The following is a 221,945-nucleotide window of genomic DNA, read 5'->3' on the forward strand; positions in this document are numbered from 1 at the left end:
GTGAGGGGTGCCACTTGTCACTCTTTCATGTAATCTTGTGTCATTTTAAAAAGGTTACATTCTAGGGTGACTAGAAAGTGACACTAATATAATCTTGAAACTTTTTTTTTAAGAGTCCTTAAACAGATACTTGACTGATGTAGTTAAACAAGTGGAACCAGGAGGGAGAGGACTGTGTCCCTCATGACCCCTGGCAACCCACAGGCAGTAGAAAATTGCATATATACTTTTTGTGGGGGGCAATCATTGAGAGGAAGACTTTCACCTAAAACTTGATTAAAATAAAATTGAGAACGACTCAGTTCAATTCAATTCAACAAATTTGACTTAGTGACAGATCCAACATAGTCTTTTGTATTTAATAAGAATTCAGCCCATGAAGGAAGATTTAATGACATTAACGAAATTACCTTTATTCATTAATGGAACCGAAGGAGTCTTAACACTGAACGCAAATGTTCTCTAAACTTAAATATTTTACACTTAAGAAGAAAATCAGCTGAGAAGAGAAGGCTTGTCAAAAGTGACAGTTATATGGAATGATGATATCCACAGTCCGGAGACACTGTGAAAAATTATATGTAGTGGACGTATTAGTGTCCGTTCTTCCCAAGATCTCAGAGTTCACCACCTATTCCTCTATAATTACAATGACTTGTCCCCATTTTTTGCTATCCTCCTCCCAAATCCTTCCAGGCAACTGAATGGTAGGTTATGTCAACCCGTTTCTAGAAGTGACTTGTGTCTTGTTCAGTATTAGCACCAAAATATTAGAGTTTGTAGTTTACCACGGAGTAGAAAATAGCGTTTCTTCATGTAGATACTCTTTATTTATGACCTACACAGGTAAGCCAGCCTTCTGCAAGACAGGAACCCTCCCAGCCCTCCTGAAAATGACAGCCTTTTTGAAAATATTACCACACCTCTGAACAAGGTCACAATCAACTAACTATTGGAATTGCATTTTTTACTCCCTTCTTGGTTTTTTCATAAAAACTAGGAAATAGAAATCTTGTGCCCAAGGACTTTGGCCTGAAGGTAATGTGCCTAGAGATAGGGAATCCAACACCACTGCCTACAGATTTTTGGAGTCCAGAAGTCGGGGCGGGGTGATGGGAGGGTGGCTACCGTGGCTGTTGACGCCATTGGAGAATTCCGTGGGATGTGCACGGGCGCTAGAGGTGCCTGAGGTTCTCACCAGCTCCCTCAGTGCCCACGGACACCTGTTGCTCTGGAGATTTGTGTCAGGGGAGGAAGGATCTGGAGGGATCAGCGGAACCATACTGAGTGGAAAGGAAAGACCAGAGTCAGCCTCCTCACAGAATTTACAGATCAGGCAACATTCTTTCATACCTCAGACTTCCTCTCAAGGAAAAGGCGTTTGATTGTTTGCCCTGTTTCTATCGTGTTTTGTTAGAAATAATGCTAGGCCTGTTGAAGTTAGCAAGAGGACACCTCCATAGAGTAAAATCACACACACACCGATGGTGCCACATCATGCACTTAAAGCGGCCATATTTTGGTGAATAGAATTTTTAAATCTCTTTATGAAAAATGGAAAGACTTCTTCGTATTCGGTGTGAACTAAGATTGCAACCATAATTTTGGTCGGCTTTATTATGAAGCTATTTTGCTAGTTTCTCTCTTAAAAGTTCTCTTCACGCTTTCTCCTCTTAACTCTCTGGAGTGAAGCTAGCTGGGTTTTATTGGACATTTTAGGCTAAAATTGGGTCCTGGAAAAGAATCTAGGTAATGACAGTTGTCTGACAATTTCTATTACTTACCTGCCTGCCTTCCTCCCTGGAATTAAAGAGACCAGAAACTATGGAGACCCACATTCCTGAGCCCTCAGGAGGAAGAATAACGGTTTTAGGAATTTCTTTGTATTTCTGAAAACTAGTAGAAGCTACTCTGGGAAGTCTACTGTGGTGAAATCACAACGTACTGAACCTAGCAGCAGGTTGCCTACCTCTAGCAAACCTAATTCCAGATTTTCTTTTCCTGGAGCTCCAAAGGGGCTGTTCCATCTTGAAGAAGAGCTTTGGCAGGACGCTCAGTAAGTCTCATCTGTCAAGGAAATGCTAACAGTTGTCCTAAAGGTGAGAAAAAAATTGGATTTGGATGAAGACATAGCAAAAAATAATAGTAAAGAAACTGTATCTCTCTCTCTCTCTCTCTCTCTTTTTTTCCTGGTTAGTTGATCTTAACTGCAATTCTTTAAAAACCCTCAAGACCTTACTGTTTAATTAAAAAAAAAAAAGTCAAGTATTATATTTACAATGGAGGTACTGTACAATAACATATCTCTAATTTTTAAAAATAAAATTAATTTATTTCTAATGGTCCATTCCTGTAGAAGAAGCTCAGTGCATAAAAATTCATGACATAAAGTTTTAGAATGTCGGTCTCTAAAATTTAGGTTCTTTTTTTTTTTTAAAGATTTTATTTATTTATTTGACAAACAGAGATCACAGGTAGGCAGAGAGGCAGGCAGAGAGAGAGGAAGGGAAGCAGGCTCCCTGCTGAGCAGAGAGCCCGACATGGGGCTCAATCCCAGGACCCTGGGATCATGACCTGAGCGGAAGGCAGAGGCTTTAACCCACTGAGCCACCCAGGTGCCCCTAGGTTCTTTTTTTTTTTAATAATTCTTTTATTATGTTATGTTAGTCACCATATAGTACATCATTAGATTTTGATGTAGTGTTCCAAGATTCATTGTTGGCCTGTAACACCCAGTGCTTCATGCAAAACGTGCTCTCCTTAATATTCCTAAAAGAAACATGAAAATTATATTTTTCAGGTTTGAACTATATAGTGTAAAGTCCAATACTCCTCTGTGTATGAAATTAATTCTGATGGGATTGACTAGAAGATGCACTTTTTAAAATTAATCCAATTTTGTGTTGACCTGTTGGCCACCATTCAGTAAGACATGGACTTCCCAGAAAAACTGTTGACCAATGCGTTGGCCTTAAATCATATGGGAAAATACAGTTTGCCTTATTTAATGAAAATAATTCTGATACAAATTATTAATTAATATGTTTTGGAAATTATGTCAATTATGTTTAAGAACAGTGATACAATGAAATATAAAAGCAAGAAAACTCTAGTGCTTTTGTGAAATTTTCAGTTTTTTCACATATTCCAACTGGTCCACACATTCTCTTTTTGCAGTCCTGCAATTACTTGAATATAAAAGCTCTTTCTGTTAATCTTCAACCTGAAAAGTAGTAAAATAACAGAAGTGTAAGGGGGAATGGACATTTCAACCCAATGCCTCGCCAGGCTTTTGAGGCTTTTCATCTGCTGGCTTTTGAAGGTTTACCCCTTTCACAATTTTCCCCATGGCTGTAGGCTTGAGCTTTTATAAAACCTTAGAAACCATACTCTGTAACCCTTATATGTAAAAACTGTCTGAATAGCCTTTTTAAAAAGTTATTACATTTGGGTGAAAACTTTCCTAAGGGAGCTTGGTAAAGTTCCCCAAATTGGACTCATGCTTTGATTCAGTAATTTCACTTTGAGGAATAGGTTTAGGACCCAGAAAATAATCACAGGCACTATGGTACAGGTGTAAAGGAAGGATAGACATCTTAGCCTTATTCAGGACAGTAAACAATCGGAAATGACACAAGAGTCTAAGAATATGGGATGAACTGTATCATTTATGGGTATTTTGCATTCATTTGGTGGGATACCATGCAGTCATTAAAATAATGCAGTACAGAATAAGAATATATGATGACATAAACTTTTGTTTAATAAGACTGTTATGCACAAAAAGTAGTTTATAAATAGAATGCTTGCAAACATAGCACCATTTCTGTAAAACAGAAAAATAACTGTAACAACCAAAAGATGACCAAATATAAAAATGGGCAAGGGACTTGAATTAGACGGTTTTCCAAAGAAGGTATACAAATGGCTAACAAGCAATGAAGAGATGCTCAACATCATTAATAATTAGGGAAATAGGAATCAAAGCCTCTATGATATCACTCACACCCACTAGGATGGTTATTGTTATTAAGGGAGGAAGGAAAGAAGGAAGGAAGGGAGGGAGGGAGGGAGGGAGGGAGGGAGGGAGGGAGGAAGAGGAAGATGGGTGAGAGGGAGGGAGGGAAGGAAGAATCAGACCAACCAAAACATAGGAAGTGTTGATGAGGTTGTGTAGAAATTGCAACACTTGCACATTGCTACAGGGTATGTAAAATGGCTCAGTTACTGTGGAAGGTTTGGTGGGCCCTCTTAGGTTAAACCTATAGTTACTGGATGATCCAATAGCTCCACTCCTAGCTATATACACCAGAGAGTTGAAAATAGGAACTCAAACAAATACATGTCCCCGTATGCTCATAGCAGCACTAGTCACAATAGCTAAAAGGGGACAACAGGCCAAGTGTTCATCACTGGATGAATGGACAAATGAATTGTGCTACACACACATCAGGGAATATTATCCAGCTGTAAAAAGGAATGGAATACTGACACATACTGCAATGTGGACAAACCTTGAAAACATTATGCTAAGTGACAGAAGCAAGACACAAAGGCCATGTGTGATTGAATTTATATGATATATCCAGAATAGGTAAATCCATAAGGATGATGAAGATCGGTTTCTGCCAAGGGCTCAAGGGGAGGGAGGAATGAATAGGTGGATCATCTCTTTTTGGGGTGATGAAAATCTTTGGACCGAGGCGCAGGTGGTGGTCACACAGTATTTTGAATGTACTGAATGCCATTGATTCATTCACTTCAAAGGGTTAATTTTATGTCCCATAAATCTCATCTTAGTTTGTAAAATTACATATAATTATATATATTAAATTAAATCTATTCATACCGTGTTATATATATATAAATGTAGAAGGGCACATAGTATAATAGTCTGACTAGTATGACTGTACATTTTTATTTTCTTGCTTATTTATTATCTTTCGGTGAAGGAGAATTTCATTTATAAGGGTAAACAGTTTTTTGGAAGTTATCGTAGTACATAGTGTATTGCAATCCTTTCTCCTACTTGTGTTTAAGTTCATGCTGCAATTCCAAGGACACACCAGCAGAACACATTCTTCTGATGCTTCCTGGCTCTTTCGAATAGGTAGCCTATAACTTCCTATGATTGGCAAGATTTTTGTTTTGCTTCATCTGCAAGTGTTCTGGGTACCAGTAAACAGGAGGTCCTGAGAAGAACCACATTGATGGCCAAAAGTGCTCTCACTGTGCTTGCATATCAGTTCTAGCCATGGCAGGAGAACCCAGGCATGAAAGGAAGAGGTAGGGACAAAGTCTTCCAGCTGCTTCCTGCGGCTCTTAAAGGAATGGGGAAGGAGCTCACAATTTTTTTGCATCTATGGTGAACTTGGCACTGCTAGATCGTTTGGATGCTGCTTTTGGTCCTTGGTCCTTGAACAAGCCACGGAATCTCTACAGTCCTCTTTGGCACTCCTTCGCAAAAGTGCCCAGGGACCACGGGAGCCCTTGGATTAAAAAGTTCCCCTTAAGGAAAAGTTATTTTTTTCTATTAATGGACCAATGGAGCCTTTTACCACTCATGTGCTCTGAGCCTGCCCTGGTGCTCTGCTTTATTTGATTGAAGGCCCCCAAAGCAATGGCAACTCTGGGTCCTCTTGTGATAAGGGGCTCTTCTCTGGTCTGCCTCCCTTCTTCTTAGCCTGAGCATGCCTAGCCCTTCTGCGTGCCCGAATCCCAGGAAAGCCGACTCCAGATGACGGAGCAGGGCCAGAGTCTCCCTGAAGTTCAGGTTGGGGAGTGAGGAGGGCCCTGGATGTCCTGGCTCAGAGTAGCCTTTAATCTTAACTCTACAACTTTCTGGGTATTACACTGGCACCTGAGGGTGTGTAGTAATTAAGCTTCCTGTTTTTAATTTTAGTAGGAGTATTCTCGCATACCGAACAGTTACTTCATTTTAGGACTTTTGTTCTCTTAACTGGTTTGGTTCAGAACCCTTTATAAGATGATCTCTAATTGAAAGCCAACGAACAAAAATATGGTGAAGCCTGCAATGAGAGAGTCTATGAAACTCTAAGGGGGTAAATTTAATTCCACTTTAAAGCCTCTTAATATACTTGCATTTATAAATGCATTTGGAGTATGACCTGCTTCCTAAAGTACCCTCTCCAGCAAGGAGGTGAAGCAGTGGTCAAGTTTATTCCATTTAAGGCAGATTCTCAATATCCATTTCACTTTTCGAAATAGGTCATCCTTCTAATGCTCTGGATCTGGCCCACTGATTCTTGACTATAGTTTGTTGCAGACTCCTTGCTTCCCAAAGCTGCTGGCTGTGGCATTTGCAGACTGACGCACATTTAAAAAAAAAAAAAAAAAATCCCCCTTATCAAAAGATCAGACACTTCCATTTAGGATGAAGGGCGCCAAAATAGAAGGAAGTTTCTCATTTTCACCCAATGGAGAACTTACTTTTGCAGTAACTTTCAAGAGAAATTACTTTATTCAGTTGTCTAATAATCAATAGCTAACCCAAGAGTCTTTCAGTTCTGATTCTGCCTTCTTGTATTTGGGTGGCTCTGAATAAATGACAGTATTTCAATATTTGAATTTCTCATCTTTAGAAGATGGGTAGTATTTCATGGACCCAAAGAATAAACAGTCAAAATCATAATTTATCATAGCAATTGTTAAGATGTTTCATGGTTAAGTATAACTTTGGGGGGAGGCAATTTGTCAGTATCTGCCCAAAATTTTATTTTTTTTTAAAGATTTTATTTATCAGAGAGAGAGAGAGAGAGGGAGAGCAAGCAAGCACAGACAGAATGGCAGGCAGAGGCAGAGGGAGAAGCAGGCTCCCTGCTGAGCAAGGAGCCAGATGCGGGACTCATCCCAGGACACTTGGGATCATGACCTGAGCTGAAGGCAGCTGCTTAACCAATTGAGCCACCCAGGCGTCCCCAAAATTTTATTTTTGACGTTTTTATTTATTAGTCAAAGACAGAGAGAGTGCACACACAACCAGGGGTGCTGGCCCGCAGAGGGAGAAGCAGGCTCCCTGCTGAGCAAGGAGCTGATGTGGGACTTAAGCTGAAGACAGATGCTTCTTCCACTGAGCCCCCAGGGTGTCCCCTGCCAAAAATTTTAAACACATCTATCTTTTGAGTTAGCAGTTCTTAGAGGTGTCTAGACTTACCCATGCCTAAGGGTAATGTACACAGATGCTCGCTGCAGTACTGTTATAAACAGCAAAAAGAACAATGAATGACTATCAATAATGATTAAATAGATTATGGGGTGTCATACTATGCAATGTCACTTATATGTCTGAATTGTGTGACTGAAGAGTAAAAATGAGTACATCATCACTTACAAGGATCTCTTCAATCCCTTTTCACTGATTTTCTAGCCACTACTGGCTTGCAGCCTCCACACTGGGCCCCTGCCGACCATTCTTCCTGCTGCCACTTAACAGGTCTATGGTGAGTCCTCATGTCATTCCAGATATCTATCAGTACTTCCTTTTTCAGTGGGTGACCAATAAATCCAGCTTACATAGAAGGTCCAAACCAATGGACATGCCTAGAGACCTAAGTGCTTACACTTCCTCCTGACTGATACAATCTCCTTCACACTGGATATGGGCATCATATTATTTGGTGTACCATTTATTTCTATACCATGGTGCGTGGTTAAATAGCAGCATTCCTATGACAGAGCAACATCTTTGCTTCTTAACTCCAGGCAGCAACTTGGCTTACACCCAGGGAATTTCCCAAGTTGTGGCAAGTGTTAGCACTGCTGTTCAGTCTTTTCTATTAGAACACAAGAGAATGAACCAGCCTGCATCTTTTGTTGCATAGGTATCCGAACCATTTGCTGGCTTTTACGTAGTTTTAAAAGGCATTTCAGGCCCTTTGAAAAAAAAATAAAATAAAATAAAGTGAAAAAAGCTTTAGCTTACTATGATCTCTAATATAAAGTACCCTAATAACTAGCCAAGGGTTCACACTTGAGCAACAGGTAATGCCAAGATACAGGCCATTAGTTATTTATGCACATAGTGATACCATCATATGTAAAAACTGCCCAGCTGGTACTGAAAAAGAGCTACTTCGGGCCCTTTCAGAAGGCGCTGACCTTTATCTGAGCTTTCATCATAGATTATGTGATGCCAAGCAAGTAAGTTGGCTCCATTTTTCATTCAAAAAAATAGCTATCTTGTCTCTCCGGTGTAGTTTTCAATATAGCTAGTTGCTACCCTAACATCTGAGCAATACTTAAAATTTTCTTGGCAGTGAGGGAAGTATTTGTCAAATGGCAGTGTCACACGAGAACTTCTCATCTTTATAATTTATCATCCCTGTGGCGCACAGGACACAAAGTATGTTTTTTCAGATTTTACTCTAAGAAAATGAATAAATATGGCAAATGTATCAACACCTTGACAATTACCAGAAGAATTACAACCTGCCACAGTGCCCAACCTTTACAAGGGAAAAGTGAGGGAGTGGAGATTAGTTAGGTTTTAATCCACACTGATATTTTAAGTGCTCCAAACTTACTACTCAAAATTTTATACTGGTTTTCTTATTAAGAAAATCTTTATGCCCACAGTGTAGTAACTATCTCTAAATATTAAAACCGTTCCTATCCATTAACTTTAAACAAATCATCCCAATTATACCGAGGCTTTACACTAAACTACCTAAAAATTTCAAGCCCTAGGGATACTGCTGAAACACTAAACAGAACTTTATTAGCTTCACCAAATTGAAGTTTTTGTCTTTCTCCTGTCAAGATCTGAAGCCAGTTAACACACACAAAAACTTGTTCCCATTCTCAACATCTTATGAAACTGGTAGTTGTCATGACACACCCACTAAAGTTACAAGTTTCCTTGAGGCAGAATTCACTTTTAATTGGATCACTTACTAGCAACAGATGTTGACAGTTGTCATGCTGTAGCCATAAGCGGAAACATCCATGTAAGGATACTGACTTGTTCCTCTTGACTAAAAACTTCGATTTTCACAATAATGGCCTTTCTATTGAGGTCCTCCATCTGACTTAGAAAACTGATAAATTTAGATTCATGATCACTTTAACTGCATGTGCCTTGCTTTGAAAAACTATCTTGTTTAACCCAACATTCTGGAAGTAAACTTAATTTTTCTGCATTTATATATACAACATCCCCTGAGAACACCATTCAACAAAAACTTGCTTTCATCAAATCATTATCCTATTCATAAACAAAGTAATTTTAAAGGGAAAAACTCTGCCAGACTTTAAATTTGTTTAAATGGTGTTGCTAAGTTACTACTGGAAAAGTTAAAATATGTATGTAACAAATTCTTAAGTGAAAGCCATTTAACTAATATTTAAAACCTCTGCAATTATTAGTTTATTAGTATCATCCAGGACTCAGATGTTCAGTATTCCTCCTGAAATTACATAAACAAATGCAAATGGAAAGAATCCAAGTCAAAATTATATAACAAAACAGCACTCCATCACAAAAGCGTGTAAAATTACAAGAACGCTATTTTAAAACACTGGCACTTTAAGAGAACGATAATCTCAAAAAACCACAAAATTGCCAAATTGTTCCCTAAACTGCTATGTAGATAAACATGAGTCTAATGAATGGGTTAGGGTTTTGTAAAGAGAAATCAAATTCAAATCAGGTAACTCATACTGAAATACAAAGTTTTAAGTGTCTTCTTCCTTCAGGTCTATTTGACTTGTATAAAGGAGCAAACTATAATGTAGGAAAATACACCTGATTTTAAATGTGGCATACATTTTATAAGTTGGCCCAATTAATTAAAAATACCTTTAATGAAAGTCAAGTTTCCTATGAAATCTATATTCAGATAAATAGGAGAAGACATTTACAGCCAGCCCTTTTTTTTTTTTTTCTCCAGAGCCTTTGCTGGGACTAATGTCAACAAAAAATTTAATATGGCAGTCTTGTATTTTAAGCTCACGCTTTTGGGGATACATTCTCAGGTCTTCTTTAATGTGGGAACTGCAAATATAACTGCCATTACATGGTAATGGGAGTTAAAGAATGTAGAGTCCTCAAGTAAAGATTAGAACATACTTTTCTCTTAGTCCTTCAAGGACAGACTTTTCAAAATGTTTGATTCTACTAATCCCATGCTGTGACTAGACTGGTTACTCTTCACTTTATAAACGTGACTGGGCTATGTGAGATCTGGTATCAATTGATCAAGATTTGAGTTTCAGTTATGGATGAAAACTGTCTCAATTCAACTTTTATTACCCTCATCATGAGTATGCAGGGTGCAGACAAAAGCTTTTTTTTAATCAGCTAACTATATGAAAAGATAAACACTGTAATAATCCATGTGATCCAAAATGGGCAAAAGCAAAAGACTAGCTTCCCCTCAAGAAGAAATATTTCAGACCTATGAAAAGGACAACAATACTAATAAAAAAAATTGTATTTACTTAGAAGCATTCAGAATGTCAACAAAACAGCTGCAACTTTTTTTTTTTTTTTGCAATTACAGAGTGGTATTCAGTTAACAGAACAACAATTATTTCGTAGAAGCTGCATCAGAGACAACTGAAGATGAAAAACTACCATCCCCATATATAACTAATTTGTGCTGTGCACCAACAAGAACCTGCTTTAAGTTTCCATGCCAATTTACAACCCCCATACTGTACCAGGCAAGGTTAGTGGCTATTGAAAATACCACCAGGACAGGGCTATCTAAAGACACATTCGGTAGTGTGTTAACTATACAAAAAAAGACACTGTACAGTTTAAAAACAAATCTTACACAGCCTTACATTTCAATTTTTTTCTTTAAAAGGAGTGAGTTGTGTACAGGGGGGTTAAATGCTTTATAGACAAGAAAAAAAAAAAAACTGCGCTAGAACCAACTTATTCATCATCATCATCTTCTTCTTCATCTTCATCTTCTTCATCTTCCTCCTCCTCCTCATCCTCTTCATCTTCCTCATCCTCCTCCTCTTCCTTCTTTTTCTTGCTCTTTTCAGCCTTGACGACTCCCTTTTTTGCCGCATCAGGCTTTCCTTTAGCTCGGTATGCAGCAATATCCTTCCAAAACAACAGCAGGAGAAAGTGGAAGGAAAGACAAAACAGTTAAGTAAAGGGAGAACTAAAAATAACACTGAACTTGACCAAAACTTCATGAAAAGTCAAGACCCCAATTACATGAAAATATTACGTATCTATAGACTCACCCCGACTCCATACATAAGGACTGAAGAATATGCATATAAAAACACTAGGAAATAACTGCAATTAATAATGCATATCCTACAGAATGACATGATCTAAATTTGCAATGTTATGCCTCACTGAAGTACAATTATGTACCACATCTTAACTTTAGCCTTATTAAAACTAGAATGCAGTCTTTGATTAAAGGGTAGACACTGCCACCTTCTGAATGCAAAACAGCATTCTACAGGTTTCTATCAGACCCTAATCCATAGTAGAAAATTTTGTCTTAAAAACAACAACAAAAAAGGTAATTTGCTAGTAAGCATGCAATCAGGTTAAGAAACATCTAGCAACCAACATTTTCCCAGACACCTAAATAAGCTAAAATTCAACTTAATACTCCAATTCAAAGTATAGGAGCCAAATTTTTTTAATCAATTTATATAGATCAAGAGACTTCCAACTTTTAACTAAGTTGGATTTTTTTCTTGTTATCTAAGGAGGCAAGAGAAATGTTTCAGGGTAGCTTTATGAAGGATATAGTCTTTATTACTTTCCCCAGACTGTTTTAATAAATGTGTCTGATCATTTAAAGTAATCATTTGACTCAAAGGGACTACCAGAATCTCCACAAATTTGGAGGTATCAGAGAGTAATATAAGCTGCTTAAGTGTATGGCCTTTGCACCCAAGTGTTAAAAAAAAAAAAGTATAACAATTTACTTGATCTTCTGTACTCTTTGAATGATGGAAAAGAATTAAGACTATAGCCAGTCAATGGCACACTGAATGTAGCTGTTTATCTAAAAACTGCATTACATCCCAAACTTTTAGAAAACCACAAGAAAATATAAAACTGAGATGAGGTACCAACTATAATCTAACATCTGGCAAACCCTTTCATTGTTACACTGAGCAAATCCATACTTCTTACCTTTTCATATTTTTCCTTCAGCTTAGCAGCCTTCTTTTCGTAAGGCTGCTTGTCATCTGCAGCAGTGTTATTCCACATTTCTCCCAGTTTCTTTGCAACATCACCAATGGATAGGCCTGGATGTTCTCCTTTGATTTTTGGGCGATACTCAGAACAAAACAAGAAAAAGGCCGAACTAAAAAGATAAATTTAATTTTAGGATTTTAAGTTGACTATCAAATGTGTATTGTACTATTACATAAAAGCTGCTTCTAATTTCTACCTGATACTAGACAGGGTGCAAATGTTCTATCTTCTAAACAGTCTTCATAACCAAAGCTTTTTAAACTAGTTGAAGATGCACTAATTCATCCTAAAGTATTTCGGGTAATTGGGGTTTCTCAAAAAATGTAAAAATAAAAAAAAATAAAGTTACATTTAGGAGATGTATCAAGTGAAGGAGGCAAGTGTCTTAATTCAAATGCTCTGGCTACACCTCCCATTTGATAGGAATTTTACTTACAATATACCAATGTGAACTACTTACCAGCTAAGAAACTTTGATCATACACTCCAAACCCACAAGGTGGCTTGCTTAACTTCTATCTTAATCTACTGCAAAACCCTCCCTGAAAATAAAAACAGGCGAGGTACTTACGGAGGCCTCTTGGGTGCATTGGGATCCTTGAACTTCTTTTTTGTTTCCCCTTTAGGGGGAATATAAGTTTTCATTTCTCTTTCATAACGGGCCTTGTCAGCCTTTGCCATGTCTTCAAATTTTCCTTTCTCTTTAGCAGACATGGTCTACAAAAGAATTGTTTGTAAACTTAAGTCAACAGAAAATTTTAGTAAATTGTCCTCAAAGTATTAAAATGACTAAAATCAGTATCTTTTATCATTTATTCAGCAGTCTGTTCTAATATCACTACTCATATTATGCAAATAGCACCTAGTTTTTTTAAAAAAATCTCAATTTGGATTTAACCTTTAAAAAAATTATCTCCTCAGTAATTTCCAAGCCCCCTTACCTTCCACCTTTCTGAGCACTTCTTAGAAAACTCTGAGAAGTTGACTGAAGCATCTGGGTGCTTCTTCTTGTGCTCCTCCCGGCAAGTTTGCACAAAGAATGCATATGATGACATTTTGCCTCTCGGCTTCTTAGGATCTCCTTTGCCCATGGTTAATTATTTTCTAAAAAGAGATAAAGTAAATGTTTGATATTAGCAATGAAATTATAGCATTTTCAGAGCACTTTAACTTCCTGGGGTGTGAATGAAAACCCAAGACTGGTTATTTAAAGGTAGTGACTTTAACCTCCTAGAACACTAAAGAAGAAAATGGCAGTGATAGCCAATTTCTACAAGAGGCTATGCCAAGCAAACAAAACAGAACAAAACAAAAAACCCCAACAAACACCCAAAACGGTCCTTCAGGGAACTCAAAAAAAGTGTAGGCACAATGGTATCCTCATACAGTATTCTTTACTTATCTGCTTTATATCTGTTCTGAATGAATACTAACCGGTCATTTAAAAACTTTTTAAATGTACAAAACCAAAAAACCATTTTTTGATCAACGAAACCAAAGCCCACAAAACCAATGCTGCCGATTCGTGGATCTGCACCACATAAAAAATAAACAGGTAACAGCCCAAGTGAGCAGATTCTTTCCAAATTACGGGCCTAAATCACCGTCTACCTGAAGTTTTCTCAGTGAGGGCTTTAAAAATACTCTCTCTGCACAAAACTTTGCAGGGAGGAGGAGAAAGCTCCAACGCTCGGACCCAGGCTGGGGGGGTGGCGGTGGTATTTGTACGGCTGCCACCGCGAGGCAGCCTCGTTTCCTATCGGTTTGGCCCCGAGATGTATTTCAGTTCTGACTAAACACGTCCGGTCTGAAGTTTCTTCGAGTAAACAAGGATGAGGGACAAAAGCCACTCCTGCTCGTTGCTCTGCCTGCCCCCCCCCAAACCAGGAGAGTATTTTTTTTTTTTTAATCTGTGAAAAGTCGGGGCGCCGCGCGAGGCGGGCTCCGCACACCTTCCCGCCACTCGGCCCCCACCCCCAGAACTTCGGTAGCGGCGGGGCGGCCGAAGAAACGCGGGACCGCGGCCCGGCCTCCAGGCCCCGGCCCGCCCGCGCCGGGCCGCCACGTGCGTCCGCCCGCCCGGCCGCCCCGCCGCCGGCGCAGGCCCCGCAGGCCTCCCCCATTTTGTCAGCTTGGCGGAGGGAGAAGCCCCGCTCGAAATGGGGGCTGGCTCCGCCCGCGGCCGCCGGGGCCGGCGCGCACGGAATGGCCGCTGCGCGTCTTCCCCGCCTGCGCCGCCGCCGCCGCCGCCGCGAGGGCGAGCGCGAGCGAGAATATGGCTCCTTCCCTTTGTGTGTGTATGTGTGTGAGTGTGTGTGTGAGTGTGAGCGCAGGCGGGCGGGGTGCGCGCCGCGCTCTGGCGCACACACTCGGCCATTACAGCCGGGGGGAGGGGCGGGGGGCGCGCGGGCCCGGACCCTCCCCCCTCCCGGCCCGCGGGGGAGGGGGTCGCCCCGGGAGGCGCCCACCGGTCCGCCGCTCCCCGTTCCCCTCCGCGCGGGCCCGCGCGCCCCGGCCGCCCCCGCACGGAGAACGCGGGGCTGGGAAGAGAGGAAAAAAAAAGTTGCCTCGGAACTGCTGCGCCCAGCTCCCCCGCCCGCTCCCGCCCGCCTTGTTTTCTCTCCAGCCAGCAGCGCCGGGCCGAGTCAGCCATGTTCCAGCGAGCGCAGCGGCGCCGCTCCCCCCGCCGCCGAGCCGCCGCCGCCGCCGCCGCGCCCGGGCACAGGCCGGCGGGCCCGGCCCCGCGCCGCCGCCCCCGGCCCACCGCGCCGCCTCGCCCGCAGCGCCCGTCCGCCCGCCCGCCCGCGCTCGCCGCCGGCGCCCGTCTCTCTGCGGCGGCCAATGCAGCCCGTGAAGCGCCGCCGCCTGCCCGCCTGCCCGCCCGCCCGCCTGCCTGCCCTCCCGCCGCCGGCCCCGCCGCCCGCCGCTCCCCGCGCACGCCGGCCGCCCCAACATTCGGCCCGGGGGCTGAAAACACGTTAAAAAAATTTTTTTTAATTAAAAAATATTTTTTTGCGCCAGTCAGCGCGGACGCCGCCGGGGGTGGAAACTCGCGGGGCTCGGGGTTCGCAGCGCCTCAGGCAGCCTGTGGGCCGGGGTTCCGGCGCGGGGCAGGGCTCCCGGCGCCCGAGAAGAGGCTCGCTCCGTGCGCAGTTCCCCCCACGGTCCCCCCTCATTTGCCTTTGTGTGGATCCTGACCCGCCGGCTCCCGGCCGCGGGGATCCGGCCACCGCGCGGGGTGGGGAGCTGCCGGAGGCGCTCTCCCCGCCGCGGCGCTGCCCCAGACTCACCCTCAGCGAGGCACAGAGTCGCCCAGTGCCCGTCTGGCTCTCACTTGCCCCGGCGCTGTCTCTATGGAGCTCAATGTACTGCAATGGCTGTGAGAGCGGGAGCCAGACGCAGCCTCCTCACTCTCTCCGCTCTGTAACATTACTCTCCAGCCAGCGCGGCTCCTATTGGCTACCGCCAACTCACGGGGCTCGCTCATTGGCCCGATACCTCCCATTGTCCTGACCAGAGCCCGTTTGCTATTGGCTGTCTCCGGGGACACGTCATCAAGGATTGAAACAGCGCGCAAATCTGAATGTGTGTGTATGCCGGGCAAAGAGGCTGAGGCGGGAGAGGCAGAGGCAGAGGCAGCAGCTGCTACGGGAAAGCAGAGCTCTATGGTGTATGTGTGCATGTGTCTAACCCAAGCCAGCCCCACACCGGAGCGGCCGCCGGAGCGAAAAGGGCCTGACTTTTCCACAAGTGTCTCCAACTCCTCGGGCAAAAGAGACACTCACAGGCCTCCCCCCCCCTTCTTACCCCAAACTCACTTCCAAAGCCATTGAGATAAGAGACCCCAGAATTTTAACAGACCTTCAAAAGTGAGGGCGACAGTATGAGATCACGTCCCCTGAAAATTGGGGTATCGGCTAGTGCAGAGGGGCGAAGACAGCCAAGATTCGAGCCCCTCAACAGCATACGGTTGCATTACACTTTAGATCTCTGGAAAGGCAGGGCTTTTCCTATAACAAAGTGACACGATCCAGTCAGCCGGTTTTAAAATACCCCTTTTCTGGGCTCATAACCCGTAACGTCAAGCTTGCCGAGCAGCTGAAATCTTGACTCCCTGAACAGGCATTCAGTTTCACTCTTTTTCTTGGTTTGATCGAGTTTCACAGCATGTCTAGAACTTTTTATTTAAATACAAAGCACTGTCTTAACTTCCTGGAAATCAAATAATTAATCCATGTAATTAAAGCACAGCTACTTCGTCTTGATATGGGGCACTCTAGCAGGAAATGTTTGTGAGGGCCTGCTAGAATTAGCAAATTCATTAGAGACCACATTTTTAACTGTTTGGCTATTTTATTTGACTTGGTGTGGATTACTGTTATAATCAAACGAATCCTTGTGATGCTATCTTTCCCTCCCATCACACCACTTAGTGCATCCATGTAACTGCTCTAGGATTACAGCAGTTGTAGGTATATTGTTACCCCGAGGATTAGATGCAGGCAGAGAGTGCATATGCCCAAATCCACAGGCTGTGGTTTCTCTAACTCACCAAGCTGGCTGGTATTAATAGGCATACTTATTATGTCTATAAAGAAAATGTACTAGCTCTAATGGACAGTTCTGAAGACTATAGCTCTATCAGTCTTTTCTGAACCTATTATCTATTCCTCCGGAGCCTAGGCAGACCACACCCCTATTCAGTTATAACAGACTTCCCCTTTTTCACTCTCTACTTCTAAATCCACCAGCCAATTCCTCCCAATGTAATAGATCAAAGTTAAAATTAATCATTTTTATGTTAATTTCATTTCTTACAGCCACTTCAAGCATCCATAACCTAATGTATTTACTCCTATTTATTAAACTGTTTGAGAGTAGGCTCAAATAACCTTTCCTGACCTATGGTTTTAATGCTTACTCCTTTTCTTAAAAAAATACATGACTGGTCTTAGGGATTATAGTCTCGTTGAATGGACAATGCGTGACACCTGCATGTGAAAATGAGTATAATATTAAAGAATATATAAACTAGTATAATGTACGTGCAGTAATTAAAAAGTAAACATCTAAAGTTAACTTTTCTACTGTTATTTTCACACATATTTACTCTTGTCTATTTCCTCTATGAATCAAATTTTGTTCTCTATTCAAATCTAGACATTTACTTCAATTCTGCTTTACATTCTCAGTGCCTATATTGCAAAATAGTCATAAAAACTGTTGACATTTTAAATGGCATCCACGATATCGAAATTTGACTATTATTTGAAGATAGCATCATCAATATTTTTCAGGAGCAATGTTGGATTTGCACCGTCCCAACCACACACTTTTATGAGTTTTCTAAAACAGCTTACTCCTGCCAGGCTAAGTTCATGGTGACAGAGCCACAGGAAAGCAACGGGCCCACACAGGTTTCCACTTAAGCAGAGTGGTATAGTAAGTAATAGGCACTGGATTTAAATAGGCCTGGGTTCAAATCCCAGCTATGCTACTCAGCTGTATAATTCTGGTTTTTTTTTAACCACTTTGTGCTTCAAGTCGCTCAACTATAAAATGGAGGTGATTACTGGGTTGTTGTAAAGATTAAACTTTTTTTTTCAAAGGTTTCAATGTCATGTTGATCCCTTCAAACCCATGACTTAGAAAAACACCAAGTGCAATTAAACTTGAATTTTTCTTGATTATTTTAATTTTATATGAGGGCAGTGGTTGCAAATCTAATTAAACGTTTTTTTTTTTTTCTAAAGACTCAACATAATTTTCATCCATTCTAGTGATGATGCCTTTATATACTCCCAAGTGTAACAGAGGCCATGTCAGAGAGAAGAATATAAAAAGCTCCACTTAGGCACAACATTTCTCATATTTGTTTTTCCACAACTTAGGGAGGGTAAAACATAAAAAGGAAGGAAACTTTTAAATAAACCTACAAACTTCTAGCTCTAGATCTGCAACCTTGATGTTCACTTATTCATGATGTTAGACCCCTTCCTTCTTCAACATGAGTCATTGGCCAGAAATTAGCATATATTTTACTTTAGAGTTATTGGGTATTTTATTCTAAATTACAAAGATAACTAATTCTAAAATCTTGAACACTCTCTCCCTACCTGATTTAGCTGATTGATTTACAGATTTTCATTAATATAGTTTACATCCTTCCTGAAGTCTGCCTCGATCTCCTATAGGATAGATGAAATGCTTCTTTTCTGTGACCCCATACTATTCTGTACATTAATTACCATGCTCACAAGTGTACTATCCCATTCTGTGTCTGCTTGTCCTACTGTACTGCATCCCTAGCTTATCTTTGTATCCCAAGCACCTAGCAAGCACTGAATAAAGTCTGTGGAATAAATGAATTAACAGCTGAAAGAGTACTTACTGCAAATTATTGTTTTAATCTTCTTCTTCCATCTTTGGAGATAAGCATTTGGGTGTCTCTAAATCAGAAGGCAGGAAAGTAGAATAGTAAGTAATAAGTAAATGTTAGCATACAAAGATGAGGATAGATGCCAATTGCATCTTATTCTTATACCTTAAAAGGGGGAAGGTGAGGTTGGGGGACTGGAGGGGATCTTGAATTTAGGCAGATACATACATTTTTAGCATTTATAGCAGTTTCCAACTAGGCCAAGGACATTCCTTGTTGGATACCATGAACACTGGCAAGCCAAATAAGAATTTATCACAGACAACTGCAAAAATGTCTACCCAAAGGTTGCTTCTAACAGGCCTTTGAAGCTTAACTCTAATGTAAATATATATATATATATTTATATATAAAAGTATATATTAAAATATATGTAATATATTATACATATTACATTTTATAATATATTTATATATTATAATATATATCATTATTATTATATATAAATATATATTCTTATATATAAATATAATATATATTCTTATATATAAAAATATAAATATTTATATAGAAATATATATTTTATTATATATTTATATAATCATATAAAATAGATTTATATAAATGTGTATAATAATATATACAATTTATATAAATATATACATATATAATTTTATATACATATATAGTTTTTTATACACACACACACACACATACATATATAATGCAAATGGGGCTGCTAAGTTTTTGGCTGATGGATACTGATTCCTTCCCAATGGAATAAGTCCTAAATTCAAGCTATGTGAATTCTCCTGTCTCTCCTTCTTGAAAAGGGTCAGGTTCTGAAAAAGAGTAGATACAGTAAACCAAAATGTCTGATGAGGTCAACTATACTATGGATCATACATACGTAAAGCCTTTCTTCCCCCTGCCCAAGGGTGCTACAAATAAAGGAGAGAGGAATTCAGGAAAAGAAGAGACAGGTTTGTGAAGTCTGGACCACAAGTTAGGACACTGAGTTCCAAGCCTCCCAATCCCCCACACAGGGACTTCTCGGTAGCCCCTAAGGTCTGTGCTCCATTTCCACAACTCTTGGGACTAGTGATACTTGATCTAAGCTGAAAGGGTGTTACAGGATAGGCACAAAGCAAGACCAGAGGTGGAGGGCAGAGAGGCGGTGCTGTATCTGTCAGGGTGCAGAGAAGGGGGACCTGGTCTGGAGTTGCTTAAGTGCTTCTGCCCTCAGCCAGAGTTTTGTCTGAATGTGGTTTGCATGTGGGCAAACAATGGCTTCAGCTGTGGGCTGCACTGAGGGCCGAGGAAGAAAGAACAGTCATGAAACTGATATATACCAGAAATATCTCTAGAATTGAAATATTTCACTGGTGAATAAGGAGGATATATCATACCTTTTCTTAATAAATTCTCTGCCTAGTGAAAGAACGGTATACCTGAAGAGGGGAAAACTTATTAGTAAAACTTGATATGAAATGATGATCTAGTTCAAAAAAGATCACTATTGGAGATCATGATCTCAAGAAACACATCCACAGACCAACTTCAGCTGCTGTATCAAAAGCATCATAAACCTTAAGAATAAATGTTTTAGTACCCTACGAGATTGGCTATAAGCAAAAAGAGGGATGACAGCAAGTGTGGGTAAGGATGTGGGGAAATTGGAAACATCATGTACGGCTGGGGTGAGCGTGTAGAATGGTGCGGCTTGCTCAGAAAGCAGTCTGACAGGACTTCCAAAGGTTAAACACAGAATTACCATATGACCCAGCAATCCCCACTCCTGGTTATGTATCCAAGCGAGACAAAAACACATCCACACAAAAACTTGCACATGAACATTCATAGCAGCCTTATTTGTAATAATCAAAAAGTGGAAACAATCAAATACCCCTCAACTGGTGAATGGATAAATGAAATGTGGTCATCTATACGGCTCGATATTATCAGGGACAGAGGGGAACCAAGGACTGACTTGTGCTACAGTATGGAGGAACCTTGGAAACATGAGGCTAAGTGAAAAAAGCCAGAGACAAAAGGCCACATATTGTACAACTCCATTCACATGAAACACCCAGAATGCAGAAATTTTATAAAGATGGAAAGTAGATTAGTGGTAGCCAGGAGTTGGGAGTTGGAGGGAAGGGGAGTGACTGTTAATGGTTATGGGGACAAAAATGTTCTAAAATCAGATTATAGTAATGGTTGCATAACCCTGTGAATATGCCAACCATCAGTGAATTGTGAGTTATAGCTCCATAAAGCTATTTTTTAAAATTTTATTTTATTTTATTTTATTTTAATTGTTTATTTTTTATAAACATATATTTTTATCCCCAGGGGTACAAGTCAGCTATTTTTTTTTTTTTAAAGCAATAAACGTTTTAGGAGTGGATTTGGTTAACCAAACAAACGTAGAGGGGATGACAGAATACTACCTACTAGCTAATTTTACCCGGTCCTTCCCTGCTGCTGCCCCTGCTATCGAACACCTTGTGAAAATGGTGGCTTTCCTCTTCAGTAGGTGGAAATTTCATCTATTATTGGAATTACAGATTATGTGCTTACCATGTACTTTTGCTACAAAATAATGTTAAGAGCATTTTCCAGGGGTACCTTGGGAGGTTTTTTTCTTGAGAACCTGCAATAAGTCAGGTGAGCCATAAAGGTTAGATCAGAGGGCAAACTGGCTGGCCTCCGGCCGCTGGCCTCATCAGATACAAGGATGTTTCATTCGGCCAACACAGTGTTTATTAAGAGTTGGATTTTTTCCACATTGAAGAAGTCTTAATCTTCTTAATTTGGCTTCTTTTTAATAATATTCTTATTATTTGGCTTCTTTTGTAAAATCAGAGATCTGATAAGCTTGCATCCACACTTCAACAGGGTGACAATCTTGCAACATGAATCATGGCTGCCTTCCTCCAAGGGGGTGTCCCTCCTGTGGTCGGGCCACAATCCCCACCACTATCTAAGCTTTCTACTTGACTCCTCCTCAACTCATGCTTCCTACCTGGCGGGTGACCAGGACTAGACACTTCAGCTTGCAAGTCCTAAGTTGGGTCCTTATTATTTTATGGCTAGGAGCTGTGATTCTGAAATTTTTTTGATGAACAATTCCTTTCGTAGGAAACACTTATTATCATGACAAACCACACAGAGAGCAGGAGGCTGAAGTAGAGGGGTCCCTTGGGTGAGAAACAGAACCATTTTTGGTGATGTCATAGGTAGCATGTGTTCTTGCAAGGAATAAGGAGTCTGACTGTGCTGTATAGAAGAAAGACTAGAAAAATAAGCTTTATTTATCACATGTTTCCTGTGTGGGGAGCGCTATACACCAGTCATTTCATTTAACCCTCCACAGTGATCCTACAGGTCAGGATGCTTATTGCTTTTTTTTAAAGTCATGACAAGGAGGCTCAGAGAGATTCCTTAAGTCGCCTGAGGTCACACAGCCAGAGAGAAAGGAACAATACTGACCCACTTCTGAGCCCCAAGCTCAAGTCACATGGCCTTCCAGTTATTAGCTTAGCTAATAAAATGTTTAAGAAGATCACACTTTCCCACTTAAGTATACCTTATAACCTCATTGGAATCCTGACCTGCGTTTACAGCCTTGGCTTTCAAGTTTTTGAAAAGGACCAATACAGTTTGTATATATAACATTTGAGGAAAGGTTTCATGAGACAATACCTACCACTGCTGTGATAGAGTCTGATTTTTGTCCCCTAAAATCCTAAATTTACTTCCCGGCCCATCAAGGAGCCCCATAGTTGGTAAAACCCCGCATTAGAACTATAGTAAATGAGCCCCGTTTCCCCTCAAGGGTACCAGCAGCTCTAGGTGACAAGTGCAGGTGCTGCAGGCTGACTGAACAGGGGCTGAAGGGGGGGTGGGCAGAGCAGGAGACGTGCCCAGCACCCACAACCTGCAGCCAGAGTCCCCTCCACCCCCAGCACAGCAAAGGAGTTTGGCACCAAGACTATGGGGCTGTCCCAAGCCCAGAGAAAGACTCTGGGGACAAGAAAGGGGAGTGCTTTGCTCTGCCAGGGAGGACAAAGACAAAAACTAGTGCTCCAGGCCAGAGGCCTCTGGGAAATGCCAAGGAGATGCTTGCACATCATCAAACCCTAGAAGAGCCATCCTAGCAGCCAGGATAAATGTCATCCTCACCTGGGTGAGGTCCCCCTCTTTGGATTTGCCTCTAATGACAGTCAGAGGCCAGAAGCACAGGAGTCCCTCTGCCAAGCAGGAGCTGGACTAGGCGGGAAGATGGTCTCACCTCCCCAGGGAACCAAGCCTTTTTGTTTAAAAAACACCAAGTGCCCAGAATGGCTTGTGGGGCTCGATAGAAGATGATTGCTAACCCATACCTGCAGCTCATGAAGATGTTAATAAAAAAAAAAAAAAAAAGACTGACAAAAATACATGTATGCTTTTTCTGAAAGGCTGCTGTTGATCTTTGTTCTAAGGTTTTGCTTTGATTTGCAAGAATGGGAATAAGGAAGTAGGAAGGAGAAAACCCGATTTAGCATATTCTAACGTAAGTACTACCAGCAAATTGATACCACACTGAGAAGTGGAACTGATTTGGAAACATTCATGGTTTACGACCAGTGATTTTGCTTCTAGCAAATATTTAGGAAATAATCAGAAAGAAGTAAAAAGTGCAAAGTTTGATTAAGATAGGAACTACAGGGGCGCGCCTGGGTGGCTCAGCATGTTGGGGCCTCTGCCTTCAGCTCAGGTCATGATCTCAGGGTCCTGGGACGGAGCCTCCCCAACTCCCAAAGAGCTCTCTGCTCAGCGGGGAGCCTGCTTCTTCCTCTCTCTCTGCCTGCCTCTCTGCCTACTTGTGATCTCTGTCTGTCAAATAAATAAAATAAAATATTAAAAAAAAAGAAAAAATAGGAACTGCAGCATTACCTACAATGTGGTAACAACCTACATACCCATGACAGGGGCTTGGTGAAATAAATTCTGGTCCACCCTTATGACAGATTACCATGATGCCACTCACTATCCAACTGTTACAAATACTAAATTCAATGCCATGGAAAAATATTCATAATATCTTAGGAAGGATCCCTGGTTTGGAAAAAAACATGTATGTAAATCCAAAAGAGAACAGAAGGATATACTAAAAAATGTTAATAGTGTTTATTTCTGGTGAAGGGTTATCTTTATTTCCTTCTTATTCCCTCCAGTATTTCCCCAGTTTTCTGTAATCAATTTCTATATCTTCTGTAATTAGAAATAAAAGCCCCAGTTTTTTAAAAGAAGAAGTTTGCTAATAAAGGACTCAAAGATTCAGATCATTTTGAGAAATTCAGACCTCATTACTCTAGAAACACTTCCCTATGAGAAAATAAACCAAATATATATAATTATGTATTATTATATATATAATATACCATATATACTATATATAATATAGTATTATATATAAAATATACCATATATAGTATATTATATGTATATAGTACATTGTACTGTATACACATAAGTCAAGCACATTTATCATAGCCTTGAAGTAAAGGCATCTCCACTATTATCAAAAGGAGACCATCCTGGGGCGCCTGGGTGGCTCAGTGGGTTAAGCCGCTGCCTTCGGCTCAGGTCATGATCTCAGGGTCCTGGGATCGAGTCCCATATTGGGCAATCTGCTCAGCAGGGAGCCTGCTTCTCCCTCTCTCTCTGTCTGCCTCTCTGCCTACTTGTGATCTCTCTCTATCAAATAAATAAATAAAAATCTTTAAAAAAAAAAAAAAAGGAGACCATCCTGATAATGCAAATCAGAATTAGGTAACAGGTGGAAAGAAAAGTTATCAGCATCTATTTGAAACAGCTTTTACCTCTCATCTCTACTGATGTGTCTCCTTTAGTGGATATTCCTTCTTTCCCCTTAAATCAATCCCTAGTCGCTTTCTGCTTCTCTGCTTAGAGACCTAGGCAAGCCCCACAGTTTAGTCCTAAGCTCTATCTCTTTGTAAATGACCCTAAACTTCTCTTTCAGCCTAAGGCTCTCTCCTGGACCGCACCACTTACCAATTTCTCAAGTTCACCTACCTGTTCTCTAGAGTACACCTCTTTCAGATTTCCCCACTCACTCTGACTTCCCACGTTAGCTCCAACTCTGGGAATCTGTGATTCCCCCTGCTAGCTCTTTCCTTACATTAAATTCTATAACATCTATGTCACAATGCTTTAAATCATTTCCTTTTTTTTTTTTTTTTTTCATTTTTATCAGCCCCAAATCTAGTTCTGGCATTTGCTATTTTGTGGTTCAGAAAGAAGAGTTTGGAACCAGACCCCACTGTTTAAAATCCTGACCCCAGCACTAACTAGCTGCGTCACCTTGGACCAAGTGAATTAACCTCTCTGAGCCTCAACTCCTGTAAAATGGATAATACTCCCCTTTCCAAAGGGGAATTGTGAGTTTGAATTAACTCATATACTGAAAGAGCTGAGCCTAGTATGTAAATTGCTTGGAACACTATAGATGATCAACAGATGTTGGCTGTTTATTTTAGATCATTTTATTGTATTTTCCTAATGCATAGAACGCTACTGCTTAAAAAGTTTCCACTTAATTACAAAATTTTCATCCAAATTAACTACATAGTCCTCACCTGACCTCCCTATTAAGGCACATTTCTCTCTGCTTCCTCTTCCACTGCTCGCCTATTTTCCAATCCACCTGGACCTTGTACTCTCCTACTTTGGAGCTTCAGATCACGCTGTTTCTGGTAGTGTCCTTCCTCCACCTCTACTGCTATGATCCAACCAGTCCTTTAAAACTTTCCCAACCTTTTGTACTTCTTAACTCGGTGGAGCTTTCTTTTATTTTTGAGTTCTGCTTTTCCAGTGGTTTTATAGTGTTGTGCATAGAATAATATAGGATCATATATTTTGTAACCTATATAAATATATTACATATTATGCTCTCTTAGTTTGTTTCTCCAGCACTTTGTTCATCACAGGTACTCAGTGTCCGCTGAATGTAAAGGTGAGATTTGACTTTCTGTCCATACCCACCACATTGTTCATACTCAATTTTAAGAAATGATGTCTAGAATTCCCTTCTCTTCATAGATTAAATTACATTCTAGTATGTTGACTTTAAAGACATGCAGCAAAATATTATCATGTTGTCATTTTTGTTGGTCAAAACCGGTTGATATTGGCAGCTTCGTGTTCAATTCTGTTCAGGGTGGTCCCTCTCTTGATCATTTGGGGCAATGTTTTAATAAACCGCTGTTTTAACGGATTTTTCCATTCTGCTTTTTACTGTGTGAGGCATTGTTATAGGTCGTAAGCTTGTAAATCTATTCATATTTTGATTCACGTAGTTTACTAAAAATCTTTAAAGTCCAAATAGTAACGCCAGGTTTCGAAATGGTTGCGCTTGTGTGGCAACAAAGATGCTTTCTGAGGTTAACACACATTTTTTCCCTCACACAGGGCCAAGATATCACAAAAGTTCATAAACTTCCTTAAAGTGTTATCATTGCTCTTGTGCAGAACATCTACTTTGACACTAAATCGTGTGCTCGCTGAATTCAAGGAATTCAATCTAGATTTCATATTTGGAACAAGAGCAACAGACCAGTTTGGATTTGCCTGAGAGTACCCAGATGTAACAGGAGCAACGGATTCCCCTGCCAACACTGGTGGTGGTAGGAAGAGGGCTTCGAGGTCTCTGGAAGGAGCTTCTCTCTCTAGATTTTGGCCTCCTCCACTCTGTGCCCCATTCCCTGTACTGTCACTCTTCCCCTCCCTCCCTGCCTCAGTCCCTTTCTCTCCCCTCCATGCTCACTCCCCCCCTCCCGCCGCCTCTCCGCCTCTCCTCTGCCCCAACCCACCCCCTGCTTCTCTCCCAACAGTAGTTGCTGCTTCACAAACAGTGCTTGAAGCACCTAGTTCCTGGGATTTACACTTGCCAAGTGGCTTTGGGGAACAAGCTTTTCTCAAGCCTAGGCATCAAAAGGCACTTATTTCAACACTTCAGGGAAAAATAGTAACTAAGGAAATTAATAATCTCATCCCACGCAGAAGAATAGATTTTGAAGAGGCTATGTCTCTGGTTTCCAGCCTCTCTTTTAAAAGAGGGAGAATATTAGTCTCTTCAATCCTTTTCCTTTTGTGTTTTCTTACCTTACCTACAGAAATGTAGACTTCTGGCAGTTAGAAACCGTGTCCTGGGGCGCCCGAGTGGCTCAGTGGGTTAAGCCTCTGCCTTTAGCTTGGGTCATGATCTCAGGGTCCTGGGATCCTGCATCGGGGCTCTCTGCTCAGCAGAGGACCTGCTTCCCCCTCCCCCTCTGCCTGTCTCTGCCTACTTGTGATATCTCTCTGTCAAATAAATAAATAAACCCTAAAAAAAAAAAAAAAAAGAAAATGTGTCCTGATGTAAGCAGTATATGGTGGCAAATGGTTTTCATAAGCTATATGTTCATTAATGGCAGAAGACTCAAAGACTGAACATTTAATGTAGCTCTTAAAATCCTCAGTGGCTCAAAGTGCACTTCCTAATCTTTCTCAAAGGTTTTTGTTTGTTTGTTTGTTTGTTTTGGAGCAAAATAATGCAAATGAGATTGGAAGAGGAACTGCTAGAACAGAAGAAAAGAATGCCACTGCCACGAAGGGGTAGGGGAACCCTGTGGATGGGGAAGCCAGTGCCAGAGTGTTCCACTCAGAAATGTTCCCTAAATCTATCCAACATCTAAGAAAGGTGGCCTGAGGCAGTCTGTGAGCCATAAATGCCAGGGGTAGATGCTATCTATATCCAGGAAGAGCAATCAGAAAGAATTTACATCCGTATCTCCAAAAGCTGAACCATTTGGAGCGGACTCCAGGCAGAAGACCTGCATTTTTCTAAACCGAGATGCCAATTGCAACAGAGCCGCAAAGAGTGTTGGGGCAGAGTCAGCCTGTGAAAGGAAAAAGCTACCGTCTTACCCAGGAGCCAAACATTCCAGCTTCATTCAAGTATTCTTAGTCTTGAGTGTGCTACCATAGACACCCATGATTGCCACAAAGCCCCAGGTTAACTGATGTCAGTCGCTGGAAGGAACTCTTTCAGGCAAAACTTCCGTTCACTTAGAAAAGTTGCTAAATTGGATTTGGATCCCTTCCCCTATTTTCTCCTCTCCCTCTTTCTCTCCATTGTCTACGAAATTAAAAGCAAGGACAAAAGCAAGGACAGCAAACCAGTTATCAGCAGGATGGTAAAGTTCAGAGCAGCGTGGAGCTTCCCTGATCAGAGTGAGAAGGCCGTGCTGTTGGGAGAGTAAGCACCCATGGATGGGGGCGGGGGAGGCAGAAACTAAGATTTATCGGGCATCTACCATCCGCTGGGCACCATGCATGCTTGATTTCCTGATAACTCTTGCAGCAAGTCCTTGGAGTTGGGGCGACTTTCCTTGTTTTACAGAGGATGGAACTATTAGAGTTGTGGAAGGCTTACCCGGTTGGGTGTGTCGGGCTCCCAAGTCATGACACCCTGTAAGGATGTCTCCTTATGTTCTCTGCTTTGGCACTAAAACCCAACAATCACCAAGAGAGATGTTCCAAAGGTAGAAAGATGACAGCTGTAGCACAAGTGGAACAGCACTGCCTCCTTCCAGGGTCTCTGTGGGACATGAGGAAACCGCCTATTCTTCATCAGCTATTGAGGAGGAATCATAATGGACCAGAGTAGGGTGGGTCAGAGCCAAGGGGTAGCGCCTTGAGTCCTCTCCAAAGGTAAGTGGGCCAAGTAGGCACAGAAAACCCACTTCATTCTTAGACTCTTCCCTCATCCTTCCAGGTGCACCATGACTTAGAAACCCCATAATGCTTTAGGGTAAACCCTGAGAGTCAGGATTTCACTCACCTCTGCTCTCCCCACGAACACCCGCTCGTGGTGCTTTCCAGCTCAGTTGCCCTGCTCCCCCAGCCCACTCATCTCATCACTGATTCCTTTCCTTAACTCCCAACAATCAACAACCATCAAGTCCTGTGGATCCTGCCTCTTTCATTTATGATCTACCTACTTTCTTCCATTTCAAAGGCCACCCTCCTAGTTGACCCCACTGTCTCTTGCTTGATCTACTCTAACAATTTCAAACTCTCTCTCTCCTTTTTTTTTTTTTTTTAAAAGATTTCATTTATCCATTTGAGAGAGAGAGAGTGAGAGAGAGAAAAGACATGATTGGGGGGAGGGGCAGAGGCAGAGGGAGAAGCAGACTCTCCACTTATAAGAGAAACTCCATCCCGGGACCCCAGGATCAAGACCTGAGCCAAAGGCAGAAGCTTAATGGACTGACCTATCTAGGCGCCCCATTTTCTAACTATCTAATGTCCTTGGGCCTTGGCTTTAGAAAACTACAGGTGGCTTTTCTTTTAAAGTAAATAGTATAATATGATCATAAGATTTCCTTACTTAAGGGACGCCTGGGTGGCTCAGTTGGTTAAGCAGCTGCCTTCGGCTCAGGTCATGATCCCAGCGTCCTGGGATCGAGTCCCACATCGGGCTCCTTGCTCCGCAGGGAGCCTGCTTCTCCCTCTGACTCTGCCTTCCACTCTGTCTGCCTGTGCTCACTTTCGCTCGCGCTCTCTCTCTGACAAATAAATAAAATCTTAAAAAAAAAAAAAAAAAAAGATTTCCTTACTTAAAAAAATCCCTCCAGGACTTCCCGTTGTCTGCGGAATGTTCAAGCTCCTTAGCAGAGCATTCTAGGCCTTTCATGGTCAGCACCTGCTTCTCCCTCCAGCTCTATGCTCTGTGCCTCCGCCATTTTGAACCACTGGGAGGTCCTGGGACCTATATGCTTCCTCAGCCACTTTCAAGTTCTTCAGTTAGGATAATCATCCACCTGTGCAACTCCTGCTTGTCCTTCAGCTTTGAACCTCCCTTGAGCCCTGGGATCTGAGCCCAGGTGCAACTCCCTGCAAAGCTCTTACTGTACTCTGAGCCCCTTCCTATTTTAGCTCTCACTCAGGCCTGCAACTGCTTCCGGTGTGTAAGTCCTTCTAGGGCTGGACATGCTTTATTCACCATTTTTCTTAGCATTTAGCCTAGAAACTATCCTCTAGAAGCCACTTGAGTCATGAATAAACGCTTACAGAAAAAAAAGTGGAGAAAGTAATGAAGAGATGTGAGTCTAATCATGACTTTGCCACCAACTACTGTATAACCTGCTAGTAAAATCCATGGTAAAATGAAATGCTGTTTTCCCGTCCTTCAAGAAGGATCTTCACCTCTTCCTCATCCACATCCTCTACCAACTGCTACCCTCTCCCAGAGATCAGGATGAGTATGAGAGCTTATTTTTAATTTTTAATTTTATTTTTTAGAGGCAGAGGCAGAGGAACAGAATCTTTTTTTTTTTTTTTTTTTTTTAAAGATTTTATTTATTTGAGAGAGAGACAGGGAGAGCACAAGGCAGGGAGGGGCAGAGGGGAGACAGGGAAGCAGACTTCCTGCTGAGCTGGGAGCCAGATTCAGGGCTCAGTGACAGGCTGGGTCCCAACACCCTGGCTTAGATTATGGTCTGAGTCGAAGGTAGGCAGACCCTTGACCAACTGAGCCACCCAGGTGTCCCGAATCTTTTTATTATTATTATTTTTTAAGATTTTATTTATTTATTTGAGAAAGGGAGAGCGTGAGGGAAGGAGCAGAGAGGAAGGGAGAGGGACAAGCAGACTCTGCACTGAACACAAGCCTGACTTGGAGCCCCATCTCACGACCATGGTCATGATCATAGGATCATGACCTCAGCTGAAATCAAAAGTCAGAGGCCTAACCGACTGAGTCACCCAGGCGCCCTGAGAGTTTATCGTTTTAATTTTCCCACCAGCATTTAAGAAAATGACATGCAGGGGCGCCTGGGTGGCTCAGTTGGTTAAGCAGCTGCCTTCGGCTCAGGTCATGATTCCAGGGTTCTGGGATCGAGCCCCACATCGGGCTCCCTGCTTAGTAGAGAGCCTGCTTCTCTCTCTCCCTCTGCCTGCTGCTTACTTGTGCTCTCTATCTCTCTGTCAAATAAATAAATAAAATCTTAAAAAAAAAAAAGAAAATGACATGCAAGTGGCAATACACAGAGGAGGGAGTCTTTGATTCTGTAGATGATTCTTCAAGGTGACAAAGGGCCAAGTGGATAAACAACCGAAAGATCTCTCAAAGCTCTGGGAACAAACAAAAAGTGGAAGATGGCTATTCATGGGGCAAAGAGTAAAGTGTCTGGGCAGCAAGATTTCAGATGTACTTAGAAGATGACGGACTGTGAGCTCCTATGTATAGTACAGGAAAGGCATCTTGGGAGACATGGTCGGTAGCCCCAGCAGTCCCCACCTTGGGGCGCGGCTGCCATCACAACACCTCCAGACCAGAGTACCATGAAGAAACAAATGGAAAACACCATTAACCTGGCCTTCTGTCCACACTGCTTTCTTCGGGGCTGGGGTGTCTAGAGATGGGTAGCAAAGATGCTTGAGCATTCTGAGGTTTTCTAAATAAAAGTCGATTTACAAAGACGAAAAATAAAAGACAACAGATCTGTAATCCGTAAAGCGGAGAAAAAAGAGGGAACCAGAGGAAGTTAATTCAGTCAAGAAGAGACTGAACAGGCAGGCGAACCTGCAAGACTAGAAATCGCATTGCTCCTCAGCATGTGACCACAGTAACAGGGACAATTGTGAGGGAAATGACTATCTTAGGGGAGTGCTTTAAACACTCTTGTCTATCTACTATACTATTAAGTAGCAGTTTAAAGAAGGTTCGTGGACTTTTAGAACACGGTTGTAATCAAATTCAGCTGCTCCCCCCGCCCCACCCCACAATCATGTTCTAGCTGAAGGAAGTAGGCCCAGGGAACTCGGAACCAGGCCTTGCCAGGGGTCACCCTCTGGCAGAGCGAGAGAGCAAACCCAAGGCTTCTCGCCCCTCGCCTAATTAGTCCTCTTTCCTTTTCATTATTTAATATAAAAACATGGCAACAGATGATGGAGACCCAAAATAGAAAAGTTGGAGGAGAGGCCAGACAAATAATATATCGGGAAAGAAAGCCAGAATGTTGTGTGCAGCGACCTTAACAGTTTGGGGGCTGGTATGGGAGAGAGCAAGTGTTTTCTCTCAAAATAGCCCTCCGGGCCAGGCTCAGAGGCAGGAGACTGGCCTAGGTGACCTGCAGATCTATAAACCCATCTGAGATTCCTCCTCAGAGCGCCTATTCCCTAGACTGCAGGATCCACACTGTCCACGGGGGCCGAGCGTTAACAGGCTGGTTCACTGGGCCGCATTCCCTTCAAGGTTGGATGTCCAAGCCAACTGCAGCCACTCTAGGAATGTTGAGGTCAATGGAATTCTACCAACACTTGCAGGGTGGGGAGGGGAGACAGCTGCCAGTGGCAGTGGCTGGAGGATGGGAGGGCCGTCCACCCCAGAATATTCTGCTGCTGCCTCTGCCTGGAGTCTGGCTGTCAGAATGCTTAGTACCCAGGGAGACTGGGAGTGGGGAAATATCTTAAGTATTCCAGTCCTCCTCTCTTGGCACTGCAGAAGCAAGAGAGAATAAAGCAGAGGAACCTGTTGGACGAGACGGTCAAGGTCGCTTCTCTTGTTGTTGGAGGCCTCCACCTGGTAGACGAGGCCTGAAGAGAAGTGTAGCAGAGAACTGAGCCTGAGCCGGAGAGACCTGAGTGAGCGGGATGCCATTTGCCAAGATCTCCAAGGAAGTGCTGGGAAACACTCCCGGGCACGCTGGAGCTTCGGGCTTCGCATTCTGTGCTGGGGGGCGGTGGCGGGGGCTGGACACAGATGCCTTAACAATGGGATCCTGAGAAGGAAAGGAGGCTGCTCAGACAGACAGACAGACAGACACGGACTGCCATAGATGTGTGCAGCTGAGGCCTCCAATTCCCAAGTTTGGCCCTGGAGGGGAAAAGAGCCCAGTTTCCCCTTCTTCATGCTGGTCTTTCCTCTCATGGCTCATTTTCTTTTCGTGAAAAGATGGTTGTAATTGGGAGGAAAAAGAGAGATGAGGGCTATGAGAGTGAGAGAGCCCGGCCTGGAGCTTGATGGGCAGAGGTAAGTGCAGGTGAGTGGGGGATGTGTGTGTGCCTGTTTTGGGGACAGGCCTGGGTGTCCTTTCCTCGGACACTGCAGAATGAGGAAGGGGCTGTTTTCAACTGTCAACAGCGTCTCCACACCTTCAGCCTTGACTCAGAGGTGGCCGGGGGCCGCCCGCCTGCTGCGCCCAGAGGTTTCTGCCTTGAGCACTTTGCCTGGTGTCCCTATCTGCAAGGGGAGAGAGGAAGTGTTTGGCACAGAGCAGACTGCAGGAGATGGCTTCGTAGGACACACTTCTTGAAGGGGTGACCTAATGCGATGCTCTTGCCCACATTTTTCTCAGAAAGGGGCTGGGACTCATTTGTCTGTATGCAGAAATGTGCAGGAAAGAGGAGTATCTGAATTGAATTCTGACTTCGTGATTGCGACCAACCTATACATAAACCTCATAGAACTCGGTATCTAAGACATATGCTATTTATCTTTTCGTTGAAAGGAAGAAGCTAAATGACTACCCATCCCCCTTGCCACTCTCCCTTCTCTTTCAAAAAGCTGCCATATCTCGTTTATTTTACAGTCTAAAAAAGGTTGCATCACATTTGGTATTCCCTAAAAGGGAAATGGGAAAAAATTATTAAAAAGTGAAGAAAAACAGTACTTGCTTGCTTAGAAAATAAGATGTATGAACCCTTAAGAATGGGAAAACACCAGCTACTATGGCAGGGAGAAGACATTTTGCCAAATTTAGAACCCACTTGAAAATCACGGGTTCTAAGTTTAGAACTGAACTAAAAAACTTGAGCTCACATTGCATTTGGCATTGGTTAAAAAAAAATCTAAGATACTAATTAAAGGGGAAAAAATTTATACTCTTAGTAGTTCTAAAAGCTGGGAATTATTTTCAAACAAATTCTTTATTGGCTCAATGGAGGGGCCTGCACTTAGAAGGAACCATTTTTTTTCTAATTAGATTTCCTCACAAAATAATGATTTACAATTGAGGGAAAAAACCATATTGCCAAAGTCTTTCAAGAGTTACAGAATTGTTGTGTAACCTTTGGACCCCAGCAAACCCACCAGGTGGTCTACAAACTTGATGTTTAATACATTAAATGGTGTCCAAAATGGAAGCAATTATATCCTACTACTGGCAAACTTGAAATAATAAAAATGCAACTGGAAACTATCATTCTAAATAAAACAAAGAAAACTGCTACCAGCATTAGTTTTATTTTCTAATTTAGATGCTAAGATAGTTATTGCAACATCATAAAGAAATGGATTAAAATTGCTACGGAAATAAACTACAAAAAGTTTCAGATTCAGAGTATGCAAAGTAGGAAATCATGAACTAGTTGTGAATAAACAGTGCTTACAAAGCATCCATTGGCTCACTGGGATTCAAGGCAACTAATAACTTTTGCAATTATAGAAACTTAAAGATACCTATAAAATTTCTGCACACCATATATATATATATATATATATATATATATATACACACACACACACACACACACACACACACACACACATACATAGCCTAAGCAGAGGACCTGAATTCCAATAATTAGACAAAAGGTTAAACATGAACATTCAGTGCAAATATTCACCACAGCCCATATTCAAAAACATAAACATTGGGGGAAAAATTTTTTTTTTCCTTCCTTTTTACGGCCTAGGAGTTTTACTACATTTTTGAGGACCTTTAAGGGATCAGGCTTAGCAAATGGTGTATTTGACCCTCTTCAGAAAATCATTAACAGTTCCAAACCCTGTAACTTTAATTTCCAGGCACCTTGAAAACCTCTTGCTGAAGGCTATAAAATTAATTCCCAAGTTGACTGACTTTTTCTGCCAAGAAGATGTGATTGTAGTCATGGAAAGAGGGTCAAAATTTAAAGTGTGAAGGCAAAAAAACACTGCATGTGTAAGTGGAAAAGATTTGTCTAGAATATATTTCTAAATTTACTTGCCATCAAATAAGCATAGTGAAGAATCATCGTGTCCTGCTCCTAATAATAACACTTGTAGCTCTCATTAAGAGAAGGGAGAGAGGTTAACCTTTCTAAGATGGGTGCCCAAGTCAGAATACAAACTTGGACTCTCTGGGTCTCCAGGCCCCATGCTTCTGAACACACGTTCTTCAACATATTCTTCTATCCCTTTAAATGATCCGCTAAAATTGAACTTCAAATTTAGTCGCTTCCACACTTATGTCCTCAAAACTGCTCTCCTATTTATTTCAAACTCTTACTTATCTTAACTTGGACTAGTGTCCTTCTTTCTTCAGGCCATTTCACCCAGATAAATGGAGGGAAATAAGGGGGCCCTTGATAGGAACAAAAAGTATTTCTCGAACCACCATGACATGGGATGAGCACTATTCTTGGATGGTGGTTGAATTCACTTCTGCCAAGCACTTGCTTCTCTGGGGCTCTAGAGACAGAAAGGCCCACACATCTACACCAACGCCAGGGAAACATGGCCAGGGATCCTGGGTGCCCTGAAAGACGACTTTTTGAGGCATGAATTGGAATAAGAAAAGGCTGGGTAGTTTGCCAACGTCCAGATTCCTGATTGTCTTTGCAGAGTAAGTTCCCAGATCCTTTAGCTGTCTTCAGGCATTTTCAGTTCTTTAACCTGTAAATTTGTCCACAGAAATAATACATGAGTAAATTTAATGTTGTAAACCACGAGGTCTCCCAAATACCTTGTGACATGGTGCATTTTATCAAGTCTACGTCCAAATCTTCATGTTTTCCTTTACCTTATAGTTGTAGGTCTTACCTCTAATGTCAGCCCATAAGAAATATGTATTTCACTCAAGAATTTAAGAATTGACAAGCAAACTTGACAGTGGTAAATAAAGATGCTTTTCTCCAAGGGCTGGGCAGAGAGACACAGCTAGTGTTCAGCAAAAAAAGTGTCTCTAATTTCTTATTTCAATCATCTCATTAGATACCTCCACATGGAACAGAATAGAGACTCCAGAAATAGATCCACACATAAATGGTCAACTGATTTTCAACAAAGGTGGTTAGACAGCTCAATGGAGAAAAGGAAAATCTTTTAAATAAATTCTTCTGGACAACTACATAGCCATACTGGGGTGAGGGGATGAACACTGACCCTTACTTCATTTAGAAGAATTAGCTAATAATTTTTTTAAAAGATTTTATTTATTTAAGAGAGAAATAGAGCATGAGCCAGGGGAGGAGGAGAGGGAGAGGGAGAAGCAGACTCCTTGCCGAGCAGGGAGCCCAATGCAGGGCTCTCTTCCAGGACCCTGGGGTCATGACCTGAGCCGAATTCAGAGGCTTAACCGACTGAGCCACCTAGGCAGCCCTAACTAAAAATTAATGATAGACCTAAATGCAAAACCTGAAACTAGATGGCCCCTAGGGCTAAACAGAGGAGAAAAATCTCTTCAATATTGAAGAAGACAAAAAATCCAAACTTTCATAATGGAGAAAATTGATAAACTGAATTTTATCAAAATTTTAAAGTTTGCTTTTAGAAAGAAACTCTTAAGAAAATGAAAAGATAGGCATAGAATGGGAAAAGATTTGCAATACATAAAGGTGATAAAGGACTGGTATCCAGAATATATAAAGATCAGAGCTCAATAGGAGGGACACAACCCATGCAATGTTTTAAGTGGACAAAGATTTGAACAGACATTTCACAAAATAAAGTTAAGACAAGTGGCTGATAGCACATGAAAAGATAGTCAATATAATTAGTCATAGGGAAAATTGCAAATGAAGACCATGACGAGACACCAACACATACCAATTAGAATGGCTAAAGTTAAAAGGCTGACAATACCGAGCGCTGCCGAAAGTATGGAATGACTGCTGGTAAGAACGTAAGATAGCACAAACACTCTGGAAAACAAACAGTTCCTTAAAAAGTGAAAGGTACACCTACCATTCAACCTGTTCTTTCTACTCCTGGCTATTTATCCAAGAGAAATGAACATGGGACATGTACCCAAACACATCACAGAATGTTGATAGTAGCTTTATATATAATAGCCCCAAACTAGAAATAAACCAAATGCCCAACGAGAGACATATGCATGGACAACCCAGTCGTGCTGATAGTAGACTATCAGTCAGTAATAAAAGGATTGAAGCACTGATAGGTGTAACAACGTGATGGTTGTCGAAATCATTATGTTGAGAGAAATAAGTCAGAAACACAAAAATTAGGTGGCGTATGATTGATTCCATTCATATAAAATTCTAAAACAATGCAAACTGATCAATAAATGGCAGAAAGCAGCAAATCAGTCATTGTCTGGTCAGGAATGGAAGGGGGACCGGGGAGGCCAGAAAACTTTTGGGATGATAGAAATGTTAGGTATCTTGTTGTGATAGATACATGGGTGCATGCATTCATCAAGTCTTTTGAGTTGTACACTCTAGGGATAATTTACATTGTATAAACTCCACAGACTATTTTTAAAAATCTCCACCTGAATGGTCTTCAGGTCACTCCAATTTCATGTTTCTTTTTTTTTTTTTTTTTTTAATATTTTTTTTTTTTGTAAGATTTTATTTATTTATTTGAAAGACGGAGATCACAAGTAGGCAGAGAGGCAGGCAGAGAGAGAGAGAGAGGGAAGCAGGCTTCCTGCAGAGCAGGGAGCCCGATGCGGGGCTCGATCCCAGGACCCTGAGATCATGACCCGAGCCAAAGGTAGCAGCCCAAACCACTGAGCCACCCAGGCGCCCCCAATTTCATGTTTCTAAAGACAAGCTCAGAGCCCCTCTCAAGTCTGTTTCTCTCTCTCTCTCTCTCTCTCTTTGGCTAATGATCTCCTTCTTGATTAATGGCTCCACCTCTACCCAGTCAGCTCAGCTAGACAGCTTGGCAACCACACATTCATTCCTCCCTCACACCTTGACCGTCATTCTTAAATGTATCTCTCTTTTAAAATAATTCAGAACAGTGTATTTTAAAAATTGTGCATAACATAAAATTGACCATTTTAACCATTTTGAAGTGTACAATTCAGTGACATTAAGTCTGATCACATTGTTAGGCAACCATCACTACCATCCATCTCCAGAGCCTTTTCATCTCCCCAAACTGGAACTCTGTCCCCATTAAACAAGGATACCCCATTCTCTTCCCTCCCTCAGACCCTGGCAACCACCACTGTCCTTTCTGTCTCTATGAATTTGACTCCTCAAGATCCCTTTATAAGTAGAATCATACAATATTTGTCCTTTGTAACTGGTTTTATTTGACTTCAATGTTCATCCATGTTGTAGCATGTGTCAAAATTTCTTTCCTTTTTTAAAAATTTTTTTTATTTTTATTTTTTTTAAGATTTTTATTTATTTATTTGATAGACAGAGAGAGATCACAAGTAGGCAGAGAAGCAGGCAGAGAGAGAGGGAGAAACAGGCTCCCCGCTGAGCAGAGAGCCCGATGTGGGGCTCAATTCCAGGACCCTGGGATCATGACCTGAGCTGAAGGCAGAGGCTTAAACCACTGAGCCACCCAGGCGCCCCAAAATTTCTTTCCTTTTTAAGGCGGTGGAATATGCCATTGCATGTACACAGCACGAGTTGATGACCCAGTCATCTGTTGTTGGACATGTAGGTCATCTACCTTTGAGTGCCCAATGCTACTACCCCAGTTTCAGGTCTCATCAGTTCTCGCCTGGATTATTTCAATGGTCTGTTAATTGGCTGTCACTGCCTTCTTCTCTCATGCATCTTATAACCCTACTGCCACCATCATTTTGCTAAAGCAACAATCTGGTCCCTCCGTTACTCAGAAGACCTTGGGGCACAATTTCAAACTAAAATGGAATCCAATGTCTTATGCCGTTCTGAAAATTTTTTTCCCATTCCACTTTTGAATGACTCTGATCAGTACAATTTTTTCTTATTTTAATCCAATACGTATTTCCTCATCAATTCCTTCCATTGCTCCTAGTTCTGCCCTCCAGAGTGACACTGAATAACACCACTTCTCTCTTCCCCATGGCAGACAATGCATGAGATACTTGAAGATGGCCACCGGGCCCTCCTTATCCACGCCTTTGCTCATTCCTCAGAGAACACGGTGGCCCTAGCGATTCTTCTCTGATTGTGACCCAAGTTGGTCAGGGGATGCCTAAGACAATATAATCCCAGAGATGGAAGGTGGGACCACCGTCTCCTTTCTTCTGCTGGTTTACTACTGAAATGCAGCCTAACATGCCATGAGCATTTTTTATCTCCAAAACTGATGCTATACTAACCTGCAGTAAATTCCAACATTTAGGCTTTTTTTTCCAAACAAATTTTGATGGCGCTGTTGGGCACCTGAAGAAAGGGGTAGGCAAAGGAAGGAAGACAGAGCTGAGATAGGAGAGAATTTCGTCCTCACCAGTTCTGCATATTTATTTAATGTTTACTGTTCCTGATAGCAAATGCAGGTCGCCACCACACCCTTCAGGCCTCCTTCAAGCCTTCTATCGGTGCCTTACCAAACTCTAGCCCCTAGTAACTGCCTTTTCGACAATCTACCAAGACATACAATCTGACACATGGGCCTCCTCCTCACACCGTCAGTGCTGTCCCTGATAGCTACTGGGCATTTGTGGCAAGTGATTAGAAGCAGAAATTGGTTGGCAACGACCATTAAACATACATATTCTGGAAATGCATTATGCAAAATACTGGAAGTTCAGACACTGCATCTAATAAAGGCCTTACCAAAAAATTCGCAGAGGGATGGACCAATCAACCAGTCTCTCTGTGTAGTTAAAAAGCTAGGCTACCAGGGGGAGAAGATTCTTGGGGAGCATTGCTTATTTTTGTTGGATTTTCAAAAGTAAAGTAAAATATATTCAACAGGTGAAAAGAAGGCTTGCTTTTCCAGGCAATTTCCTTGAAACTCTGAGTTAAAAGGAAAGACAGTGGAACAAAATTTTGGCACCTTTCCCCTTCATGGTCAACTTCAGGCTGATGGTCATTTGTTCTTCCGCAAAGACATGCCTTCCACCCTCCTCAGACACACACCACCAACAGATTCATCATTCCCCGAGTCTTGTACATAACATCTCTTCTATTCTTATAAATTCAATGCTAATATTCCCCTACACAGGAAAACGATTCCTTCCCCTCCTCGGCCTTCCTTCCTTTCAATCCTAAAGAGAGTCCATAAGGTCCTCAGTCACCTCTTCTTTTTCCAAAATTATCCCCTAGCTCTATCCATTGGCTCTTTCCTCTTTCCCTTTAAATATAACCAGGACTCTCCAATGTGGAAGAGGTATTTCAGTTCAAATGCACTGTACCAACCCATCTCTCTCTTTTCACTGGCTGAACACTTCAAATGATTATTTCACATTCATTCCTGCCTCAAATTCACCACTTAAACTCTGTTTTCACTAATCTACAAAAACAGATTTCCTAAGGTCAATAAGGACCTTCGGTTGGACCAAATCAATGGTCTTTTGGAATTTATCTGCTCATTATACTTTTGCTTATTCTGTTAGGATCCATCAGGAGTAGGAAAGACTTGAGAGGAGTAATCGCTGCTGGGGGTATGGGTTTGTTATCCTCTGAAGATTATCATTATTCACTCTATCCCCTTAGGATCCCTCCGCCCTTCAGGTCTCATTATGGAGCAGATACAATTCCAATAATTTTGCTCCAAATTTCACAAATCTAGAGAAGTTTTTTAGTGTAGGAACTCAACAAATTATTTGCCCTAAAGATGGTGTCAGTAATCCTCCAACCCCTTCCATTCCCTGCTAACAGAAGAAATGAGACCCACGCTTGGGACTGTAATGGGCCCCTTGAATCTCTCATCTCTAGATTAGGTGGTCTTTACCAGAAAGTCTCTGGATCATCAGTTCAAGAATTGCCGCTCTCACCCGTCCTTGATCCTTAATCCAGTGCCTTCCCTGGTTTTCTTTTTCCTTGTTCTGAACAGAGTTTTTCTCTGTATCATTGTCTTTCATGAAACCTCATGGTCAGTTCCAACATGGATTTTTCCATTATCATGAGCATTCCCCAAACCACTTCTAAAAAAGCCACGATACCCCTCGCTTGTTCTCACAGGAGCACAAAGTATGAGAAATAACCTTTCATTAATTGTAGGTTCCCTCTTCTTTCAAAACTAGAGTTGCTAGTCTTGAACTTTTTAAGATCATAAGACCAAAAAAAAGAATCTTGAGAAGCCAAGTCTTTAGTTCTATTACCTTTAAATAATTATGTAATGACTATCCGGAGAGTTCAGAAAACAACTGAATTCACTTAAACATAATTAAATTCTGTCCCAAGCCACTGGGTTTGGTTAATGTGAATGTAAAGTCCACCTGCTAATCATCCTAGAGTCACCTGGATAGCTCATATCTGGAGAAGTGAGCATGATATTCTAATCAAGGAATTTTTTAGCTTGAAGAGTGACAGGTTAAACATGAAAGTCACCATCAATGCAAAAGCTAGGAGCCTCAGTTAAATTACATGCTTTTAAGTTAAATGTACATATAAATGTATAAATGGAAACTATGGGTGTGAAGAAATCTATGGATACTTCCATACATTTGAATGATTTAGAACAGGAGTTATTAACCTGGGGTGTGGACCATCTTCAAACATGTACATTTTTCTACTGCAAAAGTTCATCACTTCTTTCCGATCCTTAAGGGGTTTATGGCCTCCAAAAGCTTTAAGAAATTTTGTTTTAGAGAAAAGGCAAGGGTAAATTCAAGACATTATTTTATATACTTACAAAGGCAATAAGATAGCAAAAAACTTCCATTTTAGCAAACAACAAGATAAAACATTTCAGTTACTGTATATTATCATAACACGATCAGTAACCATGTTTAGACAGCAAAAATGACATATTATTCCAGCATAAAACAAATTTTTCTGGTAAGGGAAAGTTCAAATACATAATTTAGCCTAGACTGAAAACTACTGATAGGTGCATTTTCACTATTGCCTAATGTCCAAGAAATACTTTAATCAAATAATTCAAAAGTAATATTTCATACAAATACAACCGCATCTTTTTCCTCAGTTACAGCATTTCATCTTCCTGTATTAGATAAGAAAAATTATTTTTCATGCTTTATAACAGATTGATTAAAAGACATACTGTGGAAACTCCTTTCATAGCCAAATTTCACAGCCAAAAATCAAATTCAGAGCCTGAATTTTTAAAACCAGGATCCATTCAGAGTATTCCAAGAATAGTTCTCAAATTGCTGGAAAGCACCACTTCCATAAATCTATCTTGGAAGTGGATTTTAAAAATTAGCAAGTTTGAGTCAGCCATACACAAACCGATCAAGTTATCGCGCACACTATTCAGTTTCCACATTCATAATATTATTTACTTATCCATTCACTTGACAAATATTTATTGATCCTCTGTTATATGCAGGCACTGATCTAGGTACTAGAGTAACAGCAGTGAACAAAACAGATGAAATATATATAAGAATACATAAATATAGGCTCATTATAAAACATTCAGATACAGAAATAAAAATCAAAGTTGTCCTCCAGAAGGCCCACCCTATCTCAGTTCTTCCCTTTATAACTGTTATAATAATATATATGTAAATAATATTGTTAACAGTTCAATTTTTTTTTTTTTTAAGATTTTATTTATTTACTTGACACAGAGAGAGAGATCCCAAGTAGGCAGAGAGGCAGTTTGGTGGGGGGAAGCAGGCTCCTGGCTGAGCAGAGGGCCGGATAAGGGCCTCAATCCCAGGACCCTGAGACCATGACCTGAGCCGAAGGCAGAAGCTTAATCCACTGAGCCACCCAGGTGCCCCATGTTTTGTTTCTTTACACAGAATTTCTTATATAGGATTTAAAGACTGGCTCTATTGTGATGCAATGTACATACTGTATATACATACATATATATATATATATATATATATATATATATATATACATATACCCATACATACTATGAAATTCACTTATGTCAAGTGTACAATTCAATGATTTTCAGTAAATCTGTAGGTCTGTGCAACCATCATCAAGATCCGGTAAGTGGATTTGAAAATTTTAAATATATTTAATATTGGGACGCCTGGGTGGCTCAGTTGGTTAAGCAGCTGCCTTCAGCTCGGGTCATGATCCCAGCGTCCTGGGATCGAGTCCCACATTGGGCTCCTTGCTCAGCAGGGAGCCTGCTTCTCCCTCTGCCTCTGCTCGGTCTCTCCCCCCTCTCTCTCTGATAAATAAATAAAATCTTTAAAAAATATATATATATTTAATATTGTATATATACTTTATTAAAAATACAGTTATCTAGATCATGGTGATACGTGGATATACATGGATACAGAACTTTCATTTTCCAGTTAGTACTAAACTTTGAAGATGTTCTCTCAATGTTGGCATAGATAGATCTGTGATTACCTTCTAAAAAGAGAGGCTATCTTCCTCGTCGGTTTCATTAGAAAAAGAATGCTCAGGCTGCAATTAGATAGGATTGCTTTTGGTAATCCTGTGATTTCAATAGACAGAGAAGCCAGTTGATTTACATGGTCTTAAGAGTCCAAAAATGAACTGGAAAATGGGGGGGGGCAGAGAATATATTATAAAGCACACACACAAAATAGCAATTTGGGGTATGTATCTTGAAATACTAATATGAATAGTCAACAGTTATATAACCTTGACTGTGGGCAAGACGCTGTTCTAAAACCTTAATGCATAGGTTCTGACAACTGTTAAAGTTCTTACAATACATTAAGTATTTACTGTTATTGGACCCATTTTTATAGATGTGGAAAGTAAGGCACAAGAGGTCAGGTAATTTGTCTACTAAAGTAATAAGCTAGAAAGAGGCAGACTGGGCTTCAAACCCAGGAGGACTGGTTTCAGACTCACATTCTTAACTGATTGGATGGAATGTGGGGGTGTAAATGGATGGAAGAGAGGGAGTAGTTCAGGATAAAAGTACTTGAGGTGAAGTAAGCTAAGTGTTTTTGCACAATGGCTGGCTCCTAGTAAGCCACCATAAACATGAATAAAACAAACAAAATAATTACATTATGTCATATATTTTAGGATGAATGTTCTCTACTATTAGAAAAATAATATTTGTTTCTACCCTAAGGATTTGTTTAATGAGCTGTCTTCATTTGGAGCTGCTACCTTTCTGTAGGGTAACTGATGCTACTAGGCTTTTGGGGGAAACCTGGTACGTGCCAAACACAGGTGCTATGAAGGTAACCAAGACTAAACCTGAGCCCAAATGTAGGATATCGATCAAAGCTTTGGAAGCACCAGCAGAGAAATCAGTATGATTTCAAGGCATCAAGGAAGGCTTCGGGAAGAAAAGCTACAGATGCAAGGGGAGAGACAAATCTCCAGGAATTTGATATGCCCTTTAAGAAATTGGGTTTTACCCTAGAGAAAATGCAGAGCCATTTAGGCGGTGGAATAGCATAGGGTAGTCTTGGACAGAAGGACACTCAGAAGGTTGAATGTGAGCGGCTCTGCCCCAGCCCATGACACAGGCTCCACCCAAAACATCTGCTGTTCTTGCTAGTCGGTTCCTTATCTTTGACTCATAAAGTTACTTGCCTTCAAGTTTCTCAATCACAATGTGGTCTCAACTGAAAATTATCTTTTATACCTGAAATTTGTTTTGCATACTTACTATCATTAAGCATCTTTCCAGTTCTGGAGAACTTCTAGACACTTCTTTTTTAAAATGTCAGAGACCTGTGAAAAAGCTGGACGAGTAAGGTTTAATTTCGAGACGCCCAAGGGGGCAGTCATTGAAAAACAAGTAGGACAAGCATCACATCAATTACGTGATTGACGAAGCAAATGTTTATTGAGATTTTACCTATAACCAAGCCCTTCTTTAAACCAATCTGTAGTCATATCCACCCTCACTTCTTGTCCTCCACCCTCTCCAGAGGATGTGCTCCCCTTTGCTCCTGGCCAGCATGTCTACTTTTGGCTTTCCTGGTGTCCTCCCACCTCCTCCAGAGCTCTGCACCTGGGGTCGCCCTGCACTCACCCTGCACTCACCCTGCCATGCACCACGCATGCGCATGCACTCCAGCTCCTGTCCTCCCTCCCCTTGCTGCACCGCCTTTCTCCTCCCTCCCAATGCTTCTCCTGCTCTGCTTTGCCTCGCTGGACTACTCACTCTCCAAAGCCTCACCTTCTGCAGGAGACCCATGACTTGCATGCATCCTTTCCCAGGGAAAGTCCAGGGCGCTCCCTCGGGCCCCGTCACACCTGAATGCTTGGGATTTGAACCCCTACCCCACCAACCTCGTCCTGCTGATCCTTGAAGCTGTGGATTTCTGTTAACCACTCGTGTGAAGTATGCCCTGATCCTAACCCTGGTATTGTCTTCTTCTTTAGCCTGGAAGGTTCCTAAAAGCAAAGACTTCCTCTGTGTGTTTCGAGCAATCAGCACGATGTGTGGACATACAAACACCTCAGTAGATGTTGGAGGAGGCTATCAAGTATCTAATTCCTTCACTTTCTGTCACTGCAGAAACACAAATAAACCGACACTTTCATGCTAATTTCTGTGGTCTGAGGAAGACAAACATCACAGTTTGAGTATCTGAGGTCTCAAAAATTAAAAATCTCAGGAAACTACCCACGGTGATTTGGTGGCAGTGGAGTAAGCACATTTCTAGTACATGGTGTCCCACCTTCCTTTCCCTGCGGAACGTCAGAGACAGAGTGCTAGCTGCACGGTAGACCAACGTACCTAGGCCCTCGGTCATCAATCAACAAAAGCCAGAAAAATCCATGGCTTGGAGCCACTGCTCTCATACCACACCGTATAAAAAATTAAAAACTGGGTGTAAATGTGTTCCTAAATATTCCCGGTCAGGTTCCAAGCCATAAAGTTAGTTCGTCTGAAACTCACTTGATTATCTGAAAAATGAAGATCAGTCTAAGAAAGTCGTTTTTAATTTTTTGTAAAGATTTTATTTATTTATTTGACAGAGATCACAAGTAGGCAGAGAGGCAGGCAAAGAGAGAGGGAGAAGCAGGCTCCCTGCTGAGCAGAGAGCTGATGTGGGGCTCAATCCCAGGACCCTGGGATCATGACCTGAGCGGAAGGCAGAGGCTTAACCCACTGAGCCACCCAGGCGCCCAAGAAAGTTGTTTTTAAACTATAGTCTTACAGAGCTGAAAATGGCAAAAATAAAATAAAATATAAAAAGCAGATCTTTAAAGAAATCACCTATTTCATCCTTGCACTCAATCAAAACAGGACTCCTAAATTTAGTCTCCTCCAAATTTGCTTTGAGTATTTTTCTAAAGGTATCCTGGCTTTCCCCCCTGGCTTTCACTTTGACGGTCAGGGGGTTTCCTGATCATAACTTGAATGTTCCTCTCAAATGTCTCTAAATTTCCCCTCTTCCTTGCTCTTCGATAGTCAGAATATCTGAAAGTATTTCTTGCCTATTAATTATTCATTAGTTGTGTTTTTAGAAATCCAGCTGAACAAAAGTACAACCTTCTGCTTTGCATTATCTTCCTGTCTTGGTTCCTCCTCAGACACATCTCTCATCTCTAGAATAGATTTATGAATTAGTCTAGTATTCTTAATTTCCATTCAAAGCCAAAATATCCAGACCTGTTCATATTTAGCTCTTAACCTCTGCCTGGAGGTGTGACGACAGTAAGATAACAGAGGGGGATTAGTGCAAAATTTGGTCTTCTTCTTTTTTTTTAAGATCTATTTATTTATTTGACAGAACTAGCATAAGTGGGGGAGTGGCAGGCAGAGTGAGAAGCAGACCCCCCCGCTGAGCAGGGAGCCCAATGTGGAACTTGATCCCAGGACCCTGGGATCATGATCTGAGCTGAAGGCAGACACTTAAGCTGACTGAGCCACCCAGGCATCTCAAAATTTGGTCTTCTTAAAGGAATTTCCTCAACTGTTTGGTTAGAGAAGGTGCTGATACTATAGTAATGAAATATCAGTGATAATATCTTCAGTGTCTCTAATGTGCTATTTCCCAGGCCCACTAACGTTCATCCATTCGAAGATGCTCTGCATGGAGTATTGTCTCCATCTCCCACAGAGGAAGCTGAAAGCTCAGAATCATTAAATATTTTAACCAGTATCTCCCGAGGTCACCCACTCTGTTTTTGTTTTGTTTTGTTTGATAAATAGATTTTATCTATTTATTTGATAGATCACAAGTAGGCAGAGAGTCAGGCAGAGAGAGATGGGGAAGCAGGTTCATTAAATATTTTAACCAGTATCTCCCGAGGTCACCCACTCTGTTTTTGTTTTGTTTTGTTTGATAAATAGATTTTATCTATTTATTTGATAGATCACAAGTAGGCAGAGAGTCAGGCAGAGAGAGATGGGGAAGCAGGTTCCCTGCTGAGCAGAGAGCCTGATGCCGGGCTCGATCCCAGGATCCTGGGACCCTAGGACCATGACCTGAGTTGAAGGCAGAGGCTTAACTCACTGAGCCACCCAGGTACCCCCCTCCACTCTGCTTTTAACACTCACCTAGAGGCTAATGATTTCCAAATCCTTATCACATCCAAGCCCTCTTTCCTGAAAAAGTCCAAACTTTTTTGTAAAATCACCTCCTTGCCAGTTTCACCTGGGTGTCCCGTGGGCAGCCCAAATTCGAAGGATGGAAATCTGAAGGACAATCGGGGATCAGGCCTTCCCTCTCCACTGCAGTCTGTGGCAAGCAAGGGCTGTCTAACCCACCTGGTAGCCCCAGCCAGGAATCTGGAACCCAGCAGGAGAGCATAGAGTGGACAGGTAATAGACCCCCGAGAAGTCCTTGTACGTAGGACTGATTTAATGAGTGAGTGAGTGGGTGGGAGCGGGTCATCCTCCGCTCGTCCTTCACCCTCAACCTGAAGATTAATTGGTCCTAAAATCCTGCAGTTTCTACAGCATAAATCTCTCCCAAATCCTTCCCCCCTTTATAATCCTTACCTTGCCTCACTTGCTGGATTGTGTCGAGGCTAAAATGAGATTAATATACATAAAAGTGTTCTGTAAAGAATAAACCTCTGGGGAGTTGGGGGTGGGGGTGAAGAGGATAAATCCCTCCGGAATCTGTTACTAAACTTATCAGCCCCAGTTTGCCTACTCCTTTCAAGCTAGGATTTTTTGTCCTCTTAACCTTGTTGTGTTTTCTCTGCTGTGGCTTCCAGAAACCCGTCACTCGGCCTGCAGGTAAATATGGCTAATCTCCGTGCACGGCTTAGGGGCTAAGTTGCAGGCTCTTTTATGTTGCTTGCTTCTGGTTCTTTCTTTTTTCTTATTTTTTTTTTTAAGATTTTATTTATTTATTTATTTGACAGACAGAGATCACAAATAGGCAGAAAGGCAGGCGGTGTGGGGGGGGGCAGGCTCCCTGCTGAGCAGAGAGCCCGATGTGGGGCTCGATGTGGGGCTCGATCCCAGCACCCTGGGATCATGACCTGAGCCGAAGGCAGAGGCTTTAACTCACTGAGCCACCCAGGTGCCCCTCCCTCCAGCTTCCGGTTATTTCTTATAGTAGGGTCTGGGTCCAGAGAAGGCGTTAAGCTCTTAGGAAAAGGAGCTGTTAATACCCTCTATGGCACCTCATACCACCTCAGGCATCTAGTAAGTGCCTAATGAACTCTTACTGAATGATTCTTTCTCCTCACCCCCACCATCCCCTTCTCCACTAGCCCGAGTTTCTCTCAGAATTCTATTCCTTATTCTTCCAAACTTACTGCTTATGCTCAGAACATTTCCTCCTAAGAGATCTGAGAAATGAAAACAGTCTAGGTTAGCCTACAGGTTGGAGGGTTTTTTTTTTTTTTTTAATATATATATATTTTATTTATTTATTTGACAGAGAGAGAGAGAGAGAGAGATCACAAGTAGGCAGAGAGGCAGGTAGAGAGAGAGGGGGAAGCAGGCTCCCAGCTGAGTAGAGAGCCCAATGCAGGGGTCGATCCCAGGACCCTGAGACCATGACCTGAACGGAAGGCAGAGGCTTAACCCACTGAGCCACCCAGGTGCCCCTAGAGTTTTGTGGGTTTTTTTTTTTTTTAAGTTGCTCATTCCATTCAATGTCCTAAGTAAACCAGGGTGGGAGGGTCAGACTCTGACAGACTGTTCGTCACACTGAAACCACAGTTTTACATACACAGTGCTTATAAACAGACACCTCAAACGAGTTGAGTTAAGCACTCGAAACATTGCCAGTAACAATCATACAATTCAAGACAGTTAGTATTACCAGGGTCTTCCTCTTTTTTATTCTCCCTAGCCCTTCAGTCCCCAAGTCTTGTTGCTTCTGTCTTTGCAATGACAACTCAACGTGGCATTTCCTTTCCATACCTTGTCACTGTTTTGGTCCTGGCCTTGCATACTACATCTCAGTGCATTGCCTCAGCTTCCTAGCTGGGCTCTTGGCTTTTGGTTTCTCCTTATTTGAATGCAGCTTACCGCCAGCCCCAGATCAACTTCCCTCCAACATGGATTTCATCAAGCCTTCCAAGGACCCCCATCCCCATCTCCAGGGGCTTCCTTGTGTTCCGGAAGACATGGGACACACCTCTTAGCCAAATACTCAAGGACTTTTAAATCTAAGCCCACACTTGTGGTCACAGCTTTCTGTCTCTTCTTTACCAGGGAGTGACTATGGACTGTCCCATGAGTCCTGGGAAGCTGTCATCATGATTAACCTGGATAAAGCTCCATACAATGGATATAACCAGCAGAAGTGAACGGAAAGAATGCCTCCTCCATAAATGAGTGACTGTGGAGCTGGGGAAACGCCAAACTCCAATCAAAACCTGGGAGGCATAGCACGGAAGTAGGAAGGAAAAGCGATTGTCATTTGGCAAGCAGAAGCAAACAACGAACCTGCGGTAGAAAAAGAGTGTGACTAGAAGGGCGGCAAAGGGAGCCTAAGGAGTAAGAAGGGGGCAACACCTGTTAGGTTAACCAGAACGTGATTACTCTGGTTCTGACACTAGTGAACACTAGAGTCACCTGGCGATCCTCTTCACCAGCTCACGACCCCAGAGCGAGCTCCTAGCAGACTGGTTTCCCATGGACTGGGTCCTGGTCAGCCCGGCAGACAGAGGACTATAGCTCCCCACTGCAAGCATGCCACTTCCACTCCGACAATAATAATAATTCACAAATAAAATAAACCCAATTTCTGAGCCTGAGGAAGAGCTCCAGGACCACAGGGAACTGATCAAGGTAAATGCGTTCAGGGAAGACCTCAAAGCAGAGAGTCTGCTCCCCATCCGGGCACAAGGTCTGCATCACTCCATGTTGAGTGCACCCCGGGAAAACCACACCAGAAAACAGAACAGTCTTCATCGGGCTCCCATTTGCTCTTCGGCTACCCCCATTTCTGGCTCTCTAGTCACTATTCACTTGCTCACAAAAGATCCCTGCTGGTATTCTCTCCTGGTTTTACTTCTGTCTCCCTGGAATCACCTGTTTTAGAAAGTCACTCCCCACAAACGTTCTCGTATGCTGTGCACGTACCCATCTGGACACTGCAACGTCCACACGTGTGTTGGGATGTCTCTGCTTGGGTGTGATACAGATAACCCAGCCTTACAGGAGCCGGTGCTGAATTTCCTTTTCCCTCCGTAGGCCAGTTAATGGTACCATCCTCCAAAGAACGTGCTGAATCAGACCCAGGAGTCATCCTAAAACCCCTTTCTTACTCATGGCCCACTTCTCCTCAGCCACGAAACTTCATCTACCCATTGTCCCTTCACAATTCCTCTGTTCTACCTCTTAACCTCAGGCCCTTGATGCTGCTCATCGAGACTGTGATGGTCATCTTCTAACTGGTCTCCCTGCTCTACTCTTGCTCTTAAATCATCCTCCACATGAGTGCTAAAATTATCATTTGGGGGTACAACACTATCCATGTTACTCTCCTATTTAAAACAACCCAACAGATTCCCCACCTATGGGGTAAATCCAAACTGGTGATTATGGCCTGCAAGTCCCTGTATGATCGGACTCCTGGCCTCCTTTCCAGCCTCAACTGTCCTTCCCAGTTCTCCGAGGTCAGACCTTACAGAACCACCAGGTATATGAGCATTTCCATAAATGGGCCACATGGTTTCATTCTTCCGTGCCTTTGCTCCTATCTGGAATTTTCCCTCCTCCATCCCAACGCTCCCCATTCTCCTGGAAAACTATTCATCTTTGGAGGTAGCCCAAGAGTCCCCCCTCTGAGAAGCCCTTTGTGACCCATTCAAGTGGAGTTGATCATTCCTTGTTTTGTGATTCCATTTTACTGGACACACCCTCTTTCACGGTGTTTACCATACCCTGGGGGATGATTTGTTTCCCTGACCCTCTCTCTCACCGTGAAGTCCTGAGGACTGGAAGCATAGTTTACCTTTGTATTAAAGACCCCTAGCAGAGTGCCCAGCCACGGGGTGTAAAGACCTACCAAAGGTCTGTCACACTGAATGGTGACAAGGAGCAACGGACTTGGCACTGTTCCTGGGTCTGCCACTTGTCGGTGCTTTTGCCTCCCTAAGCTTCTGGTTCTTTGACTTTAAAACAGAAATCATTATAGTTGGACTTTGTAAAGATCAAATGAGATAATACACATAAACAGCACAGGACCCAGGGCTCATAACTCAATAAATGTTGGCCATTACCACTATTATCCCGTAGGGTCGAGTGTAATTTCTTTTTAAACTCTATCTGACCTTTCTAACCAACTGATGTCGCCCTTCTATGAACTACTGCTGCACTAATTGTAATATTTATTTTAAAATGTATATTCTGCTCATGAGTATATATCTACCTACTAATTTTTAAAAGTTGGACAACTGGCATGTGTTTCCTACTTTGTGGTAGGCAGAATTCTTTGATCACCCCACTGAATGTGATATCATTCCCATGATTAGGTTATGGCAGAGAGCACAGCTGACTTCAAGAAAGGAAGAGTAGGTGGGCCAGATCTAATTACATGAGATCATTAAAAGCAGAGAGTTTTCTCTGGCTAGAGGCAGTAGAGGGATTCTCCTAGAGATCTAGTAGGGATTCTACTAGAGGGATTCAGTAGAGAGATTCAAAGCACAGGAAAGACTTGGGCATGCTCTTGTGGGCTTGAGGTGGAGACCGCCACACAGAAAGGACGTGAAAGCAGCCTTTAGGACCAGGGAGCTATGCTCTAAGACAATCAGGAAGAAAATGGTGACCTCTGCTGTGGAGAAGCAAGGAAGCAGAATCTGACAATAACGTGAATGAGCTTGGAAATGGGTTTTTCCCAAGGTCTCCAGACAAGAGCTCAGTTTGGCCAACATCTTGATTTTAGCTTCTTGATACCAGGAACAGAAAACCTGGCTATGTCTAGCTGGATTTAACACCTACAGAACTTCCAACAGATCGGTGGGGGTCTTTTGAAGCTTCTATTTGTGATAATCTTTGTTATGTAGCAATAGAAGACTAATATTTCTTTTCTAATGTCTTCATTATTAACACATTATTTAACAGTACAGTCAATATATATTCATTGAGAAAACATTAATAGCTGAAATAACTTTACCTTATCACCAGTAATGTCAAAATGTCAACTACTCTTCTCTATTATTAAAATGTTTTTTTTTAATTTAGCAAAGATTTTAATTTGAGCAATATCTGTCATGCTCGTTTTATATTTATTAAATTGCTTAGGACACATTATTCCAGAAGTGATGTTTTTATAAAACATAGAAAGGAATTACTTAAAGTGGAGATGGTGCCTAGATACACATTTCATACACCCAGGGGCTGTATTTTAGTTTCAGGACACCAAGAGTCCACTAGCAAAATATTTTACAAACTAAGGTAATCATCAAAGGAATTTATAGGTAAAATTTCTTCGCATAAATTATCATTACAAAGAAGGATTCCACATAACAATTCTATTTGCATGTCTTTGCAGAAGATCCTTAGAAACAATGTTTTGTTGGTTTCTGAAAAAAAAATTTTTTTTTTAGAGATGCTATTTATTTATTTGAGAGAGAGAGTGAAAGAGAGCATAAGAGAGGAGAAGGTCAGAGGGAGAAGCAGACTCCCCATGGAGCTGGGAGCCCGACGCAGAACTAGATCCCGGAACTCCAGGATCATGACCTGAGCCAAAGGCAGTGGCTTAACCAACTGAGCCACCCAGGTGCCCCTCCAGAAACCTTTATTTGAAAAAATCTGGCAAGGGCTGTGTGCTACACACCCTTTTGGAGAGTCACACCACATATTATCACACTAAGAATTCAAAGAAGTCATGAAGTGAATGTACTAAATTTTTTTTTAACACAGCATTTCCTAGATGGACTTACCGCTGAATCTTTGTTTTAAGACATGACTTGACATCTTGACACCACTTGGGAAATGCTGACCTAAACAAATTCTTCACTTCCCCAGATCAAACATCAAGTCAAAATTTTAGTAGGGAAAGAAATGTTTCAGAAGCTGAACTGATTAAAGATATTCAGGGGTCGGGAAAGTGTCCCCCCTTCTTTCCCTATTGGCTATAGCAACTTTTCACTATTTTTTTCTCCTGTGGTGAAAAATTGGAAAAATGATTTTTTAACAACTATATTAATAAAATACCTATATAGCCAAATGGATTTCCCAAGGAATTTTCTAGAATAGTTTTAGTGATATCATACCTGTTTGTGCATCTCTGAAATGGGTATGTTTCAAATACAAGTGGAACAAGGTGATTTCTGTCATCTAATACTTTATAACAGAATGCAGAAAACACATCAGACTACAGAACTTTTTAAGAAAAGGTACTTTTGGTCAGTGTTAATTGTCAAGTCAAGTGAGGCCCCAAGGAGGAGAGAAGGAGAAAAAGATCAGAATTTTAGGCTAGGATTCTTGTGCTTTTAAATATTCCAAATTCTAAAAAGAGATTTCATGTATAAAATATGACAAATATTTTTTTAAATTGAATTTAGATCCGCAATGTACTTCAAAAAGGAGGAATAACCTTAGAGTCCTACCCACATTTCCGCTCTAGGTCAGTGGTTCTCAAACTTTAGGAGGCTTCAGGAACCACTGGAAGACTTCGTAAAGCACCGATCATTGGGCCACAGCCCTAGAGCCTCTGATCCACAGTTCTGGGGTGGGACAGGAGAATCTGCATTTCTAATAGGTTCCCAGGTGATGCTGAAGTTGTTGGTCCAGTAAACGTATTTTGAGAACCACTGAGAATCTAGTTCTTATCCAAGTTCCCTTGAGATTCTCACTCAACAGGTCTGGGGAAAGCTGCATAGGTGGTTTTGATGTGTGTCAATCTTTGAGATCCCATGTAGCTCTAAAGCTCCGTGTTTGGGGATTTTTTTATAAGATAGCCTCGTTTGGGCTCTGCACCTCAAATCCTTTGCAGTTCTCTCCATGGGTGTTTCAGCACACAAAAGCAAAACCAGAATGTTCAGAGAATGAAGGTGGAAGACAGAAACTTAATTAGTTTTAACAGCTGATTGGCAGAACTTACAGAAAGAGAAAGTTGGAGCCTTTAACTACAGATTCTCACTTCTCTTGCTAGAACATGGGAAATGCAGTGTTGGTCTCTCTGACCATTAGCGTAGTTAGTGAATGCCCAGAAGTCTGCAACTACCATATAACTTCTGTGTCCATTTGCTTCCTTGTCTGTGATTTTAAGATTCAATTTAGAATCAGCCACAAATGTGTTCTGGCACAGCCATCAAAAGCATGATCTTTTTGGTCAGATGGATTCAAGTCCTAGCTCTGCCGTCTGTTGCTGAACGACAACAAATACATAATAATAATGATAATGATAATAATATTGCCAAATCTCAGTTTACTTTACTATAAAATAGGAAATAGTACTACCTTCTAAACATCATTGTTGTTAGGCACCAATGAGAAAATGCATGAAGAGCATACAGCATACTCCCAGCAGAGTAAGGGCTTATAAACAGCAAACAACACTTACTACTAATAAAAATTCTATGAAAGTCCTAGAACAGGTGTCCATTTTAATGCTTGAGAAGCTAGAATTATACTAAATATTTATTTGTTTGTTTTCTCTTTCAACAATTTTATTTATTTATTTGAGAGAGAGTGAGAGTCAGGGCTTGCGTGCATGAGGGTCAGGGGGCGGGGAGACAGAAGGAGAGGGAGAAGCAGGCTTCCCGCTGAGCAGGGAGCTGGATCCCAGGACCCTGAGATCATGGCCTGAGCCAAGACAGATGCTTAACTGACTGAGCCACCCAGGCACCCCTTGCTTTCTCTTCCTGATGGATGCCCAGGTGGGGCAGGGCTAGCCCTGGTACCACTATAATATTTTTCAGTGCACAGCTAGAGATGTTACTTTCAACTTAGAGGTTCCCAGCACCCTCATAAACGACCTTTAGTAAGTACCAAATATTATCAAATATAAGACCTCTGATTCTAAGATGCAATGTTATATTATGTAGCACTTAGAAAAAATGTTGCCAATTAATTAAACTGTCAGATGATGCTCTCTTATCACTTACAATTTTCATTGCATACATTATGAAGCTGCTCTTTCAAACTCTGATTTTTAAAAAGGAAAACATAAAAAGGAAAGCACAGATAAAATAAATTGATTTAAAATATTCCTTTGGGTGGATGGGAGGATGGGGTAACTCGGTAATGGAGGGCACAGGATATGATGAGCACTGGGTGTTTTATGCAACTGATGAACCACTGAATGCTACGTCTGAAACTAATGATATACTATATGTTGGCTAATTCATTCTATTAAAATAAAATAAAATAAAATGGAAAAAATATTCCTACATTGTCTTCAAAGTCCTTGTCTTCCAGATCTTTTGTTTGACTCAGAGTCCATGTCCCTGTTTATTTACTCATTGTCACCCTCGGTACCACTGGGGGCATTGGCGAGGCAGCATTTCTTAAAAGAATCCTAAAGTACTAAAAGCTCTTGGGGCTGGGCTCTTTGCTTGCCTATTTTTGATTCCTGCTTCAAGAATACTGCCAAGCATGTGATGATTTATCATTTTCCTCACTCTCTCATAAACATTTGATTCTTGGGATTTAAAGAGTGCTTGACTCTTTCTTCTGGGAGTTTACAGCAAGCAACAGACACCCATTTCCCAAGTTTGGACACTGCATTTGAAGTTCATGGCCATGTAGGTCATGACAGCTGTGGCCTGGTCAACACAATGGGAGGCATCTTCGCTTATAAGATGCATCTTGACCTCACAAATGCTGGTAATAAGTCAACGAAGCCCTGAACAGATCCTTCTGAGGTTCAACTCTGTTTGGTAATTGCAGGAAACACAGTATTACTATGAATGGCCTTGGCATTGCACTTAATTTTTTTTCCATAACAGCTTTATTGAGCTTAAGTTCACATACCATATAAAATTCTATGGGTTTTAGTATATTTGCAGTGTATACCAACACATCAATTTTAGAACAACTTCATCACCCTAAAAAGAAATCCGGGACCCATTAGTAGCCACAACCCATTCTCCCCCCAACTCCCAGCCCTCCAACAGTTCAGCTACTTTTCACCTCTATGGATTTGCCTATTCTGGGTATTTTACGTAAATGGAATCACAATATGTGGCCTTCTGTGACTGGCTTCTTTCATTTTGCATAATGTCAAGATTCATCCATGTCAGTTCTGCACACCCCTCCCTCGCTGAATAACATGAGGTGTATGGATACACCACATTTGATTCATCCGCTTGTGAGCTGATGGACCCTTGGGTTGTTTCCACTTCTGGGCTAGGATGCATAACGCTGCTACGAACATTCACGTGCGAGTTTTTGTGTGAATGTCTGTTTTCATTTCTCCTGGGCACATCCCCAGGAGTGGAACTGCTGGGTCTTACGGTGACTCTGTGTTTAACTGTTTGAGGAACTGCCAGACTGTTTTCCAAAGCAGCTGTACCATTTCACAATCCAGCTGGCAAAATACGAGGGTTCCAATTTCCCCACATCCTTGTCAACATTTGTCATTATCTTGCCTTGTCGCTTACTGCCGTCCTAGTGGGTGTGAATGAGTATCTCATTGTGGCCGCTGCATTTATTTTTAAAAGCATTTTCACTTGCATTTTCCCATTTGATCTGCAGAACATCTGTCACCATTCCTTACCCACAGTCAAGGAAGTAAACACGAAGACTGATTCACTGACTTGCTCAAGATAGCTCAGTTCGGGACGGCACGTGAACTAACATGCTTCTAGATTCTGGGACTGTTGCTCCTCCTCCACACCCGGCTACTGGAACCACAGGATAGCTACCTGCTTCAGGTGAGTGGCGGGGGTGGTGTGCTAGTGGTGGGGTGGTGGGGGCATGACAGAGTTCTGCGCCACCTCGAGAGTTGCTGTGATGTCGCTGCTGACTTTCATGAGGCAGCGACAGCTAGTAAACTATATTGGCTAGCAACAGCTCATGAACAGGAGTCTGATTTGGGGAAATGGCCCAGCTGTAGCTTGGGAGGTCTAGAGGCAAACAGAGTCTACAACTTGCAGTGCAAGTCTCTGACGTGGCCTTCACAGCTTGTACTAAAAGGCTGTACAGCTCGGGTTAGTCTCTTTGGGGGACATCTGTTCTTGGACTTATGACACTGAGGAAGAATACTATTCTAGCTCTGCCCACCCCCCAGTACGAATAGCAGATGTCAGCCTCCATTGGTAAAGCTGGATTCATTACTTTTCGTGTTCATGAACGGAGATAAAGAAGGAATTTTTGCTTATGCTTACATTTTCTATTCATGAACTATCTCCTTTATGTGCGAAAAAAAATCAATATTTTATGAAATAATCTCCTCGGAGGTTAAGCGCTACAGCACCACTCTTCTCTAGTCAAAGAAAATCCGCATGTTACTAAACCTCGGCTGAGCAAGGGAAAAGGCCTTTAAACAGAGAGCTTCCTCCCTCCCTGGGAAAGTCCGCTTCTCAGCATTGGACCATGACATTTTACTGGGTTTATGGAGTTCAACAGGTTGATTAGCATGCGGTATAGATCTACCGAAACAAAAAAAAAAAAATTTTTTTTTTTCGGGATTTTGTCCCAAAGATGTGTTCCATTCTTAGTGTAAAAACAAAAAAGTGATGTTATTGATAGGGTGCACTCTCTGTATATGCTGGTGTGGCGAAAAGGACTAGAATCCTTTTTGTATCTGACACCTGCAAAGGTGATTGCGATCGCGCTGACAGCAGCTGCTACGTGTAGCCCCTGGCATGGCCTTTGTTTTTGTTTTTGTTTTAATTGGAAGGCAGTATATAACAACATTAAAGAACCTATGTCTAACAACTTCTAATTATTCCATTTTGTTTCCAAGTCCTTGTCTACACTTTAATTTGTATAGCTGCGATGAATATACACACCTGCAAGTTTGCATTTTGCTTCATTGATCTGACCTAATATTGTAAACACTCTCCATTTTATATTTTTCTCATAAATATTTTAGTGGCTGCGTAACATTCTGTCATAATCTGTTAAACCTTCTCCTATTTTTGGACATGAAGGTGGCTTCCACCAGACCCATCTCTATGCTGCCTACAAGAGACTCGCTTTGGATGTAAGGACACATGCAGAGCGAAAGTGAAGGGATGGAAAAAGACACATGGAAACCAAGAGAGAGCTGGGGCAGTTATCCTTACATCAGACAAAACTTAAAGACAAAGACTGTAATAAAAGACAAGGAAGGGCAATACACAATGACAGAGGGGTCAATCCAACAAGAGAATATCACATCTGTAAATATTAATGCGTCTAACATAGAAGCACCTAAATAAATATGTAAAGCAAATATTAACAGACCTAAAGAGAGACGGTGGCTTCCAGGGTTACGTCCTTATACATAAGGAAGATCTTCTTCTTCTTCTTCTTCTTCTTCTTCTTCTTCTTTTTAAAGATTTTATTTCTTTATTTGACAGAGAGAGATCACAAGTAGGCAGAGAGGCAGGCAGAGAGAGAGAGAGAGAGGGAAGCAGGCTCCCTGCTGAGCAGAGAGCCCGACGTGGGATTCGATCCCAGGACCCTGAGATCACGACCTGAGCCGAAGGCAGCGGCATAACCCACGGAGCCACCCAGGTGTGCCCCCCACTTTTTAAAAAATATTTTACTTATTTATTTGACAGAGAGAGAGAGATCACAAGTAGGCAGAGAGAGAGGAAGGGAAGCAGGCTCCCTGCCTAGCAGAGAGCCCGACGGGGGGCTCGATCCCAGAACCCTGGGATCATGACCTGAGCCGAAGGCAGAGGCCCCAACCCACTGAGCCATCCAGGCGCCCCTCTTCTGCTCCTTCTTATTATTTCATTAGGATCTAGCCTCACAGAAGAAACTTTACATTTACTGAACACCTCTTGTAGACCACCGACTCGAGGGAAACTATTCCTTATTTCTCCAGCTCTATGAGATAGTATTTCTGTACTCCCATTTTGCAGATAAGAAGGTACCTAACACCACTTGGCACAGACTAAGGCCTCAACACATGTAAAAAGGCAAGAACTACTAATACAGTCCTATTGCCACCATCTCTATTAAGGCACCTGTCCCAGGACAGAGACCAGAGGGGGCCTGGTCTATCCGATGCCACAGCACCTGCTTTTCCCCACTGTAGCACTCTGCCTTCCTGTGGCAGGGCTAGGTCAAAGGACTGACCATCTTCATTCTCTCGCTATTTTTCACAACCGTCCTAGTGATTTAGAAATACCCAGTGCTGTTTTGTCTCAGCTTCTCAGATCACAATCAGCCTGAGGTCTTTGCTCCCACGAGCCACTCATTTCTTATCTGTGTTTTCAACACATCCTACTGATGGTCTCTCTCTTTGCATTCCACAGCCATGCAGGCTTCTGGGCCAGGTAGGTCACGAAGGGGGCTGGGAGCCTGCACTTCAGTAGGTAGCCTGGGTACTGGCCGCTCAGGCATCCTCCCCAGAGCAGGGCCGGCGGTGGCTGTGCCGCGTCAGGCCCTGAGCCTCCTCGCTCTCCCCGGAGGTAGGAGAGAAAGCTAGAAGGAGGACTTACTTCAGAAAGGGGACAGGACCCTGCCTGGGGAGGCTGCTGCTGGAACCAGGACGTAGGTCCCTGGGGTCCTGTTTGTCAGGACTGAAGCTTCAGTTCTAAGAGAGACTTCAGGGAGAGAAAGTGCTGGCCATAGGCAGGACAATGGACAGAACTCGCAATCAACTCTCACCTGGCCCTTCTACTAATCCCAGGAAGTGCGGCTTCCCCTTCCCTACAGGGAATGACCAGGCCACATCTGAGCTGGGAGTGCGTCCTGGTGAGTCATGCCTGACCGATGAGAGCTTCCTTGGCTGAGCCTTTTCTGACCTTCCTCAGAGATCCTCCAGTCGGTAGTGGTTCAGGGGACTTCCTTCTATGGGCAAAACAGCACCACCTGTCTGCTACCCACTCCTGCCCTCGTGGACCATCTCTCCCTACTCAGCATCATCCCACAGCATCCAGGGTCCCTTAAATACACACAAACTAGAAGGCTCTGATCCCATGTGACACACAAAGAGGCGGGAACGGAGACAGGCATGCGATCCCTCACTGAGCCCGGACCTGTGCCGGGCACTAGGCTGCGCCGTTTCATATTTGTTATTTATTATTCACAACAAGACCGAGAGGAAGTAGTGTTCCCACTCACAGAGAAGCAAATTAAGGCTTCAAAGTAACTTTCCCAAGGTCACAGAGCCAAATACTTGGTGAAGCCGGGGTTTAAAGTCAAATGTATGAAATCACGAAAAACTTGTGTTCTTTTCGTAACCGTGGCTTCCATAACTCCTAAATCCACACACTTGCCACATTCTATCTCACACATCAAACTTAAAAAAAAAAAAAAAGCGAATCAGGTGTTAATGATTTTTAAGTTGTATTGAAAGTTGAGAACGACTGTTTAGAGAAAATTGTCAGTGGATTTATGGACTCTGGTAAAACTGAACTGGAAAAGGCAGACACTTTTACAGCATCTCATCCTCACATGGTCTTAACAACCTGATCCCAGACAGGGAACTCCGTGTGCTCCAGCACCCGTGACTGGGCCACTCACTTCCGAGGCTGTTTTCTATGTAAAACCTTCCACTCGGACCTTCCATTGCCTGCAAAATGTAAAATGTCTTTTTGTGGGTGCACGGGTGAGATGGGTGATCCTGAACCACGTACCCTCTCACATGGCCAGCCAGAAATGACTTAGGAAAGTCAGAGGGGTGGGATAAAGGAAAATCGTACCATTTAGAAGGGATAACTTAAGGCATTCTCAGCCCAGAATCTTTCCCTTTTCAGGAAAACAAGGAAGGTAACTACTGTGGTGGGGGGAGGGTAAGATCATATTTACCTACAAAAATACTAACATAGTGCCTTCCCTTGCCTTTGACTGAGTCTTGTCTTTGACTGAGTCTAAACTCGTAAGGTAACGGTGGTCACCACAGGTTGTCCAGATGTCCTATGCGCAGTTGTCTACACATCTGCTTGACTTAAGAAAAAAAAATGAACTAGTTGTGAATGCAGTGTGTTTGGAAGACGTGCAATCTCAAGACATGAAGTCCACAGGGGAAAAGTTGATAGGTATAAACACAGGTGAGAACCATTAGGCTTATCTCGGGGAAGCTACAGAAACAAGGAAAAAAAATCCAAAACACGGGAAATTTTCTTACCTGAGGTTTGTGTGAAATTAAAATGCCCTTTTCCTTCCTTTCTGTCAGAGCTTGAGCGGGGGTGTGGAGGGGCAGAGGGAGAGGCGAAGGAAATCCCAAGCAGGCTCCATGCTTAGTGCAGAGCCCAACGCTGGGCTCGATCCCACAATCCCGAGATTATGACCTAGCCCAAATAAAGAGTTGGACACAACAGTCTGAGCCAGTTAGGTGCCCTGAAGTTGAAACACTTTTGGAGGGCTGGAGTATTCAGAAAGAATCATGTCCTTTTATAACTAAGTGTCTCTGGATCCTAAAATGGCAAAACCAATAAACATGTCCTAACTGGTGAAGAAGATTGTGGTGGCTATGAGTTCCTTGTCTGGTCCCATCACAGTGTGCCCAGAGGCCAGTCTCTCTACCTGTCCCCCTCCCCTTAGTGATGTCCCTGCTCAGACAGGCCTTCCCTTGAAGCAAGGCTGCTCATTCTGAAAGGTGGAAATAATGCATACAGGGACAAACTTAATAGTTCACCTCTGCTGGGCAATATAGGGCCTTGTCTATCATTGACAACTAAGGAGATAAGAAGTGACGGAGCTATCACCAAAAAACTGGTTGTAGAGATATCTGAATGCTTTTTTTTTTTTTTTAAAGATTTTATTTATTTATTTGACAGAGAGCATAAGTAGGCAGAGACGCGGGCAGAGAGAGAGGGAGAAGCAGGCTCCCCGCCGAGCAGAGAGCCCGATGCGGGGCTCGATTCTAGGACCCTGGGATCATGACCCGAGCTGGAGGCAGAGGCTTTAACCCACTGAGCACCGAGGCGTCCCTTGAACACTCTTTCTGCTTCAAGGGCTCTGCCTACATTTTGCCACACTGACAAGGCTCTTTACAGAGGTTTAAAACATGACCATTTCAAGGCAGTAATTCTAATGAAGTCTTGTGAAATCCCTTAGGCATATGACGCACCGCTAGCTGAAGCATGCAGGCTTGATAAACTGATATTGGCTCTTCCAGATGCTGAATCAATAGCATGTCAGATTCTGTGGGAAAAAGTACAAAGAGAATAATGGACAAGATTTACGTAGTTTCAAAAAAAAAGTTGAAGTGGAATAAATGACCCATTTTTCAGTTAGGTGAGCAACTCAGGATTGCTGAGTCAGCAGCCATACAATAATTGATTTCTATGCATAGAAATAGGCCAGCATCCAACCTGCCCCCCATCCCTGCCATGGAAGTCCAAATATGATACCATGACTACACCAGATTGTACTGTCTGCTCTATTCTTCCTAATATTCTATCCTGGACCATGTTCTAAGGATTCTCTTTCCTTTTTTTTTTTTTTTTTTTAAATAGTGAAACAGGAAAGGAGTTTATTTCAATGAGGCCAACACCGGGAAGACTGCAGACTAGCGTCTCAAAGTTTGTCTCTCCCCATTTCTAAGCATATTAATATATCCCTAACACCATTTAACCAAGACTGCAGGCCAACCTTCCCACTGGATCTGCAGACACGCATAACATTTCCAAATAGATGTGGCAACAAAGAGATGTTTATCTTCAATCAAAGAAAATTCAAAATAAATGACTGGATTCATTTTACATATATCAGAGTTTAAAATAACAATAATTACAATCTAGGTGAAGGGGTGTGTGTATGGGGGGAAGGGACTGATACCGTCATTGCTGGTAGAATAAATTAATGTGACACGGTAATTATTATTCGTGTAAGTATCCTTTGAACAACATTAATTCCACTTGTAAGAATTTATCCTACAGATGTGCCCACTGAAGTGGGCAATCATATGTGTAAAAATATTTGGGGGGGACTGTTAGCAAAAGCAACAACTATAACAATAGAGGGAACGGTGAAATCAATTATGGACTATTATGCAGTTCTTATAAAGGATGCACTATATCTAAATCTATAATATGGGAAGATATTTATTGGCATACATGACATGGTCTTTTTGTATAACAGAAATATACACACAGACATTTGCATACGCACAGATGTTTTAAAGACCATACACTGAACCGTCTTCATTCTGGGGTAGTGGGAATGAGGGGCAGGGGTGAGAATGGGGACTTTCAGTTTTTACCTGACAAACTTCAGTAATGTTTGAATATTTAAGAGGAGCTTAAATTGTTATTATAATTTAAAAATTAAAATGAATGATGGCATGCCCTGTGAAGGGTGCCCTGAGCCCATTGACTAAAAGGGAAAAGAGAACAGGCCTCAACTATAATAATTGGGAAAGAAAAATAGGTATATTTTTACACAGAAACGCCTCTGCTACAGAAATATTCCATTTAAAGATGCAGACCACCCATGCTGAACGTGAATACTGGTAAATAACCACTCACTACCAAGAGGGTCTAACAGTCTGCCCAGAATTACTGTGCTAACACGAGCATGTACATGCATATATGTACCTCCAGCTAATTTTTTCTGAATATAAAATTCACATACGTCCACCATAAAAACGGAAAAATGGACAAAACAGAAATTCAAAGTCCCTTGTAATTCTGACTTCCAGAGATCACAACAATACCCGTCTTAAGGCTACTGTAACATTTCTTTATGCATATCCAAAAAATTTGTGTATTTTTAAAATGGAGGGGCGTCTGGAGTGGCTCAGTCAGTTAAGGGTCTGCCTTTGGCTCAGGTCATGATCTCAGGGTTCTGGGTTTGAGCCCCACATCACTGGGCTCCCTGCTAGAAAACTGGCTTTTCCCTCTCCCTCTGGCCTTCCCACCTCTGGTGCGGCCGCACGCACACTCTCTCTCACACACACAAAATCTTTAAAAATAGATAAATAAATAAATAAATATGGGATCATGGCTTTACAACTTGTTTTTTTCCCACTTAATAGTGTTGCAAATAGGAGGCACCTGACTGGCTCAGTCAGTTAAGGGTCTGCCTTTGGCTCAGGTCATGATCCCAGGATCCTGGGATTAAGCCCTGCAGCTGGGCTCTCTGCTCAGTGGGGAGCCTACTTCTGCCCCTTTTCCCAGCTCATGCATGTGAGCTCTATCTTAATTTTCTTCTTTAAGATTTTATTTATTTGTTAGAGAGAGAGAGAGAGAGAGAGAGAGAGAGAAAGCGAGCGCACAAGCAGGCAGAGGCAGAGAGAGAAGCATGCTTCCTATTGAGCAAGGAGCCTGATGCGGGACTCAATCCCAGGATTCTGGGATCATGACCTGAGCTGAAGGCAACCGCTTTACTGACTGAGCCACCCAGGCGTCCCTCTCTATATCTTAAATAAATAAATAAAATCTTTTAAAAAATAGTGTTGCATATATCTTTCCATATCAGTGTACACCTCATTCTTTTTAATAGCTACACAGTACTGCAATTTACTGATATATTGTAATTTTAAAAAATCAATCCCCTATTAAGGATTTACGTGCTTCTAAAGTTTTGGTTCCGTAAGTAAGATTGCAAGACTGCAATCAACCATCCATGTATATGAATGTTGGCCCATGGGTACTTATATAGACACACTCCTAGAAGTGAAATACATTTAGCTTGTTGGAAAGGGACATTAAATTTTCACCATGACTCTATCTCTCTAGGTATTATCTCCTTCCATTTTATATTGAAGAGTCAACTGAGGCTCTGAATGGTTTCACAACTCTGTTAGTGAGTGACCAAACTAGCTTCAAGCCCAGATCCCCCGAGTCTAAGGCACGTACTCTTCCCACTACGTGGATTCACATTCAGGAAGTTAAAGCAAAGTATTCATCAGAACTGAGGAGTGGGGCTGAGCAAAGGGTCTTGAAGCCAGTACCCCCTGCAATGTCCCTGCTGGGAGGAGCTGGGATTGGACAGATGGGGGGACATCAGTGTCACCACAGCCCAGAGACTCCACAGTACTGTGGTGTGCTCTGACGTGGCTCAACATGAGGGCTTCCCATTTTAAATCTCTACCAGAACCACAGTGTTCTACACCAGTGTTTTTCCAACTTTTTGATTGCCTTTCACCCTGTCACCCAGCACGTACACACGCACAACTGCAACAATACTTCTACTGGCTATCTGCAAAGCATTGTGAAATTTTCTCTTTCATAAAAAAAAAAAAAACACGGGCGCCTGGGTGGCTCAGTGGGTTAAGCCGCTGCCTTCGGCTCAGGTCATGATCTCGGGGTCTTGAGATCAAGTCCTGCATCGGGCTCTCTGCTCAGCAGGGAGCCTGCTTCCCTCTCTCTCTCTCTCTCTCTCTCTGCCTGCGTCTCCATCTACTTGTGATTTCTCTCTGTCAAATAAATAAATAAAAATCTTTAAAAAAAACAACAAACAAACAAAAAAACCAGTGCTGGTCAAAACCTCGAGTTTGAAAACTCTCCACTATACCCCAGAAGAGGCCATCTTGATCTCTCCCCGGGCAGGCGGGCATGTAAAAAAGGTGAAGGTCCATCTGAATTCCTCATTCTGGTTTGCTTTCCTGAGCTGGTCCTCTTTCAGCTTTCCATTCCCAGCCACTTTCCACATCCTCGCTCAAGCCGTATCCTCTGGCCCAGGCCAGGGTCAGTCCTGCCTGTCATTTTAGCCTTACAAGCCTCCCCCTTTTGAGGGAAAGCTCTGTTTTATCTACCCTCCGTGGCTATCAATCCAAACAGTAACATTCCTTAGACATCCAGTCCAAGTGCAATCCTGGACATTCTGTCCCATGTTGTTCTCTTCCTTTTCTGTCTCCCAGAGCTTAATACGTGCTTCTGCACGTGGCAACGCAGGTTCTGTCTTGCCTTGTTGCACGTTTGAGACTGGGCCTCTGCAATGAGATCGCCACCATTCCAGGGGCTGTGAGTGATGGACTGCCTTGTTCTATCCATAGAGGATATAGGGCCCTTCACCATAAGAGCACGGACCACAGCATACTAATAAAAAAGAAATAGGAGTCAAGAATCTGGACTAGGAAAAACTTAAATAAGAGACAAAGTTCAAGGCCATGGCAAGAAAAAAAGAGAACATCAACTTTCACATCATGAAGGGCCACATCAATGTTATCGTGGAGCTCTGAATTTAGCTGAGAAGCTTCCTGGCCATCAAAGGTAAAAGCGGATTAAAGATAGATATATAGACCAATGGAATAGAATAGAGAGCCCAGAAATAAATCCTTGAATATATGGTAAAATGATTTTCAACAAGGGAGCCAAGATCATTCAATGGGGGAAAGGACAGTCTTTTCAACAAATGGTGCTGGGAAAACTGGTTATCCACATGCAAAGGAATGAAATTGGAAGTTACCTTACACCATATGTAAAAATTAACTCCACAGGAATAAATATCTAAAACTGTAAAATTCCTAGAAAAAACAGAGGTGGGGGAGCTTTGCAACTTTGCATTTGACAATTATTTCTTAGCTATGCCACCATTAAAGAAAAAGCACAGGCAAAAAATCAAAACAGACAAAATGGGACCTCAAACATATCAAAATCTGTGCATCAAAGGACACAATCAACAGGGTGAAAAAGCAATCCACATAAAGGTGAAGATATTTGCAAGTCATATCTGCTAAGGGGTTACTATCCAGAATATATAAAGAACTCCCACAACTCAAGAACAACAAACATCAAACAACCTGACTTAAAAATGGGCAAGAAACCTCGACATTTCTCCAAAGATGATATACAAATGGCCAAAGCGTATGAAAAGACACCGAACATCACTCATCATCAAAGAAATGCAAATCAAAACCACAATGAAATTCCACCTCACACCCATTAAGATGGGTACTATAAAAAAACACAGAAAATAACAAGTGTTGGCAAGGGTGTGGAGAAATTGCACCCTGTGCATTGTTGATAGCCACGGTGCAAAATGGTACAGTACTTCCTCAAAAAAACGAAAATAAAATCACAAAAGAACTCAGCAATCCCACTCTGGATATATGTCCAATAGAGCTAAAAGCAATAGCTCTTACCATGTTCATATAAGAATGCTTCATCTTAGTCGAAAGACGGAAGCAACCCAAATATCCAGAAGCAGAAAGAGGCATATCCACACAACAGAATATTATTTAGCCTTCAAAAGGAAGGAGATTCTGTCACTTGCTACAACACCGATGAACCTTGGGGATATTATGATCAGTGAAATAAGCCAGTCCCCAAAAGACAACTACTGTAAGATTCCACTTACATGAGACATCTAAAGTAGTCAAACTCATAGAAACAGAAAGTAGAAGGGTGGTTGTCAGGACCAGGGGTTCGGGGGAAATGGCTGCTGTTGTTTACACAGAGTTTACGGAGTTTCAGTTTTGCAAAATGAGAAAGTTCTCGAGATCCCCATCTCGAGATGTACTGTGAATATACTTAACGCTAAAGTGTACTTGTATTTTATTAGTACTAAGCTGTACATTTTAAAAATGGTTAAGATGATAAATTTTATGTGTACTTTACCACAATTTAAGACAAAAGGTAAAAAGGGAGACAATCACATAATTTTATGATTAGAGAAGAATCACATGCTTACCCCAGGGTCTAGGGTTTTGCCTATGTTTTCAAAGAATCTTAAGTAGTGAGCTGTATGCCCTTCCCATCTAGTCTAGGGCCACGGGCACCCCTAGTGAAAATAGCTGCAGTTATCCTCCTTGGCTGAGGAAATTGCTCTAGTTTCTGCCTCCAACACTTTGTGAAACCTTTGTACTCTTCTTTGGGCCTCCTCTTCTGTCCCCTTGGCTTTGTAGTGCATTCACCCTTCTCTCTTTGGCCCTAGAGCCTGTGACATTCATCCCTGCATTCAACCCAGGCTTTCCAGTTAGTGCACCTCAGGGCAAGGTGTCTACATCTGGGGCCCTACCTAAACCGGGTGGGGGGGATTGGAGGCAGGGAGTAGATTTCACAAAAATGATGGAGAAATCAATGTTCTAAACTGTCTTCCTACAGCAAATGCACTTAGAATTTCATTATATATGTAAAATTTATTTCTTACAATGCCATTTAATAAAAGCATTTCATTACAGGCAGAACATCAAAATGCAAATCAGTGAAGGCAAAATAATATTCAAAGAGTTGTATTTGGAAGCCACTTTTTTTTTTTTTTTAAAAACAAGTTTATTTATTTGAGAGACAGAGCGAGCCCACTAGCAGTGGGGGAGGGGCAAAGGGAAAGAGAAGCAGACTCCCCACCCAGCATAGAGCCTGAAGCAGGGCTCCATCCCAGGACCTGAGATCACCACCCAAACTGAAGACAGACATTTAACTGGTTGACTGAGCCACCCAGGTGCCCCGAAGCCCCTCTCTTCCAGAGAAAATACTTCCTTTGTGCACTCAGATAATCTTGTCTTCTGTGCCAACTACATACATTTTACTAAGTGCTTGCATTGTGGTTATTTGTATCATTTTGTTTTCCCTGATAGATTGTGAGCTGTATGGAGGCAGGAAATATATCTTATTCATCCCTGTATTTCTCATGTTTAGCACAAAACTATGTTTAGTGTTGGCTGTGCTTTAATCTATAGAAAGGTGTTAAATATTATAGGCTATACTACGTGTTCTTTAAATATACACATCAATCAATATGAAAAATAATAGAAACACCTATAAAATAACACATTTTAAAAGCACTCTAAGAGATCCTTATATCCACCAGAAAATGACACATAAATGAATTTACTTAGCGGTGCCTGGGTGGCTCAGTTGGTTAAGCATCTGACATCAGCTCAGGTCATGATCCCCGGGTCCTGGGACTTAGCTAGCTGTTGGGCTCTCTGCTCAGCAGGAAGTCTGCTTCTCCATCTCCCTCTGCTCCTCCCCCACCTCCCCTGCCCCTCCCAGCACGCCCCAACCCCCTCATAGAAATAAATAAAATCTTTTACAAAATGGACTCACTTAAATCATGGCTAAATTTTGTAAATAAATCTTTTTTGGCAGAGAAGGCTCAATTGATGAAACTTAATATTATGAAAATGTTGACTTCTTTTTATGTTGATCAAAATTTAGATATTATTGCTATCTCATGCTAGTTCTCAGAATGAACAAAATGAGTAAATTACTGACTTCAGGGGATATATTTTATCTGACAACAACGTATGCTGGCACAATGTAATAACCCTTCACTTTAGGTTTGCATTGTACAACTTGACTACTAAAATGGTCATTTTTTTCCCCACAGATATTAAAGGAAGGGCTCATCAATTTTCCAAAGACCTCCCCCAAATTCTAAAAAATTCACATCATCCTTTTTGAGGCATCTCTCATGGTATTATCCTTAGTGATTCTTTTTTCTGTGAATCTCTTTCCTGTGATTTAGGCGGTTTTTGAACATCACTTTCAAGGACTCCGTGGGATCTTCCAACTTTTTGAAGATTTGCATTTCACCCTGCTGTCAGTTCGGTTTGCGATGTCTCCTGTTCACCACACTGGAGAGACTGGCCAATGGCTGGCATAGGTTACATGATGGAATGTGAATGAGCCCTGATTTCCCAAGTCTGTGTCGTGTTATTCTGATTTTCTGTGGGGCCCCTGATCATGACAGCTTGGATGAGAAGGCTCCTTTCCAGAGCTTCCCCCCCATCAGGGCTTTCTCTGTCTGCCCCCTCACAAAGTGATCAGAAACCCCAAACCCTGTGTTGACAAGCCTCCAACACAAACGGAGGGAGTTCATCAGAAGCTCTGTTTCGTCAGCCCTCAGAGAAGATAAGGGGGAACTTCCATACTTGCTCAGTTCATTCTGAAGTTTCATAATTGTCACGATTGGGAAAAAATAAATTGCTTCTCATGAAAATGATAGAGAACTTCTTGTGAAATTCACCATTCTGGGGGGGATCAAAGAATTCATTGAAACTTGTGTGTGCAACTACGTGTGTGTTGCTACTTTCTTAAAGCCAAAAGGATGAGTAATGCTAGTGAGGAAGAAAAGCATCTTTTCCCACCAGGCCCGTTTTAACCACCTAGGCCTTGGAAAAAAGATACTTTCTAGGATTAACTGCCTCAGCAGGAACACTGCAAAGATGTGAGGTGCTGTGCTTACTAAATTTTATTATTCCACTTATTTGCACTAATGTACACCCCCCCATTTCCCCACACAGTTGTGACAGGAATACACTCTAAGCAAAAGCTAGGCAACACACTCAAATAATCTAAGTCCACTTTTGTAATTATTACAAAGAAAATTAACCCAGAAAACAGAAGCATGTTTTAAATTTGATTTTCTAACATTGTACTCTAAATTTAATTTTCAAACATTTATGGAACTGGACAAAAACACTGAGGTGCACTTTATGATCAAGAAATGGAAAACTTTATTTTCTCGAATTAAACAGAAGTTACTGTAAGAAACTATTGTCATTGTGTTGCAGATGGACCAATTATTTTTCTTCTGATGATTACTGTTTTGTGAAAATTAATTACTGAAGAATTATCACACAGTATAAATAATATTGACCTCCTTTCATAGCCTATTAGGACTCAGTCCTTGTTCCTAACTTCTTTCTCATGACACAATGCACTCTTCTTTTCCCCTTAATTTCCTAATAGGAAGGTTTAAAAAATTAAGTCATTTTTCAACACTTATATTATAATATGTAAATATTGCTCATTGTAGTGTACCACCATGACATTTCCCTTCCTGTACATCCTTGTTTTCCTATAGTCCGTAATTATCTTTTCCGTTTTCATTTGCTTACGTTTCTATGTGCTCACCACCATCGATCACCCTGCTCTCCAACAGAGCTAATTGTTAACCTCCTCCCACACCTCAGACTACTTTTTGGCAGTACTGCTTCTCGACCCCTGTTCTCCTGCCGTAAGCCACACACAGATGCTTGACTAGCCTGTTGCAGGGTGGTAGTTGTGGGGTTTCTTTTTACCACCATTTTGGAGATTCTCTGTCTTTCCTGCTTCCTGGATCCTGTCTTCCCTGTTCTCTTACTTTCGTGAAGTACTATCTTCTAGAAACCACCTGTGAAAGGATGCACAGGTGCACATTTTTTGAGACTGTGTTTCATGAAATGTCTTTCTACCACGTCCTCACCTGACAAAGTTGGAAATAATAATCTCCTGGGAATGTTTCAGGCACTCCTCCCTTGTCTTGTAGTTTCCAACATCACTTTTAAGAAGTCTTAAGTTATTTTCTGTCTTCATCCTTTCATCTCCCCACCCCCACCCAGTCACACTGGAGGCTTTTATCTCCAGTTCTAAATTTCACTATGCTGTGTTTGGGTATGGAACGTTCAGAAATGTCAGCTTTTTACTGAAGAATATACTTGCAGAAGACAGCACGAATCATAATTATCAACTTGATGAATTTTTTACAAAATTCACACATGCTGCAGAACTAGTACCTAGAGGAAGAAACAGAGGACTCCCAAGAGCCTGCTTCCAGTCCCTGCCTGCCCCTAGTGGTAACCACTATTCTAATTTCTAACGCCATAGATCCAGAGCTTGCCTGTTTCGGAATTTTTGTAGAAATGAAGTCATACAATATGTATTCTTTAACTACGGGTCTCTTCCACTCACCACGAAGTCTGTGAGATTCAGCTGTGTCACCTGTATGTAGTGGTCATTCATTCGTTCTTGTTCTTTAGACGAACACACTGCAATGAATTTCACCCAACACTCATGCTGATGGGCTTTTCATTGTTTTCAGTTTCTGGCTAGGAAAGACGGTGGTGCCATAAACATTTCTGTACCGGCCTTTGCTGAAGAGATGTATGCATTTCTGTAGGCTGGCGTGACGCTTTCCCCCATTTTCTTGGCTGGGGACTCAGCCTTTTTAGTCTGAATACTTACTTTTTTCATTTTAGAGAAAATTTCTGGAACAGCTTCTTTGGTAAAATCTTCCTTTTCTTCCATATTTCTTATCTAGCTCTTCTTTCTTTTTTTCATCTCCAAGAGATTTAAAATTCTTTTTCTGATTTTTAAATAGCATCCTGATCTTGTTTCATTGTTTCAACGTCTTCTCTTTTCTAAGAAATTAAAAAAATATTTTGTTCTTACGCTCTCTGTAATATCTTGCTTTCAGCTCCTGTTTTTGGTTTATTTGTCTGTGACTGGGCCAGCTTTCCTCAAATGTGTGGTGATCCTTGGCTGCCTCAACATGTTTAAAGAGTGAGGACTTTAACAATGGGCTTGGAGCTCTAAGGTGTGCGTGCGTGCGTGCGTGCGTGTGTGTGTGTGTGTTGCGGGGGGGGGGGGGTGTGCCTGCCACGCCATGGGGGATATAGACCTTTCCTCTCTGGCAGGTTGATTTCCTCAGGCAGGAATCCTCCAACCGGGGCCCCAACCAGTAGAAAGGGTTGAGAGATCTTACTAGTTAGTCACCATGAAGGATTTTACTTAATTTCCATTACTCATCCCTCCCTCTTCTCAGCAGAGCCTGGTGGTCCCTGGATCTAGAGCGGCACGGCCCTGCACGGTAACTGCCAGCCACGTGCTGCCATTTGAATTTAAATTAATTAAAATTAAATTAAAAATTTAGTTCTTTAGTCACACTGGCCGTACTGACTGTTGAGCCACATGATGATGGGCAATGCTGGTGTGAAACATTTCCTTTATCCCAGAACGTTCTGTTAGTGCTTGAGACTGAACCTCGCATTTTATGCTTTGGGAGAAGTGGTTTCCTTAACTGTATTGCTGGATAAAGGGATCGGAAAGTTTGATGTCTTTTTTTTTTAAAGATTTTATTTATTTGAGAGATCGAGAGCGAGAGCAAGAGAGAGAGAGAGAGTACGAGCGCGGGGAGGGGCTGGGGAGAGGGAGAAACAGATTCTCAGCTGAGCAGGAAGCTCAACGATGAGAGGCTCGACCCCAGGACCCTGAGATCACGACCTGAGCTGAAGGCAGATGCTTAATTGACTGAGCCACCCAGGCATCCCTTGATGACTTTGTATATAATTTTTTTTTAAAGATTTTATTTATTTGACAGACAGAGGTCACAAGTAGGCAGAGAGACCCACAGAAGAGAGAGGAAGGGAAGCAGGCCACTGCCAAGCAAAGAGCCAGATGTGGGGCTCGATCCCAGGACACTGAGATCATGACCTGTGCCGAAAGCAGAGGCTTTAACCCACTGAGCCATCCAGGCACCCTGACTTTGTATATAATTTTTTAACATTAATTCTTTAGCTTTCAATCTTGCCCCAAACCTAACCTCACAGGTACTGAAAGGCTTCCATTTTTGAAATTGGACTTAACCTCTCCCCACTCGAATGAACACTCTTGAAGGCAGGTTTTGGCTTTCTGCTGTTCGTTACCACTTGTCCACCTGTCTTCCACCTTTCAAAATGTGTTCATGCCTATTTTACTCATTTACTATCCTTTTACTGGGTTTTAGGCAAGAAGCAGAGATACACATGTTCACTTGGCCACCTTAGACCTGAGATCCTCCAGAGAATGTTCTGAACGTAACTAACAGCAAAGTGAATGGTACAGAGTGATTTGCTGCTTTGCTTTGTTGAGCAGAATTTCCCCAGGCTTTGCTCTTAAGTGTTGTAGTTGTCAGAAAAGTTTTTCACTTTTGAGTTTTTTAATACTCTATTCCTTTATCTTTTTTCAAATATTATTTATTTATTATAGAGTAAGGCATTGCTCTGGTTATAAGTTTTCTTACTTTATCCTTTCATTTCATAAAATACTGTTGCTAAACACTGTCAGTGAAAGTTTCATAATAATGTATGGCGATAAAACCTAATTATCATCATATAGGGGAAGGTTATTTTAGTGTCCTTTCCCACAGCCTGAAGGAGAGCAACTCAACTGAGCCCATCCTATATAAACTACCCTTGATCAGACCCCTGAGTATGAGAATAAATACATGTTGATGTAAACCACTGTGCTTGGGGTAACTTGCATTAGTGTTGCAACAGCTGTCTAATAACTTGGGATAAGGGTCTTTACCAACAGGCCTTTAGCATTAAAAAAATAAAATAAAGGTCTGCGTTAGTCACCTATGTTTAGGAGAAAATAAAAATAAATGAAAATTCTCACTTTATAATGGAAACCCCTTTCTCATCTTTTTTTTTTTTTTTTTTTTTTTTTTTTGCATTTTCTCTAATGGTGTTTTCTTATGAGAACTTGCAATAAGAACACCACTGTACTTCAGGTTTTTAAACAGGGACATAAGCATTTGTTATGGGAAACTCTGAAATCACTAATATTTTTTTCCTTTTAACTAAGAAGGATATTTCATTAATAAGCAGTGACTAGTATACAAATTACATCAAGATCTGTGTGCTTCTTTCCCAAAAAATATATTATATGCATGTAACAAAATTAGAGAGTTAGAGAATACGTATTGTTTGCAAAAATTTTATGAGAGAAGTTCTTCTTTGCTCAGAATTATGCTTGCTTGCTTCTCAGTGTTTCCACTGAGTGATGATGTCACTCAGGACCTACAGTTGTTGCCCTAGCGGACATATAAAAGAATCAGAACATGTCTCCTGTGGAAGCAGTTGCCCACAAAGCAGTGCTGTGAGTTGTGAACTAACTCCCCAGGGTCTGTCCCTAAGATCAATTGGGTATGCTGGCCTTGGACAGCATTGTGCAGAGAGCTGGAAACAGTCACTATTAACAGTGTCCCTGATGGTAAATAAAGGGACAGTGTGAGCTCCTTTGGCTGCTTTCTCACTTGGTGTCCTGAAATTTTATTTATTTTTTTGATATGAAAAGAATCAGAGAAAGGTCTGGCCCCACATCTGAAAGGTCTGGGGTAGCAGCCCTGTATTTGGCAGGTTCTAAAACAACACTTTAAGTAATAAATACTAATTTTTAAAGCACACGAGCTTAGATTTTTTTACAAGTTAATATTCACATTTACTAGAAGGACTCTGAATGGAATGTGTATGTGTGTGTACTGCTAAAAAAACCCTCATGTTTTCTTTAAAACACTAAATTGAAACCCATAACAAAACAAAGGGTTAAACCTGTTTTGACTCCTGGGAGCTTTGATCCTTTTAGAAAGTCATGTATGTGTCTTTGTCCATATGTTGATTCATACATGTAAAAACTCTGGGGCACTGACCTTGTGCTAGGCACCCTATTAAATGCGAGAGACACAAAGGTGGATGGCTTCCACAGCACTTATGTAAAGTCAAAGGAGGAAAGCAGGCAATTATCAACTATTTTAACAAGTGTGAGAAGTCTGTGGCTGGGCAGGATGGGAGCACATGGTCTCCTGAATGAGGGATGTCAAGGGCAGAAAATCTAAATTGAGGCCTGACATCTTCAGTGTTTCCCTGACTTTGGGAGTCTCTCGTAACAATCTACGATTTTTTTTTTTTTTTTTTTTTTTTTTGTAGGCAGAGAGGCAGGTAGAGAGAGAAAGAGGAGGAAGCAGGCTTCCTGCTGAGCAGAGAGCCCGATGCAGGACTCGATCCCAGGACCCTGAGACCATGACCTGAGCTGAAGGCAGCGGCTTAACCCACTGAGCCACCCAGGCGCCCAACAATCTACGATTTACTTGCCTTCTGTGTTCGGCTCACCACCCACCAAAGGAATTGCTCCTATCCCTAGGGGTCATCTGATGACAACCCCACCTCTTTTGCCAGGGTATCTGCAATGTCTACAAGAGTTTGGCTTCAGCACTGTATCTGTTCTGTCACTGCTACTCAAGCATAGGAATCATGACCAGTTGGAAATTATTCCATTTGAACACTGATGTTATATGAAATAGAAAGTTTCCTACTTTGCAAATTCTGTAAATGCACACATCACATACCAAGTTTACTAAGATATCTGTGCTTTCTAAACTGAGACAATCAACTAACTGATCGAAGACAAAGTTAATTCTAGACACATCTGATAGATTTAAAAAGTGCAGGTGCTTTAAGTGGCCCTATCCTGGCATGTGTTCATTGTAGACTGCATGTAAACCAGTCCAACAGGTGTCTGGAGACAGATGTTCACCAAATGCTTAACCCTCGGGGAGAAAACATTAACAAAATACAGAGCATATTTCCCCTGAGTATCGGCAACTGAAGGAAGCACGTTACTATCCAGTATCATGATTTATAAAAAGAATTAAAAAAAAATATTGAATGCCTATGATATGCCAAGCAATACCAGATATGGAGATGAAAGAGAAGTAAACCTTTGATGTATAAACCAAGCTCCTTAATTTATCAGTCATGGCTAGAGAAGCTTGACAATTTTATCCCTCCACAAGTCTTCCTTTTCCTTTGGGTTTCAAAGAAGAGTCATCAACAGAACTGAACCAATTCAGCCTTCTTCTTCACCAAGTGAACTTGAAGGTCAAGTCCTGTTGATTCTTCCGCCGTATCTAGTTGCATATCTAGTTGTCTTCTCCACTTGATCTTTGGCACCATTTCCCTCTAGGCCTACAGAATTTGTCCCCGGAACTACTGTGATGTCCTATGAACCAATCCTTCTGCCACGATTCCGCCTCTTTCTAATCCGGTCTTGATAAACTCCTGCTGATGTGACCAACCTAAAACACAAAAGATGTGTGGAATCCTTAAATGTCACCTGAGGCCTTCAGGATGCAGCGCTGACACACATGCACACTCACCGCCTTCTCTCGCTTCACTTTTGCCATGCTCCCACCATCAGCTGTCTCTGGTCTGGTCATACTCAACCACTCGCCATTTCTGAAAAGCCCCAAGCTTCCTCCTGCTTTGGTGTCTGTCACCGTCCCATCCTAGACCGTTCCTCCTCACTTTTCTCCTCTCCTTTCTCACCTTTCTCCCCTGCCCATGCCCCGCAATTAATTTTTTCCTCTAGTTTTTTTTTATCTTGGAAAATTTCCCGAGTTGTAAGATCAGTGCATAAACACTCATTAGCCTGTCACCTATATATATCAATTGTGAACCTTTTGCCACACTTGTGTTCATTTGCTCTCCCCTCACTGCCACACATGTATTTGCTTTTGCTGAATCATTTGAGTAAGATGCAGACATTATGACACTCTACTCTTAAATTCTTCAGCATGTATCTCCTAAAAATAGGACTTTCTCTTACATAACCACAACACAATGATCTCACTTGGGAAATGTAATATTAAAATGTTAAAATTTAATTGGAACATACAATCAACAGGTAAATTCCTCCCCAATTCCCCAACTGGCTACTACTATGTGTTTTAAGACCAAGCTTAAGGAAAATGACATGACATTCTACACACACACACACACACACACACACACACACACACATGCACACTATGTTAGGTGTCTGTCTCCTGTATTTTTATTCTTTTGTATTCTTCTCCTGAAGCACTTACCATGCTCTACCATATTGTCTCTTTCCCTTTTTGTTAGTATCTAAACTCAGCTAGACTCACTTCAATTTCTCTTACACTTCACATACTACTTGGTACAGCTGATGACTGGACGGACGAAGGAATGGTGACATCTGAGACTCCCATTTCACATTCTCATTCTAACTGGTCAATATGTCTAGGGGCCTTCTGGGCATCACTCTTGTCTTCTCCCCTTCACCTCTCATTTCAAAAGCTGTCACTGGTGCTCAGTCCCGCATAGGCCTCGATCAGGCTTGTGTAGATGCAGCCTGACAGCACCTGGCTTTGAGCCTGCACTGGCAACTCTTGTTTCTGGACCCAGGGCTACGCTGGTGCATAGCAAAAAATTTCCATGGAACCAGCAGGCCCTCAGGCATGCACAACCTGGAAACCAGGCAGTTAGGGACTCTAGGGCCACCCTTAACCACTGAGTGACAGAAGCTCATGAAAAATGCCTCCCTACTTTTGTGTCCCCAGAGTGGCCAATTCTGAGACACATTTTGCAGGTTCCTCAGAAGCTGCTGCAGGATCAAGTAGTGGATGTTCATAATGGTTGCCAACTTAGAAATGATCCTTGAATTGGCTTTCCCCCTTCCTGGGGTCATCCCTCTGTTTCTCATAGCCTATTCTCTGTGGTCACATTCCCTAACTAGCGACCTGAAGGAAAGCCCAGACTGACACAGTGTAGTAGAGTGAACAGAACACAGGCTTGGGCATCAGGCAGACTTGAATTTGAATCTAAGTTCAGTTGTTCACCACCTGTGATCTTGGGCTGCTAATTTAACCTCTCAGCCTCACTCTCCCCAGCTCATAAGAAGATAATACTTTGCAGTGTTGTGATAATTAGAATTAGAAATTTTCTACACACACACACACACACACACACACACACACACACTCCTAGAATAATACTTGACTATAATAAAACACACTGATGTCTGCCCAGCTAAGGGTGATCTTCCCTCTTCTTATTTCTCTTAGAACTTACTAGGAAGTGGGCTCATGTATCCACATTTTTCCTAGGGGACTTTGTCATCCTCCCCCTTCATTAAACTATGAGTAGACTCTTTATATGGGCAAACTGAATTTGAGATCAAGAAAGAGGCACCTCTCATATGGCTTTAGCTATAAAATTAAATCCATGATCATGGAGAGGGCCGGTCAGACTGCATGTGAATGAAGCAGCACAAACATCTGATTTATAAAAAGAAGCAAAGATGAAGCCTCATACTTCATTATGATACTTCATGAGGAAGCAGAGACAACAGACAGGATGTGAGAAAGGACTTCTTGGAGTTCTGATAGCTTCTAGTTCCAGGGGCCATTCCCTTCTTGAGGCCCAGCTGTATTCTTGTACCTTCATCCCTTTTTTGCACTGGCTAATTTTAGTCAGCCACTTTTATTAACAACCAAAGTTCTAATGAATGCATTGAATACACTAATACCCTAACAAACAATGTCCAGAATTATTTATTTATTTATTTGAGAGAGAGAGAGAGAGAGAGAGACAGTGGGAGAGAGCATGAGCGAGGAGAAGGTCAGAGAGAGAAACAGACTCCCCGTGGAGCTGGAAGCTTGATGTGGGACTCGATCCCGGGACTCCAGGATCATGACCTGAGCTGAAGGCAGTCGTCCAACCAACTGAGCCACCCAGGCGTCCCCAGAATTATTTTTTTAAATAATCATCCTAGGGGTACCTGGGTGGCTCAGTTGGTAAGTGTCTGACTCTTGATTTGGGCTCAGGTCATGATCTCAGGGTCATGAGACTGAGCCCTGCATTAGGCCCCGTGCTGAGCGTGGAGCCCAGCTAGGATTCTCTCTCTGCCCCTCTTCACACCACCCTCCCCATCACTGGCTCGCATGCAATCTCTCTTAAAAAAAAAAAAAACAAAACCTAAATTTAGGAAAAGACAAACCATATTTCACAATACAGTGTGATATAATAAATCTACATTTCAGGAAGAAAGTCTCAATCTTTAAGTGAGAAACTTAAGAAAACTGGTATGACCTCAATATCTCATAGGAACATGTTGTCTTATTCCCACCCACGGTTTTTGAAGCTTTGGAACCTCAAAAGTCGTCTTAATTCAAAACCTTCTACCCATTACCATAATCTCTGGTCAAACTAGGATGTATAAGGATTACTGTGCTTAAATTAAAAAATTAACCAGTATGGATCTCACACAATACTCTAGGTTGTTTATACACTTAGTAGGAAATGGGAATTACTCAAAAGAAAGAATCTACTTTCTCAATGGGAGAAGTGTCAGAAAGTCACAAAGACCTCAGAAAAAAGCAGCTGTTGGAAGCTGCTGGCATAGCTGCCAATAAGCAGGATACACCAGCAAGTATTTAGAAAGAATTCATTAAAACAATTTATTAGATTCTTAAGACAGCAAAATTAATTTACTTACACAACAAATTAAAAACAGGTTATTTCTTATTCTCATGTTTTTTTTTAACATTATAGCTTTTTATGATTTTAGGTAAATATTTCAGATGTGTATGGGGGGAAGAATAATATTGTATAATATGTTTTTATAGGCTAATAAAATTTGCACTGAATTTCACATTTTTTTACAGTTACCTTTCTCCCTGTTTTTACCTTTACTTTTATACAAGCAGGGTTCTAATGGAAATAAATCCCCCAATTCTAGTAAAAAAAAAAAAAATTCCTTGGTTGCTACACATCAGTCTAAATAATGTAGCCTCTAAGAATTCAAGTCCAAACATCCTCGTAGTGATCCTTAACACCAGTTCAAGGGTGAAAAACTAATGTATTATTTGGCACTGTTGCTCATTTCTTGTGTGTGTATATACGTGTACACCTCTTGAAGGTAAAGACTATGCTTTATGTCTCTTATGTATGCCCAGTGCTGGCACAATGCTCTGTCCACGGCTGTGCTCCAGTGAATGCTAAGCAAAGAATCCACTAGAGTTAGTGATTCATCTTGAAGTTAAAAGGCCTTCGGAGGTCATCTAACCTAATTTTCCAGCTACCACTCTATGCCATGAACAGCCAGTCTCTGCAAAAACATATCCAGGGAAAAGAATGCCTCTGTGCCCAACTGGATTAACTACAACAGAACTAGTTGTCACATAATCATCAAATGGAGTCAAATCTTGCCTCTTTTTAGTCGTTTGTCCATTCGTTCTAGATCTCACCTTGGGGATCATATTGAATACAGTTGTGGACAGATCAGGGAACCTCAGAGAGAGAGGCAGGAAGGAGCGTTACTCCTCCATATTCAGAGATGGACTTGAACCACAGGTCCATCAATTGAAGTGGCTTTTGAGTTTGGAATATTGTTATACCAGTGCCCCAGAGGTTCCTGCGCTTGGCTCCCTCCCCTTTTCACATGTCTGGCATATCTTGTCTGTGCGAGGAAGGATCCATGCTAAAACTGTAATGACATATATACCGAAATTAGCATCACACAACTTCCAAAAATCGAGTCTATGCAAAAGCTATTAAAAAAAGGATAATGAAGGGAACAAGAATTTGAGTTGCTGCTTCTTGCCTTTCCGTTGGAGCAGATATGGAACGGAGAGCTTTTCCTGTCAATTCTGACTTGTGGCAATCTGGCAACTTAACCCTTGCTAGCTTGAGATTTGCTACTGTGATTGCCTGACTACATTCTTCAATGAGAAGGTAAAAACGATAAAATAAAATATTCTAGATACTGTGTTCTCTGTAATTTGATGCAATTCAGTTTATGTTCACTTGGCAAAACTGAGCACTGCTGAATTTTAAGAACTAGTGTCTATATCTTGCATTGCATTGTTAGCCAAAATTGTGGAGTTTAAAACCATTTGCTCACCAAGACCTTAGGAGAAATATATAAAAAGATAATTGAAATGAACACGTAACTCACATAAAAAAGAGATAAACATTTTAAGATGAAAAAATGTTCAACCTTGCTGGCTATGGACAACTATAAATTAAAACAGCTGGGCTTTTAGCAAGAATACTAGTTTTCAGTGAAACACCAAGTCTATCTTTAGCAGCCATGGGCTATGAAATCTTATTTCTTCCAAAAGACATTCTGACAGATACAATCAAATCTTTCAAGTGTCCACAACTACTGCAAATGTTAATCCTCAAAATCTGTTTTAGCTCAGCTGCCATAACGAATTGCCATAGACTGGGTGGCTTAAACAACAAACATTTATTTCTCACCGTCGTGGAGGCTGGATGCCAGCCTGATAAATTCCTGGCAAAAGCCCTCTTCCTGGTTTCCAGGTGGCCATCTTCTTAGATATACTCACCAGGCAAATAGCATAGACAGAGGAAAGAAGCTCTCTCCCAACTCTTCTTCTAAGGCATTAACTGTACCATCATGACCTACAGTTAATCACCTCCCAAAGGCCTTCGCCTATAACTATTACACTGGGGGTTAAGATTCCAGCCTATGAATTTGAGGGCAGGAGGAGGACACAGACACGCAGTTCAAAACAAAACTACGGGTGTTTGCACAACTTAGTGCAATGGTTCTCAAAGTGTTATTCTGGACCGGCTTCATTGGCACTCCTTGGGAACTTGTTAGAAAAAAATGCAAATCTTGGGTCCCCCCCCAGACCAACCTGGGAATCAGAAACTGGTGGTGAGGGGCAGAGATGGATTTTAACAAGCCTCTCGGAGATTCTGATACACTTTAAAGTTTAAAGACTACCACTGCAGACTGGATTATGCCCTCGAAGGCAGGGACCAAAGCTTGCTGAGTTGAAACCCTGGCACGTGGCTCCCAGTTGAATGACTGGCCTCCATATTTTCCCCAGAAAACTCTGAATCTATGTTCTTTAAAATTAAAAATACCTTTTGAGAACTTCACTAGAAGTAAGTGAAATCTGATTCTTGCATCTACTTTTGGTTAGCACTCACTAAATTATTACATTTCTACAGTATTACATTTCTACATTATTACATTAAATCCTTAGATTAAGATTTTTCAACCTTGATATACATATTGTTTCCTCCGCCTTGGTATTTTGGACCAGATCAATTCTTTGTTGTGGGAGTGTGTCTCCTGTCTGGTGTGTTTAGCAACATTCTTGGCCTCTACCTCTACACCAAGATGCCAGTAGCGGTCAGGAGAATCAAAAATGTCCCCAGGCACTCCCAAATGTACCCAGTGGTGGGGAGCAAAATCCTCCCTGTTGAGAACCAGTGCTTTAGATCATTCCTTAACAGCATAGTTTAGACACCTGCGTCTCTCCAAGACTAGCTACTTTCTCTGCTTTCTCAGAACAGATAGGATAGCCAGCAGATAGCGAAGCCCACCAGGGGAAAACTGTCTTCTAGCCACAACAATGATCATTTACAAAACAATGGACTATCTTACATGTTAACCCCCCAATCTCAGTCAGGATGCCAGAGTCTTAATGCTGATTTTCAGTGCTTCCTTGAGCCACAAATTCAAGTAATTTGTCAAAACTATGAAATAACGGACATCAGACTCAAACCAACTGTGTACTCTGTCCAAACCTATTCAACAATATGGCACACTAAAAAGGAGTGTTCTAGATGTGAGTGTAGTAGGCTGCCCACTCTCACGCATGAGATGTAAATTTAGAAAGCTACATGTGGAAAATCCACTTTTTAAGACAGAGGATGGAGTTCCCGTTTCAAATAGATGGGCGCCTAGAATGCTGTGGAGTTGTTGCTGCTCAGGCATGGCATAAGCGAGTTGAAGAGAATTTACAAAAATGTATTTAAGCTCAAGTCTCTACATAACTACTAATAGGCTGAGGAGACTGTACATAAAAAGGCTAAAAATATCTCCATTTGGAAACAGCAGATTGTGAGAGAGTATGTGACTGACAGTTATTAAATAATTAAGGGTATGACTAAGATGAATATGCATTCATTCACCAAAATCTCATATTGAAAAAGTAAGAAAAGTAGTAGAGTATGATGGGTGATGTCTATAATGCTTCAACTTTCAGGTGCACTAAGACTAGATCAGGCCCTGATTTGCATTTTTCACATGCTCTCACAGCACTTACAAAAATTCATAATGATTTCTAGTTATCTGTCTGATTATTCAATTGTCCCTCACTCCTTGTATTCTATAAACACCATGAAGGTAGGATTATTTCCTACTTGTCATTGGAGCTCCAAGGGCTAGTTCAATAAATATCTGCTAAATCAATAAATGAATAAAGAGGAGCCCCAAAGAGACTGCAAAGGAAAAAGCAAGAAAGATGGGAGAAGTACCAGAGAAAAGCAGGATCATGTAAATCAAAGGAGAAACAACTTCCAAGGAGGGGTGGTCAGCAGTGTCTAATATTATAAAGGCACAATGTAAGGTAAAGCTAAAAAGCTGCCCATCAGTTTTGGCAAACATGAAGCTTACTGGCAAGTTAGCAAGAACCATTTCATCAGCGTTTTGGGAACAGAACCTAATGGCAGTGGGCTGGGGAATCAAACAGGCATAAGGAAATGGGGATAACCAATTATAGGCCATTCTTGTAAGAAACTCGATTCTGAAGGGAAGCAGAGCTAGGTCAGTAGCTAGAAGGAAATAAGGAGTCAAGGGACTTTAATTTTCCAAGGAGTATTAGAATATAATATTGGACCAAACTACTTGAGACAAAAGCTGATATGAACAGAGAAGTTAGAACACATTCTTGAAAAGTTGGGAAGGGACTCAATTAGGTTTCAAGAAGTAGGGGGCGTCTAGGTGGCTCAGTGGGTTAAAACCTCTGCCTTCAGCTCAGGTCATGATCCCAGGGTCCTAGGATCGAGCCCTGCATTGGGCTCTCTACTCAGCAAGGAGCCTGCTTCCTCCTCTCGCACTCTGCCTACTTGTGATCTCTATCAAATAAATAAATAAAATCTTAAAAAAAAAAAAAAAGTAGAGGCACATTTTTTCTCCTGTGATCAAAAGTAAGGAAGAATGGGTAGATTCCCATGGAGGTAAATTTCTAAGTATCAAGGAGGAGGGGGAAGATGAACAAATTCTGGTATGATGGCTGGAGAATTCTGAAAATCACTGAATTTATCATTTATACTGAATTCATATCAGTGAAATGTTCTAAGTAGGAAAGTGACTGATTTAAGAAGACTGAAGAATATTTGTCACCCCTTCCCCCCATTGGAAGCAAACCAGGGCAAACTGAATAATCAGACAAATATTCTGGGATCAGGAAAGCCCACAGGAAGACAGTATTTCACAAAGGTGGGGATGTTAATGACTTCCTTGTCTGGAGCTCCCAACAAGGAGGCAACTCTATCTGATGGTATTAAAGTCATAGCTGAGGTTGCCCATCCTGGGTCTGCTGAAGGATAAGAAAAAAGGAACGGAGACGCTCCCGAGGAACACACACATTAAATATGTCAGTTGTGGGAATATGGGAGAGGCTCACAAAGGACACTGAGCAACTGTCAACAGGGAGCAACTGTGGACTCAGGGAAGCCGAGGGGAGATGTTTCCAAAAACTAGGATGAATGAATAGCAGTGAGACTGCTGTCAAATATCAACCCACTGGTCACGAGGAAATCTCTGAAGACGCTGCTGAGAGCTAAGTCAGTGAAGTTGTGGGAGAGCAAGCAGATGACACTGGATTGAGGAGTGGGGAGAAAGTGAGAAGTGTGTGAGTGGAAACACAGCACAGACCACTCTCCTAAGGCATTTAAGAAGTGCAGTTATGCAAGAAAGAGGAGTAGCAGACAGGAACATGTGGCTGAGAAAGATGATTATTTTTTTTAGTAAGATAGAAGAGACTTAAGCATGTTTAAATGTTGATGGGAAGAATTCATAGATCCTGCAGATAGATCTCATTCTTGGAGACACTGGGGTCAGGACTGGCCAACACATCTGAAGACGGAGGCCGTGCCCCCAGGTTGGCTGGAGGAGGTACTACTACCCAATGGCAGGGGCTTGGCCTCCACCATAGGGAACGAATCAAGAGGAAAGATTTGGTTTTAAACTAGAGGATCCCAAAAACGTAATGGTTAAGATGGTTTATAGAAGGCATAAGATCAGTAAACCATAAGATTTGCTCAAGAAGAGAAAAGGGACTAGATTAAGCATCAATGACTGTATCAATGACATGTTCAAGGTGGAACTGGGATGATGTTCTACACAACTCGGGCTATATATAAGGTGACACCCTCCAGGGCACAGTACTTAAGATCCCACGAAGCAGTCATATTATGAAGCCTGCTGGCCTTGCATTCTAAGGGCAATTCTCAGGCAAATTTTACTAAGAAAGATTTGTTTCAAGGTCGAAATAGATTCCTGCATTGACAGAAGCATCTAGAAGTTTTCTTGTTAAAGAATAGGGGGAAAATCCCCACAAATTTAATTTCTAACATGGTGTCCCCCTACCACTACCCGGCCAATATTAGTAATATTGCCTGGGTATTAATAACAAAATATTTCCTTTCATTTAGTACATTATAGCCATGTGCTTCAAAGTCTAATAGAGTTATTTTTCTGCAAATCTACATTGAGATTCTAGCCAAAAGGAATGTAGGGCCTTCATGTTAGAGGTGTCTCTGACACAAATGTTGCATGGGAGAAATGTATTAATCAACTGGGAATAAAGATACCTCTCTGCTAATGAGACATGGTTTGAGGATTTTATGTATCCAGTTCATTTATAAAAACCTTCTTTAAGCTTTATTAGCTGGTTTTCTAGTCTACAAGTGCGTTCCTCTTTAATTTACAAGGCAATAAAGATTAAAATAGTAACTGGAAAACCTACCTTGCTTTTCAATAAAGAGTTTATTTTAATAACTTCAGGGGCACTGTGCCCAAAACATTTTAGCTATGGAAATAAATTTGATTCACATTTTTAAAGGATTGATTTTATTGAGGTGATAGATTCTCAAAGGAAATAGAGACAAGTGATCAGGACAGTACACACCTAACGTAAGAACCACTGTCCTATGCTTGCAAAGATCTGTTCTTTAGTTCTAAAGATCACTGGAAATAAATTTTCATAGGTTTATGATAACAAAGAGTAATCATCTCTGTCCTGCAGAAAGGTTCTGCTGAGATTTTTCTATTGTAGTCAGTAGTGGCAATATTCCAGAAGTCATATTTAAAGAATACACTTAGTACACTCAGCAGTTTTTCAAACAGGTACTTTTAGCCCTTAATATTCATGATTGCAATTTATCAAATTGACCTGATGGTAAAAACAGCTGTACTCTCTGTGCTTTGTGGTGACAGAAACTGGAGGCAAAAGTAGAAACTAAGTATCTGTAATCCCAAAACTCAGCATGAGTTACTCGGCATTAGGAGTTGTAACAATTCTACCATAAAATGAGTTAGCAAGCACTAACACTTTGGTTAAATAAATCATAAAGTACCATTGTCTCCTAATGCTGCAAATTAAAACAAATAATGATCGCCATAATTGCTGGCTGGTGGTATCTTCTTCACAGAGATTCCTTCTCATATTATTAACCCCATTTTACAGCTGAGAAAATTTTGGCTCAGGAAGGTTATATACATTATAGAAAAATCACAAAATAGGCGGCAGATCTGGAACTTTAATCCAGCTTTGACTGGGGTCACATTAAACTTGTATTTCTTAATTTCTAATAGGTCGGTCATTTACCTTTGGCCCTTACAAATAAGCCCTCCCACCCACTTTCATTGTCGGAACTCCTGGTGGTGCACTGCCGTGGGAAATGCTACAATTCTGGAGCTTTCAGATCTAAGGGTTTAAGAAAGAAAAATACCAAAAAGCATGCCTAGCTTAGGTGAGGACATTCCCAGATAGAGCTGGCATTTTTATGTCACCTCCCCGGGCCAAAAATGCATGCCCCCAAATTGTCTATTTGCTTTCACTTCACAGTATCGCCTGAAATCCTGCCGAATTATAACTTTATTTGGATCCCACCTCAATTTTTAATGCACATACACTAATCACCTGGAGAGCTTGTTAAAATGTGAATCTGATTCAGTAGGTCTGGAGATGGGCCTGTGGGGTGGCCTCTCTACCATACTCCCAGGTGAAGCCCAGTGATGCCTGGTCTGTGCTTACAGTAGCAAAGGTGTAGAAGGCATCAGATTTATATCCTCTAGCTGCCTAGCATGGCCTCCCATTTGGGGGAAATTTTCTCTTTTTGCATCATCCTGGGAGGGACAGGTTGAAAATTAGCGAATTGAACGAGTACCCGATTCTCCCATATCCTGACAATGAGGTCTGGGGACGTGGTCTAGGTCTGGCCAACCAGAAACCTCCTTTCCAGGGCCACACTCCTTAAGCTACATAGTGGAGATCCAAGGACAATTTAGAAATCATTCCCAGTGCCAGTGGCATTCAGAGTTCAATGTCAATGGTTCCAGAGGCAGTGATCTGTTCAGATCATTTCTTAGCTTGCCTGCCTATAAATATTTGACCAGTTTTTGAACACTGTGAAACGTCTGCCCAGCTTACAAGTGCCTGTACACTCTTCTTTCAGCCCGCAGGAGGGAAGCTTGGCAGCCCTGTGATACAATGACCTGAAGTCAAGCTATGAAGTGAGGAACAAACTCAAGTTCTTAATATTCTGAAGTTCAAAAATCAGCATTTTGATAGACACAGCACTACAGCAGATACTGACAGAAGGCAAGATTCCTTCTGTAAAAGGTCAGAGTCAATGTTTTGGGCTTTCTGGGCCACATATGGTCTCTACTGCAACAACTCAGGTAGCCATAGACAATATAGAAATGAACGAGCTATGTTCCAACAGAACTTTATCTGTGGACCCTGGAATTTCTGAATTTCAGACTTTCCATGTGTCATGAAATCTTCTGATCTTTGTCCAACTGTTTAAAAAGGTAACAACCATTTTTAGCCTGCAAGCTACACAAAATCAGGCAGTGAGCTGGGTTTGGCCCACAGGCCATCTTCTTTGCCAACACTTGTTCTGAAGTAATACCTTGATCTGATTTATACCAACCAACACATTTTCTCCTTGAAGCCATGCATTTTTTCTTCTTCTAACCAAGTCAACAGGAAGTTATTGTGAAAAATGAAGAGTCTGTACTTACTCAATCCAGCGTTTAGATCATGTCATTTACTTTCTCACTACTTTAATCTTTGAGGAAATCAATCATAGCAATTTAAAAGGTGAGCAGCAATGGAATATACTAAATTATTGGCTGGTTAAACATGTCCTAAACAGGCACTGCAGTAGGAACCACAGATGCAGAAAGAAACAAGGTACTAACTAACTTTGAAGATGCCTTGGTCAAGAGATCTGACAAATGAGTTTTGATTTTAAACATTTGTGCAAGGCTCACTCTTTTTATGGGCAATTTGCTTTACATACTGGTAGGAAATTTTATAAGAGAGTTACAACTCTCTGTAGTCTGGGTTATCTTGAACTACTGCTCCAAACCATTTTAGGTAGAGGTACAAGGACTCTAAGTATTCAAATTCTAAGTCTCAGGCAAAGGGTCCTCATATGGGCCTCAAAGTGTCCCTCATATGGGCACTGCCAAAAAGTCACACTACTGTGGTGAAAAAAATTTGGTGATTTCCTATCTTTCCTTATCCAGCACTGGGAACCAATTCCAGTGCTCCATTCAGAGCAAAACCCCAAATATCAAAAATACTCATCTCCACTCACTCTGTTGCTAACCAAATTTCCAAATATGCATGCCTGAGGCAAGGTAAGTTCCTGTTGAAAAGGGGAGATTGAGGTCAAGTGACTAAGGGGCTAACAAGTAAAGAAAGCTATATCAATAGCTTTGATAATCAATCAGCTGGTGTTTCTTAGAAGATTCCATCATGGCTTTCAAGCCCAAACCACATGCAAGTGTTTCTAGCTCCATGCATATTCTTTTCCCAAATATGGTTAATAGGGTCCAGAAACTACAGCACTGACATACTTGAAAAAGAAAACTGGACAAATCCCTTCATCTTCAATGATCCCACAATTGAAGATGAAGACCTGCCCATTGGGCATTTAATTGTAACTAGAAAATTGACCTTTAGGGGTTCCATGACAATGCTGACAATGAAGCTCCAGTATGTCCACTGGGTAGAATCTCAGGAAGTACAGTTTTCCTTTACCAGTTCATTCTCTTTTGCACCTGAGATTCTGGTTCTTTTCCTTACATAGTGGTCTCTCATACAGTGGTTGAATGGCGGTCCTCCCAAAAAATATGTCCACATCCTAACACTAGAACTCGTGACTTTATTTGGAAAAACGGTCTTTGCAGATATAATTAAATTGAGGATTTTTAATGAGATCATCTTGGATTTAGAGTGGGCACTAAATTCAAAGGGAGGACTGAAATGGCCCCCAAGGGGAAGGCTGTTTGAAAAGAGAAACAGATTGGAGGAATACAGCTATCAGCCAAGGAATGGCGGCAAAGCCAAGGAATGGCAGCAACATTACAGGCTGTTGTCTAGGAGCTAGGAGAGATGCATGAGACAGTCTCTCCCTCAGAGTCTCTGGAAGGATCCAACCCTGCTGACACCTCGATCGTGGACTTCTGGACTCTAGAACTCTGAAGAATAAATTTGTGTTGTAGGCCACCAAGTTAGTGGGCAATTTGTTATGGCAGCATTAGAAAACGAATTCACAGTATAAAAAAGTAAAAATGGTTCATTCTAGGATCTAGCCAGGTTCTAAGCAGCAAAAAGGGGTTAATCAAGGGCTCCAGTTTTGTATGAGCAAAATAGGCATGAGCGTACAACTACAGGGTTTCTGGGATAAGTTCTTTTAAAACAAAGCCTTTTCCACCAATTGTGTGGGATTCCTAATTTCATATTTGGAGATTATATCATTATACCCTGTTCAAAAGGTACATTTTTTTGGAGGCAACATATTACAAGTTAAATGTATGAGTCTTCCTATAAACAAGTCTAGTTATGTTTTCATGTTTAGTTATTTAGGCTGCATTTCTATAACTCTTGGCAGTGTACGGAGCACTTGAAGTGCACTACCTTGTTTAATCTCTACAGGATTCTGTGAAGTAGGCATTCTACCTATTTTAAGGATGAGAATACTGAGAAAGTAATGTCATTAAATGCCTCACTTGTTTGATAGGATATACTTACTACATGGCAGAACCAGGCCATAAGCTACTCTGATCTGATTCCCAAAGCCTCCATTCTTTTTTATCTTTCAAAAAAAGATTATTTATTTTGAGAGACAGAAAGAGAGAGAGAGAGCATGAGAAGGGTAGGGGTAGAGAGAGAAGCAGACTCCCCACTGAGCAGGAAGCCTGATGAAGGACTAATCCCAGGGCCCAGGATCACAACTTGAGCTGAAGGCCTAACTGACTGAGCCACCCAGGTGCCCTGCAAAACCTCCATTCTTAATGAACATAATGCCTTTTCTATACTGCCTTCAGAGAGTGGCTTTGATGGAGGAAGAATATAAGCATGAGTCATGAGATGGGGGCCAGGGGAGGAAAAGAAAATTAAAAAATGAAAAAGGCATGAAGACAACAAAACCAAATGTATATACAACTTGAATCAGTTCTTGTGCTAATGAGGCCAAGGGCCATGCATTTCATCTCTGTATGTTGTTCATCCTTACTTAAGTCTGGAGAAAACTAAGATGGGTCTAGGCAGGGGCGCCTGGGTGGCTCAGTGGGTTAAGCTGCTGCCTTCGACTCAGGTCATGATCTCAGGGTCCTGGGATCGAGTCCCGCATCGGGCTCTCTGCTCAGCAGGGAGCCTGCTTCCCTCTCTCTCTCTCTCTCTCTCTGCCTGCCTATCCATCTACTTGTGATTTCTCTCTGTCAAATAAATAAATAAAATCTTTAAAAAAAAAAAAAAAAGAAAGATGGGTCTAGGCAGAGCCCAGCCATCCACAGTTCTCTAACCTGCCAAGAAGTTTATAAATGCATGGGCTTAATTAGAAGGAAGACTGGGTAAATAAAGCAGAACATATGATTGCAAATTCAGTACATTCCCTGATCCTGATGATGAGTGTTTGTGTGCTCCCTCACTCCCCAACCCAATTCATAGGTTGAAGCCCAGTTCTCCAATGTGATGATTTTTGGAGGTGGGACCTTTGGGAGCTAATTATATCATGAGGGTGGAGCCCTCCTGAATGGGATTAGCGCCCTTCTAAGAAAAGACAGGAGACAGATGACACAGATACAGAGATGTGAGGATAGAGAACTGAGAAGACAACAGGCTGTAAGCCAGGAAGAGAGCCTTCACCAGAACCTGATCATGCTGCCACTCATCTCAAACTTCCAGCCTTCAGAACTGTGAGAAATAAATGTGTGTTATTTAAGCCACCCAGTCTATGGTAATTTGTTACAGCAGACTGGGCTGACTAAGACAATGGGTCAACAGCATTTTCTTTGTATGCGAAGGACAGGACATTGGACTTGATGACTCACAAGCAGAGAGTGGGAGTGAAAATGAAGTCTGAGGCATTGTACAGAAGCAACTCTTCTGCTTAAACAAGTACACTAATAAAGAAAGTATCAAATGATTCAAATTCTCATTCTTCAAAAAACTCACTCGCACATTTCTAGATGTCAGTGAAAACTTTTACATGTTGCAAAATTGCCTTAGTGCCTTTCTGGGTTCTCATTTTACTCTTCAGGTTAAGTTATAACTTTTTCACTCTGAACTTCGGTATTTTATTTTATGATCACTTAGCTTTCAGAAAGTAATTTCAGTAAGTGCCTAACTCAATCAGTTTGTGTGCATACACTGATGCATGGGACTCTACTTAAACATCCTTCATGTGACTGGGCCCCCATAAATCTTGATCTTTCCATATGGTATACTTCTGAATTTGTGTGCAGCCTTCCTGTTCAAGCACTGTATTAAATGCTCTGCTTCCTACACTTTTAGGGACAATGGAATAAAAGTAGTTTTGGTTACCTCTTTATATCAAAAGAAGTTCATCTCCTGATTACTAAAAGTTTTTATTAAATTATGTCCATTTTTTCCTGCTACTGTACTCTACTGGTACTCTATCAAGATGCATCAAATAGTGAAGGCCCATGCTCCATAGAGATGATTATATATTCCATATTTTCTGGGGGAGTTCTGATTTCATGTATTTCTCTCTTCCTAAATAAAGGCAATTTTCATTTTTATATCCTTGCATGATTTTTAATATCAATTAATTCTCAAAATTTAGTATCATAGGCATTTTACAAATGGCTATGTTCAAAAGTCATTCTCACGGCACAAAGCGTGTATGCGTTATAAATTATATTTTCATAAATTCAACCTTAAAGGAGTAAGAATAGTAGGAAGGTGGTAGAAAAATCATATTGTGACTAGAAATGCACAACCATAAGGAAATTTTTGACATAGACACTTTATTCTGTATTGTTTTATTTTTGATTGGCAGGCAAAAAATGATGTAGGAAGTCTGACAACTTATAGAAGTAGTAGAAGTGTAGAAAAGCATCCCTCTAGGATAAGCAAAAAAATGAGTATGTTCTGTTTTGGACAATTAAGCTCAAGAATAAAACTCCACTTATAATAGATGGCATAGTATTTTGTGGTTTTGAAGCCACAGACAGGGTAATGAAAAGCATTTAAATCTATTCAAGTCTAGAGAAAACTAGAATTGTCCAAACAGAAAGAAAACAGTTTAAGATTAGTAAGAAATATTAATACATTCAAGTATATTCTGCAGTTATAAATATTTTATATTGTTTTAAATATGATAATGATACTAGCTAATATTTATATTCGAACACTTCTTGTGAGTTATATGTATATTTTTAAATAATTTAATGGAAAACTGCTTATACTTGCTCTCAGTATATTTAACATGCCATCGTCTAGCTACAGGGACCGTGAGACTACACCGTGTCTGTACTGATATGAACTGAATAGCAGGTGTCACTTGGGAGGAAATAAAGTAGCTTCAGGCAAAGTTTTGCAAGCTTATGACTTGGGAGTCAGCATGACTTCAAAGAGCTGACTCTGAGTTAAAACTTAAAAGGACGAAAGTGATGTCACCGTGTATGGAACAATTCCTGCACTACTCATGAGTACTGGGTGTGAGTGGGGCAGATAAATACTCCAACGAGAAGGTAACTTTCTCTTCTCTCTCTCTCTTTTTAAAAGATTTTATTTATTTATTTAACACAGAGAGAGAGCACGTATGAATGCACAAGCAGGGGGACTGGTTGAGGGAGAAGTGCTGAGCAGGGAGCCCCAGATGGGGCTCAATCCCAGGACCCTAGGATCATGACCTAAGCCAAAGGCAGACACTTAACTGACTGAGCCACCCAGGTGTCCAGTAACTTTCTTTTCTCATATGCATTAGCAACAGACTGCAAAGACACACTAAAGATAAAGTGTTCATCTTGGCCTTTAGACACTGTTCAGTTACATTTTGTAAAGGCATACGAATTTATTTAATTTTGAAGGCCACTCTAAATGCAAACTCTCCATTTTATTGATAGAAACTGGGATGTGCATTTATTATAAAATTTCTTAAAATTAAGTAAAGTATATTCACATTTACACTAGCAAAAGCAAAATTAGAATTCAAGACTTCACAATCATGGTGAGATAATTTTAATGCATCTCTGTTCGTTAACTGAAATTTCCTCTAACTCACATCTGCCTTTGATTTCTTTAAAACATTTTCCTAGTATTTCACCAGAACAAGGCATCTGCTGGGTAAAATATCATACTGATGAAATTTGGTAATTCTTCATAACTCTGGCATAAGGTTTAAGGAGAAAGTGAATGAAATTCTCATATACTTCTGCTTTCTCTAACTCCTAAAACTACTGTAGAGAATAAGTATTTAAAAATTTGGAGTAAGAGACCATGATTATGTTTCATGGATTTTAACAGAACTTAAATGGTTTCATTAGAAAAGCACAGAGACCTCCCACTCTGTTGGTTTAATCTCACAATTACCTAGATTATTTATCAACAGAACTCTTAAGTAGTTTGTTAACTCTGGATGCCAAGGGCTGAGTTTCACTTTCAGCATTCAGAATATCTATTGTTTCAGTGGTGTTAGAACGTCATCAGAGCCTCTACAAAGTAATTTGTTATAATTGTAACTTGTATTAGATTTAGTGCCAGAGAAATGTGGAAGACACAATTCATTAATTATGGGAATTTCACTAACAATTCTTCTGGGGGGGGGAGGGTGTCTGAATTTTAAATGGAGGCATCTTTGCCAGTCAGACTCAACTCCTCATTACTCTGTGATGCAGGCTCCTCCAAATGGCAGCAGAAATGTACTACTCTCTAGAAATTCTACAGTAGTGCTAAAATTTTATGGTTTCGGAGATAGGCACAAATTTAAAAAAATATATATTCTTAGAAGAATAGCATTATATAAAATAAAAACACTTCTGTGACTGTAAACCAGGATAGCTTTTCTATAATAGTAAGCTCTTTACAATTTTCTGTACATTTTTTTTTAGATAAAACTATTTTTTTCAATGTGGAAAAAAGAGTAAATTGTTTGAAAATATGACTTTTTGTGTATGATTTAATAAAATTTAAAATGTGTAATTATACATGATACCCTCACATATTTTTGCTAAGCTTCTGATTATACACAAAGTATGTCTATTGTAAAAAACTATCAATTAGTCAAAACTTCATGTAACCATAGTGACCAAATTAATACTGGAGGGGAAAAACACAGAGTCCAATGACTTTAGCGTTTCCCCAAAGGAAGACTCCAGGCCAGGGGTGTATCAGTAACCACGTTCAAGACGATCAGACAAGGAGATCTAAGACAGATGGGTGGAAGGGAAAAACAATGAAGATATACCAAACGACACAGTGGATCTGAGACACCCAAGATCAAAAGTCACTTTCGCTGTGAAATCTTGTCAAATACTTCTACCTCCAGCTGGAATTAACTTCTCTTCTGAGCTTACACAGGACTTTCTTGGTATTTTGATGATCACATAACTATATTTTGTTTATAGATATTTCTTATTGTTGCATTGCTAGTTTATAGTTGTTTTCGTATTTCTCCTGTAGCACCAATCATCTTTATCATATCTGCCCACGAGTGGTTTTTTTCCCCCCTCTTTCAACTACTCTTCCCCAATCCCAGTGCTTGAAGGCCAGTCATACTCATTTTTGTATTCCTAGTGCCAACACAGTCAGCATCCACACATAGATGATGTCCAATAAACGGTTGCTAAATAAATCTTCTTATGATAAGAGCAGTATGTTGATATATAATCCCCAGCCAAAATTTCTTAATGTTTTATTTAATAAACAGAACATATTCATTTAATAAACATTTACTAAAAACCTACTAATTTCCACATACTGCTCTAGGATGGGAATATTAAGATAATTATGGTAAGCTCCTCTTTCTATTCAAAGGCTCAATGGTGCAGCATTATGGGTCAAACTTCCCATCAAATGCCTTCAGATTTCATAGTTGGAATACTACATATTACCAGTCAGGTGAAGATTCTGCTATGCTCTGAAGCTATGCTTTACCTATTTCATAATTTTGTCAAGGGCCCTCCCTGATGCAGAAACTTATACTATACCACACATGAACATTCTTTTGATGATGTTAACTATGTGCTATCTAAGTTCTTCCATATGAATAGCTTATGCATACCGAATTTGCTTTATTTTCCATATAATGTATTCCTTGTAATAGGCAGGCACCACATAAAAATCCTGTTAATGGCCTAGTACCAAAGTTGTGTCTGTTAGTGAGCTGGTTATTACTCTAGATAATTCTACCTCCATCAATATATTAAAATCTACCAAAAATATAAGTACAGAGCAAGAGTATCTTTATGGTATACATATACTAATTATTTTAAGTGTTTTCTTATACATATGAAACTATAGTTATAAAATGGAAAAAAATATTGCTATTCAGTCAAATTCATATTAATAAGTCAAATTCATGTTTGCTTACTTGGTAACAAACAAGAAAGCAAATCATACACAAGGCAAGTTGGTCACTAAACCTGCTTTCATTTTTGTTTTTTAAAATTTGGGAGTGATAAATATAAACCAGAGTAAGCTCACATATTTCCCATCATCAGTACCAAAGAGTACATCCTAGCACTCTTGACTACACTGATTCCATTAAAATATTTGTGAATCTAAAGGTTCACATGACATTGTTCCTACGCTATAGGTTCTACTGGTTTTACAGAGAGATGCTATTCAATTCATTAATACAACCTGAAGTGCTTAACTCAGTGCTTTAGTTACAGTAGATACTCAAAAATACTTCACTAACTGAATTATAAGACAAACTATTAATGGACAGAAGTCTTCACTGAGAGGGGTCTATATGGCTGAAGGCAACTTTGAAATCCTGTAGAGAAGAGAACCACTCTTCCATAAGTAACGAAGTCTGTCAGTTTCAAGGCCCTACGAAAATACTGACTTAAAATTAATTTTCAAATAACACAATATCACTCTGTATCTAATATGGGGTTAGTAATAGGAAAAAACATAAGGAGTCACATTTGAAAACACGTGCCCCCCAAAACCAAATACAACACTACAACAAAAGAAAGTGGGTGCCCAGAGCATTTGAGGTGCCCCGGCAATGTGCCATTTTCACTCACAATGTAGCCGGGACAGTCCATCCCCAAGCCCTCTTCCACCACAAGTCAATTCTCTTATCACTATCCAAGGCCAACATCATCAATCTCTCCTCTTAAATGAAGTTTTCTACATTTTATATACTACTTCTTCCCCTCCCCAAATGCATATATAATAGCAATGCTGTGATGCTTCTTTCTCCACTTTATTCAGTGGCCTTTTTTTTTTTTTAACAACTTAGACCTAATTTTCAAACCCCACAGTGATGAATTCCACTTCATATATTGTGAAAAACACTGGACTGACGTCAGAGGCTTGGGAGCGAAATTCTAGTTCTGCCTATGCCACCAAAGAGACAAATCACTACACTTTGCCAGGCTTCAGCTTCCTTGTTTGTAGAGTGAGAGGATTATAAAATCATCTCTCTGGTCCTATTAGGCAATGAAATGCTATGATTCTACAACTGTTTCCTTTTCTCACCTGAGAATACAAATCTGACACACAAGAGGCTACAGAACCCGAGTGTCAGAGTCTCTATTGTTTAAAATTCTCTCTTGCTTTGGATTCAGCCATGAAGGGTTCATATTCCTTAAGTCTCTCTTTGCTGTTCTCTTATGTACCTGGCACATCTTTTTCCCTCCTTGGCAACACCCCCTCCTTTTTACCCTACATATTTTCTCTACATGATGTGCCCACCTGTGGCCTCCCCTGCCATTCGCATGCCAGTGCCTCCCCTCACATCAGCACTGCCAGCTAGCTCCTGGACACTTCCAGGCCCTCCTGATTTCCTATAATCACAACTGAACTATCTTCCCCAACCGCCCCTACCTGCTCTGATTTGCTCCTTTTTCTGTGTCCACCCCCCACTTTTTTCTTTTTTAAAGTTTTATTTATTTGAGAGACAGAGACAGACAGACAACAGGCTCGATCTCACAACCCGAAGATCATGACCTGAAGCTGAATTAAGAACCAGATGCTTAACCTACTAAGCCACCAAGGCGCCCCTTTCTGTGTCCTTTGTGAGACATCTGAGTCATCCTCAACTCTTCCTTCTCTCTCACTTTCCACATCAAACCAATCACCAGCTTGTGCTGATTTTATCTTCTAAATGGTTTCTGGAATGCAGCTGTTATGGACTGGATGTTTGTGTCCCCAGTCCCTCATTCATATTGGAGCCCTGACTCCCCACGTGACTATATTTGGAGATGCAAAGCCTCTAAGGAAGCAATTAAGGTGAAATGAGGTCCTAAGGGTGGGGCCCTGATTTGACAGGATTAGTGTCCTAAGGAGAGACACTGGAGAGCCTGTCCCAAGCACACACGGAGGAAAGGCTATGTGAGGGCACAGCAAAAAGGCGACCTGTCTACAAGCCAGAAAAAGAGCCCTGCCAGAACCCATTCCAAGACAGCACCCTCATCTTGAACTTCTAGTCCCCAGAGCTGTGAGGAAATAAACCTCCGTTGTGAGGCCACCCAGTGGATGGTAATTTGTGATGGCAGCTCAGGCCGACTTCTCTCCTTCAGCTACCGCCTCTCTGGGGCAGCCCTCCTCATCTCTCCCCCGTAGTCTGGTCGCACTGTCTTCTCACTTCTCTAGTGACTGCATACCATTCTGGGTTAGTTGGATCACTGGCGACCAAGTCCCTGCTCTGCCACTGACTCTGTACTCTGGGCCAGCTACTGAATCTGGGGGCCAGTGACCTCCCTGAAAAATGAGGCTGTGGATAGGAGGGCCGTTTCAACAAGTTAGCTCAGTAAATGCTGAGAATACTGCTTGGTACATTACCAGCATCCAGGGAAAGTCAGCTGTCATCACCATCTATGTTACCAGAACAAGCCATCTGAACCACAGAGCTGCCCATGCCATTCTCAGGTTTTAAAATTCTTCACTGGGCTCCCTGCCACCAACAGCATGAAGTCCAGGCTGGTTAGCATGACTCCGGGCTCTACAGGAAACTGCAAGTTCCACAGCAGGAACTCCTATTCCCCTTCTCCTCCTCCTCTGGCCTCATTTGTACCACTCTTCACCCACACTCTGCTCCAGCAATACTAACTCCATGGAGGACCCAGCTGTTACATAATGCTCACGCTGCTTCCCTGCGCCTTCTGCCTGCTACGCTCTTTGTTCTTTGTTTCACCTGGCCAATTCCTACTCATCGTTCTAGATTCCACTTGGATGTTTCCTTCTGAGGAAACCTCCGTGGCCCTCTCTCAGTCTCGGTTATGAACCCCTCACCTTTCCTCTTTTCATACTTTATGCAGGCCTTTATTATAACACTTAACCGTTATAATGATGAAGTGATCTATTTTCCTGCCTTCATTTCTCTCTAGACAGAAAACTTCTCTAGATCAGAGACCATTTCTTTTTTCTTTTCTTTAATTTTTTTATATCACAGCATTTAAAACCTGACATATAGTCAGGACTCAGTAAGTATTTGACAAACTGGAACTGAGCTCTGGGATCTGGACAGTCCTTTCCATGCCCACCACTGCTGTTTCAGTTCAAGTCTTTACTTCTCATGGGAGGCCACACAAAGGATCTTCTGCCTCTAACCTTTCTCTTCTCCATACTATCCTTTAAGCAGCTGTCAGAACTGTTTTTCTAAAGGCACAAATATCTTATCTTACATAGCCTGGATTGAAAACCTCTCTGGGTTTCTCCCTGCATAAGAAGAATCTAAACTCTTTAATAAGGCACACAGGTTCTTCAACATACCCCTCTGTCTCACTCCTCTTTGTGCTGCTTCTTGCTACACTAAATTTCTTACTGTTGCTGGAACATGTCCAGCCTTTCAAACCTCCCTGCCTATGCATACACAGGTCCTTTTGACCCAAATGCCCTGCTCTCTTACACATGGAAAATCCTCATTCATTCTACATGACCTATTTTGATTAAGTCACCTCCCTCATCAAGCCTTTCTTGAATTTCGGCTGGGAAAGTTAGTTGCTTGCTCCTCTGTTCCCATAACACATAGTTCATATTGATATTATAATATGGGGACCTTTGAACAACACAGGTTTGAATTGTGCAGGTCCCCTTGTACATGGATTTTTTTTTATAAACACTGTACAGTGCTCTAAATGTATTTTCTCTTTCTTATGACTTTCTTAGTATTTTCTTTTCTCTAGCTTACTTGATTGTAAGAATACAGTGTATAATATATGTAACATACAAAATAGGTGTTAACCCCTGTTTATGTTATTGGTAAGGCATCCAGTCAACAGAAGAATACTAGTAATTGAGTGATATGTCAGAAGTTATATGAAAAATCAGAGGTTATACAAAGATTTTCTTTCTTTCTTCCTTCCTTCCTTCCTTTCTTTTTTTTTTTAAGATTTTATTTTTTATTTGAGAGAGAAAGAGAAAGAAAGAACCAGCAGGGAGAAGAGGGAGAAGCAGGCTCCCCACTGAACAGGGAGCCCAAAGCAGGGCTCGATTCCAGGATCCCAGGATCATGACCTGAGCTGAAGGCAGACTCTTAACAAAATGAGCCATCCAGGTGCCCTTATATGAAGATTTTCAATTGCACATGGGGTTACTGCCACTAGCCTCCGCCCTGTTCAAGAGCCATCTGGAATTACTAAAAGTCATTGTAATTGTTATGTGTCTTATCCATTTGAGTTCAAGGCAAGGACTGAATAATAAGCACATTTGTAGATCCTGGGACCTAGAACTGCATCTGACATGTAGTAAGTGCTCAAATATGTATAAACATATTTTGAGATCAATTTATGAACAGGATAGCTAAAAAAAAGAAGAGAGGAAACTCAGGCTTATTATCCTACTGTTATACTAGAAATACATCCTCAGTAGATGCACATTAAATCACTACTTTTCAAACCCTAGGTCCTAATCCATTATAAAAAATAATTGGAATAATAGAAAAACTTGGCATCACATACAGCAAAGTTGGGCATTAGTTTGCACAATTTTTGTTTCAGCTCCGTGTATGTATGTGCACTGGGTTGAAATGTAAAATTCTTTTCCCACAACAGGGTGTGATTTTTTAAAAAGGCTTGGGAAACATGGCCAATGGTCATTTCTTAGTTTATTAGTTTTTCTAATGACCTGAACTATAATATAATGTCCACCATGTTGAGTTTTGGGAACACTCAATGAGATGTGAAAACTGGTGGGAAAGACTGCATCCACTGCATAGCTCATTGGGACAGCTTCTGAAACTTACTTCTTTCTTTCACCTTACCCATAGTTTTCAGTTTCCTCATCAAAGTCACCCAGAGAGTGCTGCCTGGGTGGCTCAGTTGGTTGAGCATCTGCCTTGGGCTCAGGTAATGATCCCATGGTCCTGAGGTCAAACCCTGTATCAGGTTCCCTGCTCAGTGGACAGCCTGCTTCTCCCTCTGCCTGCTGCTCCCCATCCTTATGCACTCACTCTCACTCTCATTCCATCTCAAATAAATAAATAAAATCTTTAAAGAAAGAAAGAAAGAAAGAAAATCACTCAAGGACAGTAAGAGATAATGGAGTGAAGATAATGGGATACTGTATGTAAATGTATGTAAAGGCCCCAACTACCAAGCATCACGCTTTTTATTCAGTAAATCTTAGCAATGGTGATGATGATGATGATGATGGCATAGTGGTACCTAAGACATTTAAAAAAATGTTAGTTCCTTCCTTTGATCAAATAAACTTAAATTGACTGTGGGTACTAAATTAGGCAGGAGGTCATTGCTGGCATCTAGGAAAGGTAGATTAAAATTAAAAATGACTACTATAGGGGTGCCTGGGTGCTTCAGTTGCTTAAGTGTCTGACTCTTGATTCTGGTTCAGGTCATGATCTCAGGTGAGATTGAGCTCCTCATTAGGCTCCAAGCTGGGCATGGAACTTGCTTGAGATTCTTCTCTCTCTCTCTCTCTCTTCCACTACTTCTCCTTCCCCCGCCCTTTAAAAAAAAAAAAAATGACTACTGTATAAAAGTAGTGACTACTTATTAACAAAGCCGGCGCACCTGGAACGATAGTGGAGTGACTCAATTAGAAGGAAGAGGAAAATAATGCAAGTGAATATATAACCTTACATATGACAAAAAGAAAGAAAACATCAGACTATCAGTCTCCTAAACCAAGCTTTAGCTCCAACACAAAGAGACAGCAAGAAAAGAAGGTTTCTCTCAAATAAATGTCTTTATCTCTCCTGGATTCAGTTTTTCATTAGTAAGAACACAGAACTACAATTACACAGAATTTTTCATTAAAAACAAACAAAAAAGTCCTAGTACAACACCAGAAACCAGAACTTAGTAGGTGCTCAAAAAGAACTATTAGCTCTGCCTTATTAGTCAGCAGATATCCACCTGGTTCTAACTCCCAAATTAGCTCTTACTTCTTTTCCTAAACAAGTCCACTGTATTTATTTAATTCAATCACTTCCCTTTACGTATTTCAGTGCAGTATAAGAGATATTTCAGTAATCTTGTTAAAATAGACATCTCAGGCTATTTGGAATCACCCTGGGTTCATGGCTGGACATTAGCTGTGGCTTGTTTTACTTATCAATTCATCCACTGATTCATGTTAATTGAATCCATTAGAGAGTAATTTACAAATAAAACCAATCTACTGATTTATAATAGGAGATATTAATTCAGACACAAATATTTTTTGAACATCTCCTACATACCAAGGAATGAGCTCTATATGCTGGAAAGCAGATGCTAATAGGTATTTCTTCCTAATAAAAAAATATTCTCAGGAGACATTGCCAAACATTATGCCTTGCACATAACAGACATTTAACAACTATTAGTTGAATAAAATTAGAGACTAAAATGACACGCAATAGTCAAGAAAGAGTCAAGCTGGCTTGTTGAGAATTTCTATCATGTTTTGCTCTGGACATTGTCTACCTAGAGACAACCAAAGTTTGCCTTTATCTATTCTCCATGGTTTTCCATGTAGCTAATCACCACTGGTTATTATAATTAAGACACTCTCTCCCTAGGAACTACTGGCTCAATAAGGACATTTGTCCTCTTCAGCATTTCTGTCATAGATAATGCAGACCTACAGCTGTACGTCTACCTGCCTAACACCAAAAGGAAAAAAAAAATTAATGAACAAAATAAATAATCAAATTCCAGAACTGAATCTTAGAATTTGGATGACTTATAGGAGTGGATCTATGATGGCACCTTCTAATCTTATTCTATAAATAGCACAGCCCAGGTTTTGATGACAGCTGAAGAGTGTACCAGTTTGTCTAACAAAGGCATAGAAAGAAGGGTTCAGCAAACAGTGGTTTGTGGGCCAAATCCTGCCTGCTGCTTGTTTTTTTAAATAAAGTTTTGGTAGACCACAGCTATGCCCACTCATTTCTGTATTGTCAGTGGCTGTTTCCAAGCTTTAACAGCGGAACTGGGTAGTTGTACCAGAGGCCATATTTACCACGTTTAAGCCTGTATTAGACAGCTTGGGCTGCTGTAACAAAATACCATAAACTGGGTGGCTTATAAACAACAGAAATTTATTTCTCATAGTTTTGGAGTCTGTAAGTCTAAGACTGAGATGCCAGCAGGAGTCAGGTTCTGGTGAGAGCCCTCTTCCAGGTAGCAGACTGCCAGCTCCTTTCTGTCTCTTCACGTAGAGTAGACAGAGGAAGCAAGCTTTTGACTAAGTAATTAGGATTAAGCAGGTGTTAAGACACTAATCCCATTCATGAGGGCTCCGCCCTCAAAACCTCATCTAATTCTCATTATTTTCCAAAGGCTCTGCCTCCTAATACCATCACATTGCAAGGCAAGGCTTCAACACATGAATTTGGGGACACACAAACATTCAGTCCGTAACAGACCCTTTACAGAACGTCTGATGACCCTTGGAGAGGACAAGTATTCTATGTTCCTGATTAAGAACCAAACTACATGTATCAGAGGCCAGACAAGCAGGTGATAAGGCTAATACTCTATAACAGAAACTAAGGTTCCTAATCAGGGCCTCTTGCTTTAATAGAAGGTTATCTTAATGAGGAGGGAGATACATACAGGCAAAGTCAGAATTTTCTGCCCGAAGAAGCTCTGAGTCCATTTTAATATGTGAACAAGTGCTCAGCTGTATTTAATCTGTTGACTGTGCTTCTATGGATGGTTCAATTTAGCAGAGATTGCTTTCTTCAGTAGGCTCCAAAACTTCCTGGGATGTGGGGCACCTGGGTGGCTCAGTGATTAAGCATCTGCTTTTGGCTCAGGTCATGATCCCAGGGTCCTGAGATTGAGCCCCACACTGGGCTCCCTGCTGAGGGAGAGGCCTGCTTTTCCTTCTCCCACTCCCCCTGCTTGTGTTCCCTCTCTTGCTGTGTTTCTCTCTTTGTCAAATAAATTAATAAAATCTTTAAAAAAAAAAAAAAACCTCCTGGGATATGGGGAAGATGGGTTAAAAAGTGTCTCAGGACTTAACTAAAGGGAGTGTTTCATGATTTTCAACAAAATCACCATCTCATGCCAGAATAAATGGGCACCAAAACTGGAGCCAACAGCAAGGAGAGAAAGCAAAACAAGACAGGAGGAGTAAGAGAGATGGCGTGGTTTAGAACTATCTGCGGAAGCTTTTATGTGGCGGTGTATTTCAGTGTTCTAGGAACTGGACACTTGAACAAGAAGACATACATCGGAATGTTGATAAAACAATGGCCTCTATTAGAATTGGCACAATTTCTCTTTGTTTCTTTGTTTTTGCAATCAAAACCTTTAAAAATTGTTTGAAATAACATTTTTTTTTCAAGTAGCAAGAAAACTAATATTATGCATTTAGGTGGTTTAAAAAAACAAAACAAAAAAAACCACCAAAACACCAAAATGGGAAAAAGCATGAGGAATTACTATCCAAGAAGAAAAAGATACAGCTGCTCAAATCAATTTGTATATTCATTATCTAACATGACAACACATCAGGACAGGTACTTAAGTCTCTGTTGAACATGACAATTCTCTTTCCCTTGTGGTTCCCCATCCAGTCCACCTGTGCATCCTAAATTTAACCATTCTCTGCCACCTCCAGGCTTACAGCTCAGGAGGAACTATCATAATCTCACTGGACTGGCATAGATGCCACACAGTGAGTCTGTTCCACAGGGCACTCAGACTGATCTTTCCAAGCATAAATCTAAACTTGTCCCTTCCCTGATTAAAACCTTTTCAGGTCATTGGTTCAGTGTCCCACTCTTGATTTCAGCTTAAGTCATGATCTTAGGGTCATGAGACTGAGCCCATGCTAAGCTCAGTTGTGAAACGTATGAAATCTGCCTAAGATTTTTTCTCTCCTCCCTCTACTCTTCTCCCCAGCCTGTATGTGTGCAAGTGCTCTCTTTCTCTCCAAAAAAACAAACAAACAAAAACACATTTCAATGGGTTCCTATTAAGGAAAAAACCCAAATCCAAGTTCCTTGTCCTAAACAACAAAACTCAAATAATCCCAATGAACTCTCTGAAGATCTACCATTCTATCCTTAGATGATTCCATATCCCAGGCACATCAGCCTTCTCATCTCCGTTACCAGCCCAATACAATCCTGCTTCAAGACATTTGTACTTGAACCTCCTTCACCCATTATTCAATCTTAACTCAAAGGTCACCTCCGAGAGGCTTTTCTTGACTACTTAGCAAAAGTTGTCATCCCAGTCACTCATTACCACATTATTCCATTTTATTTTATTCATAGTTTACAGCACTTGCTAATATTAAGTACTGAGTAGTTTTAGATTAAGTATCAAGTACTTTGTATTATACTAAGTAGAATGTGCTTTTTGTCTTCCTTCCATCTCCTAAACTAAGCATTTCTGGGAAGCAGAGACCTTTTCACTCCTGTATTAACAGCAGCTAAAACAGTGCCTGGAATATAGCAGTGATTGATATAAATTTATTTTTTGACTATGAAACATTCTACTTAATTTCATTTTCTCAGCAAAACATATGCATTGAAAGGTAATTAATTAAATATTGGTATTTTTGCAGGTATGTTCCAATTATTTAAATAAAATATTACTATTTTGGTCAACTAGACACATTACATAGTAAAGTCTTTTAGCAGATGGATAGCTTCTAAAAATGCTTACATTAACACAAGTTTTTCTAGAAACATGTATTCGTGACTGGACAAAATACATTGGATTTTTTGGGTAAGTTTGAACAGAACACAATGAACTTTTTTTCAATTATAAAAAGCAATGCAGGGGTGCCTGGGTGGCTCAGTGGTTTAAAGCCTCTGCCTTCGGTTCAGGTCATGATCCCAGGGTCCTAGGATTGAGCCCTGCATCGGGCTATCTGCTCAGCAGGAGCCTGCTTCCTCCTCTCTCTCTCTCTCTGCCTACTTGTGATTTTTATCTGTCAAATAAATAAATAAAATCTTAAAAAAAAAAAAAAAGCAATGCAATGTGGAAACTCTAAGTCCAGTGTGTGTGTGTGTGCATGTGTGTGTATATACATATATATATATGTGTGTATATATATATATATATATATATATAATATGTACACAGTTGATTCTGCAAGGACCTTTTTTGTTTTAAATTTTAAATTCTTATTTATTTTTAAGTAATCTCTACACCCAACATGGGGCTCGAACTCACAACCCCAAGATCAAGAGCTTGCACTCTCCACGGACTAAGCCAGTCAGGTGCCCCATTCTGCAGGGACTTTTAAAGTATAAATACTTCTTTTAATACCAACCACAAAGCTACAGTATCTATAGATTTAAAACTGACTGCTAGCTCATTCCCATCAAAATACTATCCTGTGACTTCTTACCTCTGTCTACTCATTTCTTTTTCACAGCGAAACTTGGGATAATTGTTTCCTCCTAATCTACTCACTTTCCTTTAGCCCACTTCAATATGGCATCAGTTCTTAGTACTCCTCCACTAAAGTTGCTTTTATGAAGGCCACCAACAATAATGTCTATGTTGCCAAATCCAGTGGACATTTCCTGTCCTCATTTTACCCAATCTCACAGAAGCATTTGACATAGCTGATAATTCCCTCCTTAGAACACTCTCTTCCTGACTTCTAAAAATATCCAACTCTACCTTTTCCCCCACCACGCCCTACTCTTCTATTGACTTTTCTTTCTCTGACCTCTAAATATTAAGAACAACTCAAGGACTAGACCTATTTCCTTTTCCCTCTGTGTGTTTCTCCTGAATGATCTCATTCATTCCATGCCTTAAATACTACCTATAGGCTGAAAAAACACAGTTACATCCTGATTTTTTCCCCTAGGCTCTCTTAAAATAATTGATCTACCTGACATACCCACTTGGACTTTTTTTTTTTTTTAAGATTTATTTATTTTAGAGGTGGGGGTGTAGGCAGAGGGAGAGAGAATATAAAGCAGACTCCATGCTGAGCCCAGAGCCCGATGCGGGGCTTGATCTAATGACCCTGAGTCACGACCCAAGCCAAAAGAGAAAGTCAGACATGTCACTCAGCTGTGCCCCCCAGATGTCCCCCTCTTGGATATTTAATAGGCCACTGAAACTTAATGTGTTCAACAAACAAACTTGACTTTCTCTCCTAAATCTATCCCTACTTCCTTTAATAAATAACATTACCATTCCATATTCATATACTGAACAAGTGTTTGTTCTGTAAGTATATGTTGTTGTAAATTTACTAAAAATTCTTTTCTCTGAGGGTACCTAGGTGGCTCAGTCAGCTACGCATCTGCTTTCGGTTCAGGTCATGATCACAGGGTCCTGGGATCGAGCCCTACATTGGGCTCCCTGCTCAGCAGGAAGCCTGTTGCTTTCCCCTCTCCCACTCCCCCTGCTTGTGCTCTCTGTCAAATAAATGAAAATTCTTAAAAAAGATTAAAAAATTCTTTTCTCTGTAGTTGTTGTGATTAATAAATATATTATTTTATATAAATAAATATATAAATAATTATTATTTTATCTAAAAACTTTACATATAGGATGATGATGACGATAATGATGATTTTAGAAGGCGCCACATCCAGTGTGGAACCCAATTCAGGGCTTGAACTCATAACTCTGAGATCAAGTCCTAAGCTGAGATCATGAGTCAGACACTTAACTGACTGAGTCACATGGGCACCCCCTAGGATTATTTTTTTATTTTTTACTTTTATTATTTTTTTTAAGATTTTATTTATTTATTTGACAGAGAGTGGGCACAAGTAGGGGGAGCAGCAGGCAGAGGGAGAAGGAGAAGCAGGCTCTCCACTGAGCAGGAAGCCTCACGTGGGGCTTAATCCTGAACCAAAGGCAGACATTTAATGACTGAGCCACCGAGGTGTCCCTAGGATTATTTTTTTGAACAGAGATCAACATTTAGTAATATAACTTCTCTACTTCATTAAAACTTGGTTTTCTCTTTGTGTTCCATTTATTATTTCTTTGCAAAAACAATGAACCAAACCAACAGTGGTGTCAAAAAACTCACAATCTTTCAAGCATCATGTGTAGCAAGGGATTTTGCCAACTTATATTACAATAACATTTTTTCTTAAACACTGGCAATCAAAATATGGACTGCTGAGGATAAGACTGCATTTTCCAGCTTCCCTTGCAGCTAAGGGTACTGCTGTGTGAACAAGTTCTAGCAAATGACATGTAAAGAGAAATGTCAGATGATATCTTCAGGATGCCTACCCAAAGGAGAGAGAGCACATGCATGATTTTTTCTTTATTTTCATAACTTTACTCTGATACCTAGAATGCAAATGCCAACATCTTCAACTATGAGTTTGAGGCCAAATACAGCATGGCAACAAGCCATAAGTTTAGTTCCTTGGTATCTTAGGATGTTATACCAATCTTAGATCCCCTATGCAATCTTACATGGTCAAAGAAATAAACTTCCAACTTGCTAAGCCATTGAAATTTAGGGTTTTCTGCCATTCTGAACTGAATCTATTTCTAAATAATTAGCCACAGTATCTACGTTCATAGATACATAGTGTAAGTCTAACAACCACCTAAGAGCAGTTATCCTTTTCCCCATTTTACAAATAAAGGAAACTAATGCTCAGACTGAGGAACTTGCAAAGTCAGCCAGCTCTTCATGAGAGAAGAGTTACTAGAAATTAGTCTTAGATCAAAGCCCATGCCCTTTATCCATACGGCATCAGACACAACTCTTGTTACTTCCTACTTCAAAATGATCATATAGGTAATACTAAATGAATACAGTTAATGCCAAATTTCCGTATTTCTATTATATATGCTATATTGTTTTATACAACACACAATGTAAGTAAAAATTAGGAGATAGGACTGAGCATGGCATATTAATGGGACAGTAAAAAAGATCTGTCTTTGTAGTAAAAAAAGAATAATAGGAAGTTAGATGGTTAAAAGATTTGACAGTTAAGGCAGAGTGAGGATGCTAAAGGTCTTGATGTTGAGGCAAAAAGGTACAATGATAACACAGGAAATAGAAGGTTTTTTAAGACAAGGTGGGGCACTTGGGGGGGGTGCTCAGTCAATTAAGTGTCCAACTCTTAGTTTTAGCTCAGGTCGTGGTCTCAGCGTCCTGAGATTGAGCCCCACTCTGCTCAGAGCAGAGTCTGCTTGTCCCTCTCTCCCTCTGCTCCTCTCCCTACCCCTGTTCCTCCCCCTCCTTTCTCTCTCTCAAATAAAATCTTTTTAAAAAAATAGAGAGAAAAGGGAGTAACAAAGATTTGTAAATGTGGCATAAAGGATGGATTAAAACAGGAAGGGCCTGGAGTTGGGGAAGTTAGCTAGAAGGTTACATAGTTAGGAGGGCTTGGACAAGAAGGTAGCAGTAGACATTCAAGAGGAAATGTTGGATACATGGTTGGTGATATCAGCTGTGAAGTACATGTTTGGTAGAAGTACATTCTGAAATCTTCACAGTGCAAATGGGTACCTGTCTAGGCCCAAAAGTTCTTCATTAGAGAGTCTATCTATAAAACTCAAAGAACTGAGGAGGCTGGAAATGTAATTATTTAGAAACAATTAATTCAATAAAAGTTCATTATGTAAAAATAAATGAGAAAGCAGGAAAAAAATAGGTCATCTACTTAAAATTATGTGCTTTCCCCTCCTATGCTGCATTTTTCTTTTAAAAAAACGGCACTTACTGTTCTTTTCTAATTATATATATTTATGACCTCTGTCTTAGTTTGTGTGCTATGACAGAATACCACAGACTGGCTGGGGGACCTTATAAACAAGAGAAATTCATTTCTCAGAGTTCTAGAGGCTGGAAGTTCAGCATCAAGATGCATGGTTGGGTTCTGGTGAGAGCCCTCTTTCAGTTGGACTGCTATTTTCTTGTTGTATCCTCCCATGGTGGAAAGAGCTCTCTGAGGTCTCTTTTATTAGGGAGCTAATTCCATTCCTGAGGGCTACACCCTCCTGACCTAATTACTTTCCAAAGGCCCCACCTCCTAATAAGACCACATTGGGTGTTAGGATTTCAACAAGGGAATTTTGGAATTTTGGAGGGACACAAACACTCAGTCCATAACAACCTTCAATCATAAAGTTGAAGTTTACCATTTCTATTTATACATGAGTAAACTAAGGCTGGACAAGATTAAAGCTAAGATCACAAAGGTAATTAAGGTAGCCCAGGATTTAAAATGAGATCTGTTTGATTCCTAAGATTATGCTGTTTCCGCTACATTTAGTGTGAAACAGATGGACTCAAGAAATGTTTAAAAGGTGGAATTTGAAAAGTGTCCAGTCTAGAAGGGAAGACATACATGATATAAACTTAAATTTTAAACAGTAAAGTGCCTTAATAATGCAGGCAAAATGTTAAAATAAAGGAGAAATCTAATCCAGACATTGGGAATGAACAGGACTGGCTAGAAATGTTTCTTGCATTAATGATACACAATATAAATCTTGAAGGAAAAGTAGGTTTTAAATGGACAAGGAAAAAAAATAAACAGACAAGGAAGAAGAGAAAGCTGTAGTGGGCAGAATATGGAACAAAAGGCTCTAAGGACACTGGCCAATAGGACTTTCTGTGGCGATGGAAATATCTGCTATCTGTACTGTCCAGTAAGGTTGCTACTAGTCACATGTGGCTTTGAGTTTCTCATACATGGCTCGTGCAACAGGAACTGGGGTTTTAACTTAATTTTGGTGCATTTAAACTTAAATTTAAATAGCTGCATGCAGGTAGTGGCTATCAGAGTGGACAGTGCAACTCTAAACTGGAAGTTAGATGTGAGCACGGAAATGACAAGCTGTTTCATGTTGCTAGGAGATGAAGTTCAAGGTGGGCTGAGGCAGAAGAGGCTAGAGAGGGAGGCAGAAGCCATGTTACAAAGAAACCCATTTTAAGATTGAATCACATAAAATTTCCAATATTCAACCAGCTTTCATTTTAAAAAGGATCACCTGGCAATCTTATAACACACTATCTGTGCTTAGCAACTTAAAACACTTTGCATTCTGCTCTCTAAGCTCTGTGCAACACAGCAGAGATTTTTAAATTTAAGGTAACCCAGTCAGTTCTTAATCAATATTAACAATATAAATAAGAAATAACTTCTATGTAATCTACATTCCATATAATCAGATTGAGAGCTTACCTTATGCTTCACAATACAGTCCTACTGTGGGAAGCCCAATAACTAAGGTATTGAAAGATCAATTATTTATAAACTACAGTTAACTGCATTTAAACTACATGGGTTAAAAATATCTGTGCCCCTTTCCTCTCAACGTTAACAAAAGGAAGACTGTCAAAATTAGCTTATTTGAGTCTTTCCAGAGAATTATTTTGACTAAAATATATATTTATCAATCAAATATTTCTCTTTGTCAGTATTTACCAACATAGGGTATATACAGCCACTTAAAAAAAAAATCTTTTCCAATCTTATATTAGATTTACAAATTCCTGAATTCTTGAACTCCTTTCTGTTCTCTGGGTGCCTTTTAAAATCATATTTCTGACAGTATAAAACCACAGATCCTCTGCTTCAGCCTGGTATTTAGTTACTGTATTAACAAAATATAACATAGAATCTTAAATAAATCACATTTTCTTTATTCTTATATTGAGAATTCCATGAAAACATCACTCTTTCCAGGTAATTGCCTAAGACACTGTCACACGAAGAGTTAAAAACAAAGCGGTAACTATGATCACAGCATCAGAAGATAAAAAACTGTTTCATCTTCAGACTTTAAAAAAAAACATTTTTCACCTCAAAATAATGTTGAACCATTCACCTGTGATACTGTTGAAATGATGCATAAATAAATAGAAATACAATTAAAAATTTAGTGCTATTATTTTTTACAAGTGAATTCCTGGATATTCATATATATAAGACAACTGACAATTCAGGAATTCGAGCATTAAAAAAAATAATCTATCTTATCCTGCTGTCTTTTAAAGGGACTGCCTGCACTAAACTACTCAATGTGACTTAGTCATTTTCAAAGCACTGGAATAGGTTAAAAATGCCATGCAGCAGCAAGCTTGGGTTTTTCTTGAAATGGATGTGACCGTTGTAAGAGCAACAGGGATTCCTCCTGGGCAGAAAGGAGCACCCAGCACAGTTAAAGGCTATTCCGAGGAGCAGGCTCCTGTCCTCTCTGGCATACTAGCCTCTCTGGTGGTCTTTTAACATACAGTGTGGCATAGGAAATCTGTGTCACATTCTTCTTTGTATCCCCACAATCCACTCCAGTCACTGAGAGATGGTAAGAACTTCGCAGGTCCATTGAAAATACAGCTACAGCTCGAAGAAAATCCTTTGTTTCCATAGAAAGATATCATGGGCTTTTGGGGGTAGCTAAGTTCATCATGAAGCTAAGTAAAACTACTTAAGGTCATCCCAATGGCAAGACATTTCTTGACTTTTAAAAATCCAGTTTTGGGGCCAATAAATACTGCTTATAGTAACATGAAAGACTGAAAATGCTCTTATTCTAAACATTTTCTAAGAAGTTGATTCTACAACAGGTTTTGGGTTTCCATTTCAATTTCCAATAATTCTTTCAAACTAAGCGTGACCTAAATTTTTCTTTAAATTGATCCCTGGAATGGAATACTGTTTTCTCATTTTAGAATATTTAAGAAGATACTGAATCCTTCCAAATAAGCCCCAAATGAGGAACACTCAACCAAAAAAGTGTGTGTGGTGGGAACATGTGTTCTTCCAAAATGCCAGTGCCATAAAAGATGAAGCCTATGGAAAGATTACAGTTTAAAGGAGACCAAAGATACACTAAATGCATAGCCCCATATTTGGTCGTGCACTGGGAAGGGGGAAAATGGCAAAAAGGACATTAATAGATCAACTGATAATTGGATTACAAACAGTAAAGTATCACTGTTCAATTTAATCCAAGTTTGTTAACTGTAATTCTTAGGAACTAAACACGTAAGAATTTAGGGACATAGGGCTATGATATATGTGAGCTACTCTGAAATGATTTAGAAAAAATATTGTGTATGTAGATATATATACATACATATACATACACACATACCTATACATGTACATACACATACACATCTATAAACACATCACTGAGAGCAAGAGGACACAGGAACATAAATGATAAAGCTAATGAGGCAAGATCTTAATAGGTGAACCTAGGTAGAAGGTATGCAGGTGTTCTTCATGTTTTTTTCAACTTATCCATATTTGAACTGAAAAAAGGACCTTCTTTTTCTCAGGAAATGTTTTAAGCAGGACCAACTTTAACAGCTCTTCCTGGTTCTGAGTTTTTTCCCTCTGTTTGTTTAGATAATTGTTAAAATATTAAGTCCCATATAAATAACTATTTTGGTTTCACTTGCATCTTTTAAATGCTCCAACTTCTTTTTAAGGAAACCTATTTAAAATACCACATTTACTTCCAAATAAAATAGTAAAGATTATTTACATCTTTCTAGCAAAAGCCATTGGTACAACCCAGTGTTCTAGCCTTTATATAAGTCAATCACATTTAATTAAATACTTTCAGAGCCCTCTAATAACCTCAGGGCATATAAAAGTGAGTTAAGACATGAACTCTGCCCTTCAGTAGATAAAGATATAAACAGTGATCTGAAAATAGGAGAAAAATTAACTAAGGTAGTATTGTTACCTATTTTTGCATAACTTATTTGCCCCAAACTTAGTAGCTTACAACAACAAACATTTATTATTAATGTTTCTGCAGCCAAGAATCCAGGAGGGCGTAGCTCTAAATATGGCTCAGTAGCATACAAGATGTTGGCTGGGCTGCGGTCCTTCGAGTGTTTGACAAGGGCTGCATGAGCCACTTCCCAGGTGGCTCCTTCATATGCCAGGCAAAGATAGTGCTGCTTGTTAGGAGGAGGACTTAGTTCCTCATCACTTGGACCTCTCCACAGGGCTGCTTGTGTCCTTACGACATGGCAGCTGAATTCCATACAGTGAGTGAATTCTTGAACTGGAAGCTAAAATATCTTTTATGACCTAGCCTCAGAAGTCACACACTGTTATTTCTACAGTATTCCACTAGTATAGGTAAATCCTATTTGGTACGGGAGGGGACCTCTCAAGGAAAGGAATAACCAGGGGTCATCTTGGAGGGTGACTCCCACAAAAGGTTGTAGGAGAGGTAAGTAATACCAAGAGAGCAAAGGAGGTGCAATCAAACTCTGTTCCTTGGGATGCCAATGTTAAGACATACTAGGTTATCTCTGGGCTATAAACTTTTATTTTTTTTTTTTAAGGATTTATATATTTATTTTAGAGACAGAGTCGGGGGGGGATGCATACCCACATACACACAGAGTGGGTAGGAGCAGAGGGAAGAACCTTCAAACAGACTCCCCACTAAGCACAGAGCACCATGAGGGGCTTGATCTCACAACGCATGAGATCACGACCTGAGCTGAAACTAAGAGTCACACACTTAATGGAATGAGACACCCAGGCACCCGTGGGGTATAGCCTTTAAAGTTAGTTCTTCACTCAGGAATCTGGCCCATAACTGTAGCGGAAAATACGACAGTCCAGCAACATTCCTCCCACTTGTAATCTAGCATACACTAGAATGTATCCAAAGAGAACTTCACAAAGTTTTTATAATCTAATACTGGGGCCCCACAATTAATGTTCATACATACTACTCCAGATTGGCTAGATAAGTCCTAATCTATATAGAGATTTACCATGTACTCTTTAGTACAAAATTAACTATTTTCCCTAACCAACTGATACCCCAAATGCAAGAGAATCTTATCACATTCACAGAATTAGAATCTTGGAATCCTAGAAATACAAGGCACTTTTGAAGATCCCACCCCTTCTTTTAAAGAAACGGGAATTAAGGCTTAATGTAATTTGTCACTGGCAAAAGATGAGTCTTGAATCTCAGAACCTGTAGCAGAGTTGTGACTAGAACCTCTGAATGAACCACCTAGTCATAAATGCTATTGAAACAGGCAAAGCACAGCTCTAAACCAATGCACACTCTCTACAAGTTTTCAACAACTACTACTATACTGTATGTCTATGCTTATTCTCTAGTAACAAAAGACCTTCAGTAAGTTCTTTCTGAACTAAATATACAAAGATTTAAAAAAAAAATTTAATTCCAGTATAGTTAACATACAGTTTTACTTCAGTTTCAGGTATACAATGTATAACTTCAGTAATTCCATACATTACTCAGCCCTCACCACAGTAAGTACATTCTTAATCCCCTCCACTTATCTCAGCCATCCCCTCATCTACCCTCCCCTCTGGCAACCATCTGTTTGCTCTCTATAGTTAAGAGTCTGTTTTCTGGTTTGCCTCTTTTTTCCTTGCTCATTTGTTTTGTTTCTTAAATTCCACATGAATGCAATCATATGGCATTTGTCTTTCTTTGACTGTCTTATTTCACTAAGCATTATACAAAGTTGGTTTTAACCTAAAATTAGTACATGATGTGTTTATTTCTGTAATGGAAATGATGGATTAATTCTAATCCATCTATAATTTATTATTCTTCTGTGATTATTGGAAGGCACATCAAAGATGACTGGAATAATGCAACTAGTACAAGCAAGTACTATACTCAATTTGAACTTCATTATCAATTATGTATTATGGTTTAAAGCATGTAGGTGAACAAGTAGTGGACCAGTCAGAGGATCTACATTTTAATACTAGTTCTGCTCCTAGATAGCTATAGGATCTGAATGACTTCTTTGCACTTTCTCGGTTTTGGTGTTCTTATCTGCACAACAAAGGGCTTACAAAATGTTGTGGGTTGATTTGTGTTCTCCAAAAAAGATGCTGAGGTCCTAAGCCCCAGTACCTGTGAATGTGACCCTATAAGGAAATGGGGTTTCAGCAGATCATAAAGTTAAGATGAGATCACTAAGGTGGGCCCTATGCCGATAAGATTGTATCAATGCAAAAGCAGGGAAATTTGGACACAGAGACAAAAATAGAAGGAGAATACCATGTGAACATGAAGACAGAGATCAGGGTGATATGTCTACAAGCCAAGGAACACCAAAGTCTGCTAGCAAGCCACCAGAAGCAAGGAAGAGACGTAGAACCTCATGGCCCTCACAATGAACCATCCATACTGACACACTGAGTTTGGACATGAACCTCCAGAACCGTGGGATGATGTATTTGTTTATTTTTGTTTAAGATTTTTATTTATTTATTTCACAGAAAGAGACACAGTGAGAGAGGAAATACAAGCACGGGGAATGGGAGAGGGAGAAGCAGGCCTCCTACTGAACAGGGAGTCAATGTGGGGCTCGATACCAGGACCATGGGATCATGACCCGAGCTGAATGCAGATGCTTAATAACTGGCCACCAAGGCACTCTATATTTATGTTCTTTAAGCCACTCAGTTTTGTGGCACTTTGTTACATCAGTCCTGTAAATTAATACATGAAAGGTGATTTCTCAACTTTCTATAGGGTCTAAAATTGAATAATTCTATGAAATACTGCAAGTGTTCAGAAAAAATTCTCATATTCAACTCTTTACAATATACCACCAGTCTTTCAACAGAGAACACAAAACAGAACCTCTATAATAATATGCAAGGGATGACAAGCTTTCTGCAGAGACAGATAGTAAATATTTTTGGCTTTGTGGGCCATATAAAGTCTTCATCATATTCTTATTTTTAAAAGACTCTTTAAAAATGTAAAATTCAATGTTAGGCCAAGGGACATAAAAAAACAGGCCTCAGTCCAAACTGAACCCAAAGGTCATAGTTTGCTGAACCCTGATATGTATAGGGCTACTAAGCTTCTTTACCCTTAGGCTCCTTTTCTTCAGAATCCCAAGCCCAAGGAAACCATTTCAAATTTTTTTAACAATTAGGTGGAAGACATTTTACACAAAACCAAGCATGCTTCCAATGTCCTTAGAGCTAACTGCCCCTTCTTGACTATTATAACTATTATAGCATTTTTCCTCCTGTTACTCTCCATTAAGAAAGGGGCATGCACATGAAAATTACTTATGACTGTCAGCAACATACTCTCAGAAGCACTAGTACCCCCATGCTATTTCCAAGGCCATTCCCTAAAGGTACCACAAGGATATGCAGCTTTCATATCTCACAAAAGGATTTACATTTAGAGATTTCAATAGTTAAGGTACTTTTCAGAACCATCAGTTATTGTGGATCTGATAATGGCAGAGCTAAGTATATAGAAACTAGGGCAATGGACAGAGACTCAAAGTTCCAAAGTGATGTCACAAGTCTATTACTGTTGCTTTTCCTTCTCCTATTCTAAACTGGGCCATTGCTGTTCTCTCACCGAAGTGGATGGTTTATGTAAAGTGAGTAACACTGTACCTAGCATAAAGCAGGTGCTCCATAAATGTTAAGTCTCTCTCCTTCTTCAACTGGGCTACTCCAGTGTTTATTCTAGAGAGTAAAGGCAGGAAAACAACATGAATAATTTTCTTGTTATTTAGAAAATAACTAAAGCTTGTTAAGAGAATATATCTGGAAATATAAGGACTGAAGGCAAAAGAGTCAGCTACCTGGTATGCAAGTGTGTTGGATAGGGCAGTGTAGGGTAGGGTGAAAGGGTAAAGAAATAGAAGGAAAAGGTTATAGCCATGGTGGTAGGATAAAGGGTAAGAAGACCCTTCTAATCTGCTCTATTTCAAATGCTTGATCATAATTTGGCTACTTTGTAAGAAAAGGTCGTATAATCCATTCCTGGTTTCTGTTCCTATAACAAGTAGTTTTGGTTTTGAAAGAATTCCAACTATTAAATACCATGTGTAAGGGTGGAAAATAGCCTGGCCCCTGTATTAATTTGCTGTTACAAAATAGCACAGACTGAGTGGCTTTTATAACTGAAATTTATTATTTTTAAAGATTTTAAGTACTCTACACCCAACATGGGGCTCAAACTCATGACCCCAAGATGAACTGCATTCCCCACTAAGCCAGCCAGTCAACCCCAGAAATTTCTTTCTGAAGGGTAAAGTCCAAAGATCAAGGTGTCAGCAGGTTTGGTTTCTTCTGAGGTCTTTCTCCTTGGTTTGTAGATGGGCACTTTCTTACAGTATTCTCATGAGGCCTCCCCTCTGCATGTGTGCAGGTCTGTGTCCTAATTCATTTCCTCATAAAAACACCAGTCATAATGGATTAGGGCTCAACCTAAAGATTTAATTTTAACTTAATCACCCTTTTAAAAACCTTATCTCTAAATATAGTCACATTCTGAGGTATGGGGAATTAAAGCTTCAATGTATGAAATTTGGAAGAGGACACAATTCACCCCATAACAGGCCCAAACTTTAATCTGTCAGCACTGTAGTTGGCATTTATAGTATAGTGATTGCATCTGTATTTACCTAAATGTCACACTGGCAAGTGAAGTAATATCGCATGGCAATCTGAATTCATTTAAAGGAATCTCTCCCTTTTCTCTATACAAACCCAAATCTATGAATTGCATATGTGACTGACTTGACCAATTGCCAGAGCTGGCCCATGGAGGTAGGCAGACCACAAAGAGCACCACTGAGAGATCTCTCTTTCCTCCTCTTAAGTCTCCTCACTGGCTTGTCAGAAAACCTAAAATTGTTTTATTCTATTCATTCATTGGGATTGTAGTACTTCTGAAAATATAAATAATGTCTGGAAGAGTGATATATTAAGTGATCATCAGCCATTAACACCTTAGGGTAGAACAGCTAAGACTGCAGTCTTAAAACTAATTCCATCAGAGGGAATTTATTATTGACCTACTATTAGAATGTTAATGATGGTCTCCTTTAATAATAACAATTCTAGTCTGGGTCATTGAAATTTTTTTTAAAGATAACAAATAAGATATATAAAAACATTTCCTGGGACGCCTGGGTGGCTCAGTTGGTTGGACGACTGCCTTCGGCTCAGGTCATGATCCCGGAGTCCTGGGATCGAGTCCCACATCGGGCTCTCAGCTCCATGGGGAGTCTGCTTCTCCCTCTGACCTTCTCCTCGCTCATGCTCTCTCTCACTGTCTCTCTCTCAAATAAATAAATAAAATCTTAAAAAAAAAACAAAAAAACAAAAAACATTTCCTAATAAGGAAATCTGAAAAGAGTATGAGAAAGGTGGTGAAATTAACATTTTTGAGTATCTGCTCTGAATCATGCACTCTACTAAGTGCTTATTTTCATTGTTTTTTAAATTGAGGTATAATTGGCAATACAACACTTATTAGTTTCAGGTGTACAAAATAATGATTTGGTATTTGCATACACTGGGAAATGATGACCACAGTAAGTTTAGTTACCATCTGTTACCATACAACGTAAGAAAATATTTTTCTTGTGAAACTTTTGAGATTTCTTTTAGCAATTTTCAAACATGCAATACATTATTATTGATAATAGTCACCATGCTGTACATTACCTCCCATGACCAACCTTACTTGCAACTGAAGTTTACACTTCTTATAACTGGAAATAACCCTCTTCATACCCATTTTGCCCATTTCTCAAAACCCATCCTCTCTGGCAACCTACAATCTGTTCTCTGTATCTATGGTTTTTGTTTTATGATGTTTTAGATCCCACATTTAAGTGAAGTCATATAATATTTGTCTTTCTCTGATTTTGCTAAATTTCCTCAAGGTCCATCCATATTGTCACAAATGGCAAGATGTCCTTCTTTTTATGACCAAGCAGTATTCCATTATGTGTGTGTGTCTGACACTTGTTTCTGTATCTTGGCTACTGTAAAAAATGCTGCAATAAGCATAGGGATGCATCTATCTTTTCAAATTACTGTTTTCATTTTCTTCAGATAAATACCCAAAAGTGTAATTTCTGGATCATATGGTAGTTCTATTTATAATTTTTTGAGGAACCTTCATACTGTTTTCCATAGTGGCTGCACCAATCTACATGCCCACCAGCAGCACACATGGGTTCCTATTTCTCCACATCCTCAACAACACTCGTTATTTCATCTTTTTGATAACAGTCATTAGTCACAGGTGTGACATGATATCGCACTGTGGTTCTGATTTGCATTTCTGTAATGACTGTGATGTTGAGCACCTTTTCAGGTGCCTGTTGGTCACCTGTATGTCTTCTTTGGAAAAATCTCTCTTCAGATTCTCTGCCCACTTTTTAATTGGATTGCTTATTTTCTGCTATTGAATCGGATGAGTTCTTTATGTATTTTGGCTATTAACCCCTTACTGGATATGTGATTTGCAAATATCTTTTTCCCATTCAGTAGGTTGCCTTTTCATTTTGTTGATGGTTTCCTTTGCTGTGCAGAAGCTTTTTAGTTTGATGTCCCATTATCTATTTTTGCTTTTGTTGCCTTTGCCTTTGGGAATCAAATCCAAAATAAAATCATTGTCAAGACTGATGTCAAGGAGCTTACCACCTAATGTTTTCTTCTAGGGGTTTTATAGTCTTAACACCTAAGTCTTATATTTCACATCTTACATTTAAGTCTGTCATCCATTTTGAGTTAATTATTATTTATGGTGTAAGACAGCACACTACTTTCATTCTTTTGCACATGATTGTTCAGTTTTCCCAGCATCATTTATTGAAGTGACTCTCCCTTCCCCACTGTATATCCTTAGCTCCTTTGTCATAAACTAATTGATCATATAATCTTTATTACTTTGAGGTATGTCACCTCTATACCCAGTTTGTTGGGAGTTTTTATCCTAAATGGGTGTTAAATTTTGTCAAGTGCTTTTTCTGCATCTATCGAGGTGATGAGATGATTTTTACTCTTCATTTTGTTAATGTGGTGTAGCATGTTGACTGATTTGCAGATGTTCAACCATCCTTGGATCACTGGAATAAATTCCACTTGATTATGCTATATGCTATATGATCCTTTCAGTGCATGTTGAGTTTGGTTTGCCAATACCTGGTTGAGGATTTTTGCATTTATGTTCATCAGGATTACTGGCCTTTTTTTTTTTTTTTTTTTGTGGTGTCTTTTCTGGTTTCAGTATTAAGGTAATGCTAACCCTGTAAAATGAGTTTTTAAGTGTCCCCTCTTTTTCAATTTTTTAAAAAGCATTTGAGGGGGATAGATATTAAATCTTCTTTGAATGTTTGGTTGAATTCACCAGTGACGCTGTCTGTCCTGGACTTTCGCTTGTTGGGAGGTTTTTGATTACTGTTTCAATCTTCTTGCTAGTAACTGGTCTATTCAGATTTCCCAATTCTTCGTTATTCAGTCTTGGAAGATTTTATGCCTCTAGGAATTTGTCCATTTCTTCTAGGTCATCCAATGTGTTGGCATATAATCATTCATAGTAGTCCCTTATGGTCCTTTTCATTTCTTTGGTATTAGCTGTTAACTTTTCCCATTTCACTTCTGATTTTATTTGAGCCCTCTCTCTTTTTTCTTAGTCTGAAAGTCTGTCAGTGTTATTTTTTGAAAAGATATCAAAAGATAGCTTTTCTTTGTCTAAAAGAAATATAACTAGCCCAGCTTTCTTCTGATTTCCATTTGCATCAAACATCTTTTCCATCCTTTTCTTTTTAGTCTATGTGTGCAACCTTACACCTCAAGTCTCTTGTAATAGCATGTAGGTGGGTCTTTTTCTTATCCATTCGGCTATTCTGTGTCTTTTGACTGGAGAATTTATTCCATTTGCATATAATTATTGATAGATATGTATTTATTGCCATTTTGTTAATTCTTTTCTGGCTGTTTTGTAGCTCCTCTCTGTTGCTTTATTCTTCTCTTGCTATCTTCCCTTATGGTTTGATGAATTTGTAGCGTTATATGTAGACTCTTTTCTCATTATCTTTTGTGTAACTTACATGTTTCTGTTCTATGGTTACCATGAGGCTTACCTTTAACATATACATATTATATCTAACAGTCTGAGCGTATAGCAAGTTAAGTCTGAACACACCCTAAAACTCTACATTTTTATTCCCCTGCCCATGTTTTATTTGATACATTTTGTATCTTCTAATTTTGTGTATTCCTAAACTATTATAGTTTTAGTTACTTTTACTACTTTTTTCTTTTAACCTTCATACTAGGTTTTAAGTAATTAATCCACTACTTTTACCGTATGTTTTTACCTTTACCAGGGAGATTTCTGCTTTTGTAAGATTCTCTTAGTGTCCTTTCTTTTCAGCTTAAATAAGTTCCTTTAACATTTCTTTGTTTTTTAAATTTCATCCATTTTATTATACTGTTTTCAGGTGGTACAGGAAAATTTTAAATTACACATGTGGTTCAAATCATATTTCTCCAGGGTAGGGTCCACTGAAGGTCTAAGGCAGTCACGAGGTGGAGGGAGGGGAATGGTCAGAGCTTCTCTGAATTCCAGGAGTCCCTCTTGTCTGTAGTGGGTAGGTCAGACTGAGCACAGAATTAAGTGGGGGTCACTTTCTCCAGAACCCTCTCCAAACCACCCCGGCAGGCAGGAAGACTGGATTAGGGGCTACAAGAAGAATCTCCATGCAGGCATGAGGCTTGGTCCTTTTGGGCGATGACAGTCCTAGGAAACTGCCCTTTGGTTCACCTCACTCCACTGTCAACACAGAAGAATGTGCTAGGTGTTGCCAGGGAACCATCCTGGCTGGGCAGGCAGCTAAAGGGTCAGCTTCTCCCAAACTCAGGGATGATGGTCCTTCCTTTCTCCCTCCTTCTTTCCTTCCTTTCTTCCTTCTTTTCTTCTTTTTGTTCTTCTTCCCTTCCTTTCTCTTAGTGATGTTGCTTCCCATCTCATCGAAGGACTCATCTCGTCATCCAGGGGCTTGAGGTCCCAATCCAGCCATGAACAAAATGATCATCCCAGCTTTGTGCATAGAAGCATCTTCACGAGGGCCCGGGCACATCCTCGTTGTCTGTGTTTGTCAAGGAGGAAGAAAAGGAGGTGTAAGAGGGCAACCTCAGGCTAGTGGCCATGTGAGATCTCTTCCAATTGTGACTTGCTACATTGGAGCTGGGGTTTTTAGTGAGACCACACCTCTACCTCTTCCACCAGTCTTTTTACAGGTATTGTTGCAGAGGAACTGTTCAGTTAATTTTCAGGTCTTTTCCAAAGGCAACTGTTCCATATGTAGCTGTAGATTTGGTGTGTCTGTGGGAGGAAAAGACTTTTGGATTTTCCTATGCTACCATCTTGAACAGCTTCTGCTAGGCACTTCAGAAAAAAAAATCATTCAATCCTGAAAATAACTCTGTATAGTAGTATTACTTTCATTTTACAGATGAGGAGTCAGGCTCAAATAAATCAACATCAAATAGTTTGCTGATTGGTAAGGAGAGACTGAAAAAATGTTTGGTTCTATGGCTTGCCCATTTGGTGCCTGTGGTCAAACTACTACTGCTGAACTTTAGTTTCCTCACTTTAAAAATGAGGATAGTAACAGTACCTACTTTTTGTAGCACTGTTGTGAGGTTTAAATAACAATCTGCTTATATAATCATGGTAGGATGCAACAGAGCTGATCTTATGCAACTTCTGAGACTAGGTATTTTTGACTGCATCTACATGAGTGGACCCAGGTGAGACTTGCAGAAGAACTTTATAGTGACCTACAGAATTATGAGAAATAATCATTTTTTAAAGCCACCAGATTTTGGAGTAGTTTGCTGTATAACAGATGGCTATCATTTAGACTAAAACATGCTTGTTTTCTATCCCAAGTTAAAAGTATAAGAATGAGATGAAGAGAACACTTCACTATCCACACTTTAAAGATTTTCCACCCCCAAATTCCCACGTTTGAAAAACTGATTTTTCTAAGGAATAAAAAGTAAGAGTCTTGGTACCTATGACTAGTCATAACCAGCAGGCTCTGTTTGTCTGATGTAATCAACACTTTGATGAACCCTGAGGAAGAACAATTATTCAGTTTAAACCAGACTGAGGGGCGCCTGGGTGGCTCAGTGGTTTGGGCTGCTGCCTTTGGCTCGGGTCATGATCTCAGGGTCCTGGGATCGAGCCCCGCATCGGGCTCCCTGCTCCGCAGGAAGCCTGCTTCCCTCTCTCTCTCTCTCTGCCTGCCTCTCTGCCTACTTGTGATCTCCGTCTTTCAAATAAATAAATAAAATCTTTAAAAAAATAAATAAATAAATAAATAAACCAGACTGAAGTAAAGGGAAAAGTTCTAAAATATGACCAACTGACCCTATCTCATTTGTTTCCCTTGTCATAGAGAAGTATCAGCAATCTCTTACTTTTTCTTCCCTACATTTTCCCCTGTGGCATATGATTAAGGAATTTCTGTAGGCTACCAGACTACATTTCAGCCTATCCCTCCAATTATGACATGTAAACATTCTCTCATTTCTGCCTATTTAATGATTATTCCCAAATCTGTATCTCCAGCCCAGATGTATGTCTTGAGATCAAGATTCATATCTCTTAACTACATCATGGAATAATCTCATGGAGGGACCTTGGAGTCAGTTCAAAACAGAACTAATCATTTGCTCCCCTCTTTCTCTTCTCCCTCTACTATTAAACATATTTCTCTCTTTCTATATTACCAAACTACATCCTATTTAGGCATCATTTTTCTGAAAGATCTTTTAAGAATCTCTGAGCTAGGTTAGGTGCTAAGACTTTCTTTAAATTTCAGCATGTATCTTAGCACATTACAATCGTACCTATTATTAAAACTCTAGACTTTGTATATGTTATTACACTTCTACTTTTACTAATCATTTAATAAATATAAAAACTGATAAATGTTGCAGTAAAGAAAAATAAAGTAGGGTAAGTGGCTCCATCTACCTAGTAAAAGGGGTGTCCTTTTCAATTTGCATAAAGAGAAAAAGCTTTGAACAATAGGAATAGCCTGCTTTTCAACGGGTGTGTGTGTGTTTAGGGAAGGAATCTCATTGTGCCTAATGAGAGTGGAAGTCAATGGAATGTTTTGAGCAAAGGAATGACATGATCAGTATATGAGACACTGGTTGCTAGACGGGGAATAAATTGTGGGGAGGCAAGGAAGTAGAGAGAACAGGAAGTTATTGCTATCATCCAATGGTCCTCAACTGGAGGCAATGTGGCCCCCAAGGGGACATTTTAGTGATGTCTGTTGACATTTTTGGTTATCAAAACTATGGGAGAAGCAGTTGCTATTTGCATCCAGTAGGTAACTGCTAGGGACACTGCTAAGCATCCCACAATGCACCAGATAGCCTATCCCCTCAAGGAACTCCTGGCCCCAAATGCCAAAAGTGCTGGAGTTGAGAAACTCAGCTATAATGTGTTGTAGAATGGTGGCTTGGATTAAGATGATAGTGGTGAGTTGAAGAAGTATTTAGTTCTAGATATTTTTTAAAAGCAGAGCTGAGTGTTACGTGCTACAGGATTAAATATATAGTGTGAGGGGAAAAAAGGAGTCAGAGACAACACTAAGCTTTCTCACCTGACCAGTTAGGAGAATGAAGTGCCTAGTACTGAGATGAGGAAGAATGTGGGAGTGGTAGGTAGTTTTGTTTTGGAGTGAGCAGACGTGACTGATGAGAATCGGCCATGGTTCTAGACATATTAAATTTGAATTTGTCTATTTAGTTGGCATCAAGTGGATATATTTGATAGGCAGATTGATATGTGAGCCTGAAGTTCTGGGAAGAAGTTGGGGTTGGAGAGATATAAACTCAGAAGTCTTGGCATCTATATAGTACTAACAGCTACAGGACAAGATAAGATTAGTTAGGGAGTGAATGAAAACTGAGAAGAGATTTGAGTTCTGAGCCATTCCAACACTTAAAGAGGAGGGGAACCAGCACAAAATACTAAAAAGGCAAAGGAGAAGACTTGAAGAGTACCAAGAGTAAGAGAGAATCAACAACTGTGTCAAATGAAAATGAGGACTGAGAAATGACTACGAGATCTGGCAACCTGGACGTCAATGCTGATGTGGAAATGAACAGCGCTGGGTAGGGAGGCAGGAATGAAACCTTGACTGGCCTGGATGCCAAAGAGTAAACAGAAGGTAGAGACAATAGTCTACAAAATGATACAGTCCCTTGATGCCTTTGTAAAGCTGAGTAAGAAAACAGAATTAATATCCAGAGGAAGATTTTTTTTCTCCCAACTTCTTATAATACATGTTCAAATGTCCAGAAAACCAAACTATGGCAACACCCTGCCCAGTATATCTACCAGAGATTCAACATTTAACACTACACACATTAACACATGTTGTTTATCCTATTTGTACATAAGTATACACACATACACCCTCTGAATACTTATACTCTTCAGATACAGCTCCTTATAAAAAAAAAAAAAAAAGAGGAGGAAGAAGAAGGGCAATTCTCCTACACAACCATAACAACCATTAACACAAGTACAAAAGTAAAAAACACACTCACCAACATATTCTATAGCTAGGCATATTAAAATTCCCTCCATACATAGTTTGCAGCAGTTTTTCTCAAACCAGCATTTAATAAAAATCTATGCACTACATTTGGTTATCATGGTTCTTTGGTGTCTCTTAATGAGTTTTTGAAAAGACCCGTCTTACAGAATGGATCTTGGTGAAGCCACTTAACTTGTTCTTCTGTCTTGGAAGAGACTTTCTGAAAGTAGTAAATATATTCATTATTCCTGTTACAATATCCTAAAATTAACACTTCCCAACTCTCCTGTATCTCTCTGCCCTTTCATTTTCAGAAAATTGTCAATTTATTCTAGGTTCTTTTTTTTTCATTTAACTGCCACTTCTAAGCTCTGAAGACTTAACTGAACAACATTCAGGGTTTATAAATTCCATAGTCAGAGAAAATATACTACCACTTCTCATTTACTGTAAGAATCATGGGAGATCTCATCCTAAAGCTAATCAGTACCCAAACCAAACATTTTATTGATTAAGCACCACAAACTACATTTGGAAAATAAAATGAATTCTCTGAAATTTCTTTCCTGCCAAGCAAAATAATAACTGAGGGTGAAAGCTGCTGTCAAATATGCATACATGACTGGAAATTACAAGAGCCAAATGAGTGCACTGGGTCTTGTGGTAGTATGCTCCATACACGCCTCTATGTAGTAAACAGCTTAAATATAGATAAAAGATTTGATTATACTTGTACTTGGGCTTCTATAACTGGTCGTTCACACATAAATTCTTTAAACAACTTAATGGATGTTCTTTAAGGAACTTAAAATGCAAACTTAGCCAACAATGTTTATGACTAGAATTCTAAAGAACATTTAGGCATTGTCAATTTATCTTAAAACATTTTCTGCCACAATCTTCAAATTATATTTTCCACAATGTTGGAAAACCTTAAAAACAGAATGTTTTTTACATAAATGATTTTGTACAAAGGAACTTTATACTGTTTAATTCAATAAATAATTCAAATTTCTCAACTTAAATTGTTTTGTTTTGCTATCTTACAAAACCTGCATTTAGCATATTATTTTACAAATTATGATAAAAGTTCATTTATGAGTTCATGATAATAAAACGGTTCACCTCACATGGTGAAATAAATGACTAAAATAAAATGGTTGATTACTTTTTTCCCAAAGATTTTACTTTTAAGTAATCTCAACACCCAAAGTGGGGTTCAAACTCAACCCCAAGATTAAGAATCCCACACTTTACTGACTGAGCCAGCCAGGAGTCCCAAAATGATGAATGATTTTAAACCATTTCATTTCACTAACTTGGACTTGTTTAGTGCTTTGGCATTAGAATTTTAATCAAACCAATGAGTGGTGTTTTTTAACTCCTTAGGGCCTATCACACCACCTTCCTGCTAACTCCTCCCTAGAGCAGGAGGGAGTAACTGGTCTGGTAAGTTTGAAAGAAAAAATTCTGAGGCTCAGCCACTTTCTCTTCCTTTTCCATTTGGGATTTGTCTAACTGAAGACAGCCACTTGTTCTGGACTGTTCTCTACTGCACAGTAAACACAGTGGAACAGAGAAACTTGAGGTTTAAATCAGCCTAATTCCGGAATGCAACACTAGGAAGTTCACTGTTGACGCAAACCTCAACCGCATTTCCCCAACAACTTTTTCGGTAATTAAACTTGTATATGATTCTTCATCTACCTTATTTCTGCATCTTATTTCTTAACTGGATCTATACTTCAGCAAGGAAAAATCGTAGGACATTACTATCAACATCTAAACTAAGTACATAGCACTATTATGGGTATTTTGTGCCCATATGAGGTGTAGGGTATATTTGGTGTGTAAAATAAGACAACCTAAAGGTTAAATAGTAATATAATAATTACTTAGCAAATATAAACTATAAGAAGCATATAATTATTAACAAATAAGTGAGAAATTATGATCACTGGTAAGCATCAGAAAATCTGAAGGAAAAAGGCAAAAAAAACAGATGCCCAGATCCCAAGCCAAACCCACAGAATCAGGAATAGGACCCAAGCAATGGCATTTTTTAAAAAAGATTATTTATTTATTTATTTGACAGAGAGAGAGAGATCATAAGTAGGCAGAGAGGCAGAAAGAGAGAGAAGTGGGGCAGAAGCAGGCTCCCCACTGAGCAGAGAGCCCCATTCAGGACTTGATCCCAGGACCCCGAGATCATGACCTGAGCTGAAGGCAGAGGCTTAACCCACTGAGCCACCCAGGTGCCCCGAGCAATTGCATTTTTAATAAGTTCCCAATATAATGCTGATCCATACAAATTTAAGAACCAAGATATACATAGTGAGTGCAATGACTTTGGGGAAAAAAAAAGAGACTGCTGTGAACTATCAAAGGAAAGATTATAGCAAACAGAACTTGAAGCAAATTTTCAAAGACATGCAGGGTTTGGATGAGATTGAAGATAATGGAAGGAAACCTACATTTGCTGAAGGCATATTACCTGTCAGGCACTGTTCTACCTAACACCTCATTTAAAATAATAATATTTCATACATGGGAAAACTGAGGATCAGACAGATTAAGTAATTTACCTCAGGTCACAAAACTAGTTAAATGACAGAGTGGGATTAGTGGATATTTTCATCATGGATAAAACTGAGCCGCAGGGAAGTTAAGTATTTTGTTGGAAGAAACAAAACTGAAAGTAGCAAAACTGTGATTAGTAAGTGGACAAGCTGAAATCAGGTCTGTGAATCTAAAGACTTTCTTTTTTTTCCTTTTTAAGGAAAAGGGGAGGAGTCTATTGCTCAGGAAAACACACAAGAATAGGAAAGCAACAGTAAAGTAAAGTAGAAATCAAATTAGACCATCAAAAAAATAGTCTACATTTTAATTCATGGTGTGGTCAAAGAATCACACATTAAAGACCACAATGGCTTAAAAATCACTTAAAAAAAAAAGAGTTAAAAAAGATCATTCAGGGGTGCCTGGGGGGCTCAGTAGGTTAAAGCCTCTGCCTTCGGTTCAGGTCATGATCCCAGGGTCCTGGGAGCAAGCCCTGCATCTCATCGGGCTCTCTGCTCCACAGGGAGCCTGCTTCTCCCTCTCTCTCTGCCTGCCCCTCTGCCTACTTGTGATCTCTGTCAAATTAAAAAAAAAAAAAATCACTCAACAGTTTTGTCTGAATTGATCAGTTTATTAAACAATTACTAACTGCAATTAGCAATCAGAATCTAATTATTAGATTGAACTGATGACTTAGCACCTTGCTGGAAACCACCAACCTAGTCAAAATAGTCAAATTAATTTTAAAGTTAGTCTCAATTTAGAACTATAATGCTTAAGGTGAGAGTAATTTTATTTATTACTGAAATTTTTAAAGATTGCCTTATGACAATGTTTTGTAAGAGTTCTTTGTGATAAACATTACTATTTTAAAGACTTTCTTAAAAGGGAAGCTGAACATTTATTCATCCCTATTCACCTCAACTATTTCTCTATCTTTAAGACCAAAGTCAAAATTCAACTCTGTAAGGCTCTTCCTGTAATTAAAATTAAGCAGTTTTCTTCATTGTTGCTACTGAATATTTCTTGCACATCTCTATTTAGTATTTATTTCATTTTGCCTTTGTATAAAACTATTTGTTTACAAATGTTTCTACTTTTCTTTAGGGATAAGGATTATGCATTATTCACCTTTGTATTCAGCCAGCATTTAGTACAGTGCTTTGCATATTCAATAAAAGCTTGGTGACAATATTTTTCTCAGTAAGATGAGCATATAAATTACATATACATCTTCCCCCCAAAACCCTGAACAAATATAAAAACACAGAGAAATATACTGTTGAAAACATTCCATCTTAAGAGTAGGTTTTGTCAGCCATATATGAATTGGGAACCATGAAGACTGTTTATTGATCAACAAATTTGTACTATGTATTAGGTAATGTATATGTAACAGGGAACAACACAGATGTAGTCCCTGCCCTCAGAGAGCTCACAACTTATTAAAACAGACAACACACACACACACACACACAATGAAGAAAACAAACAGAAGGTGGTAATTAAGGAATTAAGAGTAGGGATGACAGATAGAGAGCTGCTCAGATAGGGTGGACAGCTTGACATGAGAAACTGAGGCTGACACTTGAAGGGTGAGTCAATTACACAAGGAAAAAGGGAAGAGCCCCAGAATTAAGGTCATAAAGCAAGGGAAGTGGTTATATGCTACAAGGCCAGCTTCAGGGGAATACAGTTTTGACAGTGTATTCTCCATTCTTCTATTTATCATCCTTTTGCAGTTGTTTCTATCATTTCTCCTTTTCTGACTGCTCAGATTTTCTGGCTAAATTTAAAAATGGCATGAACTCTAGGGAATGTCGGACTGTTTCTAAATAATCCCAATTTCCTCCCAGTCCTTATGACTGATAAATTGATCTCCAAATGACACTGTGTTCCAATTAGGAAAGAAGAGTGTTTCTCCAGATCAGCTTTAATTTTTTGATTTGGAGTCTTCCTGATTGCTAATCAACATGTTGTGTAATTACTTCAATAATTGCTTATAGATGTTCTTTTGTCTTCAGAAAAACACCCTGCTGCTTTCTGAACTCTAGGCTGCTCTAGAGCCTAGGCAAAGATGGACTGAAAGCAGTATTTAACCAATGGCCGTTCTCAGATCTACTGCTATCGCTACATGCGAAATTATGAGAGAATGTGCTATACTGGAAAAAGCCCTGCATTAGAAATTAGAAGACATTGGTTCTAGTCCCAGATCTGCCACTTCGTTACGCAAATTCGGGTCAACTGTTTACTTTTAGGTTTAGTTTTCTTAGTGGTAAAGTCGGAATACATAAAAGTTGCATCTCATATAAAGTAACTGTGTGTGCCTGGCAAGGAAGTTTAACAGAAAAATATCAATTTACACAGAAGTCAATGCATATATGCCCAGAAGCAAGAATGAGCTGAAAACGTAAGTACGTTGTTACGTCAATTAGTCTCCATTCCTATAAGCCTCGTGTTGAAAATCATGCTCTGCTGCAGGATTTTAGTGTTTAAACATTACATACTTATTTATATAAACTTACATATACACTTATTTGTTCATTTAGGACAAGATCTCTACACATAATCCACTTGCTTCATCTATGGCTCAAAGAAAGAAACAGCCCTTAAGATGAGTAATTTATTTTGTATGCTAACTTTAGAATCAAATAGGGTATTGAGTCCACTATACCGCTATACTATTCTGGCATAGACAGCACATAAATCAAAGTTGATGGAAACCTGGGAATATAGTATTGAGACCCTGAGCCATCAATTTTTTGTTATTGTTAACTAAATAACATAAAAATATAAATGACATGGCTTTATCAATTATGTCACTAACCCAATAGAGCTATGCCACTGTTTACAGAAAAGACATTCACATACATGGAAAATGAGGAATGTACCAAGTTATTCATTGTATAATGCTTTTTAATAAAGACCAGAAAAAAATCTAAATGTCCAAAAGGAGAGGACTAATGAAGTGATAGATCATATGATGGAATATTATGCTGCCATAAAAATGAATAAAGAACCACCTTATATGACACAGAACTTCCAAGATTAATGAAAAAAAAAAAAAAAGGTACATAAACAGCATAGTACCAACTATGTGAAAAAAGGCAAAAAATAAAATATGTGTAGTATTTGCTTATATACATGTGAAAGTTTTTTTGAGAAATATACAAGGACACTGTTAGCATTGGTTTTGCTTCCTAGGCAAGCTGGCTAAGAGGCAGGAAAAGAAGTAAAACTTTTCACTGTATATTCTTTTTTACCTTTTGAATTTTGAAGCATATGAATGTATTACCTAATCCAAAAGGAAAACATAAAATTTAGATGGGCAATAAAAAGGCTTGAGATGAAATAGGATCATGTTCTTAATAGAAAACACTTCAAAAAGTAGGCATAGTTCTGAGGATAAATATTTGCAGGTAGAATACTGAAACTGTGACTATCTATTCCAAACTTCTCACTTTATAGATCTATAAGCCAAGGCCTTGAAAATTATGTGACTCATGTAAGATCACACAGCAAAAGAGGACTAGAAATCAGACATTCCAATATCTACTCTATGCATACAATTTTCTCATTTTGTGGGAGGAAAACACAAACAAATTTAGGCACATAATGGGTTGTCGTGTTCGGTCTAAAGCTTAAGAGTCTAAAGCACGAAGTAACCTCAAATCCTGAGGCTACTAATTTCTTGTGTGGCCTTGATGTGGCCACACTTACAAATATGTGACTGCACATATTACAATATGATAAATGTATTTTTTCTAACCTATCTCAACTGAATTCACTGAGGGCAAGAACTAAAGTGTCTTATTTTAATTTTCTAAATATGCAAATGCCTAGCACAAGTGTACTGCCAAAAATATTTATATAGGTTCACATTCCTTAACCAAAACCCAGAGTCTGGATGTGTTTTAAAAATAGTAATTTCTTGTGATGTGTGGGTGGCTCATTTGGTTAATCCTCTGCCTTCAGCTCAGGTCCTGATCCCAGAACCCTGGGGTGGAGTCCCTGCATCAGGCTCCTTGCTCACTGGAGAGCCTGCTTTTCCCCCTGTCTGCCACTCCCCCAGCTTGTAAGCTTTTGTGCTCTAACAAATAAATAAATCTTAAGAAAAAAGAAAAGTAATAATTTCTTGAAATTTAAAAATGTTTCAAGGTACACAAACCATTATGTAACACCTCCCATACCAGTGGCCAACGGCAGTACCCCATAATCAAACATAATATTTCTTCAGCAAAATATATGGGATAAAAATTATATACAATTTCTCATTTGCTCAGGTCATATTTTGTTATCAAATAAATGCATTTTATCTCCAAGCTTAAAAAGTTTTTGGTTTGCAAAGCCTCCTGAATGTTGGAATTAAACAAGAGATTATATAGACTGTACTCTCAAAGGTGCTGTTAAAAATACGGTTAGTCACTTTAGCTCTCATCTTTTTGATGAGATCAGAACAACCAATCACAGCAGGCAGCTTTTACATCCCAGGTTTGGGCTGAAGACTTGGCTTGTGATTACAGCATCCAACCTAGCAGACAGGACAAAACCTGACACTGTAAGAAGAAAGAAGGGAAAGAAAGGAGAGAGGAAAGAAAGAAAGGGAGGAAAGGGAGGTAAGCATGGTAAGGAAGGAAAGAAGACGGGCAGACAGAAAATCCTAATTGTACATTATATTCCTATTGTAGCTGTTCTAATAAAAGCTCCCTTTGATTAGATTGTTAGTTTTTAATTCAAAACAGGTAAATAAAACTTCTGTCCCACACTGCTGACAAGACTGCTTTAACTCTCCTGTGAGGTAATTGCCCTATTTCTGGGACCAGTGTAAATAAAAAAAAAGGCATTCCAAATATATTGCTAAAGAAAAAACATAAATGCATTGAATTTTTTCAACTTGGGACTGTTACTTTAATATAAACGAAAGGAGACTTTCTAGTCAACCTCTTCTAATCGACTCTCCTATATAATCATTCTTTTTATCTTATAAAGTCTTGCAGAACTTTTTCTACTTTTTACAAGGAAGAATAGCGGGGAGTCAAAACACAGTATATACTAAAATCCTCTTTCCTTTCCACAACCCAAGTCCCACATCCATTTTGTTTATTACTATTAAGATATTTCTTCCTGGCAAAAAAAAATCAAATTTGCGCTAAAAGACTGTAAATCAACTTTACAAAAACGTTTCATTGATACAGTTCAGTTTGGCGATACTGATTTTTCAATCTTAAAATTTTAACTGAATCAATTATTTTGTTCCATTTATGCAGTTAACAATGCAGCAAACATTTATTACAAAAAAAAAAATCTAGTGTATTCCATCCTAAAAAATGGAAATAGCAACGATGAACAAGAAAAACTCTGAGCTTGGCTATTATTTCAAGGTGGAAATACTAGGTTCTCGCATTTTCATAATTCATTTAAAAAGAAAAAACTTAACTAGTTAGATCTTACAACAAATAAACCAGTATATTAATAATCGAGTACAACAAAAACCGGTAAACAAACATTAACCAGCCTGGTATCCAGTCTGGAGAACAAAATAAACTCCCTATTGGATTTCTCGGCTATACGTATCCTTAAGTAAAACTAAAATCTTTTACTGAGGAATTTTTTGGTATATGGGACTTGTTTCCTCTATACCGCCCTATCAAAATCACCAGCATTATTCCAGAATATAGTTATAGACTTTGAGACGACTAAAAATACCCCACAGCCCAAAATGCCAACGGTGGTTACTCTGCAAAAAGAAATGGTCCGAAACTACATATTATATTACTCTAGGACATAGAACCAACCGACCAAAAGGACTTCGAGACTATGCTGCCCCAAGATTCAGAATGCAACTCAGAAATAGCGCACGCGGTCACGGTGTCCCTTAAACCACAAGACCTCCCTAAGCAAGCAGAGCCTTAAACTTATCAACTAAATGAGAACTCCCCCTTTTCTCTGAAGTTAAAGCAAGGCAGGGCAGCTGAAACGAGCGCAGCAGGGACAGATCGGCTGCTGACTGCTTAGAACGGCTCGTGGACAGCAAAGTCCCTGCGCTTTGGCTACTCCCCTTACCGTGAGAAGATCTGGGAGGGAGGGAAGGAAGGAGGAGAAACACCCCCCGAATCCTGGCAGAAAAGCCCCTGGCCTCGAAGATGGGGTTTAGGGAGACAGGGAGGGGGCAGCTCCGCGTGTGGTGACCCTTTGTGAACACACACTCTGTGACTGCTCGGCTCTCACCGAGGCTTTAAAAGAGCGGACTACGGGGCCTTGCGCGACCCACAATCGTCGTGGAAGCCGCAGCGCTGCAGAGACGCTACGTCCGACAGGCTCCATTGCATCCTCCGCCTGTGCAGGCCACTGAACCCTTCCCTGACCCACCCGCCCAGGTCACTCTCCGCCGCGTCAACTTCCGACCCGGGATCCCGCGGGCTAGGGCGCAACGCTGCGCAAGCCAGTCTCTTCCCTCAGCCTAATCCCTCCGCTGCCGGACGCGCACTAGTTTAATCACGCCCCACCCCCTGCCCGTCGGCGTCACCTCCGCCACTCGAGCGCTTTCCAGCAGCTTCCAGAAACGTCGCCTCCCCACACCCAGCCACTCACAGATGCCGGGCTCGGCAGCCACCGGCCCCGCCCCTAGCCGTCGCCGCTGCTGAAACTGCGGCTGCGACTCCGGGCGGACAGCCACGCCTCTGCAGAGGCCGTCCGGAAGTGCTCTGGTTCTCGCCTTCCCCACCACGTTGACGTACTTTCAGGCTCCGCGCGGAGCAGGAAGGGGAACTCTTTTGCTGCGGACCCAAACCGGAAGCTGCTTTTCCAGCGGAGAGGCCGGTGGGGGAGGAGCGGGTCGAGGGGAACGTGGGTTGAACGTTGCACGGTGGTGTGTGGACCCAATCTGGAACAGGAGTTCGGACCGACCCGGTGCGAGCAAGGGGAGTGCACGCGGCAGGTAAGGGAGAAGGGAGTGTCGTTTTCTCTGGCTCCTGAAATCGGGAAGGCGGACTGCGCTGGGGGAAAAGACAGTGCTGTTGGGATAGTCGGTGCGCAGAAAGGTGGACTATGCTGGGAGAGGAAGGGGGGCTGGGACTGGGCTCGGGTGGGAGGCTTGGTGATTGAGGTGTGGAGATAGGGTTACTCATTCGTTTTGGTTCAGAGAGGTAAATACTGAAGAGAAACCAGAGTCGTTTGTTTTTCGCTCTTCTAAAGAGCTCGGAGGTGGAGAGGGTTAACGGAATCCTGCAGCACCTCGGGTTTTCAACCTGAGATGTCTTGGTCCTGGGCGTCTGTGATTCTGGAGGGCTGGGTTTGGAACCAGGCAGAGCTGGGCACCCAAAGCCGCCCCATTCCCCGGCTTTAAGTTCGCTCTGGTCGTACCTTTGGTAATTCATGTGCTGAGCCCCCTTGGTCTTGGAGGGCAAACTCAAAATGGGTTTAAGGCTCTTCTCGGAGCCGCTGGTTCTGTGGGTTTCCCCACCGTGCATGCGGGACTGTGAAACAAGCTTAACTGCGTATTTTTCGTCATTCCCAGGGCAACCTTTACACATTCATTGTGCTGTAACTGCGTTCGTGTGGGGCTAAGTAAATCACATTCGGGGTCCGGGAGTATCAGTGACTCCCAGAAGTACTGAAAAGAGGGCGTCAGAAGAAAGGTGCTGAGGGTGAAGTGGAGTAGAGGAGGGTACGATTGGAAAGCCAGGTTGGTCTCAAGTATAGTGAGCTTTAGGTCATACACTACTTTCAGGTCCGTACTGAGGTGTTTGGACTTTCCTGTAATCCGGTTAGAGTAAACAGGTGATTTTAAGGCTGAGCTGTCTCAGCTTAAAACTCATTTTGGACAAGCGTCACTTCGGCAGTGTTACAGAATTGAGATGGGATGGAGAGGTGGGGACTTGAGGCTTCCAAAGAACTGTCCACAGAATTTGGTGACTTTTACTGCATGAAGAAGTGGGAAGGGAAAATTTCGAGGACCACTCAAATTTTCTTGGGTGTGTGTTTGGAAAGATGAAGACACCAAAATATAGGTCAGATACAATAAAAAGGAGCAGGTTCTGTGGGTAGGGAGAACAATGAAGATGAGCGTTGAAGGCAAATTGTAAGAATCACCCCAGGGTTTGTATAGAAAACAAAGTTAATTGTTTTTTGAAAGACCTGGATAGCTCCCCTCTGGTATTTTTTTTTTTTTTTTAATGAATTTTCTTTTGTGGGGTTTTGCATATTTGAATTTCCATCACCAACCTATCTGCTTTTCCCACTGAAATGTTGGCTCCTGGGATCAGGATCAGGGGCAGATTTGAAGGCTTATGTTTTACTTACATAATAGAAAGAGAAAAAAAAAAAACCAGGCCAAGAAAGTTTTTTAGATCCCCCCCCCCCCCCCCCCCCCCCCGCGGATGGAAATTGTCATCAAAAACATCTTACTCAGGTTATATAGGGCACCAGTTTTTCTTTTGAGAATCCTGCAGAGTAATACAAGATGTGCAGCCTATTGTGTACATAGAGTGAAGTATAAAATTAGCACTGTAGTAGTTAAAATTTACTGTCTGCTCAGGTGCTAAGCATTTTACATGTATTGTTGTATTTAATTCTTAGTACAAAGCAGTGTTAAAAATGTCTGAACCCACATGTGCAGTTGTAAAGCCCATGCTTTTAGCTACTCTGGAACCATAAGCAGTTTGACTCTTTCCTGTGTAGTTCTCTTTTGTAAGTATATTATAAATAGAGCCAGCCCAAAATAAGAAATTCGGTGTTGTCTTTGAGGAGCTGAAGAAGGAAAACTTATCAGGCTTATTTTTGTCAAAAAAAAAAAGGCAAAAAGCAGTGGTTCTCAGTGAGGCTGTTTTGCTTCCCCTGGTCACTTGGCAATGTCTGGAGACTTTTGGTTCTCACGGCTGGGTTGTGCCCTTGGCACTCACTCACTGAGTAGGTAGAAGTCAGCGATGCTGCTAAACATCCTACAGTGTGCAAGACAGTCCTCAAAACGAATTGTCCTGTCCAAAATGTCTGTAGTGCTGTAGTTCAGAAATCCTGCCTTAGCAATAATTCTTCAGGACTTTGAGATTCACTTACACTTTTCTTAGAAGCATTTTTATTTTTGAAATTATTTCATGGGTTAAAAGATGTGTAAAGTTTATACATCTAGAATGGAATAGCATAACTGGTTTTTAAAGTGAACCTGTAAGCCACAGTTTCCCAGGAGGTGGTTGTCCTAGAGATTCATAGATTGGGAAAGACTTTTGCTTGAAGTTATTTTACAGCATCCCTACTAAGTGGTGATTTACTCTGCTTTAAGGTCTTTTGTATCTGGTTTCCCTGTATTTTAAATCCATATCTAAACTACTCTTAATAATTAATTTTCCCTTGTACTGAGCTCCAGAGTTATAATTTTGACTTTACTGAGTATGATTCTGTTCTATGGACTTAAACTCAAAACAAGCTTGTTACATGTGTAATTTGTACTATGATAGTGTTTATATTTTTGTGTGATATAGTGTATTATAAAATAGCAACATATTGTTGGGAATTTTTTAAAAATAGCATAATTCTCTTGATGGCCTTGGTGGTCAAGCAGTAAAAAATGTATTGGGTTCTTTTGTCACTGTCAAGCGATGGCATAATAGATCTGGCGTCTGTACAATGTATTCTTAGAATGATGCTGACATGCTTGTTTCAGATTATGCATAGACCCTAAAAACCTAGGTTTTTAAACTCTGGTCAGTATAATTTGTTATTTAAATAATAGCTTATTTCTATTACAAGTTTTAATTAATTTGCTTATGAATGAGTCAAACTTGGTCCTGTTGCCAATTTGCCCTCTTCCAACAAATTTACTAGGATTATAAGTAAATATAGGTAATTTGTTTTTGCTTCAAGCTTAAAATTTTAGAATATGTTTATTTTGGGACATACAGTTTCAAAACATACTTAATATATATGCATCTTATAAGATAGCATAGCTCTTTTGCTAAGTAAATAGGACTTTTATTTAATTGTCTATTGACTTTTTTTTTTCCAGGGTTCATTGAAAAATCCTTAGTGATATTGACATGTTTCAAGTGACATAAATTAGCCAATGACTCGGAATGATGGATTCCCCGAAGATTGGAAATGGTTTGCCAGTGATTGGACCAGGGACTGATATAGGGATATCTTCACTCCACATGGTGGGGTATTTGGGAAAAGTTAGTGAACTTATTTTTTGCCTCAGTGCAAAGTTGGTTTTTTCCTCCTTTTTTGAGACTGAAATTCGGTTTTAATTTTACCAATTAACTTTTAAAAAACTATATCTTCCACGGAAATCTTACAGCAATGGCGAAAGATTATTTTAATGTATTTACCTCTCTGTGTTTTATTGATATGTGAAAGTAGAAATAAAACATAGACCTTGTGGTTTATTCTCTGAAAATATGAAACATATATTTTCCCTGGCAGCTGACATTACTTTTTTCCTTGCAAATAAAACTGATGCTATTTTTTAAACGTAAAAGTTAATATTTAAAACTGTAATATATTCTTTTTGGAATAATAGTTGTATTTAAAGCATATATGCATTTCTTTTATTTGCCATGTTTAAAATATCTAGCCAGGACACTTGCAGGTGAAAATTGTATTTTTTTTCTGGGTTACTTTTCCATATAACTTTTTGTAATTTGATACAACCTAGGAATGTCTATATTTTAATTTACTTTATTTCTTTTTTAGAATTATGATTCAGCTAAAGTCCCGTCAGATGGGTATTGCCCTGCTTGTAGAGAGAAGGGAAAGTTAAAAGCCTTAAAGACTTACCGAATTAGTTTCCAAGAATCTATCTTTTTGTGTGAGGATCTGCAGGTAAAGTATTCATCTTAGATAGTATTAAGGTTTTAGCTTTTTGCTTTTTTCTTCAGTGTTTAAATTTGTACTCACTGTGTATTTTTTAGTCTGTACATTTTCAATACATAGATAACCAGAGTGTCTAGATCTGTCTAGTATACAGTTCTAAGTATTTTGTTATTTTCCCTGAATTATTGCATGAAGATACTTGTTTTTATTAGACTTGTGAGAAGAGAAAATACATTTCAAGATGGATTTTTTTTAACCTTGTTGGGGTCCTTGTTAGTTGTTGGTATTTAGTGGTTATCCTTTCATCACTTTGATTTATAAACTTTGGAACTTACTGGAAAAGTTATTAATCTCCAAATATTATATATTTAAGAATGTAAATATCCAGTGTATCCAGTGCTACAAATTATAAAAAAAATTTTGAGAGTGAGAGAGAGTATGCATGTGCAAGAGAGAGCACAAGGTGGGGGGGGGAGTGGACTCCCTGCTGATCAGGGAGTCCCTACTCAGGGCTCAGATTCCAGGAACCCAACATTATGACCTAACCTGAAGTCACTAAACTGACGGAGCCACCCAGGCACCCACAGTGACACAACTTTTATATAGGAGCTCATTAAACTTCATAGTACTCCCCATTTTATTTTATTTGACAGTTTATGAAACTTTTATATGTATGTTTAGTTCTCAAAACTTTGCGAAGTAGTAGATATTTCCATTATGAATAAGAAATCAGAGTTGAGGATCATAAGATCTTCCTAAATTTTGCAGAACTGTAATTGGAATATAGTCTTGTAATTTCAGGTATGTTTCATTCCAAGTAAACTCGCAGTTCATCAGAATCACGTGGAGTAATTTTAAAATATTTTTGGGTATCACCCTCAGATGCCAGTTCAGTAGACTTAACCCAGAATTATATAGTCTTGTAACTCTTAGGGATGAGTCTGATGATTGGCCCGGTTTGCAAAATACTAAAGTAAATGAACACTGATAGTGATAAATACTTATCCTGAGTGTAACTTGAAGAAAATCCCAGGCTTCCTGCAAATAGAAATAAGTTTCTTTTTGAATTTGTTCAATAAAGTTTTTTTTTTTGAGTGTCACCATGTTGGCAATGTTCCAAAGGCTAGGATGTATAAAGCAAAAAATACCTTATCCTCAAGAAGGTGGTTATGGGAACACCTGGGTGGCTCAGTTAGTTAAGTATGTGCCTTAGGCTTAGGCATGGTCCTGAGATGGAGTTCCAGGTCCACCTCTCTGCTCAGCGGGGAGCCTGCTTCTCTCTTTCCCTCTGCCTGCCACTCCTTCCTGCTTGTATTTGTGCTTGTATGTGTGCTTTCTCTCTCTCTGCCAAATAAATAAATAAAATCTTTTTTTTTTTTTTTTAAAGATGGGTATGTTCTAGAGGGAGGAAAAATCAGTAAGGAAGTTACATTTTTTTGTGTATGAGGTAATGAAAAATAAAGCCCAGGGACTGGAGTGTTAGGGAGTGGGTAGTTAGCAATTTAAATGGAGTGGTGAAGGGGATCTCTTCATTGAGAAAGTGACATTTGAACAGAAACCTGAAAGGGATGAAAAACAAGCCATTTGAATTTCAGATAGACAAGCATTCCAGACAGGGAGAGTAGCAGGTACTAGGCCCTGAGCCAGTAAAGGTTGCCTGTGCGTGTTTGTTCTACTGCAAGGAAACTAGCAGAGCTGGATCTGAGTTAAGTAAAGCGGAGTAATAGAAGATGGGTTAGAAAAATAATGGGGGAGGGGTCTGGACCAAGTAGAGTTTAAGAGGCTATTGTAAAGTCATTGGCTTTTACTGTGGCTGAAATGAAGAGCCATAGCAGGGAGATTCATATTCTGATTTAAATGTTAAAAGGTTCACTGTGGCTTCTCTCTTGAAAATATATATGATGGGCAGGACCTGAAGTAGGCTGACTAGTTGAAAGACACTTAGAATATTCCTTGGGGAGCAAATAGTGGCTAAGGTGATAAGATGTGGTTGAATTATCTATGTAATTTGCAAGTAGAGCCAAAGAGGATTTGCTGAAAGATTGGGATGCAAAGTAGGAGAGCAGGGAATCAAGAATGATTTCCAGATTTTTGGCTTGCATAATTGGAAGAGTGGCGTTGCCTTTTACTAAGATGAGAAAGACTTTGGGAAGAGGAAGATTTGGGGGGAAGATAGGCCAGGACCAGTCAAGCTTGAGACAGCCATCTGGTACTTGAGGGTATATGGAATAAGTGGTTGGATCTATGTGTCTGGTATTAGGTAGAGAGTGAGGTTAGAGAGAGGTAATTTGGGAGTCATCAGCCTGTAGATAATTGAACCATGAAAGGGGATAAGTTTATCTAAAAGTATTGGTGGCAATCCAAGGACTAAGCCCTGTTACACTCCTTCATTAAGAGATTGGGGAGATGAAGTGGAACCAGGAAAGGAGTAAGAGAAGAATTGGACAGTGAGGTAGGAATATACCCAGAAAGGGAAGAGTATTTTGTTCTGTAAGTCAAATTATTTACTTTCAGCTCAAGGAGAATGACGACTCAGTTCACCACTGGGAAGAGTGTTGTGAGTGTCGTTGAGAACCTTGATGAGAATATTTTGGCTAAAGTGTTAGTGATAAAGGAAAGCTTGGTTGGAGTGAGTTACAGAAAATTAGAGAGGAAGAACTGACAAATACAGATGTGAGGTGGTACCTGGAGGAGGAAATTTTTAAGTTGGAAAAAATAACAGCATGTTTGTACGCTGATTATATCCGGTGGAGAGGGAGAAAGTGTCACAGAATTGCTGAAGAGTTACCCTTGAAGCAGGCAGTGGGCTCTCTCCAACAGCAAGAGGGCTTGATGTTAGGATGTTTTAACAGCTTATCCTAACAGCGGACTGTATAGGGTGTTTACTCTTTAGCTCAGACCAAAGTTGTAGAATGGTAACGATAGGAAAGAGAAATCTTTCTAGAAAAAAAAAAAAAAAAACACACATTATATTTTCCCCTCTTCCAAGCAATGTATAGTATTTCAGTAGAGTTTTTCCACCATGGACTGCCATAATAAAGAAGTCTCTGTCCTTAGGGCATTAGCTTTTAGCTATTAAAGTTAGAGGTATTATTTGCATTTTTAGTTTTGGAAGCATTTTTTTTTTAAAGTGATGAGGAAAAAAATAAATAACCAAGAATTTTAAGTATATGCTTGCAGATTAAAAAAAAAGTACTGTAATTTTTTATCTAATTTTTAGGAAGTGTTCTATTCAGTAAGAGCCCCATGTATTTTATGAAGTAGATTGGTTTACACCAGGAGTCAGCAAACTCTGACACTCACAGCCTGAGAACAATAGTTATGTTTTTATTTGATTATTTATTTTTAAAGATTTTATTTATTTGACAGAGACAGCAAGAGAGGGAGCACAAGCTGGGGGAAGTGGGAGAGGAAGAAGCAGGCCTCCTGCTGAGCAGAGAGCCTGATGTGTGGCTGGATTTCAGCACCCTGGGATTATGACCTGAGCTGAAGACAGAAGCTTGATGACTGAGCCAGGCACCCTGTTAGTTAAAATTTTAAATTACTAGGCAAAAATGAAAAGAATGCTATTTTGTAATATATTAAAATTACATGAATTTCAAATTTCAGTATCCAAAAAAAAGTGTTATTAGAATGTAGCCATACATAATCATTTTTGCATTGTCAATGACTGCTTTTGTATTATAGTGGCAGACTTAAGTAGTTACAACAGAGACCTGGACTAGCCCACTTATCTGGCCTTTTATAGGTAAAGTTTGCTGATCCCTGGTCTTTAAGACCTTTGAATCAGTTTGTTAATTTGTTAATATTTTTATTATAAAATTTTAAGTCTACTGAACATTCTGCTATCACTTGCCAAATTGCAAAGAATCACATAATTACTTCATAATCAGAAGTTTCTTGATTTGAAAAAAGCACTAAGATTCAAATTCTGCTTCCAAATTAATAAATTGAAATTCAAGTTTTTTCAAACTGTAGGGAGTTTTATCTCTCTCTCTCTTTTTTTTTCTTGAGTATTCCATTGTCTTTTATTGGAACATTTACTTAGGTTTTTTTTTAAAGCATGAAATTTATAAGGCTCTTAAGTCTTTAGTTAAGTCGTCAGAGAAAACATTCATTTTCCTCGTTTTCTTCATTTATAAAATGAATGTCAACTATTTATTTTTTGTAAGTATTTTTATAGTTTGTTTTTGGCATACCTTATAGATAATTTTCCAAATACAAGGTAATGTGCAGTGTTTTCCTTTTTCTGCTTTTTTAGGAAAACAGGAATGTATTTAAGCTGCTCAAAAAAATCAGTGAAAGAGGGAGCATTAAATTTTTTCAGCCTAAGATTTTAAATGCTCTTGCATGGTTGGGCTAGATGGAAAAATTAATACTCTATGTAGTATCATTTATGATTTTCCTTTTTTTAAAGATAAGCTAAACTTCAAGTAACAGAAATGGCATGTTCATTATAAATATAAAGTGGAAACTAAAGTCGAGGTATAAAGAGATAAAAATCTGAAAGCACTGAGTTATAAGAGGGATAAAATGGGACAAGGACAAATTGTACTTTAAACTGGCCCTATGACTGGAGCACAAATTATCGATAGAAAGGTTAGTTCAGACATTTGCAAATAATGTAGGAGAAAACCATCGAGACCACTAAATTTTGCAGCTCCAGGGCCCATTATTGTTTATTGATTTTAATTAAGTAGGGGTGCTGGTAGGATATGCGCATCATGATCTTGACTCTGAGATCAGTAAAGCTTTTTTATGTTTCTGTTTTTTAAAAAGTTTTTAATTGTAAAAAAAAAAGGGGGGGCATGACATTCACCATATTAATCATTTGTAAGTACAGTTCGGTGTGTTAGGTGTATTCACATTATTATGCAACAGACCTCTTGAACTTTTCATCATGAAAAACTCAAATTTTGTACCCACTGAATAACAGCTGTTTTCCCCCTTCGCCCATACTTTGGAACCACCATTCTACTTTTGGTCTCTATGAATTTGACTACTCTAGGTACCTCATATAAGTAGAGTCATACCATATTTCCTTTTTGTGACTAACCTATTTTATTTAGTATAATGTCCTCAATATTTATACATGTTGTAGCCAGTGAACAGATTTCCTACTTTTTAAAGCTGAATAATATTTCATTGTATGTATATACCATATTTTCTTTATCCATTCGTCCATTCATGGATATTCAGGTTGCTTTCACCTCTGGGGTGTTGTGAATTATGTTGCAGTGGATACGGGTGTGCAAATATCTCTTTGAGGTCATGCTTTCATATTTTTGGAGTATATACCTGTCTATGACTATGAGTACAAAATTATTGCTGTTTTAAAGTGTCCTCTATTTTCTGACATTGGTAGGATTTAGGAAATAATCTCAGGGTATAAAGTTGAGGGTCAAGTTGTTAATTGGTGAGTGCATTCCTAGTTGGTAACAGAAGAATCCAGAACTATCTATTAAACTAAAGAATATCATAAGTACAATATTACGAGCATAGTGTTCATTTGTATAGAAGAAGCTGTACTTGTAAAGAGGACTTAGTGCATTTCAGTATCTGTTGCTTACAACCTAGTGACTAAAAAAAGCTTAATGGCTTGACTTAGTATTCCTCATGATTCTGTGGGTTGTGCAGGTAATTCTTATACATCACCTGCTGTCAGCCAGGAAGCCCAAAATGTCCGCATAGCTGGCAGTTGGTGCTAGCTACAAACTGGGAACTCTGCTCAGGCAGTCGGCCAGGATCTCAGTTCTTTTCCATGAGGGTCTCTCCGTGAGGCTGATTGGGCTCCTCACAGTATGATGGATGGGACCTTCAAGGAGTGTTCCAGAAGGAAGGCTCCAAAAAACTAGCCTAATGCGCCTGTGCTTATCAGGATTCCACATGCATTGTGCTTGTGAGCATCCCATCATAGCTGGTCCCGTGGCTAAGCCAAGAGTGGTGCAGCACAGGACTGACAGTACCAGGACATGAGTAGCAGGAGGAGTAGTACTTTAGTTCATAAGAGGCCATCAAAGTAGCAGTTACCATGTTTGTGTAGAAGTAGGCATTTATTTTAAATGAGGACACATAGTATATTAGATTTGTTTTTTAAAATATTTTCCTATGTTTCAAACTTGGGGAAAATTGGTTATTTTGGTCATTTGTGTACACTTGTGATATTTGGCTGAAGTTGTTTTAATACATAATAAGATTTGATGAAGTTGTTAAAATTCAGCCAGTTTGACTCTTAGATCCAGTAAGGATGTAAAATTGATAACACTTACGTGCTCTCAGGTTAATACTCAGTTTTAAAATTAAACACAAATTACTAATGCATATTTTTTTTATTTGAAAATGCTTCACCCCGAAAATGAAAATACTTTTCTGGTTTTTAATGTTATACAGTATACCTGTCCCCAAACGAATAACACTTATAATAGAATGTTTCTTTAAATTGTTGAAATTTGTTAACTCACTCAACATTAGGTTTTTATTAAAACAGAAGAATGTATGTTTTCCTTGTCAGCTACCTCTAGTGTGGATCTGATTAAACCCTCGATTGTTCAAATTAACTGGGGAAAATTATACTTTGGGGGGCCAAAATTTTGATTTAATAGTGGTTTATTTCTAGTTCCTTTAAATTTAGATTGGTACAGTTGTACTGATGCTAAAATTTTTTATGTATTTTTCATGACATAGAAATTGTAGTATAAAACTTGAGCTTTATTTGAATATTTTGTAGTTTTTATCATTTTCTTTTTTCTTCCTAGTGCATCTATCCTTTGGGCTCTAAATCACTTAGTAACTTAATTTCTCCTGATTTGGAAGATTGTCATACGACAAATAAGCCTCAAAAAAGGAAGTTCTTGGAAACCAACTGTCAAAATTCACCTCCTTTAGCAAATACCAAAAAGACTAAAAATCATGTCGTTGGTGAACAAGTTTTGAACAGCAAACATGATGGAGAAGCATACGATGAAACCCCGTCTCACTTACCTGATTTACCACACAGTGGTCTACCGAACCCAGTTAGGACAGCTGATTCCTTCGAACAGAATGATATTTTGGAGGCTGGTATTGACATGGCTGCTGAAGAATATCCTGCTACAGTTGATGTTTCTGAAACTGGAGGGATTTCTCCTCAGAATGAAGGATGCGCATCTGAACTGGAAATGGCATTGGAGAGCAAATGTACATCACTTTGCCAGTCTTTATGTGTCCAGTGGAAAAATGCTAATGCTCTCTGTTGGTTAGATTGTATTCTGTCAGCATTGGTGCACTTGGAAGGGTTAAAAAATACTGTGACTGGCCTATGCTCTAATGCGAACTCTGTGTTCTGGCAGTTGTTTATGAAGTATGATCAAGCCAATAAACTTCTGCACACCAATCAGTTGGATGGAATTAAAGGTTGGTAATAATTTATCTCTCTTACTTATAAAGAAGTTAATGTTTAGGCATGCTGGGGTGGCTCAGTCGGTTAAGTGGCTGCTGGCTCAGTTCTTGATCCGTGGGTCCTGGAATTGAGGCCCGCATCATGCTCCTTGCTCAGCAGTGAGACTGCTTCTCCCTTTGCTTGCCACTCCGCGTGCCTGTGTGTGCGTGCTCTCTCTGACAAGTAAGTAAAATCTTAAAAAAAAAAGTTGAACAGTTTTGTCTCAACATGTGGAAAATATATAGACACAAATAACTCATTATACTGCAACTTACCCAAAATCTTGATTCACAATGAGGGATATATATAATTTTTTTCTTAGAAAATGGGATACCAAAAAAAAAAAGAAAGAAAATGGGATACCTATGAATCCACCTCCCAACCCAAAATAATTAAAATATTTCCGATAACTTAATCTGCTTATGTGTTCCTTCCCATCCCATCTCCCATCTCTCCTGCCAAAGGTAATTATTAACCTGAAATGTGTTTTATCATTTCTTCTTTTTTGAAATTGTTTGTTTTGCATATGTATTACTAAACAATATAATCCTACTTTAGTTTGTTTTGAACTTAGTAAAAAGGATATTGTACAGAATGTCTTCTGGGACCTTTTCTTCGTTCCTTTATTTTTTTTTTTAAAGATTTATTTATTTATTAGAGAGACTAAGCAGGGGGAATAGCAGAGGGAAAGGGAGAAGCAAACTCCCTGAGCCTGACGTAGGTTTTAAGGACCTACATGATCATGAACCTGAGCTGAAGGTCGCTGCTTAACTGACTGAGCCATCCAGGTGCCCCGTTCTATTTTCTTTTTATAAAGATTGATCTATGAAGCTGCTTGTATTGGTGGTTCATTATTTTTCATTGCTAAAGATGTCCATTTTGTAAATGTATCAGTATTTTTATTTACCTATCATTGAGTTGGTTTTTGCCTTTATAAATAGTGTAGTGTGACTATTCCTGGGCTCAAATTAAGAGTTTCTCTTGGGTATACCATAGAAATGGAATCAAATAATAGATTCTGGGGCATCTGGGTGGCTCAGTCAGTTAAGCGTTGAACTTGATTTTGGCGCAGGTGTCGTCTCAGGGTCATAGAATGAAGCTTTGTGTCAGGGTCCACATTCAGCACAGAGTCTGCTTGAGATTTTTCTCCCCCTTCCCCTCCTCCATTTACATGCGTGTGCGCTGCTCGCCCTCTCTCAGATAAATATATCGTAAATCATAGGCTCTAAGTTCAGATTTACAAGATACCATCACTACTCCAATTAACAATATGTGAGAGATCTTCCTGATATATTCTCCCTTGGTTATTTTCACACTTGGACAATTTTGCTTTTTGAATGATGTAAAATGGTTTATGGTCTTGATTTGCCTTTCCCAAATTTTATTTTATTTTATTTTACTTTATTTTGTTTTTATATTAATTCAGTTAACACAGAGTTAACAATAGGTTCAGGTGTATACAGTATAGTGATTCAGCAGTTCATACAGCACCTGCTACTCCTCACAAGTGTACTCCCTAGTCTCCTCACCTATTTAACCTGTCCCCCACCCACCTCTCTGCCTTTCTCAAATTTTAAAGAGGTTGGACAGCTCTTCAAACATGAATTGATCATGTTTTCTCTTTTGTGAAATGTCTGTTGGTGTCTTACCTTATTTGAGCTTCTTTGTCTTTGTTGCTATCTTTATGTCACGTGTGTTGCTAAATTGTATCTTGTGTATTTACTTTTTTAAAGATAACTTTTGATGTACAGAAATTGCTAATCTTTCCTTTTGTAGCTAGTAATACTTCTAACATTTAAAAGTAATCTTTCCTTTTCCAAGATCAGAATTCATATTTTCACTGAAAACTCAAAAAGATTTGTTGCTGACATGAATTTTAATTCAGCCCAAGTTAATTTTTGTGTGTGATAATCATCTCCCTTTTCCCCCATTACCTAGCCAGTTTTTCCTAGCTCCTAACTCCACATTTTCTTCAACTGATTTGTCAGGCCACCTTTGTTACATAGTCTTCTATATATGTGTGCAGCTGTTCTTTAACTCTGAGTTTTGTTTTTTTGGTCACTTTATCTGTCTCTGTGTCAGCACCACACTATTTTAATTACCAGGGTTATTGCTGTCTGGTAGTATAAGAATCCTCACCTTTATTCCACTTGTCTTTGGTCATGCTGTGTTTTATATAATTCTTAAACATTTTTCCCCATTGTTGACCATTCAGGCTGCTTATTATTTTTACATTTATGAATAAACACCATGACAGATAGTCCATATATCCTTTGAATCCATCCATTGCCAATTATATCTTAGAAGGGATATTAAAATTTGAATATAATGAGTCTTTGTAAGTGGCTTTCCTGAAGAGTTAGATCATCATTTTCATATGTAGAAGAAAACATCCCAGAGCACTCAGATCATCTTTTGAGTATAAACATTTTAAAAGTTATAATTTTGTTAGATAAGAAATACTGTTCTAACTTGAATTTCTTTGAGATTGAATTTTTTGCAAATTTTAAATTCTTTTTTTTTTTAAAGCATTTTTGTTTTTGCCTTTTCTTCACTGTATTCTTGTACTCTGTAATTATAGGAACCCAATACTGAGTTAGGTGACAGTTCAGTTGATGATTATAGAAGAATATATTTCATGTTCAATTTTGACTTGAATGTTGAATTAATTTTAATTACATTTTTTATAAAGCATAGCCATTTTATTTTATTTTTTAATAGAACCATAATTGAAATTGAAATGTTTCAGCAGTTCATATGTTACTCAGTAAGTGTACTCTTAATTCTCTTTATTTCACCCATATTACATATTCTGTCATACTAATTTTTAATTATATTTTTTATAATGTGGTTGTAATTGCATTTAGTAAGTTGACTTTTAATTTTAAGTTTTTTTTTTTTTTTCTTGGCGTGGTTAAAGAAAAATTCTGGTTATTGCTTCATATTACAGGAGAATCCAGATATTTTCATAGTAAAACATATCAGCAGTATGATCAGGCTATATGAATTATTTGTAAGAGATTTTGGTGAAATCTTTTGTAGCTTAAGAATAACTAGAGTCATGGGGCGCCTGGGTGGCTCAGTGGGTTAAGCCGTTGCCTTTGGCTCAGGTCATGGTCTCGAGGTCCTGGTATGGAGCCCGGCAGTATGCTCTTTGCTCAGCAGGGAGACTGCTTCCTCCTCTCTCTCTGCCTGTCTCTCTGCCTATTTGTGATCTCTATCAAACAAATAAGTAAAATCTTAAAAAAAAAAAAAAAAAAAAAAGAGAATTACTAGAGTAAGATACATATGGGGGCTGTTTTTCTGATATAATAATTCTATTTTGAGGACTTTAATCCTAAAGAAATGAAGAAAAACATGGATGGGTATGTGTCCAAAAGATATTTGTCATGATAGTATTTATAAGAGTGAAAAAAGAAACAACTTAATTATCCAGCACTAGGAGAATTGTTAGTAAAACTCTGATTCAGGTGGAGTGTAATAACTAGCCTGCCAAGTTTTTAATGAAGCAAATTCATGTGAAGTAATAGAAATAAATGAGTAGATGTTGTCTCTAGTAAATCACATGTAAAGGCATAGCTTCAGCTGTTTCAGAGAATGTCTGAAAGCATTGCTCTCTTGCTAGGCCTGTGATTATTTGGATGAGAAAGGCTTTTACTGAGCTTTAGTCAAGCACAGTGATACTGGCTCCTGCAGTTGGGACTGATGATACTGGGCTGAGGGACTATTAGGGCAATGGATGGTATAGCACAGAGAGAGGAGTAAGAATTAAGGAAATGTTGTGGTTTTCATTTTGTCTCTGCTAAATTTTTTGACTGATTAACTTTCATTCTTGCTAATGTCTTAATTTTCTGTGGAAAGACAGATTGATAAGAAATTGATAATCTATTTCATTTTTAGATGGAGATTGTAAAAAACTTACTTCAGAAATACTTGCAAAGATAGAGTCCTGTCTGAATGAAGTCAGAGATGAAATTTTCATTAGGCTTCAGCCTCAGCTTAGATGCACATTAGGTAAGTAATTTGTATAATTTAACTGTATTACTCATCTGCCATAAAGAAATACTTACATCATAAGAAAATACCGTACTGTTTTATTAGTTTGGGTGATTAGATTCTTGGGAGAGAGAATCTGTGTAGTTTCATTTAGGAGCTTACCACTGGTTAAATCATTGGTGGACAGGGTTGTCGTTTCTATATAAACAGACAGTCTCATTTATATCCTTGAAAGTGGATGCATTTCTTGGAAGCAGGTGGATACGTGGGTGGACACCATGGGTTGTGTTTCCAGTGCTTTCCCCCTGTAGACTAATCAGTGTTGTCAACCTTGACTGGGCATTACAAAGCACCTAGGGAGTTGAAAAGTGCATGGGGTCCATTAAATAAGAATCTCAGGGATGGAGTCAGGTATTAGCAATTTTTAGAAGCCCTTGTGTGATTCTTAAGGATGAACAGGGTTGAGAATCTCTGATCAAGGCCAACCATAGTAATTAGACTTCCCTTGCTGGTGATTGGTTTAGGAATAGACATACGGCACAATATTCATTGGTAAAAAACAAGGAGAAATATACTGATGACCTTTTGGGAAAGCTTGCTTACTTTTAAAAAGGGCAGAAGAATGAAACCTGTTTTTTCTCTGTGATTTGGCTTTTGGCCTCAGAGCAGAGTAGAGCTAGGGCACTAGAGTCCTGAGGCTTTTGAAATTTTTTCAGTGTTGCAAAAAAGAGTCACTGATGATTTTTTTTTTTTAAATGAGTAGTGTCTTTTGGTTTTATTTCTCTTTACTGTTGTATTGACTCTTCTTTTGTTTTTTTTTTTTAAGATATATATATATTTATTTATTTATTTATTTGACACAGAGAGAGCGATCACAAGTAGGCAGAGAGGCAGGCAGAGGGAGTGGGGGAAGCAGGTTCCCAGCGGAGTAGAGACCCCGATGTAGGGCTCAATCCCAGGACCCTGAGATCATGACCTGAGCTGAAGGCAGAGGCTTAACCCACTGAGCCACCCAGGTGCCCCTTGACTCTACTGTTAATACCGTGTCATAGTAGGGGCGCCTGGGTGGCTCAGTGGGTTGAGCCTCTACCTTTGGCTCAGGTCATGGTCTCAGGGTCCTGGGATAGAGCCCTGCATGGGGCTTTCTGCTCAGCAGGGGGCCTGCTCCCTACCCCCCCACCCCGTCTGCCTCTCTGCCTACTTGTGATCTCTGTCTGTCAAATAAATAAATAAAATCTTAAAAAAAAAATACCGTGTCGTAGTAAAGAATATATAATACCTCTACTAAATATATTACCCATATTGAATTACATAAAATATCAATGCCTTCTAATTTTTCTCTTAGAAGATTTATTTCATCAGACTCAGATGTGTTCTGGAAGCAGCGTCTTTTTTGTGTGGTAGTATCTTTGTCCCACCATGCTGTTCCCTGCTTTTATTTGTTTTCCATGAACTCCTACATACATGTTTATTCTGTTCTTAAAATAATAAACGAATTTTCCATATGCCAGATCTTTGGTATTGTCTCCTTTAGGTCTAAAGGACTGTTCTCATTGATTATCATCAGGTAGGATCTCAGATGGGATGAATATTCTTTTTTTTCCTTTTTAACAAAGTGTAATTTCTGTAATAGTAAAACCCTTTTTAAGTGTATGCAGTATATAACCATAACTGCAGTCAAGATAGAGAACAGTTCTGTCACCCTGAAAGTTTTCTTCAGGCTCCTTCAACCCCTATTCTTAATCCAGACCTCTGATCTGTTGGGTGGATACTCATTTCAGAGGAGCCTTTTCTGTAAGATAACCAGGGTATAGATTGAGGGGCTCCCATGTTGCATTTTGCAGGTGTCCTTTCCCTCCTACAATGGCCTGAGATATTTTATTCAGGGTCCCTGCTCCAGTTTCCATTTGAATTAAAGAGTGGTTTCTCCCCAGTCTGAATCAGTACTCCTCTTAGCCCTGATAATTATTTTGAAACAAGGTTGTATCTTGTTCCACTGCTGTCTTAGGCCATGTTTTCTATGTAACAGACAAGGAATTTTTAAATTACTTTTTTGTGCAGTCATAGCAGTTGGGCAAGCATACAGCTCTTCTAATACAATGGAATTCCTCTCTCATTTGTGTTTATACTACTCATTCAACAGTAATAGGTGCTGTGTTGGAGCTTAATATCTTACTAGTGAAATCTGATCTTTGCTTTGGAAAGCATTTTAAAATCCTACAACATACGTGTCTTTATTCTGAATGTTAATGTGTACTTTCAGGTACTAAAGAAAGAAACAGAATCTGTACTGATCCTGTTCAATGAGAACAGTCCTTTAGACCTAAAGGAGACAATACCAAAGATCTGGCATATGGAAAATTCGTTAAATTTTTAAGATCAGTCATTGTATCATTTTGATTATTGTTTTTTAAAAAATTCATTATAAACTCTCCTTTCTGTTCACCCTCCCTGCAGTTTAAGAAATAGAATATTACAAATAAACGTGAAGCCCCCTTTGTACTCTAATTCAGTTTTTCCTTACCTCCCCGCAAAGGTAACTGCTCTCTTCAATTTAATTTTTTTCTTTTTCTCTAATTTTTTAAAAGAAAAAGCTCATATTGTGGTTTGTACTAGTTTATGTAATTTTAAAGAGGGATTTAGTTTTTGAGATATGTGTATACAGACCAGTAGAACAGAATAGAGTCCATATGAAAACCCTCACCTTTTGCTTACGTCATACTGTGTGACAAGGGTGATGATGCAGATAAGGGGGGGATAAGAAAGGCTGTCTAGTAAATGATGCTGGGACAGTTGTTTCCTGAGACAGGAGAAATTGGATCCCTATTTGACACTGTAATCAGAAGTAACTTCAGCCTATTAGATAGACCTAAACATGGAAAAGCAGAATTAATAGAACTTAGGGAAACAATATGGGTGAATATTTTAATACTCAGTGGGGAAGAATTTCTTAAATAAGGTCTATAAAATAGTGGTGGATACAATGACATTGAAGTTTGAAACCTCCGGGCAAAGAAAGAACAAAGAAATAATATCCTGGATATATTGTGAAGAATTCTGTACATCAGTTTAGAAAAAGGACAGTCTCATAGAAAAGTGGCCAGAAAACATTAACGAACAATTATCAGAAGAGAAAACTTGACTAGACAGCAAAGAGCTGCTGAAGGATTTGTATTATGGCAAATTATGTCATTTTAGGGAAATATGCAAACTAGATAGTTGGATAGGTGTTGGGGTGAAGATAACTGGAGACCAATCAATTTCTATTGGTATTATATGTTCTCTAGTGAATGGTTTATTCTTAATACCCATAAAATTTGTAAACAAAGGAAAAATAATAATTAAGATCAATTAGGAGCTATATAAATTCCCTAAATATGATCTGTATGCATATAATTTAACAGTGTACTCTTCTTTGATATATTTTCTTTCATTCACTGAGAACTTTTTGTATTTTTAGACCTGAAGATTCTGTGTTGTCATTATGAAGTATAAATTACCTACTTTTCGATTAATATTCAGTCACAATAGAGTACGATTTAAGTGCTAGTAACTTACAAACTCCTGCTGTACTATGCGCTGTTTATGTGTGTGGTGATGCTATGTGTGTTCCTGTTTAGAAGACTGATTTGTTTTTATTTCTGTTTATAAAATATGGATTATTTTGATTTTTATTTTTGTACAAAGGTAGTGGTGGGACTGTACCACAAAGGTGACTGTTAAAATAGCCTTTGTAACTACTGGTATTTATAGAGCATGCTTAGACAGAAACGCCTCCTGCTCTGCTGTTGGGTCTTGCCAGCGTGGCTCCTCCTGGCCTCTTTCCAGGCTACTATTGCTCCAGGCTAGGGGGAGAACTGGACCATGGAAGTGAGACTCTCCCAGGTTAGGTAGGGGAGGGAAGGACTCTGATTCTTTCTAGGGCTGAATCTTAGCATCTCAGCTCCCCTAAGAACGGGAAGGTAAGAAACCAATTTAAGAATAAGTGTAAGAGGGGAATGTAAATCCTCCTGTTTAATTTGCCTGTTGATCTAAAAACTGGAAGACTGGATTCACTATTCAGTTTTTATTTTAACGACACTGGAATCAGATCTTCTCTAATCTTAAAGTCATTGAAGTTTAATTTTAATTGTTGTTTTGTTTTGTTTTAGAGATTTATTTATTTGTGGGGGGGAAGGGAGAGCACGAGGGTCTCAGGTAGACTCCCCGCTGAGCTCAGAGCCCAGTGAGGGGCTGTCTTACACCCTGAAATCACGACCTGAACCGAAATCAAGAGTGAAGGCCACCCAGGCATCCCTAATTTAATTGTTAAAAGATGAGACTGAAGATTTTACAAAGAGTGGTAGATGAGGAGTAGGGAGATTTGAGGCTGGCCCTTTAAACCCTGTGTGTCATGTCATCTCCACACATAGAACAAGAGAGTTGGACCAGAAACGGCTTTTCTTTTTTGTTTTTTTTAAGATTTTATTTATTTATCTGACAGAGAGAGATCACAAGCAGGCAGAGAGAGAGAGGAGGAAGCAGGCTCCCTGCCGAGCAGAGAGCCCGATGTGGGGCTCGATCCCAGGACCCTGAGATCAAGACCCAAGCCGAAGGCAGTGGCTCAACCCAGTGAGCCACCAAGACGCCCCCAGAAATGGCTTTTTAATGGTTTTGGTTTTGTCCACCTCTGACATTATTAATATATCCAGTGTTAAACTGGATATATTATTTTTAGTATTTGTGGTGAACTGTATATATATATTCTTACTTTGTTTTATAGTACTTTATTACAATTTTTATTAACCATATTATAATTTTGTTTTATATCCTAGGGCTATTATAGTTCTGAGGATTTTTTTTTTTTTTTCCTAGAGAAAAGCTAAAAAAGATCTGAGGAGATAGTATGGGTCTTTTGTCCTTAAAACATTTTCATAAGTGTATACCAAGAAAAATGAGAGACAGGGACTGAAGTGGTAATTAAATCTTTATGATGGACATTTTTAGAAAAATGCTTTAAAAACTTCCCTAGCCTGGGTGGCTCAGTTAGTTAAGTGTGTGACTCTTGATTTCAGCTCAGGTCATGATCTCAGGGTTGTGAGATCAAGCTCAGCATCAGTCTCTGTGCTGAGTCCAGGAGTTGGCTTGCAATCCTCTTTCTCCCTCTCCCTGTGCCCCTTGCCTCTGTTCTCAGGCACTCTCCCTCTCTCGAAAAAAAAAAAAATTCTTAAAAACTTCCCCTTGTCCAACTGTAAATAACTTATTTTTCATATACTCATATTTTCACATATATTTGTACTGTGAACATAGGTGAGAAAAGAGAACAGTAATTTTGGTTCACTTTTTTCAGTTAATGATGAGTAATAATTTTCCTTTTTCTTTTTGAAGGTGATATGGAAAGCCCCGTGTTTGCACTTCCCCTGCTCTTAAAAATGGAACCCGTCATTGAAAAGCTCTTCATGTATTCTTTCTCTTGGAACTTTGAATGTTCACAGTGTGGACACAAGTATCAAAATAGGTTAGTTTTTCTCTTTTTTAAAAATGGACATACTTTACTGAAAATGGTTCCAAATAATAAAATTTGAATAAAACTTGCTTCTATTTATAACACTGCTCTCTCCCCTAGAAGAATAAAAATCCATGGTTTGCTGGATTATTAATTAGTAGGAGTTTTCTTAAGAAGTTCTTCAGTGGAAGGGGGAGACAAATGGGAAGAGTAATCTATTGCCCTCACAGCTCCCCCTCTGGACTCCCTGCTGCATAAGAATACTTCTTAGAATTCCTTGAAATGATAGTGTTTCGTTTGTTCCTCTGTTAGCAACTAGGGTTTTTGTTAGTTATGTTTTTAAACATCATGGAAACTAATTTGAGGCTCTCAGAGCCTTACAGCAGTTTTGAGAAGGAACCTAGGCTCTCCCATTTGTCCATGAAACACCAGCCACCGCCAGAATCCTCTTGCATACGAGCTCTCTCAGCCTGCTTTCTTATTTCCTGATGCCCTTGGGTGAGGATTACAGGGATCATGAGTGATACACTTTATCATTTTATGCCCTGAGATTGGGACTTGGGAACAACTAAGGAGAAGAAACCAGCAGCGGATTTCTTTTGCTTCCTTATCTGACCACATAACAGAGAGCGTAAATTGTAGAAGAGGAGTCAGGGAAAGTTTCCAACACTCAGAGAAAGTTGCTGGCTGGCAGTTAAAAAGATTACCAAACTGGTTCAGTTGGTCATTTATTCAAATTACTATAATAGAAATCAGTCCTTTGCTCTTTTCTTACCTACTAGCAAATTAGAAAATTTAAATAAAAATGTGAGAGAAAACTATTGCTTAGATATTCATTATTTAAATTGAGATTATTTTTGGTATGTAGTGGTAAATCAAGGAGAGTCAAGTCTGAGAGGATGTTCCAGGGAATACAACAGAACCCAGAATTTTTTTTTTTTTTTAACATCAGTTAACTCAAAAGTATTACAGCAGAGTAAGGATAACCATTTCAGTCTCATCTAGGACTTAAAAATAATTTTCTGTGAGTATAAGGATGAGTATTTCCTGGCCTTCTATCACTGATTTATATAAATTAATCTGATTTTTCCTCATTTGACACATGTGGAAAGTGAACCTTGAAAGGTGTTAAATAGGTAGGCAGGGCCCTAGGTGACACAATACTAAGTGACAAAATTCAGGCTTAGGTTTCCCGTCCTCAGACTTTCCTACTCACTGTGGTATACTCCTTAATCACCACCTGGATTTTAAATAATATAAACGAGCTTGATGATTAAAATCGGCTTAATTAAAGCTTTTCCAAAATCCACATCTGAGTTGTTGGGCTTTTCATTGAGTATATTTTATGTGCCAGGAACTCAATAGAAATCCTGGCCAAATTCAGACTAGTTAGTTAGGGAGATAACATGTAAACACATAATTGAGGGCCAGTGACTTAGTAATTATTTTTGATCTGTTGGATGCATTAAGTTACTTTGAATGCAGAATGTTAAGTGCATTTTGGAGGAGTATATAAAAAACTGACGATTCATGGGAAAGAAGCCCTGGCATTTAGGGTTGCTTTTTTTTTTTTTTTTTTTTTAATTGCTTTGTTCTAAAAATAAATAGAGGAAAAGCTAAAATGAAGTGACATTTCATTAAATATATTTTAGTATATATATCATAGTTGAAAACATTTACACTAAATCTGATGGGGGAATATCCAGCAAACTCATGGTTTTGTGCTGCTGTTTTTAGGGCCAGTTTAAGATCTTTTACTTGATTTACAGCATACATTTTGGAGGCAGTTTAAAAATGTGGTATTTGGAGTCAGACTCCCATTCTCAGGTCTGCCATTTATCATCTGATACGCTCTCTGTATTTCACTTTCCTCATCTGTAAAATGGGGAGAGGAATGGTACCTGCCACTTAAGGTTGTTTGGGAGACGAGTGCTTAGCACAGCGCCCCACTTTTGCACATGGTAAGTGCTCAGAAGTGTTCACTGTCATGTGGAGCCTTAACGTTTATTTGCTGAGACAGACTCCTTTCTGTAGACTAAAATACAGGAGCCTTTACTCAGCAGTCATCTGTGAGAATCAAGAATTTAGTAGAGGGGCACCTGGGTGGCTCAGTAGGTTAAAGCCTCTGCCTTCTGCTCGGGTCATGATCCCAGGGTCCTGGGATCGAGCCCCGCATCGGGCTCTGAGCTCAGCGGGGAGCCTGCTTCCCTTCCTCTCTCTCTGCCTGCCTCTTTCCCTACTTGTGATCTCTATCTGTCAAATCAATCAATCAATCAATAAAATCTTTAAAAAAAAAATTTAGTAGAAATAAGTCATTCAATTTTAGTGATAACTTTATGTCATTTTGCTTTTAGAATGTTAGCTTTCCTGAGAATTGGTATATTTGTAACAGCCTATGCTTATTTCACTTATGATTGAACAGTATTTGTTATTGTTTATTAAAAAAGCCAGTGCCTTTTAGGTAATTAATTGCTCTTTTAAAGGTATTTTTATCGAGGTGAATCCAGTTGAGATAGAGTGTACCACTTTAAATACCATCTTTTTAGGTGCCTGTTGCTGTCAGGTATTTTGGCTAAAGAGCAAATTTATAACTTTTGTAACCTGTAAAAACAAAATTATTTCACCACTGGTATTCTGATTTTTTAAGATCAAGAGAATTGAGGTGTATGGATTCCTGATTGTATATTTGGAAATGCCTTTTTTTTGGTTTTGGTTGTCAATATGGATAGCTGGATTGTGAATTTTGTAAGTAAGGGTGAGCTCTTAATAAATTTGGAAACAGTGGTTCTCAGCTGGGGTAATTTCGCACCTCCTGGGACATTTAGCAGTGTTTGGAGCTAATGGTTGCTATACTTGGAGCAGCTGGTGGGTAGAGGCCAGGGATGATGCTGGACATCTCAGAACACAGGAGAAATGCCTCACGGCCAAGAATTACCCAGTGCAAAATGTCAGTGGCATTGCTCTTGAGAAACCCTGCTTTGAACATTCTCTTCATCTCGGAACTGAAAGAATAGTATGTAAGTATGGTGGAGAGTCCTCACAGAGAGCTTTACTGTGGTTTGGAAAGAACATTAGCATATTAATTTATTACATGGTGGGGATAGGAAAATATGAATAAACAAAGCAAGGTTTAGGCATTTCTTTAAAGTGAAGTAAATGAATTTAAATGAATTTAAGTTACGTCTTCTTTTTTTGCAGACATATGAAGAATCTGGTCACTTTTACAAATGTCATCCCTGAGTGGCACCCACTTAATGCTGCCCATTTTGGTCCATGTAACATTTGCAGCAATAAGTCACAGATCAGAAAAATGGTATTGGAAAAGTGAGTTAAAATTGCCTTACTCTTTTTAGAACAAAATGAAGGTGAATTTAATGTGTAGAATTGCAAGTGATGACTACAACCTACTTCTCAGAAGTTTGAGTTAAATAACATAGTTACAGATTACAAAAATGCCTCGCTATCAAGAACTCTGGCCAGTAAGCAAACTGTCCAGACAAAATACCCCTGAAGAGCTCTCTTACGGTGATTGTCTGACCCCACTCTCCTGGTGCCTTTCCTTCGTTTGCCTTCTTTCTCCCTTTAAGGATCCTAATCTTCAGTCTTGCTCTCCTCTGCCAACTGCCTGGAGTCTCTAGAATTCTTAGATTACCTTAAATCTGATTTCAAAAACTAAGATGACTCAGCAGTGAACCACAGGCTCATCTGTCTGAATTCCCATCTTCTCCCAGAACTCGACCTGCTAATTCTTTATTCTCTTGTAAGCCTTCTCTGCCTTTGAGCAGATGTGTTTTTACTATATTTTGCCAGCTCTTCTGTTTGTTTTCAATGGGACCACTGGTTGGAATTACCTTGTTCTAAAATTGCTACCAGAAGCCCCATACTTCAAACGCAGAGGTCGGTTCCTCCTACCTCCTCTCCGTTAATCATCTACTTCACACCTTTAAGGGACTATGTACTTTGACATTTCAGAAAAGTGCTTATTCTACCTTTATATAGTCTTCTCCTTTTATAGTAATTGAGGACTAGGGTTCTGACACCAACACCTGGGCCCCGTTTCTGTGTAACCTCTCCCTGTCCTCCTTCCTATAGGATTACATTTTTTGTTAAATCAGTACTCACTGTTTATTTTTATGAACATACATATATTCCCTCTATAGCTAAGCAGTATATATGGTTATGTTTCATTTCTTCTATAACTTCATTTTTCATGGAATTACTAATTTCCTTTTGTTTTCATTTGCCTTGTTTATGTATTTTTTATTTTTTTTTCAAGATTTTATTTATTTATTTGACAGAGATCACAAGTAGGGAGAGGCAGGCAGAGAGGGAGAAGGGGAAGCAGGGTCCCCACCGAGCAGAGAGCCTGACGAGGGGCTCCATCCCAGGACCCCGGGATCATGACCTGAGCCGAAGGCAGAGGCCTTAACTCACTGAGCCACCCAGGCACCCCGTTTGTGTATTTTTTAAAAAATTTTATTTATTTATTTGACAGCACAAGCAGGCAGAGTAGCAGGGAGAGGGAGAAGCAGGCTTCCTGCTGAGTAAGGAGCCTAACATGGGGCTCTATCCCGGGACCCTAGGATCATGAACTGAGCCAATGGCAGTTGCTTGACCTACTGAGCCACCCAGGTGCCCCTTTGTCTATTTTTTCCAAGTTCTTCAGACACTCATCAATAAATTTTTCAAGCACTTAAATGTTTCGCAATTTTTTAATCCTCGTCTTCCCCCCCATCACCCTTTTTTTTCTAGAAACCTTTCTTCCATCCTTCTGCTCTAGTGTTCCAATTTATACTGGTTCCTCTCTGCGTCTGGTGCATGGGGGTGCTCTTTATACACTCTTTCTGTTCCTATCCAGTTTTTAGCTCAGGGCCTTACCCCCACATTCTTCAACATCGGTCACCTATCAGTATTGCATCTTCTGGAGGTTCTGTGGGGTGGGTAAATTGTTCTCATCAGTATACCCACTCCATAGCTCTCATGTCATCACTTTCCCTAGTCTACTAAGCTACCACTTTACCATTTCCTTTTTACCTTCAAAATATTTGTTGCCATCCTGTACTGGACAGTTGGGCTGCTTGAGGCTTCCTGGCTTATGTAATTTAATCTAACAGTTATACCTGCTTTTTCTCAAGGGCCAGCATTCAGGATAAACTTAGACTGCTATTTTGTTTGATGTGTTATTTGGTTGCATTGCAAAGTACAAGTTTTAATTACACAAATATGTTGTTTTACTTATATGAAACACTCGTGCTCTGATCTGGCAGTGTATCCATTAGATTTAAGTGTTTCACTGTGAAATGTGTTTAGAGTTCTAATGGGTCAGTTTGGAAACAGAATTGATAGTTTGGATATTTACTATATTGAAAAGAGGTTCTGTGGGGGGTTTGCATAGTATGTAAAATTTCCCTTACATTTTAAGTGACAAGGTCTTTTTAAAGTTCTCTGTAGTTTTTTACTTTGAAATTCATAGTCTTGATTTGTTGATGTCTAATGGAATTTAGAAACAAATTTAATATAGTCTTTAAGGTTAACTTAAAAGTAATTAGGTCCATCATGATATCATGCATAATTCAACTTTCAGCATTCTAAAAACTAATAGTATTTATAAGTTCCCTGAACACCTTGTCTCAGGCAGTACTCATCTCTAATACATTTCCATTAGAAAAAGTCCATTGGTAAATGAATGAGATCTATCAGATTCGGGTCTGCTACTTTAAATTATTTAGGAATTATACTCAGCATGGTAACATGAGGCACCAACTTAGAATCTGATTTAATTTTACTTCATAGACTCTTAAGATGAACCTCATTACTGCCATGATCACCTCTAGGAGTCTGGTCACACACTATCCTGGGTTGTCATTTGAGAAGTTTATTTATATAAACTTTTTTTTTAAAAAAACCATTGTTAATAGTAATTTACAGTTGTTTACTGTAAAGGTTAGGAGAGGGTAGGAGGAAAAATTAGATGTTTCTGATCTGTACTTACAGGCCTCTTAAAGTGTCATCATTAAGTATTAATGATTTTGACACTTTCTTCCAAGCAGATGAACTAAATCATCTCCTACAAAAGTTTGGATGGAATATTGATACATAAAATAGTTAAAATTGTATTTGTTAATTAAATCTTTATTGTGTGGCAGAAAATGATTTATTATTTTATGAGATCCTTGAACTTACCTCCAAAGAATACAGTTACAAATCTTTGTTGAACAGTTGAATTTTTCTGAAGTATTTTGTTTTTAATTAATATGAACAGTTCTAATTATTTTAATTACATCTGATTTTACTCATATATTTCATCTTTTGTCATAGAATCTGAAATAGGAAATCGTTCAGTGATGTAATTAGATCTAAAATATAATGAGGTTTAAAAATTATATTTGCAGATTCTTTTGCCTAAAGCCTACATTATTACAGTTCAGAAATACATATATGCACATTGTTAAATTTGCATTTTCTAAAATACGAGTTACTACTTTACATTAGTTGGGATAAAAATAAAACACACATCCTCCAGGCCATTTGCACAAGACTTGGGCTCCTTTTTGTGAGACAGGGATTTGGTGTTTCCCTGCTGTCTGTGGGTAGCAGGGCAGTTGGCACAGTTCCCCTGCTGCTTTCTCTAGTTCTGTTTTCTCTCTTTTCCTAAGGGTAGATCCATATCCATATAATAGGAGGAGTTTAACCTAAAAGTTGGGGAGGTAAATGCAAATGGAGCTTGGCTTGAAATCTCTTGTGACTCTCACTCCAGTTCTATTAACTCATCCTACCCAGTTTTTTTATGGTTGAGTCAGTACCTAACTTGATCCTCTCATCTCTGAGCATCATCTTTGACATGCCAGGCATTGTAGGTAGGAAGAAACCTGAAACAAAATCTATTACCAAACTAGGAATAAAGTTCTACCCTCAACTAAAGGGCTTCGGTATGAGCTAAGCTGGAATTTTTGGTAGGAGAGACCTGTGACTTTTAGGGAACACTAGAGTCTAGGGGACCCAGAGAAGAAAATTAACTAGAAAAGGATGAGGGGGCATATGCTTCATTTTGTTGAATCAAAAATACCATGATTTATAAGTTGCACCAGGTTTTAAATAAGCCATTAAGAAAGAAATGCTGCATATTTAACACTTCTGTGTTTAACTCACACAAGAAGGCAGGAAGTTCATGAATTTGCATAGTCTAGTGATAAAAAAGAGAATGTTTTAGTAACTAGACTCAGAAGATATCTTGGGGGCACCTGGGTGGCTCAGTCAGTTGGGCATCTGCTTTTGGCTCAGGTCATGATCCCAAACTCTTGGGATCAAGGCCCGTGTCCGGCTCACTGCTCAGCAGGAAGTCTGCTTCTCTTTCTGTGCGTGCTCTCTATCTAGCTCTCACTCTTTCTCAAATAAAATGAAGATATCTTGAAAAGGTATCTATCACATGAGACCAGGAGAATTAAATACTAGTACTTACAGAGTCATGCGGTTGCCTAAGCCCTGCATATCCAGCTGTGAGAACAGATCTCTAGTTTCATTGTAGATTATTGATTCAGAGACACACTCTTCACATATTAACATTTGAAATGGGAGTACATCTAAGAATTGATGGCATAGTAGAGTTTAGTTGGCAGTTTTTTTTCCTAGTGGTATATACTATAATCAGTGGTATCTTAGATCAGTTAAGTAGATATGATAAAAATAAAAAGGGGGGGGGTAGCATTATAGACAGTTTTGCAGGACTTTATTTATAGGTACTTAAATTTTGAAAAGTTGATTATTCCTCTAACATGATTGGCAAGAGATAACTTACTAATTATTCCTTGTCAGTCGGAGTGGTCTGCATTTTGGACATTGACTCAGGTTCATCTCAGCTGAATAAATTTTGATAAGCTAAATAAGTTTGACAGCTATTTAAATATTGGGAAAAGAGATACTTGACATTTTTCTTAAATCCTGAGACCTTTGTTAAATTTGGTTATTTGAGGCCCATCATTAGATTCTGTGTTCTGGTTTGATATGTTACTGTAATGGTAAAGTGTATTTTTGAAATTGTGAATTCTTAAAGTTTATAGTAAATCAGCCACTATGTTGTATTTTCTTTATTTTAGGTACAAATTAAACTTTCTAAGTAAAAGTTTTACTTTGATGGACCCCTCTGCTTCTGGAGATAACAGTGAAATAGGCCAAATGATTAGCATATTGAGGTTTTTTAAAGTTTATTTCAATGTCTTGTGTTTGTTACTTTGTTTCCAATATTACTTATATAACAGAAGTAATTCATTTAGGCACTAGATGCCCAAGAAAATTCTAAAAGGTCTGGATTTTTCACTGTGATTTTTACAGAATAGTTGTTATCAAGAGATCTTTAAGCCAAAACAGCATTGTGGCTTACAGAGCAATTTTTGTTTAATGGTTTTGTGTTAGAGCCTGATGGCTCCAACTGTCACTGATACCATTTTGAGAAGAGTTTACTATTACATACTTAACAGAGTGCGTTCTCCATTTCTAATTAAGGCATACATCTGGAGGTTCTCAAGAAAAATTAGTGCAGTTAGCCTTGAAAGTGTTATATGGGACTTCCTTACTTCAGACCATCTTTTTTATAACCAGGCACAGGGCATTACATTTGCTTGACTTCACTTGCCTTTCTCTCCCACAGAGTGTCTCCCGTATTCATGTTGCACTTTGTGGAAGGCTTGCCACATAATGACTTGCAGCACTATTCATTTCATTTTGAAGGCTGTCTTTATCAAATAACTTCAGTAATTCAGTACCAGGCAAATAATCATTTTATAACATGGATCTTAGAGGCGGATGGTAAGTATTTAAACCTTTTTCTTTTGTGATAATAGGCATGGGGGCCAAACCCCAGATAATTTTTTTTTTTTAAGGCAAACTTTCCTTTGACTCTTTTTCTCCTCTGACTTATTGCCCTTGTCTTTAATTCTTTCTCCCCCTCCTCTCCTCTGTCACTGTGGTTTAGAATCACTCCTGTCTTTCCTTTGTATATGTATGGGTGTACATATGCATATTTCTTTTCTAGACAGAAAAAGTGATCATACAATGCTGTTGGTTTACAGTTTGCTTTTTCCCACTTAGTACGTTTGCTTTTACTCCGTGAGTAATACATGTTCAGTATAGAAAAATGAATGGTGGTGATTTTGATTTTTTTTAGGTAAATGACCATGTGATTCTAAAAAGAAAGTGCAACGTACTGAAAGTTTTTAATTGAGAAAGAACAAAAACAAATTTGCTTAGTTTGCAGTTGTTAGTAATATAAATAAAAGTAAACGTTCACTGGGTGCCTGGCTGGCTCACTCATTAGAGCATGTGACTGTTGATCTCAGGGTCATCAGTTCAAGTCCCACATTGGGCATGGAGCTTCCTTAAAAAGGAAAAAATACTGAAAAAAATAAAACATCTGTTTCTAGGACTATGAAATAGAATATCTGAAATCCATAATTTATTTATCCAAGATAAAGCCTTTATTTATAAACGTTTCAGTAGAAGGCTAAATAGTACAACTCATAATTTTTGCTAAGTTTTTCCTTCCACTTAGCTAATTATGATTTAATATTGAGTTTGTTTTTCTTAAAATGTTCACTTTGTCTTAAACAAGATCATTCAGTCCCATAAAGAGTTATATCAGGCTGTTGATAAGAGGTCTCTTTGATATTTTTCTTTTTCTTTTTTCTGTTTTTTGGACACTTTTCATACTTGATATTTTCATCTTGGGGATAGTTGGAGTAGATGACAAAATAATGTGTTATAAAAGCACCTTGCAAACTGAAACTCCCGTTATAAATACTATCTCTTAAAGTTTTACCCTACTTCAGAATTTGGGGGGAAGTGGTTCTCAATAACATAAGCAAAAACTAAAAAAGTAACTTAATTTAATTTTTTACTGCATTCCAGGGATTCTCAAATCCTCTTCAGGTAGGTTAAATGGTTATATGGTTCCCCTCCCTGACAACATATAAAAATCATGGTTACTTTATAAAAAATGTCTTGGCTCTCTCCTGTCATTGAATCAGTGTCTGGGGATTAGGCCCAGCTGTGACTCAAATAATTCTAATGTGCATGTGTGGTGGTGAACCACTAAAGTAAGCAAACAAAAGACTCAAAGTTTTAATGGGTTTAGAAGAGGAAATAGTAGGTTTGTGTGGTTTGTAAAGGTGTATCCATATAAATTTAGTGAATGGTTTTTTGAGGGGGGGTTTTGTGTGTAGGAGGTTAACCTCTTCCTTTATAATCCATCACTTCATATTCAATTGACAAATGAGAAAACAGAAGCTCAGAAATAAACACCTAAAAACCTCTAAGTTTTCTTTTAACCAAAAAAAAAAAAAAAAAAAAAAAAAGAATAATTGAATTAAAATAAGAATTGAAACATATGTGAGTACTTGAGGGTAACAAGCTTCATTTATCTTGAAATGCCTATATATGGAAAAATTTAATCCATTTTCTAATGTTGGATAAATTGGGTGATATACTGTATTCTAAGTAACAAAAGCTAAATAGACTTCTGTCCTGATTTTCGTGGTTATTTTAGGAAAAAGTAAAAACTATCTGTTTTCCAAATTTATGGATGTTAGTCTATAACTTTTATTAGCCACATAAGGACTTTAACCTTGGCAGAGAAAAATGGTGACATAAACATAAGGCCTTGTTCTCGAGTGTTCTCCTTTGGTGGATATTCAGGGATATAGCAGATAAAATGGCTAGAAGAAAGCGAACCTCGGCTGGTGGGTTTTGAAAGTCTAACCTCATTTACTGAACTTTCCTTATCCCCAGGAAGTTGGCTGGAGTGCGATGACCTAAAAGGCCTACATTCTGAAAGGCGTGAGAAATTTGAAGTTAGTGCTTCAGAGGTACATATTGTTATTTGGGAAAGAAAAACATCCCCAATGACAGATAAGGTGTCTGCCTGCCCTCCACTTAAAAAGACTAATGATGAGCCTCCTTGTGGTGATGAGAAGCCAGCCTCTCCAACTCGGTGTTCTGTGAGCGATGCTGCCTCTGCTGAACCATTCTCAAGGACTCTCCCCACTGGTGTGGCAGTTGGACCTAGCACACACTCACAGGGTGAAGCTGTAGCTCTAGCTCATGGGCATCATTTACTTTCAGGTCCAGAAAGTTTGGTTGACAGTAGTATTTTATCTTTGACGCTTGAAGAAATAAAGGTTAACTCTGATGAACGTTTCCTCTTAGAAAATAAACCTGTGGCCGAAAATGCAGGAGTTGGCAAAACCGATATTTTGCAATCACAAGAGTTACTAATGGCTTCTTTAGTATCAGCTCCATGTGTTGAAAAGCTTACTCAAGACCGATTCGTGGATTTAAGCTTGCCATCTCCAGTTGTAGGTGCAAACATGCAGTCGGCACAGCCGAATACAGAAGACACTGTAATTATTAAGTCTGTGAATACTGTTCATGCTACTGACTCTATAGGTGGAGTAAAGCCGGTAGAAGTTGAGGGTACAGTTGCCCTAAAGAAGGATACTCCATTAAAACACTTTGTTTCACCCAAAACTGAGAAGTTAAAACCAGAACAAGCTGTTACAGCTCAGGTATCTGATTGGAAAAAAAATGAAACTGTGGCATCTTCTCAAACCATAACAGCGAAATCAGGACAAAATCCATCACTGAAAGAAACTCAGAAGAAACCATTTGTAGGAAGTTGGGTTAAAGGCTTATTAAGTAGGGGTGCTTCTTTTATGCCACCTTGTGTTTCAGCTCATAATAGAAACACTGTAACTGATTTGCAGCCTTCAGTTAAGGGGGCAAGTAATTTTGGTGGCTTTAAAACGAAAGGCATAAACCAAAAGGCTAACCGGCCATCCAAGAAAGCCAATAGGTGTGCAGATAAGCCACCTACAGTTAGTAACCCTCCACCAGGCCATCCATTGTCTGGTAGCACGACTTCTCGTGTATGTACTGATGTTATTGCTGATACAGATGCTTTGAAGAAATGTGAAAATACCTCCAATGGAGCTCACCGTAGTCATGATTCTTGCGTGAAAGAAAATGGTGTTTCTTCTGCAAAACATGGAGACTCAGTTGAGGGTCAGATTCATAAACTTCGTCTAAAACTTCTTAAAAAACTTAAAGCCAAAAAGAAGAAATTAGCTGCTCTTATGTCTTCCCCTCAAAAAGGAACACCTCCAAGTGAAAATTTAGAACATGTGTCCCACTGTGGGTCTCCAAACGATTGTGAATCAATAGAAGACTTGCTAAAAGAACTACAGTATCAAATTGATACTGCTGATAATAAATCTGGGTGCACAGTTCCATACAGTAGTCAAAATCATGAAGAAATTTTAGCAGAATTATTGTCTCCTACAACTGTTGTCTCAACAGAGCACTCGGTAAATGGGGAGGCTGACTTTAGGTATTTAGAAATGGGAGTTGACCACATCCCAGCACCAGTGTCTGCTGAATTAAATGAAATTCCCCAAAACACACATCTGCGACAGGACCATAATTACTGTAGCCCCACCAAGAAAAATCTGTGTGAAGTTCAGCCAGATTCACTGACAAATAATGTCTGCATTAGGACTTTGAATTTGGAAAGTTCCATGAAGACTGATATTTTTGATGAGTTTTTTTCCACTTCAACATTAAATTCCTTAGCAAATGACACATTAGACTTACCTCATTTTGATGAATATCTCTTTGAGAATTGTTGAGTGCATGTTCTTTTTAGTTTAGTATTTATTACTGTTCTTGGAAAAACTATGTTAGTATAGTGTTGACACACTGGCCTTGTCATGAATAAAATGTAAGCTACCAAAGGTTTTACCTTTGCTTCTACTCACAAAGCATGTAATCTGTTATACAAATTAAAATGATCAAGAATTGGTTTTCCTTGTTTACTTCATTATGTATTGTAGGAGAAGGAGGATTTCAGAATGTTAAACATGAAAACTAGTGTTTAGTTTCTGGCAGTTTTTATAGCTGGGTACATTAAATTTCTACATTTTAATTTAGATTACACTGGTTCAAGAAAAATAATCGTTTGTACAAACTTAAGTCATTGTATATGGGATATAGAATGGGTGACTGTTTGGTAATGGTTGTGTGATCATTTTAGATCCTAAGCCTGTTTGCTACACCAGTTGAATGCTGTGAAATGTAAACCGCCCCCTGTAGAGAATACAACTTCTCTATTTAGAAAAGATGGTAGGAAACCTTGTTACTAGAACTCCAAGTAATGTTACATGATTAATAAGTGATCTCTAACAGGAAAATAATCCATGTTTGTGTTGATAAGCAAAGAGTTCACATTATCATAAATACCCTCTTTCTCCCAGCACATGTATTTCTGTAAGCAAAGTGGGACACTATCCAGAAGTTCTGTATTGGGAGAAAATAATAACCAGGTGCTTAACTAGGCTTGCTATATGTTGGGTTCTGTTTTGTATGAAACACTAATTCAAACCCCAACATGTCTATGAGTGAGACCCTTTTTATCACATTTAACAGATAAAGAGCACAGAGCTTAGTAAATTGTACAGCTGGGATTGAGGAGTGTGGTTACCACAGTGCTTAGAAGCATGTGTTCCACCTGTCAGTTTTCATTAAAAGTTTGGATGCTTAAACAGCACTGCTGCTGTAGCGATTTGAGTTAGTAGTAATGGTTGCTAAGGTTTAAAGGGTGGTAGTCAGGATAGCATACTTTGCCAGGGACTCGGCACTTCATGATTGATTTGTCCAATTTACTCCCAACACACCACCCCCCTGTTAACCCCTTGTTTTCTGATTCCCAAGTACTTCATGTTTCTTGTCAGGAGAAACTGGGCAAATACAGGAAAATAGGAAGATTTTGGATCATCCCTCTTAACATTTTAGTGGTAATAACTACTGTAGACCTTTTCATTTTTTTAATACATGTAGACTTCTAAAAAATTCTGTTGTACCTATTTGTACGATCTTTTTTAATGTTTCATGAGCATTTTTCCATCTTACAGTTTTGACAGCTTTTGGATAGCTATGTTATATTACGTTGTATGAATTATCATTGTTTCACCAGTCTTTAGATTTTGAGGTGGTTTGTACCGTTTTATTAATTGTGCCACAGCAATGATTAAGTTTTTGCACAGACCCAGGTCTTATTTTGGGGGAGTGGAATTGCTGTGTCCCAAGATAAGCATTTTAAAGTCTTTTAATGATTGCACGATTGGCTTTTATAAACCCTCACCACCAAATAGTAGCATCGGGGGTGAAAAAAAACCTTGGCTGTTTTAATTTACATTTTCATGATTACTAGTGATTTTGAATATAACTTTGATAAAGTTATATGTTTGTATAACTATCTATATAACTTTATTGGCCAGTTGTGTTTCTCTGAAGACTTGCTTGTTCATCCTTGGTATTAATCATTTAAGTATTTGTATGTTTCTGGTAAATACCAAGCAGTGTTGTAAACCTCAGAGATCAAGTAGTAAAAAAATATCTTTGCCGTTGGAGGAACTTGTCTTCTAAACCAGGAAATACAGGGGCACCTGGATGGCTCAGTGGGTTAAAGCCTCTGCCTTTGGCTCTGGTCATGATCCCAGGGTCCTGGGATCAAGCCCCACATCAGGCTTTCTGCTCAGCAGGGACACTGCTTCCTCCTCCCTCTCTCTGCCTGCCTCTCTGCCTACTTGTGATCTCTGTCAAATAAATAAAATCTTAAAAAAAAAAAACAAAACAGGAAATACATGATGTTAAGTGGTCCTAGATACTGTTGATTCTTACTTGTGGCAGTTCTGTAGTTTCCAAGAGCATTCCATGAACATGAAATACTGAACCATTGCTCCTAGGGGAAATAGAAGGTTAGGTTCCTGGTAGAGCCTCTGTTCTTAACACTATTGTCAGCTGATCAACACATAACCTTGTTTGTGAGTTTCTGTTTAAAAGATACCTTATGTAATACATACTGTTGGTTCATTCCCATTGGATATTAAGGCCAACAGCACTATAACTCATGCCCAAACGAAGCTTATCTAACACATGAGTTTTTTTCTGTAAGGCACGTGACAACTTTCTTGTGCTAAGAAACACCAGACGGCACTTAACACTATACTTGGAGGGGGGCACTTTAAACCATGAAATCAACAAAAAGCACAAAAAAGCAAAAAAATGTGGCACTAGATATGCCGTAATAAAAACACATTTACAGTATGAGAGCTGAATTATCAGAGGTGTACTCTACAAGTTGGGTGAGTGGGGGTGTCCATAATGACCACAAAAAGCAGTGTGTTAATTTTTTTTAAAAGATACTTTGAAGGGGGGCGCCTGGGTGGCTCAGTGGGTTAAGCCGCTGCCTTCAGCTCAGGTCATGATCTCAAGAGTCCTGGGATCGAGCCCCACATCGGGCTCTCTGCTCAGCAGGGAGCCTGCTTCCCTCTCTCTCTCTCTGCCAGCCTCTCTACCTACCTGTGATCTCTCTCTGTCAAATAAAATCTTTAAAAAAAAAAAAAGATACTTTGAAGGAGGGTTGAGAAGCAGAGTCTCAAGGAAACTTAATGCTGAGGGTGGAGCCTGACATGGGGTTGATCACAATGTGGGGACCGGGACCTGAGCCAAGACCAAGAGTCTGAAGTCCAACTGTGCCACCCAGGTGCCCCCGTAAGTGTTGATTTTTAAGGTACCAAATAAATCTTAGCAAGTAGGCAAAATCACAGATACAGAATCTGAATAATGAGGATTGACTAGATGACGTCAGCACTAAATACTATGGAGGAAAACAGCAGAGGAGAGAACTTTTAGACTGAAGGCCCTTCAGAAATTTCTAGGAGGTGGGTGTCATGTGAACAGGGGCTTAAGTGAAGATGGGGAGTTGGCCATGTGACTGGAGGAAGGGCATTCCAGGAAGAACAGAAGATCCTGAAGAGGGAGGATCCTTAGCAAGATTGAGGACAGGGAAAAGGCTTGTATGGTTGTACAGAATGAGAAAGGGAAAGAACATGAGATTAAGGAGGTTGGCAGAAGCCGGGCTTTGTATAGTTTTGTGGGCCATAGTGAAGACCTTGTCTATGCTTGAGAGTAATGGAAGCTACTGAAAGTTTTCAGGTAAGGACATGACAAGATCTATTCTGAATTTCGAAAGGATCACTGAAGTTTGGAGAATGACTATGACCGGTGGGAATGAAGCAGTAGTCATCTTACAGCCTTCCAGAGTTGAGGGTGATACCTGTGGAGGTGTTAAAGTAGCTGGATTACTGTTGCATTTCAAAAGTAGAGCCGGCAGGATATGTTGGGTTGGATAGGAGGCAGAAAGGGGAATCTCAGGTTTTGTTGCCTGAGTAGATGGGTCATGCCGTTTGCTGAGACGGGACAGACTTGGGAGGGAAAAAATGTAAAGGAAAGCATTCTATTCATTCAATTTTGGATATGTAAGATACCTATCCTATTAGACTTCCAAGAGGAGACAATTTAATAGGAAGATGGACCTGCAACTCGCGCTGAGGAGAGGTGCACACTAGAGGTTCTCATTTAGGAATTGTGAAGGCATGAATGGTATTTAATGTCAGTAAAGGATGGGGTCATTTAGGGAGTTAAAATAGCTCTGGGGAACAAGAGGGACCATGGGAGGAAGACCAGATGAGTGTAGTGTCCTGGAAATCAAGGGAAGAAAGCCTTTTTTAAGGAAGGAATGATAAGTTTGTCAGATGCTGCTGAGAATGGCGGGACAGAATTGACCCATTGGCTTTGGTAATTGGAAAGTGCTTGGTAACTTGGTAAGGACAGTTCAGTGGAGCTGAGACAACAAGAGAGAAGGGATGGTGAGAAAGTGCAGACAGAGACCTACCCCTTTGAAACATTTACCTGGTTCCTGGTGAGGGAGTGTGGGAACAAGGTTTTTGTTATTGTGTTTAAGATGGGAAATGTCATAATATGTGTATGTGTGGACCTGAATCTCCTATGAATGTTGTAGATGAGAGGAAGGACAGTTGCAGGAGTAAATTTCTCCAGGGCTGAGTGCCAGTATATAAGAGGAGGTGTGACCATAGGAGCTAGAAGAGTTAATAGATGTTAATACTGGGGAAGACAGTATATGGATACAGATATTGGGAGATGTGATTAGAAAGTGAGAAAGGTCTCATTTTAATTTTCTCAGAGACATAATAAGATTACCAGCTGAGAAGTAGGGGAGGAGTTGAAAATTGAGGAGAGGTTAGAATTTTCAGTCTTGAGAGCTAATTGACCAGGGACATTGCATAGCTTGCTAGCCTGTGCTGAGAATCCACCAGAGGTCCGTGGCCATAAATTTAACTGAGATGAGTTAAAAAAATTTTTTTTCTCCGATCATATTTGCTGCTCAGGACAGAAAGAGTAGATGAGAAGTTGGATTCATCCAAGGTTAGAGGTATTGCCAAGCAAATGGGACAGAAGAGAAAAGGAATTAAGGTTGTATGAAAGGAAAATGATGATAGTGATGTATGAGGAAGGATGTAGGGACATAAGACAGGTGATGAGCATTTAAGAAGTGGTGGCAGATCTCAGTGGATTATAAATGGATTCAAAGAATGCCAGAGTGGGATTGGTAGAGCAAGTAAGCTGGTTTGAAAGTAGGGAACAATGATGACAAGGTCTAAAGTATAACAAGGGAAGTACATGGCCAAGGTTGGGTGAGAATTTCATGAAAAGAAATCAAGAGCCCAGGGGTGCCTGGGTGGCTCAGTTAAGTGTCTGCCTTCAGCTCAGTCCTGGAATTGGGTCCCATATCCAGGCTTTCTGCTAAGCAAAGAGCCTGCTTCTCCCTCTCCATCTTGCTCTCTGTCAAAGAAATACAAATAAAATCTTAAAAAACAACAAAACAAAAGAAAAAACCACAAGAAATCAAGATGCCAGAAGAATGTATGGATTGTCTTTGTGGAAGGCAAAATCATTTAAATGGCAGCAGGAGTCCTGGTGGAAAGAAAGCAACAGTCAGCCAGGAGCTAAAATCCTTATGGCAGAATACCATGAGAATGAGCGGTGGCAGCGAAATGAGCCAAGTGGGTAGTTCAAATAGTTTGTGTTTCTAAGGCACTGGAGGGTTAGAACGAAGATGGGGAACAGTGGTTGAAAAGCAACTAGGAACCAGGAACACAGGACAGCCACCACTTGAGCTGTGGAGGGAGCTGTTTCTTCAGTTCATTAGCACAGGGCAGGAAGGAGAGTGTTCAGAAGTTAAGGACAAGGGAAGGCCTGTCAGTAACAGACTGTGCATCCCAGAGGACTCGGGAGCCCAGAGAGTGGGGCGAGCGGTGGAGGGAGGAGGTGGGCTAAGGTGCTGGATAGGAGTAGAAGGTTGGGAGACGTGAGATCTAGAGTTGAATGTCCCAGGAAGCGTGGAGTCACAGGGTGACCCAGACAGACTGCAGCTTCTGATAAGTTCTCTCTGGGAGAGGAGACTGGGAGGACCATAGGTTCTAACTGCAGCGTTCCTCTTGAGAGGGGGGGTTTTTTGAAGAGGGAGACTGTGAGGAAGGTGTATGAAGGAGCATGAGGAGCACTGTGGGCCTCCCTCCCTTCCTGTGGTGGTGGAATTGGAGTCTTAATCATATATGTCTGCTCTTTAAGCATAAAGGGATTAAACTTTTCTCTGCCGTGTGGCAATTTTGGTTTCTAGTTGACCATCATTTTTAATGATTTAGCAGAGAATTTACATTATTTTATAGTCCTTTTGGTATTATAATTTAGCAGGGTCATTTCCACCCCCCAAAATATGCTGATATGTGTGTATATCTTCTGATGAAACCATGTTTCTTTTCTTTTTTTTTTTTTTTGGTCATGAATCTTCAATTCCTTTGGAATGTATTTTGATGTGTTGCACTGTTTCTTTTTCTCCCCCGACAGATAAATCCGTTTGAACACCATTCACTGAATCACCTTACTGTTCTTTAACCATCCACAACACACCGTTCACCTTTCCCATTAAATTTAACAAACGTTCGACTCCTGTCGTAAATGGAGGTTATGTGGGAAAACATTTTGTTGCTCAGTTACAGAATGCCAATTAAACAGTGTAAATCCCAATTTTCCAGAAGAAAATAGGCTGGGAGGAAAGTATATTACATTTGAGCTGTTTGTTTGTTTGTTTTTCTTCCAGTTAACGTTATCGCGATAATGCAGTGTGCAAATCAGGAACACTATGAGAAGTGGGAGATATGATTTATTAGAGTTTGCTTCTGTTTTTGTTTGCTTCCATTTGTGTTGCGACATAACCGACATGCATCCCTGCCTGAGCTGAAGTGTGAGCGTCGTGGTGGGACTTACATATACCATGTAATGATTGCCGCAACAGGTCCAGTTAACTTAGAGCTTTGTCGGCACCACCAATGCCAATAACACAAAATGGACTGGCTTCTCCAAACGCAGCACCCAGGGGCCAAAAAAACCATCAGTATGTATTATGACGGAGGAGGAGGAGGAGGAAGGGCAGGATGCACCTGGCCGATGAGAGAATGCATCCCAAAGAAGGCGCGTTGGATTAGTGACTTCATTCTTAAAGTTTTCCACTTTTCTTAAGTGACAGCTCCTGTAGGTGCCCATAAAGAGCCACTCGTCATTGGCTGGCTCTGACACAGGTCTGTTCAGCAAGCTTTTCTGAGAATACCTTTCTGACTCTCTTTGGCTTTTGAGTACCAGCAGCTCCACAGCCTTCTCCGCAACCAGTGTTCTCCCAGGAAGCCACTGAAGAGGCAAGGGGGGCTGAAGGGCACACCAGAATGCTTCTAATTAAAACAGATCTGTGAGAAGGGGCTTATTAACTTCCACAACACAGCCGAAGTGCTAACGTGACCGAAAGTCTGGTACTGGAGAAGTTTTAAATACAGTAATCAGGAGTTTCAATGCACCCACAGCAGGAAGAGGTCATCAAGAGAAGAGGAACTCCTACAAAATACTTCAGATCTCAGATTGAAACATCATTTTCTGTTTGGTTATTGCAGACACTTAATAGCTCGGGAAAGCACCCTCCTTACCAGTCTTCTATGACAGCCTTCCCACCAGGGCTAGAGGCAGAGTTGATCTAAATGTACAGAGGAGGTTCAAGTGTCTCTACAACACACCAGATATTGGATTCCCATCCCCCACCCCACCAGCCCTAAGGCAATGTAAACCAGGCCAATTCAGCAGGATGGCAGTTGTAAACTGCTGTCCCCACTGGCTATGTGAAGAATCTCCGTGCTTGGTAATTAGTGAAGAGATTCTGTATTTCAAACTTCAGTTCCATGTTGAGTCCTGTCCCTTGTAGATTTTCATCTCTGTTATATTTATTCGACTGAACTCCAGTGATCAGACTAGCCTATACTCTAGTACAAGTGAATATGCTCTACAATTAAGTATAAATAAATACCACTATGCTCACGCATACATATGATAATCTATAATAATCTACTCAGTTTAGTACTAAGGTAGTCGAGGATCTCCGTAAAGTGTATATTTGATTTACTTTGTCACTTTATCTTTGCTTGGGAATAACCAGTTTGAGTCCTCTTTGACAGACCATAATTTCTGTTGTTTTGTTTTTACTAAAAAAAAAAAAAAAAAAGCAATGAAAAATGGCTCAATTCCTGGGGGGATAATAAAATATGACAGTTTGCTGGGTGTTATTAAAATGAGTCGCAAGGAAAGAAGCGCAAATTAGAATCTGCTGTTGCTGCTGTAAATCACTATAGATGCGACCCCAAACGGATCAATATAGTAAAGCCTTTCACACCCAGTCATTCCAGATTAATAAGGTATTAAGTGTTAAAACTCCAAAGCAGCTTTTGTTGTCTCAAGTCGTTTATTATTAATTTTGCTTATCTACGTAATTGCTCAGTAAAAAAAAAAAAAATGGTTTCTTTGTGGCTTGTCAGTAGTGTTAGACTATTCTAGTTCTTCGTATTACCTTAAAATCTTCAGTTTAGTAATTTTCCGTACCTAAACACTCTGGATTTGACACACTTTATAACTTTTACCAGGAATTAGAATACACATAGAATAAGTACAATACAAAGCCAGGCCTTCCAAATCGGGCCAGGGGTCAGGGGGCACAGCAGAAATCTGTTCCAGACTCTGTGACTCCCTCGGATACTGTAAATAAACTTTTTTCTGTAAATGTGTACATTGTGGGGAGAGGGTACTTAGCTTCCCATTCAGGTTTTTACAGGGCTTCATGGACCCCTAAAGTATTCTCTTGGGAACTTTACCTTAAATAAATGAAATTTAACTTAAAATTAAATTAAACTTAAAAAAATGATGACTGGGCACCTGGGTGGCTCAGTGGGTTAAGCCGCTGCCTTCGGCTCAGGTCATGATCTCAGGGTCCTGGAATCGAGTCCCGCATCTTGCTTTCTGCTCAGCAGGGGGCCTGCTTCCCTTCCTCTCTCTCTGCCTGCCTCTCTGCCTACTTCTGACCTCTCTCTGTCAAATAAATAAATAAATAAAATCTTAAAAAAAAAATGATGACTGATTCTGGGACTAGATTTTAGATGAATTCCATGGTGGAGAACCAGCCACAAGTAAGTAGGTAAGTTAAAAATATGGGGAATTTATTATTTCTCTAATTTCAAGATTTCTTTAAGACCCAGTATCGAACAAAATCACTATTTCCTGGGGCATCGAGGCTCTAAATGTAAACATTACCCTCCCCACTTTCCTCCTGTTTCAGTCCCTAAGTCTCATCCAGTCTTTGCTGGAATTATATCCTTCTTTTCTAGACCCACCTCATTGCCTCTCCTCTGCAATGTAACTGCCTCGTAACTGTTCTCTGATCTCTTATTTCCCCTATTCTGCTGCCAGACCAACCATCTAAAATAAATGTCTTATGTCCTGAAACAGAAACGTTTAACAGTTACTCCCTTGCTTTATAGGGCGAAGTCTAGCTTCCTGCCTTGTTCTTCAGGGCCCTTCCACAAGCTAAGAACATTTTCAATGCACTCTAAGTACATTTGTTCTATATTCTGGTTACGCTTATCTCCTACCCACCCGCTCTTGCCTCCAAATTTTGCCAGCTTTAAATAGCCCTCCCTTGCCTTCTGGCCTGTCCAGATCTTCCAGGGTTGTTTCGGATCCTCCGTGAAGACACAATACAGCCTATGTTGACTTCCTCCTTTACTACCCAGGAACATTCTTCTGTGGCCCTCATGCTGACATTTCATCATATGCATTTTTATCTAAGTGTCCATCTCTGTTAATAACATACTCAGAGAAGGCAGGGGAAGCTTCGGTCCTGAGAATGTGCTGTGTGACAGACCTGAGCTAGATGAACGAACAACATAAATGAAGACCTAGTCACTACACTCAAGGAGTTCATATGCTAGCATAGGTGACAAGGAACTCCCTGGTTTCAAGGTCATGTAATGAATGAATAGAGGAGGGGGCGCATAAATCAGAAAGAGGTAGCCTCAGGGGAGGTTTCCCTGAGAAGGTAACTCCTCATGGATGTTACTCAGGTAAGTACAGAGGAGGTGGGGGCAGGCACATCAGGGCAAAGGGAAAGACATCTGGGGTGGGTGGAAGGTGGTACAAGCCAGCATGAAGCGGGAGCATTGAAGCTTTTGGCAAATGCATATAGCCACTAGAGGGTTTCACGCAGGAACATGGTCGGGGAAAGCCCCTGTGTGCTAAGCTTGAGAACTTGGGACTGTATCTTGAAGGAAATACTTTGGGACCTAAAATGATCATGAATTACAGAAAATGGTCTCTTCCCTCAAGGAGCTTACAACCTAGTATAAATACACTCAGCTTAAAGTGGAAGGTTGTGCTAAGTCCCCATAACTTAAGTACTAGGGAATTTCATGCGTTCCTCATCTTGAAATGTTAGACTAGATTTGTACGGTATATAAATGATCATATGACTTAATTTCCTCGTTTCCGCTGTAGGCTATCCTTTTTTTTTTGTTTTTAAAGATTTTATTTATTTATTTGACAGACAGAGATCACAAGCAGGCAGAGAGGCAGGCAGAGAGAGGAGGAAGCAGGCTCCTCACTGAGCAGAGAGGCCGATGTGGGCTTGATCCCAGGCCCTGGGCTGAAGGCAGAGGCTTTAACCCACTGAGCCACCCAGAGGCCCCATGCTGTAGGCTATCCTTAAGTATGAGTGGAGAGTTTGGAATTTTGAGCATCAGAGAGACCCCTACCCAAAAACATTTTGGGGGGCTATTCCTTACTTTATCTGAAATTCTACAAGTGCAACACTGTGTCTCTCTTTTTAGGGCTCCTAATTAGACAACAGGATTTTTTTTTTTTTTTTAGATTTTATTTATTTGACACAGAGAGAGATTGCAGGTAGCAGAGCAAGAAGGGGAAGCAGGCTCCCAGGACCCTAAGACCATGACCGGAGCCGAAGGCAGAGGCCTACCCACTGAGCCACCCAGGCGTCCCCAACAACAGGATTTTTTTTTTTTTTAAGATTTTATTTATTTGAGAGAGAGAGAGAGCGAGCATGAAAGGGGCAAGGGGCAGAGAGAGAAGCCGGCTCCCTGATGAGCAGAAGGCCTGATGTGGAACTTGATCCTGGGACTCCAGGATCATGACCTGAGCTGAAGGCAGTTGCTTAACCAACTGAGCCACCCAGGTGCCCAACAGGACATTTTTATTATCAACAATTATTTGATAAATAATTATCAGCCAGCACTTGCCAAGCCATTCCCTAACGGACACCTGAGTGAGGCAGTTTAACTCTTTCTTCTTCCAAGTCACTAAATCTATCCATGAATTTACATCCCAGAGACAAAGCACCTGCCCCATAACCTCAATCTTGGCAGAAATGAATTATATCATCACGTTACCATGTTATTGCGTGGTTCTAAATCTTTATTAAAAGTCTCATATGAACCATCTGCTTGAAACATATCTGTGTCTTCTGTGGGATCAGAGTTGAAAATACATCATTCAAAACCTTTTAAACAGGAACCGATAAAAACAATTTCTGCCCGGGTTTAATTTCAGGGAAACTCCTGTGGGCGATCTAAAAGCAAACGTGAACACCTTCATCTAGGTTCAAGTCTACTGTCCAAAAGCTGTAGCAGAGCTTCATTTAGCAGACAGTTACATAGGGTGATTATGTCTCCACACCCTCTTAGGTGACTCCCCTTGCACATTTTCATCGAACAGCTCCTCAGATCCGTTTGCCAGTAGAAAAGGCAATATCGAATAAGGACATTTCCCTTCTGGTGGTATCAGGTTTTCTGAGAAGAAACCAGTGGCACTTATTCACTCACTTGTCAAGGGGCTTTTTTTCCCCCTCCCCTCCATTACAATGAGGCCTGTTGAAGCAAATCTTTGGGCCGGTTTCCCGAAGAATGTGTGCAAATTTCCCGTGGACATAACAGTGGAATTGAATTTCCAAGCCCCGGGCTGCCAGTGCAGAAGCAGAGTCGATCTTACGTCCCGCCCCGCTGGGCGACAAATACTGAGAGAACGTGGTCTTGCTCCGTCCCAGAGGTACAGGAGCGTCGTACTCCTGCTGGATTAAAAATCTCACGGTTGCCGTTTTAAAATGAATCCGTCTCAGGAAAACGAGCGCCTTCGTCCCTGGGTGGGCTCGAACCACCAACCTTTCGGTTAACAGCCGAACGCGCTAACCGATTGCGCCACAGAGACCGGGCTGCGAAACTCGCCGCGCGATGTGTACAGATTTCCGCGGCCGCGGAGGCTCTCGCCGCCCAGGGCGTCGCCGCGCCAGCGGGGCAGCAGAGCGCGCGGAGGCGGCCGCGGGAGGGGCCGAGGCTGCAGGAGGCCCCGGCACGGGCGCGGGAGGGGAGCGGCCGAGCGTGCGGCCGCGCGGAGGGAGACGGAGGGAGAGAGGGAGGACGGGCGGAGCGGCCGGCACCCGTGAGGGGAGGAAGCGCGCCGCCGCGGCCGGCCGGGGCTCGGGAGCCCGCCCCGGCTGGGGTGCGAGCCGACCGCCTTCCTGCGCCGGCCCGTGGGGCGCGGAAGGGCGCACGGTGCGTGTGTGCACTGGCCGCGCGGGGGCACCGCCGGGTGAGCGCGACCCCGTGGAGGCCGCCCGGGTTCCGCCGGGAAGAGCTGGGGAAAGGGGTCACGGTCAAGCCTGGGCGAGAAGAGCCAAGGGCTGTGCGGCCTTGAAACGGGGGGGCTCGGAGCGCGTGTTAGGCCCCACACTTTCGGGCTGTTCTCAACCTTTGTGTGTCCCCCCGCCCACCCCCGACCGTGGCTCCCCGCTCTCCTCAGTACCCCCTCCCCCTACTGTTAAATTTTAATTCCAGAGAGACACCGTGTATCCGAATTTGCCGAGCGTTTATCTGTGCTTGCACCTTTAAAAAAATAATAATAATAATAATTTATTTTTTCCCCCCTCCTCCTAAGAACCAACTTCTGCCCGCTTTGAGGGAATATGGCCTCCGTTGATAACGCACGGTTTAGGGAACATCAAAAGGGGCTTCGTGGAGGGTGTGGCGATTAAGACAAGCCTTTAAGTTCGAAGTGGCCACTGGAGGCGTCCCTCTTTCCCGACTTCTGGACTGAGCCCACGGAAATCGAGGATGCCGCAGTGTGTCGGAGGGGGACGGCCGCAGCAACAGCCTGGGCCAGACCCGACCTGGGCGAAGAAGGCGCTTCCCGGCTTCAGTTTTCCTTCCGGACGCCCAGTGGCAGGAGCTCCGCGGGCCCCTTCCAGCCTCCTCGCCCTGCAAAATGGGGGCACTCACTCCAGCACTCCACGGGGTAAATCCAGTCCTGTATGTTCCGTGTTTCCATCCGATTGGACCCCAAACCCAATCCTTCTAGGTCTTTTTCTTACCCCCTTTTAAAAAGCGCACAGTTCGGGGTCTTTAAGGACATCCGTATTGCTGTGCAGTCGTCACTGCTCTCCAATCTGCAGAACCTTGTCTGTCCTTTTCCTCAAGGAGGCTCTGTACCCATTAAACACTGAGTCCTCATTCCCCTCTTCCCCTAGACCCTGTCAACTATCCTTCTACTTGGTGGCTCTGCCAATTCAACTAAGCTGGGTAACTCGTGTGAGCGGAATCAGTCCTTTTGCGCTCGGCTTATTTCACTTAGCACGATGTTTTCAGAGCTCATCCATGTTGTAGCAGGTGCCGGAATTTTATTCCTTCCTAAGGCTGAATCATATTCCATTGTATGGCTACGCCACATTTTCTTTACCCAGCCACGTGTCAGTGGACGCTTGGGTGGCTTTCACCTTTTGGTTATTGTGAATAATGCCGCAGTAATCATGATGTACAAATATCACTTTGAGACCTTGCCCTTAATTCTTTTGGGTGTATCCCCAGGTGTATAATTGAGGAATCATAGGGTAGTTCTATTTTTTAATTTTTTGAGGAGCCATTGTAGCACTGTGCCACAACAGCTGCTCAATTTTACATTCTCACCAACAAGGGCTTCTGTTTCTCTATATCCTCACCAACCTTCCTCCCTTCCTTTTTTTTTTTTCAGGAGTCATCCTAATGGGTACAAAGTATTACCTCATTGTGGTTTTGATTTACAGTTCCCTAACAATTACTGATGTTGAACATCTTTTCTGAACCCTTCCTTTGAATCTGGGTTCTATGACCAGTCTTCTCTTGGTTTCTTCTAGCAAGAGCCAGTTCTGCCTCATGGAGGAGGAAGCTGAGGGCAGCTTCTGTTAAGGAGGGCAGCTTGTGATAAAGAGCAGAGAGAAGGGGCAAAGTGGAGCCCACAGCTGAACCTGAGCGGTGCCAGGAGAGGAGATGAAGGGGAAATCATCTGGAATCCAGAGATTCTGTTGTCAGGAGGTTCTTCACCGTCTGGGCTGGGCAATTTTTGCAGTCAGTTACATTTATCCTGGCTCTGTAGGGACAGATATTTGTGTATGTGTCTCCTGTGAGTGGCCACGGGTAAGGAAGGACTTGTTGGGCTCCCCCCTGTGCATACTGGAACGCATGTTTTTGGAACTGCGTTTGTAAAAGTTAAGTTAAAATGACGCTCACTTAACAGAATTTTCCATTTGCATTTTCAGTTTCTTCTCAAGAACTATGGGGATGCTTATTTAAGTGTTTAAATAATTATCTCTTTTGTATGTGTGTGATTGCTCTTAAAAACACGAGATCTTTTAGATGTATAAGAAACAGAACTTTCTATAATTCCATTCAGTTTTTATTTTGATTCCTGTTCTGCTGCTGCCAAAACCATAATCTCGGTTAATTTAGGATTTTTCTCTGTCTGCTTCCCTGGAGTTGTTTCTGAGGGCTGACATTTTGGAGGGCGGTCGTTTATCTGGTCCTTGAGTCAGATGTGCCTACAGATTGCTGGGGAGGCCATTTTGCTCCTGTCGTAGGATCCACAGCTGTCCTGTGCATCCACTGAGGGGTGGGAATCTCTACAAAATTGATGTTGGTGCCTCAGCCATTCCATAAAGTCATTCCTGGCACAGTGCCCTCTGCTTATGGGACCTCTTTGTGTCCTCCCACAAATTCACATATTAAAATCTAATCTCCAGTGTGATGGTTTTTGGAGGGGAGGACTTTGGATGTAACCATAATAGAATTAGTGCCCTTTTAAGAAGAGGCCAGAGAGCTAGCTCAATCTTTTCTCACCATGGGAGGAGACAATAAGAGGGCTGCGGTCTGCAACTCAGAAGAAGGCTCTCGCCCACACCTGACCATGCTAGCCCCCGGATCTGAGACTTCCAGCCCCCGGAATTGTGAGAAGTAAGTTGTTGCTGTTTACAAGCTACCCAGTCTGTGGTACTTTGTTATGAGTTGGCTCAGTCCGAGCCAACTCAGATAGGACCCCAAACTTCTCCATTTTCTTCATCCCCCCCTCACACTCCTGTTTCTCCAGATATGAGATGTACAAGTGAGGTACCTGGGTGAAAGGAAAAGAAAGCAAAAATGAAAGAACCACTAGGTGTACTCCTGATGCACCAAGTCCCATCTGAAGGTCTGTGGCTGCCCTTTCAGTCATACTTCTTTGAAAATATTATCTAATTTTCTCTATTACGCTAAGCCCTGGGGTCTCTCTTCCTCTGTATTCATGTGACTGCAGTGATTTTCTGAAGGGAAGATGCCATTAATAGGCCAATTGTGTCAAAGAAATAGGTACTTAACAAAACTCTAAATCAGACATTCCAGGAATTAGATGGTTCTGTTGATTGCAATTACACTCTCAACTAGAAGCCCCCACTAACAGGTAAGGTCTCCGAGGACAGAGATTTTAGTTGACTTTGCTCCCTGTTTAATCCCCAGCAACTACAACAGTGCCTGGCACATAACAGCCTCTCAATAACTATGTGCTGACTCCATGAGGAAATGAAAGCCATAAGCCAAAAAGTAAACTGGAAAAGATAAAATGGGACAGAAAAATTAAATTCCTAATATATAAAGAGCACTTATCAATAGCTATGAAAAAAACACTCTTTGCAGCTCAACCCCCCCCAAAAAAAACCCCTGAAAAAAATGCCAAAAAATTGGGACATGAATGGAATGTTCCTGAAAGAAGAAATGCCAATATAATCATGAAAGTTGGGCTACACTAGTTACCAAAATCAAAATTAAATCAAATAAAAATTTCCTTTTTCCCAAATAGCAAAAAAAGAAAAAAAAGAGGTAATACTAGAACACTGTCACCGGCGAACAGGCCACTTTCACACAGGACTGATGGGAGCAAACCTGGAATGTTTTCTCTGGATAGCAGTTTGGTAATATAAACATTAAACGATATTTATACCCTATTGTTCTAGAAATTCTATGTTAGAAATCTATCCTAAGAAAGCAAGCAGATTGGGTGACTCAAGTTTTACGTATATTGTCACAGTATTATATATCCTAGTGATAAACAGGAAAAACCTGAATGTCCCGAAACAGGAGAAAGTGATAAATTATGGTATATTTAGAAGATAGAGTGTTAGTTATGCAGACATCAGAAATAATTTTTTAAAAGATTAAAAACATAGAGGCGTGGTAAAGCATTAAGTAAAAAGTAGGATAGAGAAACATATCGTAAAAACAATATTTTCAAAGAAGATTTGATGACAGGGTCCTGATAAAATGTGAAGTTCAAAGACAAGATGGGGAACTGTATAATTCAGAGCCGCATCATTCTTTCTCCGCATCTCACTGATGGGAACACCGCATGATTATCACCTCACCTGAGCCCACGGCAACCTTATGAGGCTGATACTATGATTCTCATTTTACAGGTGAGGGAATGTGTGCGGGGAGCAATATGTTCAGGTAACATATTGAGCTGTAGGGCCAGGTTTCAGACCTGGAGTCAGGCTCCAGCGGCCACGCTTGTTTAACCTTGACCCACGCAGCCTCTCACTGCACAGGCAACATGAGCCCGCAGCGAGGCAGGCATGTGTCCACGTGTGCGCCGTAGCGGGCAAATTCTCCACAACAGTATTAGTGGCCATCCCTGGGGGGTTATTTTTCTTTTCTTCTTTACCCCTTTTCACCATTTCTCAAGCACGTGCAGCAAGCAATAGTTCCTTTAAGGAGCCAGTGAGGAAGGGCGGCAGCAGCAGTTTCCCTAAATTACAGATAGAGGGTGGTAGGTGGTCATTCTCCACCCGACTTCTGGGGCTGGGGCCAGAAGAGTGCCCCTTCGAGGTAACGGAAGCGACTAGGACAGTCCAGCCTGTGTACTCCAAGGTCTCTGCCAAGTGCAGTGTAACCATTAACGCCTGCCTCTCTTCTCCAAGTCTTTAACTTCCTGAGAGAAGGGTGTCCAAGGGCATTGTAAACAGTTTCTGTGGGGAGTTTTGCAATGTGTGACTCTTTTAGTAATGAATATGCTTTCATTTAAAAAGAACTGGAGTGCCTGAGATTTTTAGGTGACTTTTATATTTCTTCTGAATGCTTAAAGACACCTCTTTGCATTGATTTTATTTTCTCTTTTACAACAAGTTGTTTTCCTTTAGGAAGTATAACCCAACCTACAGGAGAATATTAAGACTTTTTGTAACATTGGTAAATATGCTATGAGATATTTATACATTTTGAGCTAAATGGCGGTCTGCAGATATTTATTGAATCCTGTTAGGAGCTCGGCTAGATGCCTCAGGGACCTCCCTTCTGCCCAAGACACATCATTCCCGCCCACAGATCACTTTAATCTACTTTGGGAACCAGGAGATATCTAAAAACATTTCAGGCAGGAAGTGCTAACAGCCTGGCACAGACGGTAAGTGTTTCAGGAATCTGAGCTGGGAATCCTCCCTGAGCTATCAGTAAAGAACCTATGGAGGAAGTGGGTCTTGGGCTGTGTCCTTGGCAGGATCCTTTGGTTGGGAAGGAGAAGGAATAGAGGTGGAGAAGAGAGGATCAGCCCAGAGGAAGCAGAGGATCTACATGGGATGTGGTAGAACATGAAGAAAGCTAATGGGGGATGGAGCATGGAGGGTTTTAAATACCCGGCTAGAAAATTCACATTACAAATGATACTGTTCTTAAGAGAGGACAAATTTTAATGACTTAAATACTCACCAAAGGGGCAATGTCTGCGTTTTTATTTATATTTATGGCATATTTATACACTTGCACTGAACATTTTGAGAAGAGAGACTTGATGATGGGCAGGTTTTGAGGAGGCTTCGTCTAGCACGTGAGGATGGGGGAGCATGTGGAAGTAGGATGACTAGGTGACTGTTTCACTAAACCAGATGTGAAGAGAGGAAGCCTCATTTGGACGGGGCCCCAGGGAATGGAGGGGTGATGAGAGACAAAGGCTTCAGGAGAGAAGCAATGGGATGTTATTGATAAACACATGTGTTGGAGCTACTGGTGCTACCTATGGCAATGACACTGGCTTTGAGAATTTTCTTGTGCCATGACATCTAATGATTGCTCATATGTTGTGTTTTTTGTCTTGTTTTGTTTTTTTAAAGAAAGAAGTTCCACAACTCTCCTTACAGGTCTGCCATATAATCGAGGCTTAATACAGTTTTTGACTACATGGGCTCTCTCAGGGGTCCTGTCCTCTTGCTGTAGCCCTTACTAACCAGATGGCCTTTCTGATTTCTGATCTAAATATTGCTATATATTAAAACCCCATTTCTCAAGTGTATCTTTTGTGAAGAAGGGGAATTAGCTGTTCCTGCCGGTTGTCAACTTTCATATCTGTAATGGGAGGCAGACTTCAGTTTGGTTTCATACTGATAAACAGCAGCCAGCCCTGTAACTTTTGTCTTTAAGTCCAGTTTTGCAATATAGATTTGCCTGTACAAGCAAGGTGCTTGCACGAAATAGAAACTGGATTTGTGTAGGGTCCTGGAGACCAACAATCTGGAAAGAATTTATTTGTGTGTTAACTGAGGCATTATTTTGTGCTCCGAGGAAGACAGAATGATGACCTCTGGGTGAGAGGGGATTTCATAAACACAACATAATAAGTACAAACAGAAAAGAAAGGGCTGATGCATTTGATTAAATTCAAAATATAGTAAAACTTATGTTAAATGAATAAAAAGTAAACACGTTTAAAAAACAAATTGGAGAAGAATTTTCATCGCATGTACCCAACAAAACCTTAGTATACAAAATTCATAAGGAATGCCTACCAGTTAGTGGAAGATAAACAACAAAACAGAAAAACATCAATGGAGGGAAATTCCATATTGCCAATAAACTCGTGAGAAGACACTCAACTCTTCTAACAGTCTGGGAACCAGAATCATAATGAGATGTCATTTCACACCCATTAGGTCGGCAGACTTCGAGAAACTTGACGAATCCAGTTGATGGGGATGTGGAGCACCAGCACTTTCATCTGTTATGGATGAGAACAGGTGCACCTGCTATGGAGAATGGCTTGTCAGTTTCCTGGTGACATTCAAGAGACTCATTCCCTCCCGCACAGAGTTTCCTTCCTAGAGACGTGTGTTCAGGATATATACAAGCCTATTTGATCCAATATTGTTCCTGATACTGAAACATTTTAAATGACTCAGATGTTCATCTGAAGGACTGTGGATAAATAAACATGGTTTATTTAGATACCGCAATACTGTATAGCAGTTTCAATAATGGATAGGACCTTTGTTTACCAATGTGTATAAATCTAAAAATAGAATGTTGCAGAAAGCTTAGGTATAGGTATGGGTCCATGTGCCCATGCAGATCAAATAATACAGAGCAGGTTACAGTGAAAAATCATGGTGTTCCATAGTTCCTCCCTTCCGTGAATCCACAGCTCAGAAGATGTTTTCATTCTCTTTCTTTTCCTTCCTTCCTTCTTTCCTTCCTCCTCTCCTCTCCTCTCTTCTTCTCTTCTCCTTTCTTTTCTTTTCTTTTTTTCTTTCTACTTTCTTCCTCTCCCTTCCTCCCTCCCTTCCTTCCTTCCATAGAAACAGTTTTTCTACTAAGTTCCTCTTGTGGCTCCTGTCATAACTCTAGATTATATGTTGTTATCTCTATTAGTTAGCCTCTACTTATTTAGAAGACTTGAACATTCCCTTTTAACTCTCCAATATGAAGATATTACTTTACACTCTCCCAGTCTCCCATCCTCTTCCCAGTATTAGTATTTATATATGTAGTAGGCAGAATTTTTTAAATGTATGAGCCCTCCTTTGTGGTTCTCTGGATGTTCCATTTTCATAGCAACCTATTCTTGTTGCATGGGTACAACAGGGCTGGGCAGGGGGCGTGTGATTGAGCCTGCAGGACTTTCACTCAATGCTCGAGTCTGGGTATGGCGCCATCAGCAATTACACCCGATCCTGCAGGGAAGCCCCTCATTTGTCTGGTAAGCCCAGCAGTTTGCTCACCTATAAAGCAGGAAGACCATGTAGCCAACGTGGGCTTCCACAGCCGTTGTCTATTTTCAGGCAAGGTATCTTTACCGAGTAGACTTTGGATTCAGAGCTCTGGGTAAGGTGGTAAGAAGTGAGCTGTCAGGCTGCAGGGGTCTCCAAATAAAGACCTCAAGAGGGCTGAAGTGTTTTGTTCAGTATCTTTGGGTTTGGCTTGGTTTTGTATGGGGGTAAATGTTGACAGCTGGCTCTCTGGGCAGTGATGGGTTAAGATGGTGTCAAGGGCAGTTGTTCATATAACACGTCCTCATGTTCTCTCGCTTGTCATCCCACTTCTTTCCTCTGCCTTCTAACAGAGGTGCTGACTCTGACTCTGAGCCCAGAAACATGTCAGGGTCCTATGAGGTGGATCAGCTTCCAGCTTCTCTGCAACAACCACAGAAAATTCTAGATTATGGTTTCTCTTTGAGTATCATCAGGCAACTTTCTTCATTCTGTCTTGCAGCTTCCAAACACTTAGAGATGTTTCTCTTTTGTTGGAGCGGCAGAAGCTGCTAGCTGAACACCCAATATTCATATTATCTTGGTTACTAGACAAAACCTCTCTATTGTTGGAAGTGATGGCTAAATAACATACCCCAGCTTTCCTTGCAGAGTGGCCAATGAAATGTAAGTAGAAGTCATTAAAAGAGACTATCAACAAACACAAACAAACAAACAAAACCCACAACTCCTAAAAGAGATAGACTTGGGGTGCCTAGTAGGCTCAGTCAGTAGAGCATGAGACTTTTGATATGGGGGTTGTGAGTTCAGGCCCCACTTAAAAATCTTAAAAGAGATCACTTAAAAATCTTTTTTTTTTTTTAAAGATTTTATTTATTTATTTGACAGAGAGAAATCACAAGTAGATGGAGAGGCAGGCAGAGAGAGAGAGGGAAGCAGGCTCCCCGCTGAGCAGAGAGCCCGATGCGGGACTCGATCCCAGGACCCTGAGATCATGACCTGAGCCGAAGGCAGCGGCTTAACCCACTGAGCCACCCAGGCGCCCCAATCACTTAAAAATCTTAAAAAAAAAAAAAAGAGAGAGAGAGAGAGAGATTCAACCAGTACTTCTTCCTGTTTGTCTTCCCCCTTCTCTTTTCCTTCTTGTGTGGAACAAGGCTGTGTTTCCTGGAGCTGCAGCTGCCATCTTGGCACAATGTAGAAAAGGCCAAGAACTCTCCCAGGCCTCAGGCCTGGCATTTTTGCATATTTTCAAATATTTGCTCCTCCAAAGGAGGTTTAGGTATTGTTGCCTGGGGTCTTGGGAGTGTGGCAGGAATATATTTCCCTGCCTCATTGTCAGGTTTGGCCACGTGACTTGCTTTGGCTAATAAGATGTTAGTGGGAGAAACCAGAAGAGCATTGCGCGTTTCCACCAGCCTTTTTGCTCTCTTCCCTCTGCCTTTACAAAGGCACAACCAGGAGAGAGGCTGTTCCTTTAGCCTGGATTCTGTTATGAGAAGACTGCTAACATATACAACAAGTACGAAATAAACGTTGGCTGGGGCCCCTGGCCCACTCAGTAGAGCATGCGACTCTTGATCTTGGGGTTGTGAGTTCAGGCCCTATGTTGGGTGTGCAGATTACATAAAGTCTTAAAAAATAAATTAACCTCTGTTGTTGTAAGCCACGGAGATTTCAGGTTTTGTTACTACAATGTTATCTACTGGCAAGTTCACTTATACAATCTGTAATAGGATATCAGGTGCTGGGGTTTCAGAGCTGAGGGGAAAGGGTGAAAAGTGCTTGCACATTCTGAAGAGAGATGCCAGCTCAACCTGCAGCTAGGTACCATGACTGAGGGAAAATGCTTCCGAAATTCTGAAATAATGACAGTTTGGATCCTCTTGGGAGCTGACCCTAAGCTGAAGTTAAGAGGGCAGGGGTTTATTGGGGGGAGGAGTGGCTATAATAGATGATGGAGGAAACAGGGTTGGACAGAGAGACCCCAGACTTGACAGGAATCTGAGAAAGTATTGGCTAACCCCGTGGGGACCTCTGGACCAGCAGCCGTCCACTAGAGGTGTGTCATATAGAGCCAAAATAGCCAGGCCGTACTGTTCTTGTTTGAGGTTCCACAGTGACCCCTGTGCTGGGGAGTCTGTAACTCACTAGCCCTTCAAGTGGGAGGTCCTTCTCCAGCTGACCTTCCACCACTCGCCTCGGTCCCTGTCTCCAGAAGCAGGACAGCACTGGACTCTGTCTTCTTAGGTTTCTCAATGGCCGGCAGTTCTGTGGGTAGGGATCCTTTTGGGATCACAACAGGTACCTTCCACAGTACCCATTTGGGCCATGGAAAACCCTGTACATTCCTCTTCTTTTTGTGAAATTGTGGTCAAACCGTATTATAAACTTTGACATCTTAACCATCTTTAAATGTCCAGATCAGTGGGGTTAACTAGATTCCCATTGTTGGGCAATGGGAGACTTGTGCATCTTTCATGGACAAATTCTGGAAGTACAGGCTGCTCCCACTGTAGCCCTCATCCCACGCCCCTGGCACCAGGCTCTATGCCTCCCAGACTCAAGAGACACAAATCAAGCTCTTGCAAGAACCATCCCACAGCCTCCTGCCCACCCTATAACAGCTCCGGGCACATGTCCTTCTGCATGTGAGAAGGGCTCCCGCTTCTTCCAGCGGCTTCCTTAAACCTCCTTTCACTTGTTGTTTGATCTGGGGAGGAAAGTACCCAGTTCCTGTCTCCAGGAGGGAGAAGAGGGGGCAATGTGTTAGAACTCGGATGCTAATGCTGCTGCTCAAAGAAATCTCCGTTCCTGGATCCCTCAAAGCAGGTTACAGCAATATAGGTGCCCTGGATTCTGTCTACAGGAAAGAACTTGCTGCCAGAGGGGAAGGGTGAGGGAGGGGCGCCAAGTAGGGGAGGGGGATTAGAGGGACACACTTCCACTTAGAAAATCAATAAGCCCCAGGGATGAAAAGAATTACACAGTAATATTGTAAGAACGTTGTAGGGTGACAGGCAGTGACTATGCTGGTGGTGGTGAGCACTGCATCATGTATAGAATGGCCCATTCACTACACCGAACACCGGAAACTGATAAAACATTGTATGTCAGCTAAACTCTGATGTAAAGAAAAGAAGGAAAGAACTTGCTGTCCCGCTGTGAAGAGTTCAGTAAGCCTCCAGTCTCCAGCCTCCAGCCGTGGCACCTCCAGCATCTGTCATAGTATTTGAGCCAAGGTCATGTGCTTCTGGGAAGTTCCCCATGGAGGGATCACATGGCCCCTCCCAAAGCTGATGGAGATGAGAAGAAGGCAGCGTTTGGATGACGTGTGGTGCCATGACGGCGGGCACTGGACAGGGGAGAGAACTTAGCCAACAGTACCAGCCCAGTAAGAAAACCAACGCAAGCACTCCCTTTCCACTCACGTTTCCCCACCCCCTCCCTTTCCCTCAGATCCTGGGAGCAAGCAGGGGAGGAACCCATGTGGGGGATGGAGTCCACATACCCACTGCTGGCCTCAGCCTGTTGGGGTCTCCCATGAACAGCCTCTGAGCCTCTGCTCTTGTGTTTTGTTCCCTGTGCTCACTCCCAGCGGGGAGAGGATGCCTGTTCCGCCTGCACAAGGAGTGCTGCCCTTTGGTGATGTCTCAGGGGAACAACTGGCTTCACCCCAGAGGACCTTGGGAAGTCTCTCACAGGAGGAACATAAACAAAGCAGGACTCAGCTGACACTGGAGAAGACACTGAGAGGACAGATGGTTGAAGTCTGGCTCAGGGAGAAATCTACTTTGGAGCAGAACGAGGATGGGCTTTTGATAATGTGGTTGAGGACAGACACAGGGACAGAAGGAAATCTGCAGCCAGAGGCAATGGCCAGGAAGGAGACGAGAGAGAGAGAGAGAGAGACTGAGACAGAGAGAGAGAGAGAGAGAAAGGCAGCAAGGAAAGGAAAATTTAGAATGGAGATATGTCAGAATGCCCAAATCCCTGGTCTAACACTTGCATCCCTAATTAAAAGGCAAGGGAATCTTTGTACTTCCTGTGACACGTTGCCAGCTGGTGTTCAAGAGTCTTGACCCGAATGACAGGCCTGCCTCCATTGCTGTGTAAGCACACTCTTTTGCATAATCACTCCTGCATAGCATTTTTTCATTTTTATTGATTTGTCTTAATTTAATACACATGTAAGAATATCTTCCATTTAAAAAAATTTGCATCTCTTTAATTGCTTTGGAGGCTGTGCACTTTATTCTTTGGTGATTTACTCTGCCAATAAATCTGTAATCCTACCGTGAGCATGTTTTATTTGTGTAATAAGCCAAGATAAAAAAATACACAAGAGGCACTGACTATGAATTAGATGCATTGATGGGGATCAGGATGACCGAGGTGAGCGAGGTGCCGTCCATGTTCGGAGTAACCTGTAGTTTGGTTGGGGAGACGGGGTTTGTACATCAAAAGGACTGAAGGAGTAAAAGTCAGAGTTTATTGGAGGCTGGGCTTGTGCTACAGAACACGGATGCTGAAGGAGTTTCCTGTAGGGAGAGATCAAGACTATCCTAAGCAGTAAGAATGGATACATTTATGACATTCGTTTCAAAACTCACCCCTCTCATAGCAGGATGTGTCTTTTGGGGTGGGGATAGAAGGTCTGCCGGTCTTGCTTCTCAGGGAGACTGAAGGGGGTGGGAACACAAAGGACAAAGGACCAAATGGAGGAGGGTGGTGCCAACCTCACGCCTAGGTCACCTCCTCAGCAGCCTGCTCTCCTTTAGGAGCCCTCCCAATCAGCGTGTTCTGTCAGGGTTCTTTTAGAAGCTACTTCCGGAGAAGGAAGGCAAGAGGAAGTTTCCAGCAAAAAAAAATCCAAAGGGAAATCTATCCTACAGGCACAGGATTTTGTCCCATTTTTCCACATGGAGCGTACCTAGAAAAGCCCGTTTCTCTGACAAGGTTCTATGAGGAGGGAACATCCTTTGCAACAGGATCATTCATTCTCTCCCCTTTATCCGAGGCACTGATGGAGTACCCGTGTCACATCCTGTTCTTGCTGCTTCTGGAGGGTCCTTGGCTTTTGTCTCGCAACAAGCATGCTTAACTAACCCTTCCTTGGAGCCTTAACCATCATTTAAAAAAAAAAAAAAAAGAAAAGAAAAAGAAAGGAGACAGTTTCTTCAATCTGGCTCTGCTAGCCTTTCAGAGATTCTAAATTCCCTTTTGCAAGTCAGGCTGGGGTTAATGGTTCTTTCTTGCAGAGGGCTCTCACGCAAGTGCTGAGCGGTTTGAAAGCCCTGCTTCCTGTCTCTGTGTGTGCAGCAGGGGGGAAAGGGGCTGGGGAGCCCACGGAAAGCTCTGGGCAGAAGGAAGGAAGGGGAGCTGAGAAGAGCCGGCCCCAAAGTTACAGCAGCATGGACTGCGTCCCCCGGAGAAGCCCAGGCAGGGAAGCGAAAAGCCACAGTTTTGAGAAAGAATGCATAAAGGAGAGGAGATATGAAAAAGAGCCTGAGCAGGGTGCGGCGGGGAAGGGGAGAAAGAGCTCTTGCCCCAGTGCACAATGATAGGACAATGATAGGTGGGGAAGGATGGCAGGAAGGAAGCAGAACTCGGCTGTCACATCTGGGCTGGCAAGGGCCAGCATTCTCATTTTACAGATGAGGAAACTGAGGCCCAGAGAGGGGAAGTGGTTTGCTCAAGAGCAGATTCTTGAAAGGTTCATCTGCTTTCCCCCCTCGCTCTCCACTTCCTCACCTCCCCTGTGGTCCTGAGTCAGAACTGATGGATGGTAGGCCAGAAGCGCTATGTGGAGGGGCCTGGGGGCAGGGGGTGTGGGCATGAAGCTCGCAGAGGTCCTGGGTATGCCTTCGATTCTTCATTCCAGGTCTGGGAGGGGAAGATCTTTACCATCATCTCTGCTCCCTTGGAGCTCCACATCTCTAGACAGAATCCCGAGGAGTGCAGACCTGGCGGTGTGAACTGGGAATGGGATCCAAGAACATGGTTGTGAACATGGTTGTGTTCAGAGCTCCGGCTCTGGCGGTTAAGCAAATGAGTACTGAAACTCTCAGCCCTTTCTCCTTACCCCTGTGAAGACAACTCTATAGAGCATCCTCACAGGAGACTTTAGAGATAAGAAAGGCAGGGCGTTGCCCTTCTTCTCAGTTTCCGCCTCCTCCAGGAAGCACTCCTGGTCTGCAGAATGAATCTGGGTTCCTCCCAGGGTCTGCTCACCCATCCTATTAACTCTACTCTTATGCTTTAGCCCATTCAGCCTGGATTTCAGTTCTATGGGCTTCTGTCTGCTTCCTTCTCTAGACTGGAAGTTCTCTGAGGCCAGGAGGACCCAGTCTTGTTCGTATCTGCACCATGCCTACCTATGTCCTTGCACCGGTGTGCTCCGTGCGTTGGCTTTTGGAAGCAGCAGTGGCGGAGGCACACTCCACATCTTCAGCAAGAGGTCTGAAGGGTGGAAAAAAGAGGGATTCTTCTCTCTTCTTGGTGTGGAAACGGAAGGTTATTCTAAGAATGGGTGTGGAAGGAAAGACAAATGTAGCTCTTGCAGTGGAGGGCGTGTGGGAGGAAAGGAAGTGGAAGTCAGAAGGAAGGGTGGAGAGGAAGAGAAGCATCACAAGAGCAGGAGGGGAAGGGAAGGGAAGGGAGGGGCAGACCCCGCCCACAGGGCTCGGCAGCAGGCTCCCCGCTCCCCCACCCCCCACCATCCCCGTCAGAGGTCCAAGGGTGTGCTTGACTGCTGCCGACAGACAGACCTTCCTGGTCTTTTGTCTGGCATTCTAAAGCTGGGTCATTTCAAAAGATCTTTTCTTACCACCAGTACTCTGATTTCAGACATTTTGAGGGAAAAAAAGGCCATGGTCCCTTGCATGCCATTCCACTGAGATTAAAATAAGTACCTCCATTGAAACCATTTTTTTTCCCTCAATAGTTATTTGTGGAATTAAAAGTTTCCATGATCATCGAGGCTCTAAATATCCTTTTAGGCTCTTTCAGGATAAAGTATGCATCTGATGCGAAGTAACTGTGAGGAGTCTGTGTCTGCGGGCGTGGGTGACGGGATTCTCTTCATCACTATGTCCTCTGCCCTGTGCTTCTGCCCTTACCCCTTTTACCTGTGCTGCTGTTTGTCAAACATAGCGTGGGTCTAAGGGGTTTGTTGTTGTTAGGAATGAACCCCTGGTTGGCTCCCGGCTCTGTGACAGGGTCCTGGGCTAGCTTATCAGGAAAATGTTGCAAGTCCTGGGCCAGAGGTGTCTGTGGCATAAGCTGCTTGAGCCCCATTCAGAATCTGAACATTCCCTTTGACGTTTACAGTCTCCAATACTCATTATTAGTCCAAATGTGTTCCAAGGCAGTTTTTTGTTTTTGTTTTTTTGAAAGTGAAACAAAGTCCATAACCTCTTCTCAGGGACCCACAAAAAACATGTGGCAACCCTCAGCCAGCACAAGCCACTGCCCGCCCCTCCCCCCATGCCCAGCAGGTGTGCTCCTGGGTCCAGTGCAGGTGGCTAGACCCCAGGGCCCATGCAGTATTCCGTGCCCCTTGGAGGCTGCCGGGAAACCTCACAGTCCCTCACCCTCACCCCCCAGCTCTGGCTGGCTAATTGTGTCCTCCAGGACCTTGTTTCAGATGATGGCTCCTTCTCCCTGGACAGTCAGGGATTTCTGCCCATCTGGAGAGGCCCCGTCTCGGAAGGATCCAGCTCATCACGGAGACCCCATCTGGGTCCCACTTCCTTATACTAATGAGGACATCGCTTCCCTGTGCAAAGGCTTCCTGCCGGTCTATGAGTCACCAAGCTCTTCTAGCTCCTCCTTCAAGCTCCTTCAAACACGAACACCTGTTGGGTCAGATGATCTGTGGGGTTCGGGGACAATTCCCTGCCTTGGGCCCTGCGTGTGACATTGACTGGGGAGATGTGGCTGATGATGAGGGAGAGTCTTTCCTCTCCCAACCCTCGGCCATTCTGGAGAGTAGCGGAACACTTACTCTTGGGATGATGTTGACTTTTTCATTAAAATGAGGGAACCAAATTCCCCCAAATAAATATTTGTAATCAATTATGAGCAGAGAGCCAGTTAAAGAAGAAACATGGAGAAACATCGGCTTGAATGCGTGGTTCAGATCCGGCATAGCTGTCCTTCAGTGGGCACGGAGGCTCTGCTGAATCACAGTGCAGTATATTCTGTGAGTCAACATACAGAGGGAAACGAGCCACATTGTCAAAAATCAGCTTTCTCTTCTCATTCACTCTGTGACTCCGGAGGTCCTCTTGCTTGTGTGTCTTGGTAAGGAAAGCACAATGCTCTCATTACTTGCAGAGAGGAGGGTATTGTGGGGAAGGTTCTGTGGGCAGAAGGGTGAAGTACTCAGAAAGCTTTGGGGGTCATTTTTAAAAATTATTTATTTATTTTAGAGAGAGTGCGTGAGATGGAAGGGGGATGGGGGAAGGGGAGAGGGAGAAAGCACTCAGCACCGAGCCTGTTGCAGGGCTCAGTCCCAACCTGAGATCACCACCTGAGCCGAAACCAAGAAAGAGTCCGAGACTTAACCAACTGAGCCACCCAGGCCCAAAGAGGTGGGGGGCAGTAATTTTTATAGGCTTCTCAAACTAGTGAACATTGATCTTACCTTTTTGTGGGAGATAGTCACTGAACAATTGGGATGTCAGTAGCATGACCATGAAAGGAAAGGGTGACCACAGAGCCTGACACAGACGGTCTGTCTGTATACACCACCCTGCCTGTCCTCTCCTCCCTCAGCACGCCTTAGCCCCCTCTAAGCCAGGGCTTCTCTGCTGGTTCTACCCCCCAGCTCACCCTCCCTGTAAAAGTAGGAGTCAGTGGAGACATTTGGTTTGCAAACACATTTCATTTTATTGTCCCTTTGTTCCAATATTCTGTACAACGAAGGACCTCTGTATAGTGTAGTGATTTAAAGTGTGGGCTCTAGAGGCAGATGGCCTAGGTTTCTGTTTCAGCTCAACCACTTATTATCTGTGCATCCTTGGCCAAGCTCCCTCACTGAGGCTTGTTATCTCCTTTCTGAAATGGTAACAGTAATACTTACCATATTAGGTTGTTGTAGGGATCCATCAGATAATATATGTACAGTGTTTAGAACAGTGTCTGGCACATAATAAGTGCTCAGAAAATATTAACTCTTATTATTCATAATAAACTGATATATATTTCTTGAGTGGGTTGGGGGTACATGGTGTTCATTTTATTAAGCTTTAAACTGTGCATATGTCTTATAAATCCCTTTTATGCATATGATATATTTTGCATGCATTCAAATAAATGCATTAAAAATAAATGAGCCTTTATGAGGTTTGTTTTAGCAATCGTATGTCCCAGGGTTCCAAGAAAACAATGAGGTAAAGTATTCTGTCCATTATTGGGTCCAAACAATGGGACGGCCCATGATTCAGAAAAATATAGTAACTATACAAAGAGTACTGTTTTTCTAGGAATTACTATGGGAGTGTGTTTTTATTTTTTCCCTTCCTAGGTGATCAGCAGGTTCTGGATCCATAGAGTCACGAAGAGTGGATCGCCAGTATGCCTGTTCTCTCCAGGCTGGCCGCCTTGGTTCAGAGAGGGGAGGAACAGTGCTGGACAGCTGGACGTGAGGACTGATCTATTTTCCAGAGAAGCCGTGCTGCCCAGAATTCTCACCTGGGCACTTCAAACTTCAGTGTTGTCATTGAGACTGGCAATCCCGTTCCTGTTTCCTTCCTTGGCTCTCAATTCTCCGCAGGGAAAGAGGGCAGGGTTGGTAGGGTGGTTTTGCTCTAGGTGTCCAGATCTTTCTGGACAAAGAAAGACAAGGCTTTTTATCTCTGATGTAGTTTGTGGAGGATATTCTTGATCTCAGAAGCTTCTAGAAGCTCTGCCCTGCACCGTACAGAATTTCTGTTGGGATCTGCTGCTTCATTCTACTCCCTTTCTTCATGCCAACAGTTGTGTTACAGTCTTTTGTGTACCCGTTTGTCTCCTCCGCTGGATTTCAAAGGTCTTAGAAGGGGAAACTTTATCTTGTTTATCTCCAAATACCCACGGTGACATTGTCAGTTAGTGTTTTTTAAGTATATGAATGGATGAGTAGGTAGGCGAATTGAATAGGAACTACCATAAAAAAGTTGAGAATAAAGTGGAAAGATGGAGTCACAAAATCTAGGTAAAATATTTTCCAAATCCTAGGAATATTCTGATATGTTGAATTGACGGAGTAGAGAATTTTAAATGTGGCTTCATTTTTCCAGTCATTTATGAGAATATGCAAATGTTTCACTAGGCTGTAATGCTATGCCAGCAAGGACCACCCTTATTCCCAGCCGCTAGCACACAGCAAGCACCTAGTACCATGCTAAATGAAATATTCTCTCCTCTTTGAGGATTTAGCCCAACCAGTAACCCTCACAGGAAGGAAGACACATTCAATTCAATAAACTCGCACACAGCATCTTCTGAAAGTTCTTTGCCAAGGACTGGGTGAACATGAGAATAAGTCACAGGTTCTCTCTTTCAGGAGTTTTTGGAGGTAGATACATTCATACCCAACTATAGTACAAGGCAGACTGTGGTAAGTACTATAGTAGAAGTAGAAATGCCAAGTGGATCAGGAGAGGAGGAATTTATCAAAACTTATGGGATCTGGCAGGACCGCATGGCATTGAGTTCTGGTGGAATAGGTAGAATTTTGTCAGGTGAAAGTGGGAGGAGTCTCATTTGTGTGACTACAATGCATGGTGCACAGGGTTGGGGGGGGGCAAGGTGGGAAACTGCCTCCAGGATGGCACCCAGGGTTCCCCACCTCCTGGGACTCCTGCTCTTTTGGAGTCCTCCCAGTGTTGTATGTGGGTTGGTCTGTGTGACCCATGGAAGGTGGCAGAAGTGATGGTGTGTGGTTTCTAAGATTGCATCACAGAAGATATGGCCACTTCCCTTCTGCTTTCTGGATTGCTTGCTCTGGGGAAGCCAGCTGCCTCCACTAGAGCCCACATGGCAGCCTAGGAAGAGACCTGCACGGGGGGGGGGGGGGGGGGGGAAGGAGCAGAAATCTCCTGCCAAGAACCAGCACCAACCTGCCCTCGGTGTGAACGAGCCATCTTAGAAGTTGATCTCCTGGCCCCAGGCTGGGGCTTCAGGTGACGGCAGTCCCAGAAGACATGGTGACTGAAACTTACCCAAGACCTTGACCCAGAGCCACTCAGCTAAGACAGTCCTGAATTTCTGACCCACAGTAACTGCGAGATAAGAAGTGTTTTATCAATGCTATAGGCTTCTAGTTTTGGGGGCAATTTGTTAGGCAGCAATAGACACACCAGACAGAAATGAAGGCTTGGGGGAGAGTTTGGGATTTGATTTTCAAGGAGCTGTATTTGGCATGGAGCGGAGGGGCACTGTGTCTTTTTTAAAACTTAAAGGATGATTATTCTGATGCTGTATATATAAGTTGGCAAAGGAGCGTGGGGTAAGAAGGTCACCGCAGTATTCCAGACAGGAGGAGATGAGGGAGCCTAAGTGGTGGTGCCGCAGGGTGGGGGTGGGGTGGGGCTGAGAAAGCAGGTGCATCAGTATCAATGTGGGGAGTGAGGGCAAAGAAGCTGCGGAGGTGACTCCTTGGCTTTGAGTGCAGGAACACAGGGGAGCTGCGATCTCATGTACCCGAAGAGGAAACAGACGTGAGCACCAGTTTGGGGGCCTGGATGGGTGGGAAGAAGCAGCGGCGTCCGTCTCCCAGCAAGGAGCGTTCCGTGGAGGGCTGACCACCAGGCTCCGTCACAGATCGGGCTGGTGGAGAAATATCTCCCTAAAGGACAGGCCTGTTCCATTTCACAGCACATCTTCCTCACTGCCAAGTGTTCCCTGGTGACAGCCTCTGCCATCGATATTTTTAGCATGTGGCCTTTCCAAGCCTGAAGAGCAATATCCACTTCCTGGAGCTCCTTCGCCAGCTGACAGCCAGTGACCCGCGGAGGAGCAAGCTTCAGCTGGCCATGACAAGCAGGAGTCTGTCGCCGCACCAATCTGCTGGGGGAGAGGCAGGCAGACCCCATGTTTGAGAGAAAGCCTCCATCTCATTCCTTTCTGTTCTGCGGCAGAGGCTGACCAACTTCAGGGCCCATTAGAAGCTGGAAAACAGGGGTGCCTGGCTGGGGGTTAAGCCTCTGCCTTCGGCTCAGGTCATGATCTCAGGGTCCTGGAATTGAGCCCTGCATTGGGCTCCCTGGGAGCCTGCTTCCCCCCCCCACTCTCTGGCTGCCTCTCTGCCTACTTGTGATCTCTGTCTGTCAAGCAAACAAATAAAATCTTAAAAGAAAAAAAAAAGTAAAAAAAAAAAAGAAGAAGAAGAAGAAGCTGGGGCGCCTGGGTGGCTCAGTGGGTTGGGGCCTCTGCCTTCGGCTCGGGTCATGGTCCCGGGGTCCTGGGATCGAGCCCCGCATCGGGCTCTCTGCTCCGTGGAGAGCCTGCTTTCTCCTCTCTCTCTGCCTGCTAGTGATCTCTGTCTGTCAAATAAATAAAGAAAAAAAAAAAAAAAAGAAGAAGAAGAAGAAGCTGGAAAACAAAACAAAGCAAAAAAGCCTGTCCGTGAATCCCAAATGGAAGGAAGCTTCTCAGGCAATTTCCTTATAGGACAGTTCTATCAAGCCTGAAGGTAATACCTGGCCAGGTAATGTCAGAAAACCACCAGGACCTATGTATTGCTTTTATAGATCCTAGAACAGGCCTGAGCTAAAATCTGCTGGTATTCATAACATGTTCCATTGCCTCAAATGGAGCCAGATTTGGGGCAAAGCAAGAAAGCACTGAGGGAAGCTTGAAAAGGACTGAGGGGTTTCTCAGATGGGGTCTCTAGTCCCTGGCCGAGGCCAGGGGTATGAGAATACAACTGGTGGTGCTCTAAACTTATAAGACTTTTCTGCAAGAATTTCAAAATTGTATGTTTCTTGCTTATGGTCATCTAAATAAATTGGGATGAGCATCTCTGGTGCTGTCTGACTGCCCACCCCCCTCCTCATGTAGGAATACTGTCTTGCCACCTCGGGACCCACAGCTACAAATGCGTTTGTGATCATTTTGATGCCAAGTGGCATTTTTGTTTTTTTGTTTTTTTTTTTAAATTTTTTATTTTTTATAAACATATATTTTTATCCCCGGGGTACAGGTCTGTGAATCACCAGGTTTACACACTTCACAGCACTCACCAAAGCACATACCCTCCCCAATGTCCATAATCCCACCCCCTTCTCCCAAACCCCCTCCCCCCAGCAACCCTCAGTTTGTTTTGTGAGATTAAGAGTCACTTATGGTTTGTCTCCCTCCCAATCCCATCTTGTTTCATTTATTCTTCTCCTACCCACTTAAGCCTCCGCATTTTTGTTTTTTAAAAATATTTTATTTATTTATTTGAGAGAGAGAGGGAGAGAGAGAGCACAAGTGGGGGAGGGGCAGAGGGAGAGAGAGGAGCAGTCTCTTGGCTGAGCAGGAAACCCGATGCGGAACTCCATCCAGGACCCTGGGATCATGACCTGAGCTGAAGGCAGACTGTTAACCGACTGAACCACCCAAGCGCCCCGCAGATGACATTTTTAAAGGTGGTTGCAGACTAATGGAAAAGACGAAAGATGGCTTTAATACAGAACAAAGCATTTGTGTCCCATGAAGAGTACAGGACATCTTTGTGCCCTGTCCGAACAAAGGTGTAGCAGCAGCTCAAGGCAAGATTTCTGGGGACAGGCAGGGCCACTTTCTTGATGTGAGGATTAGGGTTCAGCAAAGCAAGGACCATTTGGCATTCTGAACTCAAGTGATCCCTGGAATTTGGGGGTGTTGGAGAGAAAAAGCCCCTCTTGGGGGGCATTTAATCACCGCAGCAATCACCATCATCGCCACCACCGTCATCAAAGCATTTACCCAGTGTGTGTGCCTTCAGGGCGGCGGTGGGGCTGGTAAGAGGACATGGTTGTTGTTGTTTCTTTATGAGGACTGCACTGGTGGGAAGGGGATGTGGGGATCAGGAGACGACGGTCTCTTGCTAATGAAGTGAAGGCCCTGCGTGAGTCTACCTTGAGGGGCGTGGATGAACATAGGTCTACACTGGATAGATGACTGCAGGATTTTCTTCCGGAGCGGCAGGAGGGCTGGGCAGGGATAGAAGAGGATCTGGGGAGAATGCCTGCCCTGGAGCCAGAGGTTGAGACTAAACGTGTTGGGTGAGGTAATAACTGGGCAAGGCAAGAGATTGTCCACCGGAGGGTCCAGTACTGCTGTGAAAACCGCCCAGAGCTAAACCACATCACCGCGAATGTGGACATGTTGCAGGCGCGGCGGGGACAGAACCACGGGGGAGCTCAGAAGGAGTCAGAGCACCAGGGAGAACCCCCACCTTCTTCCTTGGCAAACCCAACTCTTCCTTTATTTGAGGCCTCTTGGAACTTCAGTGCTTTGGGTACATTGACTCACACACCAGCTTTGCTGACTGGAAGTATCTAAAGCTGGTCTCTGGATGCCTGGAACATCTAGCTTGCCTTTCCTAAGACCTCAGTCTCCCCTCAGGAATAGCTGCATGTGTCCTATTTCCATGCAACTTGACTCGTGCACAAAGCTCGCCCACCAATGCCAGCAAACCCTTTAAGCCACGTGATTAGTGCACTTAAAGTTATGTACTTTCAGGGATTGAAGGACTTGTGCATAGAGCTAATGCTGTGTTCCGTACTTCCTGTTGTTGAGTCTTCATTTTCCCGTTACTATCTTTATATTTTTCTTCTAGTTTTTCTTTCCTGAATCAGATGGATTGCATTTGGCCCCATTAACAGAAACCTGACTGCAGGGGCTTAACCAAATAAGGTACTTTTTTTTTTGTTGTTTTTTGAGATATGGTTTGTAAAATGTAAATCCACACATTTTAAGTTTACGGTTTGATGAGTTTTGACAAAGGTACTGTAGCTCCCCAAACCATCCCATCAATATACAAGACATTTTTATCACCCTAGAAAATGAGCTCATATTCCTTTCTTGTGAATCCTGACCCCGTCCCCCAGGCAACCACTGTTCTGATTTCTCGTACCATAGCTTCGTTTTGCCTATTTCTAGAACTTCATATAAATAGAACAATACAGAGTGTATTCTTTTGTGTCTGGCTGCTGATGAATCATGGGATTCATTGGCTTTGTTGAAAGTTTCAGCAGTTCTTTCCTTTTTATTGCTGAGTAGTATTCTATTGAATAAATATACCATATACCACAATTTGTGTATCCATTCATGGCTTGATAAATATTCTGACCATTTTCAGGTTTGGCCTATTGTGAATAAAACAGTTAAAAACATGATTGTATAAGCCTTTTGTTTATAAGTTTTCATTTTCCTGGGGTAAACAACCAGAAGTAAAATAAAAGAGTTGAGAAATAAATAGGTGCATATTTAATATTTTAAGAAACCACCCATCAATTTTCAAAATGCCTATGCTAATTTATACTTCCAAAGTGGCGATGAACCAGAGTCATGCTCACTGACAATTAGTCTTTCTGGTTTTGAATATTCCAGCCATTCCGGTGGGTGTAAAGTGTTGTGTGGTTGTGATCACATTCCTCTGATAACTGATGACATTGAACATCTTCTCGTGAGCTTTTTGGCCATTTCTACTGCTTCCTCTGTGACATGCTCATTGAACTATTTAGTTCATTTTTGAAAAACATTGGGTTGTATTTTTCTTAGTTTTCTTTTTAACACAGGGCCGTCTATATGTTCTGGATACAAGCTCTTTGTCGGATCAATGTATTGTGAATATTTCCTCTCAGTTTGTGGTTTGCCTGTTCATATTCTTAATGTCTTTGATGAGTGGAAACTTTAAATTTTGATGAAGTTCAGTAGATCAGGTTTTAATTTTATGGCCAGTGTGGATCTATTTCGGGTCTCTCTGTTTTGTTCTATTGATCTACTTGTCTACTCTTCCTTATGCCAATTTCTACCTTCGTGATTCAGATAGGGTTATTATTTGGTTTCCAGAGATGGAGGGGCTGGGGCTGGGGAAGCTGCCCCTGAGAGTTCTGCTCAGAGCCGGGTTCCTTGCAGCTCTTCTCTCCACCATTTTCAGCCAGCAGTTTTTGTTTTCCAGACAGCAAGATGGCCGCTTCCTCACTGACATCACATTCTAGCTTCTGGGTAGAAGAAGAGGACAAACAGGTTAACAGCCCTATGAGTCTGACCCTTTTTATCAGAAGAAAAAAATAAATCCCCAAATCCAAAAAGCCAAACCATCGTAAAAAGCTTCCTGAACCCCCATCTAGAATTCCGTTTATATCTCAGAGCTGGTCAGGTGGCCACCCCCCAGTGGCTGTGGAGACTGGGGAGAGGAATATTTGCATGCTATGTACTGCCTGCTTTAGTGACTTAGCCACTGAGGCAAAAGGGGAGGGATGGCACCTATTAGTCTGGGTAAGTCAGAACCCATTGGAGCTGGAGGTGGTCAGTCTCACAAACCATGAAGATGCTACAGAATGTCTTGGGATGACAGTGAAGAGTGAGGACAAAGAGAAACATCCAGGAAAAAGAAAAAATATATAGATATAGATATAGATATAGATATAGATGTAAATTGAGTGTTACTTCTTTGGTTAATTCTATATCAGTGCTTCTCTACCTGGTAAGGGACTACACAAGAAGGCATAAGATTTGTGAATGGAGTTTTTCAAAAGACATACTCTTCCTTCCACAGGGCTAACCCTATTTGCAGTATAAGCAGCAATGTCTCCTTCAGATCATTAATTAAATTTGCAAGTTTTGAATCTTTAAAAGATAACTGCCTGGTTGCTATTGTAAATGAATACAATTAGAAACCCAAAGCCAGAGAAAGCGCTATGGTAAATGTTTGGATCTCAGAGGTGTCCACAAGCATAGGCACTCCTGTTCAGAGCCTACCCTTTGTTCACGTAGTGACAGAGTTAAAGGGTTGACTTATCACCATGGCCCACACAAGTGCTGCTCAAGGTCCCAGGGTGGATAGTGCACTGTTTCTTGCCTACGGCTCCTATAAGTCCGTTTATACTGCCCACTGTTGAGTCATCTGTTTCGCCTTTAATATTACTCTATCCTTGTTCCTGGAAGAAATTGAGTTGAGTGACAGGAACCAGGTAAGAGCCTAGCAGGCCTCAAGCCAGACAGTCTTCCCTTTGGTGGGATGACTTGAGACACAAGCATCTTCATCACAGTGATGGTTAGTGATTCTTAAGATCCCTTTTGAGGTGTAACAACCCGTATTTCCTGCTGTATTTGTTCCCTAACAACACAGCATGAACTGGGAGGCCTTACACAAGAGAAATGTATTCTCTCGCAGTTCTGGAGGCTAGAAGTCCAAAATCAAGGTGTCAGCAGGGCCTTGCTCTCTCTGAAGCCCCCAGGAGAGAATCTGTTCCATGCTTTTGTCTAAGCTTCTGGTGTTGCCAGCAATCCTTGGCTGTAGATCCATCACTCCAATCTCTGCCTCTGTTGTCACACAGTGTTCCCTCCCCCCAGGTGTCTGTCCCTGTGTGTCTTGCCTTCTTCTTATACACAATGACAGCCCACCCTACTCCAGTATGGGTTTATTTTAACTTCAATAATTATATCTGCCGGGCGCCTGGGTGGCTCAGTGGGTTGAGCTGCTGCCTTCGGCTCAGGTCGTGATCTCAGGGTCCTGGGATCGAGTCCCGCATCGGGCTCTCTGCTCAGCAGGGAGCCTGCTTCCCTCTCTCTCTCACTCTGCCTGCCTCTCCATCTACTTGTGATTTCTCTCTGTCAAATAAATAAATAAAATTAAAAAAAAAATAATTATATCTGCCATGACCCTATTTGCAAATCAGATCATATTCTGAGGTTCCAACCATGAGGACTTGAGCATATCTTTGACTTGAGCATTTGGGAGGATGCAACTCAATTGGTAACAGCTGCTAAGACATAACACGAAGCTTGTAAGGTAAGCCAGGACCAAGGTATCAGGATTATTACTCTGCAAGGTCCAGGAACGAAGCTGGGCTTCTAGTGACATGCTTTCTTCTTGTAGGGCCAGAGGGGGTTGTTACTCCAGCTGACAACAGAGGTAGTCTGCTGGAGGTCTCACTGCTGGGGAGCCGAAACGGGAAAGACACACCCACTACCTCCTTTGCTCTTGCATTAGAGCCGGGCTGCAGCTAGAGAGGAAGAAGCTGGCCTGCAAAGACACAGAGCTATAGGTAGGGAGGATTCTAAGGATTTTGGGGGTCCTGGTCCTGGACATGACTAAGGATGACTCCCTTGCCTGGCCATGCCTGGGTATATGAGCCCACAGATCTTTTCTGCCTTTCATTTTCTCCAATCCTAAATTGGCAAAAGTTGAGCAGAGGAGAGGCTCTGTGTGCGTTTGAGCAAAGCCCGAGGTGCTGGGTGTTCCAAGACACAATACAGGACATCTTGTGGGAATGAGGGGTGCAGGTGTTGAAGGTAGAGGGGCCAGAGGTGGTGGAGAGGAGGATTAACTTCCTAAAAAGGGGAAAGGGTGTGGATACAAGGCTGCAGGGATGCAGTAGGAGGCAGATTAAGTGGAGTGACACAGAGGTTAGGAAAGAGGAAGTGTCCACCCGGAACACTTGTCCTTCTGCAGACCTGAATTGACTAGCCTTCCTCTCTGCATGGTACAAGGAAATGAGTAAGTGAGATAACGTTGCAACTTCGGGTCCTCTCCTTGCACTCACCCCACAGTGAGCAAACCGTGCTTCCCCCATCCTGGTCTGGAGTGTGTTTGGTCTGGGGAAGGCTAGTGAGTCAAGAGGCCCCCAGCAAAGGAAGAGAAGTCACTTCCCATCACACGGGACTCTGGAAGTAAAGGTGGCGGAGTAGGGGCAGAAGGGACTCTAGCTAGGGGTAACTCCGCTGTTCCTGAATTCCCCACCCCCACTTCTGGCCCTCTCTCCCCTCTGCTCCCAGACCCTTGTGCAAAGGTATGTCCTGACATACTTGGATGATCATGCAAGAACTCCGTGGAGTCAGTTTCCCTGCAAACAGTCATTGTACTGTGGGAAGGCAGGCAAAAATACTAGCATTTAACAGCAGCTCCCATGATATACACAGGGAAATCTGATAACCTCTGAATTTCAGAAATCTTTTGGCACCTTGGGGAGCCTTGAGGACATACAAACTGTCAGCTTTCTCTGAGGGGCTAGTTGTATATATGTGTGTGTGTGTTGGGGGCACCTTCGGCAGGCCCCCTATAAAACCACCTGGACCCTGGGGCCCCACGCAGCGGTTGCAAGAGCTGACGTTCCCAGAAGGGTGAAGGGCAGCTGGGCGGGGGAGGGGGGTGGTCCTGGGCTCTGTGGCCAACTCCACCTACCTCCCTAGCGAGTTTCTTCTCAAACCTTGTTCCATAAATCTGAATCATGGGGTCACGGTCCTAGTCAACAGCTAAGGGATTCTTACCTGCCTTGCATTAAAGAATTGTGTGTCCCTGAAAGGTGCCTTGTGGAGGTAACTCCCAGCCCTGGCTCTTTCTAAATGGATGCTGAATAAGCATCCCGTAAATGATGGATGAACTAACCTTAAAAGAAAAGACCGTAGCTGAGTGTTGAGCGATTCATCAAGAGCTGAGAACACCTCTCTGTTCCTCTGGAGGGAGATGCCAGGGGGTCCCTTTTGCTCTCTCCTGAGCAGGACACCTGGGCAGGGAAGAACTCTCCTTCTCTCCTCACAGAGAGGCCTTTGCTCGTGCAGGGGTGAGGGGGAGGGGGCAGAGCGAAGGAGACATCCACAGGTGCGGAAACCAGTGGGGGGAGCACATTGTCATTGATGCTGGAGGTGATGTTTTTTGTTGGTTTGTATGCCTTCTAGAGCACTCTCCCTGCCTCCCGCGGCAGCGGCTGGCAGGGGGCTTGGCAGGATGACTCTTGCCAGTCTTGCCAGGCTGCTGCTGCCCATGAGCCCAGGGAGGCTCTGGGGAGCCAGCACATGGTTTGCAGGCTGCTGACAGGCTCTCGTGCACACTCCAGCAGGGAGGACCCGAGATGTGGGAAAGAAACACTGACAGGTGCTGCTGGTGGGCACTTTCTGTGGCCTCTTAGAAGACTGCTTGCCAACGGGCCCTGGGCACTTGGCAGAACGTCTCCACTTAGCTTACGGTCTCCGATTCCTGTTAGGAAATGCAGGGCTTGCCAAAGTGTTCATTTTCCTAAATGAACAACCCGGGCTTGGCATCAGTCTTACTCACTGCAGTACGGGGCCGAGCTCCCCCTTCTGAGCGTGCGTCAAGCTTGTGAGAGAGCATCCCTTGGGGGACCGGGCTTCCCGAGGTGGGGTCATTTCTCAACTGGTTAGGGCATATCACAAGATGCAGGAGGGCTCTCCTCCTCCTGAGGTCTGCCACCTTGCTCCTTCTCCTGGGCCTCTGTGAGATGGCTAGACCTCACTGGTTTTGGAGACTCACAAGTCTGGCTCTGAGCACGACGTTCCACCTTGCTGTGTGATCCTGGACAAGTGACTGGGGGCTCTCTGAGCTGCACTTTCCTCATCTGTAAAAGGGACACTCAGAATAGGGTTTTGCCCGTATTCAATGAGACATGGGGTACGAAGCATTTGGTACAGTGTCTGGGTCATTTACTATAATTAGTATATATTATTTTTCGTTATTAGGAAGATTCTGCGATGCTGTGAGGACAGCTGGGGCATCCTTCTCTGGCCACGGGGAAGGGGGTGAGAACCTTCCTTCTCAGGCAGTGGGTACTGAGAAACTGTCCCTGCCACTCCTGGCTTGCTCCTGAACCGGAATGCCTCCCTATCAGTCCTGTGCAGGGGAAAAGGCCACAGTGAACTCCAAGGCCTGTTAGTCATTGTCATTACTGTTCTTACGATTCTCTACAGCCAAACCCACCTCGGCCAGGACTTCACATTTACCACATACTCACTGTGCTACCCATTAGTCTCAGTGTTCTCATCTGCAAAATGGGACAATAATACCTCCTTGTAGGGTTATTATAAGGATTCACTGAAGTAACAGGCGTAGGGTTGTTTGCATTTATCTGCATTTGGTAAATGTTCCCATATCCTCACTCATCTTTCCCCTCATTCTTTTTCTGTGGGTATAGACTTCAGGCCACTAAGCTCGTTATAATCCTATATAATATGACCAGGCTTCTTACAGCATTTCAGAGAATCCGATACCACCTAGTTAATATTCTCTGTGAAATCTATGCGGTTGCTCAGGTTGTCTTTGGTGTGTCGTACGTCACGGTGTGTCCTACGTAAGCGGGATTCATGGACAAGTTCCAGGTGAGTGAGGAGGGACGGTTTGAGCTCTTCTGCGAGAAGATTGCGGCTGTGCATGTGATCCAAAGACAGCTCGAGAAACTCTGCTTCAAATACTTTGTTTTCCTCCTTTTCAAGGATCCTCTTCCAATGTGTGCTTGCATTTGGAAAATTTGATTGGCATTTGTTTTGAATTTTATAGTATTACACGTTATCAGAAGCCATAGGTTACTTAAACTTTAAACTCTCTGGCCAACTAAAAAGAATATCTCTAAGTGGTTCTCAGCAACCTGCATATATGATGCAAATTGTAATATCTCTCAGGGTATGTGAAAACATCTGTTTTTCTTCTAAAGCAGTAATCCTATAAGGGTCTCTTGGGATGTATTTTAAATAGCCTTAATACAACATTCAGGAATGATAAGCAAAATATAATCATAGTCTTAAGGGAATGTGAACATTTCATATTAATAACATTGGAAACTTATGTTTAATGCAGTGTTAAAAGTTGACAATTAAGCATGTAAGAGTCAGGAAATTCAATTAAAATTATCACAGTAATATAAATTTAGCCACATCCTGTATTGGTTATGAAATCCATTTAACACCACAAACAATAATGTTTTCAGCTGGTTTATTCAAAAGGAAAACAGGAACAAAAACACTCTAACGCTATATATATTCTGTTACTGTGGTCAGGCTAATTTTGCTGGGGGAAGAAGTTTCTGACTAACTTCTGAATCTTTAAATGCCCAGTCATTTAAACTGAGTATTCTATTTCCTCACTTGTTGCATAATTTCTTTCAATAAAATCAGACAGAACAACCACCAGAGGAGCTTTCCTCTCTTTTCCCTGCTCCTTGCGAGTGGACGAGGCTGTCTGTGGGCTGAGGGCATCCTTCTGGGAGCGTGGCCACCTTCCTAATTTCTCCCGACCCTTTTCTGTGGGCTCTGTGATTGTAGGGATTGTGATTCTGTGTGCATGCTGCACCCTACTCTAGAGCTGGGAACCCCTGGGACCATGCACTTGGGGGGAAATGGAGCTCGTAATTCCATTCTCCATCAGGGCACAGGGTCATGGACCCTTCGCTGAATCCATTCCTCATGCCTCCCTTCTTCTAGCTGCACACACCTCCCTCTACTCCTTTCCTATCCGAGATGACGGAAGATGAGCATTCATTTTTAATACAAACACATCTGCAGCAAGTCTAACTTTGCCACGTCCCAGGAGTTTCACCAAGCGATTGTTTGGAAGTTCTGGTGCTTAGCAAGCATTCACTCAACAGCAGTCAAAGTCAACCAGGCACTGGGAACTTCAGTTATAGACTCACACCACCCCTGTTAAATGCTGTAAGGATAATGACAGTGAGAGCCTTGAGAGGAACTTCTCAGGGAATTACACCAACATTCATCTGGAAGGTTGACAAGAATCTGAGAATCAATCTTTTTAATTTACTTTTTATTTTTTGAGCAAAAGAGAATGAGAGAACATGAGTGGGCGGGGGAAGGGGCAGAAGGAGAGGGAGAGAGAGAATCTCATGGCAGGGGAGGGGGGCTCAATCAATCCCAGGACCCTGAGGTCATGACCTGAACCAAAATCAAGAGTAAGATGCTTAACTGACTGAGCTGCCCAGGTGCCCCAACTCATTCTTGACTCCTCTTCCTAAATCTTGTAGTTACTTTTCAATGAACAACCTTCAAATCCACCAACTTCTGCCCAAGGCCATTGCCACCATGCCAGTCTAATTCACCACCTTTACTCCATAGACTTCTGGAACGCTCTCCCAACTGCTTTCCTGTCTCCATGCTGTCCCCTCTAACCTGTTCTCCACCCTCATCAGGTGATCTTGAACACAAGTCTTGTTTTGAAACAAGTCCTCTTAAAGTCCTTGAGTGGCTTCTCTTTGTTCTTGGGATCGTTTCAGAACTTTCGACAGCACTGGCAAGGCCCTTTGTGATGTGTTCCCAGATCCCTCTCATACCATCTTCTCAATCTACCCTCCAGGAAATGCAAATTGTTTGATTTCTTCAACTGCATTGCGATCTTTCTCTTGCTTGCGATCTTTGAGCACATCATTTGCTCTTTCCTCAAGTATCCGCTAAGCTCATTTCTACTCATCGTTCAGGTTTTATCTCTGTTACCACCTCCTCTGGGAAGATGTTCCCAAGGTCCTCTGTAAAGAGGGCTGAAATAGTTTCCTACCTCATACCCATTCCCCATTCATCCAAATCTCTTTGGGGCAGTAATGCACCCAGCTTCAAGACTATAGGCAAACCATATTTAATTGCACTTTGCAGATATTGTGTTTTTTACCAGCTGAAGCTTTGTGGCAACCCTGCATTGAGCAAGTCTATTGGTGCCACTTTTCCTTTTCTTTTTTCTTTAAAGATTTTATGTATTTATTTGAGAGAGACAGACAGAGTGAGCAGGGAGACAGGTAGAGGGGGAGGGACAAACAGACTCCCCACTGATAAGGGAACCTGACAACAGAGGGGTTGATCCCAAGACTCTGAGATCATGACCTGAGCTGAAGGCAGATGTTTAACTGACTGAGATACCCAGGTGCCCCTGGGGAGCCAGAAACCACAGCACTATAAGATGGTGAAATTAATCAATAAATGTTGTGTGTGTTCTGACTGTGCCACCAACCAGCCGTTCCCCCATCTCTCTCCCTCTCCTCAGGTCTCCCTTTTGCCTGAGAAACAACACTATTAAAATCAGGTCAGAGTTGCACATCTCTCACTTTAAATCAAACACTTAAAATGGTTAAGCTTAGTGAGGAAGGCATGTTGAAAGCTTAGATAGGCTGAAAGTTAGGCCTCTTACACCAAACATTAGCTAAGTTGTGAATGGAAGAAAAAGTTATTGAAGAAACTTGAAAGTGTTACTCCAATAAATAAACAGATAAGAAAGTCAAACAGCCTTTCTGCTGATACAGAGAAAGTTCGAGTGGTCTGGAGAGATCAAACCAGCCCCAGCATTCTGTTAAGCCAAGGCCTGACCCCGAGCAAGGCCCTAGGTCTCTGTGATTCTGGGAGGGCTGAGAGAGGTGAGGAAGCTGCAGAGAGAAGTCTGAAGCTGCAGAGGCTGGTCCATGAGGTTGAAGGAAAGAACCAGTTCCGTAACAGAAGATACAAGGTGAAGCAGCAAGGGCTGGGGGAGAAGCTGCAGCAAGTTCTCCAGAAGGTCCAGCTATGATAGTGATGAAGGCAGTTACACTCCAGTGTAGACAAGACAGCCTTCTACTGGAAGAAGATGCCATCGAGGACTTTCAGAGCTAGAGAGGAGAAGTCAATACCTGGCTTCAAAGCTTCAAAAGGACAGGCTGACTCTCACGTTAGAGGGATAACACAGCTGGTGACTTGAAGTTGAATTCAATGCACATTGGCCATCCCCCAAATCCTAGGATCTTTAAGAATTATGCTAAACCTACCCTGTCTGTACTCTAGAAAAGGAACAACGAAGTCTGGATGACAGCACCTCTGTTTACAACATGGCTTATGGAATATAGGAAGCCCCCTGTTAAGATCTGTTTAGAAAAAAAGATTCCTTCCAAAAATTCTGTTCAGTGACAACTCAGCTGGTCACCAAGAGCTCTGATGGAGATTACAAGGAAATTAAAATTTTTTGAGAATAATGCTGTTTTCATGTGTGCTAATACAATATCCGTTCTGCAGCTCATGGACCAAGTAGTAATCCTGATTTACAAATCTCAAGATATACATTATGTAAGCCTACAGGTGCCAGAGGGAATGATTCCTCTGATGGATCTGGGCAATGTCAGTTGCACACTTGGAAAGGATTCACCATTCTAGAGGCCATTAAGAACATTTGTGATTCATGGGAAGGTCAAAATATCCACATTCACAGGAGTTTGGAAGAAGTTGGTTTCCATCATCCTGGAGGACTTGGAGGGGTCCAGGGCATCTGTGGAGATAGTCACTGCAGAGGTGGTGGAAACAGCAAGAGAACTGGAGTTAGAAGTGGGGCGAGAAGATGGGCCGGCACGGCTGCCGTCTCATGATCAGACTTGAACAACTGCTCCTTGTGGATGAGCCAAGAAAATGGTTTCTTGAGAGGGAATCTGCTCCTGGTGGAGATGCCATGAAGACTGTTGCAATGACAACAAAGGATTTAGAATCTTAAATCAACTTAGCTGAGAAAGCAGCAGCAGGGTTTCAGAAGATTGACTCCAATTTCGAAAGAAGTTCTTCTGTGGGTGGAATGCTGTCACACAGCATCACACACTTTGGAGACATAATTCATGAAAGGAAGAGTGAATCAATGAGGTAAACTTCTATCTTGTTTTATTTGAAGAAATTGCCACAGCCACTCCAACGTTCCTCAACCACCACCCGGATCAGTCCAGCAGCCATCAACGCTGTGGCAACACTCTACACTAGCAAAAAGATTATGATTCATTGAAAGCTCAGATGATAGTTAGCCTTTTTTTAAAGCAATGAAGTATATTTTGATTAAGGTATATACATTTTTTTTAAAGACATAATGCTATTTAATAGACAACTGTATAGTGTAAACATAGCTTTTATATGCACTAGGGAACCAAAAAATTCATTTGAGTCACTTTATTTTATTTTATTTTTTTAAAGATTTTATTTATTTATTTGACAGAGAGAGAGACAAATAGGCAGAGAGACAGACAGAGAGAGAGATGAGGAGAAGCAGGCTCCCTGCTGAGCAGAGAGCCCAATGCGGGACTCGATCCCAGGCCCCTGGGATCATGACCTGAGCCGAAGGCAGAGGCTTAACCCACTGAGCCACCCAGGCACCCCGAGTCACTTTATACTGGCTTTATTGTGGTGATCTGGAATCAAACCCACAATTTCACCCAAAGATGAAGAGAGACTTATATCCTCTTTTGGGGGGAAAGTGTTAGTGCATTTTCTATTTTGTGAGAGAGAGTTTCATTATGTTATACAGAAGCATGATTTTACCACTGTCTTTCTTGGATGTTAACTTTAGTTCGGTTAAAGGGGTGTATATGGAAGTCAAGTTGACAAAGGGGTGGAGAGGTTTGTAATGTGGTAGGTAGATAGGTTTGTATTGTGTCAGTTGACCTAAGCTGGAACCATGTTTCCCTCAATTCATTTCCCTGCATAGTTCTGGGTTAGTGTGACTCCAGGAGACATCCTACGTGAGGTCGCAAGGTGGAAGTGAAGCAGCAGCCATCTTTGATGCTTAGCAGGTGAGGCAGGCCACATGGCTCTCTTGCACACACATTCTTGCTTATCTGTTGGCTCAACTGGTTGACTTAGGGCAGTCGACTGGGGCCCTCAGTTCTTCTGCTTCTGCAGGGAATTCCTTCAGCTTCTCTGGGCTGTGACAAGGGGACCAGATTCTCCTGCAGAAAGTCCTGATCATTGAGGTCTGGGCTTAGAGTCTGTGTGTGACAGACGTGGGTTCCAGCCTGTCTTCATGGTTTCCTCACAGATTTTAGTGTCAGTTCAGTTCTTGCTTCCCCCGCTTCATGTCCCTCTTACCTGACCCTCATTGCCTGACAGTTTGCCCTTTTGGATTTTAGGCTTCAGCACCAGCAGCAGAGAACAGCAACCATACTGTCCAGGGTTGAACTGTCTTCCAAAAGACCTGTCCAAGTCCTAACCTCCCTTACCTCAGAATGTGACCTTATTTGGAAATAGGGTCATTACAAATATAATTTTTTAAGAAAGTTCATACCGGAGAAGGGTGGGCTCCTGATTCAGTCTGACTGATGTTCTTCCAAGAATTTGACCATGTGAAGACACAAGGTCTGAGTACCATGGGGTGACAGGTGCAGAGACTGCAATGCTGCAGCTGCGGGCTAAGGGGCACTGAGGACTTTGGTGACCACCAGAAGTTGGGATGAGCAAGGAGGGATCCTCCCCTAATGGGTTTCAGAAGCAGCATGACCCTGCCGACACCCTGATTTTAGACTTCTTCTACTCTCCAGCACTGTGTCACAATAACCTTCTAGTGTTTTAAGTTTCTTTAGAACAACCCTAGAAAACAAATACATTCACACAGACAATTTTGCCAGCTCCCGAAATTGCGTAAGCTCAGATCCCTATAACACATACATATAGGTATATGAATTGTATGTATAGTCTCCTAGTGGTTCTGCTTCTCTGGTAAGAAACCCTGACTGCTATCAGACATGTGTTTTCATTTCTTTTGGAAATTGCTAGGTCCTAAAGCAAATATGCATTTAGCTTTTTAATAAACTATCTAACTTTTTCCAAAGTGTTTTTATTTCTATTTTACCACTTTTGCATTTACCACTTCACACTCTGACCAGCAACGGATTAGAATCTCATTTGCTCCATGTCCTTGCTAACCATTCTTAGAGCTTTGTGATGGGATCTTTTACTTTGCATGTCCCCAGTGACTAATGACGTTGAGCATTTTCTAATGCACTTATTGGCCATTTGTAGGCATTTTTCTGCGACATGTCTGTTTAAGTCATTTACTCATTTTTAAAAGGGGGATTGTTCATCTTATCATCGGCTGGGAATAAGTTCTTTATATATTCTGGGTTTAAGTCCTTTATCAAGTGGCTATATTACAAATATCTTTTCCCTGCCTGTGGCTTGCCCTTTTATTTTCTTAATGGTGTCTTTTGAAGCACAGATGTTTTAAATTTTAATTAAGTCTAACTTACCAATTTTTTTTCTTTACACAGCTCACACTTTTTTTGTCTTAAACAAAAAACAACTTTTATAGCATAGGGAATCTATGTGTGGGGGATGATTCCCCCACAAACTCCTAACAATGCTCTGTGTTTTGTGTGTTTGTGATCTGGGAGGGAAGATGTTTTCTGGACACACGTTTGGGTTCTTGCCGTCTGTGCGATGGTCTGTGGACTTCTACTTCCCTTTGTGTCCTTGCACTGATATCAGTAGCCTCTAGCTCGAGTCTGAGTGATGGATGTCATATCTGTCAATGTTGTTTTGTTCTAAAAAGCACCCAGCTCCATGCCCTGAGCACATGTGGAATTTAATCAATAGCATTCAGATTACAGCCAATTCATTCTCCTTCAGTTTCCTCATCTGTGTAATGGCATGAAGGCTCTTCTCTAGTTCATTCAGTTCCATTCAGGACCAGATGGGCGATTCGTGTAAAGAAAGGCCATCGGAGTGATCCGAAAGGGCACGTGCACCCAAATGTTTATAGCAGCAATGTCTACAATAGCCAAACCATGGAAAGAACCTAGATGTCCATCAACAGATGAACGGATAAAGAAGATGGGGTATATATACACAATGGAATACTATGCAGCCATCAAAAGAAATGAAATCTTGCCATTTGTGATGACGTGGATGGAACTAGAGGGTATCATGCTTAGCGAAGTAAGTCAATCGGAGAAAGACAACTATCATATGATCTCCCTGATATGAGGAAGTGGAGATGCAACATGGGGGGTTAAGGGAGTAGGAGAAGAATAAATGAAACAAGATGGGATTGGGAGGGAGACAAACCATAAGTGACTCGTAATCTCACAAAACAAACTGAGGGTTGCTGGGGGGAGGGGGGTTCGGAGAGGGGGGTGGGGCTATTGACATTGGGGAGGGTATTTGCTAGGGTGAGTGCTGTGAAGTGTGTAAACCTGGCGATAAAATGTACCCCTGGGGATAAAAATATATGTTTATAAAAAATAAAAAATAAAAAAATAAAATGTATTATTAAAAACAAAACAAAACAAACAAAAAAGAAAGGCCATCGGACCACGGCTGGGGAAGGAGACTTGGCATTTTCACTAGGCTGATTTGGTTCTCTCAGAGACTATGGGTGTGTGATATCTAGAACAGAAGACCACCCGGTCTTTGTCCATGTTGCTCGTCTTGCAGATCAACTTTCTTCTGGAGAGTTTTTAGGTCAACCAAAATGAAAGGAACTGCTTTGCACCCATGGTGCAAAAGTACTTTGCACACATGGTGCATTGTGCCTGTGGCCCTGGCCTCTATCTCTAATGTCCCAGCTAGTGCTGATACCCCAGCACAGGAGAATTCCACACTTGCTCCCTCACTCCCAACATTAATGTCCAGTCCAGGGAAAGCCTTGTGCTAACGGACACAGAGGGCAAGCCTGTGCAGAAAGCGAAGGGAAGAGATGTCCCAAAACAGCAACAAGCACCTGAGGTGAGATGAAGGATATGTGAATGTTGTGGTTTGACAGCCTGACGAAGTGGCCCAACGTTGCCATGGTGACGGAGCCTGTTGCCGCTAAGTGTGTGAGCAGCTCCTATGTTTTTTATAGCAGCTGGTCAGTGCTATTGCCTTCTCTGGATTGCTACCGCCCTGAGTGGTTGCTTGGCCCCAGCTGTCCTGATCTCTGTTGACAAATGGTTGTCCTTCACAGTCAAACTACTAGCAGTACTCTAATTAATGAATGTGCTAATTATCCTTCCCGACTCCCAGCACATTTGTCTAACTAACCTGTCACACTCTGTAAGTGCGGCACAGGCATGATCAGGGAGGTGGGGGAGCAGGGGTCTGGGAGCAGAGGGGTAGGCTCACAGCTAAGAGCTGGGGATGGGGGAGCTAGGGAGGTAGGGGGTAGGGATAGTTCTTGTTAAACCACCTTTACCAACAGTGGGTGGGGGGGCTGGAGAATCTGTTATTTCCTGTGACATGTATCTGTTTTCCTTTCCATTCTTTTTAAACATCTCTCTTTAAGGGCTGGGGGCCATGCGGAAGGACCACGGAGTCCTGAGCTCCAAAAACTATTCCAGAAGCTCTAAGAGCAGCATTCAGAGTGGTTAAGGACCCAGACTTTGAAGCTAGGACAAGCTTGGGTTTGAATCTTGGTTCTGGTCCTTCGTGCATGTGTGTCCTTGGGCTTGTGGTTTAACCCCTCTGCCTCCCAGTTTTATCCTTTGGTTTGTGGGTGACCCGTCCCCAGAGGCCCCTGTTGAGGAGCAAAGGCGAAAGCTGCCCGGGGCTACAGTCCTGTGCCTGGTCCGGCCTGGCTGGGCCCTGTCAGGACCGTTGGCAGGGCAGGAGACCATCTTGTTAGGAAGGGGAATGGTGAGCAGGGCCGCTGCGCTCCCCTCCCCCGCTCCCCTGGCGCCCCTCGTCTTTTTGTTCTGTCTCAGCAGCTCTCTATTGAGATGAATGGCATTTCCAGAGGCTTCACCTCTGATAAGTGTTCCTCTGCGGCGGCAGCCAGAATCTTAATGTGCGCGCTGTAATTTAATGGCCCTCGCAGCTGACTATTAAAATGTTCTTCCCGGGTGAAGTGGACTCGCTCCATCGGCACGTGCTGTCCGCCCTGGCGGGGTGACTCCAGGGAGCACGGATGTGGAGGGCCCCCACGGAGGGGGGCGCAGCTACCAGACCTCCTGCCAGGGCCCTCCTGCCTCCTAAAGTGGAAATGGCAGGCCATTACCCACCCCTACCTCCCCGCATCCAGCCCGGGCCCACCGGACCTCACCCCCCCCCCCAATTTTGTGGGGTCCCTGGAGGTTTGGGAAGCAGGAGAAGAGGCTGCCCCTTCCTGGGTTCCTGCATTCCAGGAACCCAGGCTGGGATGATTCCCGAAGCCTCGTTGGATTCTGTGGGTGCTGTTTTTTTATGTGCTGCCAATGACGTTGCCCACCTACATGCCATAAACACACACACACGAGCAAGAAGGAGGCTAGGCTGAGCCTTAAAACCAACAGGCTGAGTGATAGAAAAGCTTCTTTAATAACTTAGTGTTTCAGGGCACCTGGGTGGCTCAGTCGTTAAAGAGTCTGTCTTCAGCTGGGGCCATGCTCCCAGGGTCCTGGGATTGAGCCCCACATTGGGCTCTCTGCTCAGTCAGGAGTCTGCTTCTCCCTCTCCCACTCCCCCTGCTTGTGTTCCCTGTCTTGCTGTCTCTCTCTCTCTCTGTCAGTTAAATAAATAAATACAATTTCAAAAGAAATAAATGAATAAATAAATAACTGGGTGTTTTGATGTGGAATTTTAAGTGGTGGGCAATCGTGGCATGATGGGAGATATACCCGGGCATCCCTCCACTCCCCACCCCCACCCAACGCCCAATCTTTCTTTAGGGAATGATCTCCTTCAACATATGACAATTATGGAAACTACCAGGTTCTTTCATTTTCCTGCCATCTGGTTGTCCTAGGAATGATATGTGACTAGCCAGGGCCGATGAGATTGTTCTGAGAATTTAGATGAGAGAAGTCGGTCCTTTACACTGTGGAGACACGTGGTGTGCAGAGAGAATAAAGCTGACAAACCAAAAGAAAGCTCAGAGAGAAAGAGATACAGTGAGAGACAGAGAACTCTTTCCGGGAGAGAGAGAGAGAGAAGGCCTGGTCTCCACGGCCCAGCCACAGACATCTCTGCTCTTTTCCACTTCCGGTTGTTCAGTTCCTTGGATTTTTTTGAGCCAATCAATTTCCCTTTTTGCCCAAGCTGGTTTGAGCTAAGTGTCTATTGTTTGCAACTGGAGTGCTTTTAAAAGGGACCAGCCTTCACTTCTAATGCATTGTCTTTAGTTATGATGAGTACTCGAAAGGCTGCCTCTTCACCAGGGTCAGGCTCCTTATCTCCTGGGACTTAAGCAGCCAGTGAAACTTACCAGATCTCCCGTACAAATAAGATCTCATCAAAATCAATATGCAAATCTGGTTGGTGCTGAGCCCCAAACCAAACCAATCTTGTGACATCGCACTTGGCAGAGTGCCCCCGGCCCTCAGAGAAGACTCCCGAGGGTCAAGACCTTGTTTGGCTTGCCCTTGTCATAGCCCTCCACATGTCCAAGCTCTGGACCTCTGTCTCTCTCCGTTGAATAGAGGACGCTCAAGCTGCCAGTTCCCTGCTGCCACCAACTTCGTGGCTCATGCTCTCATGAAGAAAAGCTCCTCTTAATCACTGCCAACTGGTTGTTGAGTCTGGGCTGAAGATTGCAGGAATCTTGCATTTTCTGTGTCGCTTCCGAGAAACTGCCATTTACACGGAGAAAGCTATCCTGGAAAATACCAGGCAACCACTTACCTTACCCAGCAGGCTCACTCTTACCCCTTCTCTCTACTCTTACCATGACATTGAAAAGACTCCAGAAAGGCGTCTCAACAATGACCTCTGGGGAGCCAGCTACGGTGTTTAGTAACACTGCCCGTTTGGAAGTTTTCCTTATGGGT

The 221,945-nt window shown here is 41.2% G+C and overlaps 2 protein-coding genes and 2 long non-coding RNA genes across 19 annotated transcripts; 3 read left to right on the plus strand and 1 right to left on the minus strand.

Moving 5' to 3' along the window:
* Positions 1-9,361: 9,361 nt before the first annotated feature.
* On the minus strand, positions 9,362-135,868 carry HMGB1 (high mobility group box 1). 6 transcript variants are annotated; one of them, XM_082700982.1, is made up of 6 exons: positions 135,781-135,868; positions 18,597-18,654; positions 13,147-13,309; positions 12,777-12,922; positions 12,140-12,314; positions 9,362-11,077 (listed from the first exon to the last, which is right to left on the minus strand). In XM_082700982.1, the coding sequence occupies exons 3-6, from the start codon at positions 13,294-13,296 to the stop codon at positions 10,901-10,903; spliced, it is 648 nt and encodes a 215-aa protein (XP_082557108.1). In that variant the 5' UTR covers positions 13,297-13,309; positions 18,597-18,654; positions 135,781-135,868; the 3' UTR covers positions 9,362-10,900. The 6 variants fall into 6 exon arrangements, with proteins under 6 accessions (XP_082557108.1, XP_082557107.1, XP_082557106.1 ...); XM_082700981.1 differs by having other exon boundaries at positions 135,716-135,805; XM_082700980.1 differs by lacking the exons at positions 18,597-18,654; positions 135,781-135,868 and adding an exon at positions 16,067-16,210.
* Positions 56,715-70,255, plus strand: LOC309848958. The gene is made up of 3 exons (XR_014303374.1): positions 56,715-56,891; positions 58,524-58,680; positions 69,478-70,255. It is a non-coding gene; the product is annotated as an uncharacterized lncRNA (long non-coding RNA).
* A 7-nt stretch (positions 135,869-135,875) lies between the features above and the next one.
* On the plus strand, positions 135,876-169,741 carry USPL1 (ubiquitin specific peptidase like 1). Of its 8 annotated transcripts, none has more exons than XM_082700964.1 (10): positions 135,970-136,126; positions 139,190-139,355; positions 139,876-140,004; positions 146,751-147,387; positions 151,313-151,426; positions 156,776-156,905; positions 160,092-160,217; positions 165,538-165,695; positions 166,794-166,814; positions 167,673-169,741. In XM_082700964.1, the coding sequence occupies exons 2-10, from the start codon at positions 139,257-139,259 to the stop codon at positions 169,565-169,567; spliced, it is 3,309 nt and encodes a 1,102-aa protein (XP_082557090.1). In that variant the 5' UTR covers positions 135,970-136,126; positions 139,190-139,256; the 3' UTR covers positions 169,568-169,741. The 8 variants fall into 8 exon arrangements, with proteins under 8 accessions (XP_082557094.1, XP_082557095.1, XP_082557096.1 ...); XM_082700965.1 differs by having other exon boundaries at positions 135,988-136,126; positions 139,190-139,337; XM_082700966.1 differs by lacking the exon at positions 166,794-166,814 and having other exon boundaries at positions 135,925-136,126.
* A 12,719-nt stretch (positions 169,742-182,460) lies between these two features.
* Positions 182,461-188,787, plus strand: LOC309848709. 4 transcript variants are annotated; one of them, XR_014303232.1, is made up of 5 exons: positions 182,468-182,539; positions 183,400-184,492; positions 185,379-185,481; positions 185,819-185,982; positions 188,488-188,787. It is a non-coding gene; the product is annotated as an uncharacterized lncRNA (long non-coding RNA). The 4 variants fall into 4 exon arrangements; XR_014303229.1 differs by having other exon boundaries at positions 182,461-182,525; positions 183,400-185,481; XR_014303230.1 differs by having other exon boundaries at positions 183,400-185,481.
* Positions 188,788-221,945: the final 33,158 nt, after the last annotated feature.

Source organism: Mustela nivalis (assembly GCF_964662115.1).
Source record: "Mustela nivalis genome assembly, chromosome: 15".
NCBI lineage: Eukaryota > Metazoa > Chordata > Mammalia > Carnivora > Mustelidae > Mustela > Mustela nivalis.

Coding starts and splice junctions, on each gene's coding strand:
- HMGB1 (XM_082700982.1), bottom strand. CDS start 13,296: ATGGGCAAAGGAGATCCTAAGAAGCCGAGAGGCAAAATGTCATCATAT. Junction 12,923..13,146: donor AGTGCTCAGAAAGGTGGAAG/GTAAGGGGGCTT, acceptor ATTCTTTTGTAG/ACCATGTCTGCTAAAGAGAA. Junction 11,078..12,139: donor TGAAGGAAAAATATGAAAAG/GTAAGAAGTATG, acceptor TTGTTTTGGAAG/GATATTGCTGCATACCGAGC.
- USPL1 (XM_082700964.1), top strand. CDS start 139,257: ATGATGGATTCCCCGAAGATTGGAAATGGTTTGCCAGTGATTGGACCA. Junction 156,906..160,091: donor GGACACAAGTATCAAAATAG/GTTAGTTTTTCT, acceptor CTTTTTTTGCAG/ACATATGAAGAATCTGGTCA. Junction 160,218..165,537: donor AGAAAAATGGTATTGGAAAA/GTGAGTTAAAAT, acceptor TCTCTCCCACAG/AGTGTCTCCCGTATTCATGT.